This window comes from Talpa occidentalis, unplaced genomic scaffold (assembly GCF_014898055.3).
Source record: "Talpa occidentalis isolate TD23 unplaced genomic scaffold, MPIMG_talOcc4v2.1 talOcc4.3, whole genome shotgun sequence".
Taxonomy (NCBI): Eukaryota; Metazoa; Chordata; class Mammalia; order Eulipotyphla; family Talpidae; genus Talpa; species Talpa occidentalis.
In genome coordinates this window covers 6860126-7143485 of record NW_023603184.1, presented here as the reverse complement: position 1 = coordinate 7143485, position 283360 = coordinate 6860126, and the positions used below count along the sequence as shown (strand labels likewise).

The 283360-nt window shown below is 48.4% G+C and overlaps 4 protein-coding genes, 2 long non-coding RNA genes and 1 other non-coding gene across 11 annotated transcripts; 4 read left to right on the top strand and 3 right to left on the bottom strand.

Annotated features, from left to right (window-relative positions):
• The first annotated feature begins 45601 nt into the window (after positions 1 to 45601).
• Positions 45602 to 61780, top strand: LOC119255344 (probable inactive 1-aminocyclopropane-1-carboxylate synthase-like protein 2). 2 transcript variants are annotated; one of them, XM_037522425.2, is made up of 14 exons: positions 45602 to 46115; positions 52904 to 52963; positions 53732 to 53802; positions 54159 to 54228; positions 54782 to 54848; positions 55767 to 55864; positions 56094 to 56171; positions 56457 to 56557; positions 57575 to 57664; positions 58395 to 58440; positions 58537 to 58678; positions 60264 to 60406; positions 60494 to 60641; positions 61379 to 61780. In XM_037522425.2, exons 1-14 carry the CDS (start codon positions 45627 to 45629, stop codon positions 61459 to 61461), a joined length of 1686 nt encoding a protein of 561 aa, XP_037378322.1. In that variant the 5' UTR covers positions 45602 to 45626; the 3' UTR covers positions 61462 to 61780. The 2 variants fall into 2 exon arrangements, with proteins under 2 accessions (XP_037378322.1, XP_054555228.1); XM_054699253.1 differs by having other exon boundaries at positions 45602 to 45854; positions 60264 to 60641.
• Positions 61781 to 64276: 2496 nt separating this feature from the next.
• Positions 64277 to 75245, top strand: ACCS (1-aminocyclopropane-1-carboxylate synthase homolog (inactive)). 2 transcript variants are annotated; one of them, XM_037522424.2, is made up of 15 exons: positions 64277 to 64359; positions 65282 to 65572; positions 66600 to 66659; positions 68199 to 68269; positions 69368 to 69437; positions 69829 to 69895; positions 70362 to 70459; positions 70934 to 71011; positions 71731 to 71831; positions 72325 to 72414; positions 73133 to 73178; positions 73277 to 73418; positions 74289 to 74431; positions 74538 to 74691; positions 74849 to 75244. In XM_037522424.2, exons 2-15 carry the CDS (start codon positions 65282 to 65284, stop codon positions 74944 to 74946), a joined length of 1509 nt encoding a protein of 502 aa, XP_037378321.1. In that variant the 5' UTR covers positions 64277 to 64359; the 3' UTR covers positions 74947 to 75244. The 2 variants fall into 2 exon arrangements, with proteins under 2 accessions (XP_037378321.1, XP_054555229.1); XM_054699254.1 differs by lacking the exons at positions 64277 to 64359; positions 65282 to 65572 and adding an exon at positions 65651 to 66506 and having other exon boundaries at positions 74849 to 75245.
• Positions 75246 to 78524: 3279 nt separating this feature from the next.
• Positions 78525 to 197511, top strand: EXT2 (exostosin glycosyltransferase 2). Of its 3 annotated transcripts, none has more exons than XM_037522421.2 (15): positions 78561 to 78631; positions 84088 to 84169; positions 84548 to 85109; positions 86036 to 86125; positions 90991 to 91107; positions 98642 to 98837; positions 100588 to 100727; positions 103471 to 103564; positions 134366 to 134497; positions 156605 to 156794; positions 164796 to 164962; positions 186798 to 186941; positions 188698 to 188826; positions 190503 to 190585; positions 196771 to 197511. In XM_037522421.2, exons 3-15 carry the CDS (start codon positions 84574 to 84576, stop codon positions 196907 to 196909), a joined length of 2157 nt encoding a protein of 718 aa, XP_037378318.1. In that variant the 5' UTR covers positions 78561 to 78631; positions 84088 to 84169; positions 84548 to 84573; the 3' UTR covers positions 196910 to 197511. The 3 variants fall into 3 exon arrangements, with proteins under 3 accessions (XP_037378320.1, XP_037378318.1, XP_037378319.1); XM_037522422.2 differs by lacking the exon at positions 78561 to 78631 and adding an exon at positions 83557 to 83695; XM_037522423.2 differs by lacking the exon at positions 84088 to 84169 and having other exon boundaries at positions 78525 to 78631.
• LOC119255342 (uncharacterized) lies at positions 80505 to 89938 on the bottom strand. The gene is made up of 3 exons (XR_005127444.1): positions 89799 to 89938; positions 83778 to 84114; positions 80505 to 80716 (listed from the first exon to the last, which is right to left on the bottom strand). It is a non-coding gene; the product is annotated as an uncharacterized LOC119255342 (long non-coding RNA).
• Positions 136184 to 139532, bottom strand: LOC129146576 (uncharacterized). The gene is made up of 4 exons (XR_008553453.1): positions 139348 to 139532; positions 138920 to 139022; positions 138246 to 138419; positions 136184 to 137185 (listed from the first exon to the last, which is right to left on the bottom strand). It is a non-coding gene; the product is annotated as an uncharacterized LOC129146576 (long non-coding RNA).
• On the top strand, positions 192741 to 192881 carry LOC119256500 (U4 spliceosomal RNA). The gene has a single exon (XR_005127809.1). It is a non-coding gene; the product is annotated as a U4 spliceosomal RNA (small nuclear RNA).
• A 10742-nt stretch (positions 197512 to 208253) lies between the features above and the next one.
• ALX4 (ALX homeobox 4) lies at positions 208254 to 252015 on the bottom strand. The gene is made up of 4 exons (XM_037522419.2): positions 251437 to 252015; positions 221367 to 221677; positions 215489 to 215617; positions 208254 to 212804 (listed from the first exon to the last, which is right to left on the bottom strand). Exons 1-4 carry the CDS (start codon positions 251849 to 251851, stop codon positions 212475 to 212477), a joined length of 1185 nt encoding a protein of 394 aa, XP_037378316.1. The 5' UTR covers positions 251852 to 252015; the 3' UTR covers positions 208254 to 212474.
• Positions 252016 to 283360: the final 31345 nt, after the last annotated feature.

Here is a 283360-nt window from a genome sequence, read left to right as displayed (position 1 = left end):
AAAAACCTGGGCCTAGGTGTGGCCTCTACCACCAACCCGTAGCTTTGCTCAGGTCTCTGACCCATTCTGGGCCTCACTTGCTCCTGTGCCCAATGGGAACTGGGGGCTAAAGCAGCTCCCTGACTCCTATAGAAAGTGCCTGGTTATGGGCCTCCCCGGTGGCGCAGCGGTTGAGCGCTGGGTTGCGCAGCTGCCCGCAGCCTCTGCAGCGCCGGTTCGATCCCCGGCTGCTCCCCGGCCACCGGAGGAGGGTCCCACATGGCGCGCAGACCTCTCCTGCCGCCCGCTGCTCCCCTCAGCAGTGTACTTCGGTCCTTCTGCCTGCTCTGCTCCCCGCTCTGGCTCTGGTGAATTCTCTCACCCTCCCGCGCTTCTGACTGTACCCAGTGCTTGTATAAACAAATAAATAAATCTTTTAAAAAAAAAAAGAAAGAAAGAAAAGAAAGTGCCTGGTTATAGGTCCCAAGTGGGACCTTGTGGGCCGCAGAGGCCCAATGAGGCACAAGGCTCTCTCACAACAAGGGGATGTTTGGTTTCCTGCTGGCCTGAGGTCAGGGCTGACACCCAGATGGTGTCTGGGAATGGAGCGAAGCAGGACAGGAAGTGAGATCTGGGTCACCAGCCCCCCAAGCCTCCCTGCCTCTCCCACCCACGTCCCCAGGTTCACTCTGCTTGGCTCTGAGCTGAGCTTCCCCGCAGGCCCGGGAGGTGGCGTGGGCCTCGCGAACTAACTGGGCCATCTACGGGCCTTGAGGGGAGCGCAGAGCGGGAGGCCTAGCGGGTTTCCCTAAATAGGCTCCCATCGCTTCCCAAGTGAGCAGAATCAAGACCTTCCAGCATTGAAGTTCAAGGCCAAGGCAGGGCGGAGGTCCCAGCAGAAGTGACCCTGAAGCTGGGGTATGGTGGGAACAATGAAAGTACATTTGGCAGGCAGAGAAGAAGTTTCCTTTTACGCATTTTAAGCAAATGTTTCTTACCCACCTCATGCGGGGAATTTTTCCTGGGCCAAGGACCAGCAGACCCAGGAAGAACCTGCGTGGAAACTGGTTTCCCTGGTTGCTGTCCCTGGCGTCAGATCTGCATCCCCACCCCCCAGGCCGACAAAATAAAACAGGATGGATGAATTCCCCTGATGCTCCGGCTTCTGGCAAGCGTTTTCCAGGGAGTAAAACCCTTTCTTCCAGGAAGTCTCCAAATTACGATCTCAGTGATACAGAAAGGGTCATAAAGAGGCCAGTGCTGTTCTCCTTCCTACCCTTCCCCTGCCCCGACCTGACGGCTGGCAAATACCAGAGTCCCTGGGGTGCCCAGCTTCATGGTGAGTCCTGGGAGAGGCTCAGGGAAGCCAGACCTTTGCTGGAGGACAGGGAACCTCACTTCCCATTTTCACAAGGCCCCCCATTTTCTCTTTGGATCACTCAGCTTGTCCCTGCCCTCTACCAGACTGCCTCTCCAGCTGGTGACAGAGGATCCCAGGCATGAGCACAGGGCCAGGCACACAGTAGGTCCCCGGAAAATGCTAACTCATATGGTCCAGTTGCCCCTCTTGTTACCAGTCTTTCTGGGACCCCGAAATGGAAAGAAGGTCATGACTGGGAGGTCTCTGAAAGGGAAAGCCCCGCAGAAGAGCAGCTGCCGGTCGTGCACACCTGTAGATGCTGGCACTGCTGGGTCACAGCCTCTGCCCAGCTCCCTCACCTGGGTCCTGGCTCTCCTCCTCCAGGAAGCCCTCCCTGGTAAACCTTCATCATCTGCACTGCTTCTGTGGTTCTAGGACAGCCCCACATACCCATGCTCTCCTGTTCGAAGGACAAACCTGGAGACGAAGACAGACTTCTTTTGGATTCTGGGCTGCCATTCTAGAGCACAGTTCCTCTCCTTCCGCCCCTCTTCTCCTCACACTTCCTTCTTTCTCTCTTCCTGCCTCTTTCCCTTCTTCCTTCTCTCCCTCCATTCCCCACCCAGCTCCCACCTTGTTCTGTGAAGGACTTAGGTCATAGCTACCTTCAGTGCATCTCCTGGCCGTCCCGACTGGCCGAGGTCTGCTCACAAGGATGCCAAGGGCAACACCAGCCTTCGCTGTTGCTAAATGTCCTTTGGGCTGAGAGTCCTGGGAGAGTGGCTGTGGGGGTAACACCCCTACCCCCAACTCTGCTGGGCCCAGCAAATCTCTCTGGTGAGGATGAAGGCACCTGCCACAGGCAAGTGCATGAAGGAAGCCTAGGGACAAGGAAAGAGCACTGGACTAGAAGTCCAGAGACTGAATTCCATGTATACACAACCTCAGGATAGTCCTGAGTACAGCAGGCACCCAACAAATGTTTGTTGAGTGACTGAATGAATGACGCAGATGGAAGTCCTGGCTGGCAGCCGCACCTCAGCTGCCTCCCTTTACCTCTGTGTCTCAGGACCCTCTTGGGCCAAGTAGGAATCTCCCCCCTTAAGGCAGCTGATAGGAGCAGGTGTGAACAGGCCTCAAGTTGTGCAGCCCACCAGGGGGACAGAGAAACAGGCAGGAGAAGGCTGAGCATGCCCTGCTCCGGGGTGATAGATGGGCCTGTGCAGTCTGCAGGGCTTGCACTGGCTTCTGCTCCCTCCCGGGTCGGGAACCCTGTCTGGGCTGACCCAGAGGCCAACACGACCCTTCTGTACCAGAATTCCCATTGCCAGGTCCTATAGGCAGCCATGACAAAAGACAGGCATCCCTGTGCTGTGACTGGTGAGTCATAGCCTGGCTCTTTTTTTTTTGGCCAGGGACACTTGGTCTGAGGTTCAATTTAGCCAACAGGGAGCCGACTGAGAGCGGGTTCTGGGATGTGCAGGCTGCAGACTGTCTAGCCTCCTGGCTGTTGGGACGGCTCCTCACTGACTCAGGCCCACTCAGCTCTGCCACGTGCCTGCTGCATGACCGTGGGCAAGTCACTTTACCTCACTGAGGCTCAGTCTCCTCATTTTTTCAAATGACAACAATCCTGACCTTGGAACAGCACCGAAAGGACCCTGAGAAGAACAGAAGCCTGGTGGGGAGAAGAGTGGGCTCCTGCTTGGCTCAGGCAGGCCAGCCCACCCTCACTATGGCTCTCTCCCTCACCCCCCGCCTCTTTTCCGGCTCAGGCTGGGCCAGATGGTGGGAGCAGGGAAATGCAGCCGAGCTGCACGGTCCTGGTCTATTTTGAGAAGCCTCCTGTTTCCCTTCCTGGTTGGGGCCATGTGGTGGCTGCTGGCCTCTGCTCACAGAGCCGGACCTTGTCCTTCTTCTGCCCTGACTCTCGACCCTTCCTTTCTCCCTATGAGCCCTATGAGTGTCCATGTCCTGGTTCCCAGCTCAGGCACCACAGCCTCCAGCTGGCAGGGGCCCAAGGAGGCTGTGGGGTACGGCCGGTTTCTCGTGTGCAATATGGAGAAGTGGAAGTAGAGATGGCCCCTGTGCCCTGGGCAGCCCCTGAACCCAGGTCCCACTCTGCAGAGCCCATGTTCAGCCTCCTGTCACCTGGCAGCAGCTGTCACTGCCAGCTGAGGGCTAGGTGGTGTCAAACGTATTCCGCACACAGCTTCCTTCAGAGCCATCTTGGTCCTGCTCAGTGACACATTATCTAGAACACTGACTCAGCCAGAGGTCAGGCAGTCCCGGGCCTGGGCCCTGGCTCTGTTGGATCTCCACATGCCTCAGCTACAGGGCCAGAGACCCTGGGAGCCGCCCTGACCCCATCCCTCCTGTCCCCTTCTCTGTACAGAGCTCTGACCACCACGTGCCTGGCTTTGAGCCACCGCCCTCCACTGCCCACTTACTGGATCCATGCCCATTTACCTCTCTGTGCTTCCATTTCCTCACCTGTGAAATAGAGGAAGGGAAGGTACCTGCTTCTTGGGCCTGCTGGGAAGGGATAGTGAGTAAATATGGGTGCTTGGAACATGCCGGGAGCTAGTACTTGCTCAGTAAATGTCGGCCTTTATTTTCTAGTTGGTCAGCAACTTGGCCAGCCTCTCCTGCCTCAGTGCCAAATCTTGTGGCTTCCCCACCTCTGTTCCCCATCCCACTGAAGCAGGGTATCTTTCTAAATAAAGAGCCAGATGAGTGTCAGCAGGTCTTGGAATCCGATTCATCTACTTCCTCAACAAATGGTTAAAGGCCTACTTGGTGCTGGGCTGCTAGGCACTGCTCTGAGAATGAGGCTCCAGCAGTAACTTAAAAGGACAAAGTAAGAAGCTTAAATCTAGTAGATTCCTGTCCCAGCCCTACCACTGAGTGCTCCTGGACAGGGACGACTAACTGCTTCAAGCCTCAGTTTTGTCATCTGTAAGATGGGATCACAGAGAACCCGCCTCATGGGCCTGCTGTTAGGAGCGAGAGTTTGTAGAGCCCACAGCTGCACACACACAGCATCTGGAACGTTTCCCACGCTGTGACTCTGGAGCGAGGATGTGAGGATGGCGTCATTCCATCCCTCACGGCCTTCCACGTCCACACTGAACTATGGCGTGGTGTGCAAGGGCATTCCCAGCATTTCATCATCCCCTGTCGGCTTTTTTCCCCTCTTCCACATTGTAAGGAAATGATGTGGCTGTGATTTTGGCCTCAGTGGCACTGGATGAATGTGTATGAGGATGCTGAGACCTCTCTGATCATCCTCAGTTTACCCAAGTTAGAGTTTCATGCCCCCACAAGAAGGAAAAGGCCCTGGCAGATGCCACCTCCTCTGCTGGTGGCAGCAGAGAGGACCAGGACAGTGGGCTGTGTTAGCTGCTGCGGCAGCCATGACAACGAAGCCCCAAGTGGGGCCAACACACTAGAACTGTTTCTCGCTCACATAAGTCAGATGAATATTCCAGGTGTGCACGTGACTTTCCTCCATGTAGTGATATGGGGATCCTGGCTCCCGCCGTCTCGAGGCCCCAACATTACTTGGGTCCGTGTTGTCATCTGCATCCAATTGGCAGAAAGAGAAAGTGAGAACGTGGAGGAGGCACAGCTGCTCTTAAAAGCTTTGGCTCAGAAATGGTCCACGCTGCTTCCACTCACGTCCCACTGCCAGACGCGGCCACACGCGCTTGAGAGCAGGCGAGGCGGGGGGCAGCCCAGCGGCCACCCTGCAGGAGGCGAGAACGCGGTGACGGCTGGCCTCTCTCCCAGGACAGTCCCGGGTCTGACCTGGTTCCTCTCGCAGTGGTGGGTGTGGGGACCGTGTGGCAGCGACAGGGGTCGGCCCCCACTTGTCTGGAGATCAATGAAGGACTGAATCAACTGGAGAAATTCATGGGGTACAGCTCCCCCCAGTTCTGTTGGGCAGCTAATATAAGAAGTAAGAACTCCAGTTTCAAGTGGAAATAAGGGTCCTTGGGACGAGTAACATGAAATGATGATTCTATAAAGTCATTATCTTAAAGAGAACCATGTTCCAGAAATCACTTTGGGCAAAGCCACCACGCTAGTGGAGCATGAGATCTGGGGAAAAATGTGAGCCTTAGGTTAAGGACCCAAGGGCTCTATTTTGAAAATTAATTAGCTGAATGATTCAAATCTTTATTGTATCTACAAATTAAGATGGCTTTCAATGGGAAGGTTACAGCGTCCGTGTTTTGACATCTTAGGTGATTCTGCAGCTGTCCTGCTACAGTGAAGGATTCTGTAGGACTGGATTATTTTCAAGAACATAAAAACAACAGAAATCCATCATCAAAGCCCTGCACTTGAAAGGAAGGCTTCTGGATATGGAAAGTAATCACTAAGAAGAAAAATGAAGCACCACAATGAAATATGTTTTTTTAATTTTTAATTTATGTATATAGTTTACATCATTGTTCATTTTTAAACAATGTTTGCTTTTTTCCCCCCTCTGGTGTAGTCCCCATAGAATTTCCTTCACCAATGCACCCGTGCACCATCACCACAGTCTCCTGTGCTCCTTGCTTGCTCCTCCCTCTGATCCCGCACCATGAAATATGTTTCTAGGAAAGCAGAAAGGGCAGCCAGAGACGGGGAGGCTGACCACGCTCAGGGCAGGGCTGGCGGCTCAGGGAAGGCTGGGGTTGCTGGAGGGAGGTGCTGGTTGTGACCCCCTCAGGACCCAAGGGCTCCCTCAGGGCTCTGGAATGGGTTGGGAGGCTGCAGCTCTTCCTTGTACAGGAGGGGGCTGGCTGAGTCCTGCCCTCAATGTCCTGGCCCCAGCTGCATGGGGGAGAAGGAGCTGCGGTCCCAGCGCCATTGGTGAACAGAGACCAGGCCCATTTCCATGGCCAATTGCTCTTAGCTGCTCTTTGAAAGGCTCTTTGAAAGCCCGGCTTCCCTTTCTCCAACACTTCCAGTTACAGGAAACGGAAACCGGCCCCCTGGCCAACCCTTGCTGGTGTGATCAGCTTCACTCAGCCAGAATACCTGTCATCCTGGCCATCTCCTCGGCTTCCTGTCCCGCCTCCTGCCCACGCCAGCGCTGTCCCCACTTTCCTGCCAGACCTACCCCAAGGCCAAGAATCTCAGGAAGCCTGAACAGGGAAGATCCTTATCTAGTTCAGGGGGGTCCTCAGTGGGGATGTCTGGAACTTATTTTATTTATTTATTTATTTATTTATTTATTTATTTAATAGAGGCATGTTTTATTTATCTGTTTGTTTGTTTGTTGGTTTGTTTGTTTATACAAGCACTGGGTACAGTCAGAAGCGCGGGAGGGTGAGAGAATTCACCAGAGCCAGAGCGGGGAGCAGAGCAGGCAGAAGGACCGAAGTACACTGCTGAGGGGAGCAGCAGGTGGCAGGAGAGGTCTGCGCGCCATGTGGGACCCTCCTCCGGTGGCCGGGGAGCAGCCGGGGATCGAACCGGCGCTGCAGAGGCTGCGGGCAGCTTTGCAACCCAGCGCTCAACCGCTGTGCCACCGGGGAGGCCCTGATGTCTGGAACTTAGCAGGGGTATTTTGGATCATGGCAGTGATAGGGTGAGGTGGGATGCACGGCCAAGCGTGATTCAGATGCTAAGATGTGTAAAACTGTTCTGCATCTGCTACATGCCCAGCCGCTTGTCCTGCGGGGCAGTGCCTCTCAAATGTGAACTTGAGGCTCTGAAAATGCAGATCTTCTGACTCCTCTCCTCCCCAACCAGCACTCCTGATTCAGCAGGTCTGCAGTGGGCGGGAGAATGTGCCTTCCTTACCGTTCCCAGGGGATGTCCATACTGCTGCCGCCGGAAAAACAGTTTGTGAACCAACCTTGTGGGGGAAAATCAATTGTTAAGCTCTTGAGCCTAGAATATAATTCTGTTTTACATCTAAATACAAAGTATGTTTTGCATTTTTTTCAATTCACTGGATTTTCCTGGGTGGCCGTACTCTATCAGATCCATCTCTTTCGTTCTGTTTGGAAATTTACCAGTTTTCATCTCAGAAGATAGAGACTTCCCTGGCAATGCCACCGGAGGTGACTGATGTAACAGGGGAGCAGTCTGGATTTGCAGCTGTGTCACTGGGGTGGCTGGGAAGCGTGCCAGCCCCTGACCACTTCATTGCGCCTTCTGTGTCGTCAAACCACTCTTCAGAATGTTGACATACCCATGATTTCAGTATAAATTATTGTCCTATCTCTTCCTTTTATTAGGGTTAGAACATTGTGAACTCTGTGTGTGTGTGTGTGTGTGTGTGTGTGTATGTGTGTCTAGTGTTCTGTTCCTAAGAATTTCATTTTGGGAAGGAAAGGGGATATGACTAAATATTTATTCTAAAAAAGGGGGCATTGCATCTGTCAAGAGTTGAGGCCACTGATTTAGTCCAACTTCTACACTACACAGAGTAAATAAGAGTTCTGGAACACATCCCAGTTCAGATCACTCATTGAAAGGGTTCTGTTGCCCCAATTCCAAATAGGGGGATTCCCCAAAGCAACAAGCAATTCTCGGACACCAGCTGTGTGTCCAACAGTCGAACCCAACCCAGGGCAAGAAAGTCAAATTCCACAGGTTAAGGGTTCAAGTCCCATATGCCGTCTCCACTCCAGGTTGTCACCTGAGCCTCTGACCAAACTATGATTGGGAGATTCACCAATTCTCTCCTTGGGTTTATTTGATTTGCAGCAGCAGCTCAGGGAACAGAATGCAGGAACATTTTCCTTCCTAGATTACTGACTGACTATGAAAGGGTATGTATGACTGTGGACCAGCCAGGTGGGCGAGAAGCATAGGCAGGTAGAGCAAGGTTGGTGTTTCCCTGCCTTCTCCAGACACCCTGTTCTCCCTGAAGCCCTAGGTGGTTGCCAACCTGGAGGCTCTCTGAGCTCTGACTTTTATTTTTCTTTCAAATTATTTTTAGCTAAACTGAGGGTGTCACATTGCTGCTTCACTGTTAGGTGGTCAGGTGAATTGCTCGTGGAAACCCTTGGTGCCAGTTTCTTTGGGGCCATGGCAGCCCCAGAGAAGGTTCATTCCTCCGGTTTCCTCCTGCCTTCTGCTCGGGTGGGGTGGGCAGATGGGAAAGCTGAGGAGGGTCGCCCAATGGCAAGGGATGGAAAAAGGGAACTTCTGAAAACCTCCAACCAGCCCCCTGATTGTAGTGCCTCCCTCCCCCACCACCTCCACTTCCATATCCTGGGACCTGTTGATTCCTGCTCCTTGGGGGGGGGGTGCCTATTGATTCTCACCCCCCACCCCAATGCTACCTTAAAGATTCAGCATTCTGGGGTCAGCTAAGTCAGCTGCAACCTGTTTGGCTGTTTACTGGTATGAACATTTCTATGCTGGTTTTCCCTCTCCTAGTCTCTGTATCTTTGCAGTTTTATGCTTTTAAAAACATCCCTTGACTATCGTTTCAGGGAGGTTTGGGGAAGAATCAAGAGTAGATGTATATGTTTAAACTTCACCCAGCCAAAAAGCGTGTGTGAACACCTTGAGTTACACATTACCTACTGCCAGTATATCACCAGAGAGGATCTGGGCAGTGTGCAATAGAAAACCCAACAGTGTTTAAAACAAACACGGCTTTGTTTACCCCACATACGAGGCCGGAATTAACCAGCTGAAGACGACAGTGCTCCTGGGCTGCTCTGCAGTCCCTCTTGCCTTGCTTTGTGGGAAGAGAATGTCTCCATTTTCCAGAATCCATGGGAGAAACAGGCCCGGGCGGAGGCTGGCGAGATGGGTGCCAGGGGCTGGGTGCTGGGTGAGCCGACCATGGTGTGTCGGTTACCAAGTTGCCACCAACTTTGCATGGAGGTTAATAGCATAGTGTTTAGAGTCAGAAAGCCCTAGTTCAAATCCAAACTCTGCCGTGTCCTTCTTTATTTAAAAAAAACAAACAAACGGGTGTACAGCGTTACACACCAACGTCTGCACACGCTCCATTATGAGCGCTGCCGGAAGTCTGGTTTCCATCCAGCACCAAACAATCGCCCCCCTTTACCCAGCTTACCCCTCCCCTCCTCTTCCTCTGGTAACCACCTTTTTGTTATCATCTAAGAGCTTGTTTTTGTTTTGTTTTGTTCATTCGTTTTGTTTCTTTATGTTTCCCATAAATCGCATGGCACTTCACAGTGAAATCATAGGGTATTTGTCTTTCTCGGACATATTTCACTTCACACAAGGCTTCTGGGTCTTTCCAGTTGTGGCAAATAGCCACATTACATTTTTTTTTTTAAATCGCTGAGTAGTATTCCATTGTGTGTGTTTATCACAGCTTCTGTATCCATTTACCCGTCAGTGGGTGCTCGGTTGGTTTCCATGTCTTGGCTATTGTAAGCAATGTGCAATCAACACAGGAGTGAATATAATTCTTCAAGTAGTGTTTTCGTATTCTGGTGACTACTCACGAGTGGCGTAGCTGGTTCATATGGTAGTTCTGTTAGGGGGAAAAGGATGTCCCAAAGCTAATTCCATACAGGCTTTGTGGACTCCACCCCCACCCCAGGCCAAAGCCAAAGACACTGGGAACTCCAAATCCCATCCCCACCTAAGGGAAGGTGGCTGGGACCTGAGGGTGGGGTTAAGCAGCCAGGTGGATATAAAGGCAGACACGTGGGCTTTGGGGGGGTCCCCCATTTTGGCTCTCCGCCAGCTCGCAGTGTCTGGCCAGCTCTGGGAGTGCCTTTGGGTTTCCAGGTTGGCGGATCGGGTAGGACACATGAAAGACTTTATTTCCCTATTTTCTCCCTGAGTTGTACATTTTCCTTATTTCCTTTTCCCTTGTAAATCAACCTTTTATTAACCTTTTGTGTGTGCCTGTAGTGGAGTATTAATAAGTCCCTTTTAAGCACGCGGGTGAGGACCCACAGCCAGGCAACCCGTTCAGTATCGGGGCTGCCCTATAACAGCTCTACTTTGAATGTATGGAGGACTCTGCACGCCGTTCTCCCCAGTGGCTGCACCGATTTACATTCCCACCAACAGGGTAGGAGGGTTCCCTTTTCTGCTCAGTTCCAACACCTGCTTCCTGTCTCTTTGAGAGCAGCCATTCTCACAGGTGTGAGGTGATGTCTCCTTGTGGTTTTGATTTCCAGCTCTGCAGCTTCACTGTTTCGAGCCTCAAGTCGCCTGTCTGTGAAGAGGGGATGCCTGTAGACCTCACTGAAAGGGGGCTGTGGTGGTTGAATGAGACAAGATAAGTGGGTGGCTTAGCTGGGGACAGTCACATGGCAGGGGCCAAATGGATGCAGATGTTATCACTGTCATGTTGCCAAGTTGGAGGTCATATGGGAGGTCACAGTCAGGAAGCCTCTAGGAGGCCAGAGGAAGTAAGTAGGAGCAGCCCATTTGCAAACGGGGAAGCTGAGGCCCAGAGAGATAGAGAAAGCTGAGCCTGGATTAGACCCGGGTGCTGGGAGTCTGGAGCGCATCCTTTTAACCTCTCCATCCATCTGCCACCTCGAGACAGAGTTGCTGTCATCATCGTCGTTATTCAGACATTAAAGAAGCACCTGTCATGTGCCAGCTTCTGTCCTGGGCTTAGGGGTCAGAGAGCTGTATAAGATAGAGTTCCTGGGATAGGGAGGAGGCATAAATATAAGCATAATAGCAAGCGATGTGGAAACCAGGAGCAATTTTGCCAGCAGAAAAAATTGGCGGAGCATACTCATTATTTGTATGCAAAATGAAATCACAACCAAGAATTGCGCTTGCATTCAGGAGCAAAGCAAGCTGGCCAGCTCTCCGTAGTGGCTGCTTTCCAAGTTTCCCCACGGGTCTTTTCCAGCTGCTTCCGTTCCATCTTTGCTCGTAGACAGCAGCAACAGGCTACCAGGTTTAAAAAAAAAATTGAGGGGACATTATCAAAAAAATTTTTAATTGGGAAATGTTTTAAGATTCTGGTGTAGATTGTGTGGAACAAAAGGGAAGTGGCTGCCTTCTCTGCTGGGGACTTGCTGGGGACAGGGTTTAGCCTCTGGTTGTCCATCTGTTTAGCGGAGATTCATTCATGCATTTCTGTATTCACACAAGAAAATATAAGTTCCTGTGCACCTGCCTTATAAAGGCAGGAGCTGAATTATAAACTGTAAGTGGACAGGAAGAATTCTAGAATGGGAGGCTCAGCCTCTTCTGCCTTAGAATCATGGCTGGGGCGGGGTGAGCATGAAGGGCTGAGAGGGAGAGTGTGTGTGTAGAAGGAGGTTATGCCCTGTTTCTCCAACCCCCTGAGGTTGAACACCCATTCCTCCCCCCCAGCATCTCACCACCCACCCTGGTGACTTTCCCTCTCAGATCCCTCAGAGAAGGGCTCTTTCCCAGCATTAATGGCTCAAGAAGGGGGCCTTGGTGGCAGCCCATCAGGGGGAAAGAAATGGGTTTGCAATTATAGCTTTTGTTTTGTCAGTTTTCTTTATCTGCAGGCAAGGAGGTGGGAAAGCCTTTGTCCCAGCTTCTTTGTCCCTGCTCCTGGCCATGGTGACACAGGCCCTCCTCCCTCCTGTGTTCTGTGGCCCAGACCAGAGGGTAGGAGGGGGGGCACTCTGGTGGGGATAGGGGATGAGGTGGGGCTGGGGCTGAGCCTCTCCACACCGTTAGGGCTTTGTTGGAGACTGGCCTTGAAGGACTCATCCCTTCAGACTCCTCTCAAGCCCCACCCGCAGCTGCACCCCCAAGCTGGTCTGCTAACCCCCTGGTAGAATACTCAGGACTCCAGGAGTAATCCACAGTTTGGGAGAGGTTGCCCCCCTCCAGGTGGTTTCCAGGGTAAGCTTGTGATGTGAGGGTCTCTCAAGCAGTTGAGCAAACCCATTTCCTTTAACACCCTCCTGACACTGGAGGCCCACAGCCCACCCTGGGGATAACTCACTCCCAGATACTGGGCGTGGGCAAGTGCCAGTGACTCAGGAGGCTGGCGCAGGTGAGCACTCCCCAAGGACCACCCCCCCTTCTGAAGGTGGGAGGGCCACTCCCTGGCATCTGGAAAAGCACAGTTTGAGAATCTGTCTTCCTTGGGTATCAGTGCTGTGTGACCTTGGACAAAATATTTAACTTCTCTTCTCTGAGCTTCAGAATCCTCCCTGGTAAAATCACCTAGCAGGAATTTTCTCTGAGCTTCAGAATCCTCCTTGGTAAAATCACCTAGCAGGAAGTTTTGTTGTGGAGCCTGGGATAATTTTCTGAAGCCCCTGGCAAGGTCCCCAGCAGAAGCAGCTTCTCCATAAAATGGAGAGACTGGCCTAGCTCAGGGCTGGAGAGGAGGGAGGGGGTGCTGTGATGGGGACTCCTCTGGGAGTGGGGAGAAAGAAAATGGGGTGCAGGGAGGCTGTCACTTTGTTGGTGATATTTTATTGCTTTCTGAAGAGGGTGGGGCGGCACAGGTAAGACCTTTCGGTTCATCTGAAATATTTCATAATAAACATTTGAAAGTGTGAAAGGTAATTACCCTTTGCAGAAGAGTGACTCAGTTACTAAAAACCTGCTTTTAAAGAGTGAGAGAGAAATAAACACAAGTTAAAATATAGTCCGATGTTCAGGGTTTAAGTAGAGAAGGGCCTGGGAGGCACCCCTCAGGGGTCACTGCCAGATTCACCCATTAACTTTCACTTAAACTTCAGGCTTCTTCGGGAGGCAGTTCTGAACATGTGGCTGCCCACAGGCTGAGGATTGGGGTTCTGCCAGGGGGCAGATGGTGGTGCCTCACCTTGGGGCAGAAGCCCGCAGCAGGGTGCCCACTCTCAGGCTGGAACGGGAAGGCCAGGGGTCCTCGGAGGGGTTGCAACTGGATAGGCAAAAACAGGTGTTATATGGCACAAAGGGCTAAGAAGAAGCAGGTTTAATGCACTGGTGCTGACTCAGTGGATTCGTATCCAAAGACTGAGCCCCCTTTGTAGGAAGTCAGGGACTTATATACACTTTCAGTTTCCACAAGGTTCTGGTGGGTTTGCATGGCCAGCTGCCACGGTCAGGACAACCGATGAAGTTCTCTGCCATTAACGAAAACTCAGAATCTAAATGAATTTGCAGTGGGGGGAGGCTGGGGAGAGCAATCGAGAGCAGATCTGCCTTTTACTCGCCCAGGCCAAGCTTTTATTAAAGATATGAACAGGGCCTCCCCTGGTGGCACAGCGGTTGAGTGCTGGGCTGCAAAGCTGCCTGCAGCCTCTACAGCACCGGTTCAATCCCCGGCTGCTGACAAGGGTCCCACATGGCGCGCAGACCTCTCCTGCTGCGCCCGCTGCTCCCCTCAGCAGTATATTTGTCAGTCTGCCTGTTCTGCTCCCCGCTCTGGCTCTGGTGGATTCTCTTACCTTCCCGCACTTCTAACTGTACCCAGTGCTTGTATAAATAAATAAATTAATTAAAAAAATAAAGATATGAACAAAGGAACAAGAAAATAGCATATAATCGTGGTTTTGCTTATACAGATGAATAAGTTACTGGGGAAAACAAGTCTTCTGGTTAGCAGGGAACATGTGCAGAAGCCAGTGTGTCCTCAGAGAACAACAGTCAATTCTGGAAAGAAGGTCTGTTTGCAGAACTTCTAACATCCTGGAACTCTGTATGAGAGTAAACAAGTATTCTCCAAAAACTCCAGCTCCCTTTAGGGCAGCAGGCCCCCAAGAGCTAGCTATACATAGACAGGACATGGCTACATACCAAGAGGTAAGTTGTACAGTTGCATACCAAGGTGTGAGTGAAGGGTGAGTAAAAGATAAGCAGGCGTGTGATCTCCCCGCCGCCCCCAGGTCCATCCTGCCTCACAGCAGTATATGATCTAAGATTCATATCAGGGACAAAGCTGCACACCAGAAACTGAGCAAAAGGTTGTTACTAAGTTCCCCAGGCTGCTTATTCCAGGTCACCAAGCTTCGTTTTTCTCCCTTTGATGCTCTGATTTACTGAAGAGCATCACCATCACTGTAGTCCTTCTGTCACCCTAGAGGTTGGTTAAGAGCTGGGAGAGCCGGAGGCATCACATGGGGGTCATAGGTTGGGGTCAGCACCAGGGGAGTCTTGACAAGGAGGAAGGAAAACCCAGCCAGAGATAGCTCAAGACAGGAGAAGGAAAACTAGGGGAGCTGATGTCCTCAGGCTTCCGCCGTGCGTGGGCAGGTCAGCTTCTGGTAACTAGAGTAGGACTTGATGAGGATGTCTTGTCACCAGTCTGACAAAGAGTCAGTTGAAGGGGGTTTTTCTGGTCAGATGAGCAAGTCCATGAATGTGTTGTAGGAGACACCACAGCCTGGTCTGGCGCTGCTAGTGTTACCAGACTGTGATGAATCCATGGAATCACTGCAGCTGCCTTAACTGCAGTGGGGCTGGACAGAATGACAGCACAAAGGACCCCACCAGTGGGGTTTAAGAGTTTGCAGTTTCCATTCTTTAACCCAGACATTGTCTCCAGGTTTAAAAGGATGTACAGGACCCGGGAGGCTGACAGGGAGTTGTTCCTGTGCCCCATGGTTTAGTTGGCAGAGAATGGTAGCCAAAGGCTTCCTCTGTTGGGCAATATTAGTGTTTCCAATGTGTCTAAGGTCACCCTGCAGGGTGTGAATGGCGGGGGCAGTTGCCTGTCTGTAAAGGATTTTAAAAAGGGGAAAACCCCATTTGTTTGTTAGAACTCGACCGAATTCTGAGTAAGGTCGTGGGCAATACCTGGTTCCAGTGCAACCAAGTCTCCTGACAGTTTTGCTACCTGGTTTTTGAGAGTCCTAGTCATTCATTCAACTTTTCCTGAACACTGGGGCCTGCAGTTTCCAAGTAATTCCAAGCCCTCCTGCCACCAATTGGACAATATCCGCCACAAATGCGGGACCATTATCAGAACCAATTGAAAAGGGAATTCCATACCTCGGGATAATTTCTGTCAGAATGCCTCTGGCTACCTCATGAGCTGTTTCAGTTTGGCAAGAATAGGCTTCAGGCCACCCTGAGTATGTACCAACAAGTAGTGATTTCCTTGTACTCGTGGTAATTCAGTAAAATCCACTTGCATGTCTTCGAATGGGGAGTTACCAACGTGTTGAAACTGGGGAGGAATTTGAAAGCCTTGACGTGGATTATTTTTGGCACACACCTCACATCGTGCGCAGACAGTTGGAGTACACCTCACATCATGGGCAGACAGTTCGAGTAAGTGCCGAGAGCCTAGAGATAGAGAAGTATCTAGAAAGTAACCTTTCTAAAGCCTCACTTCCTAAGTGAGTCTTCTGGTGTATTTCCCGGTTGGAAGCTGCAGCCCATGCTGATGGTATCACAATCTGCCCATTTTATAACTGTTTCCAGCCCCCAGCCCTGAATGTCCCTGGCTCTTTTTCCAGCCATTCCTGTTCTTGTTGGGCAAATGGCAACGTTGTTCCAGATAAGGGGCTGGCAGAAGTGGAGAAAAAACTGAAAGGACAAGATGGCAAGGAATTCTCCAGGGCTGCTCATTTGGCCTCTTTGTCTGCCTTCCTGATTCCCTTACTGATAATAGAACTGTCCTGGTATCAACAACAGTGCATGACGGCAACCTGTTTTGGGGCCCATACTGCCTCAAGGAGTTCAAGTGTCAATTCTCCATATTTTTAAGTCTTACCTCCCCGCATTGTGACCTTATATCTACCGATCTACAATAACCGCAGGAGTCCTTCAGTGCCCCGTAAAGCAGTCTACCTGGTGGGGCTGGCAAGCAAGAGGTCATCAACATACTGGAGTGAGACACAACGGAGCTGACTTGATGGAAACTGGGCTAGCTCTCCAGCAAGGACAGTACTGAAAAGGCCTGGTGAATTTTTTTAAATCCCTGGGGCAGCGATGTCCATATTAATTGCCCCTGAAAAGTAGAATCTGGGCTTTCCTACTGAAAGGCAAAGAGCGGCTGGCTCTCGGGGGCTAGGCAGATACAGAAGAGGGCATCCTTCAGATCTAGACAGGTGAAGAATTTAGCCTCGGAGGGGATGAGTCCCAGGAGTGTGAAGGGATTTGGCCTTATCGGGTGAATAGTTATTTCCTGGTTTACAGCCCACAGGTCCTGGACCGGGTGGTAATCTCCAGTGTCTGCCTTTTTTACTGGCAGCAAGGGGGTATTCCAGCTGTACTGACACTGTGTAAGAATTCCAAGCCGCAAAAGTCTTTCCAGGTGACACAGGAAACCTAGGCGTGCTTGCTACGGTTGAAGTATTGTTTTAGTGGAACAGGCTTAGCACCTAGTTTAAGCTGTTCTATAACAGGAGAAATGTTTCTAGCCCTCCTGGTGGATTGTCCTCAGCCCAAACACCAGGGATGTGGAAAGGAACCTCAGGTGGGGTCGTTAGTGTCTGAGCACAGAATAGCCCCCATTCCTCTCTAGGTACTTGTGAATGAAGAATCTTAGCTCTAGTTGGACCTATTGGCATTCCAGCCTGTCCAGAGTGTTGTAGAGATTCTCACCTTTTAGCCAGGCAGAGGAAGAATAAGCAGTACTTCAGGAATGGAGAGGTGAGGAAAAGCTTTATTACTCATGCATGAGGTCCCAGACCTGGGTGGCCCGGTAAGGTCTGAGCACCAGTTTAAAGACGGTGCTCCTTTTTATACATTCCTTTTATACATAACTGTCTTCATATTTGTTGCATTGATAGCATCACTTTTCAGCAGGCACAACCATATGCGCCAAAGTCCCCAGACAAGGGAGGGGGCAGAGGGCAGCCAAGGGGGAAAGAGGCAGACACCTGGAGAAGGCCTGGGAGAGACAGACAAGCTTTGACTGGCTACCCATCCCTTCTGAAATGCAACTTTGTTTAAATAGGAGTGCTGAGGCCCTGGCCATGAATCTTTAAAGGGAAAGAGCTGTAAGTGAGCAAACTTGTTAGTTATGCCTGCATTGGCATGTTCATCGTACCTGGCTGGAAGTTCTGCTGGAATCTTTATTTATTTATTTTTTTAAAAGATTTATTTTTATTTATTTATGCAAGAACTGGGTACAGTCAGAAGCGCGGGAGGGTGAGAGAATTCACCAGAGCCAGAGCCAGAGAGGGGAGCAGAACAGGCAGAAGGACCGAAGTACACTGCTGAGGGGAGCAGCGGGCGGCAGGAGAGGTCTGCGCGCCATGTGGGACCCTCCTCTGGTGGCCGGGGAGCAGCCGGGGATTGAACTGGTGCTGCAGAGGCTGCGGGCAGCTTCGAAACCCAGCGCTCAACCGCTGCGCCACCGGGGAGGCCCTGGAATCTTTATTTTTTTTTAAGATTTTTTTATTTATGCACACAAAAGCTGGGGTACAGTCCAGAGGTGTGGAGGGTGAGCGGATTCACCAGAGATGGAGTGGGGAACAGAACAGGCAGACCTACCGAAATATACTGCTGAGGGAGCAGCGGGCGAGTCAGGAGAGGTCTGCTGCGCCATGTGGGTAGCTCCCTGGCCGGGGATCCAACCTGTGCTGCAGTGGCTGCAGATAGCTTCATAGGTTGCGTCTTAACCCCTTGCACCACCAGGGAGGCTGTGGGCTTGTAGTTTTGGCAGTAAGTCACGTCCCATGAGGGGAACTGGGCAATCAGGGAGGTATAACAATTGACGTTGACTTGCTGTCCACCCAAAGTACAAGTACGAGGCAATAGGAAAGGCTGTTGGGCATGGTCTCCAGTGGCCCCAGTGATGGTGGTTAGATGCGCGGAAACGGGAGCCACAGGACAAGTACAGAGTGTTCTTCCCCTGTGTCCACCAAAAACTTAACAGGTTGGCCTCCAAAACAAATTTACTGTATGAAATTGATCCTAGCCTGGGGTTTATTGGAGTAGAAAGGTATGTGCTTTTTCTAGCTGAGCAGGTCGGTGGTGGAGAAGGGCTGGTCTGTGAATAACCTCTGTCCACATTGGAGAGTTCTGTCCGGATTGTAATATACTGGTCCCCAAGGCTCTCAAGGGGAGCTGGAGAGCCTCTCTATCCACACCCTGAAATCTACACTTGGGTTATACTACCTGGGGCGTAAGATCTGGTGGCTCTGGACAGCCGGGACTAGCAGGAGCCTGCAATCTACACTTGGTTTTACTACTTGAGGTGTGAGGACCGGTGTCTTTGTAGAGTCACAACTGGCAGGAGCCATCTGAGACTTAGATCCAGATGGAGTGAGTAGATGGGGCTCACTCGACTGGGATTCCTGGGAGGCTGGCCGAGGAGGATACAAGGGGCCGTAAGGGGTGCTGAGGCATGTGGTGGCAGTTGTTCTTCGTTATCGGTGGATGAAAGGACAGGTTTCTCAAGCTTTTGTGGGGTGAGGGATCTTGGAGAAGGCTTTGACTTTGCATTCTGATTCAAGAGGTTGCAACCGAAGCTGTAAAACAGAAGGAGGTTGTTCTGCAAATTTTTAACTAAGGTGGCTGGGAAGGGTCTAGAGTAAGCCGGGAGGCTATATATGGAAATCGGTCTGGGTGACCTGGGTTGCCCGTGACGATTTTGTAAACTCTTTTGACTATTTGTCTGCTAGGAATCCCTTGGACAGCCATCCTACATCAAAATCCACCCCATCAATTTCAGAGAGAAGGCACAGAACCTCAGGAGAAAATTTAATACCATAGTAATCCCTAAAAACCCTTTTGAAAGTTATGTAACATGCACCCCAGTGGTGTTGATGTTTTCTTGCTTTGCTGTCTGCCCATTCCACCCAAGGATCGGACCCGCTCAGTTGATTTGTGTCGTTCTTTTCTGGACCACACTGCAGCCTACATTGGCGGGACATTATAAGCCCATGTCAGCACCCCCATGTGAGGTCGCCCTAAGCCATATGAGGTCACCAGGGAACCCCGGAGCGGACCCCACACTCGCACCGCAGCTTATCAGCCACGTCTCATTCACACAAAAAGCGCTCTCACTGCCACGCTCACACCGCCGCGCTCTACCCTTTAGGAGTTACCGTTTCACCTTACAGTGAGTCGGGTGACACGCTTATGTCACTACCCGCTACCTTTTACCCTTCTGGAGTCATGGTTTCACCATACTCTTATGGTTACTCGGGTGACTCATGGGAGGTGATCAGGCTCCCCTTCAGGCGCACAGGCAGGACCTCTGGACCTGGGTCTTTCTACCTTATCCCTTTTACCTTTGTTTTTTCCATGAAGGATGGGCTTCCTTGCCTGGTTCTTGGCCCCATAGGTTCCGTTGCACCCAGGAGATGCCACAGAGCATCAGGGAAGTCGAGTCTCCTCTGGCACAATCGACCAGGTGGCTACTAGGAGGGTCGGCCTCCCCAGCATCCGGTCCAATCTCCTGGGGTCAAGGGAGGTGAATACACCATCTCCCGTTTCCCGGCCAATGCACCAGAAATGTTATATGGCACAAAGGAAACGTGGACACCAGGGCTAACAAGAAGCAGATTTAATGCACTGGTGTTGACTCAGCAGATTCGTATCCCAAGGCTGAGCCCCCTTTGTAGGAAGTCAGGGGCTTATATACACTGTCAGTTCCTACAAGGTTCCAGGTGGGTTTGCATTGCCAGCTGTACATGCTCAGATAGGACGTGGCTACATACTAAGAGGTGAGTCGTATAGTTGCATACCAAGGTGTGAGTAAAGGGTGAGTAAACGTTGGGCAATAATGTGACCCCCCCATGTCCATCCTGCCTCACGGTGGTATATGATCTGAGGTCTCCAGGCTGCTTATCCCAGGTCACCATGCTTCACAGGCCCCTGTCCTGAGGGGACTTGGTATTTCCAGAAGCAAACATGGCACCCAGTTTCCTGACCAGGTGTGGGGCAGAGCTTGCAGGTGGGAGAGGGAAACTGAGGCCAAGGGATCTCGAAGAGTGAGTTAGGTGAAGAGGAACAAAGTGTCCAGGCAGTTAAAGCCCCCTACAGAGGCCAGGAACTGAGCTGTGGAGTGCTCGTTGCGGGAGGGGACAGGTCAGGTTGTCCTGGCCACATTCTTCTTGGTGTCTGCCCATTCATGTGCCCTCTTTGGGGACCTCCAAGCCACCCACAAACTGCAATCCTGAGGTTAGAGAAATAGCTTCATCTGTTCCAACATGTCAGCTCTGGCTGACCCACACCCTTGCCCAGGGATTTCTGACTCTAGCTGAGGCAAACTGAGGCCCAGCCCACTCCCCCCAAAACCATACTGCAGCCTACAGAGGCATCCCCCCTTTTCGCTCTGAGCCCAGCCCTGGGATGCAGGCACCATGTCCACACTTCCTGTGTCTGGATAATGAGGCTCTGAGAAGAATGCGGGTGGGGGTAAAGGGGGTTTGCCTGTCGTCACAGGGCAGGAACCCCTAGGGGCTTCTCCTCCCTTCAGCCCATCTCATCCCCAGAGGCACCTTGGAATCTCGCTCCTCCAAGTGTGGTATGAGACCAGGAGCACTGGGAGCATCGAACATTCCAGCATCTGGAAGTTGGTTGGAAATGCAGAATTTCAGACTCCTCCCTAGACCCACTGAACCAGAATTAATATTTTTAGCATGAACCTCAGTAATTTCAAGCACTTTACAGTTGGAGAAGTACTGCTTTAGGGAAGTTCTTAGGTTCCCTCCTTGAAAGGGCAGACCCCCTACTGAAGGACCTCGGGATACTATTTTATGGGGTGGGGTACACTGGTGAAGCGGCTGGCCTTGTCTTCAAAGAGCTATCCCTGCCCACCCCCCACTTTCTTCCGGAGCCAGTCAGCTCAAGCTTTCTGATTCTCTGCAAGCACACCCCCACCCCTTCTTTGTTCAAGACAGCTGTAGACGATGGTGGGGGTTATTATTTCAATGGCTGTCCCCCCACCAGTTCCAATATTCTCCTGCCCCCAGCTCCCCACCTGGTGAGGCTCATTGTCCCATTCAGCACCCCCTCCCCGCATGGGCTGATGGGCTTTCAAACCCCCTTAGCTGCCTAATTACCGCTGATGGGGGCTGCTCAGGCTTCTGTGAATAAGTGATTCTGTAATTACTGCTGGCACCCAGCCTGCCTCTGGCGGGGGAGGGGAGGGCTCTGAGGACAAAGGGGCTTCACTGTGGGGAAGGGGGCCTGGAGATCAGCACTGGACTTGCTTCTGCCCACAGAGTAGGGGGGTCTGGGTGGCAAATCCCCTGGGGGGAGGCGAGGCCAGGCTGATGGAGGGAGTGGCAGCTGAGGAGTTAGCCTATTAATGCAAAAGCAGTTTGTGTGCACTGAGTGCCTCTGAGCCCAGGCTCTGATCTCCTGCAGGTGCTTTGCATACTGGATTTCACAGGGGATCACCTCTCCTAGGTGCTCTGGGACATCCCCAATGTAACACATCCCAGGGGCTCCACTCCCCCACTTTCTGTCCCCAGACTATCCAGATTGGTGCTCACACTCCTCTCAACAACTGGAAGAAACAGTAGACACATTAACTCCATTTTACATATAGGGAAGCCATCGCCCAGAGGGGCTGAGGGTTTTGCCCAGGGCCACACAGCTGCTAAGTTGCAGAAGCTGGATTTGAACCCAGGTCTATCTGATTCCAAACATTTACATTACAAGGAATCTGCCCAAATGCCAAGTGCAAGAGAGGGCTTGTCTTTGGGCCAGATTGCAGTGTGTGTGCTCCCTGCCCAGTCCCATCATTTCTCTAAGCCCTGGCCTGGTCCAGGATCCCCCACCCTTTCCACCCCCGGTGCCCACAGAGTTTCTAGCCTTTCTCTGCACAGACTGTCTTTTTTTGACAGCTCAGGAAGGGTGAATCCAGGAGAGCCAGGACCTGGCTAGACCCTTAGGGGCAGGCTGCCCAGGAAAAGGGGCTGAGGTTTGGCCTTGGCGTCTGGGTGATCCAGGGCTGGACCTGTCACCTAAGTGCAGCCCAGGAGGCCCAGGCTCCCTTGAGGCACGGAGGCTTGGCTTGGGTGCAGGCTGGAGCCCTTTCCAGCTCTGAGTGCCAGCTGGATGCGCTCATCCCAGTGGCTGAGAGCCACTGCGCCTAACTTTGTAACCCCTAGCTGACTGTGTGAACTTGGGCCATTTACCTAACTTCTAGAAGACACTTTTGGTGAAGGGGAGATAATGATGTAGCCCACCTCTTTAAGGTCTTGAAGAGAAAATCCACAAAAAAGATTTTGGTAAGAAGCTGGCAGGAAAATAATAGCTAGTTGTTGGCCATTATTGTTATTGTTTGTAGCAAGCCCCTCCTCCCTGAAGTTTTGGGGACTCAAGCTAACCCCCATTCCCAAGCTGCCTCAAGGGTCCTGGCAAGCCTGAGTGATATCTGAGCCAATGAGAGATGAGGGGAGAAAATGACTCTACCCCTAGGGCCTAAAATAGAGATAAAGCTAACTCCAAAGTCAAGCTTGGCTAGATAATTTTGCCCATACAAGGCTAGAGTGGATGCCACCTGGCAGTCCCTTGGGGCAGGGAGCTGCAAGGCAGACTGCCGCAGGCTGGCCCTGGTTTTTGCCAGATCTGCCCCAGGAAGGTCACGGGTTCCTTCTTCCTCAGAGGGATGACTCTCTAGGGGCTGAATTTTTGTTTGAGATCAGTTTGAGAAGGGACCCATAACTCCAGAGCCCCCTTCCTGTCAGATATGCCAGGAAAGAGGCCTCAGAGCCCGAGTTTTCCTAGATGCCCCTCTCAGAGGTGGAATGGGAGCTGCTGCTTCTGTGGAGGGTCTGGGTAAAGCTGAAGGCTTCTAGATGCCCCCTCGAAACAGACTTCTAGGCAGCCGTGTGCTCATGGGCCTTCTACTCCCTTCTCTGTGCCCCAGAAGGAAGCTGGTTCCTCATAAGTCCCTGTTGCCTCACAGAGCCCAGGCCTTGGATTAAGCCCAAGGAGAGGCACCTAAGTGGAGCAGAAGAGGCAGCACTTGAGTCTTGCTGTTAGGGGGAAAAGGCTGTCCCAAAGCTAATTCCATACAGGCTTTGTGGACTCCACCCCCACCCCAGTGTTAGGGGGAAAAGGCTGCCCCAAAGCAAATTCCATACAGGCTTTGTGGACTCCACCCCCACCCCAGGTACATTTTCCTTATTTCTTTTTCTCTTGTAAATAAACCTTTTATTAACCCTTTTGCGTGTGTCTGTAGTAGAGTATTCATAAGTCCCTTTAAAGCGCGCGGGTGAGGACCCACAGCCAGGAACCCATTTAATATCGGGGTTGCTCTATAACATTGCCTCTGCTACTCAGGAGCTGTGTGATCTTGGGCCAGGCCCTCAACCTCTCTGAGCCTCAGGCTCATGCTCCAGAAAATGGGGATAATAATGCTGGCCTCGCTGGTGTGGTGGAGATTAAATGAGATAGTAGAAGGATGGGCTGACCAAGGCCAGGGCTGGTACACCATAGGCATGCCATATGTTCTTCTCTTTGTTCTTTGGACTGCAAGAGGGCATAGGTTGGGATCTGGATGGTGCAGTGGGCTCTGTCTTGACTCCTGGAAATAGCACATGGGATGGGGGAGGGGTGTGCTGTGCACTTCATGGGGCATCAGGCACTGAGTGTAGCAAGAAGGTTCTCGATGAGTCAGCATTCACCCAGCTCTGATGTGGGAGCTGGAAGCGGAGGGAGGAATATAATGAGAAGAACCTCTGGTCCAAATGAATGCAGGTTTTCAGGGGCCACTAGAGGACTGGCAGAATTTAAGTCAGTCCCTCTTGTGGTTAAGTGGATAATGGGAGAGGAAAAATCAATCTCCCTTCGCTCATAAGCTCTCTGTGGACAGCTCTGCCACGTTCAGCAGTAACTCGCTGGCAGTGGAGAGCGAAACACTGAAGGTGCCGTGAGGTAGCCAACCCGCCCCCACCCTGCCCCATAGTCAGAGCTCTGAAGCAGAATCAAAGGTGGTTCAGCATCAATAGCGAGAACAACTGTCTACTTGGTCATCTAAACTCAAAACCCTGCCCTGTGTCTTTCCTGGCCTGGAAAATGGCAAAAGAGAATTGAAAATTAAAAGAAGGAGCCAGAAGTATGGACAACTGAGTAAGGTTTCATCCACGTGAAAGCCAGGATCGAGGCGTTTGTACTGTATTTTTAGCTAGAATCTGTAAACATCTCCATGTAAGTTACCTCTCCTTAGTTGGTGAGGGGAACTCAAGTTAGGCAAATTACGTGATGGAAAAGCTGGGAAATAAAAGTCCAAATAAGTTAAAATAGTATGTGGCTCTCAAAGCCTGTAACCTGGGGCTCTTCCAATATTTCTACCCTTCGGGGAAAGCGCCACCATAAGCTGGAAACCCAGAAGATTCTTTCACCACCCCCGGCTCACCCCATTGTGATTTTACTTCCTGAGTCTCTCTCAGATCTGTTCACATCTCTCTATTTGCCCAGCCACCTCTTTATTTTTTTAAAGATTTATTTATTTATGCACACAAGAACTGGGGTACAGGTCAGAGGTGTGGGGGTGAAAGGATTCACCAGAGACAGAGTGGGGAACAGAACAGGCAGACTGACTGAAATACACTGCTGAGGGGAGACAACCTCTCCTGTCTTGCCCACTCAGCAGTGAACTCAAAAAGAACACCAAGCCTTCCCCTGGTGGCGCAGCGGTTGAGCGCTGGGTTGTGAAGCTGCCCGCAGCCTCTGCAGCGCCGGTTCGATCCCCGGCTACTCCCCGGCCACCAGAGGAGGGTCCCACATGGCGCGCAGACCTCTCCTGCCGCCCGCTGCTCCCCTCAGCAGTGTATTTCCGTCCTTCTGCCTGCTCTGCTCTCCGCTCTGGCTCTGGTGAATTCTCTCACCCTCCCGCGCTTCTGACTGTACCCAGTGCTTGTATAAATAAATAAATAAATCTTAAAAAAAAACAAAAAACAGAAAGGACACCAAGAAGGAACACTCTCGGGGCCTCCCTGGTGGCGCAAGGGGTTAAGCACCGCACTACTGACAACTTGCTGAGCAGGCAAGACAAGAGAGGTCTGCTGCACCATGTAGGCAGCTCCCTGGGCAGGGATCTAACTCACGCTGCTGAGGCGGTGGATAGCTTCACAGTGCTGTGCTTAACCCCTTGTGCCACCGGGGAGGCCCCCCCAGCTGCCTCTTTAGTCCATGCTGCCTTCACCTTTTGCTTGGACAGCTACTCAACCGGCACAGCCTCTCCAACCTCCACCTGTTGACCCCACCCCCATCAATGAGGCCAAGTCCCCCCACCCCCAGCTCTGACACTGGCACTTCTTCATAACCCTTATTGCAGTCCTAACTGTGGATTTATTAGTGAGCTGGTTTAAGTAATGTCTGCCTCTCCCACTTTGTTATTATGTCCTGAGTGCAGGGACTACATCTGTTTTTGCTCATCATCCTGTCCCTTGCACTTAGCACAAAGCTGGGAAAGAGTTTGAAACCTATTTTGACCAAGACTTTGTGAACATATCCATATAAGTTAGCTCTATCCTTACACTCACTCTCTGGCTCCCCATATCATTAGCCATGGTTAGTGCCCAATAAATATTTGTTGAAGGAACTGATAAATGAATCCAGGAGATTTAAACATAAAAAAAGATATAAATAATTTTGATACCATGAGATCAGCTTTTCTTCTGCCTCATCAAACAAATGCTGAAGCAATATTTTAAGACATAGAGGGGCATTTGACCTGTTCAGAACTCACATGTGGGTGGGAGAGAGTCAGACTCCTCTGCGTGTGTGTGTGTGCGTGCGTGTGCACACGCACATTGTCAAGGGTTAAAAGCGTATTCCCTGGGGAACACAGTAAGGATTCTGTCTGATTACATATTAAAATATAAATAATCCATCTCAGAGCCCTGGCACCTTATCCTAACTAAAAAACCTGCTATGTATTTGTCCATGGAGTACAAAGACGAAGGCTTCATTGTCCTGGCGGTGAAACTGTGAGAGGTTGCAGGAGAGAAACATCTTCTTTCAGCCTTTTCTTTCCCTGTCTTCCTTGCTAGGGTCTTCTGAATGATCCTGTGGGTTCCCGAGAGGAAGTGATGACCCGGGAAATGGTCTGCTAGGTCCATGGGGCTGGTGTTTGACTCTCAAGGAAGCCCCCACCCTTTTATACCACTTACTTAGTGCTCAGCTGTCTAATAAGACCTGGTGCAGACTGGGTGTGAGGAAACAGGCTCTCTCATATACGCTCCTTGGGAGTCCAGATTTAGCGAACTTGTAGCAGACAATTTAGTAATAGCTTCCTAAAATTTAAAGACATAAACCCTTGATGGTGGCAAATTCCCTTCGCAAAATCACATGAATTTAACTGAACTTCTATGCAGAGATGGAGGTGTAGAGATGTTTGTTGCAGTGTTATTTATGCTACCAAAAAGGTAGCAATTAAATGTCTAGCAGTAGAGAAATGGTCTAATAAATAGTGGTTGTCTGTCCTATGGAGAACCATAGAGCTACAAGATGGCTTTCTCCACATCACACTCACCCTCGTAGTTCTGTTGGTTCTTCCTGAGTCGAGAGTGTTCCTTCTTTTTTTTTTTTTAAGATTTATTTATTTATGCATACAAGAGCTGGGGTGCAGGCCAGAGATGTGGGGGTGGGGTGAGAGGATTCACTAGAGACAGAGTGGGGAGCAGAATAGGCAGACTGACCAAAACACACTGCTGAGGGGAGCAGCGAGTGAGACAGGAGAGGTCTGCTGCGCCATGTGGGTTGCTCCCTTGCCGGCCGGGGATTGAACTCGTGCTGCAGAGGCTGTGGATTGCTTCATAGTGCGGCACTTAACCCCTTGTGCCACCAGGGAGGCCCCGAGAGTGTTCCTTCTTGGTGTTCTTTTTGAGTTCATGTCTTCTCAACAAGAAATAATCGTGTGCCCCCAAATGTCATAGTGTGGAGATTGAGAGTAGTGCCTACAGCGTACTGAGTCCTCACTAAATATGTGATAATTGAACGGTTCACCCCAAGTAGGTGCTCAATGAATAATGGTTACATGATGGAGGGACAGAATGAGGTCGATCTCTATGTGCCAATAAGGAAAGCAGCCCAAAATACACTGTAAAAAAAAGGCAAAGTATAGAAACAATGTGCCCGTTACTATCACTTTTGGGTTAAAAATAGACAAATGAACGAATATGCTTGTCGGTGCATATAAATTTATATAAAAGAACACATGATTATCCTCATGAGTAGGGCAGAGTTTGGAGGGGAACGTAAACACTGGCTTTTCATTTTGTAGGTTTTTGAGCTGTTTTAATTTTACCCCATCAGCATATAGTGATTTTAGAACCACCACCACCCCCAAATCCAGTTTAGTTACAAAACAAAATTAAAAAACAATCAACAGGAATTCTAGTTACTTTGGTCTCAGCAAGAATTGAAGGTAGTTCATGGCATGTGGGGCATGAGCCTTGAGGGTGTCAATAACAGTTGGATGTGGGTTTCCACAGCCTGTAGTGAGGCTCCCCTTCCCTGTGAACCCCCTGGCCTTTGAACTCACCTCCCCTGGTCTTCATATCAACCCAAGAAGAAGGTCTTTAGTCACCGTTTTTATTGCTGGGACCCATGGAATTCTATGGAACCTTGCTGAAGGGGATATAGCAGAGATGTGCCCTTTCTGCTGTGTTCCACAGGTGTGGGGGTTGGGGGGAGAGGGCAGGTATTACTTACCTATTGCAGGATATCCCTCAGAAGTATCTTAAGACAACAAGCAATTATTATCTTGACATTTATGCAGGTCAGGGTTGCAGGAGTGGCTTAGCTGATACTACTGCTTCAGGGCTTCTCATGAAGTCATTGTCAAGCTGTGGGCAGGAGCTGCTGTCCCCAGGCAGTGTGCTGCGGGCATAGGCAGCCTTGATTCCCCATTGGCTCTTGTTCAGTGACTCATCCTCACCACAAAGGCCACAGGCTGCCTACATGTCTACATGCCAGCCCACAGGTTGAGAGAGAACGCAAGGCAGAAGCTGCCATCTTTCCCAATTTGATGTCAGAAGTGACATGCCATCGCTTCTATTGGTCACACAGTACATCGAGGGAGGGGACTGCACAGGGTGAAAACCAGGGAGGAGGGCCATCGGGGGACATCTTGAGGCTAGTGATCCTGGCAGTGCATGCTCTCAAGCCTGGGCTCCATCTTTAGGTGGTTCCTGGGGCTAGAGGAGAAGGGCCTCCACTTGGGTAAGTCTAGGGTTCAATGGAAGGCACCGTGAAAGAATGAGGAGGGAGGAAAGGATGTGGGCCTGGGCCTCCCCAGCAGGTGCTTCCCCTGCTGCAGCTGCAGCTTCAACCTCAAGAAGTCATGGGCAAATCATTACCCCCTTGGGTCTCAGCACCCCTACCAGGACAATGATGATGGTGACCACCTCTGTGTCCCTCCTCTCCGGGATGCGGTGGTACAGGCACAGAGGGCACCTGGGAGCCTGTAGACGCTGTTAGAGCTGCAGTCACAGGCGTGTACCAGCAGCTGTGGGAAACAGGAACTCAGTGAGCGCTTGTGAGAGCTCGTGGCTCCTTCCCTAAGAGCCTGTATTAAATGCTTGCCACGCACCATGTCCTTTGATAGACACAACTGATACACTTATCAGTGTGCATTATATGCCCCTGACACACAGTAGAAGGTTGCTAGCAACATTAACTCCATTTTGCAGTTGGGAAACCGAGGCTGGGAAGGTCGTACATTCCCCAAGCCACACAGGATTTGCCTGTACTGCTGCACCGCCAACTGCTGGCCCCCACCCACCACCACCCAGCTACGCTGGGCCAGGGGAAGCTTCGGCAGTATTTCAGGAGTGGAAAAGCCCAGGGTTGCTGGGAGGTGGCTGCTGCCCTAAGCTGGCCAGCTTTAGTCACCAGGGGCAGTCCTGGGAGGTGGTTGGATTCCAGTGACTGAGGTCCCTTGGGAGCAGCTGTTTCTGTCCCAGCTGAGCAGGGGAGGGGGCACGCAGAGCAGACATTCTAGAGACACGCAACTGATCCACAACGGGATTGGAAAGAATCCTAAATCCTGAGGTTTGGGGAGAAATCAGGCCCCAGTAGCTTGCTTCCTCCCAGATGGCTGATTTAAGAGCACTAGAAAAGGACAGCCCCCATTCAGGGAGAGAGACCGGCCCCCTCACAGGGTGGGTCACCCTCAGGAACTGAAAGGTGGTTGAGCCAGGCCTTGAAGAGCCTTCCCAATCCCCAGAATACAGAGCTCTGCACTTTGGGTCTTCCTTTAAGATTAAATAGACAAGTATGGGAGCACTGAGGCGAACCTGTGGCAGCATTTTGCGGGGAGAGTCAAACCCAGAGTCGCGACCCAGGATGGTTAGCAGAAAGAACAGTGGCAAGGAGTGAGAACTGACTGATCTTGGGACTCCAGGCAAACCGCTTTCCTCTCTGAGCCTGCTTCCCCACTTAGAAAATAGGAAGGAGCCTGCTGTTTTAGGGATCCCTCCAGCTTTGAAAATATCTGATTCATTTCTTTCTTCTTCTTTCTTTCTTTCTTTTTTTTTTGCTCATCCCTGGTCATCTGGAGACCTGCCAATGTGCAAATATTTATAGAGCCCTTGGCATCTCATCAGGTGAGGTAGGAGACATAAGTAATTTCAAAGTCAGCCTCTGTCCTCCTGGAATTCATCAAGGGCGTTCAGATGAACAGGCGCACACAGAAGTAGCTGCCCAACAGCCAGTAGAAGGCCCAGTGTGTACAGGACCAAAGGAAGGGAAATCAGGTGGCCTGGACTGGTCCAGGAAAGCTTTCTGAAAGAGGTGGAATTTTATTTTTTTAAGATATATTTTATATATTTATACATACAATAACTGGGGTGTAGGCCAGAGGTGAGCAGGGTAAGAGGATTCACCGGAGACAGAGTGGGGAGCAGAACAGGCAGCTTGACTGAAATACACTGCTGAGGGGAGCAGCGGGTAAGACAGGAGAGGTCTGCTGCGCCATGTGGGTCAGCTCCCTGGCCGGGGATCAGTAGCTGGCAATAACTTGATAGTGCAGAGACTTTAACCCCTGTACCACCAGGGAGGCCCTGGAAGAGGTGGAATTTGAATCAGGACTTGAGATAAGAGAATGCACTAGGTTAGGGGGAGAAGGGCAGGGCAGCCCATGCCAGGGCTGGTGAAAATGCAGGGCTCATATACAGTTGTGTGGGATGTGCACTGCTCCACTCTGGGAGCCACATTTCTCATTGTGGTCCGTGTGACCAGCACTCCCTGCATACAACCTACATGGCTGTAGGCCACAGTTATGGAAGGAAAGGCTGGAATAGGCGTCTGCCAGGCAGGCGTGAGGAGCATAACTCATGGGCTGCCCAGGAGCGCCCTTGGCCTGCCAGGGGGCACTATCCTCCAGCCTCATTCTGCTTGTTCTCTAAAGCTGACTCCAAGTGTTTGTGAAAGAATGCAGTCAAAGCAATCGGATTTAGAGGTGTCCTCCACTGCTTTGCAGAATCCTGAGCAAGTGAAATAGTCTCTCCAGGCCGCTGTGCCTGGAGCATGGCATGTAAGAGTTCCACCCTGATGGGAGGAGATGGAAGCAGAAATTATAGACCCGAGAAATGGTTGGTGTTACGACGTCTGACTTGAGGGACTGAGAGAGGCTGGGTGGAGTGATTTCTGGAAGCTAGGGGTGCAGGGAGGGGAGGTGCAGGGGTGAGCTGTTTGCGGTTGGGCTGGGCATGAGCTCCGGCCAAATAGCAATTTTGCCAAATAACAATTTATATGGCTCCCAGGGCACCAGCATGGAGAACTGTTTTAGGAAAAAAATGTGTTGTGAAGAACACTGGAGCCAGGGACCCAGGGGACTCGCATTCATTTCCTCATCCAATGAGGATATTGGGCATTCTTTGCCTGCATTGGGCGAAGCAATCTTACAGTGGTGGGGCCCCCTCCGGGCCACCCTGGGCACTGCCCACTGTAGGCCTGGGTAAAGACTGGGGAGGCTTCGCAGGAGAGACAATGATTCCAGGCAGGCCATCAGCCAGACTGAGATGTGAACACACGACGGTGGGGTGTGTAACCCCCAGTCTTAGCTTCTTCCTGCTCACAGCAACTGTGCAGACATCGGGCTGAGTGGCAGGAGGCCCCACTCAGGTTTGCCCTCCTGACCTGGGATCTGTAGCTCGTGCTCACTCGTGTCGGGAGCCTCGCCCACAGGCTGGGTCTCAGCCAAGGGTAACTCCTCTTCCCTGGTCTCTGAGGCCAGAGGGTGAGGGGCCTCCAGCACCCTCAGTCCTGTAGCATCCATTCTAGGAGAGTTCCAGGGGGCCAGATAATAACACGTAGCAGAATGATAAGACCTCTTTTTTAAAAATAAGACTGCCTATTGAGATATAATTCACAGATCTTTATTTTTTTTAAAGATTTATTTATTTACAAAAGAACCAGGGTACAGGCTAGATATACAGGAGGGTGAGAGGATCCACCAGAAACAGAGTGGGGAACAGAACAGGCAGACTGACTGAAATACACTGCTGAGGGGATCAGCAGGTGCGACAGGAGAGGTCTGCAGCACCATGTGGGTTTCTCCTTGGCCGGCTGGGGATCGAACATGTGCTGCAGAGGCTGTGGACAGCTTCACAGCAGGGCACTCAACCACCTGCACCGCCAGGGAAGCCCATAATTCACAGACCTTTAAAAGTACTGCAGGTCCTCACTTAATGTGGTCAATAGGTTCTTGAAAACTGCAACTTAAAGCAAAAGGATGTATAATGAAACCAGGTCCTTGAATAATGTCCTTTTGTTTCCTATAGTCTGGGATTTTTTTTTCTCATCAAAAGTATGGTGAAATGATGTGAATGAAACGACCTTTTTCCAGAACCTGCTGTGTACAATTCCATGGTTTTAGGTCTATTCACAAAGTTGGGAAGCCATCAGTCACCATAATCCAATTCCAGAACGTTTTTCCAAAACATTAACAGCCCCCATTAGCAGTCACTCTTCCTTCCTGCTGCCTCCCAGTCCCTGGCAACCATGAACCTGCTTTCTGTCTCTAGAAATTAGATTATTCTGGATATGTCACATAAACAGAATCCTAGAATGGGTGGCCTTTTATGACTAGTGTCTTTCATTTGTTTTTTTTCAAAGCACATCGACATTGTAGCACATGTCACTCAGTACTTTATTCCTTTTTTAATGCTGAGTAACTTTCCATTATATGAATATCGCGTGTGTTGTCAATCCATTCATACTGGGCTGTTTCTTCTTTTTGGCTACGGTGAATAATATTGTTAGGAAATTTGTGTACAAGTTTTGTCTTCACATATGTTTAAGATTCTCTTGGGTCTATACCTAGGAGTGGGATTTTGGAGTCACCTGGTAACTCTACGTTTAACTTTTGGAGCAACTTTCAAAGTGGCTGTATCATTTATAACATAATCAGCAATGCCCAGTGGTTCCAGTTTCTCCACATCCTCACCATCACTTGTTATTGTCTTTCTTTAATCTTATTCATATTAGTGGATATAAATTGTATCTTGTGATTTTTATTTGCATTTCCAGAATGACTTATTTTGTGGAATTTTTTTTTCATATGTTTCTTCATCTTTTTAGTATCTCCTTTGTAGAAATGTCTATTCAATCATTTGCCCATTTAAAAAATTGGGTTTTCTTTTTAGTATTGTTTTGTGAGAGTTCTTTATGTATTCTAAATATTAGATTCTAATCAGATCCATGATTTGCAAATATTTTCTCACATTCTGAAGATGATGATTCTTTCACTTTCTTGATAGTGTCCTTTGAAGCACAAAAGTTTTTAATTTTGATGAAGTCAAAATGTGTTTCTTCTTACTTGTTTTTTTTTTTAATAGTCTATTTAATTGGTCTTACCTGGGCCCAAAGGCAGCAGCATTGATTTTTTTTTTAAAGATTTATTTATTTATTTATACAAGCACTGGGTATGGTCAGAAGCATGGGAGGGTGAGAGAATTCACCAGAGCCAGAGCGGGGAATAGAACAGGCAGACTGACGAAATACACTGCTGAGGGCCGCAACGGGCACGGCAGGAGAGGTCTGTGCACCATGTGGGACCCTCGCCAGCAGCTGGGGATCGAAATGGCACTGCAGAGGCTTCAGGCAGCTTCGCAGCCCAGCACTCAACTGCTGTGCCACCAGAGGAGGCCCCTTACTTGTATTTTTGATGCCATGTCTAAGAAGCCATATCTAACTCAGCCCATGAAGATTTACTTCTTTTTCAACTTCAAATGTATCAATTTATTTAGGATTAAAAAAAATCTATTAGTGATGTTTGTAGTTTTCAGAATTCAAGTCTTATATTTATTTTGTCACATTTATTCCTAAGAATTTTATTCTTTTGATTGGAAGCAATTAAGGAATATATTTTGGTGTCATTTTTAAATTATTCATTGCTAGAGCATAGAAATACAATCTATTTTTGCAACCTTGCTAAAATCATTTATTAGCTCTAATAATTCGTGTACATACATTTTCCTTAGGTTTTCTCCATAAAAAGTAATATGTTCAAATAGAGGCGATTTTCTTCTTTTTTAATAATTGGAATGCCTTTTCTTTTTATTGCTTAATTGTCCTGGCTAGAAGATCCAGATAATAGAAATAGAGAGGGAAGACATACTTTCTTGTTCCTGATCTTAGGAGGAAAACTTTATCTTTTACCACTAAGAATGATGCTAACTGTGTGTTTTCCATAGATGGCTTTTATCATGTTGAGAAAGTTCTCCTCTATTCCTAGTTTAACAAGTGTTTTTAACATGAAAGGGTGTTGGATTTGTCAATTGTATTTTCTGTTTCTACAAAGATGACCATGTGCTTTGTATTCTTTTTTCTCTCAATATGGTGTATTATGTTGACTGGTATTTTTGGCTGTTAATACAATGTTACCCTTCTGGGATAAATCCCAGATGGTATGGTCTGCACTTTTTTATTTCTGGCAAATTTGCTTTGCTACTATTTTGCTTAGGATTTTTACAGTTATATGTTCTGGTCTCATAGAATCAGTTGAGATGTGTTCCCTCCTCTTTTATTTTTTGGAAAAGTTTTGTTGATTTTTCTTCAAAATTTTAGTATAATTTACCAGTGATGCCATCTAGACCTGAACTTTTATGTGTGTGTGTGATTTTTTATTTTTTTAGATTTTATTTATTTTTACAAGAATGGGGGTACAGGCCAGATGTGCGGGAGGGTGAGAGGATTCACCAGAGACAGAGCAGGGGACAGAACAGGCAGACTGACTGAAATACACTGCTGAGGGGAGCAGCAGGCGAGTCAGGAGAGGTCTGCCACGCCATGTGGGTTTCTCTGTGGCCAGTCGGATTGAACCTGCGCTGCAGAGGCTGCCGACAGCTTCGCAGCGCTGCGCCACCAGGGAGTGTGTGATTTTTAATTCAATTCATTTTTATAGGCCTACTCAGATTTTCTATTTCTTCTTGAGTCAATTTTAGTAGTTCGTGTCTTTCTAGGAATTTGTTCATTTAGCTTAAGTTATGTAAAATTTATTGTCATATACAATGGTTCACAGTTTTCCCTTATAATTTTATCTTTTCAAGTAATCAACTTTTGGTTTTGTTGATTTCCTCTGTTTTTTTATTCTCTGTTTCATCTGTAGTTTTTATTATTTCTTTCTTCCTGCTTGCTTTGGATTTAGTTTGTTCTTTTCCCCTAACTTTTAAGGAGGAAAGTTAGATATCTTTCTTCTTTTGTAATATATTTGTTTATAACTGTAAATTTCCCTATAAGTACAGTTTTAGCTGTGTTTTCATTTTTATTCATTAAATAAAATATTCAAATTTTCTTGTTACTGATTTTTAATTAACCTCACTGTGTTCAGAGCATATATTGTACGAACTCACTCATTCATACATTTAAAATTTGTTGAGATTTATTTTATGACCTAAAGTTTTGCCTATCCTAGAGAATGTTCCATGTGTGCTCCAAATAATATGTATTCTATTCTTGGACAGAGAGTCCTATAGATGACTGTTAGATCTAGTTGGCTTATAGTATTATTCAAGTTTCCTACCCCATTGTGATCATCTGCCTGGTTGTTATAGCCATTATTGAAAGTTTGATATTGAAGTGTCCAACTATTATTGATTCTAATGTAAATAAATAGCTATTTAACTTTTAAAAGTTAGTTAATCCAAAGCATTAATTAAGTAAAATATGGTACTGGGCAAAAGTAGACAGTGATGGTGGAATAAGTCAAGAAGGGTCATCTGCATAGCACTGTCCAGTAAAATTTTCTGCAGTCATAGAAATGTTCTACTATATGTGTTGTTCAATATGGCAGCTGGAAGACCACACTGAGCACTGGAAATGTGGCTAGTATATCTGAAGAATTTTAATTAAAATTAATATGAAAAGTTAAAAGACTACATGTGTCTAGTGGCTACTGGTTTTGATAATTCAAACTCATTACAGCTGCCTCAAAGGTCAACTGGCTTTGAGTCCACCCTCACTAAGTGGAGAGTGCAGCTCATGAATCCCCTACCCAGGGGGCAGCAGACAAAGGCTCTGCCTTCAGCTCCTGGATTGTGTGGCTGTGCAGTCTTGCCCGAGGACTTAGCCTTTCTGTGCCTCAGTTTATCCATCTTCAAAATAGAAATAATAATGCCTGCCCTCCACATCTCATAGGCTTGTGGTGAGAATCATGTAGAATAACACAGGAAAGAATGTTCAGGTAACCATAATGTAGTAGAGAAAGAATTTTTAATGAAAGAACTTGTTTAAAATATATTTTTGGAATGGTTGAGTCCCTTGCCACAAGTGTGTTCAGGCTGGGGTGGGGTGTGGAGATAAGGTATGAGTGAATTTGGCATAATGGAATTTGACCAGTCAAACAGCCCTGACCTAAGCTACTGCTCTTGGTCCCACACAGCCTGAACTGAGATGTGGGCTGTTTCAGACTAAATGCACCAGCTGATATAGTGCAAGGCTTCAGGGAACTAATTCTGACCCGAGGCTGGATCCACAGTCTCTCCAGGCCCTCCAGAAGGCACTGGATCTTGGACTGGCCAAGGGATTGCTTAGACCTTCTAAACTCTCCTTGGTGTAGGAGCTGATAAGGGCAAAGGGACAACGTCTGTGGAACAAGGGCCTCTTGGAAGTGGCTTCAGTGAATTGGGTTTATTTCAGACACAAACCCTGGATCTGTTTTTTGGTTTTATTTTTGTTCTCAATGTCGCGAGGCTCCTCCTGGCTCACTTGGTGGCACTGGTGGCCTGCCCTTCTCCTCTGGCCTAGCAAAGTCTGGCACCTGCTCCTTCCTTTTCTCCTCTTCAAGCAGTATTTCCTCAGGATCCTCTGATTCAATGACTTTGGAGCATCCTGACTTGAACATTTCTCCCTCCCCTTTCACTGGAATCCTGGTCTCTCCACCTCCCCCACAAACCCCAAATTATAAAGTCCTGCTCCCCACTCCTGTTTCTCAAGGACACAGGCACCTGAGAGCCTCTATCCTTCTATCCCCTCTATCCCTTCCTCCATCCCTCCCCTCCTCTTCTCCAAACCACAGAAGGGGCCGCCTGCTGCTTGGCTATTTTTATCCCAGGAGCTTTCTCAAGGAGAAAGCAGCAGGTCCCTGAGCCAAAGCACGGGACTGTGTCCCTGTGGAAAACCTCCCCTCATGGGGAAAGAATCCAGGGGATTTTTGGGGGGGTGGGGATGGGGCCTGACTTAGAGCCTTCAAATTTTGTGAGTCCCTTGGTAATTTATCAGGGTTTCAGTTGTTGATGTGTTGTTTTTTTATAGGCATGAAGGCAACACCAGATTATGAATCAGGCCTGGACCTTGACCCTTGGATAATTATGAGCATCCTGGAGTTTGGGTTATTTATTTATTTATTTTTTTAGTCCTTACCTTTTTATGTCAATGGTAGGATGGAAACAAGAAGTGTCATGGAAAACTGGCCAGTCTGGAGGCAGGGGTGGGAGGGGTGTATATATGCAAAACTGACATGTATTGAACACCCACTAGCACCGGATTTCACTTTCTATGCTTATAAGGTCCCAAGAAGAAGGAACAATTAGTGTTCAAGTTTTATACATGGGAAAACTGACTCAGAGAGGATAAGTAACTTGCTCAAGGTCTTTCAGGGACACATAAAAGAACAAGAATGTTCAGCTGAGATTTGAAAGCTCCTGACAACTTGGCTTCCTTTTCCTTAGGGTTGTTTCTGCCTTGCCATGTGGTAGCTGTGGACCCTAGGCAAGTGGCTTCACCTCTCTGAGTCTTATGTCCGCACCTGAAAATGCAGATTGTAATACTTTCCTTACTCACATGTGGGAGAATTGAATGAATTACTGTGTGCAAGGGGCTTGGGCAGAGAAGGAAATAAATGTTAGCAAGCTTTCCCCCTCCAGCCATTCTGCAAGGCTCCTGGGTCATGTCAGTCCCTGAAGGCCAGGTGTCCCGCTGGCTCCTCCAGGCTTGTCTGTAGGGGCTCCTGAGCTTTGTTTTTCTTTTCTTTTTTTAAAAAAGATTTATTTATTTATTTATACAAGCACTGGGTACAGTCAGAAGCGTGGGAGGGCGAGAGAATTCACCAGACCTCGAGAGGGGAACAGAACAGACAGACTGATGAAATACACTGCTGAGGGGATCAGTGGGCGCAGCAGGAGAGGTCTGTGCGCCATGTGGGACTCTCGCCTGTGGCCGGGGATCGAACCAGCGCTGCAGAGGCTGCGGGCAGCTTTGCAGCCCAGTGCTCAACCGCTGCGCCACGAGGGGAGGCCCAGGTTTGTTTTTCTTATCCATCTTGTTTTCCATCTCCATAACCTTAGAGCTGCCGAGGCCTGGATGGCTAGGACATTTGAGGATGCGTATTTTTCCTGAAAGAAAAGGCATCTGGAAGGAGACAAAGGAAAGCCTGGGCAGAGGTTACATGGGTTTGAATCTGATCTTTCTCCCTTAGTTCATTCCTCTGAGCATCAGGCACCAAAATGGGATTTGAAAGGCAACATATTTTTGGAGGAAACACCTGTGAGGGATAAATGGGAGGGAGCAGGAGGAGGTGGGGAGAAGCTTTAGAAAGTTTGATCATGGTAGGGGGGACAGAAGGACGGGAGCTGGGGCAGGAAGTGTCTTGCCCAGTAACCCCATTCCGAAAAAGGCTCCACACTCCCGGGGGAGTCCTTGAGCCAAAGTGGGCTGCTGGAGGAATTCCTCATCTCCTCCAGTGGGCCCACACTTGTAGTCCTGCTGTGCCCACTCACTAGCTGGGAGCAGCCTGGGGACCGGCAGCACACCTCAGGGGAACGCAGTGGTGGATGAGGTGGGGGAAATGGTAGCTGGGGCTGTCGGTCCATTGAGCTTCCCGAGCAGAAGATCCAAATGGTGTATTTTCGCAGCCACCACGTTTGCCTGCCTGGGAAGCACACCTGACTAAGCGCTCTCAACCTGGTTCAGCATCTGTAACTGATTCAGCTTCTGAAAAATGCAAAAATGATAGTATCTGGGTCTGGTGGCGGGGGGGGGGGGGTCTGTTTTTATTTTCTATTGCTGTGTAAGAAATCATCCCGAATCTGGCAGCTTAAAACAGCAGTGATTTATTATTTCTCAGGGTTCTGTGGGTTAACAGGGCTCGGCTGGGTGATACTTCTGCCTTTCCTTGTTGCTGGGGATGCGTGCTCCACTGAATCTGGAATGTGCCAGAGACCTCATCCTCCCACTCCCCACATGGCCTCTCATCACACCAGGTCTAGCCTGAGCTGCTTCACAGCACGGTGGCTTGTTTCTAAGAGCAAACATTTCCAGGGCGCAAGGCATTTCTCAAGTCCTACTTGCATCATGCTTGCTAATATCCCATTGGCTGAAGCAAGTCACACAACCAAACCCAACGTCCATGTGGGCGGAGACTATGTCAGGTGCTCCTCATGGCTCCCATTGTTAATGGGCCACCACAGGGCTGTTGGGGGTGTGATGATGATCACATTGCTAAGTGCTCCACATCTGTAGTGCTTCATAAACATGCCCGATGCTCTGGCTGGGGCATGATGAATTAGCTCTTTGGAAGACTTGGAGTAAACAGAGCCTTCTCCAGCTCTGAAGAGAACTGAGCAGTGAGCTGCTGGGGGAATACTGTTAAACCCTCTCTTGACATTGCCTATAGGTCTGTGAAACTGAGGTTTCAAACAAAACAATGCATATCAAACCAGGTTCTTGAATAACGTTTCATGCAGTGTGGCTGGGATTTCTTTCTCTCCACTTCATAACAAGAGGACAGCAGGACTCTATGATGCTGTTTAAGGGCCTGCTCTCCTTGGGCCTTGTCCCTGCCCAAGAATTCCTAGGAAGAAGGGAGGTGGCAGAGATCAACATCGCACAGTCTGGGTTTGGTGGGGAGACGCAGGTCAACAGAAGTTCAGTAAGTCTGCAGAGGCCTCTCAAGGGAGGGGAAACCCTCCTGCCAAGAAGCTTCCCAGCAAGAAGGAATTCATGTATGTGATGTGACTGGAAGACAAAGGCCCCTGGAACTCTCAGTTCCTTCTCTCCTAGGTTTCCTGGATGAGAGTGAGAAGTGCCGCAGACGAGCACAGCAGTGAACGATGAGACCGTCTCAGGGTTGAGAGACTGCGCAGGGTGGTCAGGGATTCGGCGAAAGAAATGACAAACAGACACACTTCAAGAGAGTGTAAATCTGAGTGTAATTTTCTTTGAGTTCGTGACCAGTATATATATGTTTTTCTAAAGGCATAGGAATGGCGAACATCAGTGAAGAAATCAGCTTGCTTATAGGTTTAGCTTATCATTGACAGGGCAGTGATTTACATCTGGACCCAGGCGCATTCTTAAGTAGTTAGGCTATTAATTTTTCTTTTTATTTTATATGATTACTTTTTGTTTAAACTACTCACTACCACTAAATTACTATTAATTAGCACGGGTGAATTTTACTTTTCACAATGTAATATTTTTATCATTAAGATTAATACTAACAAGGCTAAGCATATAACAGAGAAATTATTAAGCTAACAGTTCTATTAATACACAGAGTTTAGTAACGTTTCATTTGAATTAGCCTAGTTATTAGATTTCGTATGTTCTTTTTTAATCAGCAAACCAATGACCTTTTTAGACAGAGAAAGAGAAAAGATTTTAGAAAGAGAAAAGATTTTAGAGAGACAGTTGTAGTAGAATAAAGTTTGTGGGCCTTGAGAAGGTGAGATAAGGTTCCCTGCGGTCACCATTCCTGTAGTGGCTCCTTGGGGTCGTTATCTTTCAACAGGCTTCCGTCTTATCTACCTCTTCAGGGGGTTTGCTGTTCTCCCCCTGCTTCAGGGAGTTTTGCTGTTCTCCCCCTGCGTGCTGGTTCCTTGCCCAGCCGGACCTAGGGACCCTGTCGAAAGCCATTAGCCCTAAGGGTCACTGCAGGGGGAGGTGCAGCACAGATGAAGGCATCAGGCATTCGAGGAGCAAAGGTCTCTTAGCAACGAGGACAAGTGAATCCAAGCCAGGAACATAACTCACAGCCTGAGCCATCCCAAGTGGTTTGGGAGACTCCAGACAGTTCTAGGAGCCCTGTACTGGCTTCCCATCATGCCCAGGATTAAAGTCAAAGTTCTTATCAAGGGTCACAAAACCTTACAAGGTCCTCTCCTCAAATAGAACAAATATTTGCCCTCCTCAGGACCTTTGCACTTGCTTCTCCCTCTGCCTGGAACACTCTTCCCCCAGAGAGTCACACAGATTTCCCCTCCACTTCCTGTGGGTCACCTAGCTACCCCTCTTGTTCTCCATCCCCCACCCAACAGCAATTATCCAACTATGTTTCTACGTCATCATTTTCTGTCACATCCTTTAAAAGATAAATGACAAGAGGGCTCTGTGTTTTGTTGCCTTCTGTGTCATCAGCACCTAGAAGTGCTTAGCACATGGCGATTGTGCAATAAATATTTGTTGAATGAATGAATAATGCTAATTTGCTCCTCTGTTGTCCAACAGGACACAGATGTCGTTTTCAAATTTGGTTAAAAAGTCCCTGGAAACAGAGAGCTGTTTTTTGGGTTCTGTTTTTCCATGTACATAGTAAACAAGTACATGAAAAGCAGTTCCATGATACCTCTATAAGCTCAGCCCCCATAGACTAAAGGGAGGTACAAGCCAAACAGGATTAGTCTTTACAGTCAACTGATAGGTCTCCACCATTGAGTTGGGTATGAGTGATAAGGCCAGAGAACACCCTGCTGGGCAACTGCCCAGAACCCTAAAGAACAGTCCTCCGAGCTCCGAGGGGCTAATCAGAGAGGCTCGCCAGCTGAAGGAAATTCTGAGGGCAACCAGGTGGCAATTGTGTGGTCACTGGGCTCAGACCCTGCCTGAGGAAAGGGGCTGCTTGGAGCCACCAGACCCTGGGATCCCTGCACTCCTCTTCAGAATCCCCCTGCCAGCTTACCATCTGAACCTGGAGACCAGTCCAGCTCTAACAGGATCATCAGGGTCCTGTCCCCTAAGTTAGGGTACCTACTGGGCTTGGCTTCAGACATGCCAACATCAGGCCTATCCAAGAACATGAATTCGGAGAAGATTGAAGAAACGTGCTGGGCCTCAGTTTCCTCCTTTGTAAACTGGGGCCAAGGACACTTTTCCGCACTGTACTGCTGGGAGGCCCCACAGGTGGAGCTCTGGACCCTTGTCAACAAAGAGAGCCCCGCAGTATAGACTCCTAGCTTCTGGCCACCAGTGTGGACAGGCAGGCTCCTCTCAGGGAGTACCCTCCCCCCTGCCCCAGTTTCATTGTTGTCTTCCTCCGAGATGGGTCAGGAGACTTTGCAACCTCTTCCTGCCCCAGCCCACCAGGCTCCTCTCTCCCCAGTGAATTCGTGTGTGGCCAAGAGGTTGCTTAAAAGCCCAGGGCACTGAAATCAAGGGAGCAAGGGTGACACAAACTGGGGCAAGGTGGATGCTGAGGGCAGCAGGGACTGTCTCTTCTGGAAGACAGAGACAGTCTTTGCTCTTTCCCCCCACTTCCCTCTGCCTGCCTTTTGGCGCCCCACTAGGAAAGAGAACAGAAGCACCTTCTAAGTTAGGCTGCGCCAGACACTGGACTTTGGAATCTTGCTTTGCTTTTGGAGCAGAGATGCTAAACAGTGGGAGGGTTCAAGGTGTGGAGGGGTAGATGGAGGGGTGCCAGGGAGAGCAGAGAAAAGGAACAGCAACAGGACTGGCCAATCTGGTTTTTAATCCTTCCTCTTGTGGATGCAGCTTTGGGCAAGGCCTGGACCTCTCTGAGCTTGGGGTCCCTCTGCAAGGGGAAGATCCGAGGAGACCCTAAGAGCTATGAGTCAGAAGGTTGCCTGGTCCTAGTGCGGTTGCCAGCAGGGGGTGCCCCGCAGTGCCCGTGAGCTCTTGGTGCCCAGCGCTTCTGGCACACACCAGAGCGGGCCCTCTAGAGGAGGGACGGGGACTTCTCTGGCTTTTCCTTTCACACGCTCACCCCTTCCTCACGTCTGCACGGCCGGCCTGTGTTGCACGCCAGGAAGGAAAATAAGGGTTTAGCGACCCCTCTTGGCAAGTCTGTGTCACAGCTGCTGTGGTCCAAGGGGTGCCCGCTGGTAGGAGAGAGGCTGCCGCTGCAGCAAGTTGTGAGACATGCAGGAGCTTCTGGAAAATGAGGTTCTTGTCTTAGCAAATCATTCTACCATTCACCTGGTGCCTAGGACTGATGGACTCCTTCACTCACCTTCAGGTGCTCTTATATTCCTTATCAGTGCATCTTCAATAGACATTAACCATGACGCCCCTCTGTGCCTTGGAGCTATGCAGAACCCGAGAAGCCTGGGGTCCAGAGGGCAACCCAGACCTTAGATGATTCCGTCAGGGTGGTCATCCATGTGTTCCTTCACAAATGTTCTGGGTTCCTCCATGGGCCAAATACAGTTTTTTGCACTTGGGAGGCAAAACAAGGAGAAACTATAGGCCAGAAAAGCTGGGTGGGCCTGCTGAGGACAGAGTCAGGTGGGACTGGGGGGATTGGGACCTGGCGATCACAGGCTAAGGAAGGTACCTGGGCGGGGGGTAGTGGTGGCGGGGACAGTCATGGCTGTGGACTGAGAGAAGGGTTTTAGACCAACCATTGTCTGGGGCTTCATCTGGGCTCCTGACCTATGGACTTTGGGGTTTATGGATTCCCCCAATGTGAGGGCCAAGCTTTGAGAATTTGAGTACCCTGATAGGAAGAGGCTTTGTGGAAGGATGGTTAAGAGGGTGATGGAGCCTGGGGTTAAGACTTGTGCTTATAAGTTCCCCTTTCCTATCCTATCTGTGTGAACTTGTGTGATTGACACCTCTCCCCTTTTCTTTCTGAGCCAGCAAGTCTCTTTAATTTTCAGAATAGATGCCTGCCAATAAGCATAGGTGTGGATATTGTGGTGAACGCTTATAACTCAAGATACCCTACTCCACCACCGGTGGTACTGGGGTGCATTTTTGCCTTCCTATTTTTGGAAAGCTGGTGGAGAGGGGTACACCATTCCAGAATGCCTGCTGTGACCATGAGAGTTTGGACAGAGAGGGATGCTTCAGGCTTTATTGTCCCTGCCCCATCCAGAGAATTTTCCTTTTGTTTCATATTAAAACATGATGGTTGGGAAGTGGGAAAAATGGGTTAAGGTAGTTGAAAGTATAATAAAGTTAGGGGCCTCCCTGGTGGCGCAAGAGCTAAGCACCGCACTGTGAAGCAATCTGTAGCCTCTGCAGCACCAGTTCGATCCCCGGCAGGCCAGGGAGAAACCCTCGTGGCAAGGCAGACCTCTCCTGTCTCGCCCGCTGCTCCCCTCAGCAGTGTGTTTCAGTCAGTCTGCCTGTTCTGTTCCCCACTCTGTCTCTGGTGAATCCTCTCACCCCCTGCATCTCTGGTCTGTGCCCCAGCTCTTCTATGCATAAATAAATCCTTAAAAAAATGAAAAATAAAGTATAAAGTTAGTTATGAGATAAATAATCCTGGGAATGTCATGTACATCATTTCACCTCCTACTTTTAAGCCTCTCATCTGCAAAGAGAGGCTAATGGTGGCTCTAATACAGTGACTCCTCCCGCCCCCATCAGAGCCTGGCTCAGGGCAATGCTCAGTGTTAGCTGCCATTGATAATATTGTGGCTTTGGAAGGATCTGTGCCCACCAGAGTGGCTCAAACCATCATACTCATTCTGTGCATATTAAGGGACCTTGCTGAAGTCAGTGGACTATGATAAATTATTTCCTTTATTGTCCCACCAGCAAGTTGGGGTCCTTAGCAGTTAGGATGAAATAACAATGAAGCTGCTGGTTGATGGTGCTGCTGGGCAGCCGGTCACTGGGCTCCCTCATTACGTAAGTGACCCAGGTTGAGAATGCTGGTCTGGACTTAACCTCTGCCATCTGGCCTGTATACATGTGAGTAGTTTGCTGTGGCCCAGTAAAACTGGACTTACAAAAGCATGAGGTGAGCCCCTGTTCTATAACTATGTTAAATTCTCTTACAGATTTTCTGTTAATTCTCTTGTCTTCCAGGTAGAGTTGTTCAAAGATAGGAAATCTGGAATATTGCTATTTCTAACTAGTTTCTTTCTTTTTTAAACTCTAATTTCTTGCCTAATATTCTTATCTAAAACCTCAGGGATAATGCTATCTAGCAGTGACAAGAGACAGCCTTAACTGAGTTTCATGAGTTCGAGGCTTGCATGAGTAGGAGACTGACTTTTTTGGCTGAGAGATGTCTCATGTTAAATCACTTCATCTTATTAAGTTGTCTAAAATAAAAACAAAAATTTGTCAGTTCTCTTTTTAGCATCTAGAGATTAAAATCAAGTGATTTCCTATCCCTGAGATCTGTTAATGAAAGAGTAACATGAATCATAGGACTGAACTATCTTTCCTTTTTCTGGAAGAGTCATAGGGTGATTTTTATGGTGCTATTGGATCCTATTTATTAAATGCTATTCTGGTTTTAATCCTTGATAATCTAATCAGAGGTGAGGTTTATCCATAGTTCTGCATATGAACATCATCAAATCTGATCGCTATTTATTTAATTTTAAAATGGGGCTATTTTTAATTCTGTAAGACAGTATAAATAGAATTGGATTAAATAATATACTTGCTTTAAATATATGGTAGAACTCCCCTGTGAGACTGATAAGGCCAGATATATTTTTTAGCGAGTGAATGGGTTCCTGGACCCAATTCAGAGTGGGCGTTTGTGGAGGTTTCCCAACACGAACAAGCAGTTCTCAGGGGGTGTGAGGGACTGTCTGATAAAGAACTAGACACAGCCATTGGCCTCGGGTTTTCTTACCTGTGACTCCTTACTATCTGACATTTGTTTGGTCGATTCTTTAAGGCTTTAAAAAGGTGCTTTTAGGCATTGCCCTTGAGTAGCCAACTCTTCTGGAACCAGTTCAGCCTAAGCTACGGATATGGGAGAAGCCAGTGACCAGCCCAAGATTGAGCCTGGACCTGGGGGTCAGGGAGTGTCTCCTTTGTTGCAGTACATGCTCTCTTCTTCCTCTGCAGCCAGCTTGCTGAAGCCACGACAGATCCCCAGAGAATGAGTGACCCATCTGACACCTTCCACATGCCCCGTGGCCAGATGGGGGACCAGAGCCTTGGAGCCCAGAGGCTGATGGAGACCATGCTGCACTTGAAGAAGACCATAGAGGAGTGCCTCAGGCAGCAGGCCTCGAAGCACCCGCAGCGGGAGCTGGTGCTGGAGGAACAGGGGAGCAGCCAGGCCGCCCAGGATCAGGCGGCCCTCCTGAGCCACTTGATGTGCCAGGTGATCGGCCTCCTCCAGTCTGGGGCCCCGGGTCTGCCCAGCCCTTCCCTGGGCTCTGGGGGTGATGTTGGTGCTGAGCAACAGGTCCAGTCACCCAGGCAGCTGGACCAACCCCTTCACCAACTGAGTGATTCTGAATCTGCATTTGGGACCCATGATCTGTCCACCCGGGGGATTGCCACCTCCACGTTGTTCCAGGCCAGCATCCGGGACTACCAGTCCTACCTAGGGGACAAATTCCACAAGGACAAGAACACCTTGGTGAGGATGGGGGAAGACTCTAGGCCTCTGTCAGTGGGATTTACTGCCCTGTGCCCGCTTACTCTTCTCAGCCCCATGAAGTAGACACTTGCCTTTTTTAGACAAGGTAGGAGGCACAGAAACAGGTGACGTGCCAAGGAAATTGAAGGGATGCATCTGGGTTCCTCTCTCCACAGCATGCTTTCTCTAAATCCTTGCTCTTACCCATTGGGAGTCAATAGGATCATAGTAGTCTGTGAACTTGAACTCACGCTGGTGAAATGAACATTGATCTGTGTCCAGGAGCACTAGGGGACAGCCTGAACACAAATGGGTCTTAGAGACTGAATCAGTCAGCCATGATAGCTCTGTGGCCCCTCCCGGAAGGAGGAACAGCATGTGGGAAGCTTTGAGTGGGGAGGGCTTGGCGTGATTGGGAGAGGAATCCCATTGGCCAGAGTAGGGACAGTGGGTGCTATGACAAGAGGTGTTGGTGGGGTAGGTGGAAACTTTCCATGCAAGGAAAAGCAGAGTTGGATGTGGGATCATTAAAGAGCCAGGTGCAGCAGGTGAAGATATTCCGTCACCAAGGTCACATGGCTTCTGGGTTCTCCAACCTTCCTCGCTCCGCTCCCTTTAAATCCAGGATCATAGTGGAACCCTTTTCTCAGGAGTGTGAGAATTGAGGCAAATCACATGAAAGTCTGAGTTCAGTGTCTGGCATATAAGAACTCAATGTCTGCAGCTGGTTCATAATATAACTGAGGTACCTATGTGATTCTAAAGTGGGGGCCTTGTAAGCTGTGAGAGTTTGGGTTTATAGAAAGTTTTCCACCATTTTCCCGCGCCACTGAACTGGGCTACAGCCCGCGTCCTGGAACTGAGGGCTTTGGAACTGAGACCCGGGGCACGAAATTCGGGGCGTGGGTTCCCCACGACGGTGGGGCACAAGGCAGACACAGCACCCCAAAGCCGTTGAGGTGTACCCTACCATCCCCGCTTTGCTCCCTGTCCCACGGGGTGGAAAATCAGCTCCCCAAGGGCTCTAGGAGAGATCTTTGGCGCCACCTAGCGACTTGTAGACAGCTCAGGCTCCTGAAGGAACTAGTGGCCAGCTGGGGAGTTAGCCCACACCCGGCCCCTTCCGAACAAGTAGTCTGAGCCCACAGGGAGAGCGAGCACCCACAGCCAGGGCAGACCAGGCACGCAGAAGAGTGTGCCTGACACTGGACGCGCAGGGAGTGTGTCCCACATCACCATTTTAGAACAGGGACATTTCTTCAGTAAAGACTACCTGCAGAAGGCTTCCTCAGGAGCCAGAGGTGAGCGGGGGAAGTTCGCCCACGCCAGACCCCCTCTGGCCTGCAGTCCAAGCCCAGAGGGGGAGCAGGAACCCACCGCCGGGGCAGACCAGGCGCACAGGGGAGTGTGTCCCCACATCGACATTTTAGGACAGGGACCTTTCTCCAATAAAGACTGCTTGAAACTGACAGATGACTCCAGGAGGAACCAGAGGGGAGAAGAGAAGCCCACCCAAGATGCCGGCCAGTCCCAACAACACAGTGTCCCAACGCATACGGCAAATTAGAAAACAGACAGTAGAGAGGAGAAGAACCACACGCAACCTAGCAACTCTCCAGAGAAAAAGCACACCACAAAAAGAAAACCAGCCCCCAGATGGCAACGACAGTAACTTGGAAGAACTTCTGAGCCTTCCAGAAAGAGAATTTAAAATTGCCGTGATTAAAAAACTGACAGAAGTCATAAAGGAAAACAATGATAAGGGAAAAATAATCAACGATCAGAAGAATGAAATTGAGTCCCTAAAGAGGGAAGTAAAAGAAATGCAGGAGATCAAAGAATTAGTGGAAGAACTAAAGAATTCTGGGAAAAGCAATGAAAGCAGAATTGATGAAATGGAAGAACGAATAAGTGCTCTTGAAGACACAGAAATAAAAAGAACCAAAACAGAAAAGGAAAGAGAAGTACGAAGGAAAAAGAATGAAGAAAGACTTCGGGAACTATCTGACTCCATGAGGAAAGGAAATATAAGAGTTATAGGAATACCAGAAGGAGAGGAGAGAGAAGTAGGAACAGAGAAAATATTCAAAGAGATAATTGAAGAGAACTTCCCAAATGTGAAGAAGGAGCTGAAAATTGATATACAAGAAGCAAGAAGAACACCAAACTTCCACGACGAAAGAAAAAATACAGCAAGACACATAATAGTAAAGCTCCCAAGAATCCAGGACAAGGAAAAAATAATGAAGCTGGCAAGAGGGAAGAAACAGATAACATTCAAAGGAAAGCCAATCAGGCTGACATCAGACTTCTCCGAAGAAACACTACGGGCAAGGAGAGAGTGGAGGGACATAGTCAACAGACTCCAAGAAAACAGATGCCAACCAAGAATACTCTATCCCGCAAAGCTCTCCTTCCTCTTTGAAGAAAGAATATGGACCTTCCCAGACAAACAGAAACTCCGGAATTTCATTGCAACTAAACCCCCACTCCAAAAAATACTATAAGGAGTCCTAAAGCCAGAACCTCAGAGGGACGAATAACAATGAAAGAAGGCCAAAAAAAAAAAAGTTATTAAAAGAATAAATAAATAAAATCAAAGGAAAGACAAACACAATGGCAAATACAGATGTTAACATATCAATATTAACTCTAAATGTAAATGGACTAAACTCTGCAATAAAAAGACACAGAGTTGCAGCCTGGATTAAGAAACAAAACCCAACCTTTTGCTGTCTCCAGGAAACACATTTAGCTACAAAAGATAAAAATAGGCTCAAAGTCAAAGGATGGAAAACAATCCTACAAGCAAATGGGCCAAAAAGAAAGCAGGAACAGCTATACTTATATCAGATAAAACAGATTTCAAACTCAAAAAGATAAAAAGAGACCCCAATGGTCACTACATTATGATCAAGGGGACAATACTTCAAGAAGAAATAACACTCATTAACATATACTCACCAAATGAAGGAGCACCAAAATATATCAGACAACTGTTGTCTTCTCTGAAAACAGACATCAGAGAAAACACATACGTAGTGGGAGACTTCAACACACCACTATCTACAATGGATAGATCAACAAGACAAAAAATAAGTAAAGAAACCAAAGCTCTAAATAAGGACCTAGAGCAATTGGGCTTAACAGACATCTATAGAACACTAAACCCCAAAAAAATGGAGTACACATTTTTCTCAAGCGCACACGGATCATTCTCCAGGATCGATCACATACTGGGGCACAAGACAAACATCAACAGATACACCAAGATTGAAATCATACCAACCATCTTTTCTGACCATGAAGGCATCAAACTAGAACTAAACCATAAAAAGAAGGCAAGGAACTTTCCTACCTCATGGAGATTAAAAACCACACTACTGGAAGACCACTGGACTAATGAGGAGATCAAAGAAGAAATTAAAAAATTTTTTGAATTGAACGACAAGGAGGACACCAATATCCTAAATGTATGGGATGCAGCAAAAGCAGTAATAAGAGGAAAATATATAGCAATAGAAGCTCACATCAAGAAACAAGAAAGAACTCAAAGAAACAACCTAATCTCGAAGCTCAAAGATCTAGAAAAAGAACAACAAAAAAACCCCAAAACCAGTAGAAGAAAAGAAATAATAAAAACCAAAGCAGAAATAAATGAAATTGAAACTAAAAAAACAATCCAAAAGATCAATGAAACCAAGAGCTGGTTCTTTGAAAAAATCAATAAAATAGACAAACCCCTAGCCAGGCTCACAAAGGAAAAAAGGGAGAAAGCACAAATAAACAGGATCATCAATGAAAGAGGAGAAATCACAACGGACACAGCAGAAATCAAAAGAATAATCAGTAACTACTATGAACAGTTATATGGAAATAAGTTTAATAATCTAGAGGAGATGGACAAATTCCTACAACTCTACAATCACCCAAAGCTAGATAAAGAAGAAATAGAACACCTAAACAGACCAATTACAATTAGCGAAATTGAAATGGTAATCAAAAACCTCCCCAAAAACAAAAGCCCAGGACCTGATGGATTTACAAATGAATTCTACCAAACATTCAGAGACGAATTAGTGCCTATCCTTCACAAACTCTTCCAAAAATTGAGAAGGAAGGGACAATACCAAACACGTTCTATGAAGCCAACATTACACTAATACCAAAACCGAACAAGGACAACACTAAAAAGGAAAACTACAGGCCAATCTCCCTAATGAACACTGATGCAAAAATCCTCAATAAAATTTTAGCCATCAGAATCCAACAATGTATCCATAAGATAATTCACCACGACCAAGTAGGATTCATTCCAGGGGCACAAGGATGGTTTAACATCCGAAAATCAATCAACGTTATCCAACACATCAACAAAAAGAAATATAAAAACCATATGATAATATCAATAGATGCTGAGAAAGCTTTCGACAAAGTGCAACACCCATTCATGATAAAATCCCTTGAAATTCTTGGGATACAAGGAACATACCTCAACATCATAAAGGCCATCTATGACAAGCCAACAGCCAGCATCATTCTCAATGGTGAAAAGCTGAAAGCAATTCCATTAAGATCTGGAACAAGACAAGGATGTCCACTCTCACCACTGCTTTTCAATATAATACTGGAAGTCCTAGCCAGGGCAATAAGACAAGAGAAAGACATCCAAGGAATCCAAATAGGAAAAGAAGAAGTCAAACTATCACTATTTGCAGACGATATGATATTATACATAGAGAACCCCAAAAACTCCACAGAAAAGCTAATTCAACTCATCAATCAGTTCAGTAAAGTGGCAGGATACAAAATCAACATGCAAAAGTCAGTAGCCTTCCTATACACAAACAATAAATCTGAAGAAGAAGAAATAAAAAAAACCATCCCTTTTGTTATTGAAACAAAAAAAATCAAATATTTGGGAATAAATCTAACAAAAGAGATAAAGGACCTATACAAAGAAAACTATAAAACACTGTTAAAAGAAATAGAAGAAGACACAAAGAAATGGAGAGAGATCCCCTGCTCGTGGATTGGAAGAATAAACATTATTAAAATGGCCATCCTTCCAAAAGCAATATACAGATTCAATGCTATTCCAATCAAAATTTCAATGTCATTCTTCAAAGAAATAGAACAATTATTGATGAAATTCATATGGAATCACAAAAAACCCGTATAGCCAAAGCTCTCCTGAAAAAAAAAGAAGGGAATGGAGGCATTACACTCCCAGACTTCAAACTATACTACAAAGCCATAATCATCAAAACTGCATGGTATTGGAACAAGAACAGACATACAGACCAATGGAATCGAATAGAAAATCCAGAAATAAATCCACAGATTTATGGTCAACTAATCTTTGACAAAGGAGCAAAGACTATGCATTGGAGCAAAGAAAGTTTGTTCAATAAATGGTGCTGGGAAAACTGGGTCGCTACATGCAAAAGAATGAAGCTTGACCACTACCTCACACCATACACAAAAATCAACTCAAAATGGATTAAAGAACTAGACATAAGACCTGAAACCATAAAATATATAGAAGGAAATATAGGCGAAACACTACGTGATCTGCACATCAAAGACATCTTTACAGACACATCACCCAAAGCAGTGATAGTGAAGGCAAAGATAAACAGCTGGGACTACATCAAATTAAAGAGCTTCTGCACAGCAAAAGAGACAATAACAAAAACAAAGAGAAACCCCACCAACTGGGAGAACATTTTTGCACCCAACACTAATGATAAAGGACTGATCACAAAAATCTGCAAAGAGCTGATGAGACTCAGCAACAACAAAGAAAATAATCCAGTCAAAAAATGGGCACAAGAGCTAAAAAGAAACTTCTCTGAAGAGGAAATGCAAATGGCCAACAGGCATATGAAAAAATGTTCAACATCACTTGCCATCAGGGAAATGCAAATCAAAACTACCATGAGATACCATCTTACACCAGTGAGAATGGCACATATTAAAAAAACTAGCAACAACAAATGCTGGCGAGGGTGTGGAGAAAAAGGAACTCTTCTGCACTGTTGGTGGGAGTGCAAACTGGTCCAACCACTGTGGAGAGCTGTGTGGAGATTTCTGGACCTACTAAACATAGAGCTTCCATATGATCCAGGAATTCCACTCCTAGGTATTTACCCAAAGGACACAGAAACATCAATTCCAAAGAACACCTGCACCCCTATGTTTATAGCAGCACTGTTTACAATAGCTAAGCTTTGGAAACAACCCAAATGCCCAAAAATAGATGACTGGATCAAGAAGATGTGGTACATATATACCATGGAATATTACTCAGCATTCAAAAAAGATAAACACATGCAATTTGCAGCAACATGGATGGCGCTGGAAGGGATCATGCTCAGCGAAATAAGCCAGAAAGAAAAAGAAAAATACCGGATGGTCTCACTCATAGCAGGAATCTAGAAAACTTAAATAAGGGACCAGGAAAATGAATAACTATAAGAAAGTGAAAATCAAAATCAACAAAAAACTATGAACCAGAGACAATTTTAGGGGGGCGGGGGCGGGAGGGGAGGGATTGGGGTCAGAATGGGGGGGCTGCAATTGTATGGGGAATATAACAATAAAATTTATAAAAAAAAAAAAAAAAAAAGAAAGTTTTCCACCATTTAAAGCTGTCAAACATGGATTGAAGTGCCTCACAGGGCAGTGAGGTGTCCATTTTAACGAATCTGGGGTAAGAACTTAATTGACATGTTCAGAAAGGTAGGGCAAGAGAGCCAACTGATCTCCAGTTCCTTTGTCTTCAGGGCTTCATTAACCTTGGTGTCAGTGAGAACAAGCTCTGCATTGATCTGATGACCAAAAGGGTAAGCCATATTCCCAGCTGTGCTGAGACCCACCTACAGGTCCAGTCCCCCTGGAGTATTCTTCAGCATGTGGTAGATACAGGTAGATAATAGATTTAGAAGTCTAGGAAAAGGGGCTTCCCTGGTGGCACAGGGGTTAAAGTCTCAGTACCATCAAGCTATTGCCAGCCACTGAGACATGAGTTTGATCCCTGGCCAGGGAGATGACCTACATGGCACAGCAGACCTCTCCTGTCTCACCTGCTGTTCCCCTCAGCAGTGTATTTCAATAGATCCACCCGTTCTGCTCCCCACTATGTGTTTGCTGAATCCTCTAACCCCCTGTCTTTCTAGCCTACACTCCTGTCCATATATGTAAAATAAAATAAAAATAAATCTTTTTTAAAAAGTCTAGGAAAGGGAGTGGGGGAAACAGCTTCTAGAATAGCACATCTAAACTCACTATCTTGCAGCTGTGTTCAGAGGTATTCCCTGTTTGAGAATGTGTGGGTAGGCCACCAACGGGTCTCTGACCCAAATGTAGACTTGGGTCAAACACTTCCAGTGTAATATCTCCTTGTGTAATCTGTGATAAGAAAATCGAGGCCTTCATTCATTAATGGAGGGCTGTCATTCATCAAGGGCCTCTACACACTATCCAGCATATATACCCACTCTTCTTCTGGAAAGTCCGGTAGGGCAGGACAGACACCCTCATATGTCCCAGGAACAGGATAAAACTCCTTGGGCTTCCCTGGTCTGCTGTCCTTATGCCCTTCTTGCCAACAGTTGAGTCAGAAGGATATGAACTACATTGAGGAATCCCTGCTGCAGTATTCTGACTTCAGAGGACAGCCTTTGTAAGTACCTCTAAATCTATGGCTTCCTGGTCACAGGCACCTGTCCTCATCCAGGGAAAGATCCAGGCACCAGGTTCTTGAATAGCTGCCTCCCTTTTCTTTGGTGAAAAATCTAGAGAATACCTACAGCCAACCCTCACCAGGAGGCAGGCAGGTGTTGTATGGCACTGCCCTGAGTTCTGGTCCAAACTCCAGGCTTCTTGCCCTTCTTGCCTGAGGTTTTGACAGCCTTAGTCAGTAATCCCGGAAAATGAGGTTGGGGGCTTTGTCCTTTGGAAGAGGGTGAAGTTCAGCTCCTGAGTGAGGGAGGGCACTCCTGATCCTGGGAACCACACTCTCTTTGTGTCTGTCTACAGCCTGCGGGAGGAGGTGGCCCGGTTCCTGACCTATTACTGCAAGGCACCCAGCCAACTGGATCCAGAAAATGTGAGTCAGTTTCCAGCCTTGATGCCACCCGGAGGAGGGCCATATTCCTTGGGGACTCTGCATTTTCTAGAAGATGCAGGGAGAACAGGCAGAAACCCTCAGGGCCAGGGCAGAGTAAAGGTCAATGTTCTCAGCTCAGGAGATCCTTTTATCTATCCCTTCCAGGGCAGGGAGCCAGGGGTGTCCCCTTCTTTCACAGGATTGTTTTTTTTTATATATATAAAGATTTATTTATTTATTTATTTATTTATTTATTTATTTATTTATTTATTTATTTCTTTATACATACAAGAACTGGGGTATAGGCCAGAGATGTGGAGGGTGAGAGAATTCACCAGACACAAGGTAGGGAGCAGAACAGGCACATGTATCAAAATACACTGCTGAGGGGAGTAGCAGGTGAATCAGGAGAAGTCTTCTGCACCATGTGGCAGGGATCAAACTCGTGCTGCAGTGGCTGTGGTGAGCTTCGTAGGTTACGTCTTAACCCCTTCTGCCACCAGGGAGGCCCGAGCATTGGTTTTTTACTTCTCTCTTTATGCATCATCTTCAGGTGGTTGTTCTGAATGGTTGCTGCTCTGTCTTCTCTGCGCTAATCACGGTTCTATGTGATCCAGGGGGTAAGTCATGGGTTCTGCTTTCCCTTGGAGCATTGGCAGCACATAGGCCAGAGCCAAGGACAGGAACATGGGGTCAGGCCATAGGGAAGAAAAGCATCTTGAAGCAAGGACTTACCCCTAAAGTGCTAGGGTTTTCACACTGATTAGAACATCTTCCTACTATCTCTGAAGGAAGAGGGATTTGGATCCACATTTGACATGCAAGGAAAACACGTGTCAGTCCCCAAGGAGGAAGGCCCCAGCGATGGTGACAGTGGCCATTATCTTATTAGCTGGACTTTGGAGCTCAACTCTAATACAGACAGCCCTGGTGAACTGGTTGAGTTCATGTAGATATCCTGTTCCTCTACCTCCAAAAAAAAGGGCTAATTAATTTAAAACCAAATAAGTCTGAAAGGTCTGTTCTCAATTTCCCTCTTAATAATGCCCAGTCAAGATTCTCAGCTCTTCACCAGCTCTGGCTGCGTGAGCAGAAGTTACCAAGTTGGCCACTCACAGAAATGTGTCCCTCAGTGAGGCCAAACAGATGGGAAGAAATGAACATGTGAGATCACCAGGCCCAAGTAACCTGAGCCTGGACCTGGCCTTGGCCTCCAGTGTTTGGCCAGGAGCTGACTTGCCCAACAAGCAGGGTCTACCTGATCACAAGCCTGGCTCGATTTGCACCCTAGATTCCACATCCTCACAGCAACAGTCTTCCATCCCCTCCCTTTCTAGTATATTGGCAGGAAGGAATTTGAGTTTTGTCCCATAGGTAATGTTTATGAGGACAGATAATTTGTCTGGAGACTGAGTCTAAAGGCATTAAGCCCCAAGTAGGAGAGATCGCCAAACAACCTTCTCCGTAGCTTTGCTGCTGTTGGGGGCAGGTTCTGACTGGGTCCCTGGACTGACAGCTTTGTCTCCCTGTGCTTCCAGAGGCCATTCTGACCCCCACACCTTTCTATGGTGGCTTGGTCTTTACCTCCAACCTGTATGCAAACGTCGAGCTGATTCATGTGCACCTGGACAGTGAGGTCAGAATGGGGACCTTCGTCTGCTCAGCCCACCTAGACAGTAGAAGTTCTAGGGGCACTTGAAAGGTGTAAGGGGTCTTGCTTTCTTGCCATATGACTGGTGGGGAAAGCAGGGGCGGGGAGGCAACGTGGGTGTGAAGACAAGGGATTGTTGGTGTTTATAAGAGTGCAGCATCATGGCTTCAAGGCTGCTCTGACAGGCAGTTCCCAGGCAGTATTTGTCTTCTAGGTCACAGATGGAGAGACGCCTCCATTCCAGCTCACAGTAGGCAGGTTGGAGCAAGCCCTGCTTGAGGCTCAGCTTAAAGTAAGGAGAGAACTGCATCTTCAGGGCGGGCACTGAAAGGGGCTGAATAACACTGATTCTAGAATAACTGTTCTCCAAGACTGGGGGCTCCTTAGGAGAAGCAGTGAATGAGCATGTCCTCACAAGAGTCCTGAGCCCGCAGAACGTTTTATGTTCGCCCTCTTTGAGATCCTACCCAGACCTTGATCAGGGGTTCTATTGCGGGAATCCTGACCCAATCTTTGACCAGTATTAAGGTAGTTAGGAAGGATTTGTGTTTGTTGAGGTATATCTGGTTCTTCTTAGGGAAAAAAGGTCAGAGGCCTTCTGCTCATCAATCCTCAGAATCCCCTGGGTGATATCTACTCTCTAGACTCACTGAAAGAATACCTGGAATTTGCCAAGAGGTATGAGTTCTACTCCTTGAGACCAGTTGAAATCCCACAAAGGGGTTCCCATTGCTTGCAGTCAAGAAGTTGGAACCGGAAATAATTGACCCTAAATACTCCTAGTGTGTCCTGTGCTCTGCAGTTATGTGCAATGAACTGAAATGAAGGCAAATGCACTCATAGTCTTGCCCCTCACCTTTGCCCAGGTATAGACACCTGCGGAACAATCATTATAGTTCTGCTTTTCCACTTCTTATGGCATAAATACCTTTTCCCAACCCCATTTCCCAAACTACTCAATCCAAGGGGGACAAGGAAGACATCCTCAGCCCTTGTGGGGTGAAGACACATCCCTATAAAACTTTTGTGTCCAGTTCCTAAGAACATGCTACTGTCAGTTGTCTCTGGAGTTCCTGAACATAACTCTATTAGGGTAATCTTTCTTTTCTAGAAGAAACACACTTATTCACATGTCATAACTAATTCAGACCATTGATGGCTGAGCATGGGGACAAGAGGAAAAATGCTGGAGGCTGTGGGCTGAAATTTGACAGAACTGAGTTCAAATCCCAGCTCTAGCACCGGTGAATTGAAGGAACTTTCTATCTCAGAATCTTAAATTTCTTCATCTGCAAGATGGAGATCACAGTATTGCTACAGAGGGCAGTTGGGAGTATAACTGAGCTGATGTGCTTAAGGCCTTGGGCCACTAATGCCCCTACTAGATTCAGACCCTGAACAGAGCCCCCAACTGTACCCTGAACTCTGGGACATACAGCCTTTTCCCATAGGATCTGCTTGATGCTTGAGAAATTAGGGAAGAGTTTCTCATGAGTGTCTTCTGAATTCCTTCCAGGTTTAAGGGCCCCTTCTGGTGTACCTCCCACATTTACCTTACCAGGTCTCTTGGAAGGGTTCGGTGGGCTGCTAGGGCAGTGGGCACATCTGATCTATATCCAGAGATGTCCAGAAAAGAAAGTGAGTCCTGATCAGGCAGACAACCTAGATATCGTTCTCTTTTGTCCCAACCTGCAGGTACCGCCTACATGTGATTATCGATGAGATTTACATGCTCTCTGTGTTTGATGAATCCACCACGTTCCACAGTGTTCTGAGCATTAAAAGGTGAGTTGCTCTCCACTGGAGTTGGGAATGACAACCATGAGGTTGCTGCTTTGCAAGGTGAGTTCATAGGTCGTTAACTTAACTGGATGTCGCTGGGAACTGAGTTAAGTGCCAGTGGTATTATGAAAATGATTGAAGCTTCATTTTTCCAAGTGTCTCCTCTAAATGCCATTTTGTACATGAGTGAACTTGAGGGCAGGGCTGAACGTGGACTGTCAAAAGTCAAGATAAGGTCCTACAGAACCAGGATAAAATTTCATGATAAGGAGTTTTTCATGGGAAAAGAATAGAAACAGGGCAGAACTTTCTTAAGGGTAGTGTATGGCCCTAGCACCAGCAAGTAAAGTGAAGAAAGGACATGCTTGGCAGAAGGAACAGCTTCACCAAAGCAGGGCAGTGAGTACATTTGGAAATGGTGGAGGCCCAGTGTGTGAGAGCCAGCTGCCAAGAAACGTGGCTGTGGAGCAGTTGTGGGAAGGCCCTGAGCTGGCATGAGGTTCTGGAATTCACTCAGAGGGTGCTTGAGGGTCATCCCATTTAACTCCCCAAGGACACCTTGTGTTGCTTTCTGTCTTAACTGGGGCATCTGTCTCTTGAACTTTGGGCCTTGTAGGTCCTATGGTTAAGTCCACTTCCTCTTTCCCCTCCAAGACCCTAAGATACCCTAGGATGACGGTCTTCATCCTCAAATAATCTCCATAATCTTCATTGTATTGTGTCTCCTCTCCAGTTTGCCTGACCCTGACAGGACCCACATGCTCTGGGGTATCGGTAAGGTAAGCCCCAGCTGCCTGTTCTTGAGTAGGAAGATAGGGGAGCCAGGAGTGGGATGCCGGCACACCAGGCATTCCTCCCGTACTCTCTGCCTCTAGGATTTTGGCATCTCTGGCTTCCGTCTTGGTGTGCTCTACACCCACAACAAGGAGGTGGCCTCTGCCATGAGTGCCTTTGGCTACGTTCACAGCCTCTGTGGCCTCATCCAGTACAAGGTGTGCCAGCTGCTCCAGGACAGAGGTACTGACCTACACCCAAGACTGACATCATGGCCGGACCCCCTCACCATGGGGAATTTCTGGGTTTGCTTGGGTCTCTGACATGTACTCAGTGAATACACTGAGACTCTATTCATGGTGTCAGGTTTAAGTGTGGTAGGACAGGAAGTTTAGAGGAGGTAGAAAGCAGCTCAGATGATGCCGTGGGGGCACAGACAGAAGATGGCGGTGCTCTTTAAAACACAGGCTGGGCTTTCACATCTGGCTGTTCTAGGAGCTGGTTCTCTTCCCAGGAAGGGGATAGTCAATCGTACTCGCAGGAAGGAATTTCGGAAATCAATTTTTATGTGAAGGTCTATTTTCCCTCTCCCCAAGCCCCGCTCACTTCAGGGCAAAGATTACAAAAAAATGCGCTGACCCCTGGTGTGATTTAACTTCATCTGCCAAGGTGCCGGGAGGGCCGACACTTGGGCAAGTTGGTGTGTCTGAATCTGTGGCACCTTGGTTCACCTTCCTTTTGCATCTCCAGTGAATGCTGGCTACAGAGGGAACTTCCCCTTTAAGACCTCCTTTCTTTAATTCACTAGATCAGGGCAGATACCAGCCCTGATCTAAATGAAAAGATGGGATATAATGAAACAAATTAATATAATCAGATAACTGGGATTAGAAAGTTTGCTTTCAGCTTTGGGTGGGGACAGCGGTGGATAGGAGAAAGCTACCGGCTATGTCCCTGCATGCTGTCAGGCCCTTTGATAATTAGCAAAAGCCAGATTTCCTGCCCCTTCAATGCTGGTTCTCAACCTTAGATCATAATGGAATTACCTGGAGAGCTTAAGTACTGATGTGTGGCCTCCACCCCTCCCAAATTCTGATTTAGAGCATCTGGGGATATAACCTGGGCATCAGGACTTCTAACAGCAACCCGGGGTAGTTTTAGTATGTTTTCAATGCTGAGAACAACTGGGTTAAGATTATCCCCAAGCATGTAGGCTCCTCAGAGTCCATTGGGTGAAGCCCTACGGAAGTAAGGGACTCTGTGTATAATTGTGTAGTTGACAACAGCAGCATGGACCCATTTAGGGTAACACCCCAATTCCTTGCTTCAGTGGTATAAGTCCGAAAGGAACATTCTTTTTTTTTTTTAAAAAAAAGATTTATTTATTTATTTATTTATACAAGTACCGGGTACAGTCAGAAGTGCAGGAGGGTGAGAGAATTCACCAGAGCCAGAGCGGGGAACAGAACAGACAGACCAATGAAATACACTGCTGAGGGGAGCAATGGGCATGGCAGGAGAGGTCTGCGCACCATGTGGGACCCTCGCTGGCGGCTGGGGATCGAACCAGCGCTGCAGAGGCTGCGGGCAGCTTAGCAGCCCAGTGCTCAACCGCTGCACCACCAGGGGAGGCCCCAAAAGGAACATTCTTACTGGACTGTTAGAGTCCAGTGTCTCCACCAGAGCTGTAGTTAGGGGAGTGTGCTGGGTATGGCTGCTGGGTATGGGTATGGCTGCCATTGGCTCGAAAGCAACAGCTAGAAATAGCTGGCACGAGCCCACATATGGAGCAAAGGCCTGTGACTGCTCTCTTCCCCTACCCATCCAGACTGGATTGACCGAGTGTACCTGCCCACTAACCGCTTCCGGTTAAAGACAGCTCACAGGTATGTCACCAACAAATTGCAGGCGCTGAAGATCCCCTTTCTTAAGCGTGGCTCTGGTCTCTATGTCTGGATCAGCTTGAAAAAGGTGAGCTCTAAGAGCGAAGACAGGTATTCTTTGGCACACCTGCCAGCTGGGTCTTGGGACTCAGCGCTGTCCCTCTGCCTTCCCCAGTACCTGAATCCGTGTACTTTCGAGGAAGAGCTGCTCCTCCACCACCGCTTCCTGGACAACAAGTTGATACTGTCCCATGGCAAATCTTACCAGTGTAAGGAGCCTGGCTGGTTCCGCCTCAACTTTGCAGATAGGCACCTCAAGCTTGGTGAGTGGTATCTGACCTCCCAATATTGGCACCTTGCAAAGATCAACCCTCTATAACCCAAGACCTGAGTCTTCCCTTTTTTGACCTTCAGCAGCCAGTAGCTCTACCTTCTCTACACCAGCTGTTTCAACCTTCATGTTTTGAATTAAGCTCCATTATATGAGAGCTTGAGATAGACCTTTTGGGTATCTGTTCTGTGCCTGCTACTGAATCAATAAGTGATACCCTGCCATATGGGTACCACTTCTGTAGGTGAGATAGACAGGTAGATGACCACAGAAGACTCTTTTCAGATTCTGTTTGGCAGATTATGGAGAACATAATGTTCACGTTCACAACTGTCTATTGCTTTGTGATAGACACTGCCGTGCCTGCCGGGAGTACAGGAAAGGACACTTATGTTACAGAAATATCTTTTGGTTTAATGTGGAAAATAGATCAAAGGGATGCTAGGGGCAGATTGAAGGGACACTAGAGGAACACAGATAGAAAACTTGATGAAGCCTGGGCCATTACCATGAAGGTGTCTGGCAGGCAGATGCTATGACCTTGAAGCTCAAAGAGAGTCATCAGGGAGATGGCAGGTAAACCTGGAAATCTATCCCAAAGAAGGGAGGGCTACAGCTCAGTATGTCTAAACGGGGGCTCTGTAATAGTTTACTACCAGGTGGGTTTGTCTGGGGCCCATCTACAAGCTCACCATATCTTTCTTTCCTTATTCCCATTTGGACCTCTAGCAATGCGTCGGTTCTGCCAGGTGCTAGAGGAGCAGAAGCTGAACGAACCAGAGAAACTCACAGAGGATGCGCTGAGGGAGTAGGTGGCCTGCCTTCTGGCCAGCGACTCCAACCAGTCACGTGCTCAGGGGGAGTCCCTGATGTCAGTCTTGCGGGGAACACTGGCTATAGCCCTGGTACTGTGACTGAGCCAACAATGGGCTCCTCCAGAAATGGGGTCGTCTGACTCAGTCATCAACCTTGTTAAACTGAATATCTGTCATTTTTAGAAACTTTGCATCTTTTTAGTCCTTGCTGTTACTAATTATTGCGTATTTGGAGTGTTTTTGTAGGGCTAGGAATGGAAAAGCCTAGAGGAATAAAGGGAACACTCTGGGTCCCTTTTTGATGGGTTTATTTTTATATTTGATGTCTAATAAATTCCAAATTCTCTTAAATCCTGGGCCTGTTTTATTTCTTGTTCACATTCTTTGTCATAACATTTGGGAGCTAGGGGGCTGGGGGGCCTCTTTCAATTCTAAGGAGCCTGTGTGAAGAATACTGTCTGGGGCAGGCCAGAAAGGAAGAAATAAAATGATCCCTAATGGATGGAGCACTTTGTAGGTGTTGGAGGCAATGTCCCGTAGGATCCTTATGGAATCACCCCTTCCAGTATCCCTAGCAGGATCACATCTTGCGCGGGAGCGGCTATGTGGCACTGTTCCATATAGTTCTTTCCCTTCTCAGAATTCAGAATTCAGGCTTTTAAAAATAAATCTCTGATGATGGATCTTCCATTTTCACCTCTAGTGTGTTCAACTATTCAGAGCACACCCACTGAATTCCAAGGCCAATCCCTGGCATACCTGAGTTTTAGACTGAGTGCTGTACAACTTGGGGACACCCCCACCACTTATAGACGATGAGACACTCTCAGCAGCTGGTGGTTTTTGTCAGTCACTGGGGTTTGTGACCATCCTCCCTTTCTGGGGTACAGGTTTGGTGGTTCTTGTTCTTCAACAATTCTATTTTTTAAAACCACCAACAAATTAGCCTCCAGCTAACTAACTGGGACTCATTTGTCAGGACTCAGCCATTACTTCCTAAGTGTTTAAGCGTGAATGTGTGTGTTTGGTGGCGGGGGGGGCTTCCTATGTGGGGCCACTATATGTGTTTGTGGTGGGGTTAAATCTACGTGCTGTGTGCTCCCATGGCACCCGGGGTCCTTTTCTGAATAGTCACCCCACTGGTCAATCTGCCTTGTTCAACATGCAGGCCCAATGTTTTTTTCATCAGGGTTCTCCAGTGCTTTGCAGAGATCTGGCACAAGAGACTTAACTGAATGAAATAGAATATGGAGTATTTTGCAAAACACAACACTGAGGGGAAAAGATTGGAGCTGCTCAAGGACACAGTGTTAGCTAGTGGCAAGGTCAACGTGAAGACAGCAGATGGAGAGGTCAGAAGACAGCCAAGTGTTCCCGGCCATACTTGTGTTGAGGAATCCTATTTCCTTTCCTGGGGAAAGGCGACATTTCCTACTGACGGTGCCACAGTGCAGTAGCTCCTGCAGACCTGGGACCTGGGTGGTCCACCTCACAGCAGACACCTCGAGCTGTGCAGAGCCCTTGCCGAGGTTGTTCAACAAATGTTGCACAGAATGAAAGAAGAGAGACAAACGCCTATGAAAACGCTCAGTGAGGAAGGCTGTTTTCAGGATGCCCTCGCCTTTATTGTTATAGGGCAGCCCCGATATTGAGCGGGTTGCCTGGCTGTGGGTCCTCACCCGCGCGCTTACAAGGGACTTATGAATACTCCACTACAGGCACACACAAAAGGTTAATAAAAGGTTTATTTACAATGGAAAAGGAAATAAGGAAAATGTACAACTCAGGGAGAAAATAGGGAAATAAAGTCTTTAATGCGTCCTACCCGATCCGCGGACCTGGAAACCCAAAGGCACTCTCAGAGCTGGCCGGATGCTGGGAGCTGGAGGAGAGTCAAAATGGGGGATCCCTCCAAAGCCCCGTATCTGGCTTTATACCAACCTGGCTGCTTAACCCCACCCTCAGGTCCCAGCCACCTTCCCTTTGGTGGGGATGGGATTTGGAGTTCCCAGTGTCTTTGGCTTTGGCCTGGGGTGGGGGTGGAGTCCACAAAGCCTGTATGGGATTAGCTTTAGGCCAGCCTTTTCCCCCTGACATTATCAGGAAAGGCTTTTCTGTGGCCACAGCCAGGCACGCATTCGCCAAGAAACCGCTGGTGGCTGTGCCTCAAAACCGGGGAACTAAGGCCAGGAGCCGCGCTGGGAAGAGGCGCTGGGGCTGCAGGCTGCACAGCACGGAGGTGGGCGCGCAGCCCCGGGCCCTGGCCGCTCCCCTGGCTGGGCCTCGGGCCCGTGGGGCAGTGGGAACCGGCCCGCGCCCCCGCAGGACCCGGGGAGCCCCGGCTCAGGCGCCGAGTCAGAGTACGCGCGCCCTGGCGCTCGGGCCGTGCCGGGGTGTCCGCCGGCCTCGTTCCGGAGCGGGGGAGCTGTGCCCTCAAAAGTCCGGGCAGGCTCGGCCCGCCGCGGACTGCCCGCTGCGCCCCCGTCTGAGGATCCCCGGGGCGCGGTCCGGGCGAAGGAAACCGGCACGACGCGCGTCCGCCCAGCGCCAAGGGCGGTCCCCGCGGCGCGGGCTCGGGGCGCAAAGGCGAAGTCCTGCCCTTCCGTCCCCAGGCCGCCCGCGCCGGCTGCACTTCCTCCGCCCGCGCCCGCCAGGCGCCCGCCGCCCAGCAGAGGGCCCTTTCGCGTCTGTATCCGCGGCCGCCGAGCCGCTGGCGGGACCCTGAGGCCTGGGCGGAGCGCGCGGGGGTGCTGTGGTCTCGCTGCTGGGGTTGGGGTCCCCCTGGAGCCGGCCCTGCGCTCCAGCACGGCGCCGACCCGGAGCCCGGCCGCCCCCCCTGGTCCAGGGCTGTGCCTCTACCCCGGCCTCCCGGGGCGTCGCCCTCCCAAGCCCGAGGTGAGCTCTGGGGAGGGCCCAGCCAGTTTGGGGAGGACCCCAGAGAAGACTGCGTGGAGCAACATTGACCCGCGGGAGGGCAGGCTGTGGGGGTGGGTGGGCTGGTTCGCCCTCTCCTGGTGTCAGGGGCTTGTGCCTCAAGGCCTGGGAAAATCAGCCAGGATTTATGTTATAATACTGTGCTGAGCTTTGGGCATGAGCCAGGCCTTGTTCTAAGCACCTTATCTACATGACCTGATATTTATGTCTTGACTTAGGCCTGTGAGATAGTTACGGCTGTAACCCCTGGGGCAGTTGAGGAAACTGGCGTAGAAAGCGCAAGAACTCATGTCTGTGTGCAGAATGAGGCCATTCAGCCCCCCACCCACAGCTCCCTCCCTCCCAATGAAAATAGAGCCCTGGGGTTGCTGTCTGGGGTGCCCGTGCTGGTAGAGATGGCCCCACCCCTTCATTCCCTCCTATCATCCCTCCCAGACCACCCAATAATCTCGTTCTACCTTTTACCCCTGTTTACCTAAGTTACCTCAAGACCTTCAGGGACTTCAGGCTCTTTTTTGCTTTAAGTCAGAAAATTTGAACCTGGGTTTTTGAGATTGAGGTCAACAAGAAAGGAAAAAGAACTTTGGTGACCCACAGGCAGCGGAATGAAAAACTTTCACAAAAGTAAAACAAGCTAAAGCAGCTATATATTAAAGCCATATGAACATAGCAAATACAGCCCCGGGCAGGGAATAGATCCTTAACAGAATTTACTGGTAGAAGCCACTGCACACATGGTTACAACTAGTAAAGGACTCAAGGAGTAATGAATGTGAAACTTAAAGGAAGGGGCAGAGAGAAGGGGGCGGCCCATGGCTCCCAGTGCATTCTGATGCATGTAGTCTGCAAGGCTCAGGCGTTGAGTGTGCTTGTCTTTCCCCAGATGTTCACCCCACCTCAGAAAGAAGCTGCGGCACCTCCCACCTGTCTGGGCCCAGCCTCCACCCAGAACCTGGATGGTAACAACAGGGATGGTCTGGAAAGAGAATGCCCCAGAAAACCAGAGCAGAAGCTGCCAGAGCACTATGGAGTGGGTGATCCCAGTGCCATGTTCACCTCTGGGAGCTCCCAGCTGTCTTCCAGAGGAGGAGTCATTAAGTGGTTCTGGGACTCAGCTGAGGAGGGCTACAGGACGTACCACATGGATGAATATGATGAGGAGAAGAACCCCAGCGTGAGTGGAGCCCCCAGCCCAAAAGAAGACTACAGGGTGTGATCCCCACTTGGCCAATAGGACAGTGCCCAGGTTGGCGTTGCCCAGGACCACAGTGCCCAAGTCCTGTGACCTTAACGGAGTGGAAATCTGACATAATTTAGAGAAACTGTTTACAAGCCTGTTTATAATTGAGCGGACCCTGGTGTGTGTGTGTGTGTGTGTGTGTGACAGAAAGAGAGAGAGAGAGAGACAGATAGACAGACACAGGGAGATTCAAGAAACCTGGAATGCTCTTATGTGATTCTGACCCATAGTCTGTCAACTATGAGGCTTTAGAGCTGCGATGGAAGAGGTTCAGGTCACCACTGTTTCCTTATGGTTGTGAAAGCTCTTTATGCAAACTTTTTGAACCTCAGTTTATCTCTAAAATGGGATACCAATAACCTGCTCAATAGAATAGTCACAGTTCAGTGAGATCAGGTATGTCAAGCCGGTAGCACAGTACTTCCACACAGAGCATTTGGTAAATGCTACCTGCTATTATTGTTATGAGCACTGATTATAAGTTCTTACTAGCAATACTTTGGGGGTCAGAAAGCTTTCTGGAGGAGATGGCATATGAACGGGGCTTTATTTTTTTTAAAGATTTATTTATTTATACAAGAACTGGGGTATAGGCCAGATGTGCGGGAGGATGAGAGGATTCACCAGAGACAGAGCGGGGAACAGAACAGGCAGACTGACGAAATACACTGCTGAGGGGAGCAGCGGGCGAGACAGGAGAGGTCTGCTGTGCCATGTGGGACCCTCGCCAGCGATCGAACCAGCGCTGCAGAAAGCTTCACAACATGGCGCTCAACTACCTGCACCACCAGGGGAGGCCCATGAACGGGGCTTTAGAAATAGGCGGATGGGATCAGGTTGCTGAGTGGAGGGCATGGCTGGAGCAAAGGCAAGTAGAGGTGGTTGGCAGAGTGGGGTTGCGACACCTCCTGTTGGCTGCCCTCTGCTGTGCTCACCCTACCTCTGTGCCTCTTCTCTCCAGGGCATCATTAACTTGGGCACCAGTGAAAACAAACTCTGCTTTGACCTGCTGTCCAGTCGGGTAAGTCCCAGTTCCAACGGGCTGTCTGCCCTTGAACTTCCCTCACAGGAGCCTAGTGCTTGCCTCAGTGTCAGTCCAGAACTCCCAGGTTGCAGATCTGAGTTGGGAACAGCTTTCTAGGTGCTCTTGGGCCAGTCACTTTCTACTCTGCTATTTATGTCTCAGCCTCTTCCCTCATACAGTGCCTCCTGCATCTGGGTCCATGCTCTCAGAGCAGAAACACTCAGTGGTGTGTGACCAGAACTTAGCTGGCTCTTCAGAGACAAGACACAACCTGATTTGTAGCTTGTGCCAATTCCCATGGTGTAAATATTCCACTTTGGCTGATTCTAAGGTACTGATGTAACATCCCGGCAGGCAACACAGGCACACGTTACGTCCTGTGCCCCCAGGCTGACACATGGACAGAAATAACCTCAAGAGCACAGAATATAGTACAATGTTTTGCCAGATTCAGAAGATGTTTGAGTACTTATGAACTTTGATTTTAATATAAGTTATGTAATTGCATGTCTTTCATAATTTAATTTTGGAAAATGTTTTTTTTTTTTTAACATAGCTTACAAAATTCCTGGAATGTAATAATCAGATTTCTTGACCTGATGTGAACCATCTCCAGCAAACCACTAGAAATACCTGATTGGTGTATCTAATCCTTGGGCCTCAGAGTCAGGGTTGGGATTATAGATGTCTAACCCAAAGGAACCTAGTTCCAGAATATCCAAGCCCCAAGGAGAGAGGAATTTAGGGAATGTGCTTAAAAGACCTTTTCTACCCAAAGCCAGCTTCTCCCTGTAAGACAGCTCAGCACATCCCTTGGAAATAAAATATGCAATAAAAAGTGAAGTGAACATGCTAAAATTCATTTTAGTAATATATTTTGTTTAGTCAATTTATACCTAAAATATGACCACTTCATCATGTAGTCAATGTGAAAAATTACTGAGCTGTTAAACATACTTTTCTTATGTCCAGCGTTCAGAATCAGTGTCTATGTTCAGATGAGCCCAGTGCGAGTGCTCCGAGCTCCGAGGCTCCGGCTTCTGCAGCGCAGCCTGTAGGGGTAAAAGAGGGGGAAGGGAAAAGGATGGAGGTATAGCCCTGCGCTTGGTACCTTTCCTCCCTTGGATGCCCTGCCCAAGGCCTGCCTTCCCTTGACTCTGTGTGTGATGCCCTGGGGCTCACTACCTCCGCCCCACACCTGATCAGGGCGGGGATGCTTTAGAAATAGCCAAGGTGACTATTTAGCTGACAGCATTGAGTAGGCAGCACTGGATCAGGAGGCAACAATTCCTAGTAAACTAAGAACTCAGCCACTTGCTAGCTCTGTGACCTTGGCTGAGGCACCTCACTTTTCTGAACCTCAGTTTCATCATCTGCAAAATGGGCATCAGTGTTGTGCCTGTGCTATCCCTTTGCTGGTTTCTCTGATGCAAAGACCACACCTGTGGCCTTGGAGGCCCCGTGCTGTGTGGATGTGGCGGGCCTCACCTCAGAGACCTGCAGCCCTCAGCCCTGGCCTCCCCTCTGTGTCCCCAGCTGAGCCGGAGTGACATGCTGCGGGTGGAGCCGGCCCTGCTGCAGTACCCCGACTGGAGGGGACACCTCTTGTGAGTCTCTGGCATAGAACAGTGGTGCTCTGCCCAGGGCAGTTTTGCGCCCTGGGGACATTTTTGGTGGTCATATTGAGAAGGGCTGCCCCAGGCATTTATTGGTACAGGCGGGGATGCTGCTATACTCCTACAGGGGCCAGGATGAGCCCCCATGACAAAGAATTATCTGACTCCAAATAGCAATAGTAGGCGGGAGCCTGTTGAAGGCTGAGGGCCTAGTCCTAGAGACCTGGTGATTGTGGGGTCTCCCAGAGCCTCTTCAGGGAGCTGGTGCCCTCCCCTAGGCCTTCTCCCCAACGCCCAGCTTAGGGGGCTCTGGATCTGAGGCAGGGGGAGTACCTTCAGGCCAGTAGTTTTAGAGGAACCAGAATCTGCTTTGGGAGCACTGGCTGGGCCTTTCGCCCCGGGTAAGGTGGGAGGTGGCAGGTAATACTAATTAGACTTTGCACTTGCTGAGACTGGCCAGGACCAGGCGCTACTCTAAGGCTCAGTGACTGAGCAGGACTTGATTCCAAGACTGATTCTAAAGCACATGTGCTTGGAATAATCGGGATGCTGGCCCTGGATTGGGAACTCGGGGCTTGAATTTGACTCCGCCTCTTCCCAGCAAGTGTCTTAACTCCTTCAAGCCTCAGTTTCTTGGTCTCTGAAATGCAAATAATAACAGTCGTAGTAATAATTGCTTCATAGCATTGTTATGAAGATCAAATGAGTAAGAGGCTCCAAAGAACCCCTGTGAAATATAAATGCTCAATAAATATTAGCAGCGATGATGATGATGGTGATGATGATAATTAGTGTTATTACTATTGTTAGCTAGATCTAATAGTGTTGCTTTTGATATACTTAGAGTTGGCTTTGTGGTGGGTTTTCTGGTAGAACTACTAGAATAAAATGTTGCGGGTGGGGCTAGTGGTGGGGCCGAGGGGGTGGGGGTGGAGGTGGGGAGGTTGGCACAGGTAGTGGAGACCGACCACACGCCCCAGGTGGAAACCAGAGAAGGGTAACGCAGCTTCCTGCACCAGGGAGCTTGGGGCTGCTGTGGTGAGGGTCTCTCTGCCACGCGGCCTGTCTGTCTGTCTGTCTCACCTCCAGCCTCCGGGAGGAAGTGGCCAAGTTCCTTTCTTTCTACTGCAAGAGCCCAGCAGCCCTGAAACCCGAGAATGTGAGTAGCCCCCTCCCTGGCTCTCCCTGCTATTCTGCCATCTCCCCCACCCTGCGGATGGCCAGGGTGTGGTGGTTGAGATCTGCCTTTCACTGACTTATTTCACTTATTTTCATCCTCAATTGGGTCTAATTCCTGCATCCTCTTTGTTTGGTGGTCCCTCTCTGCATCTCCGTTAGATTCTCTGAGTGACCAGCTCCCTCTTCCTGAGCGGGGTCCCCACAAATAAGCCCCAGGAATGAGCTCAGCTGTTGGTCGGGAGAAAGCTTCAGTGGCTTTGCTGACAGAGCCTCGGGGGATCTGGCTCACCCAGTGCCCCTGGGGGCGAGGGGTTGGCATCCTTGCTCCCTCCTGAGGGGGATTCATCTCTGTTTGGATGTGTCCCCCTCAGGTGGTGGTTCTGAATGGCTGCGCCTCTCTCTTCTCAGCCCTGGCCACCGTGCTGTGTGAGGTCGGGGGTAAGTGGCCCACAGCCTGCTCAGCGCTGGGCTGCCCTGTGCCTGCAGCATCCCCAGCACCTGTGCTGAGTGCTGCAAATGCTTTCAGCCCTCACAGACCCCTGGAGTCAGGGGGCTTAAATAGGTGACTTGCTAAGCCGCCCTGGGGTGGGCAGTGCCAGGGTTGTGCAACACGCTGTCTCTCTGCCGTGACCTTGGCTTTCCTGTCTTGCTCACAAATCGGCATTTAGCACAGTCCCAGCACATAGTAAGGTCTCAATAAATTGTAGCTGCTAATTATTAGGACAGGGTCTGATGTCTGTGGTTCCAGGAAAGCAAGAACTTAAGAGAGTTTGGGACTGAGCGAGGAAGCATGTCCCCAAATGTTTCCCAGGACATGGAGGGCTCGGAGAGCTGCAGGGCCAGTGGACAGGGGTCTGGAGCATCGGACAGAGGGTGACGGGCCCCGCCTTCCTCCTGTCCCCAGAGGCTTTCCTGATCCCTGCCCCTTACTATGGAGCCATCACACAGCACGTCTATCTCTATGGCAATGTCCGGCTGGTCTTTGTTTATCTGGACAGTGAGGTGAGAGTCCCCGGCACCCCAGGTAGGACCTGGGCCATCCTGTAGAACAAGAGCTCCCTGCGTCTGAGTTTGGGGGTGGACATGGCGGACGTCTATGCTGAGGACTCGCGGTGGGGGTGCGGGTGAAAGGGGAGTAGAGATTTTATTGCTCATGGTTGCCCATTGCCTGGGTTTCCTGGCCCAGATCCCTAGGGTCTACATAGAAGCCAAGGCCACCCTATGGTGGGGTGAGAACAGGGCAGAGCAGACCTCAACATGGAAGTCCTTGCACCCTAACCAGAGGATTCTTCCCCAAACCTAAGAAGGATGAGTTGTCCCTGGAGTTAGGGTGATGGCAGTGACCCCAGTGTGTTTTTCTGGAGACTGTTGGAAGGAGCCTGGACATGATGGGATAATGAGAGGCTCTCAGAGTACAGGTTGGGGGGGCCAGGCCTTTGAAGTTGGCTGGCAGTATTGGTGGATTTTTTTTTCCAGGTCACCGGGCCAGACAAGCGCCCTTTCCAGCTCACTGTGGAGAAGCTGGAGATGGCGCTGGAAGGAGCTAGTTCTGAGGTCTGGGCATCAGGTCACACCCAAGGCTGGGGGGCGGGTCTGAGCAGCATGGGTCCCCTGCTGTGGCTGATTGTCCATGGAAGTAGGGGTGGCACTCTGTGTATGGGACAGGGCAGGGGGTAGCATGGAAACATGGCTTGGGGGGGCAAACCCTTGAGGGGTCTTCACCTTAGAAGACTCTCAGACTTCATGGTTGAAAGGATTAACCTAGAAGCTCGATTAAAAACACCACCAGGACTTCGCCTGGTTCTGACTCAGTGGGGCAGGTGTGGAGCTTAGCAGTCTGTAGTTAAGTGTCCCTGGTGATTTGGGAGGTGGCTCCCCTCCCTTTGAGGGGATCTGAGGCCCCTGAAGGAAGGGCAGAGAGCAGCAGTATTCCTGTGTTTCCTTTCCCATCTACTTTCCAAAAATCCCTCTTCTTCATTTTTCCCCCAGTCATTAAAATATTAAATAACATGAAAAGCATTAAAGCATTGTGCCCAGTGTAGGGATTTAAAAGTGTTCAACTCCCACCCTGGTTCTACCCACAAGGGCAGCCGCTACTGGCCTGGGGCTTTGCTCCTTCCGTAGTTGGCGCTGCAGGTGTAATGATCTGCCCCCATCTGCTCATGCGGGGTCAGGACCACAGTCCCATCACGGTCCCCAGGAGCCACCCATTGAGGGTGGGACTCTGGCCTTGGGGAGGAGCTGAGCATCTCCCGCCCCTCTCCTGGTTTTAGGGTGTGAAGGTGAAAGGCCTTATCCTCATCAACCCCCATAACCCTCTGGGTGACGTCTACTCCCCAGGAGAGCTGCGGGAGTTCCTGGAATTTGCCAAGCGGTGAGGAGCCCCCACACTCACCCAAAAATATCGTGTAAATCAGGGTCCTGACCGGGGCTTTGGTGCGTGTTCTTCCCTCTTCAGCCTACAGTGGGTTCCCCTGGGAGCTTTGGCCCCTCCTGGCCAGATCCTCGTCTCCATCCCATGCCCGCAGCCCTGTTAGGGGGGCTACTGTTATTATCCCCATTACTGAGCCTTGGAGTGAGGGCTGGAGTAAGGCTTGGATCTAGGTCTGTCTGCACTTGCCATGCCCTTCTGTGGAGGTGCCCTAGGGCTCCGTGTCTCCCCCACTGCTCTGCAAAGGCCCCACTGTCCTCTGCTTTGTATATCCATTTCCTGTTTATTTGAAAAAAGTAAACCAAAGACAGGTGTTCCTGGAAAAAAAGTTTGCTAATCCCAGGCTTGGTTCTTGGTCCTGGATTTCTACTCACCGCCACCCCACCTGGGGAGCGCTGGCCTGCACACCAAGCTCCCCTCCCTGCACCGCCCCCAGACACGAGCTGCACGTGATGGTGGACGAGGTGTACATGCTGTCGGTGTTTGAGGAGTCGGTTGGGTACCACAGCGTCCTGAGCCTGGAAAGGTGAGGCAGCCCCCTCCCCCACCCCCCTGGGGCCCTGGGCCACTGGGCACAGCTTGCCCCAGGGTGATTCCTCATCCAGCCAGCTGGTCTGCTGCCCTCAGGTCTCCTGAGGAGAAGCCAGAGGTCTGGGCAGAACAGCGGGGCTTCTGAGACCTCCAAAGGGGAGCCCTGGGGTTCCTTGAGGAAGAAGGAGGGGGATGGGGGGAAACTGGCCTCCTTTGCAGTCTCCTTCCTCTCCAGAGTAGCACCAAGTTCATTCCTTCATTTGCCCACTCTTTCATTCAGCAGATTCTTCTGGAGTCCTTTGCACAGGCCAAGCACTTCTGGTTTTTTAAATATTGGGCCTTTACATTTAGTTTGAGCCAAGAATTTGCCATCGAAACAGCTTTGCAAACTCTTGGCCCAGATCATCTAGAAAGGCTGTGAACCTGACATTCCGGGACTCTTTGCAGTTCCTGGTATTTGTACGGACCTTTCCACTCTGCTCAGTGGTTCCCGGGTCTTCTGAGCCGTCCTCATGAAGCTGTGACGGAGGTGGAGGCCGGGTCGTTACTCCTGCTCATTTATGGAGGGGCGGGGGAGTGAGACCCAGAAAACGGTAACTTGGCATCCTCTTCATGCCGGACACTGCGCTCACTGCAGGGAGCAAGACATAGCCCTTCTGGTGTGGAACTTCCCTCGGGGCTGTGTTGCCCCTGATCCCCCTGTGTCTCCGCAGGCTGCCTGACCCCCAGAGGACCCACGTGATGTGGGCGGCCAGCAAGGTGGGTTCCTGACCGGCTGGGGGTATTGGGAAGGTGTTGGGGGAAGAGGCCTCCTCTGTGGAGTTCTGGCCACTGCCCACAATGCCTTCCTCCTGCAGGACTTTGGGATGTCGGGGCTCCGCTTCGGGACGCTGTACACAGAAAACCAGGACGTGGCCACCGCGGTGGCCTCCCTCTGCCGCTATCACGGCCTCAGTGGCTTGGTGCAGTACCAGATGGCACAGCTGCTCCGGGACCACGGTGACTGTCGGGGCTGGTGACGGAGAAGCAGGGGAGGGTCACAGTGAACCTGGGACGGGCCAGGGATCATGGATGCTCTTGCCAGGAGAAGGATTCAGGGTGGGGTTGGAGGGCGACAGCTCTGGGCCCAGGCTGGGTTCATACCCTGCTTGGTCACTTCCTCGCTGCACAGCTCATTCCTTGACCTCCCTTGTCTGCAACACAGGGGTCCTAATGGCAGCTCTCTTGTTGGGGTTGTGTGATTTGTCATTCAGTTACAATAATAGTACCCGCAGGTCATAGGTGCTCCACCCTTGGGAAGCTGTTACTATCAGGGAGCGCCTGAAAGGCGAGAACAAAAGCTATTAAGGGGACATTGCTATGATGGAAGTTTCTCTCTGGAGTGGACCCACCCTCTCCCCAGGTTCAGATAGCAAGAGTCCCTGTAATTGCCACCATCTGCTGAGCTGAGCGATGCCCTCAGTGCATCCTCTCATTTGTCCTTCCCCAGCATCCTAAGGAGCAGGTATTCCTGGCTTCCCCCTTTGTTTTATGGACGAGGAGGAGGAGGGCCAGGCAAGATACAACTGCTCTAACAGCTTAAAAAAAAAAGTAATAGCCACAACATCAAGTGTTGGTGAGGACACGGGGCCGCTGGGATGCTCGTGCTCTGCTAGTGGGAACAGGCTGGGGTAGGGGCAGCCACTTTGCGAGACAACGTGGCAATTGCTTGTCAAGTTAAACGTACACTTACCAAATGGCCCAGCAACCCACTCCTGGGTTTTCCTTTGCCGGCCCCTGGTCTTTTTCTTCTCAGCATTAATATTAACGGGACCGAGGGGGAAGTTTGATGGGAGGATCTATCTTCTGGCTTCTCTTTCACCTAAACAGAATGGATCAGCCAGGTGTATCTGCCCGAAAACCATGCCCGGCTCAAGGCTGCCCACACCTACATATCAGAAGAGCTTGAGGCGCTGGGGATCCCCTTCTTGAATCGTGGGGCTGGCTTCTTCATCTGGGTTGACTTGAGGCAGGTAATGCAAGTGGAGGTATGAGCGGGGAGGGAGAGTTAGCCTCCCTCTGGCAGGTGAGGGCAGGGGTCACGCATCTGCATGCTGAACCCCCGCCCCCCGCCCCCAGTACCTGCGTGAGGGCACCTTCGAGGAGGAAATGCTGCTCTGGCGCCGATTTTTGGACAACAAGGTGCTATTGTCGTTCGGCAAGGCCTTCGAGTGCCAGGAGCCTGGCTGGTTCCGTTTGGTCTTTTCAGACAAGGCCCACCGGCTTCGCCTAGGTGAGAAGTCTGCCTTCCCTGGTCCCTCAGCACCACAACTTCACGCTGCACCCCCTCTTCTGGTCTCACCTGTGGCCCCAGAAACCTCAGCTTAGTGGCCTCTGCTCACCTACCCACCCACCAGCACCAGTGCTGACAGGCCCTCACTTCTTCCCAGGCATGCAGAGGATCTGGCAGGTGCTTGAGGGCAAATCCCAGGTGGCAAAAGATGCCCCTACCTGCCAGACCCAGGAGCCAAGTGGCCAGCACAGGTGAGCTGTTCGTTGCCTGGCGGCCACAGGTCTCCCAGCCACTGCCCACCGGAGCCTTTTGGAGCTGTGAAGATCAGTTACGATGAGCTGTTTGCCAGGAGGATGCCCGGTGTGGCCTCAACTCTGAAGGAAAACTGTTCTTTGCCTTTCACCATAGCAGTTCCTTAAGCTCTGGTTCACCTGGCCCATCCCCCACCATCTCTATTAAACAAAACTGGAGAAGCTGGGAGGCTCTGTTGTGAGTAATTTACATAATGGAGGAGTCATGTCTGCTCCTAAGCAGAGCTCTCAGCCCCCCAGGATGCGAACAGAAAACACAACCTGTACCTTCGTTTTGAGAGCATTTTTCTTTGCTTCCTGTTGCCAGGGAAACAAGTCAAATGAATGCACATAAAAGAGAGTAGCCCAAAAAAACAAAAAAGCCAAACATGTGATAATTTCTGAACTACAAGGTGAAAGGAGTTAATTTCTGCATGGTCAGATTGCTCTCCTCACACTTAGGGTATGTGGGTCACAGCACACCTGCACCTGGGACAGAACCCTGCTTGGGACGAGGGGAGCAGGCACCAGCAGGAGTCAAGAGGGGTGTCTCTGTCTCTGGGTTGCTCTTCCTCCTCCTTTCTGAAGAGTCCAGTCATGGGAAGATATGGGGCGATCCTGAGCTCTCAGTGGGGATGCCTCACCAATACTGGTGTTTCCCCTTAAGCATGCAAAGGGTGGCCCACCTGTCTCCAGGTGCTTCATCCTCGTCCCACCTTAGAGCTGTGCTGAGGGCCCTTCTCCTGGGCCAGCACTCCTGTGTAGAAAAGCTGTCTCCTCCTTGTACCTCTTTTTTTTTTTTTTTTTTTTAAAGATTTATTTATTTATTTATACAAGCACTGGGTACAGTCAGAAGCGCGGGAGGGTGAGAGAATTCACCAGAGTCAGAGCGGGGAGCAGAGCAGGCAGAAGGACCCAAGAACACTGCTGAGGGGAGCAGCGGGCGGCAGGAGAGGTCTGCCTGCCATGTGGGACCCTCCTCCGGTGGCTGGGAAGCAGCCGGGGATCGAACCGGCGCTGCAGAGGCTGCAGGCAGCTTCGCAACCCAGCGCTCAATCGCTGCGCCACCGGGGAGGCCCTTGTACCTCTTTTAAAGATACCTCTTGTCTGTGAAATCAGGGCTTCCTTTCTGTAAACCATGTTTTTTGGTATAGGATGATTTTGCCTCTTTTTGCCTATTCAGTCTTCTCTCTTTTCTTGAATACTTTCTATGTGCCAGACACTGTACCGGCTAATTTACCTGCATTATTTATTTCCTCATCCACGAAATGGGAATAATAACTCTTTAGTAGTGATGACAACTAATAGAATGTTAATGCAAATTAAGTATTTTTGAAAATAACACCTGAACTCGGTATCACGGGCTACTTTTCCAGCCCAGCAGTCCTCAACATTTAGTGAGGATGTCAGGCATTGTGCTGAGTTTTATATGCACTATCTCATTTAATTTTCACATGAGCCAGAACTTCAGGTATTATCCTCATTTTATTTTTAAAATTTTTCTCCTTTCCCATCCCCCCATCATGTCTCCTCCCCTGCCTTTCTCTTAACCTCAGAAACGTCATTTCAGTACTCAGTGTCTGCTAGTATATACTTACCTTGCTTTATCAGTTCATCCCAGTTCATTCTGGGAAACTGACATTATTATCCCCCATTTTAAAATGAGGAAACAGCCTCAAAGAGGTTCCATACATCGAGAAGCACGGTTTCAGGGCCAAGATTCAAAGCCAGGTTGGTTTGGCTCAAAATCCTGGCTTCTTTCTGCTTTGCCAAACCAGGTCCCCACTGGTCCTGAGAACCAGGCTTCGTGTTATTGTCATCGTTAATTATTCCTTAATGTCATTGACTACGTAGCACTCCTTCTGCCCCCACTTCCAGGAAACGTTAGTACTGGGACTTGTTTTACTGGGATGCCTTCAGCTTTTACAGAGGCCACCTCGAGAGTGTTCCGTATCCTCTCTAAAAACCTCTATTATGTTACTACCACTGTTGTTCAGGGTCCCTTATGAAGGACCCACTTCTTGGAAGTGGGGAAGCAGGATGTGAGTTTCTCATTCCCAGAACACTCTTGTCCCAATCTCCCTGGGCTGGGGACGAACAGCCAAGAGCATCCCTGGACTCCCATTGACACCCATGAATGTTTAAACTGTCAATGACAACTTCCACTAGAGGGCGTGGAGATACAGCTGGGACCAGAATGAATTTGGATCCCATAGCCAGCACTACCGAACTGCCTCTCAATAACATCCCTCTGAACCCACATTGTTGTTGTTCCCTGAAAACAAACAAACAAACAAAAAATCACTTTGCGTTTTGATCAAATTTTTAAAGACTCCCTTTACTGACTTATGACATTAGAAGGCTAGATCATTTCAATAAATAGAAAGAAAACGAAAATGAAATATACCCACATACACGTTTTCTTCAGTTACTGCATATTTTTTTCATAAAAGGGATCGCACTTGCCTGCTGTTTGGATCATCCTTTCATATTTATGTATTTTGGACATATTTCCACACCAACATAGAGGTTCCTCGCATTATTACATTCTAATCATATTTCATAATTTATCTTGGTTGTTTTCAGTTGTTCACTATCATTTGAAACAATGTCAGGATGCGTATTTTTGATAAGCCTTGCTAACAATCCATTGGGTAAACTCCATGCACAGAGATTGCTGGGGAATGGTAACTGGCATCTGCAATTGCTGCATACTGTTGAATCACTCTCCAGGAATGCTGCACGCTCACCAGTACTGGTTATAATAAAACTTTTGTCAATTTTATTGCACTTTTGTAAGTTTCAGTTTGCAATTTATTATAATTGTTTCATTTTGCAATTTATTATAATTATGAACGAAGCTTCCCAATTTTCTTTTTTACTTTTAAATATATTTATCTGGAATTAATTTTTCATAATGGCACTATTTTTTCTTGCATGCAGCTCATGTGAAAGGAAGCGTATCATCCAAGTTTCAAATTTTAAAATAAAGGAATTGCAATTAACAACTTGCATACTGTCAAATTATAAAATCATACACAGATTGCAGAAGACTCATTCCCCTCTAGCTATTTTATTTATTTATTTATTTATTTTTTTCCCACATAGGGATAATTTTATTTTCAAGTTAATTCCTTTATGTTTTACATGCATTTCATCATGTATTTTATTTATTCATTTTATTTATTTTATTTATTTTATTTTTATTTATTTTATTTATTTATTCATCAGAATTATTCCTTTGCTCTAAGCAGAAACACATAAACCTATTTTAAAGTACCAAATGGCACATGCTTTTTTCTTTTTCCTCAACCAAAAATTCCCTTTATTTCTAAAATTAGCATGCACAGAGCACCTCGCTCAGGGTCTCCCCCAATTCCGAGCGAGCCTGAGCTGGCCCCCCAGCCCGGGACACCCTCCGCGGCGCCCTGACTCCTCCTGGCCACCAGGGGGCGCGGGCCCGGCCGCTCCCGCATGCGCAGTGCGCTCGATGTCAGACGCCGCCGAGCCCGGCCGCCGGCGCCCCGCTCCCTGCTCGCTGGCGGCGGCTCCCTGCTCGGCGCGACTCCCCTCGGGCGGCCGAGCCCGGGGCCCCGCGGCATGAGCCGGTGACCGAGCGCGGCGCCGAGCGGGAGGCAGCCGTGGCCGAGGTAAACGGCGCGGGAGGGCCGGGCGGCGCCGGGGTGCGGGCCGGGGCCTCCGGGGAAGCGCGGGCCCGCGGAGGCCGGGGGGGTCCGGGGGGTCCGGGGGGGCCCGGGGGGCCCAGGGCTCCGGCCTCGAGCCCCGCGGCCGCTGGGGCCGCGAAGGTGACTTCCCGGGTCGGGATCGCCTGGATTTCCGGCCCCCCCTTCACCTTCCTTTCACCTGGCGCGCCTCGCCCCTCGGGTCCCACCTGTCCACTCCCGCCCCGGCACCCCTGCGCCCCCCACCTGGCTGCTTGCAGCTTCGGCCGCCTGGGGCCGCGACGGTGACTTCCCGAGTCGGGATCGCCTGGATTTCCGACCCCCCCACCCCTTCACCACCTTTTCACCTGGCGCGCCTCGCACCTCGGGTCCCACCTGTCCACTCCCACCCCTGGAACCCCTGCGCCCCCCACCTGGCGGCTTGCAGCTTCCTTTCCCGAAGGTCCCACCCTGCTCCTGACCGCTCCCTTCCCGCTGCCTCCGCCTTCTCCCCTGGGAGTTCCTTGCACCCCTGGGCTCTGCCACGGCTGGGCCAGGTGCGTGGGCAGGACTTGGGACATTGGCCCGAACCCGGGAAGAGGAGCAGGTGGGCCTGGCGGCTCTGGGGGTGCACAGGGAGCTCAGAGGCATTTGGAGTTTTGTTCCTGGCGCTTGGAACCAGGTTTCTGTATACAAGTTGGAGACTCAAATAGTTGCTTGGTGTCCCTTCCTGGGAAGCGCAGATCTGGGAGAGTCTCGGCCTTCCCTGTCTGAAGATGTCTAGAAATGGAAACGTGTCAGCTTTCATTCTTCACCTAAGTCGGTGGAGTGCTTTACCTACTTCAACTGGACTTGGTTTGTAAGTTTCAGAGCTCAAAGGCTAGTCGTGGTAATAAAATACATGAGTCAGTTTCCTCGCTCCTCGCTTGCGCTGACTTCAGCCTCCTGGCTGCATGGGCGGGTATGAAGGGGTGGATTTGCAGCTGTCATCTCAGTGCTGGCTTTGCTAATTGAGGAGTGAAAAGGGGAAATCTAATTCAAGCTTTTCAGGGTAATGGGGGAGGCAGCTTCACTTTGGAAAGAGCTCAGGTGCCAGAGCCAGCTGCCCTCCTCCAGGTCCTGGCCTGGGCATTCCCTGTTGTGTGACCCTGGGCAAGTTACTTAACCTGACTGTTGCGCTTTCTCGCTTTCTCCTGCTGTAAAAGGAGGGTAATAATAGCTTGTCATGGGACACTGTTAGAAAGATTGAATAAGTTAATGCAAAGTGCTTCAAACAGCTACTTAGCATGTTGTGAATCCTCAGTATAATTCAGTTACTAGCTTTTTAATCACCTGCATTGTATTTATTATGAATGTTCCTATAACTGAAGGGAAATCGTTTCTTAAAATTGGAAACTCTTTTTAGGGATGGCTAGTGATAATCTAAACCTATCAAGAAACCTGTCAAGTAAGATTTTCCCACTATTGCTAAAATTTGGTTTCTTTTTTTTCAAGAACAGTTGGGTTAAGTTCTAGTGTAGCAGTGGCCCTGGGGTGGGGGAGGTCATCTGTGAGGGCCTCTCTGAAAAGGTTGAGAAGACTGGAGGTTATGACTCAGAATCTCGAACCGGAGTGGATTGGATATACCCTGAAGCATTGAGAAAAAATTGCTCAGGAACATTTTAGGAATAAATAATTCCCGGAACAGAAAATGCTGCTTGTCCTGACAGTAGAGTGGAGGTAAGAGATTTTTCCAGTGACTCGGTGCTTGACAACTGGCTGGATGATGTGTTTTGCAGGGTTGATACGTCTGAAGGAGAATAAAGTTTGTAGGGCTTTGTTGTGAAAGTCTAGTTTCGATCTCTAGTTGTATGATACAGAACTCACATTCATTAGGAGAAGATTCAGTTTGTCCTCTTTGGGGAAACTCATTGTCAGAGGCTTTCACACACTGGTGGTAGCGGGGATCCTCTTTGGATGAAGGGTTGTGACTTGGCTCTGTGGATGATGACTTTGGGAAGCGCCATCTCCCTGCTTCAGATGGCTGTGGGAGGCAGGAGTGTTGAGTCCGGAACACGGTCAGTTCAGGCATCCCTGGGAGTTAAAAAGAAAGGATGATAAAGGTGGGGTGGCCTGGTGTTCTTTGGATCTGTTTATGTGGGATGGATGAGAGGAGAGAGGAGGGCAGGTCCAAAAAATTCAGTCTCTAGGGGGTACCCAGCCATTTTTACCCTTTTGGTTATTTCAGTGCAAGAAAGAAAATCAATTCCTCACCACCTGATGACTCAAAACTTGGACCCTGAACAGTGTGTGTGCACTGACGGAACTTGAGGGGAATGAAGACACTTATGCAATAACATACGTGTTTCATGAAATGTGTTCTAGACATGGTATTGATGCTGGGAATACTGATCCTGGGGTAAGATGAAGCCAGGGCACTCTGTAGAAGACAGAAGACCCAATAGCAGGCGCTCCCACAATTTCAGGGTGGACTGTTGAAATCAGGCCGGTAATTTAGTCACAGTTGGAGCCGCCACCCAAAAGAAGCTATAGGCACGGCCTTGCCAGATTGCCTGGCTAATGTCAGGGCCACGGGAGGAAGAAACGGAACCCAGGGAGCCGGGATGGAGATATCTGGTGGAGGCCTTGAGACCTTCGTACTCCCGCTTTCCTTGATCTTTTGGGCCTGCAGACATGTTCCCCTGTCCTTTCTATGCAGAGACCTCACTTGAGGCAGAGGCCCAACTGCTTATCCTCAAGATCTGCCCCCTCCCCTCTGATAGCAGCATTGTCTCAAGGGGAAGTTGACTGGTGGTAGCGGGGGTCCTCTGCTGCTGGGGTACACGGGACCTGGCTTGTGGGGACCAGCAGGCTCTGGGGGAAAAGTGTGGGAGTGGTTCTTGAGGGTGTTAGACCAAGAGCAGGGGAGTGGTGGGATGTGAAGCTACATGGGGGGACTCTTGACTTGGGAATATTCTCTCAGGATTGAGGATTTCATGACCTGACAAGCTGATCCTCATATGGACATGACAGTGATTGACAGCATCGGTTCTCACATGCGGGTGATTTTCTCTCCCTCGTGGGTATTTTTCAATGTCTGAATAAACTTTTCGTTGTCACAATGTGGGGCTGCTTCTGGCTTCTATTGAGCAGAGACTGGGGAGGCTACTAAATTTTCTCCATTGTAGGACACAGCTCCCCACAAAAGCGCCATCTGGGCCCCAATGTCAATAGTACTGAAGCAAGAAACTCCCGCCTGCAGCAAGTGAGGCGGAGGCTGTGGGCTGCTTGGGAGAGTATCGAGGAAGGGGTCAGGAGGTCTGGGGACGTGGGCACATGTAATAAATTTATTACTTGAGGCCAGAGCCTCCCCACCTGCCCCTGTTCCCGGGAAGACCCACTCCCTTCCCTCTGGTGTGTGACGTGCCCGGTGGGGGGTGGCATCTTCCAGGAGCTCCTTGTGGGCTGTCCTCTGGATACCAGGATGGACTCTGGGTGAGGTGACCATGGACCTGGGTCCCAGTTACCAATGAGGATGGTAGGATTCTCAAATATGGTGATGGCGCTCACCTTTAGGGACAAGGTAGGTGCAATACCCAAAGTGGTCAGCAAGGCTCGACTTGACAAGCTGCCTTGCTCATAGAGCATGGTTCCTCAGCTCAGTGTAGACGGGCAGCCAGCTGAGGGAGTGTTGGACTTGTATAACCAGAAAGAAATTAAGAGCTGGCCATTTGATGGCTGATGTCTGCAGCTGCACTGGAAAGTCGCCCTCCCTCAACTAGTTTCAAGTATGAGCCACCCCCGCTCTCATCCCATGGATGGAGGGGGAGGCTGGTCTCTTTGAAGAAGGACTTTGCAACACCCCTGCACGTATAGACAAATGTCCCCCAGCCTTTGCTAGCAGCTCTCTGTCAGACTGACTGTACGGCAAGGGAAGGATAATATCCTGGTCTTTGCATACATGGTTGGAGCTGATATTAGTACCGGACCCCCTTCCAGCAGTGGTGGGTCAGAACTGGCAGATAAAGGCTGTGGCTGCTCACCCCTACCCCTCTGAGGGACGAGGTGTAATCTTGGCGCTTCCTCAGAGGCTTCCTGCAAGCCCTAAGCGCCTGTGTTGCCCAAGGCAGCAGCCAGCTTAATAGCACATACTCCTTACTGGCTTTCCCTGGTTCCTGTCAGTCTGCTTTCTGAGATCACCTCCTAAGGGCGGGCTTTCCTGGAGGGGGTAACAAGATGTAAAGCCTAGGCCTCTTAACACTGGGGTGTCAGCCCCTCTTTTTTCCAGCTCTTCTGCTGACCACTGGGGACTCTAGCCAAGCTATACTCCTTCCAGGGGGTGCCTGTGGCTCCAGGTTCCCGCGGGCTCTGGTGGTGTTTGATGCTTGGATTTCCCTGTACTTTTCCTGACTGTTGATGAGACTAAACTTCTTTTCTGGTTGCTAGTCCTTATTGGTTATATGTATTGCAAATATTTTCTGGCTTGTGGCTTGTTTTTAAAAATTTAATTGGAAAAATACCGGATGGTCTCACTCATAGCAGGAATTTAGAAAACCTAAATAAGGGACCAGGAAAAAGACTAATTATAATAAAGCAAAAATCAAAGACAACAAGCAACTCTCAACCAGAGACACACTACAGCGTGGGGGGAGAAGGGAGTAGGATCAAAACAAGGGGGGGTGGGAATTGTATGGGGACTATAACCCAGATGAAAACGCATACATTGTGCAAAAATGAAAAATGATGTAAAAAGTATAAAAAATTAAAAATAAATTAAAAATAATTTAATTGTATTTTTATTGAGGTAACAGTGGTTTACAGCATTATATGATTTGGGGATATGGGCTATAACTTGTCCTTTTACTTCCCTGTGGTGTCTTTTGATGAACAGAAGTTCTTAATTGCACTTTTGGCATTTTGCTTTAGAATTCATGCTCTGCCTGGAAGACGCAGCTAGTCTCTCTTTCATAGTTCTGCCTGCTACATATAACCACTCGCAGCAGCTACAGGGTCTCCTAAGGCCTAGGTGCAAAAGCCCTAGCATGTCACTTCTGCCACATTCTCTTGGTCAAAGTAAGTCACAAGGTTTGCCCAGATTCAGGGGGAGGGGGAGCAGACCCCTCCTTTTGAGTGGGAAAGCGGCATGCACACTCACCCAGAGGAAGAGTCCTTGGCATGGATCTTTGGAAATGGATCTGCGACACAGTGGCCTTCCCTGGCCCTCTTCTCCCTTGCTCCTTCCTTCCCTCCTTCTGAATGTGTCCGTGAACTGTGTCGTTAAAAAGCAGTGTGTGTTTTATTTACACACTGAAGGCTAACCCTTCTCTCTGTGGCACTTTATAGACGCTTCCCCGGAGGTATTTTACACTTTGCATTTTGTTCGTTTTGTTGATCTTATTAGCCTGTTGCCTCCTCTGAAGTAGGGTCTTTGCTTTCTTCTTTGTTTCTTTCCCTGCTCCTGGTAGGTGCGCAGTAGAAGTTGGAATGAATGCCTGAATGAATTGAATGAAAACAGATTTTAGAATAGCCAAGCACCTGTTTGTCCAGGTAAAGCATCAGTTTTATCTTCAGCAAGTGTTAAAAAATAAAACTTAACAACTGTCTTTGGCTATTCAGTTGCGATTTTTCTTTCTTGTTCAGTGCCCCCCACCTTCACCACCTTATGTTTGCATTGAGTATTTATCTATAGAGTTGCACTTTTATATCACGCATTTATACTAATAATACATGTGGAATTAAATATTAAACCTATCATTTTATGTACTATATATTCACCTATGCAAACATGTTTATATATATTTATAAGAAGTGTAAAAAAAATTCCTTCTCACTATTTCATCAGATTGCTTAAGGGGAAAAAATAGGTATATTAAACCTCAGTCTTTTCACTAGTGTGTCTTTTTCCTTTCTCCCTCTGGTAACCAGGAGTGTGAGGAGGAGGCTGTGCCATTATGTGTGCGTCCGTCAAGTACAATATCCGGGGTCCTGCCCTCATCCCAAGAATGAAGACCAAGCACCGAATCTACTACATCACCCTCTTCTCCATCGTCCTTCTGGGCCTCATTGCCACCGGCATGTTCCAGTTCTGGCCCCATTCCATCGAGTCCTCCAGCGACTGGAGCGTAGAGAAGCGCAGCATCCGGGACGTGCCGGTGGTCCGGCTGCCAGCCGACAGCCCCATCCCCGAGCGCGGCGACCTCAGCTGCAGGATGCACACGTGCTTTGATGTCTACCGCTGCGGCTTCAACCCCAAGAACAAAATCAAGGTGTACATCTACTCTCTCAAGAAGTACGTGGATGACGTTGGCGTCCCGGTCAGCAACACCATCTCCCGGGAGTACAACGACCTGCTCACGGCCATCTCGGAGAGCGACTACTACACCGATGACATCACCCGGGCCTGCCTGTTTGTCCCGTCCATCGACGTGCTGAACCAGAACACGCTGCGCATAAAGGAGACGGCGCAAGCGCTGGCCCAGCTCTCCAGGTACCTGGCACTTGATGGACCAGAGCCGAGTCCTTCGGGGAGCCAGAGGGAAGGTGGAGGGAGGGACCGTTTCTCCTTTGGAGCTGACTGCCAGCTGCCCCCTCTTGTCGTGAGGGAGGGGGCTGCGGGCTTGTAGTGTGAGGGCCACGGTGTAAGCCTCTGGGTCTGTGCCAGAGGGAAGCAGGCAGCCCCGGGCGCTTGCTGCTCTGGGTTCCCAAATTCTCAGAGTTCAGACTCTACCCATCCTTGTCCTTTTAAGCTTAAACTCTCCCCGCTTCTCCATTATTACCTAGTTAATATATGTTTGCTGTAAAAAGTCTGAAAATACAGGTAAGCAAAAAAAAAAAGGAAGCTTCATTTCATAACCCTGCCTCTAAAAGATAATCATTACTAACTTTGATGTGACATTTCAGTCAGTTTTGTATGAAAAAGTGTATCATATGCACATGTACATATAATATTTTAGCTAAAAATACATGCTGTGCGTGTGTAAATACACGTTGTTGCCAAGAATAAGGCTCACATGTTCTTTTGCCCTTTCCTTTTAATTCATCATGAATATACTTCCAGATAATTTCATATTCTTTTACCATATAATTTTAAAGAGTGCATCAGATTCCATTCTGTTCATGTTTCCAAAGATATTTAACTCGCTTTCTGTATTTTATTTATTTTGTGTTCCTTTTAACCAAATGGTGACCATTTAGGTGGTGTTCATTGTTATGAGCAATTCTAAAGTGGACAAGCTTGAAAAACACAGCCACCATTTTTCTTCTTACAGAGCCAGGCTACTCTCTGACATAGTCCGGGGATTTTGGGAAATCCAATTTGCATACCTGAGCAGTGTCCTCTTTTGGGTTGGGGATACTTGTTTTTGTTTCTCCATAGTTGACATAGGAATTCTCCTATATTTGATTTCATAATAGGTGGGACCGAGGTACAAATCACCTGCTGTTCAACATGTTGCCTGGAGGCCCCCCAGATTACAACACAGCCCTGGATGTCCCCAGAGACAGGTCGGTGCATTGGGGTTGTCTGTTTGATGGGCTTTTGAGGGTTAAGTAAAGGCAAGACCTTTTTATTCACATGAAATCCTATTCCCACACTTGCTGGGGCATACTTTGTCAGCATTCATTAAAATAAGAAATTGTCCTAGGCATGTGTCTCTTCAAGACATAGGAGTTGTGGAAGACTTGAGGCCTTACATCTGTTGTGGAAGACCAGGCAGAGCTTACCTTCCAGCGTGGCATCCTGAAGACCACCTTTTCCTCAGTCTGCGTTGTGCTCTCTGCAGTGCCGCACCCCTGCCCCTAAGGCCTGGTTTACCATGGGCCTGTGTCAGTTCTCTCTGAATTCGGGAGCCTTTGCCAAAAGCAGAGCCACAGCTTCCTGAGAAAAAGGAAGTGTGGTGTGACAGTAAGCCTGGGCCTGCCGTTTGAGGGTGAGGGCTCTGACGATGTTTTACCCTCTTGTCCTTTCAGTCAGTAGGTTCTTCTTTCTTGTCTTCTCTCTGTCCACCCCTGACCCTGCCCGCTTCTTTCCTTCCTCCAGAAGCCTTCCATTTAGGCAGCTGTGCTCTGTGTGGGTCACCTATTGTATTTCCCAGCCCTTGTGTGCCGGTACCGCAGGCTTCTTGGGAAGCTCGGGAGCAAGGAAGGTGCTGCGTCAGGGTCCTCCCCTACTACTTGATTCAAGGATTTGAGGAAAACAGAAAGTTTGGGTTCAAATTAAGGGTCCTGTACTCCAGGTATAGGATTGTTCGGAGTTGACCGTGTGAACTCCTTTGTAGCCGATTTTATTATAGTTGATATTTAACTCTTGAAATCATCATTACTGAAGGTGAGAGCAGCCTGAGGCCAGTTGTGTTCTCAGCGTGTTAGAGGCTGTTGTTGTCACGTGAGAACCTGCACTTAGCTTTATTGTTCCCCAGAAGACTGAATCTAAGCCCTCTGCTTAGGTGACTGCTGAGTCAGTGTTGAGTTGTTCCTGGAGGAGGTGCACACCTCGGGACCATGCCTCAGCTTTGCTGTAGACACCCCTGTGGACGATAGAGGGCAGTCAGGCCCCACAGACTCTGGGAAACCCTGAGCACGTCTCTGCTCCCCAGTGGGCTGTCCTCTGTGAACTTGGTTGTTCTGGGGAAGTGAAATACTTGACAGGACAGAGGAGGGGCAGGACAGAGCTATTAGGAATGCAGTGTCTTCACCTGCTGTTCTAGGTTTATTCTGTGAAGGGCTTATTTCTGTTTGGGTCATTTCACTGTTTGCTGACATTTTAGTATATGTATTTAACAGGAGAAGGGTTTTATTTTTATCAAGTGCACATGTTAAATAGGGTTTTACTTCTCTGCAGCAGAGTGTCAAGTAATCAGGAGAAAACTGAAGTTCTTGCTGGTGCTTAGGTGTTAAGGATCAGGAAGGTTGAATCGTTTTCCCTTTATGTGCACTTCTGTAAGTGATTATTGGCAATCCTGTAGCAAGTAATGAATCACCAGAGAGCCCTCTATCTTTGCATGTGGGAAATTTCATTTTGAAGCCTAGGTGGTCTGCTGGTTGGGGTTCGGAATATCAGATTTGTTTGTTAGGTTTTCTTATCCTTTGTCCTTGTTCCTGGATTCAGGGGAGGCAGAAGCCATGAGTACAGAATGGTTTTAGCAGGAGCTCACATTATATTATTTGGAAATTAGAAGACAGATGGGCTAGTTTAAACTGCTACTAGGAGCTCCTGGAGTCCAAAATCGTAGGTGGGCTTACTTACAAATCCCTTCACTTTTGGAAATGCAGGGGCGGGCTGAAGGAAATGTCTTCCTGGCAGCTCCATCTTTGATGCCACTTAAATCTGTTTTCATTTCTCGCTCAATATTGAAAAGCCATACACCTGATGCACATGCACCTTCTTTGTACAAGCTCAGAGCAGTGTGCCATTGTATGAAGAGGGACATGTCAGAATACGCTTTCACGCCCTCTGTCCCCACGTCTTGGTGAGTGGCCGTCACTATTAAAATGCCATGCATTTCCCTGTGGACTTGCCCACAAACACATACATACTCGCCCGTTTTACTTTAACTTACCTGGGTATGTCTTTGACCTTTTTAGTGCCTTATTTTACTGGTGTTTGTTTTCTCAACTATGTCCTGTAATATTTTCACTACCTGGGATATTTTTTTTTTAAAGATTTATTTATTTATTTATACAAGACCTGGGGTACAGGCCAGATGTGCTGGAGGGTGAGAGGATTCACCAGAGACAGAGTGGGGAACAGAGCAGGCAGACTGACGAAATACACTGCTGAGGGGAGCAGCGGGTGAGACAGGAGAGGTCTGCTGAGCCATGTGGACCCTCGCTGGCCGGCCGGGATCGAACTAGCGCTGCAGAGGCTGCGGGCAGCTTCACAGCGTTGCGCTCAACCGCCTGCATCACCAGGGGAGGCCCTACCTGGGATATTTTTATTGTCCTTTCTTTGCATCTATCTTTCACAGGTTCCTGCTGGGGCGGGGGGTGGGGTGTGTGTTTATTTACTTAAAATTTATTATGGAAAATTTCAACCTACAAAAAAGAAGAGAGCCTTCCATGCCCTGTCCAGCTTCAGAATTCTTTAGCTCGGGGGCAGTCTCCATTCCTCTGTACGCCCACTCCACCCAGCAGACACCCGCGAAGCAAATCCCACATGCCCTATTATTATTCCCACAAATATTTCCATCTGAAATAAGGGCTTTTCAAGAAAACATAAATATACCTAAATAATTAACAGAAAATTTTCAATTTCACCACATATCTATAGCAATTGTTCGAATCTACCTGTCTCAAAAGTTTGGTTTTTTTTTCACAGTTTGTTTGATTCAGTAAACAAGTAAGGATGGCCAGAAGATTTGCTCAGTTTGTTTTTCTTCACCCCCCTGCCCCAGACCCCAAAAAACCTGAAGCTTTATATTTGAGGAGTTTGCAGCCTGGGTTATTTGCATGGTTTTAAGGAAAGCAAAGGATGGACTTGCATATGAACTCTGTGTAGGCACTGTAAGTACTCAGATGGGGGGAGGAGAGGTGTGTGGAGATCTGAGAAAAGACCCAGAGTCGGAAGTAAGTGGGGCGGTGGGGGGGAGGGTGGTGACAGAGTCCTGGCGGCAGGATGTCCTGAGCAGTGCCGAAGTGCTAGGGACACGTGGGGTGCTGTCCTAAGACTTTTAGCTTCGAGTTTTCTATTCAGTCTCTTGCAGCTTTGGAACTGATCTCTGATTTTGGGATTCAGAATTGGAAAACAGAATGTGCTTCTCAGAAATTCACTTTTCAGTCAATGTAAAACATGTGTTCTGTAAAGCACAGGGTGCTTACAATATTTTCTCCATTATAATGTTACGGAAACCTTGGCATAAGAAGATACACTGACTTGAAGTTAAAGTCTTGTTGGTAGTAGGGCTGGTGTGAGGCCTCTTTCCAAGCCTCAACTCTTTCCAGGCTCACAAGTGGAAATCGCACGTGTGTGATCTGTGACATCAGCTGTGACATAGGCATGCTTCATGCTTTCCTGCTACCAGTGCACATCCACTGCACACCCTCAGGAGCAGGACAACAGTTTGGGGCCCCAGGGACAGAATAACAATATAAGTCTGTATAATATACACCTACTCCCTCCCTTGACACTATGTATGCCCCTCTCCTCTGGGGTGGTGGGCGTGATTACCTGCTCACTCACCTGGCTTTCCTGGACAGTCTGGTGCCTGTAGATTGCATCCATATTTGCTACTCTGCACATACGTTGTGGGGGCCCATAGAGTCTGCTTGCCATCACGGAGGTGGAATCCACCCAAATGCATGTTGGATGGATTCATTGTTGAATGCTAATCAGGAAAAATAAGACCGTATGTTGGTACTAAGGATGGTCATTAAGTTTTACAGAGTAGACTGGCAGCTGGAGAGGTTTTTAGCCTGCGCATTGCTTCACTCACCAGCTCTTGGTTTCATAAAGCTTAAACAAACAGATTGGGATTTCCAGGGGTGGTTTGAAAATCTTTGAACTTCAACTGGTCATGTTAGAAGGGAGCGCAGGCTGTCATCAGGGCAGGGAGGGGATTGGTAGCAATCAATATTGCAAAAAATGTGGTTTCTCAGTTCAGACATTTTGGCTCACAATGTGCAGTGTGTGGAACTGCAAAATTCTGCCCAGTAAGTGATGCCGATGGGTTTTGGGCCCTGGGGACAGAAAACAGTAAAAGTTGGTGGATAGACACCTGCTTCCTTTCTCTGATGAAGTGTCATGGCACTACTTGCTGGATCCAATTAAAACAGTATGTCCACGGCTTTCTAGTGAAGTAAAAGCTAGTGTATGCGCTCTGCAAGAGCAGCACTGTGGTCCGGCGCTGGATTCTGCTTCCTGTGTAGGGAATCGGGTTACTAAGATGGAGTATGGGGATGGATGGTGAGAACTGGTAGAGGCACTTGATTGCCGTGTAGCTCCAGGGCACTGGAAAGCCCAAGGCACATCAATTGCTGTTGAATTTAAGTCTCAGTTACTCGAGGGGGCCTCCCTGGTGGTGCAAGGGGTTAAGTCTCAGCACTGTGAAGCTCTCGGCAGCTTCTGCAGCACGAGTTCCATCCCCGGCCTGTCAGGGAACTACTCACATGGCACAGAAGACCTCTCCTGTCTTGCCCGCTGCTCCCCTCAGCAGTGTATTTCAGTAGATCCACTTGTTCTGCTCCCCACTCTGTCTCTGGTGAATCCTCTCATCCCCTGCACCTCTGGCCTACACTCCAGTTCTTGTATGCATACATAAATAAAAATAAATCTTTAAAAAAAAAAAAACTCAGTTACTCGAATTCTTTTCTTCAGAGCTTATCAGAATGAAGATCTTTCTTTCTCATTGTTTGACACCATCCTTCGTTTTCAGGGCTCTGCTGGCTGGTGGCGGCTTCTCTACGTGGACCTATCGGCAAGGCTATGATGTCAGCATTCCTGTCTATAGTCCGCTGTCAGCTGAGGTCGACCTTCCAGAAAAAGGACCAGGGTAAGGCGCCTTCAGTGCAGGTGTGCTGTGAGATGCCAGTGGGGTTCAGCATGCAGGTATCACAGCAGCTGGAGCATCCACTACAGGCTGGTGGCCTTTAGTGCAAGCTTTCCCACTCTCCCCCAGTCCTGTTCCTCCTCCCGTTGTTTCTGTCTTGGTGAATTTACAATGCTGTCCACCATGTTTTCCAAATCAGAAATCTATCACTCCTGTATCAGAAGTCCTGTTGATTCCATATGGTAAATATGCCTTAGATCTGACTACCTGCCCATCGCTTCTGTCCCCAGCCCACACCAGGTTGCCATCATCTCTCTCTTCATCGCTGGAATGGCCTCCTGTCTATTCCCTCTAGCCCTGCTGTCCTCCCTCCTGACCCCCATCTGATTGTTGGCTCCCCACTGCCCTTCAGATAAGCTCCAGTCCCCTTGACTGTCTTCAAGACCCTTTCCCACATGACTGCTGTCTCCATCTCTAGCTTTACTTTTTCTTTTAGTTCCTAGAACAAACTTCGCCAGTTTTTGTGGGCTGCAGCCACTCTTTTCCCTCATTTTTGTCAGACTATTGACCTGCTTATCCTCTAGCTTTCAACTTGAATAGCACTTTCAGGGGGGAGGAGGGGTGCTTTCTCTGCCCTGGGATGGTTCTGCTCCATGCCCCACCACAGCCTGCACTCCGCAGGCCCTGTTCCAGTCAGGTGCTCAGTGCCTTGATGCTTTGAATTTGGGAAGTACAGTGACACTGGGCCAGGGCTGTGTTCCCTGCCATGTTCTCTGTGTCTGGCACATGCTTCACTCATAGTTTTGATGTATACGAGTAGGTGAAACGTGCTGATATATCATGTGGATGTGCAGGGCATTTTGTTTAACCTTACTTGCTATATAGTCTGTTTGCAAATCAAGCTAATCTGTAGTGAGAATCTCAGGGAGCTATAAGCAAATGCTATAATAACATTCTTTGTTATAATAAAACACATGAGAACAAATGCTCATGTATTAAGGTGACTGATATGTATAGTGCCACATAAGAAACATCATACTGGGTGAGATTTAAAAACCCACACATAACATTTGCTCTCAGATCAGTCTTCCAGAACATTCAAACCATTCTCTGAGCACCTCAGACTTCCCCTGGAAGCCTGTATGAATTCTTTGAGAAGTAAGAGTACTCTTCCAAGAGAAAGACACTTCTCACTGGTGTGTGTTCTGCCGTGTGGTCAGGAACCCAGTTCTGAGACTTACTTTAGGCACAGCAGATCTGATGATGTAGAAAATGTATAAAGCCCATTAAACATTTTTATGACATTTTATTAAATATTTATTCCATTACCCTTAGGCAAGTGCAAAAATAAAGTCAGGAACTTGTTGTTTACATTATCTTTCTAGATTTTTCTCTGCCAGCAGACTCCTTAGAGTTGAATTAGTTTATTTTTTAAATTGAGGTATAATTCATATGCCATAAACTTGACTCTTTTTAAAGTATATTTCACAAACTTCTTCAACTATCATCACTACTATCTTAATTCCAGAACATTTCATCACCTTCCAAATAAATCCAGTAACTCTCAGCTACCCCAAGCAACAGCCACTAATCTAATTTTTGTCTCTGTGGATTTGCCATTCTGGACATTTCATGTAAATGTAGTTATTTATACACTAGGTGACCTTTTGTGTCTGCCATGCTTTCACTTAGCTCAATTTTTTTCAATTTTTTTTTTATCCATTTTGTGACATAGAACCCGTACTTCATTCCTTTTTCAGCTGAATAATAATTCATCACGTTGTGTTCTCTTTATCCATCCATCAGTTTGATGGACACTTGGGCTGTTTTTGCTTTTGACTTACTATGAATAATGCTGCTATGAGCAGTCATGTAAAAATGAGACATGTTTTCAGTGTCCTGAATAGAGACCAAGAGCAGAATTGCTGTGTTAGATGGTCACTTCGTGTTTGACTTTGAAAAATTGTCAGTGTTTCTCAAAGCAGCTGCACTTGTTTACATTCTCACCTGCGACATGTCAGCATTCCAGTTTCTCTACATCCTTTAAAACACTTGCTGTTATCTTTTTTCATTCTAGTTTTTATTTATAGGGTGGGAAGTAGTATCTCATTCTGGTTTTGATTTGCGTCTCCTTAGTGAATAACGTCCAATATATTTTCACGTGCTTTTTGGCCATTTACATAACTGCTTTGGAGAAATATCTAGTCAAATACCCATTTTAGATTGGATTGTGTTTTTATTGTCGAGTAATGAGAATTCTTTCTCCCATGCTTAGGTTGTCTTACTACTTTCTTGATTGTGTCTTTTGACACACAAGTTTCTAATTTTGATGAAGTCCATTTGTCTCTTTCCAATTTGCCAAGTTTCTTTGGGTTGCTTATGCTTCTGATGTCATATTTAAATAAACCATTGCCTAGTCCAATGCCATGAAGATTTATACCTATGTTTTCTTTTAAGAGTTTTATAATTTTAGCTCTTACATATTGATTTTTGATCAACTTTGAGTTAATTTTTGTAATGGTATGAGGTCAGGGCCCACCTTCATTCTTGTACTTGTGGATATCCAGCTATCTCAACAATACTATCTAAAAGACTTCTTTTCCATTGAGTGATTTTGCCACTCTTGTAGACGACCAACTATCAATAGACATATGGGTTTATTTCTGGATTTTCTGTTCTGTTCCTTTGGTCTATATATCTGTCCTTTGGCCACTACCACACTATCCTGATTACTGTCATTTTTGTAGTAAGGTATTAAATTGGTAAATAGGAGTTCTTCAACTTTGTTCACTCTTTCCAAGGTTTTTTTTTGGGGGCGGGCGAAGGGCTGTTCAAGGTGCCTTGTGTTTCAATTACTTTTTTAAATAATGCAGCTTGAATAAGTATAAATAAAAAACCAATCTAAACTCCCTGTACTTATATAGCTACAAAACTAAAACAAATTTACATAAATACAAACAAATCTGTAAAAAAAATCATTTTCACATTAACATAATGTGATTGCTGAGACTTTCTTTGAAATGAACTGAATCTGTCAAAGTACGTGTGGAGTTATAATTTGGGGTTTGCCTTTGCTGCTGCGTGGTGGGCGATGAAGTACTTCCCCTACCACTTTTTCTGTTTGAATCACTAAGAGGCTCCCAAGCATTTTGTGATGTCATTTATCTTCTTCTAATATTATTTCCTTCCCAATATTTATGAAAATCTTCAACCAGATGGTTATTGAAATATTTTACTGTGAACATGTGTGCCCCCCACTTCGATTCTTCCATTAGCATTCATATGATTAAAATTTTAAATCTCCCCTATTCTCATTAGCCCACTAAATACAAACTTGGATGTTGAAATATTTTAAGCAATATTTATCTTTGGATACTAGCAAAAATCTGCCTATACTAATTTTGGGGGGTCATATCAGATGAAAAATAATTGCTATGGAAAACTTGTAGACTGCAGGAACTGATATAGTTTACTGCTGCATTTCTAGGTTGGATTTTCATAAATTGAGAAAGAGTGATCTGCCTGGGCCCAGCTGGTACCCTCTGGGGCAGTATAAATTTGTGTCATCTTAACTTGACGTGTTTATGCAGCACTAGGTATGAATCACTGTAGGGAGAGGGAAGTCAACTGGACTTGAAAAAAAGGTTTTCATGCTGCTTCTTGAGCATTGACTTAAATTTAAATCAGTTGTGTGATTTTTTAAGTTTTTAAAGACTTTTTTTTTTCTTCCTGAAGTCATTCTGTAAATTACTTAATTCAATTTATCTAGTTCAGTTCACTTCAGTTCCATCCAAATCTTTATTGAAGGCTATTTGTGCCAAGAATGGTTAGGCTGGTGATTTTCAACAAGGGAGGGGTGCTCATTTTGCCCCACCCTGGGGACATTTGGCAGTAGAGTCACCTTTGACTGTCATGACTGAGGGGGTGTGTGTCCGAGGCCCCCAAGACCACCCCCAATTTTGACGATTTGCTGGGAGGGCTCCCAAGACTCAGCGTATAGTCATGCTCACGAGTGATTTATTGTAGGGAAATATCAATAAAGGGAAAAGGCACACCAGCCCAAGTTTAGGGACCCCTTAGCCAGCTCCCGTGGGTCCTGGCACAGTGTTGTCACCGAGGACATGCTTCTCACCCCACCAGTGAATTGTGACAATGTGTGCGGTGTTGCCCACCAGGGAAGGTCCTTCGACACGCAGCGCTCCATCTTGATTGGGAGGTAATCACATGGGCAGTCTCTGCTGGGTACAAGCCAAATTCTGGACCCCTGGAAGGAAAACAGGTGTTCAGCATACACAGAATTGTTTGGACAGTTTGAGCATGGTAGGGATACTCCCACGTGGAAGTTTGCAAGTGCCAGTCTAGGGCCAACGCGAACAGCAGGGCTCTCGAGGATGGCAGCGGCCTGCTGTGTTACCTTTACCCTGCATCAGATGCTCCAGGCATCTGGTGGGCGGGGGCCAGGGAAACTGCTAAACCTCCACAGTGTACAGGAAACCCCCCACGACAAAGAACTGAAGGCCAGCAGCCCTGCTGCGGGAAGCCTGGGTGAGGCTGACTGAGCAGGTGAGGGGGTCTGCCAGGCAGCTCAGCTGCCTCTGCACCTCGGTCTTTCTGAAGATGGCTTGAATTCAGCTCACTTGAACTAAGTGTCTAATCTTGCTAGTATAATCTAGCCGTCTTATTTAGGACTCTTAATTCCCTACAGATTTAATCCAGACACAGAAAGAAACTGAGAAGGAAATATTTTAGTGGAGACAGGGGGAGCACACTACTCTGAATGGTAGGTTTTTTTTTTCCCAAATAATTAGTTTCAAAGATTTCAACTGCTATGTTGATGGTATTTTCTTAGTAACTTAATCTCTAATTTTTATGTATAATGAAACTGAAATTAAGATCTGCAACTAGACCATTTAAGGTCTCAATTTCTGAAGTTCTATGGTTCAGTAACTAGATGGAATAAGGCTATATCTTCCAGGGTAGCAGGAGAAGGTTGAAGGCTGCTTCGGGACAGCTGATGGCCCATCTCCCCATAGCTTGCACTTTGGGCCTGCTGGTGTTTTATAAAAAATACTCCCATTCCCCTGGAAGAAAAAAGACAAAAAAAAAAAAATAAATAAAAGAAAAGGAAGCAAAGCCAGTCAGTCTGTCCCCAGAATCATCAGTCTTCCCAGGGACTTGGAAGAAGGCAGGGTGCTGACCGAAGCAGCGTTTGGGTTTGTTGCTCTTTGTGAGAGTGGATTTGGAAGGGAATTCCCACATCTCCTGAGGGCTACCCAGAGCAGGGAAAACTTTGTTTTTATTTTTATTTTAAAGCTCAATATTTTTTCAATGGGAAGCTGAGGCTTGTTTCTATTGATAGTTTCTTCTCGCAGCTGTGTTGGCCTCAGCTGGAATTCTTGTCATTTTCTCTTTAAAAGGAACTAAATTGGGAGTTTTCAACTGTCACCATTGAGGGTGACTTCAAGCTCGCAGCATGATTTCAGTTAAACTTAGATATCAGCACTGCTGGGAGGAAACATGAAAGTCGTAGCTCGTAATTTCAGTCCTTGAAAGAAAAACAAATCCACCTTAAAATTCTGTTTGCTTAAAATTGAAATGGGCAACACCACCCACCATCTGTCAGGCCAGGGAGGGCCGGGGCCATAGGCTGCCTGCTCACATCTGCGCTTTGTGTCGAAAGCGGAGCAGTGGTCAAGTGGGGGGCAGGGGGGACTGAGCGCCACAGACAGAGCTGCTTCTTAACAGGGGAGTCTCACCCAGAGCCCTGCTTGGCTCAAGACTGCCTTTGAGCACCACACGTTAGCATAGGTACTTATTTCTATGTCCTTGCCAAGGACGGATAATCTATCACGCTACATTTACATCTATTACAAGCCACACATTCATGCTGGCATCTCCCATCCCATCCAACACCTTGATTTTCACCCTTCCCCATGTTTATAACTCCTCTCTGCAGTGAGAAATCTGCCTCCATTGTCCTCATCGGTACCTTTACTTACCTGACCAGCTTTCTTGCATGTAACCAGAATTCTGTTGCTGCCACTGTCCCTTGAAATGTGGCTAATGTGACTGAGAAACTGACTTTTAAATTTTTACTAATTTAAATGGCCTCATGTGGCTACCTGCTATTGGATGACAAAATGGTAGGGAATCTGCTTTATCCTTTGCTAACAGTGGTATGGGAAATGCCCTTTGCTTTCAGTTCAGCTGTGTAAAGAAATTGCCAAAGAAATGGTTCTTCTGATTTAAACGCGGTGGGGCTGTGGTGTGTGTTGCTCTGTCCACAGTTCGGTAGGTCTGGCTGGCTAGACCAGTGTCCCCTTCCCCCTTCTTGCTCTGTTTTTGGACCCAGCAGAAGAGGACGAGCTTCTCAGGGAGAAGGTGACGCTTATTTAGCTGGACCTTACGTGTGAGCAAGATATTCCAAATAGTCTCAAACTAAAGAAAAGTAAAACAATGACCCTTTCTTACTCTCCAAGAAAGGTAAAAAAAGAGAGAGATGGGTTCAGAGAGTGTAGGTTTTGGTCCTTTCTTATGTACACAGCTTTTATTAGCTCGCTGTGGCATTGCCTACGAGGGGCTTAACCCTGGTATTTCCCAGCTTGAGGGAGATTTGAGAGAGTACTGCTGCTAGGTCTGAGGGCTATTGCATTTCTTTCCGGAAATGCATCTTGTTACTCTTTTCTTTGACAGTGATCCCTGGGGGGCCTCTGCCTATATATTGTTTATGGCCCGTGACCTCTGCTTTGTGGGACTCTTGCCTTCAGTCTTACCATCTGGTGCTCCCCAAATCTTCTCCTTGACTCCTGGCTTACTAACTTTGTGCTCACATTTTGTCTTTTTCAGAGACCTAAATGGCAAATCCTATCTTCACTCCATTTTCTTTGAAGCATCCCTGTTACCCCGATGTTGAGACTGCTTCCGCCCTGTGGTGGAGGTAGCTGTTTCTGCTGGTTCTCCACTCCCAGTGCAGCCTTTGCGAGGTCCACGTGGCTACGCGGTCGTGGCTCTCTATGGTGTCTGCACAGTGTCAGGGTGTGCGCTCCGCCGTCAGAAGTGGTCTCTTGCCCCTTCCAGTTTTCCAGCCAGTGCTTGGGTTTTCCTCTCTTCCTGTTGGAAGGCTGTAGCCAGTGCTCAGCTCCTTTTCAGATCCGAGAACTTGGACGCGATGTAACCAAGCAGTAACGCTACCCTCTGAATAATCAGTTTCTCTCTCCTGTGTGTGCACACGCTCACTCTTACATGTTTATAGCATGCTCTCTAAACTTGGCGGGTAACAAGACTTTCTTTGAAGCATTAAGAACTTCTCCCAAATGAAAACCTTTAATGGTTGTGTAATATTGTAGATGAGTTCTACCTTACTTTCTCAGGGTGTGTATTTTAAGTATTCAGCAATCTACAGAGTGTGGTCTCCTTCGAAGTCAAGGGATGTGAAGATTAGTGAGAAAACACTGTCATATGTTTATTATCAGCGTTTGTCTTGCCTTGATTAATGTACCAGTTGCAATTTCCAGTCACCTCTTCTCCTCCTCTGCAGCCCACGGCGGTACTTCCTCCTGTCCTCTCAGATGGGTCTCCATCCTGAGTACAGAGAGGACCTGGAAGCTCTCCAGGCCAAGCACGGCGAGTCCATGCTAGTGCTGGATAAGTGCACCAACCTCTCTGAGGGTGTCCCTGCTGTGCGCAGGCGCTGCCGCCAGCACCAGGCCTTCGATTACCCCCAGGTGCTGCAGGTGAGTGTCATTCCTTACCGCTCTTGGGGCTCAGTGGGGATCACTTCCTTGAAGTAACCCCGAACCAGCACATAGGCATCGGTTTCCATGCGCAGCTGGGAGAACAACCTGAAGGGTGAAGGGTGAATTCAGCAGCTACATAAGCCATCCCAGACGCTGGTGTGTGGCTTGTGTTTGTGCATGGCCTCCCAGCCTATGTTCCTTATACTGCGAAGTGTGGCATATCTGGTAGGTGCGCTGAGGAGCCTCATAGACGAAGCACCCGATATATTTTGCTTTTACCCCGTATTCATCGTTCAGTCCAGAGCAAAGACAGCTGTGTCTGAGTCAGTGAGCCCACAGGGCAGAGTCAGCTTCTCTGGCAGCGGAGGGCCTTTATCTGTTGTTACTGTTTCATCTTTCAGTGCTTTGCATCCCTTAGCAGCTTGGTCAGCAGCTGGCCCCGGACTGCAGTCTCTGTACCGGCACCACTTCTTTGTCCATGGACAGGGCATCCTTTTGGATGTTTCTAAACAATTATTTGCTTTTCCAAGGGCACAAGGACTGCGAGAGGAGATATTGAATTTTGTTCAATTAAATGCCTAAAATATAGACAGTTTAGTTGTTCAAGGAGAAACCTTGAGGTGGTGTGATTTTTTTTTTGGCTGTCCAAACAGAACTGGCCCATGCCTAGATTGTTAAAATACTTTCTCTCAAAGGGTGCTGCATCTCTGTCTGGAATGTCTGACTGATAACAGTGGTGATGTGAGCAGGAGTATTTATAGTAACCTTTGTCTAGACAGGAAAAATGGTTATCAGCACGTGTGTCCACATCTGGATGCCGACGCTTCGCTCCGAGGCGGCAGGCTGCCCCCACTCCAGGCGCCATGACTGATTCTCCTCTTCCGTTCTAGCTGCCTCTCATCCCTCCCCAGAGGAGAGGGGCAGATTGAGTTTCTTTGTATTTTTTCTGAGCTCTCCTTCACTCTAGCTTTAAAGGATAAATGATTTTTTTTTTTTCCTCTTGAAGAGGCAATAACTGGGAGACACTGAGTATCAGAGGTTGGAGCTAATTTTGGTTTACCTGCTACAACTATTTTTTTCCCCTGTCCCTCTCTTCCCCAAACATACCCTATGTTGAGTGGGTTTTGAGGGATTGACCAGGAAGAAAATTTTTGAGATTTTTGCATTTTGTTTGAGTTACTGTTTCTGAACGGCACGTATCTATCTAGTGTATTTTCAGAGGCTTCGCTTCATGAAATGAGCATCTTCTGCAATAACCAAAGCGCACAGCTAGACACTGTGGAGAGTGAAAAGAGGAAAAAGATAATTGGGACTTGCCTTCTTGAAGTTCTCTAGCGAGCCCGATGTGCCCACACAAAATCATCCCATCACAAGGCAGGCCAGGCAGCACTGCGGGCAGTGTTCAGGAGCCACTGTGCTGCCAGGTGTTCCGAGGTGCGCAGTGCGCCAGCTGCAAGCATGCAGGCTGTGGGAAGGCATGGCCTTGAGTGCCCCAGGTGGACGCCGGTTCCCGGGAACACCATGGAGGCAGGGAAGTAATACTGAAAAGTGACCATTTGATACTTTGCGACCAGTTAAGTGTTTCCGATTCTACCGGTGTGAGCTGTTACTGGTTTGCCTTTTTTCTTAGGATGCTTCAGTATGTTTGGCTTCGGCCCTTGGGGGTAATTCATAGTCTGTGGGGATCAGAGTAAGTGGATCCGTGAGACAGGTTTGTAATCCCCCAGCTCTGCTTGTGTTCCTGCAGGAGGCTACTTTCTGTGTGGTCCTTCGCGGAGCTCGGCTGGGCCAGGCTGTGCTGAGTGACGTGCTGCGGGCTGGCTGTGTCCCGGTCATCATTGCAGACGCCTATATTTTGCCTTTCTCTGAGGTTCTTGACTGGAAGAGGTGGGTATTACCTGCTGATACACTTTACACTAACTGGTGTCTCCATATATATTTGAATTCAAAGGCCCCCAAGTAATTGTAATGCATGTGTAGGTTTGAGAGGAGAGAACCACTCCTTTAGACTGTATTGGTATATTTTCCATCAGGAGAGTTAGTCCAGTGGCCTAGTGCAGAGGCTGGTGAACTGAAGCCTGGAGGTCAAGTGTGGTAGGCTACCAGTTACTGTAAATAAAATTTTATTGAAATAGCCACATTAATTTACATATTGTCTTGGCTGTTTTTTTGCTACAGTGACAGAATTGAGTAGGTGCAGTAGAGATTATACAGCCCACAAAGCCTAAGCCGTTTGCTATCTGGTCCTTTCTAGAACTTGTTTATTAGCCTTGGCCTAGGACAGTGGTTCTCAGTGATGACTGCCGAGTATACTCTCCTGGAGAACTTTTAAAAAAGGTCCGGGCCTATCTCAGGAATGCTGAAAATTTTAATACTCCCAGGCAATTCTGATTTGTAGTCACAGTTGAGAACCCCTGCCCACTCTCTATTGAGTTTGGGTGAAGGGTGGCAGGAGGCGGATCCCCTCTGCTCCCTCGTGAGCTCAGGCGCGCCATTGCGTGCAGGCGGCAGGAGTGCTCCAGGGAGATAGCTGACAGTGCTGTGATTGACTCAGGGAGCTCTGGGCTCCTGTTATTTCCTCTCCCCAGGACTCGGGGGTTAAAGAGTATGGAAAACCAGCTCCTCGTATACATGCGTACATACATACCTCTCACGCTTGTCTTTGCCCCTCTTGGTTGCTTTCTCCTCTCTCAGCGTTTTTGGTATTTCTGTCCAAGTCAGGTATTTGAACAGAGCAGCATTCCTTCTGTGTACCTCCATTCATCTCACATCTATTGGCAAGCCTACTGTGAGTAATACAGGCTGAGCTCTTGGGGAGTCAGGACCAAGTGGGGGAGAAAAACCAACAGTTGTGTGATAAATGCCGTGGCAGATGCCTGCGCTGGGTGATGAAAGCCCAGAACAGAGGAGGAGCCTAGTTCAGCCTGAAAGAGGAGGGTATGTCAGTGTTCTTCACACCTGAGGGGAGGAGGGAACCACTTCCAGTCATTTATTCATCCAAAAGAGGGTTATTGAGTGCCCTTTATTTGCCAGGTGCTGTGCTGGGTATGGGCATGCAAAGGTAATCCAGATGAAACCTTTCCTCTAAGAAGCTCGTAGTCTGGTGGTGGGAGATCAGAATATCAGGAGGAGACGCAGCCTGGCTGTGGGTGCTGGGAGAAGAGTGAGGAGGAGATTGGTGCTCTACTGGCAGCGGGGCTGGTGGGACTTCACAGAGGCATTGACCCTGAGCTGAGTCTGCAGATACTCCTGTGAGAACCAGACCTGCTTGGGGAGTTGTGTTCATGTGTGAGCGGTGGAGGGACCCTGGATTTGCAGCCAGAAGACCTGGGTTCAGATAACCATCTCTGTTGCTGGCTAACTTCGTGATTTGACAAGTCATATAACTTCTTTTGAGCCACTTTTCTTTTGAGCCACTTCCCCCCCATCTGTGTAGTAGAAATCATTTACTTCCTTAGCAGATATTTAGTCAGTGCTAACTACGTGTGCTCGGCAGTGTGCAGTGCTCAGGATGTGCCGTGAGTGCGACGAGGCGTGGTTTCCATCCAAGTTGGGGAGAGCAGGGGCGTGTGTTCAGATTTTCATAAATTAATATATATGAATATAATTGCAGTTGCTAGTAAATTCCATGAGGGGTAAGTCAGTGTTGAGTCCTCTTTTCCTTTCCTCACCATATCTAATCTGTTCCTAAATCCTGCTGGCTCTGTTCGCTCATCACTCTCATCAGTTCTTCCCTCATCAGCATCTCTTGCCTGGATTTTGCGATTGTCTCCAGCTGTTCTCCCTGCTCCTGCTCCTGCTCCTGCTTCCTGTAGTGGTTCCAACACTTTAGGCAGAAGGGTTCTGCTGGAACCTGATCACATCTTGCCATGTGTGGCCTGAAACCTTCTAATGGCTTTCTGCCTCCGTAAGAGCCCAAGTCCTACAGTTCCTGCAGGGCCCAGTTGCCCCCTCTGCCATCCTCTGTGTCCCTGGCATCCTCTCTTTTCTGTACTGTGCTTCTGTACTGGCCTCCTTGCTGCAGCTGGAACTTTGCTCACATGGTGCTTCCTCGGGGCCTTTGCTTCTTAGTCCTTCTGCCTGGAATGCTCTTCCCTCAGGTATTCTCATATCCTCTCACTCCCTGGCCTGCCTCGTCTGGTTTGCTCAGGGTTGTATTACCAGGGCCTCACGCTTACTGGAGGCGTCACCAGTATACACTGTATAGATGATGAACACCTGTGAGGAGATAGCTAAAGGAGAAAAGTCATCGTTCACTCCGAGCAGGTGGCAAAGGGTGGAGTGTAGGGACTCGGTGGCCTTGCACACGCAGAGGCCCTGTGGTGGGGCAGAACGCATGCGTCCTGGTGACGGAGAGGCGGCCACTGTGGCTCGCACAGCCTGGTGGTGGGGAGGGAGGATGAAAGGCAAATGGAGTGAGTAGATGAGAAGGCGGAGCTGTGACAGGACTCCTTGGCCATGATCAGGTCCTGAGGACGGGAGGAGAGCAGGAGGAAGCACTGTTGGAAGGGGCTGAGCTGAAGGTGGTTTTTGGTATTGGTTCCACATATGAGGATGAAACAAGACCACGCGCGTAGACCTGCTTTGTGTAAGGACTTTTGCATATCAGTCGTTCTGCTTTTATCTCTAGAGCATCTGTGGTTGTGCCAGAAGAAAAGATGTCAGAGGTGTACAGTATTTTGCAGAGCATCCCTCAAAGACAGATTGAAGAAATGCAGAGACAGGTAAGAGGCCAGGCAGGCCTGTTGGGGAGGTGACCTGGGTGGTGTGAGAGGGCGTCCTTGATGGTGGGGGTGTAGAACGGCAGCAACTGCACGCGCGTGGGGTTTGTTTCCCCCACTGCACCTACCAGCCAGCCTTAAAGAGGAAAATGTGTAGGTAAGTTGTGTCAAATAAGGTTTGAAAACATAGCTATTGGATTTAAATATTCCCGAGGGAAGCCTGCTGGGGCTGCAAGGTCACAGCAGAGTGGTGTGTTTAGGACAGAGAGCTGGACCTCTTTGAAAGGTGGTTTTCACCGGAAGTGATCGTTTTAGTGGCTGAGACAATTATGGAAGCTGTAACATTTCAGGGGTGCTTATAAGTAGCTTTGACCTTGAGCATGTTGTTGCCTAAGCTGGGCTGGGTTCCCAGGTCAGATGCCCTCATGATGCCCTGGTCCTCCCCTCTCCCCTATAATGTTGCTGCTCTCATGGCCCCCTTTCCAGTTCTCTCTTCTTCCTCTGAGGCCCATTCTCTGGGCTTTACTTGGCTGTCTAAAGCGTGCACAGGTTTGTATCCCTTTGAGTCCTGCTTCCCTTTCTCCTGAAATTTAGTTGGGCTTAAATGTCAAGCAATTAAAGAAAAAAATAGACTATCCTCATGTCAGTACTGAGCTGGAGAAGAGGTTTGGGGGGCTCTCAGTGTTAAGGATGTGGCTCCTCTGTGCACCTCCTGTCTTTGTCCTGGCACCTACCCTCAGGCGGTGAGCCTGTGTTTCACCTTGTCTGATTGAGAGCCAGGCGGTGCCCTGGCTGTGTGGAATGGGGAGGGGATCTGGGCTTCTACTGCTTCATAAAGACATTTTCAGTCTGGGCTCCACCCTTTGGCCCTGTGGTCCTTTTCTCTTCCCCTGAACACCTCTAGTTGTGAAGGCCAGGTACCCCCTCTGGTGGTGAAAACCCTGTGTTATGTCAACCCTTGCAAAAGAGAGGCTGTCCTGGCACCTCCCTGCCTCCCTTCTAAATCTTGCTCCAACTTTCCAATGCCCCTTTTCTCAGTGTAACCCACTTTCCCCCACTGCTGTAGGATGGGTTCTCTTGGGCCTGTAAGAGTCAGCTACCGCCTTGAAACGCTAAGATGTGCTTTCAGATTCCACATTTTCTTACTGTTACCTTCTATCTCATTATCTTAGAGTGTATATGCCTTCATTTTTGAAAGTTCCCCTTACTTGTCTTTTCCAGGGTTAAGGAGGGAGTGCAGGTTAGTGGATGTGTTCAGCCCTTCCTCTTTATTGTGGTACTGAGCTTGTTGACCAAAGAGATGGGGCATCACCCAGTGATTAAGCCTGTAGATTCTTACCTCACAATGCCTGGCCTGATGCCAGTGTGGCCTGTCCCTGACAGTGTCACCATCCATGGATCTTCCTTCCCAGGCCCCCAGGCATCTCATCTGTAAATGATTTTGACATTCTGATTTGAAAACAAATGACAGGTTGATTTTTAGCTTCCCTGTAGTTTTTTCGTAGCAAACTTGTCTTTAAGTTTCTACGCTTCCCAGTTGTTACTTGATGGCTGACTGCTTCTGAGTTTTAGTGAATTAGAAAATCAGTTTAGAGGTCTCTAGATTCTTGATCTAAACCTGTGGGTCTTACAACTTGCTTAGCAGAAAATGCTCCTTGAAGCGTCCTGGTGTTTGTGCTGCCTTTTGTGACATCTGATTTCTTAACATGACTATCTTGGACTTAGGAAAAGAATTTAATGGTTACCAGAGGGAACAAGGGGAGGGGAAGGGAAGAGGGAGGAAGGAAGGTGGTGGTGGGGGTTTGGCTTGGGTGGTTTGGCGGAGGGTGAGTGGAACGTGTGCACTATGGAAGAGTAAAAGTATATCCCCAAATTAAAATAATTTAAAAGGTTTTTCATTGTTTACATATTGAAATGATAGTATTTCGCATGTTTTCACTTTTATAAAACACTGAAACTATTTTCACACACACTTTTTTTTTAATGTGGCTACTGAAATGTGAAAGTAAATAAAGAATAAAAAAATCACCTGCTAAATTGGACATCATCTTTTTACTAGATTCAGTTTTTAAAAGAAAAGATTGAGGGGGAAAAATGAGCAAATTCTATCCAGTTACTTCTCCGCCCACCACCCTCCTGCTGGGAAGAGGGCACTGATTGGGAGTCGAGTCCCAGCAGCAGCTCCCAGGACACGGAACAGCCGCAGAACCACAGACCCGAGAAGCTGGTCATGCTCCGTGGCCAGCTCAGAATCAGCTCCCAGGATGATAAGTAATAGTCTCTTAGGACAGGACACCTTGCGGTTATTTGGGTTCAGAGGATGTGGTGTTGAGCCCTGATCTGACCCAGGTTCTGCTCCGGCCTGCTGTTCAGAACCTGCCAAATGCTTGTCCTAGCAAGACCCTTACTCAGCTTTGACAATGTCAATGCTGAAGCGGTCTTCTCTCCCCCAGGCACCTCCAGTTGTGAGGGCCAGTTACCCCCTCTGGTGGTGAAAACCCAGTATTTTGTCAAATTACAAAAGAAAGGTTGTCCTGGCACTTCCCTGCCTCCCTCTAAATCTGCTCCTGCTTTCTGATGCTCCTTTCTCTGTGCTGTGTTCAGGCATACAGCCTGCCGCTGCAGGGCCCTGTTTAGTCTTGCCCCCCTCCCCTGAAGAGTCTGTGTTCTAAAAGCATCTCTTTTCTTCTCCCAGCCTGATTTCTAGACTGCACTGATCTCGACTAGGTGTGAGGGTACCAGTTTGAGGAACTTCCCAGTTAAGTGGAAAGTGTGAGTCAGCTGAGCTACTAGATGCCGCTAGCACAGCCTTCTTCCAAGTTGCGACAACTCAAAGCCTCTCTGGACAGAGCCAGCTGTCCTCATTGGGAGGGTTGCTTGCCTTGGGACCACTGTTCCACTGAGATTTAAGGTCTTTTCTTTCCAAGATTAGAGTCCTTTGCTCTATAGGACCCTTCGCAAAACTATGTTCATTATTTTGCCCTCTGTTTACCATTTGTTGATTTAACCTGATCTTTTGAGGAGTAATTAAAAAAAGTAGTATCCATATATACCTGGTTCTGGAAAATTTTTACATTTTAGTGAGTGCTCTTTAGGGAGGTCAAATTTGGGTCTTTTTATAAGACAGTATAAATGCTTAGGGGCAAGCCTGCTGCATCAGTAGCTGATACCTTAGCATAAACCGAGACTGAGGAACAGTCTGGTTTTCTTTCTGAGTGACTGTGAGCTAGAGTAAGGAGCTGCATGGACAGTTACAGCCAGCAGAGGTCTCCATCTGCTTTTAAGTGACTCATTTAAAATGTTGCCGAGAAATCCTCAATGCCAGGAGTTACTCTGGGGTTCACACCCAGAGCCTCTAGCCAGAGACAGCTCTGTCTGATGAAGAAGAAATAGTGTTTAGCCCAGGGTTTTGCTCTTGCCGGATGGAATAGAGGGAGGGGTTCTCAGAAATAAGGGATAGCGTCTTGGTGATGGTGGTCTCGCAGCAACATTTTGTCACGTGGGGTTAGGAATCGGAAAGGCTGCAGTCTGGTCTGTGACCACCCGAGGTGAAAGTTCTTCTCACGACTTGGGAATTAGGATGCACTGATGGAGAACGACATCTACCCGACAAGCAGAGTGATTCATCTTTTCCTCTGGACCGTCCATGTGATAGTGAAACAGCCATGAAGTGAAATAAATACAGGGCTGGAGCCTAAAGTAAGTAAGCACTGTAGTTAAGCTAAGATTTTTTGAAGATAAGTACAGCCCGTGTTTCTGTTCTTTATTCTTGAAAGCCAGTGACAAGCAGTGTCCAGACATGGCTGGACAAGCTGGGATGGCTTAGAGGTATGTGTGTGCGTTTTTATGGGTAAGTTAAAAACCAGTTCCTTCAATTAATAGAGGATAATAGCTATAAAGTGAAAAACCGACTTTTCAGTTAATCTTTTATTATCCTCTGACTTAAATCAACTAGTTGATTAATTCATTGAAGTCCTACTTTTTTTTTTTCCACCAGGGAAGATGATAGGAGATAAGAAATCTGCTACCTCCCTCGTTCCCCCAAAGGACTAATAGTCACCTGGGGATATGCACATATCTGCACAAAGGAAGTTAAGAAGATGGTACAGGTTTTCCAAAGTATATTAGGGACCTGAAATGGCAGGGTGAAGGTCTGGCTGAAGTTGTCAGGAGCAGATTTATTGGGGAGGCAGTGTTTGGGGTAAGCCCGAATGGTGGAGAGTTCCTTCAGCCATCTTCTCATACTGAAGGCAGGAAAGAGTTTGCAGCCAAATATTTGTCTATAGTCAGATGGAACGTTCCTATCCCCGGTCTCTCTTGAATCACAGTGAAAAAGAAAGCACTTTAGGTTCACATAAGGCTGGAGGGACGCTGGGCTGTACAGTCAGAAATGTTTGTGTGGAGAGGGAGGAAGGTGTAAAAGGATCCCCAGTTTATCTGTTGAGTGGAGTATCCAAACATTCTTTTATTGGTCAGTGGCTCCACTAGTGGTGACCTCTAACCTCAGCCACACTAGGAGGTGGAAGTTAGGAGCCTGCCTTGCCTTTGAACTCTTCTTTGTACTCAATTGACTAGGAGCCTTTGAGGTGGCAGAAACATCCAGCATCATCTTTTCTCCCTCACCTTTAATGCTCCGGGTAAGGTAACATGTCAGTGTCTTTTCAGTCTGATACGTTGACCCGTCTCAGTTTGCCCTCATATTTTCCCACTTAGCATACTAGATATTTGTGCTGCAGGAGAGGAATACATGAAGATCTGATGGGCTGATGAGGAAAAAGACAAAACACTTTGATTTAAGAAAATAAAGTCCCTGGCAAGTAGTCCCCTGGCCTACCTGAGACAGAGAAGAGGCCCCACAGTGCAAGTGTGTGCTACACCAGATTTGGGCACTTTGTTCCCAGGAGAGCCCTGCAGGGAGACTCTTGCTGTATTTACACAGGATTTCAACACCGTTACCGGACTTCAAAGCCATATAGTTTAGGAGTCATGCATTTAAAGGGGAGAAAACTACAGGTGAGGGTCTCTGAGATGGGTTATCTGCCAATCTGGCATAAGGAGAGAAGATGGAAGAGCTGCTTTAAAGACAGAACTCTTGGCTCATTGGCCAGAAGGCACATTGGCTAGTAGTTGCAGGCCCTACTATATCCTGGGTGTACCATTACGAGATGGCAGAATTCCTTGATTTAAAGAAGTACATGTTTTGTTTTCGTAGTGTGGATTTCTGGCATCCTAGTGAGTCGTCTTATCATCAATTCCAACATTGAAGATAGTTTTTTTTTCTTTCCCCTTGAAACTGTCATGGATGAGGCATCTTCAAATTGAGGGGATGCAGCAATTGCCGTTCTTGGTAGTACCCTTGAATCTTTAAAGTAAGGCTTACATTTTGCTTAGCAAATATATGTGTGTGTATACATACATACAGTGTTGGCTCTTAATTTATTTTATAGTTTTCTGTTTAGTTTAAGTTCTTATTTTTTAAATGTGTTTTGTGACTCGCATAAATGTGCAAACCCTCAGATGTCTGGAAACCTCAGCAGCCCTGACTGATATATTCTTGGGGCTTCCCTGGGCTGTGGCTGCCTGTTATGTTCATGGGCAGTCACATGGTGGTGTGTGTCCCCATCTCTCTCACTCCTCGTCCCCAGCACACACCAGTTTAGAAAACAGAGTGGTGTGATTGGCAAGGAGAAGAGTAATCTGAGTTTTTTTTATGTGAGGAAACTGAGGACACAGTAGAGTAATCTTCCCAAGGCCACACCACATGGGAGGGGCAGGGAAGGAAGCACACTCTGTTTTGCTGCTGGCAACTGTTGTTTTGTTTTTTTGGTTTTTTTTTTTTTATTAATAACAATAACTTTATTTTTTTAATTTTTTTTACCAAGTAAATATAAAAATTTATTTTTAACTATTGATGGTAATATGTTGCTAAGTCTTTTTTGTCTTTTTAAAAATATTTTATTTTATATAATTCTTACATCATTTTTCATCTTTGTACAATGTATACATTTTCATTTTGGTTATATTCCCCACACAGTTGCACCCCCCGCCCCCCTTATTTTGACTCTAGTTCTTCCTCTCCCTGCCCCTGCTGGCAACTTTATTCAAATCCTAGAGCCTGGATTGAGGCGAAAACTCAGAGTGATTTTTCACAAAATTCAAGCAGGTTGCTTACTGAGTCATCTTCTAAAAAAAAGTGGTTGCTTGAGACATTACGACTGGACACTTCCCTGGAAATACATTATGAGGAATGTGGAAAAGGTTTCACTTCGAATTTCCAGAATCGATCCTGTAATGTCTGTCATTCTTATCCCCCCTACTGTGAAATTTTTTTTTAAGTTCTTTTTATTTATTTATTTATTTATTTTTATTAGATAATAAATTTTATTGTTATATTCCCCATACAATTGCAGCGCCCCCATTCTGACCCCAATCCCTCCCCTCCCGCCCCTGCCCCCCTAAAAGTGTCTCTGGTTCATAGTTTTTTGTTGATTTTGATTTTCACTTTCTTATAGTTATTCATTTTCCTGGTCCCTTATTTAAGTTTTCTAGATTCCTGCTATGAGTGAGACCATCCGGTATTTTTCTTTTTCTTTTTGGCTTATTTCGCTGAGCATGATCCCTTCCAGCGCCATCCATGTTGCTGCAAATTGCATGTGTTTATCTTTTTTGAATGCTGAGTAATATTCCATGGTATATATGTACCACATCTTCTTGATCCAGTCATCTATTTTTGGGCATTTGGGTTGTTTCCAAAGCTTAGCTATTGTAAACAGTGCTGCTATAAACATAGGGGTGCAGGTGCTCTTTGGAATTGATGTTTCTGTGTCCTTTGGGTAAATACCTAGGAGTGGAATTGCTGGATCATATGGAAGCTCTATGTTTAGTAGGTCCAGAAATCTCCACACAGCTTTCCACAGTGGTTGGACCAGTTTGCACTCCCACCAACAGTGCAGAAGAGTTCCTTTTTCTCCACACCCTCGCCAACATTTGTTGTTGCTAGTTTTTTTAATATGTGCCATTCTCACTGGTGTGAGATGGTATCTCATGGTAGTTTTGATTTGCATTTCCCTGATGACAAGTGATGTTGAACATTTTTTCATATGCCTGTTGGCCATTTGCATTTCCTCTTCAGAGAAGTTTCTTTTTAGCTCTTCTGCCCATTTTTTGACTGGATTATTTTCTTTGTTGTTGTTGAGTCTCATCAGCTCTTTGCAGATTTTTGTGATCAGTCCTTTATCATTAGTGTTGGGTGCAAAAATGTTCTCCCAGTTGGTGGGGTTTCTCTTTGTTTTTGTTATTGTCTCTTTTGCTGTGCAGAAGCTCTTTAATTTGATGTAGTCCCAGCTGTTTATCTTCGCCTTCACTATCACTGCTTTGGGTGATGTGTCTGTAAAGATGTCTTTGATGTGCAAATCACGTAGTGTTTCGCCTATATTTCCTTCTATATATTTTTGGTTTCAGGTCTTATGTCTAGTTCTTTAATCCATTTTGAGTTGATTTTTGTGTATGGTGTGAGGAAGTGGTCAAGCTTCATTCTTTTGCATGTAGCGACCCAGTTTTCCCAGCACCATTTATTGAACAAACTTTCTTTGCTCCAATGCATAGTCTTTGCTCCTTTGTCAAAGATTAGTTGACCATAAATGTGTGGGTTTATTTCTGGATTTTCTATTCGATTCCATTGGTCTGTATGTCTGTTCTTGTTCCAATACCATGCAGTTTTGATGATTATGGCTTTGTAGTATAGTTTGAAGTCTGGGAGTGTGATGCCTCCGTTCCCTTCTTTTTTTTTCAGGAGAGCTTTGGCTATTCGGGGTTTTTTTGTGATTCCATATGAATTTCATCAATAATTGTTCTATTTCTTTGAAGAATGACATTGAAATTTTGATTGGAATAGCATTGAATCTGTATATTGCTTTTGGAAGGATGGCCATTTTAATAATGTTTATTCTTCCAATCCATGAGCAGGGGATATCTCTCCATTTCTTTGTGTCTTCTTCTATTTCTTTTAACAGTGTTTTATAGTTTTCTTTGTATAGGTCCTTTACCTCTTTTGTTAGATTTATTCCCAAATATTTGATTTTTTTTGTTTCAGTAACGAAAGGGATGGTTTTTTTGATTTCTTCTTCTTCAGATTTATTGTTTGTGTATAGGAAGGCTACTGACTTTTGCGTGTTGATTTTGTATCCTGCCACTTTACTGAACTGATTGATGAGTTGAATTAGCTTTTCTGTGGAGTTTTTGGGGTTCTCTATGTATAATATCATATCGTCTGCAAATAGTGATAGTTTGACTTCTTCTTTTCCTATTTGGATTCCTTGGATGTCTTTCTCTTGTCTTATTGCCCTGGCTAGGACTTCCACCTACTGTGAAATTTTTATATATTGTCCACACACTGAATTCTCGGGGCTTTAAAAAAATGCCAAATATTCCCTGCCTCCCTCTCTTTCCCTGTTCTCTACCCCTAACATGGCACTCCGAGCTGTGCTTCCCAGTCTGTGCTTTCCTACTTGTCCTAAGAAAGCCGCTGGGTCCCTTAGCCTTAAGCAGAACACAACGCCTGCTCCCCGGAGCTCTTCCTGGGACCCAGACAACCACGGGTCTGTGGAAGCCTGGCTCACTGGCCGGCGGGGCCTAGGAATGCGTGTCATCACTTTGTGGCATATTTAAATTTCATGATTTTTTTTTTTCCCCATGGCATACGCTCTATACTTGAGTATTCCTGTGTGTTCACACCCATGTTTTGAAGGAGACTGGTCACTGTATGTCGTTTAAAGAAGTATAAATAAAGACTCATTTCACTGGGACTCTGTTTTAATGTGTTTAACTTTTTTGTTTTTCAACTTTAGTATTAAGAATCTTATTAGAAAAAAGACCTTTGCCAAGTATCTGATGGGAAGCCAAGAAAAACATTTTAATAGAACTGTCTCAAATTTATAGTGCACTAGGGTCTAAATAAATTTTCCTGTCTTTAAGGTTTGGGCTGATTTGCAGTTCTTTTGTATAGTTTCTGAGATTTAAATCCTTGCAGTCCAGATGGAGAGACCATAAAGTTGCTTTCCTTGGCAACCTTGGCATACCTTGTCCATGGGCAAGCAAAAAAGCTTAGTCTTTAAATGCTCACTTATTGTGATACCAATATTTTTTAATGAAAATTATTTTATTGAGGTAACACTGGCATACAAGATTGTATGTTTTAGGGATATGGGTTTACACGTCTCCGGATGTGTGTTACCATACCACACCCATCACCAAAACACCAGAAACTCTCCACCAGAGTCCATCAGTCCTCTCCAGTTGCCCGCCTCTGGTAGCCTCAGCTTTGCGGTCAGATTCTAGGGTTGGTTTAGTTTTGTCTGTTTCTTTGCTTTGTTTCTTTATATTCTACATGTGAATGAAATCATCCAGTATTTGTCTGTCTCCTCTGACTTACCCTGCTTAACATACTCCCCTCCAGTTCCACATGATACCAGTTTTAATTAGTTTGGTGACCTTTTCCTAAAACAGTCCACATAAATGTTCTCTAAGCTTATGAGCATTCGGGTCCTTGATTTCATAACTCACAAACCAATGAAATAAATATATATTAAGCATCTGCTTTTTCCTAGTATTGTATAAGCCTATGGAGGGAGGCTTTTTACGAAAAGGGACACAGACCCCTCATCTTTCAGGAGGCCCTGAAGTGTGGTGCACTCAGTTGTGCTGTGGAGTCAGGACCCAGTGAGGTAGGAGTGGGCATGAGGTGAGAGGAATCTTCACTCTGGAGTCTCCGTAGGAGGAGAGGACACCCTGCCAGGGGCCCACCTCGCCTGGAGGTCGGCTCTGTGAGAAAGGCTGGTAGGCAAGATAGAGCAGCCGGGGAGGGGAGGCTAATGACAAGTGGGGAGTAATGAAAAGGTGTGTGATGAAAGGGGGAAGCAGTATCAATTAAGGAGATTTAGGGAGAAAAAAATCAAAGAGCTGGAAGGGACCTTAGAAATTACTCAAGCCTTTCCTCATATTTTACAAATGACAAGTAAACCCTAGAGTTCAAGTGGGCTTTAGAATGAATTGTTAGGGCCAGGGCTGAGCCAAGCTGAAACCCAGGTCTCCTGACTCTCAGTCTGGTGGGTTTTTTTTTTTTTCTGGCATTGTCTACTGCAGTATTTCCAACTGAGTCATGATTCATTCGTCGGTCATGAAGTCAATTCCGTGGGTCATAACTGGCATTTTGTTTTTTAAAAATGAAATATGATTAAAAAGGAAAATATCAGCATGTTACATAGTAAGGGTAAATATATTCCGAGATCTTTGTTTTAGTTATAATATGTATGTGTGTAGTGTAAAGTACTTATATGTTTTCTACTGTGGATTTCAGTCCAAAAAGTCTGAAAATGTTGGTTGTGGAAAATACCTGGCCTATTGTTAGAAAGAGCTGAATTCAAATCCTAGGCTCTGCTGTCTTGTCTGCAAACCTGCTCTGTGACTGTGACCAAGTCACTTAACCTTTCCAAGTTTTGATTTTCTTATCTCTGTATCAATTAAACAAGAACATTTCCTGAAGCATCTCGATTCTGAACTACCTGCTCTGCACTGACAGTCTTCTGGGGGAGAACGCCACCGGTTTTGGGTTTGAATATTGGAAGGAGCCTCCTGGAATGGAGCTTGGTCTTAAGGAACCACCAAAACAGACACATTATGCGTTTGCTTCTGGGCTTGGAAACTTGAAACAGTTTATTCCTGTGGGTTATGTTGTACTTTCTACATCTTGGCATGGAAGGAGGTTCTATTTTTCTGTTAGGGTCAGAATGGCTTATTAAAATCAGTGTTTCTCTTGCTGGCCTTTAGAAAAAAAGTTCATTGGCACATTTGGATACTGTTCCTTATTCCCCTTTATTGTGAAAAAAATTACACTCGGTCTGTTTTCCATTCTTCTAATGTCTTCTCTGCCAAATCATGATTTTAGACATTTTTTTGAACTAAAAAATTAAAAAATAAACTTAGAGAAAAATCGAATGACATTTGGGGGCCAAACAGTTGAAGAGTTTATTGGGTTACTAGAGTTACTAGAGTTTACTGGGTATGAACTAAAAATACAGGAACTTATGTGAATATAAGGGGAGCTGTCATCTTGTAGAAGCAGCTGTTGATGACATCCTGCTGAAAAGAGAATGAATTCTGTCGTTTGATTTCCTGGTGCTCTCTTCCTCTGCCTCTGTTCCTCTCCTCCTGCTCCGTCTGCTCTCCTTCCCCCGTCCTTTCTTGCCAGCTCCTTCCCTTATTTGAAGTCCCTCCGGAGAGCAGAGACAAGAGCTTCATCCCCCTGATGATTTGGGTCAGGAGCTAAAACACTGCCATAAATCTGCAGCTCATTTTAGTGCCACGTTAAAACAGTGTGAGCGGCTGGTTTCCGTGGCCCCTGCCCTCTTTCTTTATGGACGTCTTTGGCTCTTCTTTATAAAGAGGCCCTGCGGAGTCATTTTAAAGTTCTTATCAGTTTGCTGACAGCTATATGGGCCTTTCTACTGAGTCCAGGAGCTCAGGCAGGCGTGTGAAACTTCTGATATTAAAATTGACGAAAAATGCCAGGCAGAAGGGATTGGGCGGTTCATCCCGTGATTTGGAGGTAGACGACCAGCATGATGATTAACTTTGCAGGTCTGGAACCTTGCCTCTGCCCAGAGAAATGTCTTTTTTGCTCATGGGGCCCGGGTAGTATGGGTTAGTCAAGAGAAGATTTTCCAATGGCTTTTTTTTTTCCCCAGAGGTTTATTTATTTTTGCATAGAAGAACTGGTGTGTAGGCCAGAGGTATGGGGAGCGGTGAGAGGATTCTCCAGAGACAGAGTGGGGAGCAGAACAGGCGGATCTGTTGAAATACATACACTGCTAAGGGGAGTAGCAGGTGAGACAGGAGAGGTCTGCTGCACCATGTGGGTCAGCTCCCTGAATGGGGATCGAACTCAGGCCAGCCACTATGGTGATATCGTATGCTGAGACTTAACCCCTAGACCACCAGGGAGGCCCCAAGGGCTTTTACTTTTATCCCCTGATTAGAAATGCCATTGCACTGGCAGTTTGTGCTTTCAAGCTTCAGCAAGTGAGTTGGGCACCCTGAAAGGGTAGGGGAGCCAGGCTCACAATGTATTTTTTTCCTAAAGGCAGTCTGACTGGCTCAACCTCTGCCTGCATGTCTTTGCCAGCTCCAGCCTGCTGTCTCTGTGTCCACAGCATCATGTTATTGAATTTGAAGGGACTTTCATCAGTCTGCTGTGCTGCTCCTTTTAGACCAGATTGCTGACCCCAGTAATCCTCCCAGAGTGCTTCATGGAAATGCCAGGCCCTCCATAAATGTCAGCTGTGACACTTGGCCCTTTTTACCCTCTCAGTTACAGAGAAATGGACTGGAAGCTGTTCCTCCCTCTCTCCTACCACCTTCTTTTCTGGAAAACTCTTGCAACAGACAGCTGAGGGGAAAGAAAAACCGTATTACGTGGAGTGAGGCCAGCACCTTGATGAGAGCTTTAGAATCTTTGGCATCTCCTGACCAGAGTGTTTTTCCAGGCATTTTTAAAAGTGCATCCTCACCTTCCTTCCCTTTTCAACTTTCCAGAGGCACTGGGTGGTGGAATATGCCTTCAGAATGTACTTTATAGCTGCCTGCTCTCCTTATCCTAATAGAGCTTGTGGAAGGAGGTTAGTGGAGATAGGCAAAGCCAATGGAGATACACACTTTCAGCTGCTTTGCACTCTTTTGGCCCAAACACATTATTTTTCCTTTTTTCAGATAATCCTGGACATGAGCAATTTTGCAAGTGTGTTTGATTAAAAATAGCCATTTAACTTGAGGCTGATACGAAAGCAAGGAATTTTTGTAGTTAGTCCAGTTAGTTTAAGCTGTTGATCTAGGATTGATCATTTTCATTGAGAAAACAAAAATACTAGTTTGTTTTATTGTGTAGCTCCTGTAGGGAGAGTAGTTAGGTATAAAAAAATCAATGAGCAATGAAACAAAATAAAATACCCCAAACTCCAAAGAGATAGAACTGCTTTCTTATACATTTCTGGGTATTAAATTGATACCTTGTAATTAGTAAGTTTAATGAAGTGGATGTTCTTGCTTAGGGAATAATTTTAACAAACTTATTAAAAATACTTAACAAATAAGTGTATTGGGAGTTCCTGTAGAAAGGATCACAAGCTCTCTTCTTTGTAGGGGTCAAGGTGGACGGAATAGTCACCTTTTTCTCTGACTGGCGGGTGGAGAGGCAGGTGGGGAGCTGTCTCTAAAGTTAACCATGGGTAAATCCCTTGTAATGAGTCCCCAATATGGAGCATGACTTCAGGAAATGGCTCTAATAGAAGTGTTAAATATTAATTTGCAGCATACAAGAATTATCTGACTCTTTGGGACTGGTTTCCAAGGGTGGGACTATTTGTGAAACATCTCTGAGAAATAATTATTCATTACAGGAAGCACAGTAGAGGTTCTGTGAATTCGCTATATACCTGCTTAGAAAAATTTCTAAGTTTGTTTATAAAACAATAACTTGTAAATTACCAAGGGTTGATATGTTTGGTGAAGAATTCACTGTTTTCAAATTTTTAGTAAAGATCAAACTGATCTGTAGGATTTATGTCTATATTCCTAAATATTAATATAGGTTATCGTATATATTTATATATTGTCACCCATATCATTGTACAGGTTGACAGGATTTGGGGTTGCATAATTATTTTTTGGAGTGGCATAGTTTTCAGCTTTCAGTAACACAATCTTTTAATTCTGTGCTGCTGTTCCTGGCATATAAGGCAACAGTCACATCTATTCATTTCATTTACCTTTCTTTAAAGACCTTTAGCCCCGAATCAGACTGAAATTGGTACTGAAGTCACTCCATGTAAACCATTTCTGGCAGTACAGTTTTCTTTCTCTCCTGGTAGCTCGAAGGTTACTTTATTATATTTAAATGTGTATTTTCTTCCCATTTTGATAAGAACTTTAGTGGTAGGAGGGCAGTTCGCTTGTTATCTTTTAGACTCTGGTACTTTTAGGTAAAAGGAGCTAATGGTTTCCCTTCGAGTATCTGAAGTTCACATATTGATTAACGTATTTTTAACTTTAAGGTGCATTTGACCAGGTCTTGATGATGATCTTATATATGTACCACTTATGTTTTAGAGAGATCTTTGAGTTTTTGTCTTGACTTTTAAGCTGCACACTGAGGGTCGAGTCCCACTATGCAGCATTTTGGCCTCAGTGGTAGGGTGAAGAGGGAGAGGCTGAGGCAGGGATCAGAACTCCCCATGGGGATTTTCATCATATGCTGCTTTCTCTCCCACCCAGATTCATACATGCTTTCTGGGGTGGGGGATGGGAACTTGGATCTCTTAAAAGTCCCTCCCAAAATGAACTGTGGTTACTCTCACCCATGGTATAGGTCATCCTTCAGGTAGGAGGGGGCCTGGGAAATAATTGAGAACTGCTGGCATTGTGGAGCTGCATAGAGCCTCTCCCCCTGTTCAGAGTCCCAAGCTGGACTTTCCACTCAGGGTCACCAAGAGAGCTTGTCTTACTAACCCTTAATCACCAGAAGATGGAACTTTCCAGCAGCACACAGATACTCCTGTGATAAGAGGATGCAGGTACCCCTGGTCATGGGAAACCGTGACAAATGGCATTGGACCTACACTGGGAATGCATAGGGGCAGTGGGAAATGATACTTTTCCACCTGACTGCTACACGTTAGTATCCATGTCCCCAAAACAAGAACCTGCCAGACAGTATCTCCTTGGAACTGTTACTATCTGCAAACTCCTTGACCTCAGGAATTGTTATTGTCTGAAAAAAGTAGAGGAGAGACAGTCACCCTAAGGTGGCGTGCCAGACAACAGCTTGTGGAATGCAGCAGGCCTTCCGGTTTTGTCTTCTGAGTGCCTTTTCATCTTGCATTGGTGTGTGTGTCCTAATGAACAGGGCAGCCTTTCAAGTGTGTCTACTTGGAGTAAGGCTTGTTTTATATTTGCCTTCTCCAATCAAACAAACGTAGGCTTGCTTTCTCCTGGTTTTAGCGTAGCAAACAAGGAGATCTCACTCCAGGCAGATTCCTTTACCACCAGCTGACCCAAGTTGTGGTCTTATTTATTTATTTTTGATGACAGATCTTGATGAAAGGTTTCCATTCCACCTCTCAGCTATTTCATGGAACCAGGAAAGAGGACTGGTCAGCTGCTCATCTTCAGCGAGGCTCCCTGATCTGACCTAGAGAATGGTGGGAGTTCAGAGGCGTGGAAAATGCAGAAAATGGGGCAAAGGAGAAATGAATCCCTAGTCTCTTTACTGAGAAGGTTTGGCCAAACACAGTTTTATTGGTCAGTGGCTCCTGCTTTAGTAACCTCTCACCCCTCCGGCTCTTGGAGGTGCTAGCCGCTGGCCGGCCTTGCCTTTGAACTCCTCATGGAGCCTTCCACCTCAAAGGCTCCCGGTCAGAAGCGTGTGTTTTGCTTGGGATCTCTCCTCACAGCAGGGCGTCAGCAGTGGGGAAAACTGATCCACCCCTAGAACATTGATATATTTGAAGGTGATGCCCCTGAGACTTGAAACCAAGGGCTTTCTATTTCAGGAGCTGTCTGTCACACGTCAAGAAGCTGACTGAGGCTCTCCTTCTTCCTCCTTGATCCCTTCGTGTTTCCCGCAGGACGGAAGATCATAACATTTGAGCATTCCCTACAAGGAGCCACAGAGTCCTCCCTACCTTTCAGTTCCTTCACTCCTTTTCTTCTAACTTTCCCCAAGTAGATCTACTTTGAAAGAACTTTTCTCTTAAATAGGAAAAAAACATGCAAATCATAGCCATCTTCAGTGCCTAGGAGGGTGGTGAGTGGTGAAGGAGACCTAGTGAAAGTTTCATGGGCGACCCACGGTCAGGCCCAATGCGTCCGCATCAGACGGGCCCTCCTGTGAGACCGGCCAGGAGGGCGTCTCCCTGCCTTCTTAACTCCATTCTACCCTCTGGAAAAGCTTCCTCTCGAGAAGACTTAGAAATAGCAAGGTTTGTTCTTCCTCATCTACTTGGCTTCCTGCCTGAGAAACAGGAGTAGAAGCTTTGGTTTTTAAAGGCCAATCCAGGGAGCACGGGGTACTAGATGGCTTCCATATGGCTTCTTCGGCAAGAAGTCCAGCTTCCCATTCTAAGAATATTGAGTAGAAAATGCCTCTTGTGCTCAGGATGTCTTTGGAAAAGAAGAAAATGATTCTTCTGAGGCCGTCTGCTTTTCTAGAATTCAGGTAGAAGATTTCTGACAATCTTTAGCAGAAAGGATCCTGGCAAAACCTTTTCTGCTTCAGAGCAAAGGTTGTGTTTTCAGCATGTGCTCAGGTGCCTGCTTCTGTCTTTGTCTCACTCTGTGCTTCTGGGTCTCTTTCCACGAGTGAACGAGTTGCGTTCCCCGGTGGGTAAAGGGAAGGGGACAGTTAATGTTTATGTTCTCTTCTCTCTCTGGTACTGTGTGAAGAGCTTCCTCATGAAAACCAGATGAGGCAGTTGTTGTTATACTTACTTTTATAAAGGAGAAAAGTGAAACTTAGAGGCCAATAAATAGGCTTGAGGTGACAGAGTTGGGCAGAATTTGTGGCAGGTGATTAAAAAGTATGAAATCTATTTTTAAAATTTTATTTTTCTTTGCATGGAGTGCTTTTTGAACCATTATGGTCATCTAAAATATCTGTAAGGTGCCCCTGTTGGGGTTAGGGCACCGTGGTATCAGAGCCGGGAAGGCTGTGGTCCCTGCGCTTGCACAGCTGGGTCCCGAAGGAGGAGGTGTGTGACGTTTCCTGGGATCTGTATTAGTTTGCCAGGACTCTAGCTAAGCAAGTCTGGGTGACTTGAGGAGCAGAAGTGTGTTTTCTCTCAGTTCTGGAGACTAGAAGGCCAAGATCCAGAACCCTCTCTCCTTGGCTTGCAGATGGCCACCCCTTGCTGCCCCCTCCCATGTTGTCCACATTCCCTCCTGCAATGGCATCAGTCAGGTCGGATTAAGGCTTGCCCTGCAGGCCTCCTGCTGACTATCTCTAAGGATCTTGTCTTCAAATGCAGTCACATTCTAAGTTATGGGGGTGCTAAGGCTTCACCACACGACCGTCCATGGGACACATGGACACAGTTCAGCCCAGAACAGTATCTACTTAAGGGACAAGAGCCACAGTCAGTGGTGTCATTTAGTGACTCCTTACTGTGCAACCTATTCCTGAGGTGTTTTTGTGTAACCCTGTATTTAGCTCCTTACCCAGGTGAAAGCCACAGTAATACTGTAAGGTTGGGAGTGATTGAGAGCTGTGAAGAGTGATGCTTTCAGAACCACCTTATTCCACTTCACGCCAAACACTGAGTACTGGCTTTTTAGACTAAACTCAGAATTTGTGAGGTGACTGCCCTGGACACCACCCCTACTGCGTGCATCGTTTACTGGGGAGCCTGGCAGGGAGGCCTCACCTGTGTTGCGTTGACTATTTTGCCTTTTCCCTTGTACTCTGCTTTGCTTTTCTATAGCAGACTTGTTGACATTACTAATGTACTTTTTTTACATTGTTGTAGCTGAGAGATGAGGTTCATTTTTAAGAAGTAATTTCTTTGATGTGAGCAGATAAGCTACTTTTCAGGTGATGAAGTAACTCTCAAGGGAACTGAGCTGAGCCTCTGTAAGGGCAGGACAAGAACACTGAGCAGATTTTCTATGATCCCATGCAGACAGGGTAAAGGAGGAAAGAGAGTCCTGGAACCCTCAGTGGCTTGTGCAGGCTTTTATTGGGATTACCAGGTACACAGCAGGCAGGGGCGCTGGGGGGCCTGGAGGCTGGCAGGCCTCCCAGCCCCCAGCAAGTCTTCACTCTATCTGGGCTCTCCGGCTTTCTCTCTGCTTCTCTGCTCTCAGCTTCTTCTGGTATCCCTGCGACGCCGCCCCGAAAAGCCCAGTCTTAGCCCAGGTGAATCCCATTTACCTCTGCCCACACCCTACTCCAGGTGCCCGCCATCAGGCATGCATTCAGGACTGCAGAGTTCCGTCATCTATCCTAATGGCGGGAGGGCAGAAAAGCGGATACTTTTTATCTTACCCTACAGCCTCACTCTCAGAGGAAGGTCCATCTGAGCACTGGGCAGGCGCAAGAGGTGGGGGGACAGGTATGTGCCTCGGCCGTTGTCCCTTTTCACAGCTTCTTAGCGTGCCACTTGAACCAGTCACTTGCCTTAAAGTGCCCCACTTTATCCTCCGTTTGCTTTTAAAGCCCCTAGTAGGGACTGACTCTTAACTGTATTATAGTAACCAAGGAAAGAGACCAAGGGTGGAGGCGGATGTTGTGTAGTCCAGACAACTACTCCCCAAATGTCGAGGAAATTTCTTGGTCATAGGGCTATTCTCAGAAGGTTTTTCCAACATCACTCAAGGTAAACTTTTACCAGGTCTTGCCCCACTGTGTTGGGGCAGAGTTTAAATGCTTCGGCTGCATTGACTAAAAGCATATGGGACTACGGTGGGCAAAGAGAGGCTTCTGGAAAAGTTGGGTCAAAGGGTCATTGACTGGATTCCACTCTTAGGCTGCACCCCCCGCCCCCCTCAGTGCATGCCCTCCTACCAGAGTTAAACCAATAAGGAGCAGGGTCAATAAGCCCTTTCATGAACCTTTCAGTGGCTCTGTTTTGTCATCTGCAAAATGGGGATACTGTCCTTGGTTGGGAAAATTGAAATAAATTAATGTAAATGAAGCACTTAAGGTAGTGCCTGGTACATAGCAGATGCTTAGATTAATCGGTGATGTTTATTGAGCTCCTGTTTTTTCCAAGGTTCTGAGTGCTTGGATAGGTTAATCAAATTAACCAGCTAATCAAAACGTTGAAAATCTCTGCTTGCGTGAGACTTCCATTCCTCTAGGGGGGAGTGTCAGGTGGCGATGGTGATGAGGATGATGGCATCAGAAATGTGGGCAGCACAAAGACCTGCATCATTCAGTTCACTTTTCTCAGCCTTTCCCCAGGAACAGTTGCCTTTTACACTGAAAAGGATGTCTTTTGGGGCGGTGGGGGGACATCTCTGGGCCGACTACAATGGCTTATAGGCTGCTTCTCTTGTCTTCATTCTCTGTTTTCCACCTAATTGCAAACGGCTCCTATTCTGAATCCTAGTTCATGGCTCAAAGAAAGAAAGAAATTTGAAATCCCCAATTTGTTACTTGCCTTTCTTTGTCCCATTTTTTTTTTTTAAGATTTTATTTTATTTATACAAGAGCTGGGGTATAGGCCGGAGGCACAGAAGGGTGAGAGGATTCACCAGAGACAGAGCGGGGAGCAGAACAGGCAGCCCAACTGAGAGCACTGCTGAGGAGAGCAGCGGGCGAGACAGGAGAGGTCTGCTGCACCATGTGGGGATCTCCCTGGCCGGCCAGGAATCGAACCTGCGCTGCAGAGGCTGCGGACAGCTTCACAGCACTGCGCTCAACCTGCTGCACCACTGGGGAGGCCCTCTTTGTCCCATATTCTAGTTCTTTCTCTGTGTCTTTTCTCTAATGATAACTTAGGTTTTTACACCCTTTAGAGGAACCGACCATATAATCTGATGCCACGTGAGCCTGTAAAAAGTTTGTAAGTACGTCATATTGACCCTTGAAGAAGCAGCTTGTCTCATGAAAAGCTATTGTGAGCTTCACGGCGCAGGGTATTTTTCCATCAGAAAGTACTTCTGTGGATTGTTCGCTCAGACCTCTTCCTTCTATTTTGTGATCACTGAGGATTAAATGCTGTGTGTATTCTCGAGTACCTGCATGTGGAGCTACGTCCACATTCATTCCTTAATCAGTCCTCATAAATACAAATACTGAGACGAGATGAACAGAAGGAAATCTTTGCTTCGAATTGGATGACATGTGCTTACATTTGGGCCTCTGGGTATTTTCCAGCCAGTTTTGTTCAGAATAGGACTTGAGTGCTGGGTCATGTACTTGCTTGTTTTCCTAACCTTTGCGTGACTCATACTTTTGCATGTAAGAATGAGATCTAGAACTCCCAGAAAGTAAGCTGCACAAAGGGAAGTTGTAGTGTATTCAACTTTTCATGCTGGATGGGACTGATGCTGAGTCCTTCAGACATTCTTGGCAGCGTGTAAGGAAGAGTTTTCCTGAAAGATTTTTCCAACATCACTGTTTCAAGACATTTTCATTGCTTTGCCAGAAGATGGGATTAAATTTGGGTGGTTAAGGGATGGTTAACAAGACTGCTAGGAGTGGAGAAAGTTAGATTGAAAGGAGTAAGTAGTCTGCAGTCAGCCAAGAGGAAAGGTTGTGAGAAAGTTCTCAAAGTCCAAAGGACTTCTCTCTGAGGAGCGAAAGTCCCTTTATATGGCACAGACTCCCAGAACTGTGTTTGTTAATATTAAGGTGATTTCTTTTTCTTTCCACTACCTACATGCTAGCTGGGTAGAGACTATTTTAAATAAGATAAAATAACAACAAACCTACTGTGGATTCTAAATTCTAATATGATGACTAGAAATGTGGAATAAAGTAAAAATAAAATTGAGGTTAAATCCTACGTGGGATTAATTCCTAGGAATAATTATTGGGCCCTTTTATAAGACCTGGGAGAGGAGCAAAAATTTCTTCACAAAGGAGGGGTGCATGAGATCTGGCACTGGGCAGTGGCTGCATTTAAAATGAGCCTCAGCTGTTCCCCTGGAGCAACTCAGCTTAAAATAGATCCCTCAGGGTTAAGCCAAGTCTAGTCCCGCTTTGTCGCCGCCTTTGGGAAGAGGGAGTGTTAACAGTGAGGATGACGTTCTGTCTCCTTAATCCACTCCAGTTTTCCATGATGCATAGACCTTACTCTAGAGGAACTGCAGGGTCCCAGTATAAAGAACTGAAGAGTGCATAGGCCTATTTCTTCAATCTTTGCTCTTTGGTGGGACTGGTTAATTTTTCTTTGTATTGGGCCTCCCTGGTGGCACAAGGGGTTAAGATGCAACCTATGAAGTTCTCCGCAGCCACTGCAGCGTGAGTTCTGTCCCCCGGCTGGCCAGGGAGCAATCTACATGGTGCAACAGACCTCTCCTGAGTCACCTGCTATTCTCCTCAGCAGTGTGTTTCTGTTGATCTGCCTGTTCTGATCCCCACTCTGTCTCTGGTGAATCCTTTCACCCCCCCCCACAACTCTGGCCTGTACCCCAGTTCTTGTATGCATAAATAAATAAATCTTTAAAATTTTTTTTCCTTGTATTGTGGGTCTAGCAGCCCAGAGTTTTTAGTTTAGCTGGGAAGATTAGCTCCTTACAACCCTCCTGAAAAAAAATGGGGTGAAGAATAGGTGCTGACTCAGTATAGTCATAAGCAGTAGATAAACCTTGATGTACAGATAGGATTTTAAAAAAATTAATGAAAAAATTTTAACAATGAAACAATTAACAAACTTTATTTTTTAAAGCAGTTTTAAAGTAAAATTGAGCAGGGTATAGAGTGTTTCTCTAGACTCTTCCCCTGCAGATACGCAACCTACCCCACTGCCAGCTTCTGCAGTGCCTGTCACAGTCACACCTGCACAGACATAGATAGTGTCGTCACCACAAGTCTGTAATTTACACTGGGGCTCACTCTTAGTGTCGTACATTGTGTGGATTTTGACAAATGCATAATGGTACGTGTCCACCGTTGCCCTCTCACACGAGTGGTTTCACTGCCCTATAAATCCTGTGCTCTGTGCTCCCTCTCTCCAGCCCCTCACAGCTACTGATCTTTGTCGTTTATTATATTCTCTCTCTTATTAACTTCTGTGACTCTCTTTCCTTCCTTAACTTTTCCTTATGCCTCATTCCTGGTCTCCTTTCTTTTTTAAAAAAGATTTATTTATACAAGAACTGGGGTACAGGACAAAGGCGCGGGAGGGTGAGAGGATTCACCAGAGACAGAGTTGGGAGCAGAACAGGCAGACGGACCAAAGACACTGCTGAGGGGAGCAGTGGGCGAGACAGGAGAGGTCTGCCATGCCAGGCATCTACCTGGCTGGCCAGGAATCGAACCCGCGCTGCAGAGGCTGCAGACAGCTTCACAGCGCTGTGCTCAACCTGCCGCAACACCAGGGAGGCCTCTCTCTTGACTTTCTAAACCTCTCTCCCTAGCCCCAGCCACCCCGCCCCCAGCATCCTGCTTCATCTTGTGTCCTTCCCCGTCTCCATCCATTCTATCCAGTGACCTTTCCTCCCCAACCTCAGCAACCACATTTTGTTTACAAATGTCTGCTAGTCTATGATTTTGCCAGTTCACCTGTGATGATTTCTTGTTTTACTTACATATGAAAACATGTAATACTTGTGTTTATGTTTCTGATATGCCTTACTACACAGAATTTCCTCAAGCGCCTTCCATTTTGCTGTCATGGTAGTGTTTCATCTTTCCTCACTGCTGAGTAGCACCCCGTGGTGTGGCTGAGCCACCTGCTCTGAGTCCAGCCCTCTACCCGTGAGCACTTAAGTAGCTCCCATGCCCTGGCTATTGTGAACAGTGCTGTACTAAACATTGTAGAGTGTATAATTTTTTGAAACAATGGTTTCATATTCTTTGGATGGATGACCTAAAGCTTGCTGGGTCATATGTTATTTCCATTTTTAGTTTTTTAAGGTAAAGCTGGATCACTTTCCAGGTTGGCTGCATGCATTTACATTCCCACCAACACTGAATTAGGGTTCCTCTCTCCCCACATCCTCCCCAGCACTTCTTGAAATTAAGATATGATTGGCATTGATAACATTATGTTAGTTTCAGGGGTACAGCATAATGATTTGATATTTGTGACATGGTTACCATGATTAAGTCTACTTACCATTCATCATCACACATAGTTACAAATATTGTTTTTCTTGTGATGAGAACTTTAATATGTACCCTCTTCAGATGGGTTTCTTTTGTTTAGTACCATGCATTTAAGTACCCCTCCCCCCCATGTCTTTTCATGGCTTTTCACGACTCATTTCTTTTTAGTGCTGAATAAGGCTTGGTTGTCTAAATGGAGCACAGTTTACTTCTTCATTCAGCTACTGAAGCATATGTGAGTTGTTTGCAAGTTTTGGCAATTATGAATAAAGTTGCTATAAATGTCTGTGTAAGTTCTTTGTGTGAACAAAGATTTTCAATTCCTTTAAATAAAACCACGGAGTGCAATTGCTGGATTGTGTGGTGAGAGTATGTTTAGTTTTGCAAGAAACTGCCAACTGTCTTCCAAAGTGACTCTGCCATTTTGCATTTCCAGTGGCAGCAGATGAGAGTTCCTGCTGTTACACATCCTTGCTAGCAGTTGGTTTGTCGGTGCTTTGGATTTTGCCCATTCTAATAACTGCGTAGTGGTATCTTGTTTAATTTGAAATTTCCTAATGATGTATGCTGAGCCTCTTTTCATATACCTATTGGCATTTGTGTATTTTCTTTGATGAGCCGTCTTCTGTACAGATTTTTTGCCCATTTTTTTGCTTTTATTATGTATGTTCCTTTCTTTGCTTTTTAAACATATATTTATATATAATTTTCTACCTTCCTGGATTCTGTAATTACTTTGCATATTTCTTGCTGATTCTCTTAAGTCTTCCATATATAAAACCCTATCATTTTGTTGCATTGATTTTTGTGTTTAAGGAAATGAAATTCATATTACGTTCTTTACATAAGATAACAGTATCAAAAATATATTTCACTGGATATAAAACAAGACTCCACTAGCCATTGCTTAAATAAATGAGGGGTTATTTTCTCACATCAAGAGGGATCCAGGCATAGATAATACAGGGCACGTACAGTGACTCAGTGATGGCACTGGGAAGCAGGGTTCTTTCTGTATTCTGTACTGTCACCTTCAGCAAGCTAGCTTTTTTTTTCCAGTTACAATACTTCTCTTTCACCTCCAGACAGCCATGTCTATATTCCAGGTATACAGAAGTGGGAGATCCAAGGAAGAAAGCCAAAAGACTTGTTGTAGCAAGACTTTAACTTCTTATTTATGAAAATTCATATATCCAAGGACAATACCTCGATGCGAATGCTGTGTTATGTGACCATCCATTGCTGCAGGAAAGGCCAGGAAATGTAGTATTTCAAGTTGGTTTTGTTCGTTAAGATGATCGGAGGTGGTGAGTGTTGGGTGGGTGAGTGTTAGTCTATCACAAGAATAATCTGGACTGTGGGAAGTGGGGGTAGGGGAAGAGCTCTCTTCTGCTAATGCGTGATGTGTGTGTGGTATGTCTACTTATGTGTCTGTACAATCTCAGCAGGTATTGCTTGAATATAATAGTTTGGATTTTATTTATTTAAAGATTATTACTTGAGCTTCCATATTTGCTCTCATGGTTTTTTCTACCCTCATCATAAGGGCTTTCTTTTTCTTTTTCCTTCAGCAACATTTTTTTCCTCACAGTTCTGGAAATAGAAAGTCCAAGGTCACAGTGTTGCCAGGGTTGGATTCTTCTCTCTTTGGCTTTTGAGGGGTGTCTCCTCACTGTGTCTTCCATGGTCTTCCCTCTGTATTGGTCTATGCCTGCGGTGCCCTGTGACCTGCGCCTGTGAGGGGCTGCTGCACAGGCTCCTGTAGCAAGTGCCCCGTTGACAGGTGCTGTGCTCCAGCCTGGAGGCGCTGGCGAGCACTCCAGGTATATTCCCACTCTCCTTGGTTCTCACACAAGTGCTGTCCTCTTGCTTGGAAATGTAGCGATCCAACTAGAAGGGCCATGTTATCAGTATAAAATTCTGTCATCTCCTTTGATGTGTTTTTACTTCTTCTAATTCTATCCTCTGATTCGTTGGCTTTATTTACTTCCTTCAGGAATGGAGATGAGTGAATTGTGACACTGGAATCCCATCCTAGCTCTCCTCTTTCCCTTCCCCACTCCCACCCCCAGACAGTGTTGATACGTGACAGAGACCCTCAGGGGCAGGCTGGGGAGGATAGCACTCGCACTTCTGTTTGTGCGGCACCAGCACCGAGCAGGGAGCTTTGTGAGTGCCCACGCGCTGCATCCTCACAGTCCCCTGAGCAGGGCCAGGGTCCCGTCAGACAGTTTCACAAAGCATAGAGGCTCAGCAGCTTCAAATTCTGCAGGATGCTCATAGCCCTTCTCCATCCTTCACTCGCTTCCTTTCGACATTTGTTACTGCTGACCCTGTTGGCTGTGTTACTGAAAATCAAAGCGATTAACCACATTGAGTTGATGTGTCAGCTGAAGTGCCAATTTCAGTTGGAAGTACCTATCTGCTTGTGATAGTTTTAGCTTGGCCCACTCCTTACCCTTTATGAGCATTATGATTCTCATGTTTGAAAACTTCATCAGGCCTCTTGGTTCTCATGTTTTGAAGTTTGCATGTTGTATAAAACGACAGTGGTATCTGTTGAAGGAAGACAGTTAAATGCTTTGTTCAAGGTTATTGGTGTAACCAATTCATGTGATTTCACTCTTCTAGCTTAAACTTCTCAGCTAGCTTAAACTTCTCAGAGATAAATGTGGCCCATGGAGGGGTGTATGTGCGTGCGCGCGCATGTTTGTGTGTGTGTGTGTGTGTGTGTGTGTATGTATAGAAACCCAAGAATAATAAGCATTTACATTTGCTCTCTGGATGGGAATAGTGGTGCTTTCGTGTGTCGCCAACGTAGCTGAAAACTCTTTCCTCTCTGCCGGCCTCAGGTCCTGGAGGGGCTGTAAATTACACTGCATTCTAAACACTTCAAGGTGTTAGAGGACCTGTAGAAACAATTAAGTCGGTGAAGTTCACTTATCCTCAGGCTGAGACATTTGAGCTGTGATTACTGGCAAAGCTTGCTTCCTTTCCTGGTGAAGTGCATTTTGGTGGACAGAATGAGATGATTTGAATCATTTTAAATTAGAGATTCCACCCTACAGCTGTCCCTTGGGTTGGCATTTTAAGTGCATTTCTTACCAGTCATTGTTTCCCGTGGCCAACTTTGAGGCTCGAGGCTGCCCTCTCCCTGCCGATCAGCGTGAGCATGAAATTTGGGAGTGCTTAGGTTTGAGTGTGGTTTAATTGGAATATGACTTAAGATAAAAGAATGCATGATGAACCCATTTGTGGAGAAAAGGTAGATATTTAAGATGTGTGTTTATGTGTGGGCTCATGCTTAGTACATTTTTATACCTTTTTGTTTCCTGAAGAAGGACTGTTTCTAAAGCTGACATTGTGCTGGGACTTTTACTCCTCTAGAATGGGGTGGGAAAAGTGTGGATTAAGAGCTAGAAACGATGGATTTGAGTTGCAATTCTGCCACTTCATATCTTTGTTGCATTTTCCCCACATCTGAAATGAAACTTGCATCTCCCCCAAGTAGGAGATGAGCTGGTCATAGAAAGTAGATGGGATCTTGTGTACAGAAGTGCTTTGCAGTAGGTAGAACATTCTAACATCTGCAGAGATGCTAATTAAAACATGCCGGTTTCTAAACCCAGGAATTCACAGTCTGGCTGGACAGAGGAAATCAGTCATCTGAAATACAGTAATGCAGTCACAGAACAGTCTATAACTGACTTAGCAGGGCGAGGATGTAAGTGCTATGGGATTTTATAGTATGGAGGGATTTCTGTTTGGGATTTCACAGAGAAGTCAGTTCTTCCGGGTCTCATGAAATGTTAGGTATTTTGACTGGGTGATGGAGGGAGAGCAGTGCCATGGCTTTCAGCGGGAAAGAACTAGAACGAATAGGGCACATGGACACAGCAGCAGCAGCCTCCAGGCTGCCACCAGATGACAAGCCACAGGACAGCTCAAGTCAGAGGCCCTTGGAAGTTAGACTTGTGTTTCAGCTGTGCTTGAGTAGGAGAAAGTCTCATGATGCTTTGCCTTCTTGTAATTCACCGAGAGAATGGTAGTCACATGACTCAGAATTTAGCCTAAGTTTTAACTAATACAGGAAACTAACAGAGGAATCAGAACCAAAGTCCACAAGCCTAAACTAAAAGTATCTTCTTTTTCCTGCCTCTTATAGGTTATGCTTCCAATTGGCTTAGTTTAAAATTTCATGTTTACCCTCTTACGCATGTCCTAAGCCCAGGGTTTCTAGTGGAATCAGAGGTCTGGTGAAGCTGGAGAGCCCATATAGACATAGATGAGCACCTTTACCCTGCTTTGTAGAAACTGAGCTTAAACTCTGTTTGCAAAGGAAGTTGTCTCCTTTCAAAAGACTATCTTAGACCTTGACCGAGTTGCTGGCATGGAATAATACTGTCCAAAAAAGTATAAAAAGCTTAGATTAAATAGCAGTTTAGAGGCATTGGAGAGCAATGCAGTCAACACTTGAAGGGCTGTGGTTTCTGACAGAAAGGAAACACGTCATTGTGTAGCTGAGAGCACTTTCTCATTCACAGTTCAAGGGTATGCAGTCCTGGTACAAAGCAGCAAGCAGTCACACAGAGCTTAGAGTTTGGACTTGGGAGCTACCAAAGAATCTGGGAATTGGGAAACCATAGAGAAGTATGCAAAAAATGGACATACAGGCTTCTCTTGAGATGTTTGCCAACTCCTAGGTACTTAGCATCAGAGCAAGTCTCCAAGAATCCTGCAGAGAGAAGCAACAGGCAGCTAAACAAGCTTTGCACATGTTCCAGCACCATATATGGGCCCATGGTGAGGTATAGGTCAGTGTTTGAAACCTCTTGAGATGGAGCATCTTGCGACATAGCCCAGCCTTTATTTGAAGTTCCCAAGGGCCACACCTTAAAACTAAGGGAAAACTGAGGAAAAAACCTTAAAACGAACCAGTTGCGGCATGGAAGTGGTCTGACTGCACTCTCTGTGCCTGCAGAGAATATTTATACTCTGTTAGGAAGAGGATCTGAGCCTTTAATGTCTGGAATCCAATGAAAAATTAAAAGGCCTACTAGAAATGAAGTCAGATGACCAACATGAAGAGAAAACACAGATAGCAGAAAGAGACCCACAGGTGATTTAGATGTTGTATTTATCAGTCAGGCACTATGTTCAATAAAACAGAAGAATTTCAACAAAGATATGAAATCTACTTTTAAAAAAGACAAATGGAAAATCTGAAACTGAAAGATATAGACTCAGAAATGAAGAATTCAATATGTGATTTAATAGTTTAGATACACTCTCTCAGCTTAGAGGGTTACTGAACTGGGGGAAAAATAGCAGAGAAATTGAAGCACAGAGGGAAAAAGTACAGAAAAGACAATAGGAGACACATGGGGCATGGTGAAACCATTTCACATCTGCGTGTACTTGGAATCCTAGAAGAAGAAAGTGTGACCTAACCATTGTTTAAAGAAATACAGACCAAGAGTTTTCCAAAACAGTACAGGCCTCAAAGCACGGGTTAAAGAAGTTCCGTACTGGAACTTAGTGGGATGTGGTCAGAGGGCCATGTAGTGCACATCGTAGTTAAACTGGTATGAGCCAAAGACAGAGAAATGATAAAATGCAGTCAGAAATTAAAACATTTTATTTCTAAAAGATCAACAATGGCACTGACAGCTGATTTATTAGCTGATTTATAGTTGGATGAAGGCAGAAGAGAGTGGAATTTTATTTTGATATGCAGAGACAGTGGAATTTTATTTTGATGTGTGGAAGAAAGATTGTTGCTGACCTAGAATTCTCTACCCAGCAGAAATATCCTTCAAAAATGAATGGAGACCCAGGGGTGAGGTGGGAGGGGAGGAACTTTCAAACAAATGAACACAGAGAACATTGCTGTCACTGGACAGCAAATAGCAAAGTTCTTTATGTAGCAGGGAGATCATTTGAGATGAAAGTTCAGATGTGAGTGAAGGAATGAAGAGTATCAGAAAGGGCAACTGTGGCAAATAAAAACGAGAATCTGTGGTTAAAATCTGTGGTTAATGGTATCTTTTATGGGGTTAAAAGTATGTTGAAAAAATATGTGAGTAGCACAACAGACAGCAGAGGACAAATGAAGGTTCTTGCTTGATTTGATAAGTTGTTAAATGACTGATTTGAAGGGTAATCTATACGTCAGTGCTGTTAAATTGCTAGGAGGGAGAACAGAATAACCAGCAAGCCAATGAATATACAACAGCTATAAAATTTGACTAATTCCAAAGGCCAGAAAGGAACCATGAAGAGGTGAAGCAGATAGAGTGATCATATGCTTCAGCTCTGCCACATTACACTTGAAAGTATAAATGGACTGTATGTAAAATTGGAAGCCAAAGATTTTTGGATGGGATCCAATGTTAAATATTCAAATCCATTTCTGTGTTATTTACAAGAGACAATCTTGTGATAAGCTTTTAAGGCACAAATTTGAAAGTAAGGGTATGAGGAGTAAACACACAGGTATACACACATATACACACAGAAGATGGAAAAAATCAGTATAAGGATGTAGATTATTTAGACAACACTAATAACTTGTCCTACTTGGAACAGAGAGAGAACATTTTACCCATCAGCTGCAGAATACACATTATTTTAAAATGGGCACTGAGCATTTACAAAAATAAGCAAGGTGCTGGGTCATGAATCAAGTTTAAATAAATTGCAAAGTATTGAAATAACACGTATGCTCTCTAACCACAGTGCAATCTAAGTAGAAATTAGTAACAAAAATATACAAATGAAAAATCCCTAAATGTTTGGAACTTAAACACTGTGCTTGTAATTGACCCATGGGTCAAATAAGCATCACAATGGAAATTAGATTTTTTTACATAAATTATAATAAAAATGACATGTAAATTCACAGGATGCATTTTAAAATAGTGCATAGAAGTAAATTTATAGCTTTACATGCATATATTAGCAATGAAGGAAGATGGAAATCAGTTATCTAAACTTCAGTTTCAAGAAGCTAAATGTAAGGCTAATTAAATTAAAGTCCCTCAAAATAGAAGGAAATAATAATGATAAAGGCGGAAATGAACAAAAAAGAAGCATGTGATAAAGAAAATCAGCAAAACCACAAGTTAGTTTTTTGAAAAGATTATTAAAATTAGTAAACCTCTAAAGATTGATCAAATAAAAGAGAAAGCATAGATTATCAACACCAGGAATGTAAAGAGGTGTACTGCTATATTCTATAGGCATTTAACGATGTTAATACACACTTTCAGTTCAGTAAGTTTAACAATTTTGATGAAATGAGCATATTCCCTAAAAATAACTACTCACGAAAACTACTTACAAAACTTTCCTATGTCTGTGGAGGAAAGTCCATATTTAAAACCTCACACCAAAAATCACCTGTACTGGATGGCTTTTTGGTGAATTCTTCTTAACCTTTTGAGAAAGAAATAATGCCAATCTTGCATAAAATTTCTCAAAGAACAGAAGATGGAAAACTTAACCTTGGTACCAAAAACTGAATTAAATATTACAAGCCGAATTAAATACTGCATTTGTGTGAGATTCAGTAGTGTGCACATAAAAATCACAGGAACGATTACTTGTAGCAGGGTGAGATGTGACAGGGAAGCAGCATAGGAAATCTCCCAGGGTGCTGGAATGTTCTGTGTCTTCGGATATTAATTACAAGAGTATGTATACGTTAGTATATACTTAAGATCTGCGCACTTATGTATCATATATATTTATATCAAAGAACTATAAACTTACTCTGGTATAACACATCGATATTTTCATCCTCACATAGTTTCTCTTATGTCTAAATTGAATCCAGTGTGCATTTCCTCAAACAGCAGGGGGCATTTGCTATAGGCTCCTTGTTCTTTGGGAATAAAGCAATTACCCAGACCCAGAGCTGCCTGTGACAGAGCACCTAGCTCTTCCAGTCTCTCACTGAATAAGTGCTGTTTTCTTTGCAGGCACGATGGTTCTGGGAAGCATACTTCCAGTCAATTAAAGCCATTGCAATGGCCACCCTGCAGATTATCAATGACCGGATCTACCCATATGCCGCCATCTCCTATGAAGAATGGAATGACCCTCCCACCGTGGTAAGTGAATTCCAGTCTGAGCCATGTCAGGCATGGCCCAGCTGTTAGGATGGAAGAAAGGAAAATGTACTGAAGTTGTAAGGTCATTTGAATTCTAGCTTTGTAAGAGCGAGTGTGCTGTTTATACATGGGGGCCCCCGTAAGGCCAGCTTCAATTTGCAATGATGACGAAAGTGAGAAATACGGAGGCAAGCAGATTCTAGCTTGTTTTAAATGTGCTTAGGGAAGACAGTATGTTTGTTTATTGCAGAGATAAATGGTGAGGTCTGGGTCTTGTTGGAAATCAGACTTCCTGATGACTTTTGCAGTTGTAATGCTTACAACTCTCGGAGAGGCTCTGTAAACAACTTAATAATAATAGCTCGTATTTTGAGTGCTTACTCTCTACCAGGGACTGTGCTAAGTGTTTTCTGCAGACAATTTCATTTAGCATATCCATCACCCACTGAGGAGAATAATCAGCAGAGTTGATGTAGAGGTATCACCCGTGGCCACCATCACTTGCTCAAGGCTACAGCTGAGGCCCTTGGGTGTTTCCAGTAGAGAAATGGGGTGATCAGAAGCTGCTCTCTGCTTCTTTGCCCAAAGGTGTCACAGGCAGCAGCACATGGGAGGTAGCAGCTCACAGGAGGCAGTGGCCACACCTTCTTTCTCCAGATAAGGCCTGAAGCTCTGGGGGCCGCCCAGCCATAATGCCTCCTGGCTGCTCTGGAGCGTGTCGGGTCTCCAGCTCATAGACTGAAGGCTTTCACAGGGAGAGAACTGCCAGATAGATGCTTCTCTGTTCTCATCCTATTCCTCACTCGCCTCATCGCTGGATTCTACCTTCTGTGCATACTGCTGTGTACTGCCACCATCTTCATGTCGGACCCTCCCTTTCTCCCTCTTTTTCTTCAACGTTTAATTAGTGGCTACTGTGTGTCAGGCACTCCATTCTGGGCTGAGGATGCAGAAAAAGAAGACATGTCCCTCAGAGGGACTCTTCTCTAACTTGGGAAGCCAGTAAGGAAGGAAAACAACCATGGGGTAAGAAGTCCTGTAATAGAGGGGTGTAGAGACCTCAGGGGGCAGCTCCTTGCTGGGAGGCAGCAGCACACTTCCTGAGAAGGGGAGCCCAGGAGGAAGTACAGCTATGTGCACGTGGTAAATCAAACAAAACAACCATAAATGCCTTCTGTTTTGCTCCAGGTCAAATAATATTTTAGGTATTCTGATCTCCATTCTTTCAATAGCCCTGAATACTGGAATTTTTGCTCCTCTTCAATCTAAAAAATGATCTCACGTGTATACATTTTTCAAGTGGAAGTTTCCCCCAGCACACGCGCCCTGTGTATGCGCCATGCTTTTCCCTCTCTGTGCCTTCACTGGTCCTCGCTCTGAGATATTTTCCTTCTTCGTCACTTCCAGGGTCCACACTTTACCCAAATTGCAGTGGCATGAGGTTCTCTTAGACCCCCCTAAGCAGAAAGTAATCTGCCTTCATAACTCTTAGAGCTTTTTTATTTGGATTTTTTTTCTATCACTGAACATGCATAAAAGTATTATTTCCTATCAAATTTTTAGCATCTTAAAGGAATTTCTGAATTTTGTTGGTATTCTGTGTAATACCTGGTGTTAGTGGGAAGAAGGAGGGGCACCTTGGAGCCCCCAACTTTTGTGCTCTAAAGGGATTCCGCCCCTGCCACATAAAGACACAGCAGTCTCTTACTGACAAAGATCTTTAATAGAACGACTATACATAAACAGGGAATAAGAGAAAGGATATAGTTTCCCCATGAAACAACCAGTTTACCCATCCCCTTGTGGATAAATGCCCAGCAAACAGGGTTGGCCCAAAGCAGGGACACTGAAGCCCCAAAGCCTGCCACCAGTCTAAGGCACCTCCTGGCGGTGACCCATAGGGAAGGGGCAGGAAGAGCAGGCAAGCCTGGAAGGAAAGGAGCAAAATCAAAGCACAGGTCAAGCTAATGGCAGCCGTTGTCAGCCCCCCTCCCAGGTCTCTCACCCATCTCACTCTACCAGGTCTTCTCTACCTTCGCGACTCCATGTTTTTCCTCAGAGTCCCCCTAGTCCCTGGTGTTAAGTCCAAAGCCAAGAAGCAAGCAGGCCGTTTTTCTTTACACGTCTCTCTGCTCCACATATTTCCACCTGTGTTCTCTCCCCAGGCTTCTTCACATGTTCTCTCTCTTCTCTCGGCACTCAGCCCCACTCCTCACCAGGTAGAGCAGGGAACCTGGAACCTTCCCTTTTTATGGAGAGTCTAATGTCACTCAAGGACAACTTAATGGGAGGTTCTTGATATATAAAGAAAGAAGGGAAGGGGGAAGATTGGGAACCAGGATAGACCCTTCCAAGGCTTGCTCACATGCTGCTGTTGGCATCCAGTATTTTGTTTGTCCTTTATCCTATTGGGAAGGTGGGGCAAGTGATAGATTTTACTCCTCATTAAAGTGGACACAGTGAGACTCAGTGCCTCTGTCTTGCCTGCAAGTCATGTAAACAGCGAGGATCCAACTTTGCTACCTGCAGAGTCTCTTGAGTGGTTTCTGGAGTTTTATAGGTGCCTTGGAGCCTCACCTGGGCTGAAACATTTCCACTTCCCAAATTGGTGATACAAGCTTCCTCTGCAGGAGGATTCACACATGTGAATTCATACATGGTGGCACTTCTGAGCTTTTATCTGCAACGCTAGGAAATGTTCAGTAAGAATAAGTGATTGGAATTTTGGTTCTCTGTCTTTCATAAGGCTACAGACTAGGAGAAAATCACATGAAATTTTGCAGCTTTGAAATAGATGTGTTTTAATTTAGGACAAAACGGCCAAAGTCCTGAACTCATCAGTTTGGGAAAGATCTTAAGTATAAAAAGCATAAATTTGATATGCAACTGGAAAAGATATTCTGTTTTCTTTCTTTGACTCTTTCTTAAATCGTCCCTTTAGGGTCATTTAGTGTTTGCTATGTTTCTGAGAACTGGGGTGATGAGAGCCCTATTTTTTTTTTTTTTTTTAAGATTTATTTATACAAGCACTAGGTATAGTCAGAAGCGCGGGAGGGTGAGAGAATTCACCAGAGCCAGAGCGGGGAGCAGAGCAGGCAGAAGGACCGAAGGACACTGCTGAGGGGAGCAGCGGGTGGCAGGAGAGGTCTGCGTGCCATGTGGGACCCTCCTCCGGCGGCCGGGGTGCAGCTGGGGATTGAACAGGCGCTGCAGAGGCTGCGGGCAGCTTTGCAACCCAGGGCTCAACCGCTGCGCCACCGGGGAGGCCCGAGAGCCCTATTTTAAAGCCATGGCTGTACTTTTCCTGCCTTCAATGAAAGCAGTTGACAGGAGGCCTGAGTAGAACTGATTTATTTATAGTTAACTCTCCCACCGCCCTTCAGAAATAGTTAACCTACTCTAGATGTGTGAGCCCAACCTGCAGGGGCATCTCCCCTCTAGATTCCATCAAATCCACAATATCAGACTCACTAAAATGGGAGTAGGTGTGGGTCTGGGTCAGTAAATCAAGGGGTTGTCTAGTTTTCTCAAGGATATGCTGTCAGAGCCTCCAGCTGTGCGCGGAGCTTGCTCAGACAGGAGTGGGAGGGCTGAGGAAAGAAAGTGCTGGCTTGGCCAGATGCCCCTGCCTTAGTTTAATAAAGTAAGCAAAGAGAGGAAGGAAGCCCGCGCGTGGGGTTGCGCAGGCGGTGCAGGGTACCTTGCAGAAAGCAGCTTCTTCTGTCACCAGCTGCGTTGCTGTTCTTACCTGTAGCCAGATAAGTGATGATTCTGTCACCCAGGCGGGCTGCACTGTCTAGCTTGGAAGTCCCACCTAGTGATTCTTGAGCATAAATCTGAAGTAGCACCTGTCTGGTTTGAAGAGATTGGCCCTTTGTTTTGAATCTTCTCTTTGGAAGCAATTTCTCACCAAATCCGGGTGCTGTATGAGGGAAGGAGTTCATTGTCTTAGCTCCTTGCGTCCGGGCTGCCTGCGCATTACTGCGTGTTCAGTGTCACTTGTCTCCCTCTTTCACGGACATCAGCAAAGCCCTGTCCTCTCCTCACAGAGTCCATAAGAGTGACTTTCGTGTCCCTCTCACCTTGCCCCTTAGCAGACCTCAGCCTGACATCTGGAGGCCTGTGGAGCGGACACATGCCCTGCCTTACCGCTGGCGCTCTGCCAGATGTGAGCATGTGCCGGGGCACGGAGACTGAGGCAAGCGAGCTCTGGCGTGGAAGGGGACAGGCCAACAGCTGTCTCTTCTTGGGTTTCCGGCATGTGACACCAAAACCGTGTCCTATCTGTGATAAGTTTTCAAAAACTAAATGTAATATAATCCTAAAATCATGTTGAAGAATGAAATGTTTTCTCATTTTTCTGTAATGTGACTGGAAAGATTATACCCCACCACCTTATCAATATGTCATAACTATATTTACCCGGTCCCTTTTGATGCTTCATTTTTGTTTTTAATTTTCTATCTTTGATAACATGAGTAGCAACCTCAGATGTTTTTCTTTTCTGCATAGACCAAAACCAGACCTAGAAGAGAAAAGAGAGATAGTAGGGAGCCCCATGGCCGTTAACAAACAATGGATGAGAAAAACAAGAAAGTGATTTAAAGTGGGTTTCAGGGCCTCCCCTGGAGGCGCAGCGGTTGAGCGCTGGGTTGTGAGGCTGCCCGCAGCCTCTGCAGCGCCAGTTCAATCCCCGGCCTCCGGCGAGGGCCCAACCAAAATAAATAAATAAATAAATAAAGTGGATTTCAGCCTAATAATAAGGTTGAAAAACAAGACTTGTTCTATGAAGTCTAGTCCGAGTGGCGACTTAGCTGCAGCAGAGCTCCAGATGAGGATGGTAGACTTACCTGGAGTGCCTGTGAATCTCGGTCTAGATTTTGAAGCTGGATGGAGAAGGCATGGGTTGGTGGGAGCGCCAGGAGGAACAGGAATCAGAGCTATGGGTAAAATGGGGTTGAGTTTGCTGGAAACCCCTAGGTTCTCAGGGAAGTTGTTCTTGCACTGTAGTAGGCTGCAGGATCTCCTGAAAAACCTGCTAAATAAAACAGATGGCTCCCACTCCACTCCAAGTTTCAGATTGAGTGGATCTGGGGTGGGGTCCTACAAGACACATTTCTAGCAGGTTCCCAAATGGCGTTGATGCTGCTGGCCCAGGACCATAGTTTCCGTGGCATTGGTTCACATGGTGTGTCCTTGTCCCCAAGTAGAGAAGGCTCTCCCTCTTCCCCATCTAGTTCCTTTTCCTGACTCATGGGCTGAGGTCTAGAGATCTGCTTGGATCTACATCTGTCTCGGCTACACAGAGCACTCAGGGCTGCCGGTACCTACACGGCAGTGCTAGCGCGCAGCCTCCCTGTGGTTGTACCAGCTGCTGCAGGTGTCGCTCAGCTGTAAACACTGACAAGCAGCACAGGGCTCTGCAGGCTGCAGAAGCACCAGCTCTGCAGCACAAAGCTTCAAAAAGATACCAGGTTAACAGTCTGGCTCAACACTGTGCCCTTTAACTTCCAGGTTGTGGAATGTTTCTCTGGAATTTGAAGGTCTCCCCTGCCCCCCAGGAGGCCTTCTTGGCTTATTCTCCCTTCATGCTCCCACTGCCTAGATAGAGACTGAAGTATGTGTGGAACTTAGACATTTCAGCTTCAATTTAAGTAAGTTCAAGCTTTTGAAAGTCTTGTTTTCAGAGACATCACTTGTAGGTCACACTTGCGCGAGCGATCTGCTGCCCTGCCCTAAATCCCAGACCTTCCCCTGAGCAGACTCTGCCTTGGAATTGCAGTGTACCTAGAGTTGCTCCTATGGAATCGAGCTGGGACATCTAGGGTCACTGGCAGCCAGGGAATGAGGAAAGCTGAGTTAGATCTGTGGTTGAAGAGGTACAGGAAGAACCAAAGAGTTTGGGGAGACTGATGGTCACATAGAAAGGGGTATGAGTAGGTCCCCATGGGGAGGATGTGCAGGGAATATGGAAAGATGAGCTCAGGGATGTGGCTGAGGCAGCGGGTGGATCAGGTTATTTCCTTTGAGCACCCCAGACCCTGCCTAGAGACAGACCCCGTGCCTGTTCACGCACATCTGTGCGGCCCCCCAGTGGGGGCGCTGGGGCGTCTGCACACCTTGTTTCCTGGGCACAGTCCTCCCTGCCTCGCCTACAGTCCACTCTCACGGCTTCAGCTTTTATGAATCAAAACCTGCCTGCCTCCTTTCATCACACAGCTGAAGGGAGGCAGTGAGTAGGATGGGTTTTCAGAGTCTGCAGAAGTTTGATCTGGCAGCAGATCGAGGCCGTGTTGAATGTTTTGGCAAAGTCATCCTGCGTACCCCACCTGTCATTTATTAGTGCCTCCAGTTCCCTTCCCCTGGTTTCAGGGGCCACTTTCAATCTCCCTGAGGTTTGCTTCAATGACTCAGTAGCAGAAGGTCCCAGGAAAATACAGTGGTGGGATCTTGTTACAACATCAGGATAACAAGTTTTGATTCCATTTCTGGTATTTTAGTTCCATGCCTCCCAATTAATATTTAAGTATAATTTTCTAGTAAATGGGTCATTATAGGTGCAGAGTAGAAAAATTTCCTCATTTTTCCAACTGGAGGTTGATTCTTGATTTTTGGTTCTCTTTTTTTATATCAGCTATACGTCTTAATTTTGTATAAAAAATAGTACAGATTAACACATATGGCTTAAAATTTTTTATAATAAAAGAAAGGATATAACAAAAATTAAGACCTATTCCCAAGAGGCAACTGCTCTCAACCCTTTTCAGCATCCTTCTGATATTTCTCTATTTGCCCAGAAAATACTCATATTAAATGTTATTTTGTGATTTTTTTTTCTCATTCATAAACATTATCTTTTTACTTCCTTTGAGTTGATTTTTCTCCTTTTCTCTTCTTTTCTACATCTCTCTTCTCCCATGTTACCAATAAGGCTATATTTTCAGTCTTCATTAAAGCAGCATTTATTTTATGCATTATTAGGAGCATAAAGTAGTTTTCAATTAAACTAAGTAGCGAACTTTATTTCTGTTTTTATACAATAAAAAGTTGTGGAAATTAAAAAGATTTCCAGGAGTTAATAGCGTCATCTTTTTTTCCCTCTCCATTTTCCATGTACCTGTCACTAATTTTTACTAAATTCTCTAACAAAAGAGTAAAATGGTCAAATACAAGTAAACTCTAGGACTTGCCTCCCTCCTGCCTGCCCTCTCTCTTCTGTCGCCCTCCAGCTGCAGCTCCGGTCTGGACTGATGCTCTGTGTGTCTCCTGTACTGTGGTCATCCCACATCTCAGTTCATCCTATTCTGCAAATTGCCTTTTTCTCCCTTTGTTGAATTCTTTGTCTCCAAGTTCTAACATCTTCCTTTTTTTTTTGAGTTTATTTTGTCCAGTTGCTTCCCAGGAAAGGAACTATTGAGATAAAATTTGCTGTCCACTTGTATGTCTGAAAGAATATTTATTCTGTTTTATGTTTGCTTCATAGTTGGGCTAGTGTAGAGTTCTGGTTGAGGTGGCTTTCTTCAGAATGTTGAAAACATTGTTCCATTGTCTTCTAAACTTCCCATTTTAACCTCAGAATGAGATGTCATTCTGATTCCTGGCCCTTGGCCTGGGAAATTCTGTATTCAGAAATTTTATGATGGTCTGTGCCTTGCCTTGTTCTGAATGGCTTTTTATTCACTGGTTACTGATGTGCACCGTTAAAAAACTGGAAATTCATATTCAGGTCTGAAAAAAAATTTTTTTTTAATCTTTGTTTTCTTCCCTTTTTTCTCTCTCTCCTCATGGACCTTTGGTTGCCTAGATGATGAACATACTAGATTGTTTCTTGGTTTTTTGTCTCTTCTCTCCTATTTAATATCTTCTTGGTTTAGTGGTGTATGTTTAAGTTTCTTAGATATGTTCTCAATCTTCTAAACTTGTTTATTTTTAATTTTTCTTGATTTTGAATTAATGTTTTGTAAGCTTATTGTTGTTTAAGGATGCAGTATTTTTCTAAAGATACAGTATTTTGTCTTCATTTCTCTTTACTTCTTTGTATTGTTTGCTTCCTTTGAAGTCCATTTTTAGTTCCTTTCTTTGTTTCATATCAGAAACCTCTTTCAAATACTTGATGATTTCTGGTGGTCTGTTCTTTGTAAGGGTGAGACACTGAAAGGTGACTGGCCGTTCTCTGTCCGTGGATAAAGCTTGTTGACAGATGGACTTTGCCTAGCTTAAGAGGAAAGGGACCTAGTCATATGCCCAAATGTTGGTATTTATGGGTTATTTCTGTTGGTTTGGCTCATGCATCCAGAGAATAATCTTTCTTTCTCTTGGGTGGGCAGCAAACATTTTGGGACCTGAATGGGGAACAAAATGGGTTCCCACCCTTCACTTTATAGACTTACTTAAACCGCTGTATTTGATATGGTGCTTTGTGTCTCTGAATGTGGACTCTGTCTAACTCATTTTCTCCAGAGAGTAAACCTCCCTCTGCTGAGGTGGTGAAGGGAAAGGAGGCTCTGCAGAGGAGAATGTGTTACCTGCCTGTGCGTGTCAGGTTAAGGAAGCTTGGAAGTAACTGCTCCATGTTCCTGTTTTCAGAGCCCCTCCTTGGACACCTAGTACCTCGTTTCTGAGTCTGTTTATTGTCATCTTTGGAAGGTTTAGCTTTTTTCACTTTGCTCGATAATTTATGTTCCTCTGTCTGCCTTTTGTTTGCTTGCTTGCTTTCCTAAGCAGATCTAAATTTCTCTATTTTTTTAACTCTTATTTTGACACAATTTGAGCCTTAAAGTTCCAGAAAGCAATAGTTTCTGACACTCTTCACTCATATTTCTCAACTGTTAATATTTACCATGTTACTCTTCTGTGTGTGTGTATGTGTGTGTGCATATACTTAAACGCACATTCATTTATTTTTTCCTATGCCATTTGAAAGCTGCAGATGTGATGCACCTTTACCGCTAAACACTTGGATAGAGTCATAGTACTGTTGTCAGAATCATCTGTAAATAAACATTGATGCAATGATTTTGTCAAATATTCTAATAATGTCTGTTAGGACAAAAGAAAATCTCAGGCCATGTGTGGCATTTAGGTGTCACGTCTCTTTAACTTCCTTTAGTCTAGACCAACTTCTGTCTTTGTCTTGCATGACACCAATATTTTTGAAAAGACTGTCACTTGTTTTGTTCGATGTACCTTGATTTGGATTTGTCTGGTATTTTTGCATCAAGCTAGGCACTTAATTTCAAATTATTGATATTCACATTATGCATTTTTGACAGAAATCACAAAAGTTATGTGTCTCGGTGTATCATATTGGAGGACACGTGATGTCAATTTATCCTGTAACTGGTGATGATAACTTCAATCACAGGTCTCTGCTGGGTTTCTCCAATGCAAAATTACTGTTGTTCTTTTAATGTGTCTTCTGGGGAAATATTTTGAGACTATATAAATATCCTGTTACTCCTCAAGCCTTCACCCTGAAGTTTTAGCATCCACTTGCTTGAATCAATTGTTATAATGGTTGCCAAATGGTGATTTTCTAATTCCCATTCTCTATCTGCTCTTAAGAGTTATTTTTCTTCTCTAACCTGGGGGTTCATGTCTTTAATCAGTTTTGGGAAATTCTCAGTCATTTTCTCTTTGAATATTACATATCTGCCATTCTCAGTAATCTCTCCTCCTTGGAACCCTATATCCTACATAGGAATCCAGATAATCCTGTCTGTATGTCAGACCTCTTTCATTCTGTCATTATGTCTCTAAGACTTTTTCCCCACACATTTTCCATATTTTTGTCTTTTTAGCATGTTGGTTAGTTGTTTTTTTTTCCCCCCACATCAGTTTTTCTGTTTTCTTAAGCTGTGACCTATCTGGTTTTTACCCATCCACTGAAATTTAAGTTTCTAGACATTCTGTGTAATTATTTTTCAAATCTCTCTACCTGGTCTTTTATTTTTTTTTTTTCATGTTTTCAGCTCATTTTTTTCTATCTTCAATTATTGCAGACATTTACTTTATATTCTCCAGTTAACCCATTTTAAAATTTCAGGTCTGATCCCAGGTTTGCCAACTGTGTGTGGCACTCTTTCCTTAACTGTGTCCTAACTCTGGATGGACATTCACCTTTACAAAGGTTGTCTGAGAAAACCTTGCTACCTGGGTAAGGGCATCTTTCTCCAGGGAGCCTGTTCTTGTTTTGCTCTGCCAGGTATTCCAGAGGTGTCGCAGAGCTAAATCACCTTTTTTTTTTTTTAAGATTTATTTTTATTTATACAAGAACCAGGGTACAGGCCAGAGTCGTGGGAGGGTGAGAGGATTCACCAGAGACAGAGTGGGGAACAGAACAGGCAGACTGACTGAAATACACTGCTGAGGGGAGCAGCGGGAGAGACAGGAGAGGTCTGCTTTGCCATGTGGGTTTCTCCCTAGCCGGCCGGGAATTGAGCTCATGCTGTGGAGGCTGTGGACAGCTTAACGGTGCTGCGCTCAACCTGCTGCGCCACCAGGGAGGCCCTGCTAAATCACCTTTTAACATTCATTTCTCAGTTGCAATTCCATGCTGCACAGACTTGCAGAGGGGTAGCCTCTAGTAGAAGCACCCCAGTCTGAAATAGATAGATGTTTTTGCTGCCCCCCTGTTCTAGGAGACTTTCTGGACCACCTTTTCTCCAATTGTGCAGGCCTTTAAAGATTCTGGTTGTCCGTGTAAGTCTAGATCATCTCTAGCTCCCTCACTGGGTCCTAAGCCATAGCCTTGTCTAGTGGACATGAACCCAACACCCTGGTTGCCAAGCCCAGCAACAAGCTCTGCCTCCCCAAGGTACATCAGTGCCAACCGGCTCTGTGCTCGGGGCTCTCCTTTAGGGTTTTCCCTTCATTTTTGGCCCCTGGGCTCTGCTTTCCTGTGAGCTCAGCTGTATATTTAAAAGGGTTTTTGTTAAATTTTATCCTACGTTTCTGTGTGTTACATAGCAAGAGGGTTTTGAAAAGGAAAACGCTATCTGTTTCCCATCCCCAAATGTGTGGGATTCTTATCTATGGTTGTCTCTTGCCTATTCTTTTTGTTCTTGTGGGTTGGTGCCCTTGTGTGTGTTGGGGGTGGGGGGGGAGTGGAAGGGGAGGAAAGAAGCAGAGATAAAGCAGTAGACAAAACATGCCTTATTGAAATTCCAGAGAAATTAAGAACTAAGGAATGGTCACATTATAGAAGTTGTTGTTTCCACTTTGTGTCAACTTTAATGGTGGCTTGACATGCCTGTCAGCTCAAAAGTGTATAAAACTTTGGTTTTCTTGATTAATAACTGTGTTGGTGTTTTGAGCTTGGCTGCCACTCATTCCCAAGAGTCCCCGTGTCCTGAGGCGGGGACCTTCTCTCTGCACATCACTGACCTCTTCAGTGGAGTCCATGGGCAGCAGCTGACCTTCTCCTGCCCATACAAGGGGACCAGCCTCTTCCAAACTGTCAGAGTATTTCAAGTATGGGCTAGTCAGTTGAAGTTGTAAATTTGTTTTCTGTCTCATGAGAAGTAGTGTACGTAACCATTTATATTCTTGAGCGCTTTATATTTGGATTATAGGTCTGCCTTATTTGTTTGAATCAAATAAGTTCTTAATGCCTTTTGTTGAAGTGTTTCTTTTAAGTGTTTTCAGTACTATCTAGGGATAATGATTGTGTTTGAAGACCATGTTCTATCAAACAGCTGAGCTGTTATTCTTAATATGTCAAATTCTGCACCAGTAAAATCAGTGATGTGTTATTTTTGCCCCTCCTTTGTCATATTCACGCATTTGATTGTGTAGACAGTATCTGAAGCCATTTTGCCATAGATGTATTTAGTGCAGTTTATTACTTGCAGGCTGATACAACTCATGAATTATTGAAAGCATCAGCATATGGAACCTGCTTTTTCCTCATTCCAGATTCTTTTAACATGGCTTTCATTGAGCCATTTAACTGGCTTCTGTCCATCCCACTGATGGAAGCCACATCCAGACTAGGGATCTCATAAAAGATTCACTTCCTTTCCAAAAAGAGGAGGATGAAATGTCAACTTTTTCCTTTACTACCTGAAAAGCAATCAGTGGCAACCCTCCTGCTCTTTTTGACAGTAGTTTGGCTTCAGAGAAGAAGGATGGGCATTTAGCCAGATGTGAATTTCAGTGCTATGTAAAGTAAAAATTTAAGTAGTTAAAACTCTTATTACTGGAATCTTCAGAGAGGCATTCGGATGCGTTTAACCTGGAAGCCTTCAGTAAAGCAACTATAGTTCAGAAATTCCCAAACTGCAAGTCTAAATCCCTCTTTCCTGGTAATGATTGAGTAACTTGGGGTGACTTACCAAATCTGTCTTTGCAACGATGTGCTCATCTGTAGGAACTGGGTTTAGGATAACACGAGCTTCAGAGGAATAGTGTAGCAGTGGGTGAATGGTTACCAATTACTAATCAAAACCATTGGAAAAGACATTTGGAGATCAAACCTTTGAGATTATTAGCTTGACCGCATCCTTTATCTCTTTGTTATCCTTGACTATAGATTGGGAATAGTACTTTTTCACAGGATTTTTATGAAATATTAATGAAATAATATATGGGGAAGCATTTTGTGAGTGGATAGTGTATAAAAATTAAAGTGTATAAATCTTAGAATGGATAGGACTCTGGAGGAGAAAACCTGAAATTTGCAGGAGGGTGTTTTTGTACCCAGGTAGTCTCTGTTATGTGTTTTCTGTTGTTTAATCTTTACAATCCCAAGAGTAACATTCTGTTAGCTCTCATTGTTACAGATGAAGAAAGCAAGGCTTCTTTAAAACCCTCCTCCCCTATTTTACAAATGAGGAAATGCAGGTAAGTGTAATTATTTGTCCGGTGCAGAGATTCTCAACCCCTCACTCCATCTGTTATAATACACTGCTATATTTTCATCATCATTATTTTTATCATGCACACAAACTTGACCCCCAAATTAAATAGGAGACCCGACAGCACATAATTAGATTGACATCTGTCTCTGGCTGTCTTTACAAAATGACTTTCCTAACTGGACAATTGAAATAGCTAAGTGTTGTAAGGCAGTTCTAGGCTGACGACTTGACTCTCTAAACAAAGTAGAACTAGGTATCCTGGGAGATGAGTGGGAGCCAACGCTGTCTTTGCTGTGGTTTGAGGACCTTGAGCTTCTACCCAATAATTGTACGGTATAGGGAACAAGGGAGTAGAATTGAAAGCCTGTGGCCTGTGCAGGCCACTTCATGTGTGTTGTTACCAAGCTAAAAAGCTGCATCTTTGTGAGTCAGTAAGGAAAAGTAAGCTGCTTTTGTGGGTGTAGAGAATAAGGCACCTTTGCATGATGTCCAAATTCATACTGAAATGTGGTGCAAACAAAGCTGAGAAGGAGAACTTCTTTGAAAGTGGCCCTGAGTTGCTAGGGACTAGCGGAAGTTGATATATAATCTCTTGAGGAAATCATCTTCATCCAGGTCTCAAATAATTCTTAGCCCCAAAAGAAGTGTCTAAGAAAAATGAGCAGCTCATAATCAAAAACTACAAAACATCAAAGAAATAAAGCAATCATGAGTGAGAAGAGGCAGACCTGCAAAATTGTTAGATAATGAGCCCCAAAGAGATAGAAATATAAAGGTATTGTGAAGTGCCAAGTCCCAGCACAGATCTAACCCGAGCTCCTGATAGAGACGAGGGAATCACGGACAGGGGCCTTTTAGGAAGAGAACAGTTCAGAATTTTCTAGAATTTTTGACACCAGGCCTCAGATCCAAGAGGACCAACCACAAACAGGACAGTCAGAATGACACTCCAGTATACGATGGAAAAGGAGAAGGTCTTACAAGCATCTCAAAGAAAAGGATGGATGAACAGTGGCGGTTTGGCCTGGGAATGTGACCCAGACTTCATGTCTGGGACACAGCTCCTCCGGCTGTCAGGGTTGCGGTGCCTGCTGCTCTCACACCCACCATGGAGAAAGCTTATTCATGAGCAAATCTCATAGGGATTCTAAGCTGAGAATTCACTCTCTCTTTCTTGAGCCTGCAACATTTGGGAAATGTCTAGCCTTTCATTTCTTTCATCTTTCATGTTTCTGCTTAATTCTGCTTCATGTTTTTGTTTTTGTTTTTCTGGGTGAAATGATTTTAAAACATAATGCAGTAAGTAGATTTCAGGCTTGTTCCCAAATCTTTTCTCTCGATCCAAGAGACCCTGCTTGGAGACATCCTCCAGTGTCTATGCTCCTCTGGTTTCCAGGGCCAGCAAGGGCTGGGTCGAATGCGGTGCTGGGAGAGGGGCTGGTGGGGTTTAATGGTTAAGGCAGCGTGGGCTGCTGTGCTGATTGCCCCTTTCAAATCTCCCAGTAACCATTAACATAAATATCATCTCACCGTTTGGGCAGGGGACACCGCCCTTATGCACATTAGTAATGTGATGCGAAACCTTAACCCTTTCCTTGCTCTGTTAGCTCCAGAGACCTTGCCCTAGATCCATTAGTAGGGAGTCTGTTTGATAGGGAGTCCTCACTGTTAGAGGGGAAGTGAAAGAGTTAACTCCTTTTGGTTTTGGCCTTTGACCACTTCAGGATGAGAGGCATGATGAAATACTTTTCAAAGTCTTCAGTGGAAACACATCATGCATAATTGGAGCAAAAAAGAATAAATCAAAGCTTTTTCCCTCCTTTTAGTCTGGTAATTCATAATTGAAACCACATTGAGGTAAGAGTTGATAACTTCAAAACAACCGAGAAAACGGCCCTTTCTATCAAGGTAGGGAGAGGTACAGCTACTCATTACCAGGGCTCTGGAGCTTCTGTCTAGCAGGCCTGTCCTCTTCTCTTTTCCTTCTTTCTGACTTCTCACTTTGCTGCTCATCCAGAATGTCTTTTTTTAATTTAATTTATTTATTTATTTTTAAATTATTCATGCATAAAAGAACTGGGGTACAGGCCAGAGGTGGGGGGTGAGAGGACTCACCAGAGACAGAGTGAGGAGCAGAACAGGCAGACTGACTGAAATACACTACTGAGAGGAGCAGCGGGCGAGACAGGAGAGGTTTGCTGCACCATGTGTGTTGCTCCCTGACCGGGGATCGAACTCATGCTGCAGTGGCTGTAGATTGCTTCATAGTGTGGAGCTTAACCCCTAGTGCCACCAAGGAGGCCCCAGAATGTTTTTTTTTTTTTTTAATCAAATATGGGTTGACTCAAATATCTGCTTAGTTCTCTTCTTGTCACATGAAGTTAAACAGAGTGACAGAAACAATCTCTGATTTGAAGGGTGGTAGGGGATCTCTGATATGGTGAGTCATAGGAATTATAGTTTAAGTCATCCTACATTGAACTTGAGTCCTCCTGTCTGGTTTGGTTGATTTAGGTTGAACGAGTCCTTTAGTTGGTAATGGAATGTGGTTTTCCCCACTTTTGGTTTTATAATCCTCAGATGGTTTCAGCAAGAGCATTTCAGGGTGGTGAGCAAAGGCTGTTTGCTCACCACCTTCCTCCACTTTCTATTTGGTAGGTAACCTTGGCTAGAATGGTGTTGTCAGGTTCACATAGGGCGTTCAACTTGAAGAAAGGAAAAAGTCGTGCTGGAGCCTCTGACAGTCTGACAGTTGCCTTTGGGGGATTTCCATAGGCACACCTAGCAGTGAGCCTAACTCCTTCTTGGAGAAAGCCCCTTTGACCTGGACTTGGCGCCCAGTCGCCCACAGCCTTTCTTTCAGGACCTCTTGAAACCTGAACCCAAACTCCCTCTTGCTAGTTTGTCAGCTCACAGCTTTGAGGGAGTTTTCTCGAGTAAGCCTGCATGAAAGGACTTTTCTAAAGCTGACACTGTGACCTGCCAGTTGCTGTGGCTGTCGTGGATTACTTGCAGCTTAACAACCTGTATTTCTTACTGAGGCGTCTATAATTGGTTGAGGGAGTCAGAAGTAAAGTGCTGGGAGATAGGTGAGAGATGAGCAAGGTATTTTGACTGAACACCAGCCTGTCAGGACAACATGCTCCTCTCCTCCTGCTGTCTCCTCCCATCTCTGAGTGTGTGTGTGGGAGCCTCGTCCCCCCACCAGGCTCCAAGGGTGCAGCCGCGGCTCGTGGGCTTCACTGCTCACAGGTCTCCTGCGCTCTTGCCGTGATGGAGATTTAATCAGGCACCAGAGTTAATTGCCAGCATTGTTTGCCTTTTCCCCGGCAGAAGTCAGAGTCCTGAGTAAATTATGGAGGTTTAAATTTGCTTGATTTCCTGCAGAAAGTGGGGTCAAGAGGTCCCAGACTGTAGACACTCTCTTCGGTCAGCCAGCAGGGGGTCAGCTCTTAAAGGTATTTCAGAGGTGACTAAATGCCACTTTTGAAATGTCCTTCTCCAGTAAGCTTTTTTCTCTGGGGGTTACTTTGGTGACCTTCCCCCAGTGCAGTGGAAGCATACACCCCAATTAAAGCTACCCTTCTCCACACTGTCACTGTGCTCCAGAGGCACACGGGGTTATGTTTGAGGAGAGAAAGCGCGGCGGACACAGATGCCTGACATTGCCTAGTTCTGATCTTTTGAAGCAGAACATGCAGGTATTATGGAAATTAATCAGGAAAAGAAAATTTCAAGAGAAATGAGTGGAAAGCAAACCATAGGACTTTAAAACAAAAACTGCAACAACAACAACAAAAAAAAAAACTCCTGACCGTGGGGCATGAGGTCGATTCAGCCTGCCCGCACTGAGCTCTCTCAGGCCCACTCTTGCTCCTTCCTCCCCCAGCGCCGGAGTCTTTCCCTGTCCTGTTCGCCTCTCTCTGTACTTGCTCAGTTGCCACTGTGCTTCTTAGTCAGCACCCTCCAGCTGATCCTTGAGTCCCCCCAGGGGTGCCCTCTTAGTCTCCTCCAGGGAGATAGAGGTGACCCTTTCTGTGGCCTTTTATGTCACCACCAAACTTTCATGCCTTATTCTAGTACTTGCTGTGTTGCAGTGTTACTAACCTTTTTACCTGGCTGTCTTCTCCACCAGGTTGTGAATCTTTTCAGGGGAAAGGAATTCATCTTTGTGTCTTGAACACTATTCTAAGCTTATAGTATAAGCTCAAGAACTATTGACTGAACGAGTATCAGAAATAATACCAGTATAGAAATGACTGCTGACTTGCTAATCTGGGGGCTTTAGCAAGCAAGAAGAACACAATTTGGGAAAGGATGGAAGTTTTTTTTTAAATTATCCTTCCAAGAGTTCTGTGTTGGGAGCCATCTGCTAAAGGATTCTGTGCATAATCTTATTTAATCATCATCATCCTAAGAGGCAGATATGCATGATCCCCACTTACTAAGGAGGAAGCTAATACATCACAAAAGGAATAAATGGCAGGACCCAGATTCAAACCCTTTATTAACCCTCCTAATACTACATGTCTTCAGAATACTTAGTACAATAAAGTACTTGGGGGCCTCCCTGGTGGTGAAGGCGATTGAGCACAGCGCTACGAAGCTGTCCGCAGCCCCTGTAGTGCCGGTTCGATCCCCGATGGCCGCAGAACAACCCACATGGTGGGGCAGACCTCTCCTGTCTCGCCTGCTGCTCCCTTCAGCAGTGTATTTTGGCGTTCTGCCTGTTCTGTTCCCTGCTCTGTCTCTGGTGGATCCTCTCACCCGCACATCTGGCTTGTACCCCGGTTCTTGTATAAATAAAATAAATCTTTAAAAATAAATAAATAAACTACTTGGTAAGTCCTTGTAAGGTGAATTAAATCATCTCAGAAGTCATGATGCCACTCAACTGAATGTACAGAAGATGACAGAAAGAACATGACACATGTCATTTAAATCTGCCTTAGTCATTTTAAAACAAGTTTTATTGAGTAGCACTAGGCACTGTGCTAGGTATTAGGTGTTAGAACAGTTATGTCACCTGCTTTTATGGAACTTTCAAGATCGTTAAAATGCAAAGAATAGGAAGGAAAAGAGGACGTGGTAAAAATAAAAACAGTGTGTTGGAGAGGAAGTAGTAGAAGTTCCAGGTAAACCAGGACGCTAAGGCCGATAAGGTAAAGACAGATAAGATTTCATTAGGATTCCTCATGCTGGAGGGACTCAGAGTTGCCCTGGCTACTCCCACCCCACTTTGAGACCCACCTCGACATATCCTAGTAAAGGGTAAGCCCTGAGGTCATTGTCCTCCCACAGCATCCACTGTTGGCTGCCGCTTCTAGAAGGCTTGTCTATACCTAGACTTTACATATGTTCCCTATGTACTTGCATGAACCTTAAGATTGTTAAGAAATAATAACTAAGAAATGTTAATAATTAAGTAATTGTTATGTTAACTAATACTATGTACCTTTAAAAACAGTATTATTAATGTGATTTTATAGATATGGAAACTGAGGTGCAAGAAAGGTTAGGTACTTTGCCCAGGTCTCAACAGGTGATCAGTGAAAGATCCTGAACCCCAATGAAGGACTTCCAATTCCAAGACTGGGTCTGAGGGTGCTGACTCTCTTCTGAAGTCACCCCTCTGCCCTGGTGGCGGAGCCTACAGCAGAGCCCCTCTCCTGGATCTAGTAAACGTGTTCAGTAGCTTTTGTGTCACCTCCATAGTCATCTCAACGTCTGTCCTTTGAGGGTGTGTGTGGCCGGGTTTTAGGCCTTCCTGTGTCCTCGATGTGCTGCTTCCCCAGTGTGCTGCTTTTCGTCTCTCTGGTTTTCAGGCTCTATTTGGTGTGCAAGTGAGTAGTGTGGAAAAATTGAACCCCAAGACAAGTCACTGTCAGCTTCCCACCCACCCACTCTTTCCTCCCTGCCTCCCCCTTCTGTAACCATCCACTTCCCGAGCATAGCTGGCACGAAGCTGGCATAAGAGATGAGACCCGATCTGTTGTCTTGCTAGAGACTGTGGTTCCTTCTCCCTGGCAGTGCCTTGAAATCAGAGTCATGATGCCTTTCAGGAGGTGCTTCAGTTTAAATGCCAAGGAATTTGCTTGCAGAAACCAACTTTGCATCGCTCAGGGAATTTTTCCCTCTTTTTGATGTCATAAAGGCATTCAAGTGTGTTGGCATTTCCCCTCCTCTCCAAGAACAGACCCCATTTTGTTGGAGTTTTAATAGTTTTTCCTTCTGTGTTAGAAGTGTATTTACCTTTTTTAATTTATGTGCTCACTTTGTGTCAGTGTTATATATTTGGTGTGTTGTTATTCCAGGTACCATCTGAAATCATAGTGTTTGGGTAGGTGCTTGCTTCTTAGCCCAGATTTGACGATCACCTGCGGGCTATGGAACCTTGAGTGTCAACCACCCTCCTCGTCTCTCTCCCTCCATTCGATCTGTCTCCGTCTATCTTTCACTGATAAAGCAAATGATTAGACAGTATTTACTCTTCCTGATCTTATGGTTTTATCTGTGAAATTAAAAGTAATAAGTAAGTCTGTCTGGGGTGGTGTTTTGAGACTCAGATGAGATAATACTTGTAAAGAACAGTGTCTGTCAGTTCTCAGGAAATCTTGAATGCTTCAACATTATTCATATCTTCTTTATGCTTCTTTAAAAATATATTTTTAAAATTTCTTTCCATTTAAAATGGTGTTTTCAAGCCTAAGAACGTTGTGTTCAGTGGAGTACATGAGTGGGATGGCGTGGTGATGGCGGAGGGAGTGTGGATTTTAGGAATTGTGACCTAAGCACAGACTTCAGTCTCCATAAAAGTCAGAAAGATGTGAAGCGTAAGATTTGGGGGGTGGGAAATCTCAAAGGCTTCCTGGAATGTAATCCAGGGTAGGGTACAAAATATGCAATCCAGGGGCCTCCCTGAGACTACAGCTTAATGTCAAAGCCTTATGCCATGAAAAGAGAAAGTCAGCATTCAGAAGGGAGCCTTTCTTGGTTGTGAGAGCAGCCTACCACCTGGTGTGGACATTTTGGCTTCAGAGTCCTGATTACATTCAGACTCCAGGAATCCTGTTCACTCTCCCGAGGCCTGTCCCATGTGCTTGTGTACATTTCCTGTCCCACACAGTTCCGCCTGGCAGATGCTGCTGTCACACACGGATAGTGATGAGTGTCCACCAGTGACATGGATGAGGTTGATGGGGGACCTTGGGTAACCCTGAGTAGAAAAGCTTCTTGGGAGTGCAAGTAGCCAGATTTAGAGATAGGACAGTTCATATTCAACCATCTGCTGGCAGAGATAGAGTTAGGTCCTGGAGTTTTCACGTAATAACATGAATGTGATTGTGATTAATGCCACTGAATTGTACACTTACAGATGGTTAAAATGGAAATTTTCATGTTACATGTATTTTACTACAGTTTTAAAAAATTAACGTGGTGTATATGTATATAGAAAATGTAAATCATTTTCTACTTTAAATGAGTAGATAATATGAATTATATCTCAATAAAACCATTTGAAATATTAAAATGTATTAATCTTTTCCTATTATCAGTATAAAAATATTTTTGCTTGCTCTACCACATTCAAAATTACTTAATGTTTTATTGGTAGCAAAGAAGTTGAATTCCCTTTGCAATGTTTTAAATTTTATTTTGAAAAAATTTCAAACAGAGAAATTGAGAAAAGTACATGGTGAACTCAGATGCTTGTCACCTAGATTTATGTATTTTATTTATGAATGCTCTTTATTCTCATTATTCACAAATGTCCTTTGATATGGCAGTGTTTTTGTTTCACTGTTTTTATCTTTTGTGAAATTTCAATATGCAAATTATTGGGCCCTTTCAGTCTGAAAATTTATCTTTCATATCATCTATTCTGAGAACTAAATATCTTAGTTTCATTTCTTCCACATTATGTTTTCTTTCTTAAGGTCCTCCAGTTAGATGGATGTTGGACCTCCTGTATATTCTCGTGCTTTCAGTCATATTTTTCATCGCTGTCTTTTTTGTTCACCAGACCAGAGTATGCTAATGTTAGCAGGCAGACAGAAGGATACCGTGGGCCCTCAAATATGCACGCTTGAAAGGGATTCACCTCACTTACATTATCAGCTGTCTTTCAGTTCAGTTTTTAAGATATCAAACAATTTTGATATCTGAGATTTTGTTTCTATTTTTCAGTAGAACTTTTTAATTAGAAATAGTGATTTATACTTGGCTCATGAATGAAAAATCTTTTCTCTCTGAGGTAATTTGTATTGCTGCTTTAATTTCCTTCTGAGTTCCTATTTTCTATATGTTCATTTGATTTCTGTTGTTTATACTGAAGATGTTCTTGAAATGTCTGTGATTCTAAGATCTGTTCAAGATTAAGAGGGAAGCACTAAGAACCTGACCAGAAGTTCCTTGTGTGAGGACAGCCTTGCTGCCTGGAGGGCTTGACTCTAAGATGACACCATCATAAGCTAACCATGTGGCCACCGGCCTCGGGAACTGGAGATAGAGGACTGTAGGACTCATCATTCAGAGTATAGATTTTAGCCTTTGTTTTCCTCTAGCGGTTCCTGTGTTTCCACATCTAGAGCTTCAATTTCTTCAGAGAATAAATGTCTCTTCTCTTGCTGGGTGGGGAAGAAAAGCTCTGTTGTGGCTGAGCAGATCAGGTGAAGGGATGGTCTGTGAATCTGGGCCTCGTGCATATTTTTAAACCGTCCTCTTGTTTTCAACCATGCTTCTCCTCTTACCTCACAAGGTACACAAGTTACTTAATTGTGGAGCCTGAGTGGGGTTCATCAGTTTGAACCTGAGTCTCTGTCCACTTTTCTTTGGAGGTCCTTAGGTTTTAACTCTCCTACCTCTATTCTGTTCCCACTTCGTTAACCCCTTTCAGTCTTTCAGAAGCATGCTAATACTGCTCATCAGCAGTTATCTCTTCTTCCATTTCTTTATTGTCTCAATTAACTATCATTGAGTGGATTGGAGGGAGGAAATAGAGATGCATGCATGTGTTCAATGTACCATGCAAAAATTCTATTATTTCAGTGATACCAAAGTCAAACTTAATTAAGAGTCGGTGCAAATCTAGAGGAGATAAAGACTTTGAATCGTTCCTTAGCTCCTGGGTTGGTCTTGGCAAAAGATGCCAAGTCTCTGCATTCAAGGTCTATTGATAATGTTGAGAAGAGCTCAACCCAGTATTACTCAGTTCTTCTCTGACCCACATTGATTTGTTCTCTTGCAGAAGTGGGGGAGCGTGAGCAACCCACTCTTCCTGCCACTGATCCCACCACAGTCTCAAGGTTTCACCGCCATCGTCCTCACCTACGACCGAGTGGAGAGTCTTTTTCGGGTCATCACTGAAGTGTCCAAGGTGCCCAGTCTGTCCAAACTGCTCGTCGTCTGGAACAATCAAAACAAGAACCCTCCAGAAGGTGAGAAGGGTGAGGAAATGCGGTGTCCAGGAAGCCCCTGGTGGGGTGTTCTTGCAGGGCTCAGCTGCAGTGATTTTGGGTGGCCAGATTGTTTGTGTCCTTTGTTTCAAATGACTTTTCCTGCTTTGTCAACAGTGATGCCATTTCTGAGGCAGCATGACCCCAGTTTTCCCAATCACCTCACCCTTGTTCTAGGGTGGCCCATTTAACTCCAAGCCCATGGCATGCTCTGTAGCCGCAAGTGTTTGAGGACTTAGGAATCTGCAGGATCAAAGGCCGTCAGCCTTGGGAAAACAGCGCTCAGCTTCCCTCAGCCATCTCAGCTGATTTGTTTACATGAAAGCTCAGTTTAAAAGGCATTAGTTTTCTCCTTCCTTATCTCAGCGCTGGTACTGTGCTCTTCTTCAAAAAGCATGGCCTCACCTCTGGCTGGGAGAGTCAGCAGAGCGTGCCCCCTCCAGCGCAGAGTCAGCACCTCTGTAAGTTCCCTTGGTTCCCTGCCTCAGCCACCACGTAATCTGCTGGCTGGCGGCCAGGGTTGAGGACTGTTTGATTAACTGGATTTGTTTTTAATTCAGGACACTCAGCGCATGTCTCACCTGTGTGTAGTTTCTCGTTCAGTGCGTCTATTGCTGACCCTCATCCCGGGACTTCAAAGCTCCTGCCCTTTACAGCCTATTAAAGCCAGGAAGTTTCTGATGGATTAGAGCAAGGAACGGGTTTGAAGTCTGTAATGTGTACCACTATCACCGATAAGGTCTGGTTTATTGCCTGACAGTAGTATCTGCACTTTTTAACGGCTATTCCCTTTTAATTGGTTGTTCTGAAGCCAGGACAGTCACGCCGGGAAGCTACCAGTAGTGGGTCTGCAGTGGAGCATGTTTCTGTCTCAGGCAAATCATACCATTTGCCTCGAGAAAATTCTCTAGTCCCTCCTAAAACATTTCGGAATTTGTACTTGGTGGAATTTTTGTTCTCTGAGAGAATAATATACTTTCTTTTTATATTTGGGGAGCCATGCTTTGGTTGGGGAAAAAAAAAAAAAACATTTAAAATGAAGGTCTTATGTCTTGAAGCACGTTGCTTTTTGAAAATTAGCTATCTTTTTTTATGCCAAGTATTTTTTCCTCCCAACATCTAGTTTTCTAGATTTTTGTTTTATTTGTTTGACTCTCAGTAAAGGAGAAAGAATGGGGTAGGAGAAAAAGGCAGGCAGGAAAGGGCAGGGAAAGCGAAAGGAGCCGCGCAAGGGGCACATGGGGAGGTCAGGGATCCTGACCTGGGCTCGTGGGTGTGTTGCCGCTCCCCGGAGTGCAGCGAGTCACTGGAGCTGCCTTGCCTCCCCCTTTATAAAGGGTGGCTCCCGCTTTTAGAAGCAGCCTGTGTGCCCCTCGCAGGCTCTGGGATCTGGGACAGCCCCGAGTTTCCTGCCCTGAGTCTGCAGAGACGTTGGCTTCCAGGGAGCGCCTCTCAACCCCCTCCTCCCGCCCTGCCTGACAGGCCAGCTGCTTCTTCGCCTAGCCAGGGAGGTTAGGTTGGCCTCTTTCGGCTTGAGGTGAATTATTTATTGTGAATTTGAGTCTGTTCTCGTGGGCGAGTACCTTAGCAAACTATGAGAAGGGAGACGTCGTTTTCTTCTCGTTCGGCCCAAACCCTGGCATTGGCACGGCGAATACCAATAGCACAAACCTGGGTGTTCAGTGTTCAATTTTGGTAGACCCTACTAAAATGTAGCGGTTAATTTTATAACCAAGAATTTAGTGTGTTTTTTAAATCTTTTGGCTCCAGAGAAGAAAGCGAGCCCTCCGCTGATGAGGCCCCCATTTTGGCACGTTTGGAGGCTGGACCAGCTTTTTTCTAACAGCGGTTTTAGGTCGGGGCTCCGGTTCTAGCTATGTGGTTGTTTGGGGAGAATATGAACCATGTTTAATCTTCTGTGGGGTGTTTGTTCAGTGGGTAAGTGGGGGCTGTCAGCTCTGGTCCTCATGCCAACAAAGGCATCTGATTTTTCATGTACGGCATTAGTAACATATATGTATTTTTTAAAACCAAGTCCAAGGCTTTGAAATATTAGAGGCAAAAGTGATGTTTTTCACTTTCTCTCCATTTACTAAAATAAATATTGTGGTCCGCATGGCTGCTGCTGGGAGGATTAGTGTAGGCAGATACCTCCCCTTTCTCTTCTGCCTCTCCAACCCAACCAAGCTCTTTTTTCTTTTGGTTACGTTTACGTCTAAATTGCTGGGTTTGACATTTAAGTAAATACTTAGTCTCGGCAATAGAAATTTCCAGTGAGCTTTCATCACATTAATTTTGAGCTCTGTCAGGGAAAAAAAAAAAAAAAAAAAAAAAGCAAGCCCCTGTCCTCCTCCCGCCAAATTTTCAATTTCCAAACTAGATGGATGTAGAGGTTTTTTGGCTTCGTCCCTGGCCCTTGGTCTGAAGGAAGCTGTTACGTTGTACATTTGGGATAGATTTAACTCAGCCTTCTGTTCTAACTGATTTTAGTTTTAAATTTGAATTGATCTCAGGAGGTGCCCCCCTCCACCCCAGTTTCCGATTGCCACTTTCACACGTCTAGTAGACTTGGGGGGCCTGGCTAAGCATGGCAGGTGGTCAGCCCTGGAGAGGCAACGGGTCAGTAGCGGCAGCAGAGACCTTCCTTTGGAGCTGACGTCTGGGACTGCGATAATTAGGGTTCTAAGGACCAGCTGTCCACTGGACAGCCCAGACATTCCTAAATGAGCCCTGGGTTTGTCTGGTGAGCATCTGAGCATTTATTTTGTGCATCTGCAGATGTTTGTGACAGTGATTGGCAGGTGGACTTGGGTCATCTCTGGTTAACCTGAACTTTTTGTAGTGCCTTTGCCAAGTTGTGAAAATTCTCTTTGCTCACATCTGTCCTGGCATCCAGTATGGAGAAAACTATTAATCAATACATGTATTTTAAAAATCCTTGATATGAGTTCTTTTTATTCTTTAAGCTAGACTAGAACTCATCAGTGTGAAATTATAGGTCACCTGGCTCGGCTGTTTGTTTTTCATAAATCAACCATGAGTTTGATATATCCTGTTTTTCAGGTTACTTTGCATGAATGGAGGGCCACATTTCTATTTTGCCTGCTATGGGCTCATCACCAGATGAGACACAAGTTACAAGGGCATGCTTAAGGGAGTGGGAATGGAACCTGAAGGTTTCTAGCTATGACACTATTTCCTTTTGCATCCTGAGAGGTCACCCCGTATCCTTTTGCCAGACCTCTTTAAGCTATAATCAGAGAAGTGACGTCCATAAGACTTGACAAGAATCCATTTGTGACGGTAAAAAATGATAGGATGTTGATATAGTCACGTATTATACGTGTATTACAACCATGAACATGTATGTAACCATGTATATACCAGGTATGCCTGTATTTTATATTCCAGGAATAGGAATTGTGCTAAGTGCTTTACATTTATTACCACTAGTCTTTATGACAGACTTGCAAGGAAGCTGTTACTTGCCCCATTTTACAAAAATGAGAAAAAGGAAACTCAGATTATTTGAGGAATTTGCCTAAATCATAAAGCTGCAACAGCAGAGCCAGAAATCAACACAAATCTCTCTGGATCCAAAACTCATGCTCTTTGCTCTAAGCCCTGCTGTATCAGTGTAAATTACCATTTAATAATAGGAAAATCATCTACTTTGTCGGTTTCCTGATTTGGGATTCTATGGAAGAACTTGGTCTTATCAGGAAGTCAGAGAGAGAGAGAAAAGTAAGTGTATTCCTTTGAAAATACTAATGGAAAGGAAAAAAAAAACTTTTCTATCATACACACATAACTATAAATTATCTATATAAAATATATATACATATATAATTTTATTTGAAAATGTGAATACAAGAAACTGGAAATTCTGTGTAGAGTCCTGTCTTATGGTAATGACGGTTCAGAGAGAGCTGTGCATTGAGATGGAGATAGCTTTTGTTGAAGCTGACTTTTGGCTTAACTTTGAATAAGGGAAGATAATCACATTTCCAGAAGAACCATGATTCATCCTACATTTGCATCTGTACCCCATATCATCCTTTTTGACCTTCATCGTGCCTTTAAACTTCCCCATAAAAGACTTTGCAGGGGCAAGTTGGTTCATAGCTGTTATCTCAACTAGTTGCTTAGATACATGTATGTAGGTGATGACCGTGCAAAGCATCTGTGGGCTGAACCTGCTGTATACGCACATCCAGGTTAAAGTTCGTGTCTCTGCCGGGGGAAGGAGTGTTCATATTTAACTTAGCAGCTCGCCTGTACTCTATACACAGAGCAGTAAAAGGGTCTGCTTATTGCTCTGTGAAGTTAACATGGGGAAGGTTCCATGTTCTTTTGTTTTATTAACGTGTTCGGTTTTCTGTTCTAGAGTGTTATGGCAGGGACTCTTACTATCTGAGTGCTGACAGGCATGGTGCAGCTAGGGATGTGCCCTTGGGTTGTCAGAGTGCTGGAACTAAATCTAATGCCTACCACTTGGCCGCCATTACCTAAGGTTCAAAAAAAAATTTTGATTCTGTAGATAGTCTCCACTTTCAAGAACCAAAAAAAAAAAAAAAAGACAGCTAACATTTAGTGGTTGTCTGCCATGTGCCAGGCTTTGTGCTGCTAAACGTGTTCACGTTCACTCTCACAGCCACCCATGTGAAGAAGGTACTGCTGTTCCACCTCCATAGAGAATCAGGTTCAGAATGATCGCCTTGCTCAAGATCACATGGCCAGTGGGGGTGCACTAGGAAGGATTTGACTCTGTTTCCAGAGACTGTTCTTTCTGGGATATGGTACAGCCTTGAGTGATCCTAGGCCCTCAGAGATATCTTGTTTGGTTTCTCTTCTGAGGTCAGATATCATATAGATATCTGCCCTAAATGCATTTCATGTAAAGGGGCATATGGTATTGCTGAAGGTATTTCATTTCATCTTAAGATCATTTCTACCATTAGAAAATTCTTGCCTATTTTGAGCCTAAGTCGATTTCCTTCTCACTTGCATGCAGCCATTGATCCTGGTTTCTAGCTTCAGAGGCCTAGAGAACAATTCCCTTTTTATCTGCCCACTCTTTTGAAATCCCTAGTGTGTCATTCTAAGATCCAGGTAGGAGGCAGGAACCACATAGTAGCTCAAGCAGGAGACATTTAATATAAAGAATTATTAACCAGTAACAGAGGATTGGGGTCTGAGGGTAAAAAGAACTCTATAAGTTGTAGGAAGTAAGTTTAGGGAGCCTCTTCCCCAGCCAAGTCTGAGAACCACACCTTGTTGGGGAGACTGTGGCTGCAGCCCACTGCACAGTAACAAATGCTGAGGTCCAGGTCCGAGCTGGCAGGAAGGAAACCATCTGTCCCCAGCCCCTCCCAACCTGGCCCAAGATTCAGGAGTTTGGTGGCGCTCACTTGGAGAACCCCAACTGAATCGCTGTTGGGGGCATCCACAGAATTTGCCTGAAGCTGCCTGCAGAGGTGCTGTTAAACTCATTGGGAAGCTAGTTGAGGTATCTGCAGAACTTCTGGGAAGCTGTGTCTGGGACTGTCACTTAAACTTGCTGGAGCTAAGTGCCACTGATGGCCAAATATTGAAAGAGTGAGAAGTAAGGGGGAGGGGGAGAAAAAGAAAAAAAAAGCTCCCCAGAACCAGGAAAACCCCCTTCCTCCCGAAGTGTCCCTCCAGCGCCCTCTTCTGACAAGGCTCTGCGTGGTGCCGCCCAGAAAGGAGACATGTCCAGTCCCCATCTCACAAACAGGGCAATCAGTGAAGGGCGAATTGGTAGCTGAGAGGCAATAACTGGACAACTGGCACATTAGTTTTTGAAGCATTCTATAGAAATCATGGGTTCAAGTACCCGAAGTATCTTCATAACTCCTTCTAAAGCATCTTCCAATTTGTGGGTGCTTTTCTCAGTTGCGGTACCCAAATATGAACAGTCCATTGCAGAGGTTCTCAGCATGTGGTCCAGGGACCACTGGATGACATGGGGTGGGGGTGGCATCGCCCAGCTCTCCAATGTGCATGTACATGTTCTTGTGTGTCGAAAATTTCCTCAGCTTTGATTTCTCGTACAGTAAATTGTCTTTGTGTGTATCTCCCATATAAACATAAACCCCTTTGAGGTTTTCAACAATTTTTAAGAGCACAGAGGACTCCTGACACGAGATTTGAGAACCGGTCTGTGAGGCAGGACTGTAACCACCTTCACCTTAGCTATTCCAGTGAATTCAGGTTTATAAGAATGGGGACAGGTGATTTATTTACGGTTTTATTTACCTCGAAGAGGGAGTGAGAAGCAAACAAGAATTAGGTTGAGTGCTGGGCAAAATTACTGAATTATTTTGTTCCATGTCTAGAGAAAAATGTTTATGTGGTAAAATACAGTATGTGGTAAATATTTTAAAATAAGGTCCTACTTGGTGTTTGATGCTAAACAGATTTGGATGCAAATATTAGCCTTATCATTTATGAGCTCATTAACTCTGGCTGAGTTACTTAAGCTCTCTGAGCCTTTAAATACCACTTTGTAAATAATATCTGCCCCATAGGAGGACTGAAGGACATTGTTACCACAGGGTGAAGTATCTAGTTGCTTCTTAGAGTTCCCTTCTCTCTCTCTGCTGATTCTTAGCCCAAGAAGAAGAGATTGCCTGAGACACCATAGACGATGCAGGCCTCATCTCCCCAGTCTCACAACCCTATGCCCATCCGTGTATTCCAAAGATATTTATTGATTGTATAATTCCGTGTCAGGAATGACTATAATCAGCTATTGTTACTGATTTAAAAAGGCCCGTGGATCATATCTGTGGTCTCCGTTTCCATCCTCTCCCAACATGCTGCTGTTGGAGTCAACCACTCTTTTAGGCTCGGGGCCTGCTTATGACTAGCCTCCTTGGCTGCAGGGCCTCTCACTTACACCGACCTCTTCCGAGGCCCTGGGAGCACCCAGGCAGTGTGTTCCATGGGTGTGTTGTAAAATAGAAGTGAACTGCTTTTTCTCTGCCCTTGGTTAAGACAGCCCCTTCCCTTCTGACACTCCCCGTTGTGCGTCTCTGCAGGGTGGTGACTTGGGAGTGACTAAGGCTTGTTGGGGCTTCAAAACCCACAAAAGCTACATCTTCACACAATTATGTGATAGACTTTTTGGAAGCAGCATGATACCTAGTTTTCCTATTCTCATTTGACAAATGTTGTGTGAAGAACACGCTGGCCTCTGGAAAGGACCCTGAGGTCGGTGTTGCTGTGTACTGCACCAGAGTATTAATTTCATGCTGTGCTAAATGCAGCATTTTAAAATAAGGAATCTGCGGTTGAAATGCTTCAATCATTTCAAAGTAGAATGGGAAAAAAATGTAAGGCAAGTCACGGGTTGGTGTTTTTCAGTATACTAGAAAATCCCGCATAATTGGACCTAGAAATTTGATATTTACTCTGTAAATTGGTCGTGATGAGAAACCAAACCCAGCACAGGGGGTGGGGGATAAAGTGCTAAGTAAGTGCTACGCTCATTCAGGAAGCAGTTTTGTGAGAGGCGGTGGCCACTGAGGGAGCCATCTTCAGCGCACGCACTGCGTTTTCTGCAGTCTTGAGCTGGGAGGACCTGCCTGGAAGTACTTTTCAGTCGGGATAGAGTTCTGATGGCAGAACGAGGCAGTCCAGGTTCTCCCTCCTCTTGTCATTGTGACCACGGTCAAGTCGTTTCGCTTCTCACTTGTGCGTTGGAGCTGACTGGTGCATCCTGGGTAAGATGGTATTGGGACCGGTGAGTGTCGTGAGGGCTTCGGGTAGAAACGTACATCATATAAGATAACATAAGACGCCTCGCAGCTCTCCTCTCAAACCTCACGAGTGTGGATTTAATGAGCGCGTGGGTGTCAGTGGCCTCTTCCATCTTGCTCGTCATACAATGCTTTCACCACTTTATGTCCCACAAAACTTAGAACAGTAGCAAATAGCATGTTTTTTGTCTTTTTCTAGAATCCCTCTGGCCCAAAATCCGAGTTCCATTAAAAGTTTTGCGGACTGCTGAAAATAAGTTAAGTAATCGTTTCTTCCCTTACGATGAAATCGAGACAGAGGCTGTCCTCGCCATCGATGACGACATCATCATGCTGACTTCTGATGAGCTGCAGTTTGGTTATGAGGTAAAGAGGCTTTAAATAATAGACTTAGATATTTAATATTTACAGCCTATTAATGCTTATCTTTTCTAATGAAGAATATTTCTTTCTCTGATTTATAATCTCTGTATTCTGCTGGAGTCCAGAAGCTGTGCAAAAGAGTATATATTGGGAAATTGGTCTTTAAAACTTTGGGAAGGGCCTCCCTGGTGGTGCAGGCGGTTGAGCGCCATGCTGTGAAGCTATCCGCAGCCTCTGCAGTGCTGGTTCGACCCGCCAGCCGCCAAGCAACCCACATGGTGCAGCAGACCTCTCCTGTCTTGCCTGCTGCTCCCCTCAACAGTGTATTTCTGTCAGTCTGCCTGTTCTCTTCCCCACTCTGTCTCTGGTGAATCCTCTCACCCTCCCGCACCTCTGGCCTGTACCCCGGTTCTTGTATAAATAAATAAATCTTTAAAAAAAAAAAACTTTGGGGAAACCCTATTCCAAAATGACAATTGTGTCTTCCCTTGGAGCACCCCAGGAGACATTTGCAAAAGCTTGTCTATAGGGTTTAACAAGCGCTTAATTGACGTCCCCTTGAATAGCACTTCCCCTGGCTCCAGCAGCTGGGCACCCCAACAATAAAAACATCAATAAGTGAAGAAGCTGGTGACACTGACAAACAGAAAGCAGACCCTGCTGATGGTTTTCTTTCTGAGTTTTAAGTGGAGGGGCTGGCCGCCTGTCTTTAGGGAGAAACATTCTCTATCACCGTTCATTCAAGGCGGCTGATGGATTAGGCTGGGTTCAGGGGTTAAGTATGGAGACCAGTAAGGTCTCCCCAGGGGAAAGTGCCAGAGCTGGGGCCTGGTGAAAAGCAGTAGGAATTGATGAGCTCTGTCAGGGAGGATGTACATGAGATGCATGATGGCGACAGGCGGAGGCCGTGGCTGCAGGGACATAATGGTGGTATCAGACATAAGCAAAACAGAGTGTATAAATCAATTAGCTGCAGCTGGCACAGGGGAACATGGAGAAATTTATCCCCTAAAGTCACCTTTTCTTTGGGAGAGCATAGTCCTCTTCAGTTGGCTCCAATGTATCACATTTGAGGTTCTTAAGAAATTATAAAATATTACTGAGTGAAAGCACTTTTGGTACATGTATTTAGTATAGATATTTATTTTCTAAGCCTTAAATTAAAAGTGGGTTCAAGGGAACAAACAGCTATCCCCTCACCACTACCATGACTACCAAATATTAGAAGTTCAAGTTTTCCCAGGTTTTTCCCTTTAAATATCATTTGCATGTAAAAGAAATTGTGCGATAGGCTGCTGTGTGATACCCTGGGCACCAAAAGGCACGCGAGTACCTGATGAAACCCGCATCCATCTTTTGGGGTTTGTATTTATGAGGAGACGCCTTCTACATTGCCGTGTGGAGTGTTGGTAACTTTACTGTGCCGTCATCCCCATTTTTCAAAAAAACAAATTTCCTATTTGCTCCTCTAGGCAGCTTATGGCAAAAAAGGCCGTTTTTTTCCTGCCAGTGTTTTCTCTTCATTGCGTGTAATAACTCCAAACTGTGACCTATGTGTTTGTGTTTGTGTTTGTGTTTGTGTTTGTGGTGAAGGGGGGGGGGGTAGGAGAAGGGGACATTCACCAAAACCAGCAGAATGCTGCCTCTTTAATAGCTCACTTGGTCTGACATGAGGTCTGAGCAAGAAGGAGTAGACTAAATGTATCTCTGTGAACCTTGAGATCTCATGAATATCGAAATCTGGGGGCTCTTTCTACCTGGGGTTTGTTGCAGATATCAGAGAATGTGTTAATGAAGGGGGGAATGCAGAACCCAGGGAGACTGCGCTTGACTCTTACCTGTGTTTGACTCCATATTGCCTCTAAGGAAGTAATTACTGATCAGGAGTGGGATGGGGGGAAATATCTCAACATCATTAACCAGAATTTTCTCCAAAAGCTGTGGAAGGAGTAACTTTCACAAGTACCTACTCTCTACTGCTTCTGTCAGCGTTTTGAGTTTTTTTTACATGTAGGGCCTTCTCCCAAACCTGCAAGGTATTGTTTTTCTCCTTCTTCATTGAAAATAAGCAAAGTTAGATAGCTTGTCTATAGCCATACACCTAAGTGGAAGTTTCCCATAAGTGGAAAAGCTGGGATTTAAATCCAAGTTTGTCTGACACTATACTGTTTTCCCTGAAGATTTTCCTCTATCAAGGACTGTTTGTCTTTGAAAGTAGTAATGAGGAACTTTCAGGCTGTTTATCAGTTGTTTGTTACTAAATTATTTTGATGCTAAGAAATGCAAAGAAATTTCCCAGCACTGCCATTATGCTTTAAGATAACCTTGTAAAAGTATTTCTTGTATAGTAGTAAAATTATGGATAATGTTAGGATGACACTGGACCCAGATCTCTGCTCTGTCACTGACCAGTTTGTGACTATGGATAAATTATTTAATCCTCTGTATCTTACGTGAAATGATGGTAACATCATAGGGTGTGGTCTATACTGGGTAAAATGATGCGTAATACCCAGCACATGGAAGTGCTCCAAGGGTACGCTTTCTGTGTGGTGCGCAAAGTGCCCTGAGTTCACAGGATGCCCTGTTTGCTGCTGCTGTTAACGTGCACACTGATGAGCACCCTGGGCCCCTCAAACCTGCATCCTCTGAAGGGGTTCTGCCATCTGCCACATAAAGACAAAGCAAACTCTTAGTTTGAAAGATCTTTAATAGGATAATGTGCTTAGAGACAAAAGGAGAGGAAGGAATTAGTTGCCCAGTGAAAACACCCAGAGTTGTGTATTCCCTGGTAGGTAAATGCCCAGCCAAACAGGGTTGGCCAAAAGCTGGGCCACTGAGGCACAAAAACTTGCCACAAGTCTGAGGCACCTTCTGGAGGGGAACCGTTGTTACAGAGCAACCCCGATAGAAAACAGATTGCCTGGCTGTGACTCCTCAACCGCGTGCTTAAAGGGGACTTATGAATGCTAAACTGCAGACACACACAAAAGGCTGATAAAAGGTTTATTTACAAGGGAATGGGAGGTGGGGAAATGAATAACTCAGGGAGAAAAAGAGGGAGATAAGTTCATAAATGTGTCCTACCCATTACGCTGACCTGGAATCCCAATAACCCGCAGAGAGGGCGAAAAACTGAGCACGCCACGTGGCCAAGAGGGCGACCCCTGGCCACATGGCCGGTTAAACACCCAAACCGAGAACCTAGTTGCTTAACTCCGCCCGCAGGTCCTTGCAACCCTCCCTTTGGTGGTCATGGGATTTGTAGTTCCCAGTGTCCTAATGGAGTGGGGAGGGCGTCCACAAAGCCTGTATGGAGTTTGCTCAGGACATCCTTTCCCCCTAGCACTATAGGAGAGGGGCAGAAGGGGAAGGCAAGTTTGGGACAAAGTAAAAAGTAAAAGCTTCTACCGTCACCTCCTCATGTGTCTCTCACCCATGTCTCTGTTTTGTCTCTACATGTCTTGACTCCATGTGTCTCTTCCATGTTTCCCAGGTTCCTGCTGCAAATCCAAACCCGAGAAACACATATGCCTTCTTCACATGTCTGCTCCACATGCCTCCTCCCTCTTTCTCCTCCCTGCTCAGCCCTACCCTTTATCAGGTGGGTCAGGGAACGTGGGACCTCCCGTTTTTATGGACAGTACACTCTGTGGCCACACTACTCCGACTACTACTGTTGTCCTCATTATTCCATTTAAGATTCTACTGTGACTCATGAGAAGGGTTGTGTTGTTTCCGTTCTTCAGAAGGGGCAGTCCCTCTTGGAGAGGTACTCAATTTTGTGTTGTCAGAAAACAGAATATGGTGGTGCTCCTAAATCATGTCTTTGTTTATGCCAAAGTTATGTTGGAACCCAGAACTGCTCCTTTGTCCCACTTACTCCAGTGTGTGAGGGTTATATCTGTCTTGTTCATTGCTGCTCACATGTCAGCACTCAGCTCAGATGTCTGCCTCACAGAAGCTTTCAGAAAGTTCCCAGACTAGATTAAGTTCTGAGTGCTCTGTACCTCTGTGTAAGCAAAATAACTGTGGTGTGTTTAGTATCTGCTTTTCTCCTAAATTGTAAGCCTGAAAAAGCCAAGAACTATGGCTGTCTTGTTCACTGCTACATCTTCTGTGCTTAACCCAGTTCATTCCATATTTTGCTTCCTCAGTTGTAATTCATAAATGAGTAGATCGCTTACTGCCAGCTTGCGTGGGAAAGCTGTAAGACCAGTTACTCTGATCTGCATGCCTTTCCACTTCACCGCGACCTAAAATTTGTATACAGCCATTTTGGAAGACAGTTTGGGGTTCTAAATTTTAAATATACACCTACCATGTGACCCCCCCCATTCTTTCCATGGAAATTTACCCTTGAGAAATAAGAGTATATGCATACACAAACACTTGTACACTGACATTCATAGCAGCCTTTATTTGTAATAGCCAGCAATTGGAGGTGGTAGAGGAAACTATCAAAAATTGGGTGGATAGACAAATTGTGGTATATCCATCCAATAGAATGCTGCGTAGTTGCAAATAGGAGTTAGCTGTTGACACACACAGCAACATGGCTGTATTTAAAGATAATGACGCTGAGTGGTGACAGGATGAAAAAGAATGTATTTTATGATTCTGCTTATATAAAAGTCTAGAAAATGCAAATTAATATTTAGTGATAGATGAGATCTGTGGTTGTCTGGAAAAAGAGTGGGGAAGGTCAAGTTGTGACAGAAAATAGGAAAGAATAACAAAGGGGCCCAAAAAAGCTTTTAGGAGAAGTGGATATGTTCATTATTTTAATGGGGATGATGGTTTTACTGGTGCATACAGATGTCAAAACGTATCAAATTATGTATTCTAAGTAGGTTAAGTTTATTGTATGTCCACTGTATTTCCAGGAATCTGTACGAAATTATATTTGTGTTCGTGCAATAGCGTAAAAATGAAATACTTGAAATTTAAGATAACATTGCCATGTATGTTCAGTAAAAACAACGAAATATTGCTGAGAGAAATTGAAGAACAATGTCATAAAAGGAAAGGTCCAAAGACGTGAGTGGGGTGGTGGGTGCTTCCTGGGGTTATTATCTCTTCATACTCCTAGACTTCCCTTTTTGCTCTCTGAGCTCTCTAGTACCTGTGCATTAGAAAATTTCATATATTACAGTCTACTTAGACAGCTAACCTGGATTCCATAGATTGGGAGGAGCAAAGGAAAGCAGGGAAGATGTTGGGGAGTCCTCCTACCCACTACCCCATCCCATGCTAGGCCTCAGACCTTTAAGGAGGGGTCATTGCCTGGCTGTTGCTGACACCTGAGAATCAGGGTGAGGCTGGGTCCCGAGTGCCTAAAGAGCTCAGAACCACATTCTGCTGCTGGGCTGAAATGCCACACTGGCAGGAAAAGCAGGCCAGCAGCTCCCTGTGCCGTGTGTCCAGTTTTCCAACCTAGTTCCCACCTCCCCCTCCCCCAACCCCAAGTGTCCAAACCTAGCAAGAAGCCACCAAGCAGTGGTGAAACAGTCACGTCTCAGCCCCAGCATCACAAAGCAGAGTTTAGAAAGGGGAGGGTATGGGCTGAAAGAAAGTTGCAGACAAAAGACTGGCTACTTAACATCCATACACACCTAGACATAATTGAACTTCCAGACAGCACCAATAACAACTTTATTCTTCCACTAGGCAAATGGAACTATCCTTTATACATATAAAGACTTATCATTCTTGCCCCCAAGTGGGGGGGTAGAAAGTCCTTAATTAATTCCCTCTTTAATTCATTTATAATCCTACCTAAATATTCTGAACTTAATGAATGTAGACGTCCAATTCTGGACAAGGCTGAATAAGCACATTGCACCCTATTCCAGGAAAGGGGGCAGCATGCAGATGGAACCCTTTTACTTACACCCACTCTGCTTCAAGCAAACACCACAAAAAAAGCCTTATCCCAGCCATCTAGATGTTGTGACTGTGGAGATTGTCACATGGAGACTGTTGGCCATCCTGCCCTGCACTCACTGGAGAGGGGAGCAGAGAGGGCTCACCTCTCCTCCCCTTTCTACTGTGGAGCGTGTGGGGTGCAGTCCAGTGGGCCATCAGGGCCCTGCACTACGTGGACATCCGCAAGGAGACACCCGCAGAGATAGTCAGGAGGACTCCTGTCCAGCCAGCAGCACATAACAAGGTCCAGGGAGGCAGCACCTCATCCCTTTCCAACCAGAGAGCAGGGGGAGACTTTGGGAACATGGAAGCTGGAAAGGGGATCTGTATGAAGTCCTGGGCACCCACTCCTCCCGCTCCCTTCAAAGCAGCCCATGCACGAAACTGACTAGAATCAACACAGTAGAAGCTTTATTTTAGAAATAAACTATGGTGTAAGTACTACCCAGGTTTCAAATTAGCCTAGAGGCACCAGAAAGACTTTGAAAACTAAGTTGCTATTCAATCCACAACCCACAAAAGTGGGTCAGGACATACATTCTGAACCTAAACTGCCTGCTAAAATAGAAACGTAAAAGGAAGCACTGTCTCCTGGCAATACTCAGGAGGTTAAGTGTCTACTTCAGCATTACTCTTCATCCCAGGAACCAGGAAAATTGCAGCCTCAGTGAGAAAGGATAATCGACAGATGCCAGTTCCAAGAGGACCCAGATGTTGTAATTGGTGACAAGGATTTTAAAACAGCTATCATAAAAAAAAATCCTCTAATAAGCAATTATGAGCACTCTGTAACAAATGGGAAAAAAAGAAAGTCTTGGCAAAGAAAAACGAGATGTAAAGAAGAACAAATGGAAATTCCAGAATATTATAGTCACTGAAATTAAAACTTCACTTAATGGACACAAGACCATGCAGATAACGAGTGAGTCGGTGAACTTGAGGGTGAGTCGATCTTTTGAACAACAGGGGGAAAGTAGATTGTGGGGAGGGCAGGGAAACAGCCTGAGCAATCTGTGGGACCTTCACAAAACACAGCATGCTTGTCACTGGCATCCCAGGAAGAGAAGAGAAAGAATGTGGGGCTGAAAAAGTGAAGAAATAGTGGCTGAAAACTTCCAGAATTTGGCAAAAGACATTAAGCTTACAGTCCCAAGAAGCTGAGGAGAACCCAAACATCCAAAGGATAATTTGTATAAATGTGTATAAACCTACTAAGTTGTAGCAGTAACTCTTACTTCAAATTACATTTGGAAAAGAAGAAGCTAGAAGTTAGCTGGTGTGGAGACACAGGGGCAAAGGAGCAGAGTGTGCCCACCTGTTCTCTGCCTCCCCAGTGGCCCAACGGCCCCGTCTGCACATGCTCAGTGCTGTTCAGACTGTCATTGTCGTGTGTTTGGAGAAGTTGTATACGCTTTTCAGGCGATGTGTCCATTTCCTCTCGGAGTCTATAAAGTCACCTGTGAGACGCCCTTGTTTACGTCTGCGGGGTTTGCAGTGATTTCTCCATCAGTCCTGTGAGAGGCTTGTCAGTGTCCTCACTTTTCAGATAATCATCTTCTGATGTTGTTGGTGTCTCTTGGTTGTCTGTTTTGTGTCTCATTAATTCCTTTTGCTCCTCGATTAGTTTCTTCCTCTACTTCCATGAGTTGGTTGCTGTTGTTTTCCTAGTGTTTGGCGTGATGGCTTAGACCGCTGATCTCAGTATTTGTTTTGGTGATGTACGCATTTGAGGCTGTGGGTGCAGTCCCAATTGTTGATTTGTCATGTTTTTATTATCGTAAGTTTAACATATTCTGATTTTCATTGAAATGCCTCCTTTGACCCAGAATTAAAGTACATTGCTCACTTTTGTCAGTATTAAAAGTGACTGAACTTTTTCTTGATTTCTGACTTGATTCCACTGTAGTCAAAAAGCATAATCCATATGATTTTATTATTTTGAAACTTATTGAGACTCTCTGGCCCCATACAAGGTCTATCTGGTAACTGCCCTGTGTGCACCTGAAAAGAGAATACACAGTTGTAGATTTAGTGATCTTACACAGTCAGTTAGGTAAGGCTAGTTACCATGGTGCTTGCAATAGTAATATAATCAGAATGTTTCCCTGGTTATTCTCCTGTAAAATGAACATCTCCATTCCTTTTATTTTTTTCTACAGCCTTTATCATTTCTGTTATGGTTAAATTCATTGCCTCACTTTAAATAAAAACAGTTTACACTTTTTGGTATGTGAGAATCAAAAAGAAGCCTTGTAACAGACCTTTCTTACTGTGGCTCCAAAGAATTTTTAGAGAAATTCAGGAGAGACAGGTGTCTTCCCATTTGGGAATTTTTAGAAAGGAGTAACCAGTAATTAGTCTTCCAGTATCTAAAGTGGTTTTATTAGTCCTTCCTGAGGACAGATTTCCAGAATTCCTTCAGGCCATGGAAACCCTCAGGGATCAGAAGTACAGGCAAACCTGCAAGGTGGTTCCATATGTAGAATATCAAACTTTTATGCTTAAACTGAACTCTGTCCCTTTCTGTGAAATGTAGGAAGGTTGCACATGTGAGGATCCAGGGCTATTTGGAGGTGATGGTGACAGCATATTAGGAGTTGAAGGGAGAAAATAGTGTTATTCTAATGGAGAACAGCAGAGAACGGTGAGCCAGGGCCGATTTTGATCATGATTCTGTTAATATCTCTTCTGAGACATTACATGTAGACTCAGGCACCAGAGTTTCAGCCTGTGTTTCACAAAAATGAAGGTATTTTAAGGCAATGCTTTTAATAGAGAGTTGAAAGCACTGGTTTACAGAACCAGCTTAAGACAACAGACTCCATGGCTTGCTTAAGGGTCATAGAGCGGATGCTTTAGGACAGCTCAGACGGCACATGTCCAAAACTACGCAAAGGAAATGAGGGCCTAGTGTAAGAGGTAAGAGATGTACGATGAATGATGGGGGAAGATCTACCTGGGATGTTAGCTCAAAAATGATAATGAGTTCTAGAATCCCTTTCCAGGAAGAAGTTGTTAGAACCGCAGGCTTTGTCCAACCACAGTCTCAGGGCAAAGTAACATCTGCACCCTGGGACACTCGGGCAAGCCTGCCTGCACTGGCAGTGACCTAGCCTCGGCCTCCTGCTGCCCTGGCTGTGTGGACTGGCTCTTTGCAGGCCTGTTGACCAGTGGGAGCACCGCAGTTGGAAGGCCGTTTCAAAGAAAACGTGTCAGAATGTGAAGGGACCTTAGAGATCTCCTGTCACCTCATGTTTTATTCCTGGAGAAACTAGGTGCAGAGAGGTTAAGTTACTTCTTCAAGGTGTTAAATGCACATAGAATTAACCCTTAAAGTTTCACCATAGCGAGTTCTTGGGAATGAAAGATCAGACTGTATAGAAAGGTCTTTTTCTTCAGGCAAATGTATTGAGAGCACACAGACATTTGGATTCAAGACCTAATAAAGGTTATCATTTTATTTAATTGGAAGAAAGCATAGAGGTCATTTGCCTGTTAAAATGGGTCATATTCCCTGTTGGAATGCAAAGAGCTTTGGGAAATGTTACATTCCTGCTCCAGCCCTGAAATCAGGAGCTAAGGAATGATCTTCTGTGGCCCTGCGTGTTTCTGACTTGTTTGACAAGCTCTAGTAAGCTACCAGATGTGGAAATGCTTTTCAGCCTGGGATAATTTATTTATCTGTTTATGTATTCCACTAGGAAAGTATCTATTGAGTTCTTGATACTCATTTGCAAGGAACTCCTAGGGGAACAGTAGCAGCGTATAGTGTTACTTAAAAGTTTGATTTTTTTTTTTTCAAGCCTGTCTGCTTTTATTTCAGACCTAAAAAGCAGGGAAATAAAATGCAACTTGTTCCTCCTCCCTTCCCCCGCCTTTAAGAGAGACCGGTTGAAAACATGTGGCAGAAAGTGAGCCCTGCAGACTTGGCTGAATGTATGAACCCGTGAATTTATTTTTCCTTTCATACTTTGATCCTCATTTCCAACCATAAAAATTATTAGTAGCACTTAAGGGTTGAACATTTTTCACCTGAGAGATGTGAAACACTCTTGGCTAATAATACTGGTGATAAAGTCTGACCTTCATATGGGATGGGTCTCCCTGAAGAGTGACTTGTGTTACCTCGAGCACAAAATGCCGATGCCTTCTTTTACTGCCAGGGTGGCCTGTGGGTGGTCGAGTCTGGTTAAGCCTCATGGGTGCTAATGGCATATTGGCATTGATTGCAACTCCCCAAGGTGATGGTGAGCACGTGCTCTCAAAGAATCAGGGAAGACAGCACAATGGCATGGAATGCCCTACTGTTGTCACTGAGAACATAGACCCGTCCCAGCATGGGAGGCGTCATCATGAGAATGAACTTGGTACAAGGTTGAATGGGGCATTCATTTGAGAAAGTTGGAGGTTTTGTTGGGTTAACGGTAGAGGTCGGTCAGTTAGGCAACATATGGCAGGTGGCACACAGGCTAGGAGGCCAGCTGCAAAGTTAAAAGCGGTGAAAAGGTATCATTGTATGTGTGTAGAGAGGTGTAAGGCAATGTAGTCAGAGCACAGGATGGATTCAGGTTAATGGGGAAAGCCAGGGAGATAGTGGCCAGGCAATCTCGATAGACTTAGTGTTCAAATGGATTGAATAACCAAGAAGAAGGAAAGACAGGTTCACCCATGCCTCAGATTTAACTTGTGATGAGGAAGCTCAGCTGAATGGAGAATTCCAGAGCAGAATCTGTATAGAACAGTTACATTTTAAACACAATTGGTAAAATTTATAACTATCTGTGTAGTCACTCAAAGATAGTGGGAGAGATTATAAAATCTGTGATTCTACGTAAGCTATTCCTTCTTTTCTCTCCAGAATAGCTGGAGGATGGAAACAGCTTAGCTTAGAGCCAGGCTTCATAATAGGTTGTTAAAAGTGAAAGTGCCACAGAGAGCAGGTCTTGGCACTGGGTCTAACAAAGGTGTCTCACAGTGAGCATCCTTCTGTGAGAACCAGCACTGTAGATTCCCATTCCTTGACTTCCTGGACTGACTCAGCTCCCTCTGCCCATCAAAGGGTCTGGCCTAGGGGGTGTCAGGAAAGGCTGGAAATTTGATTGTTTGCTTCCCTTACCTGGGTGATGGACGGGAGCTGAGATCCCTTGGGGCCAGTTCGTTCACAAGGCCGCCGAGGTGCTAGCAGGCACCGGCATCCACAGTGAGCTGGGCCAGTTATTTGGCACACACAGGGCCACAAACCCTGCCAGAGCTGTTCTGGGTCTGCGTTTGTGCCAGGTCTGGCTGAAGCTTTACAGTGTAACCAGAGCCATTTTGCAAAAGCTTTTTGAAAACTATAAATTTCTGACACTTGCAGTGGGCCTTCTTTATTAAACACCTGAAGATGGCGGTCAGCTATCTGAGCCTCATGCCTTGTATCCCAGCGGGTGACAGTCCCCTTCTGAGTACCGTACCTGAGCCTGGCCATAATGTCAGCACCATTGAGGAGGACAATTGGCTGCCTTTACTTCCATTTTTCATTTTTATTAAGTACCTGAAGAACTGCTGTCATGGAGACTCTTGTCTTCAGAAGAGCGAGTGGGTCGTGAGGTTCTGTGAGTGCCCCTACCCATAGTCAGAGCTTCCCTCAAAGGAGACCCAGGAGCCTGTGGTCAGACGGGAGTCTTCTTTCTAGAGAATTCTCCCTTGCGGTGCTCTTGCCACTATAGGTTCCCAGTTTTCAGCCTGTAGAGTGGAATAATCTGTTAGCTCTGTCCCATCCCCAGTTTGCATTGATTTACACCCCCAAGACTCATGGGACCGGGAGGGGACTAGTTCATGTGCACGCAGCTGCGGCAAGAGCTCCCGAAAGAAGAGTCAGAGCGTGGGCCAGGAGCCCACGGAGGTGTTGAGAGACACCGCCCTGAAGCTTGACCTCGCAGAGCTTTTCTAAAGCACCCAGTCCCCATTGGAGAATAAGTCAAACAAATATTAAGGGAAGGAAATCAAATATGTATGCTGAACACTGAAATAACATCTGACCAGTTAAAAAGCACCCAGTTGGGAATTAAAATAAAATGACGCTTTTTTCCCCCCACGGAGCAAATTAAAGCAGCAAGCTCAGACTTTGTTTAGCCATTGATGAAGCAATCAAATGGAGGCGTAGGGGGCCCCTCTCCCGAAGAGGAGGGAGTGTGCTTCCTGTGTGGACCTCTTTTCACAGAAGGGTGTCTCCTCCTCACAGACGCCCATCCCCAGTAAGTTAGGTGAGGGCCTATTTTGTACCAGGAGGTGTGGATGAAGAGAGAGCGCTTCTGACCTCGTGCTCAGCCCAGCGTGCTCCCCGCCAGCCGTCAGCATTGTTCCTGCTTCAGCACTGTTAGGGCCACCTGGCTTTGTAGCTCAGTACCTCAAGAATTAATGCTTATAATGTGGGATAGTTATTTTAAAGAGGTGTTGCAGCACTTGATGGTTTAAAGAATGCGTACTTTGCCTCCCCCTATTCAAAAGGAGGTTTCTGCAATGCTGTTCCAACCCTGAAAGGATCCATATGTTCCAGGGTTATTGTCCAAAAGCTGCCTGTTGTCTCGTTGGGATTGATTACAGGCTTTGGCTGCTCCAGGAATTCAGAGCTTCAGGATTTGGCTTATGGTTTGGGGATGTGGGGAATTTGTCTTGCATGGGCTGCTTATCTCCCTTGATTTTGATAGAGATGCTTAAAGGAGATGTGTGGGCAGGAGCTGGCACAGGGCCAGGGAAATGAAGGCCACAGCAGCTCTCTCGGGAGGGCAGTGCCTGCATGGTCAGAGGCAAGTTCTGTGTCGTCCCAAATGTGAAGCTGCCCCATTTTTTGGCAGTTATAAAACTGTTTGCAAAATTGTGAGTTTGAGATGGTTGTGGGTGGTTGCTATTGCATTAGACATAGCGATTTCACATTCAGGAAGAATAAAAAGAAAGAAAACTTAAAGGATCAGGGTAGTCCCCTGACTGTAGAAAGGTCATGACGTGGAAAATGAGAGTCTAGAAAGCGAGGGGAATTCATCAACATGATGTTTGCAGCTCACTCCTTAGATCAGATGTAGTGAAAATGGGCATGTGGGGTTCAAGTTAATTGTGATTGCAGTATATTTGCTCATTTCTATGGACTGGTCAAAACCTTGAAATATAATTAAAACTTAATGCTTAATATATTTATGTGTACAAATATCTATTATGTCTATTAGTTGTTATGTGTCTTTGTATAAATTGTTTCGGGGTCCCAAGCAGCCTTTGAGCTGGGCTGAAGGTTTGCGTGGTGGGGCAGAAGCACCTGATCATGTGTTGACACTGCTCTGGGAGCGGGAAGGATGGGGTTCCTTCTTGCAGCGAGGCCTCCCACCTATATCCATCGCATAGATCTGGGGCTGGACTGAAAAGTTTCCCCACAGAGTTGCCCCTGTGTGTGTGTGTCTGCATTTGACACGTAGTCGATGCTCCAGCGGTAGCTATTGACTGAACGAGTTCACTAATGTGTTCAGACACTGGATTTTCTCATATATAGTTTCTGTGCATAAATTTATAAGAAGCTGTTACAAGTTAAATGATTCCATATGTATTCAGTGGGAGAATCCTGGTCTTCTGTGTGCTAGCCTGTTAAACACCTAGCAAAGAATAATTTTGTACCTGGTTAGGTTAACAAGATCTCAGTTCTAACTTTGAAATTTAACTTCCCTCCTTTAAATTAAACCCATAAAGGTTTTTCCTTGTTCCCTCCTTTCCCATCCCCACCCAGAACTAATCTTTCTATCCTCTAGCTCTATACCCTTTTTGGCATTCTTCTTTAATTTCACCTCAATTTTTTTATACATGTCATTAGTTCTCCTAAATAAGAAGTTCCTAGTGAGCAAGGTATGTGCCTCAGTTCTGTGTTCACTCTGAAGTGTAAGACAGCCCCTAAAAAATAGTTGGGGACAGCTGATTTTTGACAAAAGGTACAAACACAATTCAATGGAGGAAAGACAGCCTTGTGGATAAATGGTGCCGGCAAATTGGATATCCATGTGCAAAACGTTAACCTGGATACCTTGTAGAAAAATTAACCGAAAATGAATTATGGATTTAAATGTATAAAGTAAAACATTTAAATCCATAAACTAAAACTATAAAACTTCTAGGGTAAAAAAGTTGAGAAAATCTTCAGGAGCTAAGATTACACAATTCTCAGGACTTGACACCAGAAGCACAATTTCCGAAAGAAAGAAGTGATATTTTGAACCTCGTCCAAATTTAAAACTTGCTCTATGAAGGACCTTCTGGAGAGGATGAAGACAAGCTACAGACTGAGAGAAATTGTTGGCAAACCACATATTCAACAGAAGAATGAGCACCTTGGGTACGTAAAGGAGAAAACTCAACAGTAAAAGCAAACCTCCGAATTAGAAAATGGGCAGAAGATTTAAATAGATCCTTTACTGAGAAGGAGATACAGTATCACTTTGGGGTCTCACAGTTGCTTTACAGTATGTGGCCATCAGGGAAACTGGGTCAAGAGTACAGAAGACCTCGCTTCATTATTATTTTTTTAAATATATTTTTTTTTCACGTCGTTGTCCATTTTTGTACAATGTTTAACTTCTCAGGTGTAATCCCCATAAAATTCCCACCACCAAAGGACCCATGAAGCATCACCATTCGCTTCATTATTTCTTATAACTGTTTTCGAACCTATAGTTACCTCAAAATAAACTGTTTAACATAATAAAGAGTAGGGGCTCAAGAAGTGTCTGTGATTTGAATGCATGAGTGTATTAATAGGAAGGAACCTCAGTCTGCCTTTCCTAAATTTTATTCCCTGACTTTGTTGTTGGCTGCTGTTGGGTTGCTTTTCTGGAACTTGATGTCAGAATTCATATTTTTGAGGTAGATAGAACATCTCTAGGTTTTTAAAAAAGTGCTGTTAAAGACATCATCTGTTTGACAATTTGAACTGTATTCTGATTTTTGCCTTTTATATTGTAAGCTACCCCAAATCATTTTTTGAAAGTAGATGGGATATAAAGAAATAATTTGAATTCTTGACTCTTCGCCAAGAGATTGAGAGATTTAAAATGCACATCTATAGGGCACGATGATGAATTAATTCATTAAGTTATTAAATAATTATTTTCTGGCTGGGAAAATGCCTTACAATATCCATAATCATTTCATAGAACCACCTGGATACTTCAGAGCCAGCCAGAACTACAGCTTGTGGTCGATGTCATTTCCTCCCTTTCCTCAGTAGGGAGAAAGCAAAAAGGTTCGGCCAGCTCTGCAGTAGCAGCCCGGACTCCTGTTCAGAGTCCCCAGAGCAGTGACTCGAAGCAGGGGAGGTATTTCCTCCTTGCTGGACAAACCTAATATTGCAGGCCCTCAGTCATTTACGTTGAGCCTCACTAAATTGACTGGAAATTGTGAAGGCTCTATAATGGTTGTTTATAAGAACTACATTTCTATTTCTACTAGTGCGGGATTTAGGGGCCGTTTGGAGAATGATCACAATTCCTTTAACTTTACTGAACAATCCCCTGGGACCAGACTTAGAAATGGTCTAATTCCCATTGGACTTGGGGTTACGGAAATAAAGATGATTTCATGTTTAGTGGGTCTTAAGGAGCGCAAAATTAGAAAACCCGTGACCCGATCCTGACCCATCTTTCTCTCCTCCCACCCCCTCAAACCCACGTCTCTCCTTCCCTGTTTTATTATCTCTCGAGAGATTCATTGCCTTATGAAAAATAGTAGTCGAGTGTAAGCTTTCGTTCAGCTGCTTCGTGCTTGTATTTCCCTCTCTGCCCCAGAGCCTCACAGATTGCAGGGTTCCAGTAGGCCCTCAGATGTCAGATGTGGAATCTCACTAGGTCGCTACGCAGCCGGCGGGAGTTCCTTCTTTTAATGGTGTGAGCATGTGGCTTTCTTTGCTAAATGGAAACCACATTCACGAAGAGCCTGGAGCTTTTAGAAGATGAGTGCTGATGGGAGTAAAAAGGCTTTTGTTGCTTCCCCGCTGCCTCTCTCGACCCTGGCCCGTGCTCAGCGTGGTCACCCAGGCTGCGCGTGCCGCGCCCGCCACCTCTGCCAGGAGCACCTCACAGCTGACACGCAGCGAGATTTTAGACACCGTCAGCTGATGTCTTTGCTTTATAGGTGAGGGGCTGAACTTGCTGAGATGAGGTGCTTTTTATTTTTTTTTTTAAAAAAAAAGATTTATTTATTTATACAAGCACTGGGTACAGTCAGAAGCACGGGAGGGTGAGCGAATTCAGAGCCAGAGTGTGGAACAGAACAGGCAGACTGACGAAGTACACTGCTGAGGGGAGCAGTGGGCGGCAGGAGAGGTCTGCGCGCCATGTGGGACCTCCCCGGTGACCGGGGATCGAGCCGGTGCTGCAGAGGCTGTGGGCAGTTTCGCAGCCCAGCTCTCAACCACTGCGCCACCAGGGGAGGTGCTTTTTAGAATCAGAAGAGTGGGAATCACATGACTTCGTGAGCGGTGTGACCTGGGAGAGCACCTTCCTCGCCAGCCCTCAATTTCCCCATCTGCACCACGAGGGATGGGACAAGTGACCTGTGCTTCCACGTGATCTCCGTGGCAGCACACCTCTGAGATAGTGTGTCCAGGCGTAGTCTTCTCCTTGCCACCCACAGGAGGCACGTGTTCTAACAGGTAGCCTGGGAAGGCTGAAGAGCAACTTTACTCCACCAACTCTGGCAACCCAGTCTGTCTCTGCCTTCATTGCTCCCGAGACCTGAAGAAAGAATTTGAAAGGAAAGAAGACTGTGTCTACCAGCACCTGGGCATTACCCTCCAGTCAGACTGGGGCCAGTAGGATGGCGGCCAAAACCCCAAAGCCTTCACATGACACTCGTTTTCCTGTTTGACTTATTTTAAGCAGAACCTGCCTGGGGTTAGAAAAGTCTCCCAGGCAGACTGAAGTGATGTAACGGGTAAATTGTAATATATAACACAGCACGTACACGTATTTGTCAAGACCAGTCAGCATTAGGGAGCTCCAGGTGACAACTTCGGGGCTCCCTTCCCCTTAGCTGTCCAGCATTAGCATGTAATTGTGTCCCAGGCGTGCACGGAGGCTCGTTTGCTTTTTGCAGAGCGCCCCCTTGACAAAAGCTGCCAACCACTGCTAAAAAGGCATGAGCTGAAAATGAAGCTAATCAGTTGCTCCATTCCCCGTCATTTCAGGAAATTCTAAATGTAAAAGGTGAGCTTTGTTCCCAGAGGGTGGAGAGTGAATCCTCTAACTGGCTTCTCTGTGAAAACCAGCTCGGAGTTGGAATCCCACCAGCCACCCCTTTCCCTTCTGGGCAGCATACAAGACACGCTTGAGGGAGCCAGGCAACTGGCCCAGCGTCGTCTGCAAGTTGTGTTCCCTGCAGCTCTGCCTTGGCCGACCCAGACTGTGAACACAGGGTTTGGGCCACAGCATGGAGCCCTTTTCCACTTTGATGGTTAGGGATGACTAAACCCAGGAGGGGTGGGAGGCATACAAGGAGAGAGCAGGAGCCCCTTGTTTGCCCAGTTTGCTGCACCTTGGCTCCAATTCCCCTACCTCCTCTTAGTCCATCTCTTGGTGCTCGAGCCTGCTGCATGTGGCGTCCCTCTCACCCGGTAGCAGTGTCCCGGTGGAACTGTGCCTTTGAAAGTGTGATGACTGTTGCAGCCACTTCAGAGGCTGGCTTTTCTGCTAGAGCTGACCCGTGATTTCCTAATTGTATACCCCAGATGGGCACCACCTGTTGTTACACCTTCCCCCTTCTCCCCCTAGTCTGTTTCCTGAATCTGACCGTGCTTAGCACACACCCAGAGTTGAAAATGCACTCTCTCTCTAAGCTGGCTTAGAATATAGTGCATTATCCTCTTTTCAGGAACATTTATTGGGTACCCACATGTGTATGGTATTCTAAACAAAGTTAAATAATGCAGGCCATGCTATTAGAAACTTGCAACTGATCAGAGCTGATGAATAAGTTTCCTTGGGGACATACTAGTGAGGCTGAAGATAGAAGACTTTAGCCCTAAAAGGACATTAAAAGGTCACTTCATCCTACCCGTCATTATGCAGAGGGAAGCCTGAAAGCAAGACAGCCTGAATCCATGGGTTGCCCAAATCATCAGTGGTAGAACTAGTTGTGGATCTGCTCAACCATGTCCCCCAGTACGTTTTCTGCAAGAAAACATAAGCAAAGGTAGAGGATGATAGTAGGAAGCCTCAAAATAAACTCAAAATTTCATTTAAAGAATAAAAAAGGAGATAACTCCAAAGCAGTGGATGTAGCTGGGAATCCAGAGAGGAAGAAATTTCTATAACCCAGGTAAGGGGTCCTAAGGACCAAATTACAGAAATGAGAATGGAAGGAAACAGTTGGAGGCGGGTATGATGTTACACAGTCTCTGAAGAGTGACGTGGAGAGGCCCCCACAGCAAGGACTATCCAGATTATTTCCAAATCCCTCACCAAGAGATAGGATTTATGATCCTGGAGCTAAGTTCCTGTCTTCAAAGATATGTGCAATTGCAAATAGGTGAGGGCACCACATAAGGAGGTCTGCAGTCCTGTCCACTGGCCAGTGGCCTGAACACAGCTAAGGAGGCACCATCACGGAGCTACAAGGGGTAGAAGGTGGGTGTCAGAGCCCCCACTGCCACATACAAAGGCATCTGTTAGTAATGACAAAGGCTGACCTCAGAGCATTTGAATTAGAGTGGGGGTGGGAGTGAGCCGCGAGGGGGGTAGAGTTTGAGCTGGGAAAATGCTTTACTATATACATAATCGACTTTGTGCTGGGCTGGGGCTTGATTAGAGAGAGCCCATCCCATTCTGTCCCACTCCGTTTTGATCCTGTAGTCAGCTGCAGGGTTATAGATGAAGTGACAAGGATGGTATCTTGATTGTATCCAGCTGCCTGGAGCAAGTCCAGGGCAGAGGGGCCCCTTCAGCAGCAGCGCTCACTAGGGCTCCAGAGGAATCTGAAATCCAGGACACCTTGGATGCCTTGAGGCACAGGGTTGAGCATGCTGTGACCCAGCGCCACCAAGTTAAGTCACTCCGCAGAGAAGTTGGCTAGGTGATGGAAGTCACTTGCTTTAAGAGGACTGAAAGGTGACCATAAACTGAGCCATCATTATTACTGCTGCAGATGGGTTGCGGGAGGGGAGGGGGTGTCTTGAAAACAAGAACCCCTTGGGAAAGCAATTTGAACTTCCTTTGCATAGATTAAAGAGCAGTGTTGACTCAGGGTAAATGGGGGGGGGGGATGCATCCATCTAGAGGTGCCCACTGAATGGAGGCCCCTCCTGCTCCTTTTCTTCCGCTCGTAGTCCCAGATATTCAGTTACCTGTGCTTGAAGTCCTCCCAACCCCTTGAACGACGTCAGGTGAGTCAGTAGTTGTGCCACTGGTATGACTGAACAGGCAGGTGCATGGTGCTAGGGAGAGGACACTGGCAGTGCATCTTCAGGGCATCTGCCTGGGCCCACAGACTGTCACAAGTAAGGCACACATGTTGTGGTGTTGCTCTGGGCTCTATAAAACTGTAATGGTATCATATTATTTTAATCTGCTGAAATGCTAACCCCAGAGTGGAGAACACAGCAGTGGTATTACACAACTGAGGAAATGTTTGACATGGCTTCGTGTGTCTGCAGCTATTATGGTGATGCCTGCAGCCGATTAACTCTGTTGGTTACAACATGGTGTTAATGAGGCCAGGGTTGTGGGTTTGAGGGGCATGTTAGGTGATCTGGCTTCACCCGGAGGAAAGCCCTTCTCACAACCTCAGACCATGCTCAAGATCCAGGTCAGACATCCCGTAAAAGCATGCAGGACCGGAGGCCTGGGCTCTGCAGTGCAATGGCTCAGTGAATATCCCTTTACCCTCTTCTGGAAAAGCCATTTTAAAAAAAACATGTGCCTTGGTGGTGGTGAATTATTACTGTGATCTTCACATGCAAAGGATATTGCGTTGTTATTAATGGTAGCTGTTGATAACTGCCGTCGCAGACTTCCTTTCTGAGTTAAGGAGTAACTGGCTGAAGAAAGGAGAAAGGAAATTCGGTTCCCTCCTTCCAGTCTCAGTGTTCTGCCTGCTGAGATTTTGCCCATCACGCGTTCACCTACACGGGACGCTGTTAGTGCCAGGCACAGATCTTTGTGCTTGGGACACCATGGTGAATAAGACATGAATTTAAATCCTATGGGAGGAAAATAGATAATAAATGGGTAAACAGTAAATAACTAATACAATTTCATAAAATGAAAATTTGGTGAAAAAAATACATGGGGGGCAGGGGAGTGATGAGGAATGGCTACTTGGAGGATGGTGTTTACCTCGGATACATGGGTCTGAAAACACCTCAGAGTAAGTCAGTTTTAAGCAGAGCCCTGACTAATGAGCAGGAACCAGCCTTTGAAACTGGGACAATATTATAGTCAGCAGAAATAGCAGGCATGAAGGACTTGAGGTCTTATCATGGTTAAAGAAGAGGAAGACCATTTAAATGTAGGAAAACGTGGTAAAAGAAGAGCTGGAGCATAGGCAGGCCCTTTTGGACTTGCTCAGGGGTGTGTGTGTGTGTGTGATGGGATGAAGCCTTAGGACATGCTCAGGTGTGTGTGTGTGTGTGAGAGAGAGAGAGAGAGATGGGATGGAGCCATAGAGCCTATTGGTTGAACCACCCTGTACAGAGCATTCTGACATACGTTTTTAGGAATTGTTCTTTTAGAGATTCTCTGTAAATAATGATTTGGGAGGGCAAGAATAGAAGCAAGAAGAGAAATTAAAAGTCTGTTACAGTAATCTAGGGGAGTGGTGATATGGTTTGAACTAGGGTAAGGCAAGAGAAATGTGAGGAAAAGGTAGAGTTAACAGGAGTGGCTAATGGATTGAATGTGGGGAAAGAGGAAAAGGAAGGAATAAAGACCAACTCCTAGCTTTTGTGCCTTGAGCCATTATATAGGCTATTCAGATGGAGAAGATTTGCGTGAAGGCTTATTTGGGGATATGGAACCGAACCAAGAGTTAGGTTTTGGACTTGTTAAGTGTGAGATCCCTATTATTTATCCACTGGAGATATTAAGTGAGTAGTTGGTTATCTCAGGAATGTTCAGGACCAAACACGTTTTAGCCAGTATTTAAAGTGATTGAAACTAGACAAGATTACTCAAAGTTTGAAGAGAGAACAGTGCCCATAAGAGGCCCTTAGGAAATGTTGTCTAGAGGATAAGGAACTATGGTGTAGACAGCTGGCCCCATGAACAGTTGGTAAATTGTTGGTAAATTGTTAGAACTCACTTAGAAATATATGGAGAAAAGGTATTGGAAATACTTTACACTGTTTCATTCAACAGAACTGTGTTTAAGAACCTTTCCAAACCTTTCAATTGTTTGTTTTTGATATGTTACAAATTATTGAATCAAGCCAGTTCTCTATACTTTAGCCTTCTAGAAGATTATAAGATTGCATATGTGCTCAGAAGAAATAGGTTTATTTTTAGAAACAGATAACTTTTTTAAGTTTTCTCAATCATCAAAATGTATTGCAAATCAGGACAGGACAGAGTTCCATTTATCCCTTCCCTAAGAATGGAACCTACCTCCTTAATCATGTGTTAAGAGGTGACGTACCTTGACCCCGTTCAGTAAGTTATTACTACACATTACTTGGTATTTCCAAGCAAGCACAAGAGGCAGTAGAGGAGATCAATTAAGATTTTGTTTTGAATAACGAGAGGAATAACGAGTCCCTGTTCAGTTGAACCTCTTCAGAAGCCCATTTTGACCTTAATTTTTGAAGGTTTGAACCCAGGAAGTATCTCAGTAACTGCGTAGATGGCTTAGACCTGTGCTTGGCTGTTGTCTGGACTGGAAAATGATGGCTGATGCTTTCTGTCCATAGGTCTGGCGGGAGTTTCCTGACCGACTGGTGGGTTACCCAGGTCGCCTGCATCTCTGGGACCATGAGATGAGTAAGTGGAAGTATGAGTCTGAGTGGACTAATGAGGTGTCCATGGTACTCACAGGAGCAGCTTTCTATCACAAGGTAAGGTGGGGCACAAGGTAAGGTGGGTCTGGGCTGACTGAACTGAAGGATGATGCTTGTTTTATTTGGCCCAACCTAATTTTTGCTGAGTTTAGGAAAAACCTACCTAGAAGGCTTAGAAGGGTTATGTTGTATAATATATTTTCAAAATAAAGTTTTTTTCTAATTATAAAAATATAATATATGCTCATAATAGAAATATGGAAAATTCACAACAAATTTTGTAGTATAAGAAAAGTTATTTGTCCTGTCTCTGAGATAACCATTATTATTGTTTAGATGATTTTACAGTTTGGCTTTCATTTAATTATTTACTTACTCAGTTGTAAATATTCCCGTTAGCCTGCTTTTTTCATGTGTTATATTGTGAGCTTTTTTAAATGTCATTAACATTTCTTCATGGACAATTTATTCTTAGCATAGTTTTTAATATATGGTTATATAAATAATCCATAAATCATGTTTAATTATTCCTCTATCATTGGATAGTTTGTTTTTTTTTGCTATTTTACATAATGCTTAATAGCTAATGATAGCAGTGATAAATGTCTGTTTACATTACTGCACATGTGATCATTAGGATAGCTTCCTGGGAGGCGGGTTGTATCAAAGGGAGTGACTATTCCTGGGAAGTATTGGCATATTAATTTGTTTGCAGTTTTTGTATTGTTGCTACCAACTTATACTCCCACCAGCCACAATAAGACTATCTTACTAGGCCTCCTTTGCATGAAATATGTAAAAAAAAAAAATCAACCTTAGCTATTTTCATATGTGAAAATCGATCTCATTAACTTTGATTCGATTATGATCATGTTGAAATTCCTTTTGTGTTCTTATAAGCCTTTGTACTTCCTCTCTTCTGAGAGTTGTCACTTCATGTGTTGATGTTTTTTTAAAAATTAGAGGGCTATTGAATGGTTTGCGTTGGGCTTGAAAATACCGGGTCTGATAACAGAGCACTCTCTGGAAGTGTCTGGTTTAAATAAACAGTAATGACTTGTCCATCGTCAGCAGCCAGCTCTGTTCCACCCAGCACAATTAATTTAATTAGGCTATATTTATAGCTAACTTAGCTATTGCTTGTTATTTTCTCCGTACAGTTGCCGTTGTATCTTTCAAAGTCTAGATTCAGAAAGGGGCTTTTGTTCTTCACAAAAAATAAATAGGTGGCTAAGGTTTATAATTCTTAGAGTTTATGGTAGTAGTATGTACACCTTTTCCTTTTTGTCTGTGGATTTCTACACTATTTCATATGTGTAGGTTGTGATAGTTTCAAAAGTGCCTGATTTTGTTTTACTTTAGAAAGCCCATACCTCTGCAATGTCAGTCCACCATTACTTTATCTCTGTTCCTATTTGCCATCCGTGGAGAGAAGGGAGATAACGGATCGTGGCTCAAGGCTTTGGTGAAGACCTACATGTTGTGTGCCTCTGGGCAGTGTTTATTAACACATGATGTTTTCGTCAGTCTCAAGGGCCCGCACCCTGCAAGGACTTCATACTCTGTCTCTCCTCTGCTTGCGTGGTCACTTTTTAAAGAATGCCAACATTAAAGATGCTGGGTCACTGGACCATGAGCATCCTACTACTGCTTCCTTTGCCCTTTCCTTCCATCCAGCCTTGTGATCCACCTCACAGAAACAGCGCGTGCCCGTGCTGTGACGAGGGTGCTGTCTCTATCTCAGCCGAGAGGCTGCTTTGAATGTTTCAGATGTCAAACATGTGGTGTTTCTTGTTTTTGTCTCACCTGACAGTATTTTAATTATCTGTATACCTACAAAATGCCTGGGGATATCAAGAATTGGGTGGACGCGCACATGAACTGTGAAGACATCGCCATGAATTTCCTGGTGGCCAACGTCACGGGCAAAGCTGTCATCAAGGTGGGAGGCTCCTGGCCCGGTTCTGCCACTCCTGTGCTCTGTGGTCCCCAGCAGGTCTCCCCTCTCCGAGCCCGAGGACTGGGCGCGACTAATCAAGTGGGGGACTAGGCAAACCTGACGCTCCCTTTTAGCCTTGAGATTCTGTGGCTGACGCTGTCACGTTGTGAAATTAAAGCTAGGCTTTGAGAGTTTCAGCCTATTTTCCTTTTTCATACAACTTTCCTTAATTCTTCTTTTTAACCTCCAGCATCATAGATGAAGGCTACAATTTCAATCTACGAATCATGTTTTCAGAAAATTAAATTTTATTCTCTAAGCTGACTTGGAATCTCATTCTCTTTAAAGATGCAGTTTACATCTTAATGTAGCCGATTTTTATTTTTTTATAGTTGTTGAAAAGATGGGACACTTTACACAGTGATAACTGTAGTTGTCCTGAACATTGTCTATATATCTATATAACTAGTTTTAAGAAGTACCTTTCCCAGAACATCTTAAAAGCTGCAAGTACATAAAGATCCCATAATAGATGTCTATTCTTGAAATACAGATTATGCTCAAATCAGATCCCCAGATAGGTAGAAAGAGTACTTCTTTATATGAGCAGCACTGTCATGACCTTTATCCATCCGGATTAGATTCCATATAAGAAAATGGGCAGTACTTCTAGGCTAGACTCCTATACTGGGCCCTTCCAGTGCTGGAAGTGGTGAGGCATTCCCCACTGATTTCTCAAGCTGTTAGTTGATGAGAGAAGCCAGATTAAGCCCAAGTGACCAGGGCAAGAGGAAAAGTCACTCTCTCTACTCTCCAACTTTGACCCAGTCTTCACCCTGTCCCCCAACTCTCTGACTCAGTGAACTACTAACTCATTGCAAGAAAAATTAAGGAATGTAAATTGAAATAATCAGTTTTAAAGGAACCCCTCCCACATTTCCAAGTTTGCTTTTTGACATGCGTTTAGATGTTTCTAGCTGTGCCTGCTTAGGACAATGTTTTGTTCATTTCTGGTATCTGTGCTCTTAGGCTGGTCTTAGTTAGCTCTCTTCCTTCCCCTCCCATCCCGCCACTGCTTATTTACTTTTACTAAATTAGGATAACCAACTCCCCTGAGTTGCTAGAAAAATCATTAGAAGTTTAAGGTCTGAGAGGGTTGAGGGGACAGTCAGGAAGATTCATGGCGTGAGGGACCATTTGCGTTTTTTCCCGAGTCAAGGAAATTGCAAAATAACCAGGCATCTTCAAGAGCATAGTGCTGCTCAGAGCATCTGCCATTAGCTGAAAGGCGGAGAAAGTGCCTGCTGGAGCCAAGGTGATGGTGAAAGTTATGGGAAGCTGTATTTCATCGCCCTATGGCTGCAAGAACAAATGGTGTTTATACAAGGACCTTGGCAGTGAGAAAACAGTCATTAAACAGGAATTAAGGAGCTTGTCATCACCACTTCTTTCCAGTTGCAGAAGGCAAAAGCCCTCCAAGCCTCTTTTATTGGGCCCTTGTGAGTTCTGCGCTTGGCCGAGCCAGACAGAGTGAGTGGAGGAGTGGTGAGGTGTGTGTGTGTGCGCTCGTGCGTGTGGAGGGGCAGGCATCTCCGCTACTGGAGCACACAGTGGTGGCACCGCATGACTCTGTGATCCTTGGCACTGACAGCCAGGTATATTTTGTTCTTTTCTGGCAGGTAACACCACGAAAGAAATTCAAGTGTCCAGAGTGCACAGCCATTGATGGGCTTTCGCTAGACCAGACGCACATGGTGGAGCGGTGAGTGAGCCTGTAACAGAAGACTGCCCTCGCCTCTGATCCCCACTTCCTGCCTGGGGCCTGTTTATGGGACTTTTTTGGAGATATAAGGACAGCAGCTGGTAGCCATAGTCACCTCCTTTTGCATTGTGAGAATTGGGTTAGTTCAAGCCCAGGTCACCCAAAGAATTAATTTGGAATGCTACTCACTCAATTTGTAATGGTTGGAAGGGTCTTAAAAATATAGCTGGTCTTAAGCTCCAGAAGCCAGATTTTCCGTGTGGACTAAGCAGTTAACCATCCACAGTCATTTGAGTAGAAGCTAGTTAATTCTAGGGAAATACTGCATTGTTTTTCAGAATAATATTTCTACTTTATAGTAAAAGTTTAATTAGAAAGAATTAAACCAAACCCACCAGAGAGAAATCACCTTTGAGGACACTACTAAAAACACATACTGAGCACAGAATCGAAAGCCTAGCCCTTTGTGTTTCAAAGGAGGAGGAGCAGGGCAACTCTAATACGTCCTTTATTTCAATTCGATTAACTACTCAGTGGGCACACCCTTGCGTGCTATGTGATGTCCGGCCTCATAGTTACATATGGCAGGAGCAGGAGCAGGAGGAGACATGACCTCCCTTGAAGACCTACTGTAGGTCTCAATAATAGCCCTAATTACTCTGGCTTGTACCCTAAGCTGCTTAGCTCCTGAAACAAATCTACTTCCCCCAAAAGGCGGTTCTTTGTACAAGACAGCAAACTCTGATTCCAGCAGCACCATTGCCAAGGAACCAGAATGCACTCAGAGAATGTCACGGTGAGATTGAGACATCTCGTTCAGGTTTCCACGGGCCCCACAGTATCTGCTTGCAGCAGTCATTCTGAAAGCTCTCGGCAACATTACCATCCTTCAGGTGTGGAGGGTCATCTGTGCAGAAATTGTTTCAGTAACTTGGACTCTTCTATAATGCTTTGTGCCTTCTTCTCAACTTCTTATCTTACTTTTTAAATAATCTCATTGTCTCTTTTATATATCTTCCCCAAATGTTATAACTTTTACTGTGAAATAACATTGTGATTTGGGAAATACCTTTTACTAAAATGGTAAGTATCATGCAATCAAGGGCATTGTCATTAGCTGTCAAAAGCTCTTTCCAAAGAGACCCCTGTAAAAAGGTGAACTCTTGCCGTTTGTGACAACATGGATGTGACTGGAGGGAATTACGCTAGCAAAATAAGTCTGAAGGAGAAAGACAAATCCCGGAGGAATGCACTCATATGTACAATATAGAAAACAAAGGAATTGACAGAACTAAACCAAAACAAACCCTAGAAATATGACTGCAGAATTGAGGCTCCTAGAGGGGGAGGAAGAGTAAGAGTAGGAACAGTGTGACTGGGGTCTAGGGTAAAGGGTGGTACGTGCTTGGGTGGTGGGGGTGATGTGGTTGCAAACACCTGGGAGGCGTGAACTTACTCCCCTAAGTCATGCACAATGTTGTAAATCAATGTAACCTCAATAAAGAAAAAAACAAGAAGGGAGACATTAGTTATAGTTTGGTGGAGTACATGACATTGTTATTTAAACCTACTCCTATTCTCTGAGTCTTGGGAAAGAACTCATAGCATTAAGCTAATGGGTGATTGATTTGGACTAAATTAAAATGCTAGAACTATATGGTCCAAGAAAGAAACTGCAGGGAAAAAAATGTCAGCCTGATAATGCCCTTGAAAATCATGCTGAAGCTAAATGATTCTTGTCTAGCACCACTGAGATCTTAGCATGAAGAGAGATTTCAGTTGGACCTGAATGTTGCTTAACACCGAAGAAAGCCACTACGGGATACATGGAGGCTCTCGCTTGAGAAGTGGCTGTTGAAAATAGAGTAACCTAGATATTGTTGGATTGAATCATATTATCAGAGTTTATTATTTAAAAATCCACCTAGATGTATATAATATGTGTAGCTATATGAATGCAATATATCATGAATATATATCTATGAAACTTAATTCAGAGCAATATCTTTAATGCCAGAAGAGAGTCCCAAAGCATTGTAATTGATCAGGAAAAAAGAGGTGACCTCTTAATTGACTTTTAGGAATATTTTTGTAAAAGAGGAAGTATCAAGATCACAGATCACAGAGGGTGAAACTGGGGCAGGATAGGAGGCCCGGCTTTGTGCAGTGGCTGTATCATCGCCTGTGAGGTTTGTCCAAGGCGTGATTATTGCTAATTGAAAACTTATCCCAGTGCTCCACTGTGATGACTTGAAATACAGCCGTCTTTGGTGATTTTTGATGCTCTCTCTGGAGACTAGGGAGAAAGAAAGAAGAGGAGCTCCTTGGTAAGGGATACTAGATATGGTCACAGGTGCCAGTCAGCAAGTTCATGGTGTATTTGGCAAGCACTTAAGAAGTCCAGTTTGGCTAGAGCTCAGAATTCTGTCCCTTTAGTGCCAAATTGCAAAGGCTCTTGGATCCCCATTTAAGGAGTTTGAACTTTTTTCTGGTAAGCCAGAGAAGCTGCTTTTTAGTAGCTTGATCAAAGTAATGCTGCGAGATTAATTTGAAAATTAGTGCATAGGATGGAATGAAGGGTGAAGAGGTCAAAGAAAGAAGAGTCAGCAGCCTTGAACTAGTTGAGTGTAGGAAGGAAGGGCAGGGTTAATTGGGGGAGGGATGGGGTGAATCGTTGTACCATTAACACGATGATTAATGAGGACAGGAGGAGGTTTTAACATTGGGTGAAGCTAGAAAGCAACAAGATAGGTGATTTTGGGGTCTTACACTCTGTGTATGCTGTGGAGCCAGCAGTTGGAGATGTGGAGCTAGAACTTAGAAGGTTTAAATTTAGGTAGATCTGTGGGAGACAGCTGCCTGGAGATGGCAGCTGACTGGAAAAGTCAAGGGCAGACTCTTGAAAAGTTCTGACACTCAGAAAAAGCAACCGAAAACAAAGAAGCAACCCTTGGAGAGACCAGGAGGGAACCAGCACGTGCAGCATCAGAAGCCAGGGAGAAGCCAGGAACGTGCAGATGGGCACAGACTTTGAACTGAGTGGTCACTGGTGACTTTGAAAAATATAACGTCATAAAGTGATGACACGAAAGGGTTATGGGGGCGAGGAAGTGGAGTTAGCAACTCTAGACTACCCTTCTGAGAATAGGAAATGGAAGGAAATCAGCCTTGAGATCAGTTAGAAACTGGGAGCAATACTATTTGGATTAAACACTAAATCACTGAATTATTAAATAAGGCACTTAGATTGGGAGGAAGACGTGATTTAAATCATCTTGGGTAGACCAAGAGATGGAGTTACAACTGTAGAGTTATTTGTTTTGTTTGTTAAAATTCCCTATGCAGAATGCACAAACAGTGAAAAAAGTGAAAGTTACCGAAAGTTATGGTCTTGCCTTGGGTTTTATGGCTCAGCCATCTTATTGATTATTGTGTTTGGGACCATCGATCAGAAATCTCAGTAGTGTAGGTGAGTAGTTTTTACTACCCAGCAGCCATCCTCAGGATCTGCTGTTATTTCTTTGAGGACTAAACAATGTAATTGTTCATTTTGACCAGTAGCTTCACCAAGACCAAAGCAATGTGGCAGCCAGGGTTGGTTTAGGGGGAAAAAATGCAGAATTTTGATTTAGGCCAATCTTTTAAAATTCTGATTTGTCACTTAATGATCTGTCTGACTTATGGAAATGGACATACTTTATCTGAACTTTAATCTCTCCTTCTCCTAAAACAGGAATATTAATGACAGTGGTCCATTCTTAGGTTCAACAATTATTTATTGAGCATCTTTGTGCCAAACGCCATGCTGAGTGTTGGGGGTGAATGGAGTAATCACACGTGACAGGCTGTGGCAATGTTCGTTTCCTCCCCAGTTTCCCCAGCGGCGTCCTGAAGGCTCTTGGTTACTGTGGGTGGTTGTATTTGAAAGGAAGACAGAAAGCCACAAGTCCTTTCTCCCCTAGACACTCCCAGCACTTCAGAGACAGACATTTGGCAGTCCTCTGTCTGTTTGTGGTTGACTGGGAAACCAACCCAGGGGGACAGTTGCTGACTGGGTGACAGTTGCTGACTGGGTGCCGACCCCTCACAGAACAGTTCGTGGGCCACCAGCAACCAGCCCACTCATTACCTGCTCGACCTGTTCCCAGCCCAGTGCCCCTGTGTAAAAGAAAGTAGGAGGTGCCGGCAGGATCTGCAGGACCTGCAGGAGAGCCAGGAGCGGGCCACACAGGGTAGGCTGTGTGGAAAGAAAGGTGTACTCATTAGTCCCCCGTTAGCCAGGGCAACTGTCAACAAGTCAAGGTGGCCTGAGCCTTCCTGGCCTCATGCCTGTGACATGGCCCTGCTGGCAGATATAATGACAGAGAAGACATTGTCCTCATCCTCTCCAAGGGACCTTGGGGCTGCTATTCTCTGCCGAGAACCAGGATTCTTCTTGAATACTGGCTCGCTGGTCCCTAGGCTGGGCATGGCTGGTTCAGTCCACAGGCATAGTAACTGGAAATTAGACAAACCCATGTATGTTTACAAGTAGCTATCAAAACTAAGACTTTGGAGAGGTGTGACTCTGCCGGGGCCTTGACTCCATAATCTGGGGAGAAGGAAGCTGCTGAAGCTCCTCAGTGCTTTCCCCAGCTCCCTCTCAATTTAGAATAATAGATACTCCCCAGATGTTAATTTCCAGCCCATCCTCGGGGACCCTAGAATTATGTTAATAAGTAAACATGTATCCTCTCATAATTAAGACTTTAGCCTCTGGAGCCAGAATGCATGGGTTTGGCTCTGCCTCTTACTAGTTATTTGACCTCTGGACATGCTACTTAGCTTCTCTGTTTCTCAGTTCCAAAGTAAAAATGGGGATCCTAAGTAGGAGGACCTCCCCACGGGGTGCTGTGGGGCTGAGATGGGTTACTGACACACCTAGGGCACCTGTAACACAGCCCTGAGTGTGTGATGACTGTAGTTGTTGTTTGCGGTGTGGACACGATCACGTTGTCAGCTGGGAGAACTCCACATGACAGAGGAACACGCTTTTGCTAGAAGCAGAACGGCCACAAGAAAAGAGTTAATAATGACTGCCTTCTTTATCCATTCATTTCTTCCTGAGCTCAAGGCATTAGAATAACAACTTGTTAATTGGGATCATTTGAATCTTCTAGTATCTTGAGAACAGAAGAAGCTTCTGTTGGTTCGTTTCTTGAAGTCCAGTCACCAGGTCAATGGTTCTGCCTTGATTGGTTTGTTCTTGTTGTAGATCTCTCAGGGGCCTGGGCCTGGCTGAGGTGAGAGTAGTGACCTTTCTGAAATCCACCCTTGGACTCCCTTTAGCTTCAAAAGCCACGTCCCCTCGGGTCTGACGCTGAGCTGTCCTCCTTAAGCAGCTGTCACGCTCCACTGGCCTGAGAGAGCAGAGCCATTTCCCGCCAACCTTCCTGACCCGCTCACCTCTCAGGAGGTTGCTCGTGGGCTTGGGGGTGAGCAAACTGACATCTCCCCCCTCTTCCAGCAGTGCTGGGCCCTTCTGTCTCTAAGTGGGTCATGGCTGCTGGTTCTGCTGTGGGAGTGGCTGAGTTAGGCTGAGTTATGGAAAGTGCTCTCAGTAACCTCCAGCTTTCACAGAAAAGACCACCACTTATAGACCCCCCAGTGAAGGTTGCTTGAATGAAAGAAGTGCTTATCATTTGAAATTGGGCTTGACCATCTCCCTCATCTTCTTTGGCCTTCCCTTGCTTTGAGTGGAACACCTTCCTTGCTGCCCTTTAAACTTAAGCTCAGATCCAAGTGATTTTTCCTTTCCATCCTTAGCCTTCTCTGTAGTTGGCAGAGATGGGGTTAAGAATTGTTGGCAGCTAATCCACCTTGGTTTGAGGCCTGCTTGTACTGAGCAGGAGGAATGACTGGAATTTGAGGGGGAGGGAGAGAGCTATTCTGACCTCTGTGGGGCCATGGCCTCCAAAAAGCATCCATCCCTGTTCACTTTCTCCCACTGAGCTAATAGAGTACCCCCAGATCTCTCATCCACACCCACCCATCCTTTGTTAGAACCTGGGAGCAGGCCTAGGATACTTGGATTTCTTTTGTTGGTGTTAAAATTGTGTATTTTGCTGTCATCTCTCAGCCTGTTGAACTTTTCTTTTTCCTCCCCCATTATCTGCTCAACCGCCACCCTTCCCGGCACTGCACAGATCTGAGTGCATCAACAAGTTTGCTTCCGTCTTCGGGACAATGCCTCTTAAGGTGGTGGAGCACCGGGCTGACCCCGTCCTATACAAAGACGACTTTCCCGAGAAGCTGAAGAGCTTCCCCAACATCGGCAGCTTGTGAAACATGCCAGCGGTGGAGGTTTGAACGTTCGGCTTGGACAAGGGAAGAGAACTCGCTCCCCACGCTCTTCCATGCGGGCATTCTCCACACGCCAGATCTGGCCAGAGACCCAGCTCACCCTCTCTCTCAGGAACAGAAGCTGGTGAGGATGTGTGAGCGCCGTGAGCTGCACAGACCCTTGTTTCTTATGACCCCACCATGGGTTCTTTTTAAAAAAGCCAAACGGAAGCCTCGCGGTGCCCCAGGTGCAGCCCAGGGCAGGCCCTCGCGTCCGCGCCGGTGCCACAGTCACAGGAGGCTTCGCTGGCCGTGAGACTGCTGAGAAGAGAAACTACCAGCCCATTTCAGATTGGGAGAATGGTGTGAAAGATACTGATATCTTATTTTTAGTTATTTCAAATCAGTGAGTTCTTTGGAGGAAAAGCCAAGTGCTGAATTTGGTGTAAGATCCAAATGCCGTAGTGGGATTTGATATCTGCCTTGGGGGCTGGGGCCCCGGACTCGAAGAGCCCAGCTGCTGAGTCAGGATCCTGCGAGTTCCGTGAATTGTTCCTCTTTCGTTTGGCTTTTTGATATGATTAAAATTATTTTTTATTCCTTTTTTCTACTATGTCTTAAATGCTAGTTATTGATAGTCCAAGGAACTATTTCCTTTCGTGAGTTTAACTCCATCTTCTGGCCTTAACTCCAGCCTGCTGCCCATGTCTGGGAAGACCCAGACCCAGGCAGGGGGAGAGTTGGTGCCATGTGCATCGAGCAGAGGAAGAGCCGAGCTGTAAACATGCTAAGGGAAGATGTCTCCAAAGAGCGCCAAAAGAATCTGTTGGCTTCCTGATTAGATCCCGTCACTGTTTTATAGGTGTGTGTGTGGAGGGGGGAGGTACGGAGTGCATCTCACAGCCAGCCACTGAGTGGTCCTAGCTAGTACCATGTGGTAGAAGTTGGGGGCATTGTGACCCCCACCCCAAGAGGGTGCCAGAATTTCCCCCGTTCTTCAGTATAAACTTAACGTTAGCCAGGGAGGTTCTGGCTAATGTTAAATGCTGCTCTAACAACTGCTTTGCAATAGTTGCTGGTATATTTAAATCGTTAAATTTCAGCATTTAGTAATACTGCACATGTGTGAATTATACCTCTTTAAGCCCAGTTGATGAACAAATCTACTCTGGCAAATGTTAGATGTTATGGATTTGAAACAGATTTATCTGGCTCTAATATTAAGATTAGCCACAGTTTGGACTTTAGCCATAACATATGCCCCCAGAACACAAAATACATAACAATTTGCTTGGAATATGGATATAATTACCGAAACCTAGTTGTGTGCCAGTCGAAGTCACTAATCACCACCCATTGTTCTGTCGAGTGACATGTAGGTGAGTCTGTGTCGTGGTTTTGAAATGCGTAGTTTTAACAAGATGTTTTCCCACAGATTTCCAGAGGTCAAAGTAAAATTTCAGAAGTAGCAAAATTATAAGTGGAAATCATGAGCATTTCATCCCCTTCCCATGAAGGAGTTACAGAACCGTGGGCTGCTGCTGCTGGAAGGGACAGGACACCATCTCATCCCGGGGGCATGTGGTGCCCAGGCTGATGCCAGAGGCACGATGTGCTGGGGGCTGCATCGTGGCAGGCGTGGGCGCTTGGTGTTAGTGCGTTTAACTGGGATCCGCACAGACTAGTCAGCAGGGATGCATTTTGGTCTCATGTTCATAATTCTGGGGGTGGTTTGCTAGAAACCAAGAGAAAGGGATCCCTGTTGTCACCAGATAACTGACACAAACAGCGAGAGCCTCTCACCTTGAGGGGCTCTCTAGCTCGTTTCTAGGACTTGGGGCAGGTGGATGCGGAGGGCAAGCCAGGCGCTGTGTCAGGCGTTGCCCCTACTACCCTTGCTGGTGTGTGCCCTCCGCCTGGCAGCTTCAGATGCGTCTGCTCTTCCTCAGCCCCTGGTTTCCAATCCACTCACTTCTCCCTCCCAGAGGACATTTTTTTTTTTCTTTTTTTAAAAACCGTGTTGACCCTTTGATTTTGGATGACAAGCTCTTTAAACCGACTTCTTGAGGAACCCTGTTAGTGTGACTTTATCACCTTCTCAGGAGTCATCAGACTGCTAAGGGTATTGAAACTCCACTTAAATAATCTCATGACCCCCAGGAACACTGGGGGCTAGATCTCACAACATAGTATAAAAGAGTATACATTACAGAATGAACGGTCGGTCCTAGGCATTTGAAATAAACCTCAAAAGTGTCTACCCTGTGAACAGACAGGTGGTGCAGGTCACAGGAGAAGTTCCGACAGGAATCTAGCAAGTGATCATGATTCACGGATTCAGAGGGGGCCTAGGGACGCGCCCCCCCATTGCGAGCACATTTCTGAGCTGCTCCCCAGCTAGCCTTACCCATCAACTTGGGTCAGGATCATCTGCCCTTGGGATGCCATCAAGCCTGGTTTCAGAAGCGGAACAATAATGCTAATTAAAATGTCATGTTCTGGCCTACAGCAGACAACAGCTGGTTTTAGATGAAGAAGTCTTTTATAAGAAATTGCATCTTACTGGCCTGCACAGATGAACCTGAGCCGGGCCCAATGTGTGCACTAAGCCACTTGCCAATTGGGATGAGCCCACTGGGAATGATAGCGTTGGAAACCCTCCTTGCTGGCTAACATTAGCTAGCTGCTAATAATTCTGTCTCATGTATTTTACCGAGCCTCACACATTTAGGCAAAAATCTCCTCTTCTGGGATAATTATGGAGGAAAATAACAACTTTGGTTCTTTTCAGCAAACAATGCTATAGTATCTCCTCTTATTCAGTGTCAAGAAGTTCAGAACTGGCTATTCTGGCCTCCCTGCCAAAGCTTTAGGAACTTCCAACTGTGCTTTACACTTGTGGCTTTAGGGGCTAGTTTCTCTGCTGTCTCTGGGGGAAAAAACTCCTGTCATACTGGCCTGTGCCAGCCAGGATGGGAAGCTGGAAGAGTTAAGTGACCCCTTTCTCTCATTTGCTCCTAGAGTTGCTGTGACCACAGCTTCTTCCTAGGATAGTAGTCACAGTCAGCAGCAGGGCAGCAGGGAGAATGGCGAGGGTGTCCTCACCACTGGAAAACAGCACGTCTCCAGCCACAGGAAAGCTGGTTGCTGAGAGCCCTTTGATGATAAAATGAAGACTGGCTTGGGAGGTGGTTGAGTCCTGGAGAGACTCCTGGTGGCTCTGCTGTCAGAAGATCCTTTGGGAACCCACCTAACAGGAGAAAGGCTTTGGTGGTGGAGGGTCCCCATCAGCCACCCATGCTGACCCTTTGCTCTGGGGACAGTAGCTGCTTTTTTGGCTGGGTGGCTTTTTCTGTTTCTCTTGGGCCAGGCAGTCTCCTATTGCAACAAACATCTCCAGCATGGAGAGGCAGAGACAGAGAATACTAACCTGGCTGCAAGCCTCTTTCAGCCACTTCCTGAACAGTAGTTCTGGCAGGAGTGCTAACCATATTGGCAGGCAACTCCTAGCCAGGAAGACTTTGGAAGGAACTTGAACTTTCCACTGCAGGTCCTGAGGCATATGGAACCATAGGGCCTGTCTGCTCGCCTCATGCCAAGCCCTGCAGCTCCTTTCCTAGGCCAGGGTTTCCTAGGCCTCACCACTTTCTACTTCTCATTAGGATCAGGAATAGCCCTTGGCCCCATGATGCCAAGCACGCATGGGCTGACAATCTGAACAGCCTTCTGCAGGCCAGAGTTAGGTGGGGAAGTCTCCACTCAGTTTTAAGGTTTTCTCCTTTAGGGGTGCAGCATTCTGAACTCAACCCACAACCTCTCTTCCTCCTGCATTAAGTGGACTCCCAGGAGTCCCTGATTTCAGACTTCCAGACTCCTAATTCCCAGGGACAGGGTGTCGGTCTCTACGGGCAACTTTGTGCCCTGGCGTTTTCACATCAGCTTCGCCTGGTGGCACAGGTGAGATGACCCGGGAGAGCCTGGCTTCCTCCCCCTCTTCCCAGGCCTCTTTCCTTTTCAAAAAATAGTTGAGTCACCAACATCTGTGTCTGGCATTTTGCTCTCTCCACTTTACGACTTGTTCAGGGTCAAGCTTTTTCTTCTGCTTTCAATTTCTTGGGCCCCTGGGTTGCATTTCTTCCCAGTTCCCCTGAAGGACACAGAGCTGTGAGGCAGAAGACAGAGAAGGATGCCTGGGTGTTAAGAGGGACCAAGCAGCTAGACGTTTCCTCAGCAAAGCGCCATTTGATGGCAACCTCTCAGGTGCTGCATGTGGGGTGAGAACTGCCCGCAGAGCAGGGCCTGGAGTCCATGTCTTAGGCCCAAGCACCCAGTCAGCCCTTGCCTCTATCTACCTGGGCTTTTTTAATAGCTGCCAACTTACAGCATTACCACACTCGAGGATAAATTCAAGGAACATCTGGTTTCCCGGCAGTCACAGCTGAACAACAACGACCTCCTTATTGACCCAGGTGAAGTAAGAGCATTTATTCAGTCATTCAGTTTCTCTGTTCATTCACAGGGCACTGTGCTCAGCCCAGGAGACTGAGAGTTAGACAAGACATTGCGCTGGTCTCAGGGAGCTCTGATTCTAGTGGGAGTTTTTGAGCTAAGATGGTGGAAAGCCATCAGGAGCCTTGGGCTCTGCACATAATTTTACTTCCAACTGTAAATGCAGATTCCATTAGCAGCATCTTTTCCAGTGCACGGAGGGTGCGATGATTTTTAAAGGTTCCTCTTCTCCCAGCACCCTCCCTGAGTTGTAACCTAGCCTACCCTTGACCTTGAGGGAGTCTGCCTGTGCCTTAGTGTCCTTAACTAGTAATTGGAGAGCACGAAGGCCCGGGTTGGTGAGATGAAATGATGTGTCAGCTCTCTTCCCCTTCTCTTAACCAGGGCCTTTACCAGATAATACCTGGTGATGCTGGCAGCCAGCCCTCTTCCGGCCCCTATTTCTGCACACCCTGTTACCAGAGCTGGGGGTCTGGATCCTATCTGGCCCCGTCAGGGTGGATTACCGAAGGAGCAGTTCTTTTGCCCCAGCCCCTTTCCTGTGCTATAAATAAGCCCCATGTTTATTTTCTCATGTTATTGAAATGAGCACTTGGGATTTGGGCCTCTTGACGAGTCCGGAGAGCGTCCATCCGGTGCCTGGTGAGGGCCCTGCGTGGCTGGCTGCTGTCTGAAGCTATTTGGAGCCCTCCCCCTGTGTTTTGGATGTGGCTTAATTTCAATAGTAAGGGCTATATGTGGCCCCGTATCTGCTGATTTTCAGGTTTCAGCTTTCTGCCAGCCTCACTCCCTGCTTAGAAGTAAAGTTGTGTTTCTCATTAGGGGGATAACAGCCACAATTGAGGTAATTAACGAAAATTGTGCATTGGTGGCAGCAGCTCCTATAGGATTTCCCGTGCTCTTTCTCTAGCAGATCTTGAGGGACTTACCTTCATCTCCTTCCTTCTGCCTCTCGTGTGCCCGATCTCTGTCCTTGTTTTCTGGAGGAAGTCCCAATAATTTCCCCATTGTAGCCTTGTCATCAGTCTGGTTTGATGTATTGACAACTTGGCCAAATGACAATCCCATTGGCCCTGTCTTCTCCGGTGCATGGAGGATGTTAGGATTCCCTCCCTCCCTCCCTCTTATAGCACTTTCCAGTTGCCGGTGGTACCTTGGTCCTTTTCTAGAAGTTATAAGGAGGAATGTCTTATATCACATTGATGGTCCCATGGCTGCACCATCTCAAAAGAGAGAATGACCTGGGACAATGTCAGGATGGAAAGAAAACATCTGGCAGCCCAGCACAGGGTATTATTATGTACTGTGCAGAGGTCTGGGAACTAGGAAATATTCTAAATGAGGATTTAACTCAGGAGTGATTTCTGGCTCCTTCAGATGTTGACAACACATCAAAAGTATCCCATGAGACGATGAGTAGGAGACAGTATTATCTATCAGAACTTTGGCTAAAGATAATAACTTCTTCTCAGAATGGATTAGCCTGGTAAGTCACTCAGTAGAGAAGTCTATCTGTGCACACAACCTGAACCTGACGTCTATTAATGAGGAGAATTGCATCTGACAACCAGATTTAATTCACTTTGGCAGAAGGGACCAGGAGAAAGTAGATTTTCACTCATGTGTTTTTAGTCTCCTGACTCCTAAAGATTCTTTTCCCTTAAGCAAAAATAAAAACTTTCGATGTGTTGAATTCATTCAATCGGTAAATATTTATGGAGCAAGAATTATGTGCCAGATATTGTTCTTAGTATGAGAATGCTACATTGGATAAGACAAAGTGCCCTATTCTCATCAATCTTATACTCTAAAGGAACATAGGCAAAACGCTGTACTTCATAGTGAGTTATTTATTTCCCTTAATTCATGAAGTGAATACTGTTTCAAATAGTAATAAATGCTATGAAGAAAATGAATCAGAGCAAGGGGAAATTGCGAATGATAAGGAGGTATCTTAGATAGGCCAGTTTAGTGATATTCAAACAGATTTAATGGGGACTTCCTGGTGGCCTAAAGGTTAAGTCTCAGCTTTGTCACCGCTAAGGCCTGAGTTCAATCCCCGGCCAGGGAACTAAGCCACATGGCGCAGCAGCCCTCTCCTGTCTCGCCCGCTGCTCCCCTCAGCAGTGTATTTCAGTAGATCCGCCTGTTCTGCTCCCCACTCTGTCTCTGGTGAATCCTCTCACCTCCGGTCTACATCCCAGTTCTTAGTATGTGCAAAATAAATAAAATTTAAAAAAATTTAATGTGGGGAGAAGAGCTAACATAAAGGCCTTCAGGCGAGGACAGGCTAAGCAAGAACTTCTGTGTTACTGCAGCGTATTGAACTACTCCTGTGTACTGGAGAGCATGATAGAGATGATGCCAGAAAAGTAAATCAGGACCAAATTGTGTTAGGATCATGTTGCCTACAAGGATTCTAGATTTTTATCGTATGACAGGAAGACACTGGAAGGTTTTAAGCAGAGGCGTGACATCTGAATAATGTTTTAAGAAAAGATCATTATGCCGACCTGGTGGAAGATAGGCTGTAGGCAGCAAGCCTGGAAAGAAAAGGAAATCAAAAGACTGCCCTGGGGAGCCAGGTGAGAGATGGTAGTGATGTAGTTTGACTAAAACGGTATCAGCAGAGGTGACAAGAAGTTATATTGCAAATAGAGTCTATTGGATTTTTCTGATGAATATAAAAGTTGGGAACAATAGAGGATTCATAGTTAACTCCTAGGTTTTTGTCTTACACAAATGTGTGATGCCATTAAGTGAAATACGGCAGACTGGGCAAATTCTACAACAGATGAAATGGACACAGTCCTTGAGAGACAAATTGACAGAACTCCCTCAAGAAGATATAGAAAAATCTGAATAGCCCTGCAGCTGTTACATCAGTCAAATTCATACTTTAAAACCTTCTGCAAAGAAATACCCAAGTCTACATAGTTCTACTGGCAAATATTGTGATGGTTACAACATGTACATAATATATTTGTCCAAACCCATCCATCTCTCCACTTAAAATTGGGGCATTTAATGCTGTGTAATTATACGTCTATTAAAGGGATTGGTGTAGTGGTTAAAAACTCATCTTTCACAGTTGTCAGGGGTGGGGGCCTGAACCTGGATGTTTGCTCGGCACCTTGGGATCTAGGCTGCTGCCTCCAGTTGCGTCACCTCAATTAAGTGTTCCCTGCTGTGTTCTGAATGTGGGATCCAGACTTGCCAATTGTCCCGCTGACATTTATAAAATACCCACCGTGTGAGAGATACTGTGCCAGGAGCTGTGGTAAAGAGGCGAAGACACTTTCAGCCTCAAGGAGCTTGCAATCAAATTAATGCAAAGAAAAGCCACTTAAGGGCCTGTCTGTGGGCTAAGGAGGAGCCCACAGGTGGCCTGGGGAGCCCGAGGTGGCCTGGGGAATGACTAGGTGGAGGTGGGCATTCAGATGGATAGGGGTGCATCGGGAGGTTGGGGTAGGCACTTTGACCTGAGGTAGTGAAAGGAAACAAGAGGATGGGAAGGCATAAGGTGTCTCCAAGAGTTGCAGGAGCTCTTAGCACAGGCTGGAGAATTGGAAAAGATGCGATTGAATAGGAGTTTAGGGCTAAAACCCGACATTTCTGTCTGTTGGCAATGTGAAGTCTTTCCAGATGATTGTTCTGGTGAGGGCTGTGGTCTGAGATGGCCTTTGGCATCAGCGTTGATGGAGTGGAGCAGGGAGGGACCAGGAACCAGATATAGCCTCTCAGCAGTCACCTAGCTAGAAAGTGACAGCGACCCAGTGGTTTGCTGGGCCTACGTGGGAATTTGCTGGAACTTAGTAAAACCCTTTGGAATGTGCCCATCTCAGAAATAGCACCACCCAGGGCTCCCCGGTGCCCAGGGGCATGGTGACCGGCTTTGGGAAACAGAGCCCTAGCTTTAAGGCACCCTTGCCCTTAGTCTCCCTGGAAATCCTCTCCCCCAGCCCAACCCTTCCCAACAACCAGAATGCACGGTTCTTCCGCCTGTACAGCTCTCATCTCTTTACAAATATCCTAACTCTTGGGTTCATAACCACCTCGTGAGACAGGCAGGAAATAGTTGCTTATCCCCATTTTACAGATAAAGAATGGAAAGATCAAAGAGTCTTAGTGGCTGGCCTAAGATAACCCAGCTAATAAATTGCAAAGTCAGTACTTAAACCCGAGTCTCTTGTCTGCCACCTCCCCACATGGCGCCCTGGCCAGTGCTGCGCCAAGCTCTCGTTTTAACAAGAGGTTTCTGTCCAAACCTGTCCCCGGGAGGAGACACGGGGGGCCTTCATGTTTCACCCTTTGCTCTTATCTCCCTCCCTTGTCATCCCGGCGCACACGCAGTTATTGTTTCACTTTCTCCATGGGGCGGCTCGGCCTTCCTCTCAGAGCAACAGGGAGCTCTTCTGCCCTTCCCGCAGAGCCCGGGAATGATGGAGACCCATTACGGGGAGGGGGCTTGTGGCACAAGCTGGAGAGAAGGCCCAGGAGGCAGAGCCAGGAGACTGCCGCCTCTGCACGTCGGCGCCACGCCCGCCAGGGCTCCGGGAGACCCACGTCCTGGCAGCACCTTAACACATGGTGCGCACATGGGGCACACTGGGCTCCTTTCGGAAGTGCGCCTTTCCTCAAGCCTGTTGGTCTGTGTTGAGCTAAAAAAAAAAAAAAATCTGTTTGGAATCACATAATTCCTGGGAAAATGTCAACTCTCACACCCCATTGTCTCTGGCGCTGGCAGGCCCCGGCTCACTTCTGAGCACACAGCCTATTTTGGGGACCCGGCTTTGTGGAGGGGCCTATTGTTCCCTGGCTGCTGAGCATGCAAGTGAGAGCCTGTGTGAGGAGGAACCACCCCGCTCCCTCCAAACCCACCAGCCGGTTCCCGGTGCCCTGAGGTTTGACGGCAAGAGCAGTTTTGCCGGGGGGGGCACCAAAGCAGGAAAGGAGCTGCCGCCCACTGCCCGCAGCAGGGTGGGCATGAGGGGTTATCCAGGGCTGACTGCAGGAAGTCGAGTTTGAGCCCTGGGACCCCTGAGGCCATCTTAGGGCGTGGGCCTTGTGCTGGCCTCACCCAAGAACACTACACCAAGAGGTCAGCTCCCCGGCCTGACCGGGCCCATCACTTCAGGTCATGGAGGTGACTGCCAGCAGAGAGCAGGCTCGGAGTGCCCTCTGGGCTGGCCCGGGGCAGCTCCCCCTTTCTCTAGCACGAATGGCCTGTCCCTCCTCCCTTCCCAAACCAAAAAAAAGCGTTTTCCCATCCCCACCTCCATGCTCATTCACTGTTACTCCACGTTCCTGTCTTCTGAAGGGCTTGGACCCACACGCCAGTCTGTCTCCTCTTGGAGCCCTTCAAGCTCGTGGGGGACAGGGCGGGGGCTGGTAACCAGGTGAGAAACATGAAGGGGCAGCAGTTGACCTAGGGGCGGAAGGTTGTGGGGACATGACAACAAGAAGCCTCCCTGAAGACGTGTCATTGGAGCTCTCGGGCGCAGGACGTGGGCATTCCAAGCAGGGCAGGTGGCAAGTCCAGCCACGTGGCCGAGGGAAAGGCCCCAGATGGTTTGGGGAGCAATGAACGGTCCTGGGCAGCAGGACAGGGAAGGACAAGTCATGTCCTTCTGGAGACTATTGCAAGTACTAGTCAAGGGTGGGTTGGCCTGAATGAGCCTCTCACGCCACCTCCCTTTGAAGTCACCCTTGTCTAGAGCCAGGATATTGAGGTTGCTCTGCTCCACAGACAGAAGCCTGGGATCGAGCAGACAAGTCACGCCCCTCTCTGCTTTGGCTGCTAGGTTGTGATTTGGGGTGGGGGGTGGGGGGCGGGTAGCCCAAGTGCTCCCACAACCCTGAGCCCAGAAAGGATGACTAGTGTCTTTTTTTAAAGCAAACTCCAGGCCCAGGCCAACCTGAAACCCAGCTGGGTCTCTGCAGAATGTGAACTTAGTCCCCACGAGAACCAAGCTGAGCTGTGGCTTCAAGGAAGCAATGTTTGAATCGTTGCAATGAGGGTGAACAAGAGTTTGCCATTGGACTTACAGTGGGTGGACTTAATCCCTTCCTGCAGAGCGAGGGGTCTGGGGGTCAGCAACAACTCTCCCCACAAAGGGGTCCCTGGAGGTAAGTCAACCCAGAGCCACCTTCGTGTTGGGAAGCAAGATGGCACTTACTCTCTTGCAGAACCTGGCACTTCCTTGCTTCAGTTTGTTCTTAGAACTTTGCTTTAAAACTCATCTGTCTGCACCTCCTGCCAGTTCTCTTGCAACTAGGGTGGGGAGTCAGCCCTGGGAACTGCCCCTCCTGAACACCCCACCTGTGCTCCATGCCCTGCACTTCCCTCTCCGGGTCTCCCTCAGCTTTCAGCGCAGCCCCGGACACAGACCGGCACTGTGACCCTGGGGCATCCAGGGGCTGGCCAGCTGCTGTGCAGACCTGAAGGCTGTGCTGAGTGCACCCCATATAACTGGGGGGAGGTGGCACGAAGTAGCTGGGGCTGTGATCCTTTTTGCTGCCTGAAAAGTGGACTCTGCTCTACCCCTTGCTCCCTCCCTCCCTCTTCCCCAGCTCGCTCACTGTGCAGAGACAGGTCCTCTGGGATGAAGGGGGGTATCCCAGACCCTTGGCCACGCACCCCCTCTTTGTGCAGGAGCCCTGGCCGGCCACCTGTTGTTAATCTAGCCCTGGTAATCCATTCTGCACTGTGTCAGCAGTTCAAAAGGGCACTGTTAGTATTTTTTGCCGACTTCAATTAACGTGAGATTTCAGAGGCCCCTCTGATCACATTTCATCTGTCACCAGTCAGGAACGAAACAGACAGGTTCCAGTTGAGAGGAGGCAGGAGAAGGAGTTTATTGCAAACAACAACCAAACAGACATTTTGGGCTGTGCCCAGCCGAGGGTGTTCTGGGAGAGTCCAGCTGCTTCCGCTCTCCGTTGGGCCCCGTGCCTAGGCCCCGAAGTCCCCTTCTCGTCAGTGTCGCTCCCTCCACCCCCCCAAAAAAGATGTAAGTGCAATAACTTACTTTAAAAGACAAGAACCTTTCTTTTAATATTTTGCTATAATGTAGTTACATGGTGGGATAGGCAGTAAAACTTTATGGAACCGACCTCATTTTTTTTTTTACACGTTTTTCTGAATTTTTAATGTATTTTTAATATATATTTTTAATATTCCACCCCAGGCCATTAAGCTAAAGGAAAAAGTTGCGTCTATACAGGGTTAAACTATCTTACAATGAGAACAGTCAGTACTGGTTGAGGTTCATGTCCCTTCTGTCACTCGGCTCTCTTAGTCAACCACCGCACACCCAAACAGATTATTAGACATTGAAAACTGTCCTTCAAAATCAGTAGTATAAAGGCCTAGCTCTATGTATGTAAGTGACGGGGGCGGGCGGGAGAGGGCGTGATAGGTAATGATTTCCCGGATACCTTCCTCCCTACAGCATCCTTAGCGAAGTGAAGTGGGGTCCGTGCGACCTTGAGAATTCGAGCTGTTGTCTTCTCATTTCTCTTTGGCAGTCGTGGATTCTCCTGGGGGGCCCGTCGGCCAACCATCCTCCCCCAGCTAGGCCTGTGTGCCCTGGTGCCCGACAGCCAGGCCATCCAGCAGAAGCCCGGGATGTCTGCAAGGTGATCTCCCCACAGTCTAGCCCAGAGAGAGCATGGCTGTGCACGCAGGTAACGGGTCGTGTCCCTGGGCAAGCTCCTCTTGTCCACCCGGCCCAAGAGCGGGCAGGCGGGGCACTGTAGCTGGCCCTGGAACGGCCGCAGCGGTGTGTGCTGGGGACCCACCGCATCACAACTGCTTCCCTCCCCCTCGCAGTGTTTCGGAACTAACCCGGCCACTGTGCGTTCCCAAGCTGGAGGCGCGGCCGTGAGAGCTGAACATCAAGTATAGTTGAAAGGATTCAAGGAAAGTTTCAAAACCTGTGTCCTCCGAGTGCCACTGAAGCCGGGGGTGGGGGGGGCAAGCCTCTCTGGGTGTCCCCCAGCGCCTTCCTCTCCCAAGCCCCGGGAGCAGTGATGGCACCTGAGGGTGTAGCAGCACCTTAGTGTCAAGCCTCAGCTTCCTTCGAAACCTGTTCCCAGCAGGGGCCAGAGGCTATCCGGTCGGGGAGGCTGCTCAGTGACCCGCCAGCTGCCCCCCACGTCCCTTCTACACGGCAGCTCTGCAGAGATCTCAGGCAAACGGCCAAAGGAAACCCTCTCCTCTTGTAGCTTATTCATTGCAGCGGCCCAGAGAGCAGGTAGAGCCCCTCTGGCTGGCCGCAGGAGCCCTGGCTCCGCAGGAGGCGGCCAGCAGGGCAAAGCCGCCCAAACTTGCTCAGTCCTGGCCATTGGTCTGCGGGGCGCCTCCCACCCTAGCAGGCAGAGGCCTGGGAAAGAACCAGGGAGGCCAATTGGAGAGCTGGGTCACTGACTGGGGTGTGAGGCGCTGGGGAGCAGTCTGGGGCCCCGATGGTGACATGTCAGCTCCTCTCACAGCTTTGCGGCAGGTTAAACAGGGCTCAGGGCTCACCCTGGGCCTTCTCGCCTTCAAGGTGAAGGGTCTGGACTAAATAGAGGGTTTCTAAGCTCCTCCCCAGCTTGGAGGCTCTGAAGTGTCAGGCAGGCCCTAGGGGGGCTGGTAGAGATGGTTTACACCCACATTTCAATCTCAAATGCTTGGCTGTGTTGGGACAGGGAGCCACAGAGCCTTCATTGGAGGCTTTTTCTTCTCAAGCTTTTTGGTTAAAATTTGCCTGACTTTGGTCTAGCCTGGTCGGAAAGCAGACATACAGAGGGATTGAGCACCAGGGGTTCCTTCTAGAAGAATCCCCTTGGAGCCCCCTGCCTCCCTTGCCTCCTCCTCTGGGTCTCTGTACGGACTCTCCCGGGTGACGACAAACTGATGGCAAAAGCGCCAGTCGTGTCCTTCCAGCCACTGGAACGTGTAAGAAGCACCTGGCGAAACAGACTTGAGCTCTTGCTTCCTTTCCTGTTCCAGATTATGGGGAATCTGAGCAATTTCAGTGAACCTCAGAACTCAAAAAGGCTTCCTAAGACTCTTTTCCAAGATCCTCAAATACATGAATGCTTCAAGCCAAGCCTTCGAGAAAATTTAATTCAATGTCCAAAACCCCTTTCACATCTATGAGACCAGGTTCAGAGCTACGGTTCACACAGAGGTCTCTCGCTAAGGGAGGCCAAGGCATAGCTTCCTCCCGTCTGGTTTCAGGAACAGATGAGAACGTGAGGCAGAGGGAGAGACTGTGGATCCCCCAGAACCTCGAGCAGCTCAAGGACAGGGCATCTATTCTTCACCCACCCCGGGGTCCTGTGTCCAGGCCCCCGGGGCCTGCTGGACCTGGCTTCCCCCCATCAGGGACTAGGTAGAGGGCAGAGGTGAGTGCAGCAGATCCTCAAGTAACACCATTTCGAGGGGAAAAATATCCCAGCTGAAGCTGAACGAAAGATGTTCTTCCCTCAAACACCAGTTCACTTAAAGTCAAAATTTCCAAGAACCTATCACTGACATTAGTGAGGACTTACTGAAGTTACCCCCAGGGGTTACTGGCTGGAGGGACACCGCCCAACCCCAGGACCCTGAATGGCCGCCTTAGATGACAGCTGCGGGGGGTTGCTGCATGCTTAGGTGTCACCTGGGACCTGGTGCCAAAGCCCAAGCTGCACCTCTCAAGTCAGGCGGACACACGGCTCCCTGCAGAGGGCGGGCCCTTTGCCCGGAAAACATGACTTGGGGAGGAAACGTGTCCCCACATCTGGAGCTGAGCAAGTGACCCAGGAGGGCTCAGCTCATGAGCCCTTCTAGAGACCAGACAAGGGGTGGGCTGCCCTGTGCCGGGAGGAATGGCAGAGTCCCCACCCACATGGGAGGCGCCAGGCTGGTGAGGCGCTGGGCAAGGTGGCCGAGGAGGGGACAGCAGGCTGAGGCCTGTGAGGAGCACGCATCCTCTAGCCAATCCCCCGAGCTGCCCTCGCTCTTCTGCCACAGCAACCCAGGGCCCCAGTCAGCGTGTGTGAGGTGTCCATCCCCCCTGTGCCAAGAAACAGCTCAGTAGCCCCAGCAGGTGATCAGGACCGGGCCTGTCTGCATAGGGGACAAGCTGCCCAGGCCTGCCCCCCAGCCGCACCCTGCCTGAAGTGGGGTACCAGGCGGCTGGAAATGTGTGCGCAGCCCCTCCCTGACCTGGACCCCGCCCCGAGGCCCTTCCTCTCTCTGGAAGCTTTTTTCTCCTTCGAGCACCGTGGATGCTGTGGGGGGTCTGTGTCCTCTCCCTGCAGTGCCACCCGGTCCCACAGTCTCTGGGGTGCGAGGGAGTGGAAACGCGGTCCCCGCGGACGGTCCGCCCTCCTGGAAGCCAGCGCGGCTGGACACAGCAGCTTCTTCAGCTCTTTCCTGTGCACCCCTCCCGGGTGGCCAGCACAGGGGACAGCCAGGTCGGGGTGGCCAGTTCCACTGGGCTCCTCACCATTCCCGGTGAGGGCAAGGCAAGTGCTTTGGGTCCAGATCAGATTTTTTTTTAGGAAAATCTGGGTTTTTAGGAAAAGAAACAGAGCTGGAAGGGCAGGAGGCCGGCTCTGCGGGCAGCCTGTTCTTCAGGCAGTGGTGGGCCTGGTGACGGGGGCCCACACCGGGGAGAGGTTGGGCCGGCTACGCGGCTGCCCCTGCCAGGTCTGGAGGGGAGTCTAACCTTGACTCAGCGGTCACCCGGGCAGGGTGGCGGAGCAGGAGTGGGGAGAAAGGGTCTTCAGCTTATAATGGAGGCAAAGCTGCAAAATTCGGCCACCTGGCTTTCTCCTCCGCCTTCCGCCAGGAGCAGGGGTCTCGGCCTCAGTGCCAGGGAGGGGCTGGGGCCTGCCGCCCCCTCCTCCCCACGGTCCATGGGGCCTCAGACAAGGGGGGGCTGAAAGTGCTGAGGGTCAGGCCCCCGGCCCGGGCCAGGTTCCTAAGAGGAAAGTCGAGTGGGAGGCTGGGGGCCTGGAAAGCGTGGGCGTGCCCAGTGCCCCGAGGTGGGGGAGGGCGTGGGGGCGGGAGTGGGGCCTGTCATGTGGCCCAGGAGATGGCCGCGCTGTGCTCCTTGGCCTTCATGCGGAGGGCCGCGATGCTCGAGGTCTTGCGGTCCGGCTCGCCGTTGAGCTCGTAGCCGTTGAGGCCCGGGCTGAGCCCCGCCGCCCCGAACAGGCTGCCCATGTGCGTCTGGCCCACGTGGCTGCCAGCCCCGGAGACGCTCAGGAAGTCGGTGACGCCGCTGGCCCCGGAGCCAGGGGGGTGCGCGTGAGGGGACATGCAGGCGGGCACCGGGTCGCAGGGGACCACGCAGGCCGGCACGGGCGAGGCAGCCCCGTTGTTGCCGATCCAGGATGGGTTCTGAATCTGGGGGGAAGGAAGGGAGCCAAGTCACGGGCCAGCAGGGCGGCGGGGTTGGGGTGGGGAGGTGTGGGGTACGGTAAAAGTATCAGGCTTTTCTGCCCTCCTGCCATTAGGATAGAGGAGGGAACCCTGTGGGCCTGAACGCATGCCTGATGGCGGGCACCTGGAGTGGGTACACCTGGCCTGAGAGACTGAGTGTATAGGGGTGGCGTCACGGGGACGCCAGCAGAAGCCAAGAACGAACGGAAGCCGGAGAGCAGAGAAGCAGAGAGAACACGAGAGAAGGCTGGAGAGCCCAGGTAGGGTGAAGACTTGCTGGGGGCTGGGAGGCCTGCCAGCACCCCTGCCTGCTGTGTACCGGGTAAATCCCAATAAAAGCCTGCAAAAGCCACCGAGGGCTCCAGGACTCTCTCCTCCTTTAGCCGGTCTGCTGGATCATAGAAAACCTGCTCAGTGCCCCTTCCTGCCCCTACAGGGGGACTGCAGGGATAGGGGGAGTAAAGTTGGGTGGGGTGCGGGGGGCAGAGTAAGATGTGAGGGCTTTTCCCTACCCCCTAAATGACCTTCCCCCACTTACAGCCCGTTTTCAGGACAAAACCTTTCTTGAGTGTTTACTTGGAAGACTCTTAAAACCTTTACTGACATCCAGATACCCCTAGGAGGATTTGGGTTCTGTGCTTGGGGGCACTGTCCCCCCAGCCAGGCCAGCCACAGACAGAAACTCCATTTTAAGGAATGACCCTTGAACCTCATCAAGAGTCCACAGAACCAGCTGAGGGCAGCCCCGCCCTAGCCAGGCTGACGTCGCCACTTAAACACAGCTGAGCTCTTCTTCCTGGACGCACCAGGGCCTGCATCTCACCCACGTCCAGCTGCCCTGCCAGAACGAGCGACTCCCAGGTACCCAATAAACAGACCTACTTCCAATTCAGAGAGCTTTGGCATCGGGCACCTGGGCTCTGGGCTTGCAGGTTGTGGTGAGGAGGGATGGAGAGGGCAGGGGACCCTAAATTCTCCCAGAACCAAGGCCAGTGGCTGCGGGTCCAGGGACTGAGGTCTGGGACTTGAGCATTAACTCAGGGTGGGAGGGGCTGCTCGGGAGGCCTGATCCTCATGGGGGTGGACGGAGCCAGGCCGGAGCCCAGTGCTCAGGGTGTGGAGCTGCTTGGGCAGCGGCTGGGGGCTGGACTGGACGTTTTATCTTCCATCTGTGCAGCTGGAGACTTGTTTCTCCCCAGCATCCCCCTGGGGACATAACTGTCCTTTACGTGTTTATGGGGAGGTAGAACTGGGGTGTGGAGGGACAGGGTATGCTTTGAGGAGGAGATGGTGTGCCTCTCAGATTCTCGGGGACCCTCAGCAGCCTCTGCTGGCCCCCACCCCAGTGTTTGCAGTGCACCTGGGAGGCATTTAAAAGCTGAGCGGGGTGGGACACTGCCCCCAGACCCTGCAAGCATTGTCGCAGCAAGATCTGCTTGCCGTGTTCCTCCCCTCACAGCCGTTTGGGGGATGGGAATCAGGGGCCCCCCAGCCCCTCTCAGGGCTGTGGGCGTGTGCTGTGCAGTGCTGCAGATGAGCGGGATGAGCACTGTGTTGTGTTTCTGCCTCCAGCTGGGAGCTCAGGCAGAGACCGAGGCCAAGGATCCAGCATGGAAGCCCATCCAGGGGGACATAGGGAGTCTGCCTGGGTCTCGGAGGGCAAGAGGATAGAACGAGACAGTATGTGTGTATGCAACACCCCATATTCCTCACCTTCACCCCCTGACCTGCCCCTGACTCTCCCACATAAATCCTGGGCCAGGGAGGGCTGAGTTTGTCCTCGTAGGGCGCCTGGGGACCATGAGCTAGCAAAGCCCTGGGCTAGCACAGAAGGAAAGGAAGCCCAGGAAGGCCTGTGCCACTGGCTCGGGGCTGGACTGGCCAGGCCAGAGGAGGGCCGGGAGGCAAGAAACAGCCACCTTGGCAAGACAGGTTGGACTCGGCCAAACATACCTCTCTCCAAGTGCCCTGGCCCTGTTGGGACTCATTACTTCTTGCCGCTTTGCATCTCCCTGAGGACTCAAATGCCCTAGTTGGGGAACTGGCTGACGGGCATCTAGATGGGGGCAGAGGAGCTGGCAGGAGAAGATGGGACAGGATGTCTGGGAGAGCCGAGTGCGGGCACTTCGGCCTGCAGATCCACAGGCTGCGTTTGCATGCTCTAATCTAGGCCTCAGCAACCCCAAAAGAGTCGAGGCAGGCTCTCTCCTCATGTCCAATTTACCAGTGAGGAAACCGAGGCGCAGAGAGCTCCTGAGTTGCTTAACTCGAGAAAGATCGGGTACTGGGATGAATGCCTGGTCTCGGCACAAAGAACTCCACCTCCACGCCAACCAATCTCCAAGTCCTCCAGGCTGCAGGGCTTCCTTTCCGAGGAAACCTAACTCCTGAGGGCTCAGGACCCCTGGCCTTCCCCTGCCTGGGTCCTGTAAAGGTGGTGAAAGCAGCAGAGGAAAAAGCCCCAAACCACCCTTCCCTAAAGCCCAGCCACATCGGGAACACTCAGGTCAGACAGAAATGGCCCCCACATTCCAGTGTAAGCGGCACACAAGCTGGAGGGGACCTGAGGGCATTTAAAGCAATGGCTCCCTTCGCCAGAGGAGGTGCCCGGGGCTGGGCCAGCGCAGGCCGTTCTGGCGGGAACTTACCTGGGCATAGTTCTCAGCTCGGGTGAGGAGGGGCAGCTCATAGGCGGTAGAGAAGTGGGTTCGAACCTGCTGCATCTGCCCGAAACGCTCCCTCTTCCTCCACTTGGCCCTCCGGTTCTGGAACCAGACCTAGAGAACAGAGCCTCGGTCACAGGGTCCAGCCCAAGCTGGAGGCCTCGTCTCCGGTGGATGCAAGTCATGCCTTGACCCCTGGCCTGTTGCAGAGCAGAGTCAGGGCCATGGGCCGCAGATCAGTGTCTGCCTCAGTCTTTATCCTCAAAAGCTCACCGCTTAGAGTCCCTGATGCTGAGAGTCTAGGACTTACACCCAACTCATGGGGGTGACCTTGGGCCAGTCACTGCATCTTTCTAACCCTTAGAAGCTAGAGCAGGCCTCTCTCTCTCTCTCTCTGTGTCTGTGTCTCTCTCCATGTCACCAGTCCTCCCTGGCAACCATCTAACCAACCCAACGCAGTGCGGCCTGGCCTCCCATGGGCCACAGACTCTTGCGGAGAACCTGATGGAAACTGAACACTCCTCTGGAAATTTATTCTCCCAGCTGATCCATCACACACCCTTTTACCACCATTTTCCAAAAGGCTGTGTCTCCCTGGGGCCTGTCACCCCGACTCAGAATTCCAACCTTCTGTAGCCCTCTGTTGGCACAGTCCCCCAGTTCAGAGCCCCTGTGGGTAACAGGTTGAGCTGCGCAACAGAGGCATGAGAGACCAGGCTGGTCGGAGAAAGGAGAGACTAGGCCTGAATTTATAAAGAGCAGGTACATGCAGGAGACTGAAGAGGCCTCATGTTCACTTGGGGGAAGAGGTGGGAAGAAAGAATCATGGAAACTGACTGTGGAGGGCCTGCTGCCCAGCGGTACCTCGCCTGAGGGGTTGGGCGGTGGTGTCTGAGCCTGGGGTGTGAGCCGCATGGTGGTGGGGAGGGCTGTGGGGTCCTTTTCCTCTGGCAGGAGCATTTCCACAGGCTGAGCATGCTCCTGAGCCTTGTGGGCAGGAGCTGGCCTTGGCCTGCTGCCCGTGCCCATGTCTTGAGGCTGGGGGAGGAAGGTGGGACTGGGCCACGGGAGGGTGTGAGAGGAGGAGAGTTGGCATCTGCTTCTGGGCCAGGAGAGGTTTCAGGCTAAGGCAAAGGCCGACACTGACCCTCCTTCGAGAGCCGTCTCTGTCACCTTGCTGCGTGTCTGCTGCTGGCTCAGGGGCAAACCGGCACCCCAAACAACACACAGCCAGCAGCCTTGAGGATGGGAGCACGGAGCAGGGACAAGGGCCTTGGCTGCAGAGACCAAGAGCCTTGTTAGGCTCTGAGCAGGCTGAGGTCTTGAGAAACCTGCTTTCCTCAGGCACATGACAGTCCATGTCCACTGTGATTAGAGCTGCAGCAGTTCCAGAAACACCTCTGGACTGGCAGCACCCAAGTTGGTCTAGGCAGGTGGGTTCCCCACAAGGGGCACTGGGGCTGCCCGTCCTGTTTAGGTTTCTAGTGTGGCCAGGGAGCAGGGTGCCAGTGGGACTCCTGGCATTGCCAATGGTCTTAGTTTCTACTTCTCAAAAATGGGACCAGTGTCTGACCCCGCTCCTCTCAGGGTGGAGCCTCCTCAGGCAGCAAGGGAGCGGGAAACCCTGGCACAGAGCTTCCAGGCTCCCACACTTGTTTATTTATAGCTCTGGCCTTGCACGGTGTCTCTTGCTAGAGGAATGAGATTAAAAAAAAACTGGGTGTGTGTGTCTCAGGCCACACCCTCTTTCCCTCCCTAGTCCCAGGTGTACAGGCACGTGTGTGCACGTGCACACACGCCACACACAGCAGCCCCCCGTTTCTTTCAGAATCACCCATCTCTCCCTCCGGGCTCCAGGGACTCCAGGGGTTCAGGCCCAGGCCCCCAACTGGGAGCCAAGGGCAGATCAGGTCTCCTCTCTGTGCTGCTGAAACGGAATCCCCTTTATCAGTGGCCTGGAGTGGGGGGCTGGGGGCAGGAAGAGAGGATGCATAAGAGGAGCTTGTTTTCATTTCATGTTTAATTTCCTGCAGGCTTAGCTCCGTCTTCCCGCTGCTTCCTCAGCCTCCCAGGGTTTTCTGTGGGGGACGCTGGGGGTGGGGGGAGAAGCCTACTAGAGGCATCAAGATATATGACTTCTTTCTTTCTTTGAGGGTGGGGAGTAGGTGAGTTGCCTCCACTCCCTGAGTGGGGGTTCCCTTGAGTCCCTGGGGGCTCTGGGTCCGTGTGGTGGGGACCTGGGGGGTGGCAGCCGGTGGAGGTGCCAAGCAGGCTCTGACGGGTGAGGGAGTGGGAGGGATGGAAAGTGTGGCCAGTGATCCTAGAATCGAGGCAAGGGGCCAGTGGAGGGAGAGATGGAATGTGAGGGGCTGGGGCTGGGTGTGGGGGAGGCAGGGGCAGGGAGAGAGGAGTCCAGGTTATCAAGGGAAGGTGGATGAGCTGGCGGGGGAGAGGCTGCAGAGATAGCACCGTCTTTGGAAAGGGAGCGGACCAGGGTCAGCTGAGTGATTTATTTGGGGGTTAGAGAATACAGATTGTGGGAGGCAGCTGTGGGGGAGCAGAGCTGCCCTCTTCTCCCTCCTCCTCTGCCAGCTCCTTCCTCCCTGGGTCTGACACTGTGCGTGGCCAGAGCCTTCTGCCAGGATCGCAGGCTAAAGCTCATTTAACCTCATTGGTGTTCAGTCTCCTCAGGCAGAAGCTGGGTGTTCCTCATGGGCCCCCCTCTGCTCACATCCTTGGCTCCTGAGACTTAGTCCTTCCATCTCTAATCTCTGAGAGCCGCCTCCAAATCTCCTTGCCTCGGGGCTCTCGACCCCAGGCCTATCTCCATCCACCAGACTGTGCTAGAATGGAGAGTACGGTCCTGGCCTTCCATTCTGCATGGTTCCCCCAGGACCACCCCGTTCCCGGGCCCACCCCAGCTTGGGCCCACTCAGCGCAGGCCTCTCCCCAAGGAACCAACCGTCTTGGCGGAGGCCTCACTAACCGCAGCCCATCTGGGGCCAGGGCGGGGTGGCCCAGGGTGGGGAGGCCTCTGTCTTATTGTCTTCAGACACCAGCTGCGGAGATTGGAATCCCAGACAGCACAGAGAGGCCCCTGCAGCCCCCTGGAGTGGGGCCAAACCCCGAGTTTCTTCCCAGGAAAGGTCCTCCTTAGGGGGCCCTCATCACCCCTCCTGGTCCCCACCACCGCTGTACGCCAGGCACCTGGCTTCCCACCAGCTGAGTATGGCCCTGAACAGCACAGCACAGCACAGCAGAGGCCCGAGGCAGGTTCCAGCCCCACTGCCTCTACCCCTCCGCCCCCAGGGCACTGCCAGGCTCAGGGCTCAACTCTGAGGTCTGACGCACAAGAAGATCCCACCCAGCCTGCTGCTTTATACAAAGAAAAGTCTCAGAACAATCTGGCATGTGTCCTGGTACAGCAAACTAAAGTAAAAGAAGTTGGAGGCCCAGATTCTAGTCTCAGTGCTGCCACCGAGTCACTGTTCACTCAGATGGCCCCGTCCTACCTCCAGGCCTCTTCCTTCTCCTTATCAAATGAGAGGACCGGGGGAAATTATCCGGCACTGACGCTTTACAATTCTATGATGTCTTGTCAATGCAAGAAATCAGGGTTTCTGCCTTGGCTGCCAGGAAACTCATGGTTGAAGTTTGTGCTCAGTGGCAGTGAGAGTCGTCCTGACTACCTGCAGTTGCAGGACAGCTTCTTATTTACTGATGACTTGATCTTTCTTCATATTTGCCATTTTGGATGAAGAAGTTTCTGGACTGTATTACAAATGTCTCTGCCTTATTAAACAGAATCTGGCTCAGATAAGCCTCTTACTGACACCTGAGAACTGCTTTGCTGAAGATTCTTCAGAGAGTGAATGCAACATCGAGTGCCTTGGAGGCCTGTTGAGTAACGCAGGGGTCTCTCCTGGCCTGGGAAGGGTTCCCTTGAGTACTCTAACCTTATGTCTTCCCCCTTCAGCCAAAGAGAGCTCCCTGGGTGAGCCGGAGTTGCCGCCCGACTCTGACACCGTGAGTGAGCTAGACCATGTGAACGGAGGGTGTTTTTCAAATTTAAAATAAAAAAGAAAATTTTTTTTCTTATTGTCAAGCTGTTGATCTCCCTAGCCCACTAGAGGAGGAAACCCCTCCTATATGCCAACACCATAGTTGCAACTTCTAACACGCTTTGGCCTAGAAAAGCAGATTGAGTATGAGTACTGTGTGTTAAGCTGAAGCTTGAGATTCAGGGCAGGAATTCTGTTATCTGTGTTTTAGGTACTCAGGTATCTTTGATTCCTTTCTGGGTTTTTTTAATTGTAACATCATGTAAGAAGGGACATGCCCCCTCTATAAAAGAAGGGTCAATAATCCAAGAATATTTATTTTTTGTCTTTGATGCTCTGAGTTTGGTCTTCTCTAGAAGGTAGGAATACAAGGATGGATAGTCAGACAGTTCCTGCCCTCAAGGAACTCACAGTCTAGTGGGATGAAATAAACCAAAAATGTAAGCCAGTCACAAGTTCTATGAAGAAGATAAAATGAGAAAAATGTGCTAGCAGGTCACCTTGTTTGGTTGTGTTGTGTTGTGTTGTGTTGATTTGGGTTGGCTTATTATGTTGGTTATGTTGAGTTGTGCTGTATTGGTTCTGCTGAACTGTGATCAATTGAGGCGAGTTGTGTTGGTTTGGGTTCTGTTGTGTTGGGTTGGGTCATGGTAGACTGCTTTGAGCTGTATTGGATTCTGTTGTGTTGGGTTGTGTAGGTTTCTGCGAGGTTGTGTGTTTTGGCGGTTGGGTGATGGTTATGGGGCTGCTGCTTCAGCTATGGTCGTCAGGAAGACTTCTTTTTTTTTTTTATAGAGGCATGTTTTATTTTATTTATTTATTTGTTTGTTTGTTTGTTTGTTTGTTTGTTTTGTTTACACATGCACTGGGTACAGTCAGAAGCGTGGGAGGGTGAGAGAATTCACCAGAGCCAGAGCGGAGAGCAGAGCAGGCAGAAGGACCGAAGTACACTGCTGAGGGGAGCAGCGGGTGGCAGGAGAGGTCTGCGCGCCATGTGGGATCCTCCTCCGGTGGCCGGGGAGCAGCCGGGGATCGAACCGGCGCCGCAGAGTCCGCGGGCAGCTTCGCAACCCAGCGCTCAACCGACTTCTCAGAGGAGGTACATTGAGTTGGGACCTTAAAGATGGAGGAAGAGGCAGCCATCTTGGACAGAAAAAAACTAGATTGTTTTCTGTTTTTACCCATTCAACTGCTGTGGATATCTTAACTTTATCTAAGAGAAACACCTTTTAGAACAGAAACCAGTCACCTTTCTAGTTCATAAAAGGACCCAGAAATGGGGCCTCCCTGGTGGCACAAGGGGTTAAGATGCAACCTATGAAGCTATCTGCAGCCACTGCAGCATGAGTTTGACCCCTGGCTGGTCAGGGAGCATCCTACATGGCGCAGCAGACTTCTCCTGACTCGCCCACTGCTCCCCTCAGCAGTGTCTTTGGTCCATCTGCCTGTTCTGCTCCCCGCTCTGTCTCTGGCAGATCCTCTCACCCTCCGCATCTCTGACCTGTACCCCAGTTCTTGTATGCATAAATAAATAAATCTTTAAAAAAAAAAAGGACCCAGAAATACAACTGGCAGGTCTTTCTACTAGAGACCCTCTTCCTTTCACCCTCCCCCAAGCAGATTTGCCCTGGTTCAAGTGGACGTGTGAGGGCTGGGCTTCAGGACCCTCTCAGACCTTCACTGGAAAACAGATGTGAAGAAAGCGCTTGTGTGCTCGAGCACAGCTGGGTGCTCCCAGTTCGGGCCATGAGCTCAAGGCCAGGCCCTGCCCTCTCAGCCCGTCTCAGGCAGCCCTCACTGACCTGCACACGGGCCTCGGTGAGGTCCGTCCTCATGGCCAGCTGCTCCCGCGCATACACATCGGGGTAGTGGGTCTTCTGGAAGACCTTCTCCAGCTCCTCCAGCTGGTAACTAGTGAAGGTGGTGCGGTTCCGTCGCTTCTTGCCCTTGTTGCTCTCGGAGTCGGCCTTCTCCAGTGGGCTGGGGAGGTCAGCGCTGGCCCGGTCCTGGGGCGCCTTCACCCCGGCCTCCTTCACACTGAGGTAGCTGCTATCCATTCCCACGGTGTCAGAGTCGGGCGGCAACTCCGGCTCACCCAGGGAGCTCTCTTTGGCTGAAGGGGGAAGACATAAGGTTAGAGACCAGTGACTGAATCAAGCAAGAGAGGAGAGGGGACAGGGGGAGCGCCCCCTGCATCTCCCCTGCGTCTCCCCTCTCAGAAGTGCACTGGATGTAAGGTCAGAGAGGCGGATTCTAATCCTGGTTTGCCGAGAATGTGCTGTATGATCTTGGGCAAATCCCTTTCCCACTCTGAGCCTCTTTGTCATCACCTCCGAATAGGCCCCTCTTAGCACCAATGTTTTCTTTTTTAAAACGTGTGTTATTTTACATTGTAGTAGCACTGGTTTAAATACAGCTTCAGGGCCTCCCTGGTGGCGCAAGGGGTTAAGCACCGCACTATGAAGCATTCCACAGCCTCTGCAGCACGAGTTCGATCCCTGGCCTACCAGGGAGAAACCCACATGGTGCAGCAGACCTCTCCTGTCTCGCCCACTGCTCCCCTCGGCAGTGTGTTTCAGTCAGTCTGCCTGTTCAGTTCCCCACTCAGTCTCTGGTGGATCCTTTCACCCCCCACATCTCTGGCCTGTACCCCAGCTCTTGTATGCATAAATAAATAAATCTTTTTTAAAAATAAATAAATAAATAAATACAGGTTCACACCTCTTCAGGTGTATGTCACCAGGCCACACCCACCACCAAAGCATCCATAATCCCCCACCATAGTCTAAGGGATCCCTCCTGCCTCCCTCCCCACCCCCAGGTCCCTTCGGTAGCCTCCATTCTGCAGTTGGATTTCTAGGGTTTGTTCTGGTTTGGTTTTGTTGGTTCCTTTGTTTTAGTTTCTCCATATGAGTGAAATCATTGGTATTTGTCTTTCTCCTTCTGACTTATTTTACTTCGCATCAACTCCTCCAGATCCATCCATGTTGTTGCAAATGGCAGGATTTCATCTCTTTTTACAGCTGTGTAGTATTCCACTGTGTATATGCACCACCTCTTCTCAATTCACCCATCTGTCGTTGGGCACTTGGGTGGCCCCGGGCCTCGGCTACTGTGCACCGTGCTGTGAGGGGCGTAAGAGCACAAGCGACCTCCCTGCGAGTGTTCTTCGAATACACGCCTCGAAGTAGAATTGCTGGATCGTGTGGTAGAATTTCAACACCAATGTTATGTTATTCTAGGTCCAATCTGACCCCTATGACCTTTATCCCCGCCCACTGACCCAGGACTCCTCCCTCTAGCAGAGCCCCTGGTGCCAGAACTTCTTTGAGTATTGAAGACTCTGGCCAAGTGCCTCAGACTCCCAGAGTGGAAGGGGAAACTCATCCAGCAGCTGTGTCGGGCCAAATGTGCCTGGGGCGATGAGGAGAGGCCGGCACCAAGGCAGGAAAGACTGCCCCTCCTTTCCTGGTCTGGTCCAGTTTGGGGTTCAGCAGAAGCTGGGAGACTGCCCCAAGAATCCAATGTGAGGGGTCACGTACCTGGGCCTCAGCTATTGTTCCAACAGTATCTTGTCCCCTCAGGGCAAGGAGGGCTGTGTATACTATGGAAGTGGGGAGCACCTGAACCCCAAGATGCTATCATGTGTAGATGCACACAAGCTTGTCACCCCTGGCAGAATGGGGCTCCGCTGGCTGATTCCTAGGTGCTCAGAGCTGGGACTGGCCAGTCAACCTATCTAGGTGAAGGTCGAGGAGGCGGAGGCCAGGGAGGTGAGTGCGGCCTAGAGTAGCTGTCCAAGTCAGGGCTCAGCTCCAGTGCAGGCCGACACCCTCGCCCTAGGGCAGAGGTTGGAGCTGGCTGTGGAGCTGATGCCAGGATGGGGAACCCACAGGCATGGCTCTCCAGCTGTGTGCCTTGGACAGCTCGCTTCACCTTGTTGGGCCTCAGTTTCCCCCTCTCTGTAACCTGTAGGTCCTCTGAGGATAGCGACAGGAATTAAAGGGGCAACAAGGAGAGCACTCAACACCGCAGGGCCGTGTACACTTCTGCCCACATGATTAGTCCTGGTCCATGGGCATCGGGGGCCCGGGACCCGGGAGAGGTCCTCTGGGCGGGCGGGCTGACCTGGGGCCTAAGAGTAGGAGCAAGCCTGGTGCTGTGGGGAGGGTGCTGGCCTGGAGTCTGGAGGGAGGTGTGAGTCCCACCCTGAGCCTCAGCTCCTTGTCTGTGACTTGGGGGAAAGAAGCCGCGTCATCAGGTGACATGGCAGATGAACATGTGCGCGGGGCATGTGACAGAAACTTCCATGTGCCCAAGAGCTGACCACTGCACACGTGTGCGGTGCAGGTGAGCGCCAACCACTCCAACCCTTGGCTTCCTCTTCTCAGGACCTATGAGGTCTCCGACTCCATCCAGGTGCGTCAGGTTTGCTGCCATCCCTGGGGTGGCTGTGGGGATGCTGAAAGGGACATTTTGCCTCTGTTGTTCCCACCTCCCTCTCCCAGGCACTGAGGACAGGATGGAGGTGGCAGAAGTGGGCCTGGAGCAGCTTCGGGAGGTCACTCCTGGGGCTACAGGCAGTGCCAACGCCATGGGGTGGTGGGCTTGCCAGGCACACGCAGGCCGCCACCACCGCCTCAGTGACAGCTTTTGCAAGCTGCAGCTGGCAGCTGGGCCAAGAGCTTTCAGCAAAGATATTTATCTTCCTGGCAGACAAATAAGTTTTATGTTTTGGTTTTTTTTTTTTTTTTAAGAGAAGAAATCCCACCCAGCCTCACCAAAAATAAATATCTCTGTTATGCAACTTCCCGGAGATCAGACTGGGGGAGGGGGCAACGCCTGCCTCTTCAGCCCCAACCCTGCCCCCCAGGCACCATCCCATGACCCCACGGACACTGATATCCTCTGGCACCCGGCCCGGCACCAGGGTCGCCCTGCGCGGCAGCAGGGGCCGGGCTGCACGGGGCAGCGCCGCGTCACAGAAACGAGATGGCCAGCACCAGTCCAGTAACTGCAGGGAAACAGGCTGGAGAGGTGCCCGTCAGTGCCCAGGTGGGGGTCTCTGGTATCCCTGGTCTTGAGCCTTTCCTCAGGGAGAGAGCAGGGGCAGGAGGAATCGGGGGGTGTGGGGAGGGGGTGGGTCTCATCGTCCCGCGCTGTGCTCATCCTGGGGGCAGAAGCAGGGCCCGTGGGGATGAGGAAACAAGGGTGCCACTGCCGAGAGATGCCCCACAGTGCTGAGCTGGTTCCAGGCTTCGCCTGTGGGGCGGTGGCAGGATGTCTGGTCTTCATGGGGAGAAGCAAGAATCCAGTTTACCCCATTTCCTGCCCACCCACTGAGACCAAGTGAGTTGTGGGGGACAGCCCGAGGCTTGGGAGGTCAGTACTGGCCCATCTCCACCGAGATCTGTCTGTGACCTCAGGTGGCTCAGTTCTGGTCTCACTTGCAAAGGACAGAGGCCTGCCATTTGGGGCCAGAGCACCGGGGGGCGTGGCCTCCACCTGGGGGCGGCTCCCTCCCACCATAGTCCACTGGGATCTTCCCCATAGTATCTGGAGCAGGGAGACGAGGGGAGGAGATGGGGACCTCTCTGGGTTCCAGCTAACTGGAAATGCTTAGAGCTGGAGGAAATTCTGAAAACTGATGCTTCTGGCTCCTCAAGGAAGAGAGGAAAAAGCCTTCTGTGGCTGCTCCTGAGGCTCACGAGCCTGTGTGGGGGTGTTGGAGTGGGGATGGGCTCTGGTGCTGCACCCCAGGGTCTCCTGCTAGGTGGTCCTGAAGGGCTGGGTAGAGATTCAGCATGGTTGGAGTCTAGGGAGCTGGCTGGATCCAGGTGCCCTGCAGTGCCCTTCTCAACAAGAAAGCAAAGTATGTTTCCCACCATTCTGCTGTTACTCTTGCCCAAAGGATACTGCAGACCTCCTTGGTCCCCGCCGGCCCCACCTCCAGCTAGCTGCCTGGAATGTCCCTTCTTTCCAGCTCACCTCCAATATCCAGTCGAGTGCCAGCTCCTCCAGGAAACCCTCCCAGACTTCAACAACCATACCAACTCCTCCATCCTTTGCTCAGCACCCCCCGCCAATTACTGCCTGTGTTTTTGACTGATATAAAATAAGACCCTGAATGTTCATCTCCTCCTGTGGAATGTCAATTCCTTAAGGGTTGGGACTTCGCAGTCCAGGGTTTAGCACAGGACAAGGTTGGTGGTAGACAGCCAGCAAGAGGTTGCTAAAGAATAAATGATTTCTAAGAAATCAATATTACTGAGCTCTCACTCTGCTGAGCGACCTTTGTAGGCCTACCGTGTGCCATACCCCACAGAGTACCTGCGGAAAATGTTTGTTGAATGAATGAATGAACCACTCATTGTGCTGGACAGTAAGGAGTGAGTTGGATGGGATGCATGAGAGAGAGAGGCAGCAATAACAAAAGCTGCCTTTAATGGTTGACGGCTGGGACAGGAGGCATAGATGAGACGAGACAGAAGTTGAAAGACGTCCTGTGCAGGGAGCAGGAGGGAAACTGAGGGTCAGAGAAGCAGAAGGTGAAGCAAAAATAGGGGGGCTCTGGAATCTAAATGTCCATGATATGCCAGGAATCATCTCTGCACCCACCAAGCTGTCATTCTGGTAGAGGAGAGGCTACTGGGGCTCCCAGCTTGCCCGGCTGCTGGACCAGCCTTCTCAGGACCAGTGGCACCCAGTGCTGGCGTCAGGCTGAGCAGCAAGAAGCCCGGTGGCCCACAGAGCCGCCTGCGGTCTGAGCTCCTCTCCTTGGGGGGGAGAAGGAGCCGGGAGCTCTGTTCCAGGCTGTGGGGTCCAAGACAAAGTCCCGATAGGCAGGGGAAGTCTTGATCTGGAAATAACCCCCAGAGTGCTCAGAGGAACCAAGTAATGTGCAAACAAAGAGCGTCGAGAGGAACCTGTGCCCCCCATCTATGGCCTGGTGGCCGTGATGCTGTCACAGCCCGCACCAAGCCAAGCCGGCACTGCCCACCACGCCTGACGGTGGGACGCATGCGGCTGCGGGTGGTGTTCCTAATGCGGAGCCACAGAAGGCCCCGGCCCCTCAGCCTGAGACCTCCAGGAGAGGGACGGAGCCCCCGGAGCCGCCTTGTCCTCTGCCAACTGCCCTGGCTTTTTGCATGTCAAGAAACACAAGAAAATCCTTCTTCCTTCTCTTCACTTCTCCCTGTTTGTCCTGGCTCAAACCAGTGATGTTCCTCTAAATCGAAACTCCTTTTGTTTAATCTTACTTTTCATTATTTTGACAGGTCCCCATGGGCGACTGTGGTTTTCTTCTTAATGATTGTGATTTAAAGAGACTTTAAAAAAAAAAAATAGCAGTGATCTTCAGAGAAGGCCCTTGTGAGGCCTGGGGGAGAGGTGCTGCAGCCGTGGGGTGTCTCCTCTTGTGCGCAGGATGCCCCTCAGGCCAGTGGCCGTCTGCAGGGGCGGGTGTGCAGCACATGTGGGGCCTGCGGCCAGGTCTGCGCAGCGTGCGGGCCGCGGTCAAGCGCAGGCTCACAGGGGGCTGTGCGTGCCCGCGGGGTGCACTGTGTGCATGGGCGCGGGGAGTGGAGGGGAACATCAGCCTGTGACATGCAGGGTGGGGGTGAGGGTGAGAGGGGCGCGCGCGTGCGCGTGTGTGTGTGTGTGTGTGTGTGTGTGCACAGTCCTTGCATATGGAGTGTATGTCAAAGGGGTCTGAGTAATTTTATCCCCCATGGTTTTGATTACATCTATTTTTCCTCCCAACATCTGCTTCGTGGGGGACATGCCGCTTGCTCTGTTCTCGGGTGAGCTGGCCTCACACACCCTGTGGCAGAGAGCACAGCAGCCGATGTAATCTCCTTAAACAAAACAGGCCAGCGTGAGGCCCTTTCATGCTATTTAAAGGGCACTGACGAAGCCCACTGCTGTCCAAACAGTCGGGAGGGTTGGGGGGGCGGGAGGTGAAAGGTTAGCCATTGATCACGTCCAGTCCCGGCCCACCTCGGCTGCCACCGGCTCTGTCCAGAGCCCAGCTCCCCGGTCCCTAGTTAGCGTCAGACCCAGTAAGTGACTCCAAAGGGGCAGCAGGGCGGGGGACATTTCGGCAAGCCTGTGTGGGGTGGAGGCAGGCGCGTGCCTGCCCTCAAGGCTCTGCCCTCCTATGGACAGACAGGCCAACCGATGGGTCCACCGACCCACCTCGGTGTGGGGTGGGGTGGGTGAGGCGCAGGAGCTCCGAAGGGGGGGGCGCTCACTCCTCCCCACGTGCGCAACCACAGCTCCTAAAGACACTGCTCCAGGGGAGGCCAAGAAGCTGTCTTCTGAGTTCTGGGGGCGGAACGCCATGGGGCATCCCAGATGGGGCAGCAAAAGGGCATCGGGGAAGACACCAATGTGCTCCGAACGCAGCGTGAAGTTTAGTTAACAGTAATGGCAATAAATAAATGAAAGATGGGCAAACTATCTGAACAGACACTTCACCAAAGAAGATATGCATGTGGTGAATCAGCGTGAGAACAGGCTTGGGCGTCACCCAGGAAGGAAACCGAATGTGAAAGCTCATCGAGACGTGGTCGCACTCTCCTTGTTGCAAGGGAGACACAGATCGGGGCCCCCTGGGGGACTGTGGAAAGGCGGGGGTGGGGGGCCTGGAGCACCCGCTGAGTTGACTCAAGGCAGCCCTGCGGCCTGGCAAAGGAGGTCAGCCTCAAAGTGCACAGAATGTTCCAGCCCTCTTATGACCTAACACTTGGGAGAGGCCACAGCAAGCGAAGGAGCCCCCAGATCAAGGGCTGCAGGGGTGGGGGGGGTGGATTGTCCTGACCAAGTGCGGTGGGGTCCAGGCAGGAACATGGTTGGGCTCAGAGCACTCTGCACCTCCCCACAGCAACTTCGCCAGCGTGTTATTTTAAGATGAAAATATGGACAAAATACGAAATGGTATTTACACACACATATTAAAGAAAAACTAGGGCCTCCCCGGTGGCGCAGCGGTTGAACGCTGGGTTGCAAAGTTGCCCGCAGCCTCTGCGGCGCCGGTTCGATCCCCGGCTGCTCCCCGGCCACCGGAGGAGGGTCCCACATGGCGCGCAGGCCTCTCCTGCCGCCCGCTGCTCCCCTCAGCAGTGTACTTCAGTCCTTCTGCCTGCTCTGCTCCCCGCTCTGGCTCTGGTGAATTCTCTCACCCTCCCGCGCTTCTGACTGTACCCAGTGCTTGTATAAACAAAACAATCGAACAAACAAACAAATAAATAAATAAAAACATGCCTCTATAAAAAAAAAAAAAAAGACAAACTAGCTAGGTAAAAAGGTAGTGTGCCTTCACCTGGAAATCCCATTTCTAGGAAATGAGCCTATAGAAATAATTATGGATGGACACAAAGAATTAACTAGAGAGAAAGTTCATCCTGGCATTATTATTATATAGAAAAGCTGAAAAATTGAAATATCCAGCAAATAGGAAGTAGGTTAAATAAAGGATGATGTTTCCATAAATAGAAGACCCTTGCTCTCCTTTATCCTGTAGTCCGTTTCTTTCTTGGCACAGAACACATATTATTATTTGTTGAATGTCTTCCCTTTGTTTATTGTCTCTCTGTCTCTTCCAGAAAATCGGGAGTATATCTGGATTCATTTGCTTTGTTTACACCTCTGTCCAGTGCCTAGGATCCTGGCTGGCTTGGAGGAGGTCTTCCATAACATTTCAGGAACAAATGAAATTGGTGTTACAGAAAAATACCATTTGGATACTTGGAAAGATGTTCTCATTGTATTTGAGAAAAGGATGTGTGTGTAGAGGGGTGGACTATCCTTAGAAAATACTAGAAATATCCAAAGGGGGGAATTGGGGATATGGAATAATTTTGATTTTTTTTTTTTTTTTTTTAGTTTTTCTAGTTTGAATATTTTTTCTATTTGTGCTTCCATGAATGGCAATTGCTTTTCTCATTTTAAAACACTGGGAAACAGCGATTAATATCCTGAATGATGGGGGTCCGGGGGGAGCCTCAGTAAAGGCCTCTTATGACTGTCGTCCTCACAAACAGGACCGCGAGGACTCAGGTGCCACCGGTACTGAAGAGCCCACATTCAAGTTCAGACCTTCTCAAGGTTTTCTCTGGCCCCAGGCTCACATTCCTCAAATACGGCCAGAGAGAGCGTCTAAAACACATACACCCAAGCCTGCTGTCACCCTCTCTAATTTCTGTGGCTCCTAGAGCCCTATTTAGGACTGCCAGGTAAAATACAGAGTGCACAGTTACGTTAGAATTTCAGGGATTACAAGGAATAATTTTTTGGTGTAGTATACCCTAAATATTGCATGGAAAATAACTTACACCAGAAATTACAGTCACGCATCGCTTTACCACAGATTGAGTGTGTTCTGAGAAATGCGTCTTTTGGCGATTTAATTATTATGCCAACATCAAAGTGTTCGCACACACCCTGGAGGATGCAGCGGCACGCTGGGCTGTCTATAGAGACCCGCGTCACACACACCGCCCTCGCCGACTGAGGTGTCACTATTTGGCACAGGACTGCAGTGTTTTTTCTCTAAAATTCAAATTTAAGTGAGCGCCCTGGTTTTGCATTGCCTTTTGCTAAATCTGCCAGCCCTACAAAGCAGGCTAAGGGTGACATCATTCTAGATCCCCCAGGCAGGACCGGCCCCGCCCTGTGGACTTAAATACTCTACCCCACCCACCACCCCAACCTGACCCCTCAGCAGCTTCTTCACCCCAGAGATGCACACTGTTGTGTGTCCAGTCTGTCCTTCTGCCCCTCATACATCTGGCTAAGCACTACTATCACCGTGCAACTTTGTGGGTTTTTCCTCACTACGCTTTGCTATCTATGTTCTACATGGGAATTAAAAAAAAATCAATCAAACATTCATACAAATGCACAAACATGGCAGAACATTTTTTTTGGGGGGGGGTTAAAAGTTCCCTTTGAACCTAACATTCTCCTGTACATCTTTCTATGCTGTTCTGTAGTCTTCTACCACATCATTTTAATGGCTGCATAATAGTCCACCTTGTGAACAAACTTCATTTTATTTCATCAATCCTCTACTCAGCAGACAGCTTTCTGATTGAAATCAGAGCAGGCCTATGAAGGACATTCTTGCAATTCCATCCTTCAGTGCGTGAGTGGTGATTATCTTAGAAAACGCTCCAAGAACTAGAAAGACTGATTTAAGGTTCAGATGAACACAGTCGAGTTGTCTTCTAGAAACAGGCCGATTTCCGCAGAGGTCAGCAGTGGGCCTGACGCTGCAGGGCTAACCAGTCATTCCAATGTTTTCGAAAGCTGTGCCAGTGTGGTGGAGGAAAACCAATCTTGTTTGAATTTATGTCTCTTACTGCTAATGGCCTTAATCCTTTCATCTGTTGTATTTCTTCTTTTGTGGATTGCTTCTACTGGGCTTCCAAGGTTCAGTGCTAAAGTGTACTTTCTCCCTGGCTGACCCCAGGCTGGGCTGGCCTCTCAAATGTGGAATCCCTGCTTTAAAGCTCTGGTGTGTGGGCCTGCTCCCGAGTAGGCTGTGTGCACTTGAGAGGAGGCCTCCCTGGGGTGCCACTGGGCATCAAGCAGGCCCAAAGAATCATCCTTCTGCCCTTGGTAGCTGGGGCAGCTCTGTACACCCTGCTGAGGGAAAGGCACCTGGGTGCTAGGGCTGGCACCCCGGCATGCACTGCTGTGGGGGGTAGCTGCAGCAGGGGCAGGGAGAGTGGGCCCTGCAGGATGATGGGGCTCAAGGAAACCAGTCAGCCATAAGGCGGGGAATGAAGGACCACAGGTGACCCAGATGATGCTGTGGCCCTGGAACAACCTTTTGGCTTCCCTGCTTCCTCGATTCACAAGTATTGCCTGAATCCCTGCACAGAGAACGGGCTGTCTGGAGGCGCACAGGCTCTCAGGAGCCAAGACTGAGGTGGGTCACGAGGCTCTGCAACGCGCTGCTCACCCACAGGGAGAGTTCAGGCCCTTGCATCAAGGTTCTAGGGCCCCACTCCCAGCTGGTCTGGATCAAGACTGCAGTTGCTCATACTGGCCACCAGGAGGCACTGTAGTTCCAATTAAGGTCCTGAGGGCCAAGCGTGGCCCCAGGGCTGGTGCCTGCAAGAGAGTTTTACCAGTGCGGTTGAAGACCCAGGTCCTACTTGGAAGGATTTGCCAAACATGCTGGTATTCAGCCCTACTATGTGTCTGCTACTGTCCTGGCACTAGAAGGGACGGAGATGGATGAGCTGGGCCTCCGCCCTCCCCACAGAGCTTTCTGTGTTCACATTCTCGGGTCATTTCAGTTCCTTCTATACATTCTCGCATGGGACCTTATGAGCGTCCTCATTTTCCAGAGTAAACTGAGGCTTACAGAGGAGGGTCTCATGGATGTGCCCTGCAATGGCGTAGCAGACCTGACCCGAGCTCTTTCAAGCCCTCTCATTGCCTCCCTTTTTTTGTGGAAACCCCAGGGAATCCCTGGTCCTCCAGCTACTTGCCAACAAGTGGTGCAGATGCCTCCGGCTGCCCCTGGTGTCTAGCCCATTTGGCTCTCCTTGGAGCTGGCAGGTGAGTTGCCAGTCCCCCCGGGGCTCTTCCCGAGGGAGGCATCAGCAAAGGGCGGCTGCTCCCTTCCTTGCTCCATCTTCAAACTGAAGGTCTCTTGGTCCGTCCAGTTGGGGGCGGGGGGTGGGATGGTGACTTTCTTCTGGTCCAAGGGATGCAGGGGGCTTCCCAGAGCCCGGGAAGAAAAAATATTAGCACTGAGTGCTCCCTAGAGCCCAGACCAGTGCCTGTGCCTTAAGAGGACGTGTATCACTCTTTACAGCACTGTGTAAAATACCCCCACTGTAGAGCTCCAGGAGCTCAGACCAGAGGGTCTTGTCTCAGAATATACAACTGCTGAGAGGAAGCACTGAGGTTTGAATCCCAAGTCTGGGGCATTTTCTCTGGACCCTCCCAGGATGGATACACTGGGGGACCAGGACAGGGTAGCCAGGAGATGGGGTGAAAAAAGATGGGGAAGGATTGGGAGGGCAGGAGAAGGGTTTCACTTGATGCCTTGAAATTTAGTGCTGTTCACTGAACATCTGGGACTTCACATGTGGGCCAATAGCTGTTTTCTTGGGACCTTATTTTCAGGGTCTTCTCCATCCCCCAGCTTACACCCGACTAATTCTTCCTGGTTCCCCTCCCTCCACTGTGTCTTGGTTTGAATTCATTCTCCACTAAATGCTGAAGTATTTAGAGGTAAAGAGGCATCTGTCTGCAATTTACTCTTAAACAGTTCAGAAAGAAATGCTTTGTATAAGTGCATATGCATATAAATCAGTACATAGACCCGTAGAGAGAGGGCGAGCTCACTGCAAGACAGCTTGAGAATGCTGACACTAATAGGGTACAGTGCTAACATTGGGGGTGTGGCATAAAGGGGACCTGGGGATTCTTTGTGATCTGCTTGTAAATTTTCTCAAAGCCTGAAGTGATGTCAATATTTCAAGTTTTTAAAAAGAAGGATGTGTGTGGATGGGAAGCAGCTACTTTACCCAGGTGTCCCTGTTCTGAAGCTAGCTTGCGTCACCACTTGAACAGGGCCTGGACTAGAGTTTGGTAGCAACCTTCCCACCTCCTCCCTCACCAGCACCATCCATAGCCCCTACAGATGGGCTTCTATGCTGTAACAAAATCTCAAGCCTAAGGCCAACTCTGGGGACAAACCTGATTTCCTTGGCCCATTAGGAGCCCTGAATTCCACAGAAGTGACTGCTAACTTAACTGGAGCACAGGGTTCTCTGATAGTCCTTCTAAGGCCTATAGGAGGTAATATTTTATTAGCTGAGGTCTAGCTACAGTTGGCATTTAAAAGAAAAAAAATCTTATTGTCTTATTGTTTATCATACTTTCTACAAGTAGTCTAAATGAGTGAGATTGCCTTGTATCCATAAAGAGCCCGCTAGCAATAACTGAAATATGGGATCAATCCTAATATCCGTTGGGGCATGAATGGATAAGCAAACTGATGTTTGTACACAATGGAATATTACTTGGTCTTGAAAAAGGAAGGGATTCTGACACATGCTGTAACATGGATGAACCTTGAGGACACTATGTTAAGTGAAAGTAGCCAGTCACAAGAAGAAGACAAATACTGTAGGAAACCACTTATATGAGGTACCTAGACTAGTAAAACTCATGGAAAGTAGAATGGTGGTTGTCAGGGCTGAGGGAGGGGGGCTTGGGGAGTTAGTGTTTATGTTCATGTTTATTTCATAAGATGAAAAGAGTTTTAGAGATGATGTCTACACATTTTTTTTCAGTTCACCTTATCTGCAGGGGATGTGTTCTAAGACCCCCCAGTGGATGTCTGAAATTCGATAAAACCAAATCCTATATATACTGTGTTTTTGCTATACAAAATACATATGACAGTTTAATTTATAAATTAGGCAACATAAGAGATTAATAAGAAGAGCTAATGCTAAAGCAGAACAATAATAACAATATATGCCATAAAAGTTATATGAATGTGGTGACTGTCAGCATATCTTTTTTAAAGTTCATTGATTTTCCCCACCACCAGCCCTTGTGTGATTATGAATGCACAGAATACCACTAAACTCAAAAATGGTTAAGAGAGCACATTTTGGGTTTAAAAATTATGAAAGCAAAAGAGAAAACCCTCTATCTGGTGTTCCTTAGGCTTTCGTTCTGTTTTCAGCCCTCAAGGCGCACTTGTTCCCATCTAGTTCCCCTCCATCCCCAGTTGAACACCCCCCCCACCCACACATACACATACCTCGCAGAACACGGAGGCGCTGAGGACTCGCTGCCTGCCTGGCTGCTCCAAGCTTCAGCCCTGCAGCCTGTCAGCCCACTGCCCCTGCCTCCACCAAAGCATGTGGCCTTGGGAGTGTCCCTAAACTACTTCTCCCCAATTCCTTCGAGCCTCCACTTGTCTGTATTGGGGAGAAAGCTTGCATCCCCCACAGAGACAACGTGTTGTACTTTGAGACCCGAGGCAGGCAAGATGGAGAAGCAGAGATGAGATGAAGCGAATGAGAAGCCTTCGTGTAAGACAGTCTCAGGTTTCACTCCCGACTCTGCCATTCCCACGGTTCATTCATTCATTCATTCATTCATTCGGCAACCTTCCTGGAGCACCAGTTAGGCGTTAGGCAAGGTCCCAGGTGATGGAAAAACGAAACCCATTCAAGCACGGCCCCTCCTTCCAAGACCTGCCTTCAGAGGGAGACAGCATTAAGGTGCAGGGAGGGGCACCGAGGCCAAGTGGGAGTATTTTCCAGGACAACTCCCCATCTCTTTATAGGAGGGGCTCCGAGGCAGGGAGAGTTGGTGGGACCTGTTGAAGCTGTGTTTAGCTAACACATAAGAAGATGAGGAAATGTCAGTTTATGGGGCAGGGAGGGTCTGAGGAGATTATTAAGGAGCCAATCTGGGGCTTGGTCTCCGAGGTGTGTCCTCAGCAAGGCCACTCCGCCTCTGTGTGCCTCAGTTTCCTGTTCATAGGGTGCGTGCTGGGATGAGGCCGGGATGTGCATCCATGGACTGGGCCCCACTCAAGCCTCACAGCCATTGTGGGGTGTGCATGTTATTGGCCTTGCTCGACAGCTGCCTCAGTTATCCTCCATGATGTTGCTATACCTCAGCTCTGTTATTATTTGGGGGTCCCCAGCAGCTACAAGAGGAAACCAAGGCCGCTCAATCTGCAGATGTCTCCCTCACCTGCCCTTTCTCTCCAGATGCCCATCCCCCACCTCGGCTTTCCTCAGTTCCTGCTGCCCTGAGTGACACCTTCCTGGCAGGGCCTGCATCACACACACAACACAGACTGTAAGTGAGGCACGTGTTTGAAACCATGGTAAAAATCAGCTGTGAATTTATCACTTTACATATAGGCTTAACTTTTAGATTGAAAGGAGGACACGCCCACCGATACATTTTAGCCTGTTAGGTTGCAACTTGATGCCAGTGTGGCGCCCAAAACCAGGCAACAGAGCCCAAGTCTGTGGCCAGCTGCTGGCAACACCTCATTCCCGCAGATGCTCGTGGCAACAGCTGGACACACCAGCATTTAACTCATCAAGAAGAATTTTCTAGGTAGGAGCATTCAGTGCCCTCCATCCATCAAACCAGCTGGAGCGGGGGGGCATTTCAGAAATGGACCGACACGTTGCTGGTATAGCAGTGAGCATAACTGCCTTCTAGAAGGCACCACCACCACAGCTGTTGTCATCCACACACTAACCTCAGTGACTCAAGGGCATGGGGAGCCCTTTCTGCCTAGTGAATCCAGGTCACCTTCCTAGGCCTACATTCTCTCTGAGGACCCCCTGCCACACTTCCCCAGGAGCCCTACAATGAAATCACTGTCACAAAGCTCCACCATGGCAGGGGGATGGCAGCCCCAGCATGAGACAGCGCCCTCGCCCAGCCCAGGGGAGTGTCCCCCGGCTCTGTTACTGAGGTCCCTCAGCCAATAGACACCTGCTCAGCTGAATTAATCTTGTGAAGGAAGCAAACGTGTGGGCCCGCTGCAGGACCGGGGGCCTGGGAAGAACCGGCTCCTTTCACCAAAACCAAGTGCTTTCCTTCTCCAAACATGGTCGCGCCGGCCTAAAGCGTCGCTGCCAAGCTGAAAAGCAGATTTATCTCCTCTTGGACAAGAAGAGAAAAGCCGTGGCTGAATCTGTGGCAAAGGTGCTGGTTCAAGTTTTCTGAAGTTGGTTCGAATGGCTAATTGGATCCCATCAGCAAGGCAAAGATTTAAGTCTTTGCTTAAAGAAAAACCCCACTGTTACAACCGTCAACATTTCCAGAACATAGTGATATCCAGGGTTTCGGTGAGTGTCCATCTACGTGGCTGGGGCCGGGGGGGGGTGGGCACATGTTGGACAGCACCATCACCATCACCTAGGACAAGTAATCAGTGTCATCACAGCCAATAGCCCAATAGCCACAAGCAAGGTGTTGGCCGGAAATGGTTCTTTCAGTGATTTCTGCTCATTCAGACTGAAAGAAAAACTTCAACGCAGCCTCTACTTTTAAGCGCACGGTTTGGGTGGATGGAGGGTAGGTTTTTGGAGCATCTTGAGGTACACATACAGATGAAGTACGTGAATTACAATGAGCATGGATTAGCTGAACTATAAGGCGGTCCATCTGAAACATACATAATGTTAGAAACCAGTGATTCCTCAAGAGCTTTTTTAAATGTAAGCGCAGGGGGTATATTTGCTACCGAGAACGTTAATCCACAGAAGACGTGTGACAAGCGCGTCTCTTTCAATCTGTTACTGCATCTTGGGAGGACTCATCCCAGGCATCAGTGAGCCATGTTCTGTGGGACGCTCAGCTCAACTGGCTTCTGTGGAATGTCCTATGCGGGGCGGGTCCCAGAGGCCTTATTAGGTACGAGGGTCGGTGTGTCCATCCACCTGTCTCGGCTCAGGTGACGTCACTCCAGGTGGCCCTGCATCCCTGGTCCAGGTGCTGATGTTGGGTGAACAAGGCCCTCGAGCCTAGGGAGGGGGTTTGGTCAGTGTAGGGTCAGGTAAAAGTATCAGGCTCTTCTGCCCTCCCGCCATTAGGACAGATGAGGGAACCCTGCGGTCCTGAATGCATGCCTGATGGCGGGCACCTGGAATAGGGTGTGGGCATAGGTAGATGGGATTCAGCTGGGCTGAGACTGGGCTTTTAATGGCAGCATCACAGAGATGCCAGTAGAAGCCGAGAAAGAAACAGGGAAGCAGAACAGAACCCGAGAGAGAGAGAACCATGAGAGAAGCAGAGAGAAGGCTGGAGAGCCCGGATAGAGTGAAGACTTGCTGGGGGCTGGGAGGCCTGCCAGCCTCCAGGCCCCCCAGCACCCCTGCCTGCCATAAAAATCCCAATAAAAGCCTGCAAAAGCCACTGAGGGCTCCAGGGCTCCTCCTTTACCCGGTCTGCTGGATCAGAAAACCTGCTCCCGTGTCCTCCTGCACATTATAGTCAGCTTCTCCTTCCTCTTCCATGTAGGCTGCTTCTATGCATAGGGCCCTGGCCTGGGCTGGGTTGGGCTGGCTCTGAAGAAGGTTCTGGAAGGAGGAGGGAGATGGAGCCTGGGCAGTCAGCATCTCTGGTCATCATCTCAGCAGGTGCGGGGAGCATGGTGTACTGTGTGCTGAAAATGCCTCTCAGGTGCAACCCCCTCCAGTTTCCAGAGCTCATTATCAGGTGAGGCCACCAAGGCAGTGGTCATCATCCCCACAGGCAGAGGAGCAGAGAGGCCCAAAGCCCTGGGGTTTTGGGAGATCTGGGTTCAACTCACGTGGGGACACTTGGCCAGGGTCCCGGCCCTCTGTGGGTCTCGTCTTCTTCATCTATAATGTGGGGTTACTAACATCTCTCGAGGGGCTTGAGTGAAAGGTCCCAGTGCAGCCCTGCCTCAGGGGTGACACAGGAGAGCATGCAGGGGCCCAGAGCAGGTGCAGAAGCTCCCTGAGTCTCCCCGAATGGGACACTGGGCCGACAACCACACGACATGGATGCAACATGAGTCCCGCCCTTGGGGGCCTCCTGGCCTGAGGTTTGAGATCAGACGATGGAGGGTAGATGAAATAGCCAGGCTTTTGTGCCACTGGTCTCTGTGGCTATCACCTGCGGCCTTGAATGCAGCAGCACGGGAGCGTGGGCCCGGGGCGCACATGCCTGATGGTGGCCCCCTGGAGTGTGATGCGGGCATGCGTAAGTGGGCGCACCTGAGCCTGGAGGCCAAGGCTATAAAGGTGGTGTCATTCAGAGCCAAAGATGGCTACGCAGAATAGCTGCAAGAGGTGAGCGCTTGCTGCAAGGGGAGACCATGAGAAAACCCTCGAGAGTGAGCCCAAAGAGAAAGAGTAAAGATTCGCGCCGGGGGCTAAGAGGCCTGCTAGCCTTCCTGGGCTCCCTGCCTGGCCAGACTGCAGGCTCACCCCACAACAATTGGCATCGAAAGAAGCCCCTGAGGGCTCCAGGAGTCTCCTTTACCCGTCTGTCCAAATGGAGAGAGAACCTGCCCTGTGCTCGCGGCACTACAGGGGAGCACAGAGAACAAACCTGCAGAAGGACAAGGAGACACGTAAGCCCCAGCTCATGATGCCAGGTGCAGGTGCAGCAGCTGGAGAATGTGGCCTGTGGGTTGGAGGATCTTGGGGTGCCTTTCTTTCCTCCTCAATCCCTCCTGTCCCCGGCTGGGCCTCCAACCCCTTCATACTCACCCACACTTTAGATGTTCCCCCCCTTACAGCATCGGGTTAGTAATCATTTGTTCACTTTTCAATGGGAGGCATCCACGTCAGCTCTCACTGCTGGTCAGAGCCTCTAGCCAGCCTGACAATCAGGGTTCCAGCAACTTGCCATCCATAATCACTCACACGTACTGAGGACTTAGCCCGTGCCAGGAGCTGCCCTAAGCTCCTTACCTGTATGGCTCATCTCATCCTCACAATAGATAGATTCACATCCCCGCTTTCTAGATAAGAAAATGAAGACCAAAGGAACAACTAATTTGCTCCAGGTCACGCAGCAGTGCCGGCTGAAATCTGGCACCTGGAGCTTTGGGGAGCCCATTCAGCCCAGTGGCTGGAGGAACACGGTTTCTGTAGGATCCCAGGAACCCCAGAAATTGTGCCCCTGGCTTGCAGTCGGGCACCCGCTGGGATACCTGGCTGAGCAGGATCACCAGGGCTGGGGGATTCCAAGCCAGGAAGCACCAGCCTCACAAGAGCCTGCGGGGTTGTGGCTCCTGTCGCTTCACTGGCGGGGACTTCCGCTTCCCTGAGGCACCTTCCCTCTGGCGACCTACAGAGCCACTGAGTCCTGCGTGGCCCTCAGGGCCCCAGTCCCTGGCCATGCTGCTCTTTGGGCAATACATGGGATGGCTGTGGTGGAGGATGGAGGGGGTTGGGGGATGGCAGCAAGGGGCACTGATCAGAGACTGAGCCAAAGAGAAACCAGGGTTTTCTACTGACAGAAAACCAAGGCAGGCAGAGTAGATGGGGAGGGCGTGAGCTTGCCTCCTTGAACTCCTCCCTGCGCCACCAGGAGGGGCTCTGGGATCCTTTTATTGGAGGCAGAGGTCCCAGATTTGGGCCTTGCGGGGAGCACTGTTGGGGCCCTGAGAACATATGAGAATTCCCCCAAGGCCTCGTCCTCACAAAAGACGGTCAGTAAAGGACATGGGGGCTTCTCAGAGGCCAAGGTTGTGACCCCAGGACTCTCATCCATGGCCCTGCCCACCATCTCTTCTCACTAACTCTGATTGCTAGAAAATAAACGTGCCCCCGAGTTAGCTCTCTTGGCTGATGAGTCACTGGCTTCACAAGGTTGCTCAGATTCTGGGAGTCTGGACTTCACTTCTGGGGACAGTCAGACCAAAGCAAGAGCACAGAGCGCCTACAAATACACTCGCAAATTCATGGCCAGCTGATTTTCAGTAGGGATGCCGAGACCATTCAACGGACACAGGGCGGTCTTTTCAATGAATAATACTGGGAAAGCTGGATCTCCACAAGCAAAAGAATGTCTCATACCATTTACAATAATCAACTCAAAATGGACCACAGACCTCAACTTAAGAGCTAAAATAATAAAGCTTTCTGAAAAAATGAAAAATTCTTCATGACATTGGGTGGTTTTTGATGCAATAATGAAAGCACAAGGAACTAAAAAAAAAAAAGTAACAAATTGGATTTCATCAAAATTGAAAACTTTTGTGTATCTAGAGGACCCAGGCCAGAGAGAGAAAAGAAAACCCAGAGAATGAAAAAATACTTGCAAATCATACATCTGATCAGGGACTGATGTCTGGTATATGAAGAAACCCCGCAACTCAACAGCTGAAGAGCAGAAAATCCAAAAGGGGTGAAGGACTTAGACATTCCTCCCAAGACAGGCAAATTGCCAGACACAAAAGGGCAAATCCTGTAGGATTCCACTTCCTACCCAGAGCAGGAAGATTCATAGAGACAGGAAGTAGAATAGAGGTTTCCAGGGGCTGGGGGAGGAGTTGGTGAGGAGTGAGTGTTTAATGGGTCTGTTTGACATGATGGCAAAGTTCTGGACGTAGTGGTGACAGTTACACGTTATAAATATGCTTAATGCCACTGAATTGTACACACTTAAAAATGGTTAAGATGGTAAAGTTTATGTTGTTACCACAATCAAACATGATCACTCATTAAAATAAAGACCGTGAATTTTCTCAAAAGGCCAGGTGAGCAGTACCCACAACACTCAACTTGGGGTCTCCGCTCTCCCTGCACAGCTCAGAGACGTCTGAGGCCCTGGCAGCAATGCCCCAGCTTGTAGGTCATAGCCATGATGTTCCCACCCACTCTTTTTTATTTTTATTTTTTATATTTTTATATCATTTTTCATTTTTGTGCAATATGCATTTTCTTTCTTTTTTTTTTTTTTTTTTTAATATTTTGCACTCTTTCCCGAACATTCCAGGTACTTTCCTGACCCAAGGCCTTTGTTCCTGCTGTTTTCTGACCTGGGAGTGCCTGTTCCCAGCTCTTCAGCTGGTGAGCTCCTACTCAGCCTCGAAGGTCCATAACCACATGGCCATACCCAGGAAGCCCCAGTCCATTTGCACTTTCTCTGGAGACTACCCCTGCTGCACACTCAGCTCTACGAAGGCAAATCAGCTCCTTCCCCCCCCCCCAAATGCTCCACACCTGCCTGATGTGGGTCCAAGCTGTGGGAGGTGCTAGAGGAGAGGAGAATCCTGTGGTCTGGCACTTCTAACAGCTCCCTCTATAAAGAGGGGGGAGGGAGCCCTGCCAGCAGATCCCCCAATGCTCGGTCCACCCTGCCCTCCACAGTGTGTGGCTCTGTGGTGGTTCACCCCCCATCCAGCCGTGTGGGATCACACCTGATTCACTTCCCATCACGCTCTCCATCTTGTCTCCACAGCTGGTGGCACCTAGGATAGCTCATGGTATGCGCACCCGCCAGTCCAGCAGGCCGCATCCTAGTGCTCTGTCACTGAATCCCAGCCCCAGCCCTCGGACACAGACACAGTGAGTCCGCACTTCACGTTGCTGAGAGGTTCTTGGAAACTGCCACTTTAAGCAAAGTGACCTATTATGAAAGTGGGTCCCTGGAAAACATCCTTCAAAGTCAGTGGGGAGGTTTTTTCCTCATCAACATTATAAATGACTTGAATGGGACATTATTCCAGGAAGCCCTGGCCAACTGTTGTCCCTATTTCACAACGAAAACAGACTCAGTTAGAGAAGATGAGAAACTTGTCCATGGTGGGACAGCTAGCAAGGGGGAGGCACATTCTCGATGGTCGAGGAGACCCTAAAGGGCTTCCTCTTGTAGGATGATCCTGGGTAGACTGGAGGTCACTCTAATCCTATCCCAATGACTAAGTTTTACCAACAAGGCCCCCAAAGGGCTCCTCCTGTCTTTACATCTGGGGATGCAGTGGGTGGGGTCTGGGGGGGTCAAAGATGAGCTTGGTGACTGGCAGGTAGGAATTCTAGACCTGACTGGGGTCTCAGGCACGGTGTCTGCCCTGCCAGGGTCCCGCTGGCTGCCAGGTGTGGCAGAGTTTGCCTTGTAACTGCTCTGAGGGGTGACTCCTTGCGTTTCTATGGCAGGGTGGAGCTGAGGAAGGTGCTATCAAACAGTGGAGGACCAGGGAGGATGAGAGATTTTATGAGGCTTTTGTCTATTCTTTTTCCAAGTGCTACCTTAGAGCTTAGAGCAGGGCTTGGTACACATAGTAGTTGCTCAATAAATGTGAAGGAATGAACGAATGATTGACATGGGATGTGAACATGCTAGGAACTCTAAAAACCCTTTCTCTCCTCCTTTGTCCTGCCTTTGAATTAAGTCTTGGGGTAATTACCTGACGTAATTTTCTTGCATCTTGGTGGAAATAATAATAATAGTTTCCCACAGGGACCCCCATGGGGAGTGGGGGCAGGGCAGTCCTACTTTGCACGAGCCTTGTGTCCTCTCAGACCGGCAGTTGGAGAGGCATCTCTTTCCTCCTCTGTTTCCCCTTTGGCTGTCACCTCAGAGATCACAGGCTTGGGGTCTGGCTGCTGTTTCCTCCAGGGCTGACCCTCATCGAATGGCCACTTCTCCCGCTTTTCTCAGTTCTGGGTCCCTTCTGCCTGAAGCCCCTCCCCTCGCCTGTTCCAGCCCCCAGGTCTCCATTTACTCAGCTTGCCACCCCAAGATTCTGAGCCCTCACCCCCCACACCCACTCACAAAGGATGCAGCATTCCTTTGTGGCCAGGTGCCATCCTGAGCTCCCGGCAGGTGAGGCAATGTCCATGTGGCATTTAGACCTGTGCCTGGGGTACAGTCTGCACTCAGGGGGTGGCGATCTGGACACCAGGGAGACCCACATACCCCGCCCTCACCTCTGACAGCACTGAAATACCCTAGCACCCCTCTAGGGTAGATAAGGCGAGGGGGTGGGTCCCTGAGCCTCCCCAGGGAGAGAACTTGACCGTGAGGGATGTACCTGCAGGCATGACTTGCACACAGAGCCCCAGAGATGGGCACGCAGGTAGCTTCGCTGCCTCTCTGCATCCTCACCCCCTGCTCCTGCAAGCAGAACATGCCAAGAGCCCTGTTTTGCAAATGAAGAAATTGAGTGGGAGCAGGGAGCTAAGGGGACTGTTCCAAAAGCTCAGGGCTGTTCTGTGGGAAAGCCAAGGTTTGAACCCAGAGCTCTCGATGGTGAGAGACGTCACAAAGGAGAAAGGAGGAAGGAGAAGCCCAGTGCTTCTCGGCTACCAGAGACAGTCCAGAGGGTGTGGGCACCTTCCCGCTTCCCTCAACTTCCCTGAGCCTCCCCCATTGGGCTTGGTTACTCCCACAGCAGCGGGGAGAGGAGAGGGGGCTTCTAAGGAGCTACAAAGCTCGTGTTTGGCCCTTCCTGCCCTCACACCAGGGCAGCCAACCTGCCCTTCTCTGCCTGGCTTGAGTGAGGGTTTCCCTGTTTTGGCCCAGGCCTGTGAGCAGGTGTGTAACTCGTGTGCCGCCCCTTCTGGACCTGAAGGCCGGGGTGGTGTCCAGTCCATCCCAGAATCCCCCACAAGGCCTGGCGGAGTGACAGGCAAAGATGGGCGAGCGATGAGTGAGTGGAATCAGGCACCTCTGCCCCCTGGTCTGCAAAAGAGGACATTTGGGTCAGCGGATCTCTGGGGTGTCGTCCAACACTGGGTGGTACACCCACCCGGTGCCGTGACCCATCGTGTGCGCACATGTGCATGTGCGTATGTGTGTGTGTGTGTGTGTGTGTTTAGGGTAGAGCACCAGGGCTCCTGGACACCACCTAGGCGCCCTGGGCTTGGCAGAGGATCATTCGGGAGAGGAGGTGGCCTCGGCTGACCTCAGCCTGCATGTATTAGGAAAGGAAACCTGGCTAGGGAGCTGGAGCAGAGCAGGAGGCCCAGGAGGGCTAGTGGCGGTCAGGACGGGTCCTCCCGGGATCCCCAGCAGCTCAAGGTGGAGCCTGTCTCGTGGCAGAGGAGCCCGGGCCTGCAATTACCTGAACTACTGGATGCACAGATTGGGTGTGGGACTGACTGGCGGAGTCACAGCAGAGGAAGAGAGTGGGGGAGCGGGAGCACTTATTCTCCTGCTCCATCCCTCCGCCCCAGAAGTGGGAGGAGAGTCCACAGTGATTCCCACTTTCCCCCTAACCTGGGGACAGGACCTCATTTCTGGGCTCAGTTTGCTCATCTGCTAATTGGGATCTGCACCGTCCAGGCCGTCAGGCATGGTTTCTCTTCCACAAAGAGTCCCACAGGGTAGGGGACACTCCAGCGCTGGGGAGGGGGGCTGACCTCACTGCTTCATGGGTGGGCAGGGCAGATCCCATGAGCCTCCCCCTCTGGCCACAGAGGGACTGTGTCTGCCACTCAGTCAGTCCCCTCTGGGGAATGCTGGCCAGACCGAAGGAGAGAAGACCACGGGCGTTGCCCCAGTCTGGTCAGTCTCCCTGAGTCTCCCTGGAGAGGGGCAGAGGTGGAGCTGAGTCAAGCAGTTGGGAGGAGCAGTCTGTGGCGTGGAGAGCAGGTGCTGGCCCAGAGCACGTGCTCAGGTCATGCACAGGGACACAGGCGCAAACGTCTGTCGCCCAGAAGCGCACACCAACCACACCCTGAACCACATGCACTCTGATGGCATAATCTGGACCCACCAGTCTGTCCCCTCCCCTCCTCCCCAACCCAAGATGCCCTCAGCAATCCCAAGCCCTCCCCTCACATGAAACAAAGGTGCTGGGACCCACTCCTAAGGGGCTTAATCCTGCTACATGGGGAGAAGCTCTTTATTCATCCTTCCAGCCAGTGAATATTTATTGTGTGCAAATGTTTGTTCCGGGAAGGACTAAGCTATAGGATAGCTGGTGGGCACTGGGTGGTTCTCCTAGCAGAAGGCCCCGCGCATAGTAGTTGCTCCGTAAATGTGGAGACAGGGGAGGTGAGCAGAGAGAGCAGCATGAGCAGCAGAAGGGCCAGGCATTCTAGAGCCTCCGCTGGAGCCTGCTCACCTGTGGGCACAAAGACACCCTGTAGCTCAGCCCTCCCCCCCCATATTCAAGTCCCAGCCTAGAGCCTAGAAACTGTGTGAAGATCCCCCACTCCCCCCCCTCCCCCCCCCCACTGCTTGCACTCCTCCCTGTGCCCCTACACACAGCACAGGAAATTAACCTTCAAGGATCCAGTCCCAATTCCAGAGAAGTCTTTCCCGCCTACACTAGGAATGATTTTTCTAAACACAAAAAAAGTATGTAAGGGTGGGTGACAGGGAAGTGGGGGAGATTGGTACTGGTACAGAACCCCCAAAGGGCCTTTGGAAACTGTCTGAACTCCCTCATTTCATAGAGTAAAACTCAAACCAGAAGGGGAATGGACTGTCCCAAAGGCACGCTGGGACCGGAGCCGCTGGAGGCCCGCTGAGATCTGTGACGATGATGACGATGACGCACCCCTCTCTGCTGGGGCCGAGCAGGGTGTTAGCATCGCAGCCCAGACCTTCCAGTCTCTTCATCTGCTCTACCTGGGCGCTCCCGCTCAGGGAGAACCAGCTGCTGTGCCCTGACCCAGGTCTCTGGCAGCCCATCTGCAAGGTGCTTGCGGCCAAGCACTTCAATCCCCCAAGTTTGGGAGTAGAATCGGCTCTAAGACAATCTGTTTTAAGAATCCGAGGAAGCGGCACCGGCTCTGTCTCTCCAACCGCAGTGGTGCTGCGCCCAGCAGCTCAGACTGTGTGGTCCCCAAGCACTTGCAGCCTGGGCTCCAGGAAAGACAGGTATTCGGCTGCTGGCGGCACCTCTTTTATATCACCCCCTCTGTATCTCCCAGCCACTCTCTTCTCTAAAAAGGCACTAAGAGTTCAAGGAGGGCCATGGTGACCCTGCTTCTGTTGCCAGAATTGGAACCCACTGCCAGACATCTCCACCCCACTCCCAGCCTTTGGCTCCTGGGAGATTCTCAATTGATGGGCTCTGTTCCTCCATGCTGAGCGCAAGTCTCTTTCCAACTTCCCTCTCCTCCTTGGTCCTGGCAGTGCGGGCTGGGAGGGTAGAGAAGAGGGTTTCTGCCAAAGTGACAGTATGCTGGAAATGGGGGCGTGAGTCTGGGTCATCAGAACCACTGTGTCAGCCTTTCTAGTGAGACCAACTTTCGGGCGATATGGCATTTGCTGTCCCTGGGTTACTCCTATACTAGGTGAGGATGAGGAACGTGTTGAATGGCACTGGGGGAGATTTCACCCAGGGGACGCGATAGGCACCGGTAACTGATCTCGGAGATGCGCTCGCCTGCGGCTGGGAGGAGTAGTTGGACAGGAAGAGGTGCCATCTCTTTCCCAAAAGGGCCCTGTTTAGTTGGAAAACCTCTTCTCCCTCTGTCAGACCAATCGATGGATGGCTGTGGTGCCCACGGCCCCTGGCAAGGGGGTGCAGGCGGCATTCCCTCTGAATTCTCTGGGCATTATCACCATGTAGCGGGGTCCTGGCTGTCTTGATTTCCTAAACTGATGACCTACCTTGTCACACAAGCACTGGCGTCCCTCCCCTCTAGCTTGGGGAGCACCCGGCCAGGTAGTGCCTGGCAAGAATTTGGAAGCAGGAGGGGGCTCTCACCACCTCACCCCAAACAGTGCCTGAGCCTAGGCTCCCTTTCTTCCAGACAGGTGTGCTGGTAGCCAAGAATAACGGAGGTGCGGGTACGGGGAGCTCTTTCAGACCAAGCAACCAACCACCCCACCTCCTCTTCCCTTGCAGAGAATGGTGCACAGTCTCCCCATTCCCTGTCCTGAGACTGGGGGGGTTCCGGGCAGTTTCCCCTTTGCTGTCGCTGCCTACACTGCCCCAGGAGTCAGCCCAGAAGCCCAAAGCCCCGACAAAGGTGCAGGACGCCAACCAACCCTCCCCCCAAAATAGCTGCAAAAGTCGCTGTGTTTCTCCTATTTCGATTTGCTACCAAAACAAAGCGGGGAAAGAGCTGCTGGAGGGGAACAAAAAATAAAAGCGCTTGCTGGGAAAGCGCCCAGCTTACTCTCTGAAACGAAAGTCCACGGCTCTTTCCTGAGGACTGCATTTCCAAGCTTCACGCATGGGATTTCAACTCGCGTCCGGCGCATCCGCCTGCGGCGCCCACCGCTCGGGGCATCGGCAGCTCCGCGCGGTCCCGCGCCCGGCGCCCCATCCCGGACGGCGCCCACGCCCGCCTGCAAGGTCACCGGACTCCAGAAACACCACCGCCTCTTTCGAAATTTTTAAAAAAGCAAACTACAAAACTCAGCCCAACTCCCCACCCCAGGGTTTTCCTGTCACGCACGCACAACCCACGCGTCAGGGAGCTTTATCCTGATGGGGATGGACGTTAGCAGCAGCGACCCATTCTTCAGACGTCCCACCTCACTGTGCGCTTCAGGGCAGGTAAATTATAATAACGAAACCCTGCTCCAATCGATTGATTTGCACGCATACTCGACCTTGCACGCAGGCCTTCTGTTTTCCTATTGAAGAGCGCGTGTGTCAAGGCCGGAGGGTCCCCACAGGCTGGCGGTTATGGAAGTTACCAAAGCGCGAAATGAAAAGCATCTTCCTTGTCCGCATCCCGCTCCAAAGCTGCCCAGGACCGGCCACATCACAGCGGCAGGGCCCGAGTTTCTTTCCCCCCCACCTCGTGCCACCACCACCCTCCAATTCCTACTGCTTCTGCTTCTCTTGAGGTCTCTTTTTTGGAGGTCTCACCTAGGGAAAAACACCACCCCAAAACAGCACCGGGTTCTTGGATTAAATTCCAGTGCTGCAGGGCGGAGTTGACGCATTCTGTGGTGTGTGGATCGTGTCGGTGTGGGGAAATTAATCCCCCAAGCCTTCACACCCGCGCTGCTTCTAACTCAACAAATCAGGACCAGCCCCGCAGCAGAGCCCCAGGGGTGTCCGGCCCCGAGCGCTTTCGTTTCGGGAGACCCTGGCACTGAAAGCTCTGTCTTGGGGGCAAGCGGGTGTTCGCGAAGGTAGCGACAAGAACCTGCATGCACCGAATCGAAAGCGAAAGAGGAGGTAGCCAGGCTGCTCCCCAAGCTTCCCTGGGCGCGTGGCCCAGGCCTGGCCCTCCGCGGGGGGTCGGCACAGGGTTTGAAGCCTGGGGAGGCTCTCCTTGCGGCTGAGAAATGTCGGGGCTCCAACCAGGCCTGTCTCCTGGCGCCCACGCAGCCGAGAACCGGCCAGGGAAACTGGGGTTTGGGAGGGACGAAGTAAGGATCGGGAGCCTCGAGGGTCGGCAAAGCGGCAGCCGCAGCCCAGAACCCGGTGGAACTCTGTAAGGACGCTGACATCTCTGCACCCCCAAGGGGACGGAGGGGTCTTTTCGTTCATTGGTTGCGCTTTTAGTACTGGCTTGGGACGGGGGACAGAGGACAAAGGCTCCAGAAAGGGTAGGGACTCCTGCAGCCTGGGAGGAATCCTCACCTGCTCCCGGGAAACTCGGAGAGGAACGGGCTGGCGGACACGGAGAGGCGCTTCCCAGCTCTGCGCGCGCTCACCGGGCCGGGTGTGTCCTCCCCGGCCCCACAGCTACACCCCAGCGGGTCTGGCCGGAGGTCCCTGGGACGCTGGAAGCAGCTCCTGGAGCCATGGCCTGCAAAGCGGCCTCAGAACCTCGCCTTTCTCGGTGTGGTGAGGCAAGTTGAGGATCTGGCTTTCTAGTTGGGGCCCCAGGCCAAGAGAGCCGGGAAAGAGTTTTTGAGATGAAGCTAGCTGAGGCTGGGACTCAGACCACCCAAAATCCAGATCAGCGCCGAGGCAGTCTCAGCTTCTGAGCTTTACAAGCTCCAGGGACCCTCCTGAAGCTTAAAAAAAAAAAAAAAGGACCTTATTTTCCCTGTTTTGAGCACACGCTCTCAAAGTATGGGAGGGATGGTATCGGTGGGTGACTCAGTTTCCCCGCTAGCTGGAAGTCTAGACAGCCAGCTGGAAGTCTAGACAGGATTCCTTCCAGCCTCTTTGTGAAGGGCAGAGCCCCACTATTTGGTGACTCGGTTTCCTCATCTTGAACCTAAGGTGGCCAATCTTTTTTCCACTGGAGCCAGACTTCTCTTGGCTAGGGAAACTCAGCTGCTGTGAGAAGGAAAGAATTAAAAGCTGTTTGTTGTTGTTTGTGGCTTTGCCTTGAGCGGTGCCTTCGTATTGCCCTGGGTGATCCCAGACTGTCTTTTGTCCCAAACTGCAGGGAGGGATTTGCACAGAGCCATCTGGACAGGGGTCTGCCTTGTCCTCAGAATTTCCCAGTAGGACACAGGCTGTGACAGTAGATGGCGGGGGCTCTAACTCTCTGTGGGGAGACACTTACACCTAATGGGGACTTACTATACCACCCCAAGTGCAGAGAAGAAAGAGGGGGGAGGTTAAGAGCAATTACTTGCTCTTAGGTCACACCATGCACTGGAGGCAGCCCCAGGTCAAATGGCCCGGCCTAGCCCCCAGCCCCAATGGCCCGTGCAAGTAGAGGAAGGGCCAGCAGGGCTCACAGAGGATGCTGAGAGGGTGGGTGCTCCCTCTGCACCTGGAGGCTCCTCAGAACGAGGTTGGAAGCCACTTGGTATCTCTTCTGGCTGGTTATCTGTCTTCCTCACAAGCATCACTGGTGAATTGCTTTAGAACATGAAAATCCAGTGAATCGAGTCCCCTGGCTTGCACAGTGAACCTCCATGGGTCCCCCAGTGTGTGACTTGCTCTCGCCTGATAGTCCCCAGCGACAGAGATCAGGAGGGCCAGGAAGAGCGAGCCTGAGTGCCTGTAGCTGCAGCCCCACAGGTGGGCACCGGGCCTGACCTGGAAGGAGTACCTGTGTGAGGGTCTGCCACCACAGAGCTTGACCTCCCTCCAGCAGGAGTGTGGAGAGAAGTGGAGGAAGCCGGGAAAGGCCACCGGGTCTTTCTTTCTAAATCTGCTCTCAGCCCTGTCCCGTCCCATGGATTTGGCTGCGCATGTACCTAGGGTATAACCATGTTGGCTCATGAGAAAGAGTTCGGGTGTGTGTGTGTGTAGAGTGCAAGTGTAGACAGATAGTGTATGATTGCGTGAATGCTAATGTATTTGAACAACCACCTATCAATTCTGAGCCTGTGGAAGAGCCAGTTTGAGTGTGACAAGCCATGGGCTGTTTTCCTAAGGTTCTAGCTACCCAGGCGGCCACCATATCCCCCCACTGTCCCCAGGCCTGGTCTCTCTCCTTCAGCCTGGATCAGCACAAAGCCATTGTCTTGCCAGGATCAGCTCTTTCCCCCCAGAACCGTGTGGGAAGGCCAAGGTCTAAGTGGGGAAGTGTGTCCTCAGGGCTTGGAGAGGAATCCCCCCTCTGCATCCTCGTTTCTCTCCCTGTCCCCTTTGGCTGGTCAACACGGATTGTGTGGAAAGGAAGGCCTAGGCTGCTCTAGCCTCTCTGCCCTTGAGTGTCTGGCTCCTTCATTATGGTCGCTGCACTCTGGGGTCCCAGACCTGTGTCTTGCAGCCGTGTTCAAGGGGGCTTGGAGGTCATTTAGGCCTCAGGTTCACCATGGGCCCAAATCAGGACCCAGAACCTTCTCTCTTTCCCCGGACACATTTCTGCCTAGAGCTCAGCGGCTTCCTGCCTTTCTTTCCGGGGTCGTCCTAAATCATTGTTCCCAGGTCTTCAGCCTCCTCCGAGGCTCTCCGAGAGAGAACCCCTCGGAAACTCTGGCCGCCTGTCTCCCCTCCACAAGCCGCGTTCAGGGGTCCTGGGTTTCGCGGTTAGCGCAGACCCAGGCGCCTCTGGCCGCGCACGGCGTGGAGTCCCAGTTCCTCGGCATCCCGGGCCACGCTCCGCCGCCGACTGCGCTCCGGGTTCCCCGCCGGGCCCCGCACCTGCGACGCCCCCACCTGCGGAGCCTCGGAGCCGGCGGGGAGCGCGGCCTGAACAGCTCCGGAGCCCTGCGCCAGGGCCGCGCCGCCGCTGCTTCCCGCCACACGCCGGAGCCGGTGCGAAGCATCTGCTCCCCAGCCGGCGGCGCGGGCCGCGCGCACACAGCCAGCGGCTCGGGGGGACGGCGGAGCCCCGCAGAAGGCGACTCCAGGTCGAGTACAGCAGCCCCAACACTCTGCGCTCTCGGCCGGGGACGCGAAGGGCGCAAAAGGGATCCCCAGGTGCCTTCGGAGCAGCCGCTCCCCACTTTCCGACCAGGGTCGTTCTTCGCTGCTCTCCCCAGCGCCTCCCCAGCCCCCCAACTCCTGCCTCCCCGAAGCCGACCGGATTTCCCGGGTGCCGAAGCCACGGGTCCCGGGGTTCCCAGCCCCGAGGAAGCCGCACGTGCACTCACCGTAGCAGGGGACCTGCAAGGCCGCGTTGTGAGCGCCGCTGCCCTCCTGGAGCTTAAGGTTGCCGTCCGGGGGCGTCTTGCAGGCGCCTCGCTGCAAGTAGAGATGCGGGGGCTGCGCGGGCGGCTGCGGCTGCTGCGGGGGCTGCCCCGGCGGTGGCTGCGGGGCCGGCGGCGGCTGCTGGGGCTGGGGCTGGAACTTGTTGAAGGAGCCCCTCGCCCCGGCGCCACCCTCCAGGGGCGCCGCCAGGTCCTGCTGCCCCGCGCTGTAGCGGGCCCGGGTCTTGGTGTCCCCGAACCCCTGTCCTTTCGCCGCGGCCGGCAGGAAAGTGGTGCCGAACTTCTCGCCGCCGGGGTACGCCCTGAAAGGCGAGGAGCCCTCCCGGCTCTGCGACACCGGGCTGTAGTAGGCGTCCATGGCAGCAGCCGGCGAGTCGCAGTAAGAGACGCAAGGCTCAGCATTCACGCCTGGCGGACGCGGGCGGCGGGCGGGGGCGCGAGCCGGAGCGCGAGGACGCCACCGCGCGCCTCGGCCAGGAGTTTGGAGAGGCAGGAGGCGGTGGCTGTGCGCTCCTCGCCGGCCTGCTCACGCGCCCTCCCCTCCACCCTGCACCTCTCTCTCTCTCTCCCCCCTCCCCCTCCCTTCCCTACAGCTGGCCCGGAGAAAGAACCGAGGGCTGTAAAAAGATTCAGATGTTTCCGAAAGTTGACCAGATCTCCAAAACCCTCTTAAGGTTTTGAAGCAGGGGTGGGGGGGGGAGAGCGATTCTCCCCCCCAAGCCCGACTCGCTCCTTCCTTCTCCACCCCCCTCTGCCCTACTCTCCTTCCTCCCAACCCCCCTTTCCACTCCCAAGACAGCGCCACTAACTCGCCCCGCCTGGGATTCCACCCGAGGCGCCCGAGGGTCTTTGCGCTTTAGAGGCAGCCGGGGAGGTGGGGAGGTGTCAGGCCACCCTGAGGCTGAACTAAACCGGAGGGTCCAAGCTTTTGTTTAGGGGAGGCGTCCAGAGCTTTAGAGGCAGACCAAAAACAAAACAAAAGCAAACACACACACACACACACAAGTCTAGTCTAACGTGGTTTTGACGCTCGGAGTCAGGCGGACTGCGGGTCCTCGGGCGCCGGCGAGGCGTGCGGACACCTCCGCGGGAATTTGGCTGCGCATCTGGTGCCTTTTCCTCTGCGTTTCCAAGCCCAAGCCTCTGCCCCGAGCTCCTCCATGAAATTAACACACACACACACACACACATACGCACACGCACACACATGCACACGCCACAGCGGTCCTGTGCGCCGCCGCTTTCGCGTCTGGTTAACTGTTTCCTTCCCCCGTGAGGGCGCCGGGCAGGGCTGCGGAGGGGGCTGTGTTCGCTCAGCCCCTGGAGAGCCCTCGGCTGGGTCAGGCTTCCGAGGCTTTGGAGCGCTGCCCCCGCCCCGTCCTCCCTGGACCGAGCCGCTCCCGCTGCGCGTCCCGTGCAGCCGCGTGGATTTTCTGGCCGGCGGGTGGAGAGTGAATTGTTTGGAAACCACGTCGCGAGTCACCTGCTCGCTGCGCGGGGTGGGGCGGGGAGGCAGTATTTGCTCTCTCGCTGCCCCCGACTGTAAAACGCATGGCTTGGATTTGGTGGATTGTGGTCTCCCTCGCCGAGGTGCGCCTCCAAACCCCGGGACTCCGCACAGCAAGGAAAAAATAACTTTGACCGCGCGCGCTCGTTGCGCCCCTTCTACGCCGCTAACCACCGAATGCGCCTCACAATAACCGTAAGTGGTGGATATTGGGGTCCCCATTTTTCGAAATGCAAGCTGAGGCTCAGGGAGGTGTGGTTCCCTGGCCGAGATCACGCAGCTGGGATGTAGCAGCGCCAGCCTGAACCTCCACGGACCTGGGCTGGCGTTGCAGACCTCGATAAAGCAAAGAATAGAGGCCCCCAGTTGCGGAAAGACTGAGTTTGAAGGGGGACCCGTTAGAGTTGCTCCTTCCAGAAGCTGCAGGGAAATGCAAGGATGGAGGACATACCTCAAGGGAGGCTGGGAATGGGGTGACAGGCAGGGGGCAAAGAGGGATGGGCCTGGGCTCTCTGGACCCAGCAATGTGGGTCAGAAGTCAACCTTTGGCTCCTAAGGGCTCTCAAAAAATGTGTGTGTGTGTGTGTGTGTGTGTGTGTGTGTGTGTTGGGGGGGCTTGTGCTTCTACCCTCAGCCTCATCCGGGCTAATCCGCATCCCCCACCCCACCCCCTTGGTATCTGTACGCCTTGCTCGGCCGCGGACTGCGCGATCCCACATCTGGTTTCCATCGCGGCTTACCTTGAAGTGCTCGTTAATAAAGATATTCCGCAAACCTTGGCCGGGGGTGCATAGGCCGAACCTCTCCCCCGCCGCCCACGGGACCCGTCCCTCTTTGGCCTGTAGACCTGAGCCACGTGAGGATTTTATATTTATATTTATTGAATGTCTGTAGTGCCAGAAGCCATCCACAGATCACTCCCCCTGCCAGGTCACCCCTACGGTCTGGAGACACACTCCTTGTCATACCCATTTTGCAGATGAATACGCTGAAGCTCAAAGAAGCCAACTAATTTTCTAACCTGAGCAAAAAGTGGATGAACCTGCCAAGCTCTTTCCCCCACCTCCACGGAGGACCATAGCATAGGGGTCCCCTTTATCTGGAATTCCCCAATTTTTCTGTTGTGCTTTTGTCTTGCTAAAAATTGGGATTTCAATCTAGAATACCTTTCTCCAGGAAGCCTTCCCATCTCTCCCAGTCTAATTTGGTATTCCCCTTTGCCCCACCTCCTTCCTGCACCTCCTGGCTGTCTGGTTGCTGGGTTCTGTGTGCACTAGCTGGAGGGCCCAGGAGGGCAGCTTTTGCAATGTCTAGTGCTCCTAATATTTGTGGAATAAGATATTGACGTTGGAGCTAGCAGGCCCTGGGTTCCTTCTATTGCCCAGTGTGGTGCTAGTTCCCAGGGTCTTTGGTTTCCTCCAGCCAAGGACAACTGGGGACTCTCCCCCTTCACCCCCACTTTGCAAATCCAATGACAAGATTAAGAGCTTGTGGTCCTCTCCCCAGCTGCACAGGAATAGCAAGTCCTCTCAGAGCAGGGGCCAGGCCTGTCTTGTTAACCACAGGGCTTGGCACATGGGAGGTGCTCAAAGAATATGTTGGATGAATGAATGAAAATGCATATGGCCCAGGGGCTTAGAGGCACATTTTGGCCAAGGTGTTTCAAGCTAAGTGAGCTGACTACTCTGGTGCACACACTCAGAGCTGGCTGCCAGCACCCAGATGGTGGAGGCATCTCCCTCCCATTCCAGTTGTCAGCCTAAACGCAAGAGGAAAAGGAGAGAAGTGAAATGTTTGGGGCGGTGATGGAAAATAAGCTCGCCACCTACCCGCTCACCCCACACATTAATTTATTCCTTGCTTAATTACCACCTCATTATTCAACCTTTTCCTGCCCCATTTGGGATTGCAAACCTTGAGCACTGCGCTTTGAAGCAATGGATGTCCTCAACCAGAATCCCTCCTGGTGCCCTGAGTTCTCTGTCCTGGGAACTGGCTTAAGAGCCTTCGGCATTTCTTACACCTCACAGGTCACTTTGATTGAGGAAGTGTCTGTGGGTTTATCTGCAACCTGCCACCCCCCGTGAGAACATTCTGGGGGTATCATTTGCCTTTACCCCTCTCCTACAGCCCCTAAACACACTTTTTGGGAGAAGGCTAATAAATGTAGCTGGTTATTTCCTTTTTTTTTTTTTTCCTTCCAATTATTCAATCCCTTCCTCCCTCTATAGCTGAAAGCCTGGCCACTCCCATCAAGACACCCCCCTCCCCCACCAGGTGCTGGGTGCTCTCTGGCTGCTAGGTTTCATCGAGGGTTCTGACCTCAGCCTCTGCTCTCCAGGCACAAAATTTCTCACTAAGCTTCCCCGGGTTGGGGGTGTGTCTCCCTGGGGGGACATGCCCAGCGTAGCCTTGCACTGCACTTTATACCACTGCTTACCTGGGTTGGGGTGATGGGGGGGTTGGGGAGGGGGCGGTCAGCAGGGCCCTTTGCTTCTAGTCTTGCACCCCCATCCCAGACTGCTCCTTTCTCTCCTCCTTTCACATCTTCTCAGTCTGTCTGAAAGCAGCTCCCCTTTCACTCCTGGCCCTGCACATCGGCCTGGGAAGGGAAGGGATAGTGGTGAACAAAAGTCTTTCTTTGTTGGCTTCCCAGTGTCTTCCTCTGGAAGACGGAACTTCATCACCACCGCCACCCCCACCCCTGCTACTGCTGTGCCACACCTGCCTGTCTGTTTCCTCCACAACGTCTACCTGGTGTTATCTCCCCTATTTGTTGATTTACTTGGCTTATTGTCTGTTTCCCTAGTAATATGGGAACCCATGGCCACTGTCTTCCCAGTGGGAAGCACAGTGCTTGACTCAAAGCACTGGCCAGTGCATATTGCTGAATGAATGACTGAACCAGTGAGTGAGTTGATACCTGAATGAATGAACACCTGATTATCAGAAGCATTGGCTGGAGGGTAACTGTCTATATCCCTGTGGCTCAGAGCTGCAGATCTTGAGGCCAAGAATGGGAATTTGAGTTGGTTAGAAAGTTCCAGATGGGGAAAGGCACAGTAAATACTCCTTTTTGTCACAGAGATAGATTCTAGGAGCTCCTCTCCACATCCTCCCGCATGCGCTTCTGCCCTGTTAGACAGACAGTGAAGCTGGGGGCTGGGGTGTACACCAGCTCCAGGCAGGCAGGATTGTGTGAGTAAAACGGGGACTATACTGACCTGAGCCAGTGTGTACAACACCTGACTCAAAGTTTACACTTTGTCAATAGCAGGAGGTAACAGAAACCTCTCAGAAGCTGGGGGAGGGGGGTGGGTGTGCCTAAAAGATATCTGGGACACCTGCAGAGGGAATCAGAAGAGTGGAGATATGAAGCTGAGAGACCAGGAACCCCAAATATCTTGGGCAGGAACCCTCCTGCCCTGCAGACCCTTAGACACACACCTCATGCTTAGGAAATATCATGTTAGTAACTGTGTATTGCACAACTGCTGCAAGTCAGCTTTTGCAAACTGAGATCTTTGCAGTCCTCACAATAGCCCTCTGGTGGTACCCTGATCCTCCTTTTACAAGGATTAAAATAGCAAGCGCTGAGACGTGAAACAGCTGTTTAAGGCTACACATCAAGCAGAGAACTGGGGACTCAGCCCAGGTGATCTGACCTCGGAACCCAGGCTCCTAACCGCTATGCGCTCTCATGGATGTCTGCCGCTGGATCCAATTCTCAGAGATATGCGGACCGGCGGATCGAAAGGTTCCTGATCCCTCCCAGTCTGCAGGGAGCGCAGAGAATCTTCCATTTCTTTAGCGCCACAGGCGCGGGCTGGGCGGCGAGTGTGACCCGGCCTCGGCGCACTCACCAGCCCTGGCCGCGCGCGAGGATCCACTGTGCCCTCCGCGGGGCGGTGGCCGAGGTCGCAAAGCAAGTGGTGGGGAGAAGCTGTCGGTGGGGCGCTGACTTAGCATCCGCCTCCCAGACCCTGCCCGGATCTCCCCGGGATGCGGACGCTGCAGCTCCTTTCTGCGCTCGGCTCCCGCGCCCCTCTCGCCCGCGCTGCCCTAGGGCCCGCTGCGCCCCTGGCTGTGGGATGGAGGCTGGGGGACAGGCTCTCTGAGGTCCCCTTGGGTGAGGTGGCAGGTTCCCGCAAAAAGCGCGCCAGGCAGTCTGGTGGAGGGAGCCCGCTGGAGGACCTCGCGGGAGGAGGCGCGGGGCCTCCACCAGCCCGTGGCCCCCACCTCGCTCCTGGTCCTGCACCCCGGGATAGGTGCGTGGCCCGGAGTACATGCGCGCAGAGAACGCTCAGGAAATCGGGGCTGGGAGAAGCCTTAGAGAGCATCACTTTCCCGCCTTCCTGAATGTATTTAATGAGGGAGGGGAGCAAGAGAGTCGAAAGGAAGCCTGCATTCCGGGGTACAGTCATTAATTCGGGAATAGCGCGAACTCCGCAGTGCCAGAGAAAACGGGAGTTGATCTCGCACTGTTTGGTGGTTTTGAACATCAGTTAGGAACAAAGAGCAATGGGTGGGGGCCTCCCTGGTGGCGGAGGCCTTGAAGACAGCGCTGTCAAGCTATTGCCAGCCACTGCAGCAAGAGTTCGATCCCCTGGGCTGGCCAGGGAGCAACCCACATGGCACAGCAGACCTCTCCTGCCTCCTCTGCTGCTCCCCTCAGCAGTGTATTCAGTAGATCTGCCTGTTCTGCTCCCCACTCTCTCTGGTGAATCCTCTCACCGCCCTGCACCTCTGGCTTACACTGCAGTCCTTATATGCATGAATAAATAAATCTTTAAAAAAAAGAGCAATGGGTGGAGGTTTTTAAAAATGACCTAAGCTGGAGCCCCTCCCGCCCCACCCCACCCCACCCCACCCCACCGGCCAGAAGCACCCTGTGCTGTTCTCTCCCCCAACATGCCTCCTCCCTGGTTAGCGATTTCAGGATCTGGGTCCCAGTTCTCCGGAGTCCGGCCACGCCGCCTGGCTGGAGCTCCCGTCTGCAGGCACAGGCCAGGCGCAGCTGGAACTTGGTTCCCTGCCCTCCCCTCGCAAGGGCACAGCAAGGAGCGCAGGGCTGGGGCCTGGCCAGCCCTGGACACCCCGGCTCAAAAGCCATCTAGACCAGGTCTCCGCCCCACCTAACACCTCATCCCAAGAGGAAGTTGTTGGAGCCGGAAGTTCTTCTCTGGTGTCGCAGCCTGTGGCTGGGTCGTCAGCCTTGCATATTGGTTGCAGCCCAGGAGAAGGCAGATCTTTTAAATTCACAGTGGATTCCCAAGGGTCATTAGCCAAGCCCCCAGCCAGGTGTTTGGACCGAAGCCCCCATCCCTTCTTGTCCTCACCCCCCCCCCATCCCTTCTCTCCTGGAAGCCGGTCCTCTCAGGTTTCAAAAAATGACTGGAGAAAATTGGCAGTGTGAAGATGGAGGCCCGGACACACCAGTGAGCCACACAGGGCACACACCTGAGGCAGCTCCAGGACAGAGATGATGTCTCCGTTTCTTGAGGTGCTTTCTGGTAGGGGAGGCTCTGCCCTGGCTGAGTCTTAGTTGCAGGGAGCACGTGGGGACTTCCTACCCATCTCTCTGCCGCAGAGCAGGAGGCTGCAGCCAGGGAGGGACAGACTTTTGTGATGGCAGGAGGGGTCCGGGATACTTTACACTCTGTGCCTGCATGTACCAGTCTCTAGGGAGAGGGTGCAAAATATTCAGCCGCCTCAAAGATGTGCCTGATCCCCCAAGGTTAAACTCTAGAGGTCTGGGCAGAGCTGGCCCCTTAGGATGAGATAGGGTTCTCTCCACAGTCCCCTCTGCCCCCTCAGCTCCGTGCTTCACCCCCTTCCGCCCCACACACAACCCCTTACTGTAACAGAGGCTTCGTGCCTGGCCTGTGTCCACCAACTGACAGCTTTTCTGTCTAGAAAGAGATGGTCTTACATCCACCACCCTGAAAATGAGGGGGAGTGGGCAGAAGCAAAGTGGCAGTCTTTCATGGTGGGGAGAGGAAAGGGCTGGCTTCCTGGTTCTCTGGCTGGGGTCCTTGAGTGCAAGGGACCCTCCATGTGCCTCTTTCTCTACCCCACCACCTCCAGTGCCCAGAACTCATTAGTCATGTCTCCTGGGAAGCCTGGCCGCTCTGGTGTGACCGTGGCTCTCAGACTCCCCGTTTTGCTCCCTGGTAGCTTTAAGGGTCCTCTAAGATTTCCTTCATCCACTTAACCCCTCTCCCAGCCCCAAGAGTTTCTGGATAGCCAGTGGCAGCTGTGGGGACTCTAATTCTATCCCCCCCACCCCAGTGGGTGTTGGGGTAGTTCTAGGTGCTCTCTGGGACTGAGACCCTGACTGGGGCATCTGTCTATGCCAGTGGGGAGGCCTCCAGTGGGGAAGGGAGGAGGCAGCAAAATGCCCCAGACCAAGCCCATTAATGATCAGCTTTACATTCAAGCTGGAATGAGCTGTGTGATATAGGCAAAGTGGCCTCAGTTTCCTTTTCTGTAAAATGGGGATAGTAATAGTACCTACTTCATAGGATTGCTGCCAGGGTTAAATGACATCCTGATGTTCATTAAGGCATTTTCTAGTAACGGCAATCATTACCTCCTTTTGATATTGGAAACTGCTATATTAGACATCACAGCCCATCCTTAAAGAACCAGAAATGGCCAGTTGGGGTTCCTGCCTTTCAACCATTAGGAAAACAGGTATATCTGGGGCCTCCCTGGTGGCGCAACCTATGTACAGTACTGTGCACACTGACTGTCTGCAGTGATCCCCGGCTGGCCAGGGAGCAACCCACATGGCGCAGTAGACCTCTCCTGACACGCCCGCTGCTCCCCTCAGCAGTGTACTTCAGTCAGTCTGCCTGTTCTGTTCCCTACTCTGTCTCTGGTGAATGCGCTCACCTCCTACAATTCTGGCCTGTACCCCAGTTCTTGTATGCATAAATAAATACATCTTTAAAAAAAAATAGGTCATATCCACCCTCCTCTTCTTCTGACCTCAGCTCCACTTTGGTTCAGGGTCCTTCCAAAAACACCAGGAGGGAGAAGCCAAAGGAATTTGAGGCTCCTGCAGTCCTGCCTTCCTGTCACTTGACACAGGAAGGAGGTGGAGGGTATGTGTGTTATGTGTTTTTTTTTTGGGGGGGTGTTGGGAAGGGTTTGGGGAGAAGAGTCCCTGCTACCCTCCTCTGGGATCCCTCTCCTCTTACTTTCAGCTGTGTCCCCTTCACATTCACTGACTCTCTTTGTGAGATCACCATTGTCTTGTGAAGTAGGGTTTCTCTTTTACAGCCAAGGGAGATGGCAGCCCAGCGAAGCAACACCCCTCATTGTATGTCACACTCAAGCAAGAGGTCAAGCTGACCTGGTTTGCAGGGACCTCCTCTTCCAAGCCTGGTATCTTTTCCTGAAGCTCCTTGGCTGCCCCAACTCAAACCCCAGGAAGGGGTCTGCCTGTACCCCTTCCCACTCCCACCAGCCTGCTCTGGAGGGAGGGGTCCTGGCCCTAGCACCTGTCAGAGGAGGCGGTGAGCACACATGCCGATCCAATAATCCCAGGGCCTGTGATTGGCAGGGAGAGGGGAGGGGAGAGGTTGGGGGGGTGGGTGGGGGAGGGGAGGGCCCATGGAATGCGGCAGAGAGGTACTGGAGTAATTTTAGAAGCCAGAGACAAAAGGAGAGACAGCTACAAGCAAGCTGGGCACAGTGCCTGGCACAAAGTAGGTGCTTAGTAAGTGGTGGTGATTATATTTCTGTGACCTCCTGCTCTCACTAGTTGCCACTCAGCCTCCCCAACCCTCTCCATTTGGCTTCGAGTAACTGAGGATGCCTGACCTTGACCCCTTCTCTCCTGCCCTGCCTGCTGGTCATTCCTTCCCAGGGGCCGTGGGCGCGCACCTGGCCTCTGCGCACTCCCCCGGCATACCCGAGCCGACCCTGAGCGCACAGCTGCAGCGGGAGGCGGGTGGGCCGGCTCAGGACACCCTTCCTGCCCCCGCGGTCCTGGAGCTGAGGGGTGAGGGGTAGAGAGTAGGATAGCAGGAGCCTTGACTGTCGAGCTAAGGGTGAAAGCGCAGAGCAGCGCAACCGCAACCGTGTGGTTGTCCAACCTCCAACTCTTGGGGGAGAATAAGGGCACAGGCTCAGGGTCGCTCCGGCCGGTGCAAATCGCCTTGAAAAATTGAAAAGGAAGCTAGTGAAATTAAGCACCCCCAAATCTATATCTTCGCTTGGGCTCGGGTAACCGCCTGGGGACAGAGGTGAGGCGGGAGGAGCCGGCTGCGGAAGCGCCTGGGAGGTGGCACCTTCACCGTGTTTTTGGGGCGTCTGTTCAGGGTCCGGTGCACCTTTGCTGATGCACTACACACCCGTCCGGGACTTCGCCCAAGGGCGCCAAGCATGAAGGAGACGCGCCGCAGATGCGCCCAGGCTGCGGGGAGCAGTCGCTCCCCGCACACACCCAGAGAATGCACCCCCCGCCCCCCAGAGTTGGTGGAACGCGCTTGGGCTGCAAAGCCTGGCCTCTGTGTCCTCGCCGCGGTGGCGCAGGGACTTCAACCTTCCTCTTTGCAGGTTTTCCTCGCTGCTCTGCGGTCCTCCGGAGCGTGCAAACCAGCGCCTAGCTGCTTTCTCCAAGCTGAATTCGTTTTCAGGTCCGAGTAATTTTCAGCAGGCAGTGGCTACGCGAGGGCTGGAGGGCCAGGCAGGGCTAACTGTCAATCCCTGATCTGCGCTTGGCTGTCACTGCTCTCTGTGCCTCAGTGCCCTCGTCTGCAAAATGGCAGCGATTATTTCTATCTTCTAGGAAACTTGAGAGGATTACTAGCTGCGCCCCTAGCTCTGGTTCTCACTGTTTTGGACAGTTGCAGGCTTTGCGGAGCTCGGCGGCGCTTGCAACCACCCTAACCAGGTCCGTTGGAATTCAGATGACCGGTTCCCGCAGGGGCCCCGCGGCCAGACAACTCGCCCTTTAGTGGGTCCTCAGGCCACCCATTGTAGTCAATGGCGGCTTCAATCAAAATTCCTTGTGCCGAGATGACACGGTTTCAATTTCTTGGGGGTGAGGGTGGGGCAAAGTGAGCTTTGCTAATCATTGCACCTATAGGAGCGATTGAATGTCCTTTTTAAAGCAAAAATGTGAGATCCCCCTAAGGTAAAATTAGCCATCCTAAAGGGAATAATTCCATGGCATTTATGAGTAGTACATGCTCAATGTTGTGCAACTACCAGCTCTATCTAGTTCTGCAAAGTATCATTCCCCTGAAAGAGCTATTTTCCTTTATGAGTGCTGTCCTGAGAACTGAGTGTGCTGGCTGCGAGCTGGACGTGGGGACTCCATGCTCTTTCAAGCCTTCTTTTCAAAGCTTTTAAAGAGTTGTTTCCCAAGTTGCAAAGTTGATCTAGGGAGGCAAGGAGATGGGAGCAGGGTGCTTACTCAGAACCCCTGGAATCAGGGTGTGTATGTGTGTGTGTGTGTGAGAGAGAGAGAGAGAGAGAAAGAGAGGTGTTGGAGGAGGGATCTGAGCAGGGAGATGGAGCATAGGGCCCAGGTGAGGCTTTTTGCCCAAACTATAGATATAATTCCCACCGTGCAGGGAGGAGCCTCTACAGATATATGTCATTTCACACATTTTATATCAGTGGCTGTCAACCTTCTAAGGGGAATAGCTTCTTTAATAATCTGATAAAAGTTGAGGACTCTTCCTGGACCGATGCTAGCTAGCCCTAGCTTCCTAGGGCTGTGGTGGTGAACTTGGTGACTTATAAGAACAGCAGCTTATTCTTGCACAGGCCAGGTGTCAGCAGGGTCCTGTGTGTGTGTGTGTGTGTGTGTGTTGGGGGCGGGGGTGTCCTTCCTTGTCTTTTGCAGCTTCTGCTGGCTCCAGACTTCCCTTTGCTGTGACTTCATTACTCCAGGCTCTGCCTTCGTCTTCACTTGATCTTGTCTGTGTTTTCTGTCTCATAAAGACACTTATCATTGGATTTAGAGCCCACATGGAGAATCCAGGAGGCGTGCCTATCAAGATCCTTACCTAATTAACCTGCAAATGCCCCCCCCCCCCAAAATAAGGTGACATTCACAGGAATCAGGGGTTAGGACTTGGAGATAGATTTTTGAGGACTACCTTCAATCCAGTCTAGGTACAACATCCAATTTCAGATACAGCTACCAGGGCTGCCAAACTCCCGTTCAGGCCGGGAATCTCTGACTTAATATCACAAAGGGATGGTTTGATGGCTCTGTTAGAATGGTGGCCAGAAAAACCCCGTTCCCTTTGCCCCGGTTCTTTTTAAGACGGGCACACCCACATATGGTTAAAAGGAGAAAATGAACCCACCATTCCGCCCCTGTGATATCATCTACCCTTTTGAGGAATGACATTCCAGAACAGAGGACTGGAGACAGAAACTGGTTGCTTTTTTTTTTTTTTTTTTTTGTAAACCAAAGAAGCCCTTGAAAAGTGCAGCATCAGCCAGAATCTAAATTTGTGAGAATGGACCAACAGGAAATTTCAGCCCGAGTCAGACAAATTTCATAAAGACCCCAGAGGGAGGGGCTCCCTGGGCCCAGACCCAGAAAGACCTTTTAAGAAAATTGCAACTTTTAGTCCCACCTCAGGGAGAGGGCTTCGGGGATGTCTCACAAACATCTTCCTGCCCTTTTGTGGCTTCCCCTTTTGGGGCAGCAGGGAAGAGCAAGCTCTTTTTTGGGGAAGAAGAGAGAGGTAGGGAGGAGGGGAGGGATCAGGGCCGGGGAGAGGCTATTCCCAGAGCCAGGGAATAGGACTGCTCCAAAGATAGAAGTGACAGCTTCCTCAGCTGAGTCCCTGGGTCGCCACCTGTGTCCTTCCTGCAGATCGGATTTATAGAGTGTAACATTTTAATAAAAAACACACTCACCTTCCCATTTGGGTGCATTAAGAGATTTCTAACAAAACACTGTAACGTTGCTATAAATTTTTCTCCCAGCACCCTCACAAGTAATAACTCAGCTCTGGCATTTTGCATTTAATGTTTATTTTGATGGCTACATTCCAGCAGGAGTGGGGGCTCGGGGTGGGGAGAGAAGGCAAATATGCCTCCTCTTTCCTAGCCATTTACTGAGTGTTTTTAATAAAGTCCCCACAAAATGGGGAGCCAAGGCTGGGGGAAGGAGGGGGGAAGTCACGACACCTTACTCAACTCTAGGAAGTAGCCCTGGCTGGGTCCTGCCAGTGCAGGGCCCCAGAGGTTTCTGGAATGTCTCCTTTGCCCATGCCATGCATTCAGCTGACATGACCTTCTCTCTAGCAGCTTCTGAGGCTCAGCTCAAGTCTCATCTTTTGGAATTTCCCCTGCACCCTTTCTCTACTGGAGTTATGGGCCCCTCCCCTGAACAGCATTCGCTCTCTCTTGTCACTGGTAATGTCATCCTTGCTGGAATGGGCTCAGGAAAAGAATGCTGAATGAATGAATGAGCAAATGCATTAAGCACAACTGATGGGGGATTTCCCTTTCTCTACATCTGTGTTCCCTCCATGAAGGCAGCAATTTTGGGACTGGCCAGGTATTTTCTGCTTTAAAGGATCCGAGGAGTTCAAATCACATGGAAACCGGTTGGCAATTCCCTTTTCATGCAGGCAGAAGGGAGGCCAGTTAGGTCTGCTGTCTAGTCCCCTGCCTCGGGTGAGGCCACTCCCAACTGTCAGCGATGTGCGGGCGGCTTCCTGGAAGCAGAGGCTAAGGGTCCCGATGCCTGATGGCTGATGACAGCCCAGGACCCCCAGAACCCCTCTTGCCTTCAGCCTCTCCTTTAGGGGACCTCACAGCCCCACCTGCTTGTTGTCCTGTGGGGACAATGATCAAATCCTGGGTTCTGGGGGATGCCCTATTACTGAGGCTTGCTCACATGGAGATGATAAAGGGGATGGGAGAGGACCCAGCTGTACATTTGCCACTCCTTGATCTCTGGATATAGCCAGATGGCTGGGCAGGGGGCCCCTTTTTCTACCCATCCTCACCCCATAAATGAAGGAACAGAGAGAAGGAACGGCCTCTTCCAAGTTGCTTCCTTTGCCTTCTCCATGGGGGAAACCATTCTTCCATCTAAGATCTGAGTCCTTCCTCTGCCACTTATTCTTGGTGGGTTACTTAACCTCTCTGGGCCTCTGTTTGCTTATTTGACAAATGAGGATGCTATGCTGGCTTTGGTGCATTGCCATGAGGATTGAAGAAGGTGATGGAAGACCAGGAATACAGCAAACACTTGATAAGGGTTTCTTCTCCCCTGCCCCCCATTACAAGCCAATACTGTACCCGATGCCTCTGGGGCCTCTCCTAGGTCCCTAACAGCTGCGTGGGTGGATGGGCTGGCTGGAAGCTGCAGCGCCCATATGGGGAGCTCTAGGGGACACCATCTCACTCATCCTGCCTCCATGAGAACCATATGCACTTTTCCTTTACCAGCTCTCAGCCTGGCCCATGGCATTTAAAAGCTGAGATAAACAGCTCCAGGGCAAAGCCAGGGATCAGGACTCATCTTGGCTCCTTCCAACGTGTTCCCTAGCCTTTTAGGCACGCTCCCAGCTGCCACCCTGCATCCCCTCTAACTTTAATGGGTGCCAAGCACTTTACACCCCGTGAAACCCTCAGCAAATGGTCCTGGTCTCTGATGTACCTTCCAGGCTGATCTCAGGCACTGGTGCTCAGCCGCTGCCAGAGAAAATGAGAGCCTGATGGTGCCTGGAAAAGGAGGTGGCTCAGGGGCTTCCAGAAACTGCATGGCAGCTGGAGCAAGCCAGGGCATTACTGGAACTGGGCCACCCCTCAGACATCTCTCCCTCCCCAAATAGGGCAGACAACCAGCTCAGTGAGGTGAACTCCCCTTAATTCCCAGGAGCCCTTCCTGACCCAGCTGTGTGTCTGAACTACAGTAGTATTAATCAATGCTTGGTACTACTTACTGAGCACCTATTATGATCCAGACTCATTTCTCAGTTTATTCTGTAAATTCCATCTGCTGGGCCACCCATCGAAGTCAGCTCCAGCCCCAGGGACCCACTGTCACCTACACTTCTTTCATTTTTCCCAGCACTTCGCCCACATTGTCACGATCTGGTTTATTTATTTGTTTACTTGCCTGCCTCTGTCTCCCCTGCTACCATGCCAGGCACCTTGTGTGTTTGCTTATATGCTATTTATCTCCAGGGCCTGGAGAAGAGCTAGCATGGAACAGGTACTCAGTCGATGTTTTATTTATTTATTTATTTATTTATTTATTTCTGAATGAATGAATGGATACTCTCCAGAGCAATCTTCTGGGAGGGTAATTTGATCACCCTCACTTTATAGATAAGACAACTGAGGCACAGAAGCCAGGAGCATTGACAAAGGGCACACAGGAAGGACAGAGTGGGGACTCCAATCCTGGAATGTTTGACCAAAATCTGTGCCATCCGCTAGCCCACACCACCTCCCCTGGCCTCCCTGGCTTCCCTTCAGGTGAATATTCTGTTGGGAATAGAAGAACTTGTCGAAACGGGAAACATGTGGTCTGTGTTTGAAGAAACACTCCCCAAATACTTGTATTCATGATCATACAAATCTTATTTTTTTTTTAGTTTTCACGGAAACCAGTTAGGTTGTTACCATTATAAATTATTTTATAATGAATCAAAGCTCAGAGAGGTTGAGCACTTGCCTAAAGACACACAGGAAGCATACGGCACAGTGGAAGTTCAAGTTCAGATCTGACTGTGCACATCTCACCTTCTTAGGCACATGGCCTCCCAGGGGATCTGTCCCACCCTGTCCAGCACACCCAGCCCGCATGGATCAGAGCAATGTGCAGGGAGGGCGAGGAGCAGAAAAGCTAGCGACACTGGCTACATTTACTCGAGAAAGGCTGCAGAGAGAGTGGGTGTTGGAGAAAGTCCAGAATGGGTGAAGGGATGCTAGGGTCAGCAGAGTAAGTTTTGAGAGCAGGGAAGCTTGCAGGGGTACTGCCAGGAAGCTGGCAGGGAAGCTGCCAGGTGTAAGGGCTGGGGGCTCAGGCAGGGAAAGTGATCATCTTTAAGGTGTTTTTGGTGTTCTAAATTATAAATACAGTCTCCCCTATTTTGGTGAGTTTACAATAAGCATTTATTTTTATTTTTATTTATTTTTAGATTTATTTATTTATGCATACAAGAGCTGGGGTACAGGCCAGAGATGCGGGGATGGGGGTGGTGGTGAGAGGTTTCATCAGAGACAGAGTGGGGAACAGAACAGTCAGACTGACCGAAATACACTGCTGAGGGCAGCAGCTGGAGAGACAGGAGAGGTCTGCTGCGCCATGTGGGTAGCTCTCTGGCTGCCGGGGATCAAACTCATGCTGCAGAGACTGCGGATTGCTTCATAGTGCGGTGCTTAACCCCTTGCATTTTAATGGAATTTCAAGTTATTCTGCATACTGGCAGATGTTTCTTGGACTGAAGTTTGGTGCCCCGGGGGACATGAGCTGGCTTGGCTTTTGAGGGTAGATGTTTCTGTGCATGTGTGTTCGCTACCTGTCTACACATCTGTGTGCGTGTGCATTCGCAGCATGTAGGTGCGAGTGCGTGTTTGTGTGTGAGGTCTCCAGCACCACAGCTCAGCCCCAAACTGCAAAAACCACCTCTATGCAAAAGAGGAGCCAGCTAACCTAGGGGGATCCAGAGGGAGGGCTGAGTCAGGAGTTCTCCACCTCCACTTTTGGGGGGTTGGCATTTGTCGCAGGAGAGTGCAGGATGTTGGGGAGGTGGCCTCAAGGGTTAGAAACCACAAAGCAGGCTCTATGGGGATTTGGCTGAGAGAGGATGGAAAGTAGAAAAGGAAGGACCCAGGCAGAGGGGTGGAGTTCCACGGGGGAGGGGACAGTGGGAAGACTCTAGGGAGGGGAAGGTATACCCAGTGAGGCCCTCCTCCTGTTTCCTTGGTTTCTCTGCCTCTCCTCCCCAAAGTGAGTGGAGATGGGGCTTCTGGGAAATGATAGCAAAAGTGTGGGGCCCTGTGTGGGATATAAGGACAAAGTCTTGGACTTGGAAGTTGAGAAACGGTTCTCATCCAGGCTCTGCTCACCGCGGGCAAGTCACTTGGCTTCCCTGGGTCCACTTTCCTCCCAGTGACACCCACCTGTGGGTTGCTGGAAGCATAGCAGGGGCCGAGTGGGTGGGAAAGAGCTCTGTGAGCTCTGAGGTGCTGGGAATGTGGGGAGTCTAGGTTTCTTACCATCACTCCCAGATGACCCTGCCCTGGGCTCTCAGGGAATTCAGGGCTTGCCTGTCAGGAAAGTGGGTTGCCGCTGGGATTGCCTCAAGAATCCACTCAGCCTTAACTTCATCGCATTTCATCTGCCCGAGTTTGCAAAGTCAGCCTAACCCTTTTCTGAGGCGGGTCTGGTGCCAGCCCCAGGGTCACCCTGGGTACCTGTCCAGTGCCAGGGGCTGACAGATGGCTGTGCCAACTGCTCACCGCTCCTCCTGGCGTGCACTTTGAAAGGCTGTCCTTGGTCCCCTCAGACCCTGCTCTTGTCCTCTCTGGGTCAGAACCAGGCGGGGGCACCTGGGTGAGTGCCAGAAGTGCCCTCAGCAGTGGGCATGGGCATTGGCACACACAGGCTTGGAACCCAGACTCTTAACACTCAGCCAGTGAGTGGCGGGGCCAGCAGGCTGCCTTACCTCACTCAGTGCCTCTGTGCCTGGTCCTCGTGGTCCCAGGCTGTACCCCATGTCACTGAGGAAGCTGTCACTGCCTTCTTCCTTACAGTGATCCTTCCCAGTGCACGTAACTGAGCGCACCTGTGCAGCTTGGTGCGCGTGGCCGTGAGTGCTGGGGCATGCGCACTGCTCTGAAGCCCACTTCGTGAAACCACCTACAAGACAAGCTTCGGGCCCTGGGGTTGCCATCACCACCCCCTGGGGGGAGTGCCTGCAGTGGGGTGTGGGATAGAAGTGCCTTGCTCCTTGCTGTCTCTTTCTCTATTTGTCCCCACCCCTGTCTTGTCACACTCCTCGGGAACCCTCCTTTCTCCTCCACGGCCCCTCCCACCCCACCCTTTCAACCTGACCTGTCCCTCCTCTTCCCCTCCTCCAGGCCAGAGCCTTGGTCAGGATGAAAGTCCCTGGCCAGGCCCATAAATCAGCCGGCCTGTGCCCCTTAACCTCCCCCATTAACCTCTCACACTGGCAGGCATTAGGTGTTACACTTGGCTGCCATAAATTACTACCAATGAATTTATGAGCGCTCACCCCTCTGGGTCTCCTTCCCCTTGCTCCCCCCACTTTCAGTCAGGGCCTTCAGAGACCAGCCCCCTGGACTTGCCAAGTGCATGGCCCTGGCTGAGGACTCCCCATCGGGGTTCTGCACCAGACCCCCTATGCTAGGCATGGGCTGAAAGGCAGAAGGGGCTGAGGGGAGGAAACCTTAACACTGCCCCCCAGAAATCCTTGCCTCAAAGGCTTTTATGCGGAGCTTCTGCCTGTTTACCCCAGGAGGTGGGCTGATCCTGCATGTAACCCCCTCCCCCACAACTGGGTGGGGTTGGGCCACTTGACAGTCACTCATATGTGCTCACTCCAATTCATCTGACAACTTTGGGGGTGGGGGATGAATTATGGCTCCAGTTCACAGAGGAGGACAGTGAGTGATGTGAAGAGGCTCCCTGGCTGACATCACCAGCCGGCTACGGTGCTCCCTGTGCCTTTCTTCAAGACTTCATTGGTGGGGAGCAAGCCCTAGGGTCCAGCTGGCTGGCCCGTCACACTACTAGTGTTGGGGAGGAGGGACCCCAATGCTGAGAGCCAGAGGATGAATGTGCCTTATACTAAAAAATCCCATTCTGCAAAACCAGCTCCATGTCCGGAAACTGGGGTACCTGTAACCCAGAGCCTCTGCCTCACCCTGCCACACGCTGGGTCGGTTCAGAGCAATAAGGACATGGACGGTGATGACGGGGACATTGACACGTAAGGGTAGTTAGTGAGTCCCTGTTATGCAGAGGTCAGTGTGGCTGGTGTGCCTGTGGCCAAGAGAGGTTGAAGGTCACCCAGCTCGTAAGTGCCAGGCCCAGCAACCAGCCTGCACCCACTCTTCATCCCTGGTGGTGATGCTAATAACTATGTGCTGACATCACAAGTCGTTAGAACCACAGATGAGCAGGCACCTGGGGGCCAAGGGCTGCGAGTCTCCCCAGCCCTGGGGGGGCAGGGTGAAGGGGCAGGAAAGCCTCTGGGGGTTACCCGGGGGGCCAGCCTGGTTTTACTCTCCTGCTCCTTCCAGGCTGCAGCAGGGGCCAGTGCTACCACCTTTTCCAAATGGGCCCAGGCGCATTGGGGTGTTGGTTGCTGGCTGTTGCTCGAGATCTGACTCCCTGACTCTGGAAATTATGGGGTTTCCACTGCAGCTTCCTGAGTGGGGTCCCGGGGTCAGAGAAGCAAGTGTCGGGGGTGGGGGGTAGGAGAAGATGTTGTTTTCATGAGATCTGTAGGGAGAGCAGTCGAGGCCAGGGGTGGTGGCAGAAATCTCAGAGGAGGCCTCGGGGAAACTGCCACCAAGGATCCAGTGTCCGCTGCTCTCTGCCTGGACCCCACCCCAGAGGTAGGCACGTGCAAATCCCCCTTCTACCACTTGGACACAACTTCCAGGAGGGGTACACAGCAGCCTGTGTTCCTCTTGGTTCTCAAACCCAGACACACAGGGAAAGGGAAGGCTCAGCCAGAGGGCACTGCTGCCCCTTCACCCTGCTGTCCCAGGTCATATGGGTTGAGTGCCAATCCCAACTGAACTGGGTCAAGTAGTGTCCCCCACACTCCCAGTGCACACCCACCTGGAACTTATGAAGTGACCTCATCTGGAAATAAGGGTTTTGCAGATGCAGCGAGTTAAGATGAGGTCAGATTGGGTCAGGGCGAGCTTAGTCTCATGGCCATTGTCCTTATAAGGAGAGGTTGCGCCGGACACAGACATGCAGGGGACAGGGCCTTGGGAAGATGGGGTACACCCCGTTGCAGGGAAGCGCGCAGCAACATGGACTAGCAGGGGCTTCCTGCAAATACTGGGAGCTAGCAGAGGCAGAGGAGGACTCTTCCCTTGGCGCCTTGGGAGAGAGAATGGTCCTGTTGGCACCTTGTATTTTGCACCCCTGTCCTCCAGAACTGGGAGAGACCAAGTCTCTGCTGTTTCAAGCTACTCGGTTTGTGGTGTTTTGTCATGGCAACCCCAGAAAGCTAATCAGCAAGCCCCAGCACTTGTGAGCTGGTCACCTGATGTAGGCAAGCATAGGTTAGCATGCCTCCAGGCACAGCAGAATGCCTAACTTGCAGGGCATAGAAGACTGGAGGAGAGAGAGCGTGCAAGCCTGCAGCACTAGTGACGGCTGACTCTGGGATGCCAGAACACAGTAATTCTTCAGAGCTGGGCTCCCCAGTTGCTGATGGAGCTGCCGGCAGCCCCATATTACTCTTTATGGTTAATTTTAGAAATTCCAAGTTAACAATTAGGTTCCATGTTGATCGTATTTATGCCATCTTTATTAAAAGTATCACAGATTGTATATTCAACATGTTGAAGTAAAAGGAGAAAAAGAATAGTCGTATTTTTCACTGTGTGCACACACAGATTACATGCTTGTACCAACTGAATGAATCGTTATTTTATACCAGATGCCAGCTGACTGCCTGATGCCAACTGGAAATAAAGTTATGTATGTATAGACACTTATATAAACTGATCTCTAACCTTGTATATAAAACCATATGTGTTCTATCTCTTTATGCATATTGGACACATTCATACTCCTAACAGATGCACACGTATCTATCTCCTCAACAGTTCCAGCCAGCAAATATTTATTCAGCATTCACCCTACGCTGGGTGAGAGTGTGTGTGTGCGTGTGTGTGCAGAAATAGAGGAATATGTGTTTGTACATAAGTAACATATACACGTAGCTGATTATACCAGAAGTCAACCAAATTCTAGAAGCAGGAGAGGGAACGTTGCCGTTGGAAAACAGCATACTCCAAATTCCCTGGCCGAGAAACATGCCAAAGCCTGGAGGTAAACACCAGTGCCTAAATGAGAGGAGGCAGCACCCAAAGGGGGCTGTTGGGTCTTGTTAGCCGCCCTTCCCGCAGATCCCAGCACCGAGCCTGCCCCCTAGGAGCCCTTAATAAAATGCAGGGAATACAGGCTCAGAATGGTGGAGGGGCTTGTCCAGGGACAACCAGGCAGTGCAGGGGTAGGGGGTGTTGAGGGAGTATGGAAGGGGGTGGTTGAGTGCCAACCTCTCACCCCTCAAACACAAGACACACAATGCTGAAGAAATGCAGCAGCTCCCTGCCTACCTTTGGCCGTGTGTGTGTGTGTGTGTGTGTGTGTGTGTGTGTGTGTGTGTGTGCGCGCGCGCGTTCTCACATGTCCTGACCCCATCCACCAAAAGGTAAGCATCCTGGGCTGGCCTAGCCAGGCCTGTTCTCACCTGAATTCCCAGTCACCAGTGTACCAACTGGCACACAGTAGGTGCTCAGCAGGGGTTTGCTGAAGGAATGAAGGACTTAGGGGTCTGGGTACAGAGCTTTGGGCCTTAGGAACTGTGAGGACACGTTTTTGCCCAGGGGCACATGGAATTCTTCCACTGAGGCACTGAAGCCAGTGTGGGGTCTTGGGGATGAGGGAGGGTCAGCAGCCAGCCAGGGGCAGTGTCCCTGCAGGGGTAATTGAAATTGAGTGGGATTTGTGTGGGCCAAAAGTGCGCAAGTCAAGGATACTTCCTGTAGTAACTAACCCTTTCTGAAAAGCCTGGAGTTTCAATGGAATAATTGATTTTAGATACAGGAGGGCAGCTGAGGGGTAGAGATGATTTCTTGGTGAGGTTGGGGTGAGAAGGGAAGGGAAGAACATTTGCTTTACCCCTTTGAAAACTGACCAGTGGGGTCTCCATACACTTGATTCCCTTATAGGTAGCTGGAATGATCTCTATCTAACAGATGTGGAAGCTGAGGTTCAGAGAGGTAAAGCAACTTGCCCAAGTTCACACAGCCAGAATGTGGTGACTTGGTCTGATTCATCCTCTTGGGCCTGAGGGAAATCACTGCAGGTCTGGCTACTGAATCTACTAGAACAGTTATTACCTGCTTGCCCTCTCCCGCCCCTGTTTTCTTCTTTTTCTGTGAGGATTTAATTATTCTCCAGAGCAAAGTAGATAAATTCAAGACATTCAAACTTTTCCCCTCCTTCAGTATGCCATCTAGGATGGATGTTGGTTTTTTTATTTTTAAAGATTTATTTATTTATGTATACAAGAGCCGGGGTACAGGCCAGAGATCAGGGTGGGTGAGAGGATCTACCAGAGATAGAGTGGGGAACAGAAGAGGCAGCCTGACTGAAACACACTGCTGAGGGGAGCAGCGGGCAAGACAGGAGAGGTCTGCTGCGCCATGTGGGTTGCTCCCTGGCCAGCTGGGGATTGAACTCGTGCTGCAGAGGCTGCGGATTGCTTCATAGTGTGGTGCTTAACCCCTTGCGCCACCAGGGAGGCCCCAATGTTGGTTTTGATCAGGCGCTAGGTTAGAGACAACATGGGTTTCTGGCAATGCACCCCCTGCCCCAGGAGGGCTCCCTGGCTCATGTGAGTAAGAGGGAAGGTGCAGGGGGGCGCTCTAGTCCCTACCCGTTGGGACTAGAGTGACGAATCCTTGCAAACCTAGGTGCTGGATAAATGAATACAGGAACAGATGGTGAACCCCTCGTTGCTGAGAACATCATAGGGACACACCTGGGGACCGATCCAGGCAGGCCTGCATAGGTGGGTGAGGTGGGGTGGCCCCTGGAATTCACATTAGTTACTCTCCCCCCAACCCCCAACTTAGTGGGAGGAGTCTGGGCATGAAGCCTGGTTTGGGTATTATTGGATGCGTCCTTGACTAGAGCCCTTCTGTCACAGCCAAATCCTGCTAAGCTCCTGGCTTAGTGACCTTGAATGCGAGTAGCCGAGTAGCCGGAACCTGGTGCAAGTTAGTCCAGCTCTCTCTTCCTCAGCTTCCTCATCTGGTGAATGGGGCTAGCAGTACCCTCCTCTGACATTTGCTGGGAAGTTTTAGATGAAGTACTTGGGGCAGAGCCTGGCAAGCTCTTAAGAAACACTTAACATTGTCTCCAGAGCTGGCTCGAAGGGCCAGGGGTGCTGGTGAGCAGAGGTGTGTCTGTGTGCGATGGGGGGAGGGGAGCCTGTGACCCACACTTGGGCTTTGGGGACACCAGGCCGCCAAGGAGATGCTCCACCCAGGAGCCTGATCCTCCTGGCCCAGGCCGCCTCCTGCTATCTCTGTCTCGCGGGCTGGTTGCCTGGCCCTGCTCTGCCAAGGGCGGAGAGGAGACCCAGCCAGGGGGCCCTGGCCCCAAGCGTGGAGCCCAAAGCAGGCCGAGAACTCTGTGTCCTGGGAGGGTCCAGCCCGGGTGCAGCTGCTCCTCCTGGGAGGGGCAGGAGGAACCCTTTGGCCCAGGGGTCAGCACCCCGGAGGGGGCACCACCCCAAAGACACCCCCACCCTCTCTCCCCCCAGAATTGCTTCTTCTTCCTGTTTGTTTGTCTCAGAAACCTGAGAAAAATAAGCCAAGTCCCAAGGAAAGGGGCTCCAGCTGGGGGCCTGGTCCCCTTGACCCCAATTACTTCTAGTTGGGGGTGGGGTGAGAGGTTTTCTGTCTCCTTGAAGATTCTCTCCCCCTTCCACCCTCCCACTCAGGCCACGGGGCTGGTTTTCCAGATTTCTCCCTTTCCCACACTCCTTCCTGCGTGCTCCCTCTCACACCCAGCTCTTCTTAAAGGGGCTCTAAGAAGAACGAATTTTCTATGAACAGAACAATGCCCTATTAATCTTACCAGGGATTTGGACTTGGCTCCATTTCAGCCTTTGATTTAAATATCATTTTGGTAATGGGGGAGAAAAAAAAGCAGGCTGACTCTTGGACAACACCGCGTTTCCAGTACCTTCCGAGCATGAGACGATGGGGAATATAAAATTCACTCCGACTGCCTCCTCCCGCTTCCCTCCCGCCCTCCAGCTTTCGCTCACAAAAGCTCACTTCCCACATACTTCATGGGGATATTTCAAGTTAAAGTTTTGTTTACCTTCTAGAAAAGTTAATTAGTTCCTTTTGATCTCACAGGGAAAACCACACAGGAAATTTTTCTTCAGAAAGTGTACACACGAAGGGCTGCTTTCCCCTCCTCACCAGAGATATTCATTAAAACAATTCGTTTCGATTTTTAATTTAAAGAAAACATTTGACGTTTTCCCTATTTGTTATGGAGAGAGCAGCTGTCCCGCAGGCAGCGCGAGAGGCTGGGCTGCGGCTGGGTGTTCGCCGGGTGAGCAGCTCGCGCCGGGGCAGTTTATAATCTGTCCCTCGTTTATTTTCCTAGTTTGGATAACAAGAGACTTCTGCAGAGAGGCAAACCCTCCAACATGCCGTCGTCTCGTCGCCAAAATATTAAAAAATCCCAGGTTTTGGAGCTGGAGACTGCATGGTTCAAATAAAGATATTTAAGTTCTGAAATATAAATATTTCGCGATCCCGAAGAAACATATCAGGGCATCAAAATCTGAAACAGACGGAGGGTGCATGGAAGGGGGAACATGTTTACTTTTTTGAGGTTGATCTAATGAAATAGATGAACTAGTACAGATGCTCTTTTTCTGTTAACCCCTAGAGATATTTAAGCCATACCTGGATTTGGACACTAAGCTGCTTAGCAAAAGTCGAGCAAGAGAAACGCTGGGATTTTCAAAATGCGATTTTCAATCTTAAGCACATTTTCCACATCTTGGATTGTTGTGGGGTAGGGGATGCCGGGGACTCTGCAAATGGTGGAATTCATTTCCAGAACAGACCAACCGAAAAAGAAATAGTTTGACTTCCCCGAGGTTGAAAGAACTAATGCAAAGATATTGCTGAAGGAGCAGCCAAAGCTTAGGTCCCCATTGCTGCCAGAAGAGAAGTCTTGTGTGTGCGGCATGGACAGAAAGCCCGCGGAAGAGATGTTTTCACAAAAGAAAAACCACAAAAACATAACAGCTCTCAAGAGTGGTGTTGACATCAGTATATAATTTTGAGGATATTTTTGGGTGCGTATCCCTTTCCTGCCCCTGACACAAATATTTGGAGATTAGGACTGTCGTTGTTGATAAAAATTAAATTGATGCCACGTACAAAAGATATATAAAAACCATGTCAACAGATGGGGTGACTTTGATGATGTTCTGTACGGCGAAAGTATAAGAATCTGATGACATTTTATTGACACCAATTTGTGTTTTAATCTGCTCCAACCAATGCCTTGAAAAAGGGAACTCAATACAGATTTCTTTTATCAAAAATGTTCACCTGGGGATACATTTTCTGGTTTAAATAGACCCCAGGCTCCTTCTTAAATTTTTATTTTTTTATTTTTTGTAAAATGATGAAGGCTAGTGGCAATTCATTTGTGAAGTTAGAAAAGAATACATCTATTTTGAAGAGGGTTTTAAAAGGCTGGCTGTAGGAGCAGATTCCTGCAAATGCCCGGCCCCAGGGAAGCTGGTTATTAATGCAAGTTTCCAAAGTATTTCTGTTCAAATGCAGAGACTGAAAACCCTTTAAAAATTGTCCTTCTGTAACACAATTATTTTCATTCCCTCCTTAAGATACTTTTGATATTTTCTTCTAAAGAAATATTTGTGCTTTTCAGAGTTGGAAATTGTCTCTCCTTTTTTCTTTCCTTTTCCTTGAGGAAAAAAGGTTTAATGTAAAGTTTCAAGGGAAGAGAAACTCATCTCACAAAATGGGTGGAAAACCGAAGCATCAAATGGATACCCAACTCCCGCGCTGGATGTGCCAAATAACAACTAAAAATCAAATACTTCCCCGAAGACCATGGATGGGATTCCTCCCATGTAAATGTGCATCTATTTCTATCTTCATCAAAACAAATCATTTTCTCTGTGGCTAGAAGCTTGGGATGAAGGGGCCCTGACTTCTCAAGGGCTCTCCAATCGCGAATCACCAATGAGATTTCATTAGCCAGAGATGTAAAACTTTCCTTTCCACGAATTCCCACAAAGTTGGCTTTCTCTAGGGGAGCAGTGGGTTGGGATAGCGTCGGGGCCCTGGGTCAGCTCTTCACTGACCTGAATGCCAGAAGCAGAGAGGTGCAGAGAACTCAGAGAAAGACACAATCCAACAGGAGCAAACATTGGCAGAGTGATAAAAAGAGCAAGACAAGTAAATATTTTTCTAGCACCCTTCCAAGTTAAAACCAATGAAGTTACCCAGGGAAAGAAAGGAAAAAACAAAATTCATCCCTACCTTGGTCAGATGGAAAGTAATGGGGACTTGTTTCCAGAGTGGTTATGACCTACACAGAGCTTCTTACCTTAAATCTATACATTTTGAACAAAAACAGCTTGGAGCAATTCTCTCCAAACAACCCCAAATGTTAACCATTCCATCTCAAGATCAGGTTTCTCCTCAGCCTAGACGTGATATCAGTTGGGTTTTCTTTTCTTTTCTTTCCCCTCTTTTTTTTTTTAATATGTATTCTTATGTTTCCAATCCTCAAACAGACTTTTTTCATCTTTGTGAACCCTCCTTCTGGCTGCTGGATGGGCTGGGGGTCGTCAGGAGTCCTGCTCTTCAGGACAATTAGCCCCCCACTTGATCATTTTAAGACGGAATGATTTGTTGTGGTCACCGAAGGGGCTTTCTGCCCCTCTCCCTTAATATTGTTGCAGATACATAAAGTTTACTGCGTGCAGTAAATATGTCAGCTTTGGCCAGCGAGTTTGCTAATAAAGAACTTAGGGGTATTATTGATGGAAAAGATAATGTTTTCAATAAGACTTGCCGGGGCTGAAGTTCGAGACATTCCACACCCAGCAAAGCACAGGCAGCTGCAAGGCCTCCCCGCTGGCCGCCTGGCTGGGCCGAGCTGAGTCCTGCCCGCCACGGCCGAGCGGCTCCCTTCTGCAGGGTCCCCGGGGCTGTTTGAAACACCGGCCGGTTTTAAGAGCTCTGTCCTTTTAAAAATGACTGTCCTGAGCATCGGGACCGCTGAGCTTATCGGAAAATCGCATGAGACCATGTTCCCAGGAGGATTCCTTCTGCATTTAGGAGCTCACCCTGTTGAGAGGGGAGAAATAAATCCAAACCGTTACATCTGAATCTCACTTGTCCCGTTTTAAAAGGCAACTTCTGCATGTAAGCGGGTTTCTTTTTCCTTTCTGTTCCTTTGTGATGAGTCTTCTGTCTTCCCTCCCGCCCCTTACAAAGAAAAAAAGAAATGGCAGAAAACGATGTCTCCGGCTGCCCCTGGGCCGGGGTCTCACCCTCGCGGGCCTGGCTGGGTTTTCTGTCACATCACCCCGCATGACAGTTTCATCTGGTGCTAATGTGGCCGTCACATGGGTTGGCCCTCAGAATTCCATGCTCATTTACCATTAATCAAATGCATCATTATGAATTGTGTATGCATTTTAGAGCAGACCCGAGTCCCGGCGTGATATTGAAGTATTTTTTTCATTCATGTTTCAGCAACAAAACTCACATCTGCTGTAAAGATTAGTGGCAAGGCCGAAGCGACATTCTTTGTGTTTGCCTAGCCCAGAAATCAACAGCCCTAAATTACAGGTTGGGAAAAAGTGTCCAGGTAGCAGTTGTTTTCCCGGATAATTATTTTTATTCCTGATGGGTCACTACAATCCCCCGCAGCAAAGAGAAGCTGGTTTGAGAGAGAGACCAGACCGAGCTAGCAGAGCTCGGCTTCCCAGGGGCTGGGTTGTGGCTGCTGCCTCCTTTTGACTGGGGGGATTTTAGTCTTAAATTGCATTTAGTTGAAGTGGGGACTGGCCATTCTAATTTGGAAGAATTCGAAATATTTGCAGGCTGAGCGGATGGTGGGGGTGGGAATGGAGGCCAGGATGGTAGGTATTCAGCCGCCCTGGTTTCCTTTGCCTTCCAGAACTGTCGACCGTGCTTCCCTGGGACTCATTTGCCAGCTGAGGCTCTGTGAGAGCGATCTGGGTGCCGGAACCTTTCTTGGAGGGCCTGCCTTCCGTCAGCTGAGGGGCACCTGAAGTCTCCCTGGCATATAAAGAGGGTATTCATTGGCTGTTTCCAGTGAACTGAGTGTTTCCTGAGAATGGGGACCGTGTTTCAGGTACAAATCCTTTCCTGAGCTATCATCATGGTTCCTGGACATGGGGCCTGGTGCCTGATTCTGGAGGACTCTAGGCCTGACCCCTCTTTCCCAGCAGAGGGGGAGGCAGAGCTGACTTGGGGCCAGCTCACCTGTTGATGTCGAGTTGCCAGTAATCTCCAGCACGAGTAGGGACCACAGAAAGAGGCTGTCCCCAGCCGTGATAGGAGGTAGGGCACAAGGGTGGTGGCGCTGTTTTGTGGCATTATTGTTTTTTACCTCCAGCAGGAAGACGGGCTCAGATTTTGACATGGCTGCCCCTCCCAGGGAGATGGGGTGCCCTGGTCTCCAGGAAAAGGTCTGTTTTGTGGAACTGTGGGGTTTGTCATATAAGTAAAAATTGTTAAAAGTAAGCACCTTAGAATATGTGGTCCAGCCAAGCCTGTGGTTGGGGAGGATGAGTCAGGAGCAGCTTGGGGGTGCTGGGCGTGCTCAAGTGGCCTTCTGGGCATGTTTGGGGGGGCTGTCTTCCCTCCGAAGCCTCTGTTCCCTCTTGGAAGGGCTGGCCACTTTGTGGGAGGGGAGATGAGGGTCATCAGAGCACAGATTTCAGCTCCTCTTCCGCAGCGTAGCCCCGCTAAGCCTTGTTGTCCTGGTCAGCGACGAGCTGATATAAACAGTTGCCGCAGAAGCCACGATCGGCAGAAGCAGGTTCTGGCTGCTGGACTGGGCGGCAGCTGCACGGAGGCTTCAGCTGCCGAAGCTGGTCCCTCCGCCTTGGAGAGGGGGCGTGTGTGAGTGTGTATGTGTGGGAGTGGGGGTTGCCCACTCCGGACACCGACCAAGCTCCAGGCTCCGTTTTTGTCACTTGGGCCGTCTTTCCCAGTGAGAAGTGGTTCTGCTGTTGCTGTCTACCAGGCTAAGCTTGGAATCTGGAACGGGCAGCTCGAGGCCGGCGGGTGTGACCTCGGAGGGGAGGACAGTGGGGGGTGGCGCTGCTCTGCCTCCCGCCCCTGTGACCTTCAGGGCCTGGAACAAGGCAGCAGTGTCCAGGCTCCAAGCCCGGGTTTCAGAGTGGCTTAGAGGAGGCCTGTGGGACAGGGCTTTGGGGCTCTGTCTTCTGAGACTTTGGGTACTCCAGCTGGGTCTGTGACAGTTGCAGAAGGACCAGGAACTTCAGCAAGGGGCTGGAGTCCACTCCAAGGCCCCAGCTTCTTGGGGACCATCTTCCTGGGAGCTAGTCAGTCCCACCACAGTCCTACTTCTTCACAGTCCTAGGAAGTAGGATTGTGGTGTTCAGAATAGTTTATAAGCCATGCAAGCTCACCCCAAAGCCAGGCCTTTTACATTCTGAACCTGGGTCCCCACCTCTGTGGATGATGCTCCATATTGTCACAAAGCTGATAAAAGTGCAGGCCCTTGAGCTCTTGAAATAGAGCATCTTAGACAAAGATTTGGGAACTGGCCCAACTGAACTGCTAATGAAAATACAGAGCTCAGGTCCCACTAGGAGCAGCTCCCTCAGGCTTCTAGAGAAATAGTTGATTTCTCTCTTTTTTTTTTTAAATTAGGATTGGGTCATTTAGGTTTAAGGTTCCACAAGTCAATGTGATTTGTCTGTCCCCTGGTTTGGTTCAAGGTCACAGAAGTTTCTGTGTGGGAAACACAGAGGGAGGGTGTGTGGGGTGGGCACAGGGGCTGTGTCCTACCTCTCAGCCTCCTCTTTTCCAAGGAACAGATTAGTCTGACCTCCTCCTGGGTTGGTAGTTGAAATCCACCAGGCCCAGAAGCTGTGCTGGGAAACCAGCGGCTGGCAGAGGGTACTGGCCACGGGATGGTAGCCGACACAGAGACTGTTCAGAAGCTAACTCATTTCTAAATGACAAAGGAACACATATACCTGCTAAAAAAAAAAAAAACCAAACTACAGAAGTATTTTTAAAGTAAATGAAATGTGTTAATATTTCTGCGGTGCTTTGAAGCACAGTGCCTGGCACATAATAAACACCCTCAAAGAGCTTATTAAGGAAAAATACATGAAATTAGAAGTCACTTTTTCTCTCACTCTTGATTTGTAGTCTCCCTCCCCAGAAGCAAGCAAAAGAAACATTTTTTGCACATTCTTCCAGAAATTACTTCTTTAAGTGTGTGGGTATACACAATCATTTTATATCATAAAGTGAAAAAAGCAGGTTACAAAACAGCATTTTGGGTTAATGATCCTGTTTTTAAAACAAAGAAGTTCACAAAGATGCATAGAAAGTAGCTGGAATCATGTATATTAAAGCGGTAGGGGTGATTATTTCCAGGGGTTGGGGTGGGATTTTTTTTTCTTTTTGTCTCCCTTTGCTCACTTCTTTCATAATTTTAAAAACTAATTCAAGAGGAGTGCATGTAAATATGGGAATGGATGAATACAGAGACCCTGGGGGGTTAAGGTCCAGATTGCAGGCTCAGGACTCCCATCAAGGAATTTATACAGAGCATCTCCTGTTTATCCCAGGGACCTGCCTCCCCGGTGCTGATCTGTTTTTGGCTCTGCCCAGGGGTTCCAGGATCCCTTGGGATCCTGAACTGATGATCCCACCAGGATAGAGTTTCTAGGCCTGTCTTGCCCACACTCCCCAGGTTGGGAAGAGTTCCGCCCCGCCCCCTTGTCTGGGGCCCTGAGGCTCCCTGGCTGGTCCTGACTTCCCATCAAGGGCAGAGGGAGATACCCATTTAAAGGGACTCTCCATTCTGAGACCCCGAGTCCCTGGCCTGTGTCCTTTGGCCTGTGAAGAGGCACGCCAGCCCCTTATTGAAACTGTCTGATCCCCACAGGGTTGTGGGGGCGGGTCCTAAGGGGGCACAGCCGAGAGCACCTAACTCTGCATGCAAGGCTGGAGGCTGACAGACATGGACTGTAACCAGGCGCCGTTGCTTACCAGCCTGGGGACTCAGAGCCAGTAAGCTCCAATGTCCTCATTTCTGAAGTGGGGCCACAATGCCCCTTCCTCCTGATGCTAACATATCTTTATTCTCAGTCAATCCTTCAATGCAGACCTTCCCTGGGTGTCCAGCTCTCCCCTCGACCTGCGGAGGGCCCCAGACCCTCAGACCTTTCTGTAGGACACCGGGTAGACAGAGAAGCACAGGGGAAGCAGGGGGAGGCTTCTGGAAGGATGCTAGTCGCTGGCATATGGTGGGGCTTGCAGCTGGGAGGGAGCGTTTCAGAGTTTCACAGCCCTCCCATGGTGGGGAGGGCTCCACGTTTCTCACAAGAAGCTTAGGTTTAACTCTGGTTGAGGAGAAGCTTAGACTGAACTTCTTTTTCAGTTAGCTTGAGGGGGTGAGTGCGAAGGAGAGGGGCGGGGACCGTACGGAGTGTCATCTGTCCCTCCATGCTGGGGTGTTGGTTTTCTCTTCAGCGTTGAGGTAGGGACCGCTCGAAGGTCACCCCGAAGAGAAGTATCCTGGGAGACTTTTTCCATGTCTGCTGTCCACAGGGTCAGAAGGAAGATCTTTGCACAAACCAACCTCGGTCTCCAACTCTGCCCCCTGCTGGCTGGAGAGCTTGGGCAAGTCTGTTTCCTCAGCAAAACGGGTAGGATGGCGGTGCTTGCCTGGCCAGGCCGCCGTGAGGATGGCAGATGCCGCCCAGCGCTCAGTGTCTAGCACATGTCAGCACGATGGAGGCAGGGCCGGGTCCTGTGCCAGCAGGGGCCCAGGGTCTGGACTCAAGACGTCCTTCTCCTTATTAGAGAGCCACACACCGGGTCCTGGCGCATCTGGGGCCCACGTGATCCCTGGGGCCCCAGAGAAATTTCATCCCCCGATTTGGCTTTCGTCCTCCTGGCTCTAGCTGGATGCCCCCAGCCACCCTCCCAGACCCCCATGGAGCAGGGAAAGGGGTGACCCCTAAGAGCAGGAGGAGAAGGAGACCATGAGGTAGGGGCTGGGAGAAGAGAGGTTTGCAGATGCCAGCGCGGGGCGTGCTTGGGTCTCCAGATGTTGTTTCTGGGTGATGGGACCTTCTGGGTGACAGGCCAACCACAAAACCTGGCCGGTGCTCTCCTCTCCATCCCCTCCCCGGGCACTTCCCAAATCAAGAAGGCAAAGGGAAGAGCTGGGGTTTCCCCCCTCCCTCCTCTCATCTGTGAAATTGAGACATTACAGTCCCAAAATGGGCTTTGAGCCTGTAGAAATTAATCCGGTCT

Excerpts from the sequence above, each read along its gene's own strand:
- LOC119255344 (XM_037522425.2), top strand. The coding sequence starts at position 45,627 with ATGAGTGACCCATCTGACACCTTCCACATGCCCCGTGGCCAGATGGGG. Across the intron at positions 56,558-57,574 it reads TACCTGGAATTTGCCAAGAG|GTACCGCCTACATGTGATTA; the intron begins GTATGAGTTCTA and ends CCCAACCTGCAG. Across the intron at positions 57,665-58,394 it reads AGTGTTCTGAGCATTAAAAG|TTTGCCTGACCCTGACAGGA; the intron begins GTGAGTTGCTCT and ends TCTCCTCTCCAG.
- ACCS (XM_037522424.2), top strand. The coding sequence starts at position 65,282 with ATGTTCACCCCACCTCAGAAAGAAGCTGCGGCACCTCCCACCTGTCTG. Across the intron at positions 70,460-70,933 it reads TTGTTTATCTGGACAGTGAG|GTCACCGGGCCAGACAAGCG; the intron begins GTGAGAGTCCCC and ends TTTTTTTTCCAG. Across the intron at positions 74,692-74,848 it reads GGCCCACCGGCTTCGCCTAG|GCATGCAGAGGATCTGGCAG; the intron begins GTGAGAAGTCTG and ends ACTTCTTCCCAG.
- EXT2 (XM_037522423.2), top strand. The coding sequence starts at position 84,574 with ATGTGTGCGTCCGTCAAGTACAATATCCGGGGTCCTGCCCTCATCCCA. Across the intron at positions 86,126-90,990 it reads CTGGATGTCCCCAGAGACAG|GGCTCTGCTGGCTGGTGGCG; the intron begins GTCGGTGCATTG and ends CTTCGTTTTCAG. Across the intron at positions 134,498-156,604 it reads GGAATGACCCTCCCACCGTG|AAGTGGGGGAGCGTGAGCAA; the intron begins GTAAGTGAATTC and ends GTTCTCTTGCAG.
- ALX4 (XM_037522419.2), bottom strand. The coding sequence starts at position 251,851 with ATGGACGCCTACTACAGCCCGGTGTCGCAGAGCCGGGAGGGCTCCTCG. Across the intron at positions 221,678-251,436 it reads CTTGCAGGTCCCCTGCTACG|CCAAAGAGAGCTCCCTGGGT; the intron begins GTGAGTGCACGT and ends TTCCCCCTTCAG. Across the intron at positions 212,805-215,488 it reads GAGCTGAGAACTATGCCCAG|ATTCAGAACCCATCCTGGAT; the intron begins GTAAGTTCCCGC and ends CCTTCCCCCCAG.